Consider the following 288,358-nt stretch of genomic DNA (forward strand, 5'->3'; position numbering starts at 1 on the left):
AATCCTAAGTACAGTTAACACCTTTCTAAGTCCATTGACTTCAGTCTCAGGAAGGTATAAATGTGCTTAGGACTGCCTTGTTAGTCACTCAACTTCCAAGAAGAAAGTGATTGTAAATCTGGGCAGTGCTTGCAAACTCTGCTTGCCAGTTATGTTTTGATCGCCCCTTAAACACATTAGATGTTTGGTTCCGTGTTCCTTGAGAACCAAAGTGCTAAAAAAATGTTTTAGGTTTCTGGATATTAATGATCTGTCACTTCGTTTAACAATTGTCTAGTTTACATGAAAATTCTACATTAAGCCAGAATAATGCATTACATACCAGTTAGGCTGTGCCTAGATACAGCGGTGATGTTCTCATTGTTAAACAACAGACTGCAAATATTGTCCTTTGTTATTCATGAAAGCGACAGTAGTCCCTTGCAGCTATTTGAGCATCTATAATGTCAGGTCTGGTTATGTCCCAGTCTGGATTTTTCAAGGAAACAAACATAATGTTCTCCTACCATTTATCAAGGAAACAAACATAGTGTTCCTTTACCATTTATCAAAGTCGTGAAATGAAAATAAGTTGACTTCATGTATTCATCCCTCAGTGTATAAACTGGAAGATGCTCTCCTTCTCTCTAAATATACTCATAATCAAGATAAACCTTTTCCTGGAACATTTTGCCTCTTCAGAAGTGTTGAAGGGAACAGTTTAGTAACCCTGCTGAAGTTTTTGGTGTCGGTATGAATTTGTGTCAAGTTACATTGAGGCATCTGTGAGATCTGTGAGATTGAAGGACCTGTCATTTAAATGGCTGGTTCTGTCTTTTAGCAGAAGATTGTGATAAGTCTGCTGGTCTTCTTTCAGAAGGGCATAGACTAGCTCTGTGTGCTAGTTTTAATTAAGGGTGATGGAAGATATGTGGGTCAGCATGACTTTGCTAGGAAATGTCCCCATTTCCCCTCTGGGCAGAATCCTGTTATAATTCTTCAGTTACTTCACGGCCTCACGTAGTAGGATGGCTGTTTAATAGTGCATTGGCTGTATAAACCAAAAATCAAAGGATGCCTGGGAGGCTGCGGGGGCTCTCTGTCAGCAGCAGTGGGGCTATTGGGAGCTGTGCCTCCCATGGGGGGCAGTGGGGGGTCTGGTTCCGAGTCCAGTGGTATTTCCCAACACAGTGCTGCTTCTGAATTATTCTTGACTCAACCCAGAGGTCCATTGCTGCTTTTGTCCATGACCAGCAGCCCACACTTGCTTACCTCTGATTGTGTATTATTTTTGGTAGAACTGGTGCCATTTTCTGTTGAGATGCATTATTCAGGAGGGTGGTGCTTCTGTTGCAAGAAAAAATGATATTTTCGAGTAATAGAGAACTACTGTTAAAAGACAATTTTTTAATAATGATAAGGAATGTAATGTTTTTTCCATGCTATTCAGTTATCAGATGAACAGATGACATTATACATTGATGAAAATTTGAAGTGACTTTGGAAGGAATTTCCACTATTGTTAATAAAATGCTTTTAGTCCATAAATGATGAATGGTGGAAGTCTAACTTCAATAAGAATTATTCACTTCAGAAACTCTTTCTCTTTTGGCAGTTATTGAGCAAATAGGATACAAGTCCAGGCTTGGAAGTAACATTTAAGTAGAGCAGAATTATTTTATGGATTTGCAAAATGTCTTCCCCTCCTTTAGGGCTACCAAACAAGCTAACATTAAAAACTTATTTGGTGAAAGCACATTTTTAAAACCATTGAAATCTAACCAAAATATGTCATGGAAACAATTAAAACTAAATTAAAATAACATACAATGAATCGATAATAATTAAAAACATGGAGGGACTGCACCAGGGAACTCCAAGCTAAACAAGTCTTCCCTTAGTAGGTGGAAGATGGCAACAGAAGGGGACCAATGAGTGTTTTTGGAGAGAGGGTTCCAGAATTTTTGGTGCTATGACTGAGAAGCCTTTTCCTAGATTGCTGTCCACCTAATCTTAGAAGTTTAAACAACTGAGAGTGCCCCAAACAGGGTCTCAGATGATGACCACAACACTTGGGTGGGTTCATAAGGGAGTAGTGGTCCTTCAGGTCTGGTCCCAGTCCATAGACTTTAAAAGTCAGCACCAGATTGGAAGCCAATGTAGATGCCCCAAGATTTGAGTGATATTGGTCCTACAGTGTACTCCCGTCATATCCCAGCTGCTGCATTCTGCTCCAATAGAACTTTTTAAACACTTTCTGAGAGGAGCCCATTGTAGTAATTTAATCTAGATGTAACTATGGCATACGCCAGAGTGGTCAGATATTTTCTGCCCAAGAGTACCCCCCAAACTGGGGACCTTTTCCTTCAAAGGGAGTGCAACCCCATCCATAACAAGTGAAACCTTCAGTCCTGGGTCAGATTTTCCAATTGCTAGTAGCACTTCTGTCTTACTGGGATTAAGTTTCAGATTATTAGGCTGCATCCCTTCCACAGCTGCTTCCAGGCACCAGTTCAGGGCCTCTGCAGCCTCCCTAAGATTAACCATACATGTGAGATAGCGTTGCCTTTCATCATTTGCATATTGGTGACAGCCCAGTCCAGATCACTGCATGACCCCAGACATTTTATAGAGATGTTGAAAAGTATAAGGAACAGGACAAGGTTTTGTGGGACCCCACAGGTCAAATGACAAGAGCCTGAACAACAATCTCCTAGGACCACCTTCTGAAACCTACGTGCCAGATAGGACTGGAATGACTATAAAATGGCACTTACTGGAAACACAGTCCAGAAGGATACCATGGTAGATGATACTGAAAGCCGCTGAGGATCTTAGCAAACTGGAAGTCCTTAATGTTGGCTGTTGTGGGGTCATAGTACTAAATTTATTTATTGATGCTATTTATATGCTCTGTCTCCAAAACTAGGAATTGATACTATTGGCTTTACAAGCCAACTACCTTAGAACATGGCAGGGGAAGACAAATCTTGAAATCTCAAATTTTTCTTTGCCTCCAAAGTATGCAAGAAAACATGAAGAGGAGACATTTATAATTTCCACAGCAATGGGTTATTTTATTAAAGGTTGGCTGTGGAGCGAGCGATATTTGTGGATATTCAGGAAAGTTTTACGAAGGCCAAAATTGAAAGAACAAATAGTTGGTATGTATTGTCAAAGGCTTTCACGGCTGGATTCACCTGGTTGTTGTGGGTTTTTCGGACTATGTGGCTGTGGTCTGGTAGATCTTGCTCCCAACTTTATATACTGGACACAGTGTATAACAGACTTCTCTCTGTGATACACCTCGGAAGATGCCAGCCACAGATGCAGGTGAAATGTTAGGAATGATATCTACCAGACCACGGCCACAAAGCCCAGAAAACCCACAACAACCAAATAGTTGGTTGTTTGACACTCCTAGTCAGTCGCACAACAGCATATCATATGGCCCTGCCAATCCAGTCCAAAAGGAGTATTCACTCATTATCTCAGTTAACCAGTTAACTCAGCCAACATATTTAATTCAATGTACATCTGATGGCTAGATTCTGTCTGCCTAGTATAAGGGACATCCCCAAACATTTATATTTTATTATATATTATATTATATTCTCAACTACACAGAAAATTTATACTGTGGCTTGCAGGTGAAAGATTTGCTAATTGCACTGCTCCAGTTATTCCCATTCAATTTATGAAATACCATGACTCTAGCTTCCATTTTGGAAAAGTAACAATCTTGTTGGTTGACTCCACATGGATCAATATTATTCTGCGTATCTAAATGATTTTTCCAGTTGTTATATATTCTTAGGAAACTGAATGTTTTTTAACTAATTGAAAAATCAACAGCCCCATACAAAACATGAGGAGGAGTGGCCATGGTACCAATGCAGTTCTGCCCCACTTCTCCCAAAGAGGCTTCCTGGCGGCGCAGGGAGGCTCGAAAAGTGCAAAAGCCTCCCAGCCACTGAGAAATCTCTATGGACCACAATGGACTTGCGTCATCCCAGAGGCGTAGCGAGGGAAAATGGCGCCCCGGGCAATACCTGCTCCGGGCGCCCCCCACACTCCACTTACCTTAGGTGGCAGCAGTCCCAGGCAGCCTGGCTAGGCCTGGGGGGGAGCCAAGGGACGCCCTGCAGCGGCCCCACCAGGCCAAGGGGGGAAGGACGAGGGGGTTGATTTTCTTCCCCCTACATGACTGAACGGCAGTCCACCTGGGGCATACAAACCCATATGTCCCCATGGAAGCCCCACCTCTGCATCATCCAAAAGGCTGGCGTAAGTTCAAACTATGGCCCACTGTAATGCCAGCAAAGACTGAGACTAACGTTGGCTCCTCCCCTGGCCACACCCCCAGTCCACCCGTTACTGTGATAGTGGCAGCAGGGACCCTGGGACACTGGAGCAGTGTTCAGTGCAGCGTTCCTACACTGTGGGGGGTGGGGGTAGCTGCACACTGGCAAAATCACCCCTCCACCAGGTAAGTGCCCTGGGGAGGGGGAATCTGCTGGTGCGGCAACCCAATGCTACCAAAAGCAGATTCCACCCCCCACCCCCCTTTGAATGGGACTCCAAGTGTATGTGTCTTTTATATCAATTTTTCTAGTGTTCAAGGTTATCTATAGAATACTAAAATGACATCACAAAGCACATTTAACAGTTAAACTAAAAGAACAGTTGAAATACCTAATGAAAACCAAAACTATGTATCAGCTGTCACAGTATGGAAAAAAACTATGTGAAAGGAAGTAAACAACTTAGGAGCAGGAAATTAGTTAATAACGAAAGGCAGAATGGAAATGCCAGTTTCCGAAACAGGTTCTCCTAGATTTTTTGCCTTATTTGCATTTTCATGGCATTTGTAACTTTTTTTAAAAAATGACATTATACGATCTGTACAAGGCTTCAAGGTGAGTAAATAAAATATTAAAATATGCAACCTAGAAAAAATAAAATATAGAATCATAGAACTGGAGGAGACCACAAGGGTCATCCAGTCCAACTCCCTGCCTTGCTGGAACACACAATCCTGACAAATGGCCAACCAGCCTCTGTTTAAAAACCTCCAAAGGAGACTCCACCACTGAGGCAGCGTATTCCACCATCAAACAGCCCTTACCGTCAGGAACTTCTTCCTAATTTTTAGCTGGAATTTCTTTTCTCATAGTTTGAATTCATTACTCCATGCCCTAGTCCAGTAGGCGTATAATTTTAATCCAGGAGCGTTAGGATTCCTGAGCAGTCAGCCCCTGCCAGCATGCAAATTGGCCATGCTGGCAGGGGCTGATGGGAATTGTAGTCCATAACATCTGGAGTGCCAAAGGTTTGCCACCACGGCCCTAGTCTCTGGAGCAGCAAAAACAAGTTTGCCCACTCTTCAACATGACAGCCCTCATATGTGATGAAAAAAAAAATATGTTCCTATCCACAAAATGTTCATCTGTGTCTGAGAGACTTTTAGTTACTGAACTCCCAAGGGGAAGTGAAATGCAAAGTTCGGGGTCGGGCGTGGACTCCAAGAATACTTCTTGCAGGTGGGGCAGATCTAATATTTATTGATTGCTAAGCAGCATTTAGTGACTGGAAGGGCGCTGTAGGATTGCACACCTCTTGACGTTCCTTTCTGTCCTTAGACTCTTCCTACTCACCTTATTATTTGATGCTGCTTCTCTAAGCGCTAAAGGGAGAAGCAGGAGAAATCGGTGAACCCTTCAGTAGAACAGGCTGAACCAACGTAAGTCATTGCCAGCCTTTGAATCACACAAGGCACTTGGAATTGCATCTGGTTGCCTGCAGGGAATTTGCAGTTGTCTGTGGGGCACTAAGCGAGTGTCATTTTCAGGAACAACTCCTCCCATGTGAGTCTTTCCGGAATCTCAGATCTTCAAAGAGATTGGATCCCAGGCCCCATTGTTTTCAGGAGATAAGGCTCTCTCAACAGTGGTGCCAGAGTTCTGGAAACCCTTACCCCTCCCCCCTCCCCCAAAGGAACATTAACTGGTCTTTTAAGCCAGCTTGACAAGAATTTTCTTGCTTGGATGAGCTTATGGAAATGCCATTACTTAAAATATTTATAAACTTGCCTTTTTGTTAACCCCATGGCAATGAATGAAGACAAAACATTGGCTAACTACACTGATGCCTGCATGGAGAATTTTAAAGTCTGTTTACAAATTCAGGGAGCGTGTGTTTCCATTAAGGTGATTCATGTGTCTTAAATAATAACTCACGGCCACTGTGGGGCAGGCTGGTGCAGTCTTTGCTGAGTGAAAACTCCCAACAAATGTAAAAGACAGCCCTGTTCAGAACAGCTGCACTTGCAGAGGAGAAGAAAAGGAAACTGGGCACTCTGTTTTTAAACTCTGGCCAACGTGAAGTGGTTTGAAATCCCAGCCATTTCAACGTGAGACATTCAAGTGTAAGTTTTACTCTTCTTGTTCAAATCAATAGGTTTTCAAAGTATTCATCTTTAGCTGGATCGTAATCTACATTTGCAGCACTGGAATCCAGATCAAACTTTAGATTTTACCAAATCTTTCTGATAAGAGCGTACCAATGTTGGGTGATTGCATATGCCTGCTGATACGTTTTATTCATGGAGATCTCTGCCTCTTTACTGTGCAAAACTGACTCTGAATAATTTATTGCAAGCCAGTAAAATGTTTTGTCTCTAAATCAGGACATGCAGAAATACAGTAATAAAATACATTATTAAAATAAAAATTTAGAATGATGCACTAGTCGTGCACATATTTGTTTATAAATATGATTCTCATCTGAGCAGCTAGGAACTGCTATCTCTTTTTAGTTATTTCCCCTCATAAGTATGATAGCCCACTGTGAAATTACTGATTCCTGCATTATAATTGCTGATTGTAAATCATAGATCAAGGCAACCAAGAACACAGACTTCCTGATGGGCTTTTCAAAATGATTTCGCAGCTGTTCCATAGCTGCAGTAGCCCTCTTGAATAAACCAAATGGGGAAAAATACAGTGTCGGCATCAACTGTTCACAGAGATAAAAATACAGACGTGTATTTCCAGTGGAGTTGACATACTCCTGCTGGAAAAAAAATGCTCAATTATCTCTATAGTGTCTGCTCAGTAAGATTATAATGCAAGGATTTATTATTATCATAATTGTTTTAGTAATGTTTAAATCATCTGTAAATGTAGAGGGCTTCTGCTGTGATGGGGAACATTTATTACACCCCCAAGCATTTCTATAAACTTCTTACTATTCAATGGATCTCTCCATTGAAGTATCTGATTCACTGAAATGAAAGAGGAGGTAGAATGAAGAGGATAATTAAGGCCTCTCATGACTGTCTCTATGTGATCACAACTCCCTTATTAGCGAAAGCTTGTTTATCAATCAGAGCATGTTAGCAACTTAAAAATGATCTAGGTAAGCATTCCAAGTATGCCGTTATTCCCAGTATATCTTAACACGGGTTTAATTTTAGTTTTTTAATACTACGTTTTTACAGTTGCTCTGTTTTCTGTAAGTTTGGGTGCTGAGCATAAACGTACTGTTGATGCTTGAAGATGTGGCATAAGCTACAAAGTGCACAAGGTTTTACAGTCACACCCCTGCCCCCTGCAAGTGGGTGGCCTTTGGCCTCTCTCATTGCTGGGTTGCAGCCTAGATCAGAATCACTGCGCACAGTGCCCCTGTCCTTGGTGGGCCTCCATGGGGGTCTGTATGTTTGGCCATCTGAAAATTACATTTGTTGGAAAGTGGTGTAAACAGTGCCAAAGTTTTAACAAGGGTGCTGTGCTAGATGGGAGAAAGCTGGCCAAGAGACTCATAATTTTTTGTTACAGTTACTATAATAACAACAGTGGCGTAGGAGGTTAAGAGCTCGTGTATCTAATCTGGAGGAACTGGGTTTGATTCCCAGCTCTGCCGCCTGAGCTGTGGAGGCTTATCTGGGGAATTCAGATTAGCCTGTACACTCCCACACACGCCAGCTGGGTGACCTTGGGCTAGTCACAGCTTCTCGGAGCTCTCTCAGCCCCACCTACCTCACAGGGTGTTTGTTTTGAGGAGGGAAGGGCAAGGAGATTGTAAGCCCCTTTGAGTCTCCTGCAGGAGAGAAAGGGGGGATATAAATCCAAACTCCTCCTCCTCCTCCTCTTCTTCCTCTTCCTCATCTTCTCCTTCTCCTCCTTCTCCTTCTTCTTCTTCAAACAATTGGGTGCCACCTAGTCACAGCATGACAACCCCAGGTCTGCAGGGTTTTCAAGACAAGAAATGAGCCAAGGACGGAACTAGAAAGAAAGATTTTACTTAAATGGTACAGAACCCCAATACAACTAGCCTATATGATAAAAGGACTAAGCCCAAAATGTTGGCATTGTGGAGAAAAGGGAGCATACTACACTCACATGTGGATTGAATGTAAAATGGTGAAAAAGTTTTGGGAAAATATATTGAAATATGTAGAACAATTAGTAAAAGTAAAAATTGACATAAATAATGAATTATTAATTGTGGGGATAATAGACGATAAAAGAGTGAATAGAAGCCTGGAGCCAATGTATAAAATAATGATTAGAGCAGCACACACAGTGTTGGCGTTGGGCTGGAAAGATAATAAAAAATGGACAGTGTCAAAATGGATGGAATACATATGGGAACAAATACAGCTAGAGATTTTTGAGAGACTGACAAAAAATAAACTATGGGAAGAAAAGATGGAAGATATTATGAAATTATGGACAGTGTATGAAACATGGATGGAAGAAGCCGGATTTAACAAAGAACTATGGAATAAAAGAATAAGAAGAATGAATCTCCTGCTGCTTGCATAAAACAATCAACAGAAAAGGGGGGGGGGAATGGAAAAATGTATAGATGAAACGAAGATATTGAATGTAACAAATGTATAAATATTCTATACAATAAAAATCTATTTTAAAAAAAAATGAGCCAAGGTGATTTGCCACTGTGTGCCTCTGCATAGCAACCCTGGATTTCCCTGGTGGTCTCCCATCCAAGTAATAGCCAGGGTTGACCCTGCTTAGCTTCTTTGTTTCTTGCTTTGAAAATCCTGCAGGGTTGCCATAAGTCTGCTGCTACTTGACAGCAAAAAAAAAAAATCCTTATGGCTATGAACATGTAAAGAGGAAAACGAATGAGAACAAAACCCAGATCAATCTTCTGGGTAATGGCCTGAAGACACAGCAAATGCTATCAATAAACCCGCATTAAAAGGGACGCAGATTCACCTGCGTTGCTGTCGGCAAAGTGGGAATGAGTCAGCAAAGCCTCCCTGCAGGATTGCTGACGAGCTTAGATGTGGAACTGGAGATAGACGGAGAACAGAAATAGTAGCAAGAGCATATTCAGAGGGCTGTGAAGGACGGTGAGATGGACATATCTGCACTGATGCGCATACCACCATTCAGCAGGGGGTGTTTTTCCACCCTCCCGCTGAACAGCAGCTCGCAAATAGCCCTTTCTTTCTTGTTGGAAACGTCTGGCTCCGGAACGATTTTTCTCTCTCTGTTAGAATCCACTGTGTGTTGTTTGCTAGATCACAGCTGAGCTGCGTACGCGCTCTGGGTCCCCAATGTCTTCCAATCCAGTGTTTTAAAAGAGAAAAGGCACTTTCCTGTCAGAGCTTTGCATTTTGTTACTCAATTCATCTGCCTCCGAAACACTGCAGCTTCTTTGGGAATTGTGTGCTTCCTGTGTATATTTCTGTTCTTCTTTGTCTTTCCCATTTGTAACAGTCCCAAGTTTCTATTCCCAGGCAACAGAAGAGAAGTCTCTTGTGGATCTCCGGTTGCTAATAAGTTGGAACACAAACCACTTCAATGGGGCAGGTGTTAACCCAAGCCTGTCAGCGACATACAGAAAAAGAAGCAAAACTGGACATTGTTTGCAATTATTATAAAAGACTGGTTGTTGTAGTTTTTCTGGGCTGTGCAGCCATGGTCTGGTAGATCTTGTTCCTAACGTTTTGCCTGCATCTGTGGCTGGCACCTTCAGAGGTACATCACAGATAGAAGTCTGTTACACACTCTGTCTAGTGAGAAGGGAATGTTTAGTGGGACATATATTGTCCATGTCTCATGGGGGGGAACCAATCAGTAAGTGTTTGGGTGGAACTTGCTATGCAAAGGTGTGGTTGAGTGCATTGTATTGCGGGTGGGGTTATCAGTCCATTTACATTGTAGTCACATTTGCATTCCCTGCAGCAGCAGCAGCAGTATTAGTGAATGCAAATCCTGTGTCTGGGTGGAGTCCATTGTCTGTGAACTTAGCATGCCCTTGGCCTTTAATTCTCGTGTTTTTAAGTACTGGCAGCCAAGCTTTGTCAATTCTCAGAGTCTCTTCTTTCTTGTTGAAGTTGTCTTGGTGTTTGTGAACAACATCTACCAGACCACGGCCACACAGCCCAGAAAAACCACAACAACCAGTTGAATCCAGCCGTGAAAGCCTTCGACAATACATATTATAAAAGAGATTGAGAGAGCATTCCGAAATCCAACAGGATTCATGAGTCTCTACAGGCAAGCATAAATCCGTTTGTCACCTACACAGGGAGACCTTAGAACCCCCAGCCGGACCTTCTGGACAAAGTCCTCTGACCATGGCACTCTAGCTAAAAAGAAATCAGCATCCACCCCCATGCCAAAATCAAATCCAGCATGTGGCCTGCTTGGTGTGTGGGACCTGCCCTAACAAGGAAGAGTCCTTGTAGGTATATAGGCACCGTATATTTAATTTATATACCACCCTCCCCTGAAAGGCTCAGGGCGGTACACAACAGCATAATAACAAGATCAATAAACATAACATCATACAACAACCATCAATAAACATAGGGCCAATAAACATAACATCATAAATCATAACATAGCATCATAAATCATAACATTGCATCATAAATCAGCGTCGTACAACAACCATCAATAAAGGCATCAATAAATATAGCATCAATAAACATAACTGTAGTCATCCCCGCAGGGTCGTCGCTAAGGAATAGGCGAGACGCGGAGGAGGTTTCATCTGGTGGAGAGCGTCAGCAACAGGAAGCGCGGGATTTCGTGATCCTGACAACTCTCCCGTGTGCTGGTCTCTGCCACCTTTTATTATGATTCTATCGAGGGCGTGTAGAAGGGAGGAACGGAGGGAGTTCCGGGAGAGCGGGAGGTTGGGAGATCATCATGTGATGCATGATCTCACCACAACTCACGTCGCGGAGAGGAGCGTAAGCGTCTGAGCCTAATCCTCACCTGGGGGCAAAGACCATTGTCCCTAAGCCCGATGACTGAGCCAGACAGTGCATGACCCGTGACTCATAGGAGATTGGTGGGGAGTCGCGATGGGAGATGCGACCAGAAGGCCTTACGTAGGAGCGTATTAGGTGTTCCAGCTTCGACCAGGGTGCTGCTGGGTCAGGGGTGCATTGCTGCATCTCCTCATTGTTTACAGGTTAGAAGGGAGGCCGAAAGGCTGTGGGGCGGGTTGGGGGGGCGCTTGTCCCCTCCGCTGGTTGGTCGGCGAGTTGACCGAGCACAGCATGTGCAGCCTTAGAACAGTTGCGGGGCAGGGGAAAGTCGAGGGGCTTCTTTACACGTTACAGGCAATATTAGATACACATTGAACAAGAAACAAGACCCGGCGATGAGGCATACAATCCAAACCAATGCAGAGCTGTCGCGATAGCGCTCAACCATCCTCCCGGCAGCCAGCTCCGGGCTGTTGACCGCAATGGGGCAATACATGCATTATTTCAGATTGGATACAACTTCTTGCAACTCACGCACTTTCATATGAATCAGCTGGGAATTATCAGAGAGATTTAAAAAGCAACACATATTATGTACATTCTCACAACCCTGGTGATGCAATAACAACAAAATAATCAATGGCCGGCCACGATTATCTAAAGTCGCTTTGAGCGCAGAAGTTCCACTGCTGCTTTCGGAGGCCAGGGCATCCAGAGCAATGGAGGTGGGAGTTGATGGACTTCGGGTATAGGGGGCACAGGCCAAGCCGGCCAATAGTCTTGGTGTTACAGGAAACAAGTCGAGGGGGACTCCCACAAGGAAAGTTGTGAGGGAAACACACTCCGCCTTGGCATAGAGCCGGCCCGGCGTCATCCGGGCAAGGGGTCGATTAGGCATGGAGCGGCGGCTGTGCTTTAAGCTTCCGGGAAGAAGCCTGAGGCAGAACGATGGTGAGGCGGTAGCAGAGAGTTCCGGCAGACACAGGCGGAAATGCAGCAACAACAAATAACATAACTTCTAAAATTAAGGCATGCACAATAGCTTCAGCAATAGTTGGTTCACAGTAAAGCAATAAAACATGGCTCAAATGATACATAGGCTGGATGATGTACGGAAGGAAGGCAACCCGTGGTTGCATAATTGTCCAATGCATGGCTCTTGCTGTTTGACTACCAAAGCTACAGAGCGATGGCGTTAGAGTCCATGGATTTCTCAAGAGCGTAGGGAGAGCTACTGATAGTCTTTAGCATTGCAGGTTCAGTGATTCTCACGAGCAAGGTTGTGAGAGAAGGCGTGTTCCAACAATATTCAAGCGGCTGAAAACAGCCGGAGAGTTCCAAGGGTTAATCTATCAGGAATTTTCCTGGCTGCAATTCCAAGGTTCAGCCAGGGGCTGACAGAGAGGAGAGAGAGAATGGCGACTGTGGATGAGGGGCACTGGCGACACACAGTATCAAACTCTGAGCCATATAGCCTGGCCCAGGCTGCCGTTCCCCGAGAGCGAAGGAGTTCGCGATCTCCGTGGAAGAATGGGTGTACTGGTTCCAGAGAGGTCCCTCCCATCTTGACCCAGGCTGGGGGGTGATCGGTCTCTCTCAACAGGGCAGGAGGTCCAGGATTCTTCTGGGAGGCCCCTCGGCTCCATCTCCGGGATGGGGCTGGCCTGGCATGGCCGAAGCTGGACTCACACCTGTATGGAAGAGAAAAAGACAAGCAACGCTTTTCCCCCAGGAGTTTCTTGCGTGCAATGGCTGAGTTGAGTCCTTATAGATGACGATGGAAGCCCGAGCCCTGGAGGTGGGGGGGGCGGGCAATTTTTTGATAGATAGAGAATAGAGAAGAGTACTTTGGATATGGTCTGGCTGGATGAGACCTTGGATTGGGCTCTATAGGGGGGGGTTGGGTCGAGCAGGAACTACTCCCCTTTCTTTTCGTTTGTTTTGGCCAGAGTTTTCCTTAGGGTGCAGTTGGCCCATTTCGGCCAAATGCGATCACCTGCAACATTCAAAGCGTTAGGAGACACAAGGGTTAGAGAATTGCCCCAAGGCTTAGGAGAAGGGAGAGGTCACACGCAGGTCGGGTGTTTGTTTGTAAAAACAATCCCATTCACCGTCTAAAAGGTGTGGGTTTTTTTTGCAAAAGCAACTTAAACAATTCACAATTATAGTCATATGCGTAATATAGCAAATCCATAGGAAAGATTTAGAGAAAGATGCAAAGAAAACAGTTCCTGGGCTTGAGTTTTGATCCACATCGAAAGCAACTTGAAACTCTTTTCAAATCCTACAGGTGTTGAGGTGGGTGGAGTCAGCCCATTTGAGAAGGGAAAATGCAAAGGGAGTGCGCAGAGAAGAAGAAAGGAGGGGGGGGTTTGGAAGTTAACTCTACCTTCCCCTCCTGTAAGGAGACTCTGGCCGGGTTTGAACTTGCTTCCTACCTTCACAGGCGGAGGCTGTGTAAAAGGTAGGGTGTGGCTGAGAGAGCCCCCAGGCACTGTGACTAGCCAGGGGAGGAGCACTCAGCAGAAAATGTGGGAGCACTGAGAATAATTCTGGCTCCACATACACAGAACCTGTGCCTGCAGCCAATGTGGCAGTGTAGGCTCTGAGGTAGACAAAGAAAGGTTCTGCCCCAAGAAAAGGCCAGTTTGAAGCCAAGAAGAATTTTGAGGGTTAAAACTAAAAAATGGGTAAGGTGGGTTGAAGGGCAAGAATGGGTGACACCTTTCAAGCAGCATTTGGCACATATAATCAAAAAAAAAAGAAGAGAACTTTTAAATTGAAGCATGTAAGAGCATAGCTTAGAGGCAATGGGGAAAGAGTGCTCTCATGAGGGGAAGAACCTTAGGGGTCCCTTTTAAGAGGGCAAGACACACAGAACGTACATAAGCATAGATGAGCATATATGATGTAATGAGGAGGATTGCAACTTTGACTCAAGATCTTGCTCTCTCTTGCTGAAGATGGTTTTCTTGTGAGAGCATTTTAAACAAGGCGACTCAATCATAAGTAGTTGGGATTTCTTGTGAGAGCATTTTATCAATATAAGCGGGGGTGAAAAGGAAGTGGGGTTAGTCCTTGTCTTAATTCCATAGGAAGTGTTTCCAAACTGGATCATTTTCATTGAACAGACAATTGAAGACAAACCTAAGAGGAAATAACATGAGTTTAAGCATCCAGACCCCCGTAGGGGGGAGGGGTCGGCAGTTCCTCGTGTTGCTGTGGAAGAAAAGATTAGGGGGGGGGCGATGGGGGAATTGCGCAAGCCTTTGTCCTCTATGGCGTGGTTCCAAACTGGCTCAAACAGGGTCCTAGAGGCAGGCACGTGTTGAATCTCTATGAGAATGGCTGCACCCAAACTCGGTAGAAGCCCACCATCTGGGTCTCGCAGGGCGAAGCTCCTCCGCAGGCTGGGATCCTGCTCCTTCTGAGGTACTGACGATTTGCTGTTACTGGGTGCTTTGAGCTTAGGGCCCTGCACGCGTCTCAGAGGCTATGAAATCTGGCTTGAACCTTACGGCTGGAGGGGGCCCAGGCCCCTTGCTCTTGATGAAGGACTCTAGGCTTAAGGCCATCGTGCGAACGTCTTTCCGTCTCCATGCCTCCTTGTCCTGTACGTGACATTCTGAGGAGGGTTCAAAACGGCAGTCCTCTTGGTTAGTGAGACGGACGGGCATAGTGCCAAGATGTTGGTGTTTTTCTTCCGTCAGCATTCCTTCCGGCTGCAAATCAGTGGTTACGCACTTTGCAGGGATTTTGAAATGCGCGCCATTCTGTGGCACTGACGGAGGCATGGTGATTTCAGAAATAGCAGGAACGAGCAGAGCTGGAAGTGGAAACGCAGAGGAGGGGCAGGCAACGAGATTTAGATCAGCTGAGCTTAGATTAGATTCAAGTGAAGGCATAGAGGCAGGAGGACCGGAGGAAAGGCAGGCATTGGACACCGCGAGGAGGTAGGCATCATCTTCCGTCAGGGTTTCCTTCCTCCGCAGATCGTGGTTAATGCGCTCTGCCAGAGTTTTGAAACCCGCGCCATTACGCGCAGCGCTGACGGGGGGGCAGTGGCTCCAGAAAATGAGGGAGGAAGCGGGCGGAAGGCGGAGCGAGAGGAGGAGGCGGCGGCGCTGCTGAAGAGTGCGAGGAGGAGAGTTTGAAGGAGGCGAGGGAAGCCAAGTGAGGCAGAAGGAGGACAGGCGCCCAAATTAGTGGATAGAGAAAATTCGGGGTGAAATTGAAGGTGAAAGATCGAAAGGAGGGCGGCCTACAGCAAGGGAGCCATAGGTTCGCCAGGCTGATGGCGACATAACATTGTCTCCACGTCAGTAGCAGTGACACCGGGCGCTGGCGAGGCTCTGTGCGAAGAGTGCGCCTGATGTTTCCCCAATCCTTAAGATTCAATGTCCCCTCGGGGTACCATGGACATTGAGCTTCAATCTCCTCAACCAATTTGCGCAACTCCCTCTCTTTATGGAGACCCTGCCGCATTTCACTAACACTTTTAGTTCGTTAACGTGCTTGTCATAATCCCTGCTTTCGCCATCTCCCACACTCACCGGGTGTTCCGTCCGGACGAGAGAGTGTCCTAGGACGCGAGTCTCTGGATCGCCGATCCAGAGGACAGGCGATAATAAACGGTGGTCCCTGGATGCTCGATCCAGCGGACTTCGGGTACCGCGGCCCTTTCCCAGGTACGGTGAGCAGGGTGGAGGTTCGAGGATTCCCGGGTTTCGCACCAGCTTGTAGTCATCCCCGCAGGGTCGTCGCTAAGGAATAGGCGAGACGCGGAGGAGGTTTCATCTGGTGGAGAGCGTCAGCAACAGGAAACGCGGGGTTTAGTGATACTGACAACTCTCCCGTGTGCTGGTCTCTGCCACCTTTTATTATGATTCTATCGGGGGCGTGTAGAAGGGAGGAACGGAGGGAGTTCCGGGAGAGCGGGAGGTTGGGAGATCATCATGTGATGCATGATCTCACCTGGCTACGTGCGGAGAGGAGCGTAAGCGTCTGAGCCTAATCCTCACCTGGGGGCAAGACCATTGTCCCTGCGCCCGGTGACTGAGCCAGACAGTTCATGACCCGTGACTCATAGGGGGATGAGGAGTGGGGGTGCGGTGCGACCAGAAGGCCGTAGGAGCGTAGGTGTTCCAGCGCTCGACCACGGTGCTGCTGGGTCAGCGGTGCATTACTACACATAACATCAGATCATAAACATAATATCATAAATATAGCAACATAGACATAGCATTGTAATGCCACATATTAGCTAGTGGAAAAAACTCCCAGAAAAGCTAGTTAGCACAGAAGAAAACAGATAGAAAAGAGAAAGAAAGATAAAAAGAAGAAAAAGATAGAAAGGAGGGGTAACTGCCACAGACGACACTAGATCTGAAATCTGAGATGAGGAGGCCAAGTCCACATGGGTATCGAAATCCATCTCAAGGCCCAGTCCGACACAACCTCCAAGAGACTCAGCAGGGCATCTGCTGGTGCAGTAGGTGGCTGGTACACCAGCAGACTGACCAAACTCTCCTCATTGAGTGGTGGGTCAAACTAAATGACTTGTATGCCTCCTTCCAACTCTAGGATTCTATGGTTCTAACAGGAACTGGAATGGAAAATCTGCAGAAATAGCAGATGCCTCCTTTATGTGAGCAGAAGAAGCGCCTGCCTTCTATTACCATACAGCTAAGTTGGTCCTTCAAAATGCATCTGAAGAAAGGTTGCCAACTTTCCAGGAGATCTCCAGGCCCCACCTGGAGGTTGGCAACCCTCATCTGAAATATAAACTGAATTAATATCCGCTGAGTGGGTCATGGGTGTATTTTGGAACACCGCTGGTGGGAGGACTAAACCCCTTCTGCCTTTTATGACTCCACATTATCTTCACACCAACCCTGTAGGAGAAGACTTAGGGAGATTCATGGCAGAGTGGGGATTTGAACTTGGGTCTCTTCGGGTCTGCTAACCAAGAGGTCCCCAACCTTGCTGAACAATTAGTCATTTTTGGAATGTTGAGAATACAAAATGGCTGCGATTGGGGGAGGGGTCTAATCACGTAATGATAGAAGGCTCCACAGAAAAGGAGATATGTCCAGTGATCCCTCCAGCAGACACAGAAGGCATCCTTCATGGATTTTTCTAAAGCACCTCTGACATCCAAAAATTTGAGAAAAGTCAGCGTTGTCTCTTTGATTTAGTGAAAAGATCCTTGCAGAAAGAAAGAGGTCGGCACCAGGAAACCCATCAGCAGACACCTTGGTGTCCGTGGGCACCATACTGGGGACCACAGTTCTAACCACTATACCATGCTGGTTTTCCTAATGGAAGCATTAAGTAAATTATCCAGCCAGTGGTTGAGCTAAAGACAGTTCTCTCTTTTTCTTTACCACATGACATGAAAAAAACCTTGTTTTCTTTGCAGATAAATGGGATACTGTACAAATTAAATCTGACAGAAATCTTAGCTTTAAAGAAAGACCTCCTTTTCTTTGAAGCTCCCTACTATTATGGAACAAATTATTGGCAATAACTTGGTGACCTTCACCAGGCAGGAATTCTCTTGTGGACTAAATATGTAAACAAAGGCAAGGGAGGCTGACGGAGAGAGAAAGTCTGAACTGAACTGCAGCCTTCCAGACTTCGGAGTGCATATCCCAATCCTTCTTTATAAAATATTAATCACTTCTGAGCGTGGAAAGAAAATGTTGTCAATAATGTGGATAGGATGCTCAATGTTGCCCAATATGGAGTTCAATAACAACACAAAATTTGAGATGAGAGCTGAATCCTTGACGGTGTATAATGCCATAGAGTTCTCCAGGTTTGCCAGCCATTTTCTCCAGGTAAACCCACTTCTGTCACCTGGAGATCTGTTGTAGTAATGGGATATCTAGAGTCACCACCTGGAGGCTGGCGATTCTACAGCTGACAAATATTATACTTCAATCCAAAGGGATGGGAGAATGGAGTTTCAGTCTGGCTGGTGTGGGTTTTCCAGGCTGTGGGGCCATGGTCTGGTAGTTTTTGCTCCTAACGTTTTACCTGCATCTATTGCTGCCATTTTCAGAGGTGTGTCACAGTAAGATAATCAAACCCCTGCTCTGCCACAAAACTCACTGGGTCATCTTATGGGGCTGTGCTCTGATATTCTGATTACCTCAGGATCCACGTGGCTGCTAACAATTGCTTTCATTTTGGATCGGCCTCTTTCTCTCTTTCAGTCTCTTCTCTACCTTACAGGGTTGTTATGAGGAGATGAAGTAAAGGACAATGAAGGCTGCTTTAAATTTCTTGGAAGAAAGGATAAAATCAGATGGATGGAGCTACAGTTGTCAACCTCCAGGTGGTGGCTGGAGAACTCCCACTATTACAGCTGATCTGCAGGCAACAGAGAAAATGGCCTCTTTGGAATGCGGGCTGTATGACATCATACCCCTCTAAAGCCCTTCCCAAACCCTGCCCTCCTCAGGCTCTACTCTCAAAATCTCAAGATATTTCACAACCTAGACCAGGGAACTCTAGATGGAGTGACAGATAAGCTCCCTACCCATTCAAGCTGGCCCTACTGTTCTGACAGGAAGCAGAGGTTTGGTAGACCTTCTCAATGGTCTGTCTTTAGCAGACTTTCCACAGTTCTTCGCTGCTTTGGATAGAGAAGACATGAAGGAAGACTGGGTCAGAAGAGCCAAAGTGCCAAAGAGCCTGTTTCAGCCCACGGAGAACAACAGGCAGAATATCTCCCTATGAGAATTCCAAAGCGATGTCAAACATCTAAAGACGTAAGCTCTGGTTCTTGAGAGCTCATATTGAAAGAAATTTTGTTAGTGTTAAGTGTGCTGAACTAGGCTGCAGACTGGGAATGTCAGGTTACTGCTGTAGTCTTGCCTGGTGAGAGGCAGTCAGTCAATCAAGTCTTGAAGAGTTTGAAGTCAGAAACAGTGTCTGCAAACCGGGAAGCCAAGTCAAGAGTTGCAAGGTCAGAACTGGGTTACCAGAACAAGCCAAAAGTCCATCACATGAGATCATAGTCCAAGGGGGACGGGCCAGAGGTCAAAGTCCACAGAGATCAACACAGTGAGCGGAAGAGAGGAAACAGTCAAGTAACCCAGTTGCATCCAGGCCAGAGTGTCTCATAAACAGTCCTGTTATAGGTCCTCATGGGAGACTGACCCTCATCCTGTGAGGACTCGCTCCCTTCCTTCAACCTAGCACTTTGCTTTTTTGCCTGCATCGCTGTTGGCATTGGTCAGCTGGCTTGGGCGAGCTAATTTCCTGAAGCATCTTAGCTGGTGTGGGGTCAGAGAAATGGGCTGCTTCTGCGGGCACTTTGGACTCTGAGCACCGGCTAGCCTGATGACCACCCTGCAAGGGCTCTGGCTGCCCTAAGCTCACCCCCTATTGGGGCCAGCTGTGACCGGGCTGAACTCTCCTGGCCCAGCTCTTCCCATGAGCATTCCTCATTCCCCAGGGGTTGACCCTTGACAGCTAGTGTTATACCCTTTTCAGGATAAAGATGACACCAGATTTGAGAATTCATGTACCTTTCCCTGAACCACCTTTGTTCTAGAATGCTCTGCTTGGGTCCTGGTGATAAAACTAAGTAAGCACCAGGACTTAAACGGAGCATTCTAAAACAAAGGTGGCCCAGGAAATGGCGGCGGAATTCTCAAATCTGGTGTCATCTTTATCCTGAAAAGGGTATAGTAAATGCCACATTTGATTTCTGTTCTACTTGACGACGACAGACTAACGTGGGTGCCTCTCTGCCGATGTCAAACAGGAAAACCTCAATACTTCTTTCTCCAGACGTCCATCTTTCTCATTTGTCCTTCATCACAACAAGGAGCTTCATCACAACAATACTGCAGTCAAAACTCTGCCCATTAACTCAATTCAATGGTTTCAGGCCGCCAGCTCAAGGTTGATTCAGCTTTCTGTCCTTCCGAGGTCAGTAAAATGAGTGTCCATCCTGTTGGGGGTAAAATGTAGACAACTGGGGAAGGCAATGGCAAACCATCCCATAAACAAAGTCTGCCTAGTAAATGTTGGGATGTGATGGCACCCCATGGGTCAGTAAAAATCCAACGCTTGCACCTTTTCATCTCAGCACCTAGTTAGGACCACAGGGGGTTGAAAAGGTAGACTGAATAAAAGTATTTATTTTTAAAGATAGAGTTGTGAGCAGGATTAATCGTAATGCACGGCAATACCGCGACATCCTGGGTGGTTTGTCCCTAACGCCATTAAAATGTGCCACAGTTATTGCCGTAACGCACAGATAGGTAACACTGGCGTTCAGGGTGTTATGCGGATCATACAGTTCCTATCATCCCCTGCCAGCATGATGCTGGCAGGGGATGATGGGAACTGTAGTCCATAACATCTGGAGGGCCGTGAGTTTGACACCTATGCAGCATAATGTGTCGAAGGCAGGGTTGTTTTGGGGGTGAGGCGGGGGGGTGCGGGCAGCTCATGCCCCTCCCTTCATCACTGGTTGCAAAAACTATGTGTCCTGCTCACATGATAGCGCTAGCCCAGGAGGAAGCTGCTCTCTATGATCAAGTCACAAGATTGACCTCGTCTTCTGACCAAGAGATGGCGCAATTTCAAATGCAAAGAACACTTCCAGGACATCTAGAAGAGGAGGAATATACAGTAGACTTTCCCCCACATTTCTACAACAGTACTAGATGGTATTTGGAATTTTGCCACATGGCAGCTGTATCAAGAATGAGGCACAATCTAAAAAAGTAGAGTGTTCCAGTCTTATTCTCCTCAATAAGCACCCGCTTTTGAAAAGGAAACTGGCAGTGATAGGGTTAACAGATAGGTAGAAATTCTTCAGTCCACAGAAATGCTCTGGTGGATCTAAGGCACTGGCTGGGAAGTTACTCAGCCGGAGGATATGAACTACTGTTACAAGAAGTGCTGATTCACCTCTTTTTGATTTGTTTGCTGTCGTATTATTTTCATATCACTCTTGTAAATGTAAATGAAGAACATGGCTGGAAGTAAATTTTTGTCACTAGGCCACCTAACATGAATTAATTCATTCTGAAGTGGAATTATTTCTATGTGGTTCTCTCGGAAAGTGAATTTTAATAATCTGTTCAAACTTTCCACATTGATTTTTCTGCTGAGGCTTCGATCATCTGCCGTGGAACCTCTCTATGTTACGGAGGATTATGGGACACATTCTAGGGCAAACACACTTTGTACATCACGATCTTGCATCCACTGAGAGCTCTCCCTTGAAACAGTCAATACTGTCTTCCAAATTAATGTTGTAGGAATAGATTAGGTATTGATGGGCCAACATTTTGCACTTTGAGCCAAGAGGAAACGCAGGTGTCCCAAGGTAGCCCCAGGACCCCAAAAGTGAGGAGAAAGGGCCAGCTGGAGCAGCCCAAGTGGAAATAGCTGGCATGCAGCAGAAGTTTGGCCTCACCCCTCACTGCATGAGTCTACCCTGTAGGTGATAGGCCTGTTGAAGCAAGGTCTGTCCAACACACCAAGCCCAGCAAGACTGGGCAAGGGAGGAATAGCCCCTGCATAGGTACCGACACCCCCTGGATGAGGGGAGGAAAGTGGATATTTAAAGAAGGTGGAGACCAGCCTGGCTTAGTCACACCCAGTTGGCAAAAGTTCCTGTCAATCAACCCAGGCAGGTGGGGCAACTTAAGGTGGCCGGAAGAGGAAGGGGGGGTCATACCTCAGGGAGTCTCCTTCATAAGGACCAGGAGCTCTGACTTGGAAGGACATGTTAGCTCTCCTGCCAGCTAAAGGCCTACAGGGAGGGTAGAAAAAGAGAGAGGAGGAAAGGGTGCTGTTAATCCATTTTCCTCCCTTGTCTGAGACCTATTGAGGCCACAAGAAAAGTCTCTGTATGGTATGTCAGCCCTGCCCAAGCCTGAAGCCATTTAAAACAATACCATTCTATACCACTCAAGGTTAACTAGAACCTATTATGTTGTAAAGCATTTACAGTGCCTCAGATAATTTGATATGAATGAAAAACATTACACCAATATTAACTGAATGTTTTATCTTTTGCAAGTAAATTATAGAAAACTGTTAATAAAGGATTATGGTTTTCATTTAAACAGCAATGACGTACAGAATTTTTTTGGTATACCGGTAGTCACTTTTCCAGCACACACAAGTGCTCACACACACACACAAAAAGTCAAATAATTCCTAATTTCAATATGTACAATATGTATCTAATTGGGGCCAATATAACCTCCGGATTGGCTATTATTATTTCATTAAGGCTCTTTCAAGCCTCAACCTAATGACACAAATAATAATTATTAGAAATCACAGATATATCCCAGAACCTCTGAAAATCATTGATAAAAATAACAGTGGTCAGTTACTATAGCGCACAGGTGTCAAACTCATGCCCCTCCAGATGTTATGGACTACAGTTCCCATCATCTCCTGCCAGCATGATACACCTATGCTATAGTGTACTCTTACAGAGCAAATTACTGTGTGCTGTAGCCCTTACACAGTAAATTACTGTGTGTTGTAGCCCTACAACAATTACTGTGTGTTGTAGCCCTACAACAATTACTGTGTGTTGTACCCCTAATGGCAGATTAGGGTTGCCAACTGGAAGGGATGGGATGTGGGTACTTACTGGCAGCAAACTGAAGCCTAGGCCTCTGTTGCTGGTGGCATGTCTATGCTATTTCTGGTATGCACCTGAAGGGACATCATCACATCGCCGGTGACATGAAGACACTGATATTTGTGCAAAAACTCTATGGTAGAAGCCATTTTTTTTACTGTAGAGTTTTTGTGAAAATAGCAAAACATCCATGCCAAGCATCACCGGTGACTTCCGTGCTGCACCAGTGACAGAGGTCTAGGACAGTTTGCAGCTGGTAAGTCTCCCCAACAGCCAGCTGAATGATACCAAGGGGAGGGCCCCCAAAGTGGGGAATCTCCTGCCCCTGGCAGAGGTCTGGGAACCCTGTGGCAGATGCTCACAGCAAAATATATGTCTTATAATCAATAAATCAGTAGTCTTCAAGGGAAGCTTGTCCACCATTGCTAATGTCATTGAGAAAACCCTTTCTAGGGTTCCCTAGAATACAGGCCTTTAAAGAAAGGATGTAAAATTATGCCTCTTGCAAGTAGGAAGCCACTGGCAAATGTATATACCTTTATATTTGTTGCCTGACTTGGATTGCCCAGGCTATCAGATCTCAGTATCAGATCTTGGAATCTAAGCAGGGTTGTCCCTGGTTAGAATTTGGATTGGAGATCACCAAATAGGACAAGGAGTCTTGGATTCAAGGTAGAGGAAAAGAGATTCCACCTAAATGTTAGGAAGAACTTCCTGGCTATAAGGTCTGTTAGACAGTGGAATACGCCTCGGAGTGTGGTGGAGTCTCCTCCTTTGGAGGTTTTGAAACAGAGGCTGGTTGTCCATCTGTCAGGAGTGCTTTGCTTGTGTATTGCTGCATGGCAGGGGGTTGGACTGGCTGGCCCTTGCGGTCTCTTCCAACTCTATGATTCACTGCTTACAATTCTATGAAATAAGTCCAGAGTCACACACAGCCAATGGCAAACCACCTCTGGATATCTTTTGCCTTGAAACTGCCATGGAGTCACTGTAAACAAGCTGTGACTCAATGGCAAAAAAAAAAGTACTGTCAAATCGCAATCAACTTATGACGATCCCCGAAAGGGACTTCGAAGTTAAATGAGAACCAGAGTTGATTTGCTATTGCCTTCCTCTTCACAGTTTCCCTTGGTTTTCTCTCATCCAAGTACCGACCCTGCTTAGCTTCCAAGATCTAATGAAATTGAGGGGACCATGTTGCCTTCTCTCCCATACACATTTGCATAGGTGTAAACAATACATAAAAGTGGAGCAGACCTCAATAAAGCAATGCAGACACAGCAAAATCCAAGTGCAATATCTGCAATAATTGTATCTCAACGAAGGTTGCAAAATGTCATGATAAATGTCAAAAAAGGTTCAATCAACACAGCATGGAAAGGCTATGGAAATAAAACTGCCTGAACTAGCCAGAGAAGATGCTTTACTCATCTACTGAGGTAGCCCATTCCAGAAAAATACTTTTTCTTTGCTGCATATGTGTTATTGGCTCTAAGGGGAAAAGTCACACTACAGAGTTAAAAGTGGTTTCAAATTAAGGTTTCAACATCCCTTCCCACTTGTCAAGAAACCCTGGGGATTGTAAAGTTCTGTTTATACATTCACAGAAAAACCAGGGACATATATTTCTTGGCAATCCATTAATTTCTGAGTAAATGCATATTCACACATGCACAGTAGAAATGAGGAAGAGTCTGTGTTACTTAGCCAAAGCACGTTTGGGCAATAAATCTTGCCTCTGGGATTTCCTGTCATAAGATAAACTCCCCCCTAATTAATATGCTTCCCATTGCAACTGAGACCTCAAAATACTCTGGAGAGAAATCTTCATGATAGGCAAAGTTAAGTTTTAAAAGGCTAGTATTTTCAGGGAGATAGGACATCAGGCCTCTTTCTACTCCCTGGTTGTCCCAGGTAAGGATCTGAGCTTCCCCATCACCTGCTAACAGGGTTGCCAACTCCAGGTTGGAAAATTCCTGGTGATTTGGGGGTGGCCCCTGGTGACGGTGGCAACCTCAGGAGGATATAACATGATAAAGTCCACCCTCTAAAGTAGCCAATTTTCCCAGGGGAACTGATTTCCCTCTCTAGGTCAGCTGTAATTCCGGGAGATCCCTGGCCCCACCTGGAGGTTGGCAACTGCACCTGCTAAGCTCATCCTTTTGAAGTTGGTGATGCCATGAATTGAAGTTCACTTTCTGCATGCAAACCAGACGCTCCTCCACTGAGCCCACAGCCAGTTTGTTCCTTTCAGCAGAAGGCTTGTAGGGAAATCTCAAGCCCTCTCCCATAAAGCTTGAAGTGGTACTTTCTATTCCACCACCTCGCAATTCCACCTTTTGCATCATCCCACCGGAATGTTCCATAGTGTCCGTGGGGGGAGAAGAGGAAACGACTGAGACCGTCGTGTTGCGTTCTAAAGAACGTGCTTAAAAAGACACAGAGAGACGGTAGCGGGCCTGGCTCGGGTGGCGCATGCGCGCTTTCTCCCTCCCGTCCCTCTCTTTTTACCCTCCCCCTCCTTTCTGACAGCGGTGACATCATAGCTTTGCCCGCGCGGGGCACTGTGGGCCGGGAGGGGCCGCCATTTTCGGTGAGGAGAGAGGCGGAGCCAAGGCCGCTCAGTCAGCGCTGAGGGAAGCCGGGGAAGGATTGGACCTCCGCTCGGCTGTGGTGGTGGCGGCGGCCGTAGTAACAGCGGCGGTGGCGAGGCCAGCCCCCGCTCCGCGACTGACAGCCGGCCACGGCGGAGGAGTCATAGCCGGGGTGAGTGTTGGCAGCACGTCGGGCCTCCCTCCCTGCGCTGACAGCCGCTCCCCCTCCCTTCAGTGAAGCCGCCCATCTCTGATAGAGCATCGCCTCCCCCGCCGGGCTTTCCTGTGGGCGCGCTCGAGCGTGGCCTGATGGGAATGGGTCGGTGGGGGGGAGACAGCATGGGGGGCGGGGCTGTGAACAAGGGCGCCCCCTATGGGGAGGGCGTGCTGTGGGACAGTGCAGGCTCTAAAGGGGCGGAAGGGCAAGTTGGTACCTAATTGTGGGGGGATGGGTGTGCCAGTGGGGGGCGGCATGGGGGTGGGGCTGTGAACAAGGGAGCCCCCTAAGGGGAGGGTGTACTGGGGAATAGTGCAGGCTCTAAAAGGGGGAAGGGGGAGCTGATAGCTAATTGTGGGGGGAGAATGGGTGTGCCGCTGTTGGGGGAGCAGCATGGCGGATGAGCCTGTGAGGAAGGGAGCCCCCTATGGGAAGGTGTGCTGGGGGACAGTGCAGGTTCTGAAGCAGGGAAGGGGCAGCTTGTGGGGGGGACTACGGGTGTGCCAGTGTGGGTTGTGCAGTGGGGGGGTTGTGAACAAGGGTGCCCCCTGTGGGGAGAGCGTGCTGGGGAACAGTTCCGGCTTGGAAGGAAGGAAGGCAGGAAGGCAGGAAGGAAGGAAGGAAGGAAGGAAGGAAGGAAGGAAGGAAGGAAGGAAGGAAGGAAGGAAGGAAGGAAGGAAGGAAGGGTGAGTTGTGAGAGGAGGATGGGTGTGCCAGTGTGGGGTGTGCAGTTAGGGGGCTGTGAACAAGGGTGCCTCCATGGGGAAATTGTGCAAGGGGGGGGTGAAGTAAGGGGCCAGGTCAGTGCTGGTGAACCTTTTGGGCTTGGTAGATCAAAAAATGGGAAAATGCCTAACTGGAGTGTCACGCTCCCTCGATCAAAAGAGAAATAATTATTTTATTCTTTTAATTTTTATATTTGTTTATTTTAATAAAAAATACAGTCCAATCATGTGTATTATGAAGTGTTATATGAAGAAATGTCAAATTTCTGTGTTGCATGAAGAAATGTGTTATATGTTATATGAAGTTTGTGTTATATGAAGAAATGTCAAATCATAAACATGACTCAAACAGGGAGGATAGTTGTTGTGGGATGTGGGTGAACACTGGCGTGTCACCCAAAACGCCATGGCAAGTCACCTTTAACATGCGTGCCTAGGTGTGCCATCACTGGGCTAGGTGAAGCGGAGGGCTGATTCTGGGGAGAAAGGTGGGTGTGACAGTGTAAGGTCAAGTCCTTAGAGAGAAGTATTGGCTGAAAAGGAGGTCATTGGCAGGTGAGCAATTGGGCTTATCCCTTCAGTGTATGTTTCCCATCTCCTATTGTGACTGACTCTCCTTTTTCCCATCATCAATTGCTCATCCTCTGTAAAGGCCTGAGCAGGAGCCTGTTGGCCTGCCTTAGCTGCTGCTGACAAATGACCTGACCCATTAACGTTGCTGATGTTTGATTCCTAGAGGGTGGTGAAGATTGCCACTCTCCTAGAAGGGACTCAGGAGAGGGAGGAATGATTCAGCCTACATGGAAGGCTTGTGCCTTGTTCCCCTCTTTTCCTGGGGAAAACTGGATTCCTTGACAAGATCTAAACAAGTGCATATAAGTTTTCTAAGCAAATAAATGGCCTACAGAATTTTATCTTACCTTGTTAGCATTTAAGTGGCCACTGGACTAACCCATCTGGAATTATCCTCTGTCTTCTCAGTTCCTGCACTTCTTTGCACATTAAATTTCCACTTTGGGATCTGGTAATGCTCAGGGTAATTTCTGACTTCCATTATATTTTTAGTTCCTGTGTGGACACATTTCTTATAGATTGTGTTTTGTGTTCATGTGAAATGAGGAAGGAAGTGGGGGGGGGGGCTGCTTTCTCTTGGTTTGTTTAAAGCGACAGGGTCATCAGCCTGCTTCTTCTCTTTCTTTTTAATTTCCTTTTTTAAGCTTTACACAATTTTGGAACTTTGAAAACATTTATTTCCCCTCACAAGAGTATAAATTTTGCTCTTTAAGTTACTTGAGAAGGATAACTGTGACCACCAGGTTTCAGATTAAATGAGAAAAGTGTAACTCCTTTATGTAGCCTTAATTATATGTAGCATTTCATGTAAACTTGCACGCTAAATTTTTGGTTTATTAATATCAAAACATGTAAAGGTCTTGGCTGTTGAATTGCTTGAAAAACACATCTGGGACCAACCCTTATTAATTTATTGGACAAAAGTGCAAAAATAGTTTGGACAGATCACTTCTAAAAACAGTTTTTAAGTTTCACATGTGATGCTTGCAATCTATGTTTCACAGAGAAATTAAATTAAAAAACATTAAATGGAATAAATATTTGATTGCCTGCTATGATTTTCATAAAGCAGGTGAAACATCGAATCATGTTAAAATGAGATCAGAATTGTTTTCTGATTCTTCTCCTAATTGCATTTAAAGCACGGTGAAAATATTGAATTTAGTTTTGATTGCTTAAATTTCATTTGGAAGCCAATACTTATTCTAATAACTGCCAAAACTAGCCTGGAGGATGACTAAAGGTATTAGTTGCGTAGGGCTGGAGGCATTTGGAATAATAAATCCAATGTTCATCAACAGCGAAATTACAGTCATCGGGAAGGCAAAGTCATCGTGTGCACTAAGCCAACACAACTGTTTTATAGCAGACATATTGCTTAACAGGAAACTGTTCTGAAATGACTTCAGATTTTGAGGAAGCCGGGAACTGTATCTTAATAACGTGGACCAGTTTGGAAATGCTGAGAAGCTGAAGTTAAAACAATCCATATTTCAGAGTCGATGAATTCAATAATACATGTCTTTCACGGAAACATGGAACTAGAGCTGATCAGTAGAAACTGCTGTGCTATGAAGTTTTTGGCTTGTTTAAAAATACATATTGTCTTAATACTATTACATAAAGGCAAAAAACTCAGCAGTTGTGAAATTTTAATACATCGTACATTATTTGTACTTCCTTTCCATTAAGGCAGAACGAGAAGCAGGCCTATTTCAGAAGGAAGAGGTTAAAACAGAAATCTAGGTCACTGGCATAAGGGTATTGGTACTTGCTGCTTCAAAGGAAGCATCTAAATATTTAACAAGAGCATAGAATAATGGCTAATGAACATTAAAAAAAGATGAAGCCAGTTATAATATGAAAACAGGATAATGCGGTATATGCCTTTTCAAAATAAAATAACAATTTCTGCTAGCTTTAGGTCCCAAGAGCTTTCCATGCAGGTCTGACAAAATCGTCACCTGCCTCTCTTCTTTATGTTTTAGTTTCTCTTGTTTAGTTGCGTGCCCTTGGGGTGTTTCATTGTCTCCTCTAATGCAGCCCTTGGCTTTTTACTGCAGGCCAAATTCCCTTTGGACTTGAGGATTAGCACAGCTACTGTTCAGCCTCCATCTTTCTGATCTGTCTTTGAGGCACACATGGCGTGGATTCTGTTTTCACTGTTTATAGTGTGTGGCTGTGTCGGTCTGCAGCCAAATAGCAAAATTCTAGTTCTGTAGCAGCTAAAAACCGACAAGATTTTCCAGGATGTACGCTTTCAAGAGTCAAAGAAACTGACGAAGGGTGCGTTGCCTCTTGAGAGCGTCGACTCTGGAAAACCTTGTCGGTGTCAAAAGCACTACTGAACTCCTGTCTTCTCTGTGAATCTTGAGAATAACCCTATTTTTTATGATGTCATGTATCTTACAACCATTTTAATGTTTAAAATGACATGTTTGGCGTGTGGCAATATGAATCAAAGCTCTCTAAAACAGTTTGTATGTTTCCTGTTCTTGCGGGGCGGGGATCAATCCTGACATTTCCTTGAACTGTGAAGCAGGCTCTAGTTTTTATGCCTGTAACAAAATGTGTGGCATCGCTATATTTTTAATTTATTGAGTGATGTGTGAGAGGAGGAAAGTACTACGTTCGGGCTATTGCATACAGCACCATAAGAAACGCAGTCTCCAGAGGAAGTTTGCACTTATTGCCAGACTTGCTTTTTCTATATTGTGTTGCTAATGTGCATGCATAATTCATCAGCTTCAAATTGTTGGTTGGAAGATTTTTTTTTCCAGATCACAAATTGAATAGAAAAGAAGGAATTCATATGGCAAATTTCTCTTAAACAGCATTATGATACTAAAGAGGGATCCTTGGAGCAGAATTTTCCGCTCTCCTTGACTTGTGTTGGGATATGATTTCTTTATGGCTGTTCTAGAAAATAACCTCTTACCAGGAGCTACTTACTGCTGGCCATCCTTTTAAATCAGTGTTAAAATTGAAATGAAGCTGTAGCTCATGTAGTTGCTCAGGGGCACCCAGCTAAGCAAGGGTGAGAGCCAGTGTGGTGTAGTGGTTAAGAGCAGGTGGATTCTAATCTGGAGAACTTGGTTCGATTCCCCACTCCTGCACCTGAGTGGCAGAGGTTTATCTCGTGAACCAGATGTGTTTCCGCACTCCTACATTCCTACTGGGTGACCTTGGGCTAGGCACAGTTCTCTCTGAACTCTCTCAGCCCCACCTACCTCACAAGTTGTCTGTTGTGGGGAGAGGAAGGGAAAGGAGCTTGTAAGCCACCTTGAGTCTCCTTACAAGAGAGAAAGGTAGGATATAAATCCAAACTCTTCTTATGGGAGGCTTCTGGTTCAAATGGTTTTTCAGCTATGAACTCGTGGCAAGCAATCTACTGTCTTGTCCTTAGCTCCCATAGGCAATACATTAATAATAATAACCTACCTTATGGGGTTGTTTTAAAGATTAATGAGAAAGTATGTGAAACCCTTTGAATGTTACGAATGTGCTCTATAAAAACTTAAAAAGTAAAATAAATCTTTAAAAACTTAATTGGTTTCTTAAGCAAAATAAAAATGCTCAGTATATTAGAAAGCTCTAATAATACAGATGTGTTATGGAGTAATTTCCCACAATACACTGTGTAACACCCAGATGTCCGTAATCTTAGTTCTATCTGATGTATGTAATCTTAGTTCTATCTCAGATGTCTTATTAAATGTCTCACCTTGTTGAGTGCATTGACTTGCGCATCATAATCTGCTTTGAGTCTCAGTCAGAAAGGCAGACTATAAAGAAATACAATAAATAAGAGATACAGATAGCAGATAGGTGACTAATTGAGTGCTATCTGAAGTTATGAAGGTTTTACCTTAACCAGCAGAAGCCAGACTAATCCATTTTGTGTATTGGATCTCTATGGGGATGAATTTCTGTACTAAAAATAAGCCTCCCTTTTTAACTAGCGCTTTATTTCCAGTGGTATTCATTATTCTGTATTAACATTCTGTGTTAACATTGAATATCTTCAGGAAAAGATCACTTATAAACTTAGCGATTCCTCACATTTGCTTAAAAATGTTCACTTGCTATTTGGGTAAAAATATAGATGGGAGTAGATCCAACCAGACTTTATGTTTTTTTACACTATTAAAACTTGAGGGTATCCAATGAAGGGCAGTAGATTCAGGATGTACTTTACACAGTGAGTGATTACAATGTGGAATTCTTAGCCGGAGGATGTAGTAATGGCCAAATGCACAGGCAGCTTTGAACAGGGATTAGACAGACTCATGAAGGATAGGTCGATCAGTGACTCCTCCTCATAGTTATGTGGAATACCAGTGCCAGGAAATAACATCAGGAGAAGGCCTTGGTCTGTATGCCCAGTTGTTAGCCCTCCAGATGAACAGGTTGACCAGTGTGTGGGACAGGATGCTGGACTCGATGGACCATTCCATCAGGTCTGCTCCATCAGACCTGGTGCTTCTGTGTTCTGCTGGTGCTTCTGTGTTCTGGTGCTTCTGTGTTCTGCTGGTGCTTCTGTGTTCTGGTGCTTCTGTGTTCTGCTGGTGAAAAGAAGCAAGTAAGAGGTATTTTTGACCTCCATAAAGGCTGTGCTGGTGTTCAGGGAATGTGCATCATCAAAAGCAATAAAGAAAGGTAGGTGTAGTAAAGAGAGTACTTAGGTGAGACTGAGTGGGAAAGTGGGGTTGATCCAACAGTGTTTGTTTCAAACACTGTGCCTTAAGATAGAAGCTATGAAGCACAGCTGGGAAATTGAAGGTTTCCTGGTTATCAGCTGTGGATTGTTGTGCTATCCAAACTGCATTTCTGCTGCCTACAAACAAGTATTCTCAGCTGTGATTGCACTGTTGTTTATATGCTGCTGGTTTATAATCAACAGAATAAATCCCAGTTTGTTGTTTTGCTGTTAGTAATGTTAAAACAAACTGTGGCTTGTTTGGAACCAAGATTTCTTCAGTTTCCTAGTTGTACGCCAGGAGGAGAGAGCAAGTAAACCAAAGGAGTTTTTTTGACTCGTTCTTCTCAGTAACAAACTGTAGCTTGGTCATGACGTGTGAATTCAGCTGCTGTGCCATTTGAAATTCTGGTACATAAAAACATCAGGACATGTAAAAGGGATTTTAAAAACAGCAGGTGGTATAAAATCTATTCATGTTGGGGACGGGTAGTTCAGTGAGAAATCAGCAATGATTCAAAAAATGTTGTACTTGGTTATAACAGTGACTGAAATCTTAGCATGGTTTTATTATCGTACTGCATGCTTCTGGGAATCTGTACTTTGCAGAAAGGAAAGGACAAAGACTGGGCATGTGAAGGGGTCTGCATGCTTCTCACCAAATTCTGCTTTTAGGCAGTCAACCTTTTCTGAATAGCTATGTTTATATTTTTGCATTGCTTTCTACTTCTGTAGAGAATAAACTGTGAAATCAGTTCAGCATGCACAAATCCGCACATCCATGTTCTCTCCTGGCATTCTTCGTTCCGATCTCTCTGTTTAGCTTTTCGTAGAACTATGAAAAACAAGAGTTAAACAGCATTGAGTGTAAACAGGGAGCAGAAGCAAAGGAAACGGGCAAGTGTCGATAAATGGATAAGGAAACTGACTGGAGGTAATGAGTGAAGAAAAACTAAATTGTACATCCTGAGCCATAGTGGTGTAGTGGTTAAGAGCAGGTGGATTCTAATCTGGAGAACCGGGTTTGATTCCCCACTCCTCCCCCTGTGGCAGAGGCTTATCTGGTGAACCAGATGTGTTTCTGCATGCCTACATTCCTGCTGGATGACCTTGGGCTATTCATAGTTCTCTCAGTACCCTCCCAGTCCCACCTACCTCTCAAGGTGTCTGTTGTGGGGAGAGGAAGGGAAATGAGCTTCCTTACCTGGAGTCTCCTTACAGGAGAGAGAGGTGGGATATAAATCCAAACTCCTCTTCTTCTTCTAAACCAGTGGTTCTCAACCTTCCTAATGCCGTGACCCTTTAATAGAGTTCCTCATATTGTGGTGACCCCCAACCCTAACATTTATCCATTTTACAGATGGAGAACACTGATGCAGAGAGTCTTAGGCGACCCCTGTGAAAGGGTCGTTCGACCTCCCAAAGGGGTTGCGACCCACAGGTTGAGAACCACTGTTCTAAATGCTGGTGCATTTTTGCAAGCACAAATCAAATGATTGAGGTGAGAATATATCTCAGCAACATTAAGACCAGGATCTTGCTTTAAAAAAAACGAGATTATACACTGGTGGTCATATGGCAATCTCTTTGGGTACTGCTCTTGATATTGTCTGTGTCTTCTCTTAAAAATCCTCCTCTGCCTTTTGCCTAGACTCTGTGAATGATGCAAAAATTTCAAGAAAAGAACGTTATTAAATAAGTTGATGTGGGTAAAGCATCCTATATAAAATGCACTTGAGACTTAAAAATATTGAGGCATCTTGTAGGGCCATACCATTGAAGGAACACTTCCAAGTGTAGCTGATTATAAAAATGTCTGGAGTCTGTGTGTGTGCCATCAAGTAACAGATGACTTGTGGCAACCCGTAGGGTTGTCAAGGCAAGAGAGGAACAGAGGTAGTTTGTAATCGCCTGCCTTTGCCTAGCAACCCTGGGCTTCCTTGGTGGTCACCCATCCAAGTGTTATCCAGGGCCAACTCTTCTTAGCTTCTAAGATCTGACAAGATTGGGCTATGAAGGTCAGGATGTCAGCTAACCATGCAAGGTATATGTATACTGACTTCTGTACATTCATATTCTGTGTAGTAAAAACGGCAGCATATTAGCAACCTTGGTACTAGCACAGGGGTCTGCAACCTGTGGCTCTCCATATGTTCATGGACTACAAGTCCCATCAGCCCCTGTCAGCACGGCCAGTTGGCTATGCTGGTAGGGGCTGATGGGAATTGTAGTCCATGAACATCTGGAGAGCCACAGGTTGCAGACCCCTGTACTAGCATATATACTCTTGAATAGACTTTGTTCTCAATCCGTGCTCAAGATTTTAAAACTTATATCCAGCCTCTTAGAAAGTTAAAACTAAACATCGAGTTGGGTAGTTTTTCAGGTTTGGGGAAATCTATATTTGTGACAGTGGGTTAAGATGTTGAAATACTGGTTTAAATCATCTGTGCAGAACATTCTTGGGACTCAACCTAGCTGTGATTTCCCAGTTCTTTCATAGCGGAGAGATAATACAGTCACTTGACAAGTTAAAAACCTGTTTATTTAGGGTGTAAGATGTGTTAGGTGTTTTTCTTTTTTCTTTTTGCTAGATCTGTCATTGTTGCTGTTTGGGTATTTAGTCAGAATTTAGAAATGTAGGTGGAGCAGATAAGATTTTGCAGAAGGAACACAGTGAGCAATTCGTAAGATGGTGTGTGCCAGACATGTCTATTGGATGTGTGAGACTTTTGTCTAACACCAGCCAGTGCAATTCTTACAGGAGACTGAGGTAGCCATCCAAGTACTGAATGGAAAAAAACTGGTGGCGGATAAGCAGTTCTGTCAAAGTGGGAACCTGGGCATTTGCAACATATGTCCTTTTGCTATATGTACCTTTTTGAAACCAACCACAATTTCTCCCTTCTTCTGTGAGTCTTCTGTGCTCGACTCTGTGCCTCATATGAGGATTTATTTTCAGGAAATAATTTTGTCAGATAAGGGAAGCATGACCAATCTCAGTTCTCCTCCTGGTTTCTCTGTCACCTGAGGCCACAATATCTTGGTATTGCTACTTTTAAAAATATATATCAGATTCACTCCTTTCTCCTCACTCTTCCAGCTGGAGGGTCAGGCAGACGGTTGCTCAGAATAGGCTGTGCAGTTCTACGTGCAGTATCTGCTTTCCCATCATAAATATATCACTAGGCCAGCCCGTGAGTTGGGATCCACAAGTGGGTTGTGGAGCCTCACCCACTTGATTGCGGACATCTCCACACTGATCTGCTGCGACTTTTGGCACCTTTTGGAAAGACCTGTTGTATAGTGCGCACGCATAGAAGGGGGACACACCTCCATATCTCGATGTTCATGTTAAGAGCAGCAGATCAGTGTGGAGAGAACATTCAGCAGTGGAGAATATTTGTCCATGGTCCCTGCCCCTTGGTGTGTTCCTCATTACATTATACCTCTTGTTGCTTGGTTTGTATCATCTGCCCCTAACTCTCTTTGAGTTGAATCTACCCCATTTTTTTTACCAGTCTCACCTGATTCCCTTCCTAAGTTTCCCCTCCATGTTTTACATACCTTCTGTCCAGGCAGACCTCATTTGACCTCTTTAGTGGGCAAAGGGGACCCGTCCTGCCATTTGCACCAACAGAAATGCTAGCTGGATCCAGTCTTTGGTCTGTTGCCCACACTTTCTTTCTTTCTTTCTTTCTTTCTTTCTTTCTTTCTTTCTTTCTTTCTTTCTTTCTTTCTTTCTTTCTTTCTTTCTTTCTTTCTTTCTTTCTTTCTTTCTTTCTTTCTTTCTTTCTTTCATTCATTCATTCATTCATTCATTCATTCATTCATTCATTCATTCGATTTCATAGACTGCCTCATCCCCGGAGGGCTCTAGGCGGTTCACAACACAAAACCAAAGAGCAGTCAATAAATAACTTAAACTACCTCTAAAAACATTAAAATCAGTATGCAGCATAACATCCCATATTAGCGGCACCCGGTCTTAAGGCTGGGAGGGACTGGCAGCGCCCCAGATGGGACTGATATAGGGCACTGCCAGAGATGACACTATGACAGGGCCTCACAAGGGGGCAGCCAATCCACGGCCGGCCTCACCAAAAGCCCGGTGGAACAGCTCGGTCTTACAGGCCCTGTGGAACTCACTGAGATCCCGCAGGGCCCGGACAGCTGGAGGTCTTTTGGCATAGATGAGGTCATAATTCCGGGTCCCCCTTGTGACACGTGTCTGTGATGTCATGTTCTTGCTGCTCAGTGTGTCCCAAGTCTGGAAAGGTTAGAGATCATTGACCTACATCAGTGGTGACGAACCTTTGGCACTCCAGATGTTATGGACTACAATTCCCATCAACCAATTGGCCATGCTGGCAGGGGTTGATGGGAATTGTAGTCCATAACATCTGGAGTGCCAATTGGCCATGCTGGGAGGGGCTGATGGGAATTGTAGTCCATAACATCTGGAGTGCCAAAGGTTCGCCACCACGGACCTACATCGACAGTAGAGATGCAGAGTTCTGCTTATTTGTAGGTTTGGAATGCACAATACAGAGTTGCCTCTAGTATTATCTGGATTAGAGAGAAATGTGAAGGATTTTGTTCTCACTTTTAATGTTGTTACAGTGAGTTACACACTTGTCTATTTTTATGTCTCTCCTGCAAACCTTCTGTTTGCCAAGTTTTTCCCATACCCAATTCTAAAGGTGCTTTTTAGTAACGTGTTAAATTTTAGTTATTTATACTTAACTTTTTGACTAGTATAAGCCTCAAAAGTAGCTAACAAAGAGGAAAATTTTAGAACCGCTTCTGATTTATAGTAAAATATTTTATCCTGATTTTTACCCAACCAGTGGGGTTCCAGTTGCTTACGGTATGTTAAAGATATCGAAATCTCAATTCAGAGATATACAGTACAAAGAAAAAGAAGAAAGAAAACCATTATCTCCATCATAACTGACCTTCACTTCCAAACACTGAAGGCGCTTTGGAAAAGCTATTGTTATTGTATTATATTTTTATTGTTTTTATATTGTTGTGAGCTGCTTTGAGCCTGCCTCAGTGGGGGAGAGCGGGAAAAATTCAAATAGATTACGATTTGAAAATTGAGCTTCAGCGGCTATGGCACAAACTAGCTGCGGTTGTCCCAGTGGTAATTGGCACCTTGGGCGCCATCCCGAAAACACTAGGGCAGCACTTGAAACATCTTCAAATCCACAAAATTAACATCTGTCAGATTCAGAAGGCAGCCCTGCTGGGATCCACACGATTACTACGCCAATACATTACAACTTCCTAGGCCTCTGGGAGAGGCTCGAATTGCAATGAAAGGCCTACAACCAACTGAAGAACTGGCAGCTGTGAAATCAAACAACATTAATAATAGTGTTGCCGCAGAACACACCAGACATCACAGTGATCAAGGACAAGAAAGTGACCATCATTGACATAGCAATACCTGGAGTCAGCAGGGTTGATGAAAAAGAACATGAGAGGTTGATTTGAAGGTGGAGATTCAGCGACCATGGCACAAACCAGCTGAGGTAGTCCCAGTGGCAATCGGCACTTTGGGCACCATTCCGAAAACACTAGGGCTGCACTTGAAGCACCTTCAAATTGACAAAATCAGCCTCTGTCAAATTCAAAAGGCGGCCCTGCTGGGTTCTGCACAAATACTACGTCAATACATTACAATGTCCTATGCCTCTGGGTGAGGATTGGATGGTAACGAAAGGCCAATAACCAGCTAAAGAACTGGCAGCTGTGATATCAAACAAAAATAAAATGCCCCTGGAATCTTTGCAAGGTCAGAGCTTGGGGAAAACAGGAGCAGCCACCAACAGAAACAGTTCTCACCTACCTGGATGAAGGAACTAATAAGCCCCATTCGGAACTGCTTTATGGGTGGAAATGGGTAGATGCAGCCCTGCAGATCTGAGGGGTCCTGTGTTGCAAAGGGCCTTGAATTAAATACTGAAGCAGATAGGAAGCCAATACAATGATCTTAAACTTGGGCTTTTAAAATCCTTATCCTTGTTACCGTTTAGCTGTCACATTCTGTGCCACTGGTAGATTGAATGCTGTCTTCATGGTGACAGTCTGGCCACAAAGGTGCTGTAGATAGATGTGTGGGCTAGGTTCCCTTTTTCTTAAGACTCAGCCTCCATTGCCATGCGCTTTTCTCTAGCAAGCTTGTCTGCTTTTCCAACTGAAGAGCCAGTTCTGACAGCAGTGCTCATAACTGAATTTGTGAATTTTAAAAGACACCCTTTCCTTCATGGGTAGCACCAATTGCTCCAGAACCTCTGGTTTCCTAAACATCACCTTTGTTTTAAAAGGATTAAGCTCTAGCATGTTTTTCTTCAGCCGCTTGATAGCAACTTTGGGATGCTGTTCTAAAATGGAGGGCATTGCTTCTGGAGGAGGAGGAGGAGGAGGAAGAGAGGGGGATGGTTTGGATTAATACTCCACCTTTCTCTCCTGTAAGGAGACTCAAGGTGGCTTACAAGCTCCTCTCCCTTCCTCTCCTCATAACAGACACCTTGTGAGGTAGGTGGGGCTGAGAGAGCTCTGAAGAACTGTGACTAGCCCAAGGTCACCCAACAGGAATGTAGGAGTGTGGAAACACATCTGGTTCACCAGATAAGCCTCTGCCACTCAGGTGGAGGAGTGGGGAACCAAACCCGGTTCTCCAGAGTAGAATCCACCTGCTCTTAACCGCTACACTACAGCTGGATATCATCAGCATATCTACAACAACCTACTCCAGACCTTTGGATGACCTTGGTCAGTAGTCTTACCTGGGTGTTAAATATCCATCAGTGACAATACTGAGCCTTGTGGAGCTCTGCAGGGGACCTCCCGTGCAGCAGAGGCTGCATTATTGACGACCACTTTCTTCATATGGTCTGATAAGAAAAGTGCTGCTCCTCTAACACTGTTGCCAAACTCTACGATGGCATGAAAGGATGGCATGATCTTTAACAGGGATCGCCAACATGGTGCCTGTGAATGCTATGGTGCACACCCAGCACCTTTCCTGGTGCCTGCTGAGAGTTTTTAGAAAGTGGCCACGGCCACGTGGGAGTTTGCCCAGCAGGGCTTCTGCTGAGCTGTTGCAGTGTCAGAAGTCCAAAGGATCCCACAAGCTCAGGAAGGATGTGGACCGCTGGTCAATTGTGTTGACAGTGGCTAATAAATCCGACAGGATTCACAAAGAAGCATGGTCTCTGTCTATTTGAACATAGAAATTATCCACCATCTCCAGGCCACTGGCAGGACCGAAGCCAGATCGAAAAGGGTCAAGGTCAAATGAGGCATCCAGAAACTCCCCGATGTTGCTCTGCCACCACCACATGTTCAGTTAATTTCTTCCAGAAGGCAGATTTGAAACTGGCCTGGATTTAATGAAAGTTTCTTAATGACTGGGCAGATTGTGCCAAATGTCAGCTGAAATGGCAGTAAACCGGTTAATGCAAGCTAGACCCTTTTTAAAAAAAAAATACAGCATGTTATTTATGCAAGGAGCCAAAAATGCTGTCCTGAATAGGGCAGGTTTTGTATCTTGTTTAAAAATGAGATTTTTAAAAACACATCTAAATAACACATACATAAAAAGATAAAAAGAAAAGATCCCGATCTAGTCCTCCCTCGCCCCTATAATAATACTAAATGAAAAGGGCGGGGGGACACATACACAAACACCTACACGTATATATGGTGACTTCCAGCTATCTCACTATGGATCCAAGCACCCCGTGCTTATAATTAATATCTACACTTTCCCCCTTTTTAGTCCTTCTTATAAAGTTGTCTTAATCCAACACGCTGTTTTCATTTAAGTCTCAAATCTTGCCCTTTTTTCTCTGTTATATGTTTTCGATAAGTAGTCCGCACAGGATTTCCAGTCTTTCAGAAAATTGTCCTTATTCTTGTCTCCGGTTATGCCGGTGGTCATAAGAGGTTTCGTATCTTGACAGCGACATGCCACTAGGATGTGCTTGAGGATTTTCTTCGGGAAGGAGACGCATCATCTTTTGCTGGCCGTTTTCAGTGTTGTGTGGAACTCCCCAAGTTCAACATTCTTTCTAGAAAACAACAACAACAACAACCCTGTGTGGGGAGAGCAGGTTAAATCAGGTTTAAGTTCAGCAACCAAGCAGGCTGTTCAGGTTACTGATTGTGCCGAAAACCAGCATTTTCCCCTGGAAGCCATTTGGATGTTCGGCTGCTAAACAGCTCAGCAAATTTAAGCCTAAATTTGGGGTTCTCTGGAATCATTGTAATGTTCTGGAGGAAAACTGGCTAGGCTTACTGGTGATTGATACAGGCCTGGCAGAAGTGTTGCTGTTCTGATGATCCAGGCTTTTGAGATTATTGAACGCTGAAAAAACGCCTGATTTCAAGCAGCAATGTCTTAAGTTTTCTGGAATGTGTGTGGAAGAGGTCTCTCGGGATGTAAGTTCATAAACGCAGTGTCGATAACGAGAGCCTGTTTGGTACCTGTGTTCTCTTCTGTGAGACAGCCGGTACAGTGAAAAATACCTTGATGCATCAGACAGAATGGATTCTCAATATTCTCCTCTCCAGGATAGAGTGCCTCTCGATTGAAAAGTAAGTTGTAATTGTATTGAGTTGGATGCGTTGCCTCCTAAAGTAACTCATCATAGACAACTCGCATCTTCAGTCTAGCTCTGTTTCCCTGTTTTGTTCCTATGGTTATTTTTTTCACTTGTATTCATATTTTTGTGCCTCCGCAGTCACTGCTGCACTATTCTGTCTTGAGTCAACATGCCTGATAACTATTAAACAGGGTTTTGACAGCCTGATTACCTGTGGTTTCCTAAATAACATTAGGTGGTGTTATTTTTTTTTATTGTTAAGCCTTTATTGGGAGATTAAGACAAAATCTGGGAAAGCTGGCATAGATACTTTGAATGAAAATCCAGTTAAGAGAACTGCTGCATTCTTTGATACCAATAATTCCCCTCTATATGGACAATTAACATTTGTAACATGAATCAACACATTTCCCACTTCAAAAAAGGCATATTGAGGAAGGTACTAAACATCAGCTTTTGAGATTCTTTGGGGTTTGATATATTTGTCAGCAAAACAGAGGCAGCTGAAAACCTTCTTCTGCCCAAGTGGTTTAGTTAATGCAGGTGTCCCACAAGTATTATCAGTGATTCTTCTGAAAGTTTAACCCCTGGACTGTGGAGTGTGTGTGTGTGTGTGTGTGTGTGTGTGTGTGTGTGTGTTGATTTGAATCCTTTTAAAAAGTTAAGTATCGAGTGCAAGTATCGAGTCATTACTGAGCTGTAGGGTGATATCACTGGTTTTGTTCATGTTATCCTCAAAACAACCTTGTGGGGTAGACTAGGTTGTATGACTGGCCTAAGGTCACCCAGCAACCTTCCATACCTGTTTGAGGGTTGGGAACCGAGATTCCTGGGTCCTAGTCAAGCACTCTAACCACTATACCCCTCTGCTTTGTGCACTATTTATGGTAAACTGCTTTCAGTCATTATTGAATGGAGCAGTGATTAGGGTAAAATGAAGATAGCAACCCGCAATAGTCTCAATGGAGTCCCACAAATCTGCTGGAGGCCTGTTGAGGTCTGTTGCCTGGGAATTGCAAATTGATGCATACCATACCCTTTCCCACCGAAAGATCTAAGTGGAATTGTGAATTCATCTGATGCCACTTTGTCCCCCTCCAACCATCCCCCACCCCAAACACCCAAGCCAGGCCCATGGGGCAGTGGCATCAAGCCACTGCTTCTCTGCCAGGCGCAGCACCAGCCCTCCCAAGCCCCCTCCAACCCTCCCCCTGCACCAAACACCAAGGGACTATTTTTTACAGCGGAAGCATGCTACTCCCTCTCTTTCTCTGAAGCACTACTGACCGCATTTAGATCAGTGGAAAAGGATATAGCTTTCTTAGATTGTTCAGCTCAGTATTGGTTTTTGTTCAGCATATTGCTAGAATTTGTCTTGAGGCAGCATATATCATAGTAGCTTTACATAAATATGAAGAAGATGATTATTATTTTGGATTTATACCCCACCTTTATGTCCTTTAAGGAGACTCAAGGTGGCTTACAAACTACCTTCTTCTCCCCACAGTTGACACCTTGTAAGGTAGGTGGGGCTGAGAGAATTCCGAAGAACTGTGACTAGCCCAAGGTCACCCAGCAGGAATGTAGGAGTGCAGAAACACATCTGGTTCACTAGATAAACCTCTGCCACAGGTGGAGGAGTGGGAAATCAAACCCGGTTCTCCAGATTAGAATCCACCTGCTCTTAACCGCTACCCCATGCTGGCTCCTTGTATGTATATCAACAAGCATGGTCTTATTAGGAAATGAAATATACTGACATTTGCTTCAGTAGACCAAAATGCCTCTACAAATTGGCTTCGGATCATGGGAATCTTCTCACCGTCTAGCTGAATCAGTGGAGTAAGGCTATTGACTCTGCTGATACAGCTATGATCTTCTGGAGATGAAATAATCCCTGAAGCAGTTCAGTCTCATTTCTATGCATTTTCTATTATGTGCTCGAAAGATGTGCATCATTTACTGCTTGACTTCTTTTGTGCTGTCCTTTCCTTTATACCTAATCGGGAGGGTTGAATGTGTCAGGTGAAGTCACAGCTCTCTTGATGTGCTATTTCATGGTTCCTGGTCAAAAGTATGCCTGACCCCCGCCCCCCCAAAGAGACAGAGAGAGAGCGATCAAAGCGGTAATTGCATTCCATGTATAAAAAAAGGACTGCTCTTCTTATGTGTATAGCATCGTCATTGAAAGCCTGACAGCTCTTTCCCTTGTAGCTATAGATTTCTGCTGGGTCAGCTGTTATATAGAAAACAATTTATTTGCTCACTAACATCCCTGTTGTTCTGCATTGGCATGCATGAAGTGCTTCTCCGAGGACGTTTAGAATTTATTTCTGTGCCTACAATTGAAGGCCTGGATTTCTTTTTGTTTCCATTTCAGTTATTTCTTTTCTTGACAAACTAGGCACAGGGCTGTTCACATTTTTATAATCTTTTGTTTTATAAACAAACAACAGCTAAAACTAAGGAGCTAAAAATCAAATCATGGTTGCTTTGTTGACGTCTGTTATCGGGAACACGTCAATGTTATAGCCTGTAGGCAAAATATTTCCATCTGGGAATGTCTCCACCCTCCTAGCCTGACGTATAGCCTGCTAAATTCATAACGTTTTTGTTCATACGGAAGAAGCAACTCTTGAAAAGTCCTTGAATTGCATTGTGCACCAGTGCTTCTCATGATCCTTTCAAATGCAGAATTCTTCGGAGCATTTGGGAACTCTTGCTATTGCCAGCCATTACATTTGTAGTCATTAGGAAGTAGGTTTATTGGCCTTTTGATGCATACCTTAGTCTTGCAAAATCGTTTCCCCGCAGAAAGGCTCCATGCCCCTGAGGTAAGTATCTGAAAGCAGGAAGGGGTTGCAGTCATTGACAGGAAGCGGTGTAGGCACAACTAAGTGTCAAGTTGAGAATCGGGGCGGGGGAGGGGGGTGTTCTGTATGGCACCAGTTAGAAACATTTAAAAAACTGTAAAAAATAATATTTTTTTTGCATGGTGAAAACAGGTTTTCAAAAATATTTAGTTTGGGCAAGAAGACTTTTAGGCAAGGGGTCCCAACCTTTTTGAGCCTGTGGACATGTTTGGAATTCAGACCCAGTGTGGCAGGGGCAGCCAAAATGGCTGCTGCAGGAGGCAGAGCCAGCCCCAAAGTGATTGCCACAGCTAAACTTCAGTAATACAATGCAGATCCGTGTGTTGCAGTGGTAGCTCCTGCTAAAGCTGTGTTTTAAACAATCTGCATGGACCATCAAATCTCCAATAGCCAGTCAGAAGTCTTACTGGGCAAAAGCTTTCCTTGGCCCTACCCAATTTTTAAGGAACACTTGGAAAAGGTGCTGGTGGACACACTTGGTTTTAGGAGTTGAGCTAGTCATTATGGCAGGGGTCCCCAACATGGTGCCCATGGGCATCATGTTTCTTGCCAACACCTTTTTGTGGTACCCACCAAATGTTTTTAGGAAGTGGGCGATTCCAGGTGGGACTTTTGCTCAGCAACGCTTTTGATTGGTCAGTGGAGATTTGATTGGCCATGCAGATTTTTTAAAACATTGCTTTCGTATCAGCTGCCATCACAGCGCAAGGATCTTCAGTGTGTGACTTGGAGGCCATCGGGGGCAACAGCTTTGTAACTGGTTCCACCTTCTGGAGTAGGCATTTTATGGCAGCCACTTTGCGGCTGCACCCCTCCATGCTGTGCCGGCAGATTTTTAAAAGCTTCTGAACCTTGCAGTATGCACTGGGAAGAAGTTGTTCTGGTTAGACCTGAACTGTGCTAGACTGAATGATTGCTTTGGTGTAACTAGAATTTGCTGGCTGGATGCTCAGAAAAACATCTGGTTCTAAAGCATTATCAGTGCTACCCACTGAATGTCAGAATTCCTAGCTCCCTGTCACTGAAACCCCTTTCCCTTTTCTGGGGAACAATAGTCAAAAGCAAAACAAACCACTCTGGGTAGAGTCTTGGAAAGGTCCCCTCTCTGCCTCCATAGGTCTCCATGGCCATCCTGTCTGGTCATCTTGTCGCAGGTTGGCATGTGCCCAACTCTGCAGTAGAGGTCAGTGCCATGGATCATGGCTCCCTCCCCCATTTTTGTCTAGACAGCTGTGGCCAGGCTGCGGAAATGCCAATGAACATGGATTGGGGGGCATATCCACACAAAGCCCTCCTTCCCTATGGTCGCCCTCACAGAGAGCCTATCCGAGAGAGGGAGAGTGTTGCTTTGGAGGGGGGAGGGGTCTTTGCTGCATCTTTTGGGAGCCACCACACATCTGCCCATCCAGAGGCGTAAGAGAGTGCCTGAGAGTGCTGGACGGCAAAAGGTGCTCAGTGCCAGATGTGGCACAGTGCAGCATTGCTTTTCCCATCCCTTTATTCTTAATACCTAAATACAATTGTTCTTTTTTTATTGGAGAAGAAGAAGATTCAGTGTGTACTGATATTTAATGGACTGACTTTAAACCATAAGTTCTGTGTGTGTGTGTGTGTGTGTGTGAGAGAGAGAGAGAGAGAGAGAGAGAGAGAGAGAAAGTGAGTGTGTGTGTGTGTGTGTGTGTGTGTGTGTGTGAGAGAGAGAGAGAGAGAGAGAGAGAGAGAGAGAGAGAGAGAGAGAGAGATATGAAGCCAGCATGGTGACTAAGACAGCCGGGTTGAAGATGGGAGTGTGCCTCAAAACTGAATCTAATTGTTTTCCTGTACTCCTCTGATAAACCGAAACTCTCAAACACACACTTTTACTGTTTGTGGTTTTAGAGAAAAACTACCGGTAATTAATTTTACTTTACAAAATTATATGTTCTGCCCCCAAAAGGACCACAAAGGCAGCTAAAAAATAAAGTATACATAATAAAATCATGCTAAAACCATCACCACCACCCCCGATAGGAATACATCATTAACACAACTGAAACCATGGCTAAAATAGAAAGGCATTACAAAATAACAAAACATTTTTAAAAATTAAAAGTGGACAAGAATGAAGGGTCACTGAGGGAATACCAAATGAAATAAAAATGTCTTAACATGTGTAGAGAAATGGCTCCTTCCCCCCCCCTTTTATTTTTCTTTCCTCCCCTCCCCCATCAGGTATCATAGATTTGGAGGACTTTAGAGATTCCAGATGAACCATCAGGAAATGTACCTAACCTAGGGGGAAAAGATTTCTTGACCCAGCCTGACCAGGTTAAAGGAGGGTGGGTTCTGGGATCTGATAAATTGCTGGGAGTGAAGGGGCGAGGTCTTTTCTCTTTCCTTCTGCTAGGGAGCAGACCTCTTGCCTGGGCTGTGAAAGCAGCAGCCATTTTTGGACCATGTGCCCAGACAGGTAATATGAACTATTTCAGAATTGCAACCTTCTAAGTTTTACATGCCTACCCTCTATTCAACAATTCCTAGCCAGGGTATGTTAAGAGATAGGGGCAGGGGATTTGAGTGTATATCGCCTTTGCTTTGGAAACCCTTGCTCAATCTGGTGCTGTGCTAAAATGTGCTGGTAATCGTTTTCTTTTTAATAAATACTTTTTAAACCTTAGATGTGGAGAATGGTTCTCTGTACCACGAATGGCCCACTGTCTTGATTGCGCTATCTAAACAGGAGAGGGAGGAAGGCTGAGCAGCTTTTCCTCCAGGACCTCTGGTCTGCCCTGTGGAACCCAGAGAGAGAGACACACAGGGAAACTGAGGCAGAGGCCTCACGGTTGGAAAGGAAGCTGGGGAATCCTGATCTTTCCCAACGGGCAGTTCTCAAATGATCAGATGGTGGCAGCGGTTTACCCAGAGAGAAAGCTAGCTCTCCCCAGGAAAAGTTGGCAACTCCTGGGACAGTGCAGAGAGCGGGACAGGGCCTGCCAGGCAAAGCAAGCCCGTTCCGCCACAGCATGTGTTAGGTCAGGGGACTGCAACCTGCGGCTCTCCAGATGTTCATGGACTACAATTCCCATCAGCCCCTGCCAGCACGTAGTCCATGAACATCTGGAGAGCTGTAGGTTGCACACCCCTGTGTTAGGTCCCGGACCTTAAGCCAATAAATAGATTCTGGAGATTCTTCAATCAGTAGCGTTTATTGAAAGGCAGCAAGTACCTAGCTTGAGAAAGCCAGTTCTGTTTGACCTGGCTTTCCTGGGCTCCTTCATCCTTGCCCAATTCCCCCCTACCTATTTTCCAGAAAAAGTGTGAAAGGTAGTTGATTGAGGCTGAGGCGATAGGAATAGGTGCAGCCACCTGCCTCGCCTCCCCCCTCAAGCCAACAGGCACATCCTGTCTTCCTGAGCGGAGAGGCTTCTCAGGGTCATTCTGCCTTGTTATCTACAATCGCCTAATTATCTACAATTGGTGTCAAAGCAATAAACATGTGAATGGAATGGAAAGGAAGGGAGAAAGTCTATTTGCATATCAATCAGAGCTTATATCAGACAGGTTACGTGAAAGTTGCAATTGGGTTACATAGACCAGGCTGTGCGCCTGACAACATGCTAGCCGAGGATGGCAACAGAAGGGGAAGAGGAAGCCCCCTGGGGGAAGACGTCCGGAGGTTTGGTGCCTTAATATGCATGAGCAAATTCTGTTGAATATTCAGAAATTAAAGAGCATCAGCTTGGGTTTTCCTAGTTTGTGCCAGTGTGGTATAGAATAGAATAGAATAGAATAGAATAGAATAGAATAGAATAGAATAGAATAGAATCTTTATTGGCCAAGTGTGATTGGACACACAAGGAATTTGTCTCCGGTGCATATGCTCTCAGTGTACATAAAAGAAAAATACATTTGTCAAGAATCATAGAGGTTAGTGTTGGGCTGGAATCTGGGAAACTCCCAAGTTTTCTTCCCTTCTTTGTTATGCAGGTTTGCTGAGTGACCAGTCACACAGTATTCAGCCTAACCTATCTTACATGGTGATGGTTTCGAGGATTGCAGTGGCGGAAAAGAGACATATCTAAGCCACTTTAGGTTCCCGTTGGAGGGAAAAAGACAAGATGTAGATGAGACAAACAAACAGTTGAAACAATGTGAAAAACTTCCTGGCAGCAAGGGCTGTTCGGCAGTGGGATTCACTACCTCGAAGTGTGGTGGAGTCTCCCTCTTTGGAGATTTTTAAAGAGAGACTGGATGGCCATCTGTCAAGAATGCTTTATGTGTTCCTGCATTGCAGGGGGTTGGACTTGATGGCTCTTGGGATCTCTTCGAACTCTATGATTCTATGAATTAATTACTGTATATACTCGCGTATAAGTAGAGTTTTTCAGCCCCTTTTTTTGGCTGAAAAATGCCCCCCTCGACTTATACATGGGTCCCCCCCGCGGAGCCACAGCACTTACTAGCAAGTTGCTCCAGCATTGCCCTTTTAAGAAAACAATAGAGACAGGCTGCCCCGAGCGGCCGCTTCCCTAAAGCCAAGCCTTAGACTTAGAGCCTGCAAGAAAGAAAGCGTGAGTTAGTGGGGACGAGGCATTCTCTGCTTCGCTTTCTCCAGCTGCTTTCCCTCTCCCCAGACCCGTGCGTGCCCGCCTTGCCCCTCCTTAAAAAACCTCCCAAAGGCTTCTGGGACACTCCTTTCCTCCAGCAGTGGCTCCTTTGCCGGCTCAGCACCCTGCCTCCTGATGGACCTTTCCCACCCTTGACTTATACGCATCAATAAAATTTCCCAGTTTTTTGAGGTAAAATTGGGTGCCTCAACTTATATGCGGGTTGACTTATACTCGAGTATATACGGTAATGACTGTTGGTTTTCTGTTTTTTTCCCCTTCTCAGAATGTATGACAACATGTCCACAATGGTGTATCTAAAGGAAGAGAAGTTGGAGAAGCTGACCCAGGATGAAATTATTTCCAAAACTAAGCAAGTGATTCAGGGATTAGAAGCACTGAAGAATGAGCACAATTCCATCCTACAGAGTTTACTTGAGACACTCAAGTGTTTGAAGAAAGACGATGAGACCAATCTGGTGGAAGAAAAATCAAACATGATTCGCAAGTCTCTCGAGATGTTGGAACTTGGACTTAGCGAAGCACAGGTAAGAATAAAGAACAAAATAAACCTTATTTTCAATGTGGGTTATTAGTGTTACCTGCCAACGGTAGATTACAAAAATAATGTTTTGTTGTTGTAAACCAGAAAGCAGTTGATGATAAATTGCAAATACCGAAGAAACAGAATAATACCTTCCCTGCTACATTGTAGGTAATGATGGCCTTGTCAAATCACTTAAACGCAGTGGAGTCAGAGAAGCAGAAATTACGTGCCCAGGTTCGCAGGCTATGCCAGGAAAATCAGTGGCTGAGGGATGAGCTGGCCAATACTCAACAGAAACTGCAGAAGAGTGAACAGTCTGTGGCTCAGCTGGAGGAGGAAAAGAAGCACTTAGAATTCATGAACCAGTTAAAGAAATACGACGATGATATTTCCCCTTCAGTAAGTAGCTGTATATTAAAGTCTGTTCCTTCCAATCTCCTCTTGCTCTGCTAAAGAAGTTGCCATTTTTATGCTTGCGGCGTAACATTTCATCAATAGCAAAGACGAACAGGAGTCTTCGTGGCGCCGTTGAAGGCTTATTTGTGGCACAAACTTTTGTGGACTGTAGCCCAGTTCATCAGAGGCATAATCAATTGGCTTAGCCTTATATAATGCATTTTTACCACTTTCCAGCTCCAGCAAGATTGTGAAATCCAGGAAGTGTGGTAATATTTATATGAACCCCAGATGCAGTGGTGGGATCCAAAAAATTTAATAACAGGCTCTGATGGTGGTGGGATTCAAACGGTGGCACCGCCGCACACTCACCTCCAGTCCCTATTGGGCAGGGAGGTTGCTTTAGTAACCCCTTCTCGGCACTCAGAAAAAATTAGTAACCACTTCTAGAGAAGTGGTGAGAACTGGTTGGATCCCACCTCTGCCCAGATGTATTCTGGATAAGCATTGTGACCACAGTAGTATCTGAGTGACTGGAAACTACTGGTTCTGCTAAGTTGATTTTCACCTTCAGTGGATTAGAAATTCTTGGCACCACGAGACTCCTAACCTGGCAGCTACTTTGGAAGTTCTGTCCATAGATAGATTGTGTGGTTATTTATTATGAAGGGGTAGCCCTATTCGTCTGTTGCAGCACATATATGAGTTTTCTGACTAGCAATTTTTTATTCCAGTGTAGATTTTCATGGTGGCTAACTTCCGATTCACTGTACTGGATCCTCATAGGTAGATTAGACAAGAGGGGAAAAATAAACAGTAGGTCAAGGGATTGTATACGAAAGTACAGCATGGAGTGTGAACATTTAACATTGCTGTGGTGAGTTTTCCGGGCTGTGTGGCCGTGGTCTGGTGGATCTTGTTCCTAACGTTTCGCCTGCATCTGTGGCTGGCATCTTCAGAGGTGTATCACAGAGGGAAGTCTGATACACCTCTGAAGATGCCAGCCACAGATGCAGGTGAAATGTTGGGAGCAAGATCCACCAAACCACAGCCACACAGCCCGAAAAACCCACCAGAACCAGTTGAATCTGGCCGGGAAAGCCTTCAACAATACACTTAATGTTGTATTTTAACCAAGAAAATTGCAGAGACTATTCACCTAGTTTTGGTAAGCTCGTTGACACTTGTAATGGGAGGGAGAATCCTGGTTTTTGCCACGATGGTTAACACCTGTAACAAGAAAGAAATCCCAGGTTCTTGTCCAGAGGTAAAACCTCTTGATGAACTCCAGTCCAGCAGTTTCACACCAGAATCTTCTTTTGAAGTTCTTTCATTGAAGAACGGTGACATTCAGGTCATCCGCATAGTGCTTGTGAGTTTCCGTTACACAAATTTAGTGTTGCTTTGAAATAACTTGAAATTGACCTTCCACGCTGCACATAAATTCCCAGGAGAGTCAACAGAGGTACTGAAGTCTGTTGCCAGAATGGAAAAGTAGCTTGTCCCAAATGTAAGCCTGGAGCAAGAATGAAGCGGGTCCCCGATAACCTCTTCGTTCAAGACAGTGTGCAGCTGACTTGTCCTGTCACTGTTGCTCACGAATGAAATATCCCAGATTAACCTGCAGCATTCCAATCGGAAGCACCTGAAGAAGGCTCTTCAAAATAAGTGTTGCTTCTTTGAGAGGTCCCAAGGCCGCTCGGTCTTTCTTGACTGTAGCCAGTCTGGAATCCGATGCGTTCTCAGCACATAAGCCTGTCAGGGGATGATGGGAACTGTAGTCCATAACATCTGGAGGACCGCGAGTTTGACACCTGTGCAATACACAGTCCTGTGAGATGGACAGCAGCAAGAAGTTTGTGTTACGTAGTCAGGCTAGAACGATTGAAAACCATCCACCCAATTGTGGCAAGTTAAGGGAGCTTGTATATTTTATGTGTTACGTTTGTGAATACGTAACACTAATAATAGATACAAGGGATTTTATCTTTTCATCTGTGTCACAGCAGTCCATCACAGGAGCATATTGCCCCAACGCCCAGGTATCATAAATGTTTGGATCACTTTAAAATAATCTGTTGGATGAAGCTACCCTGTTTCCCCGAATATAAGACATCCCCTAAAAATAAGACGTAGCAGAGGTTTTGCTGAAGTGTGAAATATAAGGCATCCCCCGAAAGTAAGACATAGCAAAGTTTTTGTTTGGAAGCATGCCCGACGAACAGAACACAGAAAAATAAGACATCCCCTGAAAATAAGACATAGCGCATCTTTGGGAGCAAAAATTAATATAAGACACTGTCTTATATTCGGGGAAACACGATATGCAGATGCATTGGTGGCAAGGGAATAAATATCTCATTGCTATGGGATTCCTGAATATTGAGGGTTATTCCTCACAATTTTCTGCTGCAGAAAGTACTACTACCAGCAGAAAACTGGGTGTGTGTGTGTGTGTGTGTGTGTGTTTTAACCCAGCACCCCACCCCATGGTACTGCAGGTCAACAATTTACCCTGCCTTCCATATTGTTCCTGGGATTCTGTTGTTTTGAGCAATGCAGCAGAAGGAAGGAAAGTTGCCTTCTCCAGTAGACGTAGGAAGTCTGTGATGGGTTCTCCTGTTGTCTGCTACCAGGAGGCAGGACCTTCTTAAAAGAATTGCTTCCCGTTGACCCTTCGTCCGGGTTAAGATCCCCAGTTGACTTCCTGCCTCTACAGGAGTGCAAGGCTTTTATTAGAGCTCCTCAGGTTTTTTCAAGGACTCTAGGTTTTCTGCTTCCCTTATCTTTATTTCCTATTGTACTCAAGCCTCCCAGCCGAGCAATTGTTTACAGGGGACTTCGACGCAGGCTATCGGAGCGCTAACGCTCCCCTTCCGTCGAGGGCGAAACGAAGCCACTAAGCGCTCGCGATTTTCTGGCTGCGAAACAAGCGCCATCATCCAGTTTTGGCGCTGACGCTGACGGGCGCCATTTTGAAGCCGCTGCTGCCGCAGAAAACCGCTTCCCAGAGCTCCAAGGTTGTTTTTAGCCCAGCGATCTATTAATGGCGACGCTGTTCTCCCCTGAAAGGGAGACTCTTTGCCCCTCAACAGCGCGAAGCCACTGTCGCGCCAGAGTTTCCACTCTGTCAGAGACAGGCAGGAATGTTCTTCCAAAGACGCCGCAGCTTAAGTCCAGCCGCTTCAGTTCAAATCCGGCGCTTCTAAACGGCGACTAACATCCCCAAACGCATGAGGGCACAGTCCTTAACGCTGGGGCTCCCCCCTGACACTTCCCAGCCGGGCGAATACCAAGAAGCGCAAGCACATCGGTGACTGAAGCATAACCAACTTCTGAACCACGGCAAGTAACAGTCTCCCAGGGAATGTTGATGCTGGGCAACCAAACTCCGGGTTCCCTTCAGGAGGGAGGCCAGGTCACTTTCAGATAACCCAAATGCCTGGAACTCTATCTCTCCCCTGCAGTTTGCTAACTTACTTATCCAACAACTTCAACATCAGGGCACGCCAATACATGCACCACACTGCCCGGCTGGGTCAGTTCAGCCCACTATAACACATGAATCAGAGAGCGAAGCAGGCATCAGCGAGGGGGAGTGTATAGAAGAGGAGGAAAAGTTTTCTGACACAGAAGACGGTCAGATCGAACCCAGTGAGCAAACCCCCAGGTTTTTCAAATTAGAAGACCTGCCATTCCTGATCTCTAGAACCATCTCTGCCCTGGACCTCCACGATTCTGCAGAGGCAGAGGAGGTTCCCAATCCTCAACAACTCAAACTTATCAAGGGCAGACCCAAGGGAAATCAGGATTACTTCCATCAGGATGGAACAGACAAATCATGCTTCCCCATCCCAGAAGCTTTTGAAAAGAGAATTAGGAAAGAGTGGCAGAATCCCACATCTAGCAAAAACCCTCCTCCATTAGCTAAGAAGCTTTACGCTCTCCCTACTTACGTTCACCAATCCCTGCAGGTCCCCCTGGTAGATGCACCCGTCGCATCCATCCAATCAGGTAGCCTAGTCTCCAGGGATGGAGACGGCTCTATCAAAGATCCTCAAGATAGGAAGGCAGAAGTGCACCTCAAAAGGGCACACGAGTGCTTAGCTATTTCCATGAAGGCACTTCTCCCATCCGCCACCGTGGCCAGAGCACTCCTGGCTTGGCTCAAAAGAATCTCAGAACTTCTTCCACCCGAGCACAGAGCCATCAAAGAAGGGATCGACAGGGTGAGAATAGGGGCCTCCTTCCTAGCGGACTCCACCCTGGATGCCCTGGCCATGGCGGCCAGATCAATGGCCCATTCAGTCGCAACCAGACGCACCATTTGGCTGCGCTCCTGGAAAGCAGATGCCCTCTCTAAGGCAGCCGTCACAGGCTACCACTTCCAGGGAGAGAAACTTTTTGGCCAAGAACTTGACCAAATCCTAGTGAAAGATAAAGATGACAGGAAACTACTTCCACGCTTCGTCAGACAGGACAACTCTTCCAACAGGGGCTCCTCCAGTTCTTTTAGATCCCGGCTCCTTTCGCCTCGAACGGAAGAGCTGTGGTCCAACTGGCAACAGCAATATCACTCAAGGTTCTTCCAAGGGATCCTTTCGGCCCTTTAAGAGAGGAGACCGGTTCACCAAATCTGATAAGTTCAACAGACAATGACTGCTCTCACATCCCAGTGGGGGGGAGGCTGTCCCACTTCAGCCAACAATGGGACCAGTCACCTGCAGATGCTTGGGCCAGAGAAGTAATTCATTTAGGCTACACAATAGAATTCTTACACTTTCCAAAACACAGATTTTTCCCGTCTCCACTGAGCCCCATTCCAGAAAAGAGTCACAGAACCTTGGATGCAGTACACCATCTACTCTCCATACAAGCCATCGAACATGTTCCTGCACAACACAAACACACGGGAGTGTATTCCCACTTTTTCACCGTCCCGAAAAAATCAGGGGACTGGAGGGCGATCCTCAACTTACAATACGTAAACCGACACATAAGGATCGCAGTAATTCAAGATGGAACGCCATGCAACATCACGCATCCATCAGGAAGGAGAGTTCCTAACCTCACCTCACCACACAGAGGCATAAATTTCCATGTCCCCATTCACCCAAGACACAGAAATTCCTCCGCCATGTGGAGTTAGGAACACTTCCAATTGTTTTGGCTCGGCTTGCATCTGCACCCCGAGTTTTCTCAAAAATCCTGTTGCCTCCCATAATTCAGTTAAGGCAACAGGGAATCCACGTCCATCCTTACTTGGACGACATTTTAATTCGGTCCAAAACCAAAATCACTGCACTAGCAGACGTCAAGTTAAAGCAATCCAAACCAGCCCAACAATTCGGGTTTTCTAATCAAACAAGTCCAAAGTTCATCTCCAGACCCACATGCAGAATGAAACACCTAGGTGTAATTGTGGACACAAGGTTAAATTCCCTTTTCCTTCCCAAAACCAAGGCTCTGAAAATCCAGAAGGAAGTTTCTCGACTCATCTCATGCAAACAAATGTCTCTAATGCACCTATCGAGCATCCTAGGTCAGATGATAGCAGCCATCGATGCGGTCCAATGGGCAAGAATGCATGCGAGACCACTGCAAGAACTTTTCTACGCCAGTATCAATGGGACATCTCCCACAAAGGGATCTACTACAAATAACCATCCCACTCTCATTTGAAAACCAATCTCCAGATGGTGGATGACCAAATCTCACAACCTTCTTCCCCTTGGAGGGAAGGTCTACCTGATCCGGGAGCGATCCAGATTTTAATGACGCCTTCCAGCCTAACCGCTGGGGGCCACCTCCTAGGGTCCCAGACGGTCCAAGGACACTGGTTTATTCTCAGAAAGCTCTTTTCACATCAACCTGCTAGAGACACGCATCTATCTCTTCTTTAGCCCTCACCCATTTTCAAGGACCAGATGAGTACACAAACACGCATTTCTAATCCAAAGGCAGAACAATATAGCCGCCGTGAGGGCATACATAAATCACCAGGGAGGGTCCAGATCGCGACTCCTACAGAAGGAGGCCGACAAGATTATGAACTGGGCCGAGTCCAACCTCGCATCCATACAAGCAGAGCACATCAAGGGTCAGTTGAACATCACGGCCGACTGGCTCAGCCGGCAGACCCTGGACAATGCAGAGTGGACTCTTCTCCCGGAGATCTTCCAGCAAATAATGAGCTTCTTTCCCAGCCCAAAGATAGACCTCTTTGCATCTCAGAACAACGCTCAACTGCCCCACTTCATGACTCGCTTCTTCTGCAAGACAGCTGTAGCAACCAATGCACTTCTCACGTCTTCTGGCCCCCCCAGAGACACTCTGTGCATTCCCACCCATTTCCCCTCATCCCAAAACTTTGGAGAGGGCGCCTGTTCCAGGAACAGACTACCGTTAATCCATTCTAGCCCATACAGCCACGAGGCCCTGGTTCTCTACCATTCTGGAGCAGGTGGGGGAACCAACTCCTTACCGTCTGTGCCAGATTCTCCTCAGTCAGGGACCGTATGGCACCCGGACCCAGACCGACTACATCTAACCGCTTGGAAATAGAGAGGGCAGGGTTAGAGGAAAAAGGCAACTCGCCTTAGGTCATACAAACCATACTAAATTCCAGGCGTAGATCCACTACTAGAATTTAAGATTACACATGGAAAGTATGAGTTCGCAAGTGAGCGGGCCTCCAATGTAGACAATTGAACCCCAAAACCGGGATTGGCACACATCCTAGAATTCCTTCAGAGGTAAGTGACAGAGGGGCCTCAAGAGCATCAACCGCTTCGTGAACCAATTGGCAGCCCTCCTCAACGGGTTCTGGCCCAAAATGCAAATACAGTCACCGCTGCCTCAGTGCATCCAGACATCCTAAGATTCATGAAAGGGGTTTCCCAAACACAATCCCCCAAAATTCATAGGTTTCCCTCCTGGAACCTACACACAGTATTATTGGCTCTCACTAGAGGCAGCTTTGAACCAATCCAGGTCAATTCACCTCCTGCTGGTTGAGAATGAAACTCTTATTCCTTGTGGCATTAACATCAGCCAGAAGAGTCTCAGAACTCAGATCGCTTAACATCTCCCCAGAATGCTGCACAATTTATCCGGACAGGGTCACCCTAAGATCAGATCCTTCCTTCCGACCCAAAGCCGCATCCAACTTTCATTTGAAACAAGAAATAAGTACTCCGGTATTCTACCCCAAGCCTTCCAGCGACAGGGAGAAATTGTGGCACAAATTAGACGTGCGCAGGTCACTTAAAATGTTCCTGACCCGCACAGAGGACATCAGAAAGTCTAACAGTCTATTTATCAATGTTGCCCACCCTAGACTGGGCGAACAGATGTCGGGTGCCGCTATAAGCAACGCCATTCGCACCTGCATCTCCGAAGCTTATGCTTCCACCAAACTGTCAGTACCAACTGGAATTACTGTCTATTCTGTCCGCTGGCGCCAAGCTACTAACGCAGTTGTTAGACAACAAATCCCGTTGAGGGACATTTGTGAGCCGACTATATGGTCATCCTCGCCCACATTAGTTAAACATTATAGGTTGGATTCTTGAACCGCGAAGTTCAGACTGCTTCGGCACCAAGATTCTGGATTCTGGTTAATGAAAACTGAACTTCCCACCCAGGGAGCAGGGACACGCAGTTGTAGGTCTCTTATCACAGGATTTCCTACGTCTACCTACTGGAGAATCGGCAATTGGTCTACTTTACCGCGTGAATAGCCTTTCGCAGATGAAGACGTAGGGAAGTCTAACGCCTCAACACTTTTGAACAGTTTTCCATCCAAATTCTGAATCATCCGTCCAGTTATCCCTCATGTTAGTGGGTTAGTTCAAGATTGTTAAGATTGTTAAGATTGTTTTTTCTTGAGTGTTGTTTGTTTAAGACTACGTGGTCAGTTCGCAACTGGGGATCTTAACCCGGACGAAGGGTCAACGGGAAGCAATTCTTTTAAGAAGGTCCTGCCTCCTGGTAGCAGACAACAGGAGAACCCATCACAGACTTCCTACGTCTATCTGGAGAAAGGCTATTCACGGTAAGTGAACCAATTGCCGATTCTGCAAACACCATTTGTCCACACTAGAAAGCTCCTCCCACCCCACAATGAACTTATGCTGAGTTGGACTCTTCCTGAAGGTTCTTCCATTCTTGTTCTTGTTCTGTTGGTCTTCCATTCTTCATCTCAGCTACTTCATTTGCTTGCAGTCTTTTGTTTACACTGTGGAGCAACATGAGCTCTAGTGAACGTAACAGAACTTTTTGGAGCTATTGGCCACTTGGATTGGTCATCTTTTTATTTTAGAGGCTGACTTGGGCATTGTCACTGCAATCTGGAGTAGCAACTGTTAAATCTCCAGGGATAGGTCGAACACAAATTGGATCCATCTGCTGCCAGAAATGGACCTTCTGAAGGCCTCACCAGTCATGCAAGCTGCAGGCTGCTCGTCCTCTGAAATTCACCACGTAATGATCTAATCTTATCCCAATATAAACTACTACATTGAGAGCGTGGCCCTGGCAGCACGTGTGTCCGCTCCAGTGCTTTCAGGGTAGCCATCAGGTCTTCAGCTGTACCAGCACAAATGATCTTAGCAGAGATATTGAACTCACTCAGGACTGATAACTTGGACCAGATTTGTGAAACCCCAGATTCTGAGACCACCCATAGTAGTTCAGTCAGGGATCTGCTCGGTATTGAAAAGCAGTACCAAATCGGTATTCTCAATTGGTTTTTAAAATCCAGCATCAGGTATGAACACTCCACAGGTATGTTCTGAGAAGGTAAGAGCCTAGAAAACGAAATAGCATCCTTGTACTTTCAAGTTGCTTCTTTCCTTACCCCACCTGTCAGTTTTCCCTGGATAGAACCCATGCCTAAGCCAGACCAGCTCTCAATGATATGTCAGGTTTGTTTTTCCAAGAATAAATACTAGATAAGGCTAACTTTTTTGTGATCAGTTCCTTCCTAAACATAAATTATGGACAGTTGATGCCGTTATCAGGAAAGACGCCTCCTTACTAAAGATTAAGGGGAAGGTACACCCACAATAATGATAAGAGAAAATTTGTACCCACCAGGCTGAAGACTAAAAAATCACAAGGTATTTTATAACATCATAGCAATGTTGAAGAATTATTTCAAAGCAATTTTGTACAAACAGGTACATAGGAACACAGTAAATATTTTTTTCTTTTTTAACACAATAACAGCAACAGCTAGCCAGAATCTAGATAATTACTGGCCTCGTGAAACCTTCAAGGCTGTTCTGTAAAACAAAATAAAAAACATGTTACACAAAACATCACCATATACAGGGAGAAAAAAATCCCTGTTCTTTGCTTGTAAGTATTTTCATGTTTTGGAATTGGTGTTCCCAGTATATGGTGATGTTTTGTGTAACATGTTTTTTATTTTGTTTTACAGAACAGCCTTGAAGGTTTCATGATGCCAGTAATTACTTGGATCTTAGATCCTTCATGATTACATTCCAGGAAATAATGTGTGAAATTCTCCCTTAATAAGGGTCTGGGTTTCACAGGTGAAAGGGAAAATAGAGAGGCAAAAATATATATGCGCACACGGGCATCTTTTGACTTGACACAGAACAGATGTTGCCTTCTGAAATCCACACATGCTTAATCTGCTGTGGTTTGATCATTGTAACACTCTGTGATTTCTGGGGTGATGTTTAGGAGGATAAAGACTCCGACTCAACCAAAGAACCACTGGATGATTTGTTCCCCAATGACGAAGATGACCAAGGGCAAGGAAGTAAGTGGATTTGAAATGAATTAATGTTAAATATGTTGAAGATACTACTTGATCTTTAATTCCTAGCTTGCTGTAAGACATTGTTCATTGTACCCTAGCATAAAAAGATAGGTGCATCGTCCAGGCATGATAATAGACTCACCTCAAAGAATAGAATAAATTATGGCCAGGAGTTTGACGAGCAAAACAGTTCTAGCGAGCATATAAAACAGTGGTGGCAAACCCATGGCACGGGTGCCAGAGGTGGCACTTAGAGCCCTCTCTGTGGGCACACGCAAACAGAGTGCCCCCCCACACATCTAGGCTGGCCTGGGCTGTTGGGCTCGATTATTAGCATTAAACCAAAGACCTAGTTTTGGGGAAGCAGTGTAGGTCATCCTTTTAAGCGCTGTTAAACCCCATTGATTTTCATGCAAAAAACTAAAGCGTGATCCTTTCCCTGGGAGTAAGTTCGGTTTCTGGCAATAGGGCTTGCTTCTGAGTAGGGTCATAATTCACCCATTGGAAGAGTTGCACGGTTGCTTCAAAGCAAGGCCACTGACGACCACCAAGCTTACTCCTGAGTAATGCACGCCTCAGAGCCAACCGTTTTTTCTAAACTAAAACCTCAGTATTCAGGTTAAATTGCTGTTTTGGCGCTTTGTGATAAATAAGTGGGTTCTGGATTGCAGTTTGGGCACTCGGTCTTGAAAAGGTTCGCCATCACTGATATAAAAACTACTTCCTTGTGAAATTTTTGAAGATAATGTGAATGGGTGACCCCATGTGGCCATAGTTTGACAGTGCACTCCACTGGCTTCACTTGTCTCCACCCAGCCCTCCCCCAATGTCTTCCATTTTTCTGACTATTGGTAGCTTCAAGTGTATTGTGGTGTTTCATTGGGTGGGAGCATGGTTTCCACTAACCATAATTCTGTCTCATGAAAGATCTTCAAGCTGCCATTTGTCCGAAAATCTGGTTGCGGCAGGGTGAGTTCCTGCAGTCTCATCGCTGGGGTAAAAAGAAAGGAGACTTGTTCTTGGTGCCATGTTATCTTGGGCGAGGTAGTATAGATACCTGCCATGGCAATTAATTTGTCAATCTTTGCTTTTCCATGAACTGGAAGAGATTTTGTGTTTTTCTCATAGGATTGTTGTTTTGTGGTCAACAATAACTGTGAGGAGGGGGAGGGAATCAAATGTTGCCTACAAAACATGAGCCAGAATCACAAGTAGATATGTTCTCAAATAGGAATAGAATCGTTGACTTTAATGGGCTTACGGAATTCAACCACATCTTTGATCTAAAACCTTTGAAGTATGCTTTTTAATGAGGTCTTTGGTGTTAACACCCCTTGAACATGTGCATATTTCTTAGTAACGTCGATTTTAATCATGTTTTTGTGATTATTTTTCACCCCCAGTGCAACAGCCACATAGCAGTGCGGCAGCTGCTGCCCAACAGGGTGGCTATGAGATCCCCGCAAGATTAAGGACCCTTCATAATCTTGTCATTCAGTATGCATCCCAGGGCAGGTACGAGGTTGCCGTACCCCTCTGTAAGCAAGCACTTGAAGACCTGGAGAAAACCTCGGGCCACGATCACCCTGATGTTGCCACTATGTTGAACATACTTGCGTTGGTGTACAGGTTGGTACTCTGATATACTTCGTAAGAGAGAGTTATGTTTATCAATTAGCCGCTGATGGGACTTTCAGGATGTATTTTTGTCCTTCTTTCAAACTACTTCCATCTCCTTGGGCGGGAGTCAGTTCCACAGTCATCCCTTGAATCACATTTATGGGCATTTTGAGGTGAGCGGCAGGCAGTTATCTCCGGAACTGTGGTCGGCAGCCAGGGTCCCACGAACTGAATCCAGGCTGCTCTTGCTTGTTCTGTGGCTTGGCTCAGCCTGATGCTTACAGTGACCCTTGACGAAGTGGGCAGCATATTTACAGTACCTCATAGTAGCCTGTAGTTCATGTTCTGTAGAGATGTGATTGTCAACCTCGGCTTGTCATCTTAATCTGGGTTCTAGCTTTGTACCATTCACTGTAGCTGCCTGGCACTGTTCTGTAGGTCTGTTGAATAAGGCAGCTTCTTGGATAGAGATTTGTAAAGAGCAGATTTTGTACCAAGTCCCGAGCAGTGTCTTTGGTATGCTGAAGTTGGTTCTGACTGTTAGTGACTATTGTAAAGTTTCAAGACTGCATCTCCCCATACTGCCCTCAAAGGCCCCTCCATTTGTCGGAGGGGAACCTTTTGATGATCCCTGGCCTGAGAGACATCCAGCTGGCTTCCACAAGAGTCAGGGCTTTTACAGCCCTGGCTCCAGCCTGTTGGGACAGGCTGCCAGGTGAAATCAGGGCCCTGCATGAGCTATCACAATTCTGCAGGGCCTGCCAGACTTGGCTGTTCCACCAGGCCTTTTCTATCTAGCCAGCCAGATTGAATGATGTAAGGCCATCTCCTTTCGGCCTCCGGGGGATAGGAGTGGGAAATGTGGTGACGGGGATTTATATTATCTGTAGCCATCTGTTATTTATTAGGCGTTGGAATTTTACTGTTTTAATATTTGTATTGCTGTTTTAATGGTTTATTTATTGTATACTTTTAAGCTGTGACCCGCCCTGAGCCCTGCAGGGATAGGGTGGGAGATACATTTGATATAAATAAATAAGGAAATAAAAAAGTAAATAAATAAATAAATAAATAAATAAATGATGAGCAGCAGTTTTATAAAATATCTTACTCATAACACTTTATTTTTTCTAATGTAGGGACCAGAATAAATACAAAGATGCTGCAAACCTGTTGAACGATGCCTTGGCTATTCGCGAGAAGACCTTGGGCAAAGATCATCCAGCGGTTTGTATATCTGTTCCTTTTTGTTTTTGTCCTACCCCTTTCCCCCTCTAGTAATGATTCTTTTTCCCTCCTCTTTGAAACTCCCTTTAATATTAAAGTAACAGGAGGTTTGTTAAAAGTCCTGGCTTATCATTTCACGTTGTTCACGAAGGGGACTGCAATAGAACGTTTTGCATTTTTAATAATAAAAAAAATTATGCTCAGAAATTATGTAACACTTGTCTGGTTCTGAGTCAGTTTTCATCATTTGAGCTTGCTCCAGATTTCCAAGGAACAGAAGTGCTGCTGATCTCCTGTTGGAGATGCTCATTTATAAATTATGGCGAAACGTTTATTCAGCTTAAGTGGCTCGCTCTCCAGTTGCCTCTCATCCAGTGATTAGATACTGCAGAAGGAGATTTAGAAATTGCCTCAGTCAGTTTTCTGCTGTCGATACTTCCGCAAATAGCATTTTGCTGCCCATTCAGCTATCTTGTGCGTTTAATGTTTTAAGGAACTAGCCCAGTGCTCCCCATCCTGTGACTGACAGCTGGTGTGTTGACAAGTTTCTTAGTCTCTGGGATAGCCGTTTCAAGATCTTAGCTCATGTCCTCTAGAAAGTCTTACTCCTTGCGTGCTGCAATATGAAAGATACGCAGGAGGTGTCAGGTCAAATTTAATATTCTGAGCCTTTGTTGTCTGCCAGCTTCTATTTTTTAGGATGAAAAATAGAACATAACATTGTCTTCACTTCTGATATATACAGGTGTCTGAGATTGAGCATCATTGTGCTAGTTCAGAGGTCTGCAACCTGCGGCTCTCCAGATGTGCATGGACTACAAATCCCATCAGCCAATTGGCCATGCTGCCAGGGGCTGATGGGATTTGTAGTCCATGCACATCTGGAGAGCCGCAGGTTGCAGACCCCTGTGCTAGTTAGACACATTTTATGCCTGTCACTTGCTATTTTTTCTTAAGTAAACTGTTCAAGAGTACTGTGGATTGAGTCGTTTGTGGCACCCGGGGAAGGCACTGAAAGAGCCAGATTTTCCCTCCCTTCCCCAATCGCCACCTATGAATTACCCAATAGGTGATGCTGGCATGGGGGTGGGGAGGTTCGTGGGTTAAAAGCCATGCACTGTGGCTGGCTGCAGCAAGAAGAAAATGGGTGAAATTAACCCTCCTGACTCTTGCACCTGAGAAAGGGTCTTAGTATGGGAAGAAACGATTCATAAGTTCCAGTCCCATATATATGAACTATAAACAAACGATTAAACTAAATGAGAAACCAACGCCTATCTTTATCCCTTCGGCAGCAAATGTTTTAGCCTTCTATTTTTGCAGGTTGCAGCAACTTTAAACAACCTTGCAGTGCTTTATGGGAAAAGAGGAAAATATAAGGAAGCGGAGCCTTTATGCAAGAGGGCTTTGGAGATCAGAGAGAAGGTAACAGTATGGTTGCATTATTTTTTTTCCTTCTGATTGCACTCCCATGGCTCACTGTTTTGTACCAGCTGTGTGTGTGTGTGTGTGTGTGTGTACTGGTTATTTCTTTATTTCAATTGATCAAGGAAGAGGTTAAGGAGGAAGGTTCCCCAAAGTTTTCTGAGGTTAAGGCAGCCAGAAAACTCAAAGGAGTAAGAACTGGGTGATGTCCCCCTTCGCTGCGACTCTTGCCAAAGAAGCTTGCAGCTCACCCTGTTCCCTTTCCTCACAGAAATATCTACATTGAGCACTTCTGGTGGAACAGAGTCAATAGCCTAGTTTAAAACAGGGAATGCCCAATCTGCTGTGGAGATAACTTGATCTGAATGCACTGTGTCAGAACTGCTGCAGCTTTGAGTTTTCCAGATGTGCTGGTTTAGAGGCTGCTAGTCTCAGGTGTTGGCTCGTCACAGTTGTGTGGTTGGGCCTGCCCCTGGGGACTTCACTATTCAGGAATGTTATCGTGACCATATAAGTGCATAATTTTGCTGTAAAAATGCTAAGCTGCCTTGTTAATTATTATTTATTTATATGATTTATGATTTATAGGCCCTTCCCCATTAACGGGCTCAGGGCAGTTCACATCATATAACATATAAAAATGTGATCAACCATCCCATCCCAGACACAGTACCGGTGTACATATGTTAGGCAGGTGCTAAGCAACTCTGCCTTTTCTTTCTAGGTATTGGGAAAAGATCATCCAGATGTTGCCAAACAGCTAAATAATCTGGCCTTGCTGTGTCAGAACCAGGGTAAATACGAAGAAGTGGAATACTATTACCAGCGAGCACTTGAGATCTACCAAACAAAACTGGGACCAGATGATCCAAATGTAGCAAAGACAAAGAACAATTTGGTATGTATTGTCAAAGGCTTTCACAGCCGGAATCACTAGGGTGTTGTGGGTTTTCCACGGTGTATGGCCGTGTTCCAGTAGCATTTTCTCCTGACGTTTTGCCTGCATCTGTGGCTGGCATCTTCTTGAAATGTCAGGAGAAAATGCTACTGGAACATAGCCATACAACCTGGAAAACCCACAACCCTAACAATTTGGTATGTTTGCTCAGTATAGTTAGAGAATATGAGAAAGGAGCTGCTGCAGATAGTTCTCATTTCCTGCAAATATGGGTGCTACAGCCAAAGATTAGGCAGCCTCTGCTCATGTTACTGAATAAAAATGTGTGCAAGCGCTAGAAGAGCTGTCTGCAGTGCTAGTCAAGCAAGCAAACCACAAGGAAAAAGATATACGAGATGACTGAGGACAGCTTTATTGTCAGTCAGTACAGCCCCCGCATGTTTCGAGATAATGTTATCTCGAAACATTATCTCGGGACTACAATAAAATACCGTTGCTATTGCTGTTTTAATGGTTTTAGTTATTTACCTATATTAATATTGTATTTATACTGTACACCGCCCAGAGCCCTTCGGGGATGGGGCGGTATAAAAGTCCAAACAATAAATAAATAAATAAATAAATAAAATAAAGCTTCATCAAGGGAATCAATGTTCTTTTTGCTGAACCTTTCCACATCAGTCTAGTTCTAGTTGCTTTGCTGATAACGTCACTTGGTGTAACCCTGTTTTTCCTTCTCCTTTTGGTGTTCTGCTTGAGCAAGAAAGATAGTACGTTGCCAGTTGTAGTTTCTTTTTCCTCGCACTGTTGCAGATGTCCCTAACCTCTTTGGGCCTGTGGGCACCTTGGAATTCCGACATATGGTAGTGGGTAAACTACCAAATGGCTGCTGCAGGAAGCAGAGATGCCCATACAGAGGCGGCCCAGTGCAGCTAAAAAGAGGGACAGTTTAAAAATGCCCCGGGAAAGAGGATGAGAAAATAAAACGAACGCTGTGGTAGAAGCTGCCACTGAAACAATGTTATTTTAATCTACCTAGCCAATCGGATCTTCAGTGGAAGATCTGATTGGCCGGGCAAGAGTCCCACCCACTTTCTAAAACACTTGATGAGCATCAAAGTGTTGACCAGTGCCACGGTTCCCATCAGCACCATGTTGGGGACCCCTCCTCTAGTGCGCAATTGCAAAATAGCCCTTCTGTGGGATGAAAGGCACCACTGGATCAAATCCATTTTTTTACTTGCTCAGTATAACCTGTAGATCTTTCCTATATCTGAACCCTGAGGGGGAAAAAATCTAAAACTTACTAGGTTCATGTTGTGTTTTTCAGGCATCCTGCTACCTGAAACAAGGCAAATTCAAACAAGCAGAAACTTTATACAAAGAGATCCTCACTCGTGCCCACGAAAGGGAATTTGGCTCTGTGGATGGTAAATATTGTGTGTTGTACACCTGAAACTTTAGAGAGGTCCCTAGTGGGTAGGAGATATTCAGATGCCGCTGTTTAAAACTAAGAACAGGGATAACGTCTTGTTCAGTAGCATAGTATAACGCAGTGGTGGCCATGCTGGCAGGGGTGTATTGGCCATGCTGGCAGGGGCTGATGGGAATTGTAGTCCATAACATCTGGAGTGCCAGAGGTTCGCCACCACGGGTGTAAGGCATGGGTCTGCAACCTGCGGCTCTCCAGATGTCCATGGACTACAATTCCCAGCAGCCCCTGCCAACATGGCCAATTGGCCATGCTGGCAGGGGCTTGATGGGATTTGTAGTCCATGAACATCTGGAGAGCCGCAGGTTGCAGACCTCGGAAGGGTTTCTAAGATAATGACTTCTGTTCATTTGGACATTATTTGGACTGGTTCTGAAAAACCATGGCACTCATATGAACCCTACAAGGTATGTGTCTGTCAGTTCTCTGTGGGAGCTTCATGGCAAACTGCTTTTGCAATTGAGGGGAGTTTAAAAAGCAACTCAGTGTAGTTAGAAAAATACGAGAAAGGAGCTGCGGATAGTTCTCATTTGCTGCAAATATGGGTGCTGCAGCCAAATATTGGGCAGCCTCTGCTCATGTTACTGAATAAAAATGTGTGCAAGCGCTAGAAGAGCAACTTTGATGCAGTGATGGAAAGGGGAAGAGAGGGAAAGGTCACATCCCACTGAACATCCTTACAGTTGGTCTGCAAATATGTTCCCTGGTTTCAGCACAGGATTATAAATGACAGTAAAGAGTGGGTCAGAGTAAATAAGTACACATGTCCTTCCAACTATCAGTGCGCCAGCTGAAGCTGATTTTCCTTTTCCCCAACAGTTGCTTTTGACCTTGCCAAAGCTGATCCCTGAGGCTTTGTGTGTCGTGGTCTTGTAGTGTGGGAGAGGACTTAGGCAAAGTTGCCGCTCCTCCCAGCCAGTGTGATGTAGTGGTTAAGAGCAGGTGCACTCTAATCTGGAAAACTGGGTTTGATTCCCCGCTCTGCCACTTGAGATGTTGAAGGTTAATCTGGTGAATCAGAGTAGCTTGTGCTCTCCAACACATGCCAGCTGAGTGACCTTGGGCTAGTGACAGTTCATTGGAGCTTTTTCAGCCCCAGCCACCTCAAAGGGTGTTTGTTGTGGGGGGGGGGGAGGAGGGAAAGGCGATTGTAAGCCCCTTTGAGTCTCCTTCACTGGAGAGAAAGGGGGGATATAAATCCAAACTCTTCTTCTTCCCTCCTGCATTATAATTTAAGTTACATGCATCCCACCTCACTACAGATTTCTGACTAAAGCAGCTTTTTGACTGTGTGGGTCTTGCAATCTTCAGTATAAGCTTGGCACAGGGTGGGGGTGGGGGCAAAGGGAGAACATTGAAGGAGGAACGCATCAAAGATCTGTAACTGCCAGTAATTGCAGCGCAGTGGTTTCGTTGTGCTGAATTAATTATGTAAGTTGCATGCACAAGACGTCAGAAGTATCACTGAGATGAAAGCAAACTCTGAATAGATTCCAGCTAATAGCACAGCTTCTGTCAGGACTTGATACGCGCAGCCTGGCCGACATCAAAGCCTCTTAGAAATTTTGTGTTAACAGTTTTGTAACTCTAATTTTAAGTACTTTTTTCTGTTGCCGTCTGCGCAAAGCGAACGTCTATTTTTAATATGTCCTTATCCAGTATGATGACTGTCTTGCTTCTGTTGCTAGTTTTCAGCTTGTGTCAAAAAGTCAGAATGTGCCTTTTTTTGCTTACAGGAAATAGAGATATGAGTGGTTACTAGAGAGGGAATGTGAATATCCCTAGAACTGCATATTTTGGTCTGAGTGGGTGGGTATTTCTGTACAAGTCCGCTTGGCCATTTCTTCAAAAAGCGCCTGCCTATTCGAATGTGGCAATTCTGATATGTCACGTGGTATCCATTGTCCTGTTTTTACGCAGATGAAAACAAGCCCATCTGGATGCATGCTGAAGAGAGAGAAGAGTGCAAAGTAAGAAGAAATCTGGAGCAAAAAAATTCCCTGTGGTTTTTTTTTTTATATACATAGCATTAAAGATAAGCTTTAACATTCTCTGCTCTCCATTTAGGGAAAGCAAAAAGATGGCACGACATTCAGTGAATACGGAGGCTGGTACAAAGCTTGCAAAGTTGACAGGTAGGTATAGTTTGTGAAAGCATTTAAATTTAATACAATAAAATAACGGCAGAATGATATGCGAGGCAGCATGGCGGTTAAGAGCAGCAGTCTCTCATTTGGAGAACCGGGTTTGATTCCCCACTCCTCCACCTGAGTGGCAGAGGCTTATCTGGTGAACCAGATGTGTTTCCGCACTCCTACATTCCTGCAGGGTGACCTTGGGCTAGTCACAGCTCTTTGGACCTCTCTCAGCCCCACCTACCTCACAAGGTGTCTGTTGTGGGGAGAGGAAAGGAAAGGAGCTTGTAAGGCACCTTGAGTCTCCTACGGGAGAGAAAGGTGGGGTATAAATCCAAACTCTTCTTCTTCTTATGGTAGAGAATAGCAGGACATAAAAAACAATTCTTCCTTTTTCCAGTTCCAGCTGTGTCAATAAATGCTTTTTGAAAGTGTGGTTAAAATTGGCCCAGGTTTTTGATATGTCCTACCCAGAGATAGTTCTAGTTGGCATGCTGTTTTCTAAGGCCGTTTTTGCACAGCCAGCAAGTAGGGGTGCATTGGCATAAATTATGCCATTGCACACACACACACACACACACCCCGGGACCGTTTGCACAGATGGTCCCGGTAGGGGCGCAGGCGAAGGCACAGCCTTCGCACAGGCTGCGCCTTCCCCAGCTGGCTTACCTTCTCCTGCTGGCTGCCGTCGTGTTGTGGAGGCCAGGGGACACGCCCCCCTGGCCAGAGCTACGGCTCTGGAGACGGATGCCAAGGGGGCGTGTCCCCTGGCCTCCACAACGAGACAGCAGCCAGCAGGAGAAGGCAAGCCGTCTGGGGAAGGCGGGAGGGAAATGCTGCCTTCCATCCGCTGCCATAAGCACGGCAGCGGGTGTAAGGCGCCACTTTTGAAAAACCTCGCTCAAGGAGCCCAAGCGGCACAGCAGGCATTGCTGCAGCGCCAGCTGTGCGAACTCCCCCAGGGATGCCGTCCCTGGGGCGCTGTATTCCGCCCGTGCGGAAACAGCCGAAGAGACTGTGAAGATAACTTCTTTTACAGCAATTCTGGACCTTTAAAATAGCAGCATACTTGAAAAAGGCAGTAAAATTCAGTAAGATTACAGAAGTACCATTTAATTAGGCTGAACTGTTCAGGATATTATGCTTATCAGGAAGTAATAATAATTTTGATGTTCTCATGAGTGAGTCATACAGTAGGATCTGACAGTCTTTATTAGAAAAGCCATTTTTAAAAATATAGTTCACTGTGAATCTGGAACATCCTGCTGCTGTTTGATGTACCGGACTCTTTTTTTCCATTGCAAGTTAAAAAATGGAACATAACAATAGTTAATTTAATTCTTTATTTCCAAGAGTGGGGGAGTATTCTACCCTTGCTTTCCCTCAGGCAGATCTGAAACTTTTGCATTAACACTATGGCAAACTTGTAGGCCTTAAGACTTGCAGATGCGGTTATAAATTTTTCTAATAGCAAAAACGTTCTTTTTCAGAATATTCCTAGATAATACTTGTTGGGGTAGTTCCTTCCATTCTGTCTGCTGGCACAGGCGAAATACTTTGGCTCAAAGATTCTTCCGCTAATTCAACATTGGAAGATTCTTTGCACTCGTGGAACATGTTGGCAGCGGCTGAGAGGAATGGCAGGATCCCTCTCTTTGGCCCCTTCCGCACATGCAGAATAATGCACTTTCAATCCACTTTCAAAATTGTTTGCAAGTGGATTTTGCTATTCCGCACAGTAAAATCCAGCTGCAAAGTGCATTGGAGGTGGACTGAAAGTGAGTCATTCTGCATGTCCGGAAGAGGCCTTTGATTCTCAGGTGAAAGCTACTTAAATCAACCAGCCCGAACTGAAATGCGTAGCACTGTTTCCAGGAGAGACTAGGACTTTTGTAAACATTTACTGTTTTCAAGTTTAGGCTTCTGCTGTTCAAAACTAACCTTAATTTGTATTTTTACAGTCCAACAGTCACAACTACCTTAAAGAATCTCGGAGCACTTTACAGACGCCAAGGCAAGTACGAGGCAGCCGAAACATTAGAAGAAGCAGCAATGAGGTCCCGTAAACAGGCAAGAATCTCACCCCTTTCATTAAAATTGTTTGTGATTTGTCTGTCGGGCTTCTAATTTTTGTCAGAACTTTCAAGTTATTCCTGTTCTTGAGGGAGGGGATACAAAGAATGTTCATAGACTTCAACATAAAAAGCCAACCCCTAGGCTACTGGTATCAAGGTGGTGCTAGCTGCAGTATCCTTGTTCACCCAAGACAGACCTCTCGGTAGGGATTCACATAGGCAAAGCGAATATTCTTAGTGTGATAGGTTCTTCTCCATCTGAGTTAGGAGGACATAGTTCACAGCTTGAGGGAGTTCCTGAACTGTGAATCTCTGGGTAACCCCCACAGGATACAGGAAGCAAAAAAGTTCTAGTTCCTGCCTCCCAGGTGAATGGCAGGAATTACCCAGATAGATGTCCTTCAGTGCTCCGATGAGAAGGACCTTTCACAGGTAAGATCCAATGGTCATTCTCACTCAGAAGAGGAGGACAACCTGATTGACTGATGAGTCTTTCCATTGGTTCTACAGGAAAGCTTTGTTCAGTTTTTTTCTGACCACAGGTGTGAGAAGCAGCCTCCAGTTTCAGTTTGCACCCTGCCTTCAGGTGGACTGCAGGCTTTTGATTCAGATCCACATCAAAAGGCTTTTAAACAGGATTTCCCCCAGATCTCCCTCTTAGATATGCTGATTCGACTTCCCTGTTTCTATTTTAATTATAGCCTCTCCCTGTTTAGTTCTTTTTAAAAAAAAACAAGGAAAAACTACCACTATCTCTTACCAGCACTTTTTACTTGTTGCAGATTTTGCTGTTTGATATACTGCTTGTTTTGTTTGTTTTGGGCTGTTGGTCCAAAAAGCAGAGTAGAAAGGCATGGTGGGTTGTAATAGTGAGAGCAAGCTCAAAATCGCATGAAACTTCCATTTTGACTATATAAATCAGTGGTGTCCAACTCGGGCCCTCCAGATGTTCATGGACTATGATTCCCATTAGTCCCTGGAGGATCAGAGTTGGACACCCTGATATAGATATTGACCACCTCTTCCTTGTTCTCTCAAGTTGCTGCTAGGGGGTCACAAAAATAAATGGAAACCGTCCCACCAGATAACAGTAAGCTTAAATGTAGCATTTAGAAGCCTTTTGTGGTAGATGTAAGCAATCAGTCTCTCAGGTTTACCCTGCGTACAAGGTCCTCATTTCGTAACCATTTGCAGAAGTCTTTGTTTAAACTCTCGGTGGTTAACTTAGCTTCAAAACTCGTCCAGCTTTCTGCAATGGTTGAGAGCGGTGGACTTTAATCTGGAGAACTGGGTTCAATTCCTTGTTGCTCCACATGAAGTTTGCTGGGGGACCTTTGGCTAGTCACAGTTTTCTCAGAACTCTCTTAGCCCCTCCTAACTCACAAAGTGCCTGTTGTTTGGGGGAAATAAAGTGATTATAATCTTCTCTGAAACTCCTTATGGTAGAAAAAAAAGCCAGAGTATAAAAACCAACTCTTCTTCCCTAGAAATTGATCTGTTCAGAGGTAACATGAATCATAGCCTTGTAAAAACAAAGGACAAGAAACTATTATTCTGGCCTCTAAGCAAAATGAGTCCTACTTTTGTTACCCTTGAGCTCTTTCTAGTTTCGGAACAAACTACAGAGAAATAAACAGGGTCCAACCCCAAATTAATATCTGAGCATTCTGTAGGCCAGTTTAGCTTTCTTTTTCTGCCGGGAAATAAAAACCTGGCGATGGCACAATCAACTCATGGAGGCGGGGAGGGGTGTGTGTGTTGAGCTCTAAGCGTTCCCCCAGTCATAGTGAGTGAGGAACACAGCACAGGAACAAGATCTCTGAAAACAGCATCCAGTTCAGAAGCAGGTGCAAATCTAAAATGGACACAGGTAGTAGCTGCTGCCAAAATAATGTTATTTTAATCTGTGCATCCCGTAAGTGTGGCTAGGTCCAGAAGTTACTGACATAGACAAACGCATTTAGTATGTGGGGAAATTGTTCGTTCAAGAATTATTTAGGTGAAATACGTGGAATAGAAACAGAACTTTCTCCAGCGTGGTGTAGTGGTTAAGAGCAGGTGCACTCTAATCTGGAGAACTGGGTTTGATTCCCTGCTTGGCCACTTGAGCTGTGGAGGCTTATCTGGTGAACCAGATTAGCTTGTACACTCCAGCACATGCCAGCTGGGTGACCTTGGGCTAGCCATAGTTCTTCGGAGCTCTACCTCGCAAGGTGTTTGTTGTTGTGAGGGGGGAAGGGCAAGGAGATTGTAAGCCCCTTTGAGTCTCCTTACAGGAGAAAAGGGGGGGGGAATATAAATTAAAACTCTTCTTCTTCTTAAACATAACTTTGACTTGAATCCTGTGCTCTGCTTGTGATAGTCTTCTGGTATAAGGAGCAAGTGGAACAGATATCTGAATCCAACCCTTTATCATTCTTTGTGAAGTATGTGTTTTGTTAGGTGAATGTTATGCTGACATATGAGTGTGTGTGTGTGTGTGTATGAAAAATAATGTAGACTATATTATATATGAAGTATTTTTCAGATTTTTTATTAACTTGATGAAACTCTCTGTGCGGTTCCATGCTGTTCTGTGAGTAAAGTAACAGCTCTGTTATTAACCTGGATTCAAAGTAAAGTAAAAAATGTCAATTTCCCTGGCTCACAGGGTCTTGACAATGTTCACAAACAGAGAGTTGCAGAAGTCCTGAACGACCCGGAAAGTATAGAGAGAAGGCGAAGCCGCGAGAGCCTCAATGTCGACGTGGTAAAGTATGAGAGCGGCCCTGACGGAGGAGAGGAAGTGAGTATGAGCGTAGAATGGAATGGGGTAAGTACAGTACACAGTGTAAGAAAATAATCTGGGTCGGTAGACCACCCTGGCAGTTCAGTTGTGATTCTGTCGTGTGTTTTGGGACATTCTTGGCTCATATACAGATTTGAGCAAAAGAGACAAGATCTCTTTTTTTTTGTAATTTCCTTACAATTGAGTAACTGTAGTTCCAATAAGGGAAAAACTTATTTAGGAATTAAAATGGGATGCTGGAATGCTGATTGAATGTCCTGGTTAATGCCTGGGACCTAATCCTCCACCACGGTTTATTTGCTGGTGGCAGCACAAAGACTGTAATTGCTTTACTTTTCCCGTGTTCCCCCTTCTCCTTGTGTCTCAAAACGTCTCCTTTTACTCTAGTGTGGCAGCAAGAGCTGTTGTGTAATAGAATGGGATGGGAATGGAAGGGTAACCCAATCGTTCTCTTTAAGAAGAATGCTTCTGTGTATGAGGATACACCCCTCCTCTACTATCACCCCAGCTTCTGTGTCATCATGAATGATATTGCCAAATTTGGCTATTGCGTACAACGCTCTTGCTGTTTCTCGGGCTCCTGGTGGTGCAAAAACAACATTCACCAGCTTGGTTATAAACGACCGTTCCCATTACCTAGGAAGGTCTGCCGAGTCCTCGATTAAAGTGAGACCTTTTCTAGCCTGTGGTGTCCAGCTTTCGTTGCTTTAAATGTAAAATGAGCACCTCATGAGGGGCAATAACGACAACCTTTTCCTTAAACTGCCATCAACGCATTAACATGCAGCTGACCCTTTTCTGCCTGTTCATTGTCTTACAAGCGAAGTCAGTTAAAGCTTTTAGTAGTACTAGAATGGTTTCACTGTTCTTCTCTTACATTAGGTACTAGTTACCTGTGTTAGCTGCCCAGGATTTTCACTTTACCTGTCTTACCTTCAGATTATTTCAACTTTATAGAAGTTTTTAGTCGGATCTCAGTAGCTACAGGGTTTTCTAAGCTCTCTTGCATTTGGATGGCTAGTCCGCTGGTTTGCTTCCAAAAAACCCTCTCTCGTTACAAATTCTGTCGATACCTGCTGGATCTATAGGATTCTAATAGGTGCTGTAAGCAGCTTAAATTTTTTCTCGCTGTTTTGATGTAGAATATGTTTCTGTATCAGAATAGTTCTGGTGTTCGCAGTGCTAAGACAGTCAATCAGCATCTAAGGAAAATATGGCCACCTCATTATTGCTTTAATTTGCCCACTTGACATTAGAACTGTGTACTGTACTCTTCCCTGGTTTCCTCCTATACTTGGCATGCCTGCACATTTCTCAAGTATGAGAAAAAAAGCTTTAAAAATGTTTCGGTTTGACTATTAATTTAAAAAGCATGCAGGCTTGGGCCTGATAACGGGCACGCAAGAAAATGACGGAACAGTATTTCTAGGTCAGTGACTCAGACACCCCCCCCCCCCCCATCAAATACAGAATGGAATCCTCCACTTTGAGAAGGATATGGCATTGATATATTTTTATTTCTAGTTGCCTTTGTGTTGATTCTCATCCACTTTCTTTTATGGAACATTTTATGTTTGTGTTCTGATTTGAAATTGATTTTGCCTCCTTCCATTTTTTCCCCCATTCATGCCTTTCTTTGCTAAGAAAGAATTATTAAGTATTATTGAATACTCTCTGTGCTCCTCCCCACAATAGTAATCTTCTTATTGACGTTAAGCAGGAACAAGTGTGGTGTATCATATTTTAATCCTTCCCTTCCTCCGTGGAGCTTGGACAGATGCATGGGAGTTGACCCTTTTTCTTAATTTCTGAGGAATCCCTGCAGCTAGCTGCCTTTTTGTGCTGCTCCTGGGTCGTCCCGTTCCCTAGGAGCAGCATGTCAGGATTCATTTTAGGCTATAACCGGGGAAGGAGACGAGAAAGTCAAGATTTTCCACGGGATCCAAGATCCAGTGTTAGTTGCATTGTTTCATTAAAAACAAACAAACATGGTAGTCGCAGAATGCAATCCCACAGTTGTTTGACTCGATTTTCAGTTGCATTTCACATGCTACTGACTACAGTTTGTTCCTGTGGCTGAAATGTGCCCTGCCTCATTTTTCACAATCAAAATTTGGAGTTAAAGGCTGAAAACATGAAAGGGGCAAATCCTTAATGATGCCTGTCCATAAACATGTAACAAACAGCAAGGGTGAACATACCTGGTTCGTTCATTGGATGTACATGTTCACTTCTGGGCTCAGTAGAGAATATGTTTGTGTAGGGTATGTGTACTACCCATGCCTGGACAATATTCAAATGCTGCATTGGAGTTCAACATTTTACACCTCTCAAGGTGGGGCCAGTGAACCTACCTAAGAGGGTGGAATTGTCCCCCCCCCCCCCCCCACCGAGGTAGGCTCCTACAGCCTTTTTAAAAATACTTGCTGAGTACCCCTGTCCCTTCAAAATTAAGGCAAGAGGAAAGGTGGGATAGAAATATTTTAATAAATAAATAAAACTCATGCTGATTCTGAATTGAACTGGTCTTCAAATTCTTGGCGATAGAAAACCGCCCAGAGCCCCTTGGGGATTGGACTGTCTATCAAATATAATTGAAAGGTTGCTTTTGCCTGTAGAACGAAAGTTCAGAGATCTACAACACTGTTGTTTGAGGGCCCACATTGATTTCAGACTATTTCTGATAAAATTCTAAGAAAATGTAGTTAATGAGCTAACCTCACATTTTATTTGGGATGTTTCAGTTTAAAGCTTTGGCAGTGTTACTGCAATACCGCCCGCACACAGCCTCTCAGTAAGTTCACTTAAAGTGGCTTAGCTGCACGCCATGGGCTCTTGTTATCCTGGCCACGGATAGCAGTCCTCAGCTCTGCTTTGCGGACAACCTGAGTTCATCTCAGCACGACCTTTGCATCCTTTCACGCAATGGCTTTCAAACTTTTTTGCTTCCCAAGGAAGCTTTTCCGCAACCTCTTCTCAGCTGAAGAATCTGTAGGTGTCCACTGTGGAACATCTGAGTTTTACAGAAGATTCTGGTGCATGTTCTGGGGCGTAGGCTTCATTAGTATGACATAGTAGACAGACCTGGTGGATGCCATTGTTTAAGCCAGACTTAGAATTTCACCCAGTACTCAACTGCTTGTCGCTGTGTTGCGGGGAATATTTGTGGTTCTACACAACTTATCTTCTCAGTAAGGAACTCCTGATGGGCTTCTGAGTAAAGCTAGGGTTTGTGAAAGGAGCGGTTGGCTGAATTTTTGGCAGGGACGCATCTTCTTTACAGACGATAAAAGCTTAAAACTGCTGCATGTTGTTCCAGTTCTTTTCTTGTCTCTTTATTTTGCCTTGTGCCCTTTTTTGTTTAGTTGAAAACTCACCTGTCATGCCTCGTCATTGTTTATCTTCCTGAATTATGCATGGGCATAATTTCTTTAAAAGGTCTTATCAGAACAAGAGAGTTCTTTCTGAAGCCCCTACAAAAACAGCACTGTAGTTTAAAACCTAGAATTAAGATCCTGATTTCTGCCCATGGGCTTACGATCTCCAAGGTCTCGTTGGATCTTATGAACGTCAGGGGAATTACTGCAGCAGACCCGAGGGATTTGTACGTAACACCTCACAGGAAGGGGAGACCTAGCATAAACGGTACGACCTAGAAATACTGTTAATGCCAGACTTAAAAACTGTTGACATCTCTCCCTCCTCCAACAGTTTCATTCAGATTTTTCTCTCTTTCTCCCCATTTCTGTCCGACAGGCCTAGATGCCTTTTCTGATTCTTACACTGTCTTCTGCATGGCCGGGGCGTGCACCGTCTTGAAGCTCTAACTTCTCTTCACTACTGACTGCTGTGTATTTAGCAATCCTTTAAGATATTCTTGTCAGAGCTACACTTCTTTTTTTTAACACGGCCATTCCTTCAGTGCTGGTGTCTCTTTTTTTGGTGGGACCGAGGAGGTTTCCTCTTTCTTTTCCTGTACATGTAGCCAGCTTTGTTGTCAGACAATGTTGCCTAGTCTTACAAAATGTGGTGTCAATAACCATTTGCTGTGTAAACAGATGAGAGTTAGCAAATTAAAGAGTGAAGTTCACAAGTAGCTGTTTCTCTCTCAGAGGAAAGGTAGTTTTTTTAAAAAAAGTATCCTGTAAGGTATTCTTCAAATAGCATGATGGTGACCTTTACGGAACAAATTGTTTATTAAGAAATAATTATTACAAAAAGGCATGTGCTCACAGTGCATTTAGTGTTTTTAGAGGCCTATAACATGGTTTAACATCAATATGGAACTCTGGATGTCTTTGCTTATGCTTACACTAAAGTAGCTACACTGTTTAGTCTGTGTGTGAAACTTCAGCGGTTATGCTTTTCTCTACTAATCTTGGTGTTGGGCGACTGTGTATTTGTCTTTCTAACTTCTAATAAACTCACTCCAACTGATGTCTGTCTCTGTCTGCTATGCTACTCCCTCCCCTCCCAATCTTCTACAATAGCTACATAAGATTTCTAGAAATAGGCTTGTAGTTACATAAACATGGATTTTCCCCTTCAAATCAAGGTATGTAGGTCTCTGCCATGCAAACTGGTATAGCAGATCCTCGCCAATTGTAAATTCGTGAATATTTATTCACTCATTCACTGTCCGATCATGTCTCCAGCCTCTTTTGACTCCCCATCACACCGTTATATTTCTTACATCATTATATTTGTGGAAAATCATAGAATCATAGAGTTGGAAGAGACCCCAAGGGCCATCAGGTCCAACCCCTTGCAATGCAGGAACACACAATCAAAGCACTCCTGACAGATGGCCATCCAGCTTCTCTTTAAAAACCTCCAATCCACCACACTCCAAGGTAGTGCATTCTACTGTCAAACAGCCCTTACTGTCAGGAAGGTTTTCCTGATGTTTAAGTGGAATCTCTTTTCCTTCACCCTGAACCTATTACTCCTGGTCCTAGTCTCTGGAGCAGCAGAAAAATGTCACTGCGTTGCTGTTGGGAGGCAGCAGAATTCTGCCTCCCAGTATTTGGAGGTTTCGCTATTCATGGTGCTTCCAGGAGTGGATCCCCCGTGAAACTGAGAGGGTCTGCTGTAATAGAAAAACAAGAACCAGAAAAAAGTATTCAAATACCATACTGTGAATTATCGGTGTTACATGAAGAAAACTGTAACCTGTCATCGTGCCCGTTGAAAACAGTGTTTAAGCGCAAGAGCTTGGTTAGAGAAGTTTGCATTGTAAATATCCCGTGCCAGCATAAAGCTTATACAGATTGGACAGTTCCGACAAAATTGCCCGTTCAGATCTTCGTGCCGTTGGTTCCGCTTGGTGGTGGGCTTTTGCTTTGTTCACACGACTGCATCTTGGTTAGCATGGAGTGTTTTGGGGTGGCTTCTGTATCTTGCTCACGATAACCTGCGTTCTCCCAAGAAACCGCACCTACCCATAATGCTTATGTACACATTTGTGAATCGCTTACTGGATCTCTGCAGTTTTGGCCTTTTTAAAAAACGGAGTGGGAACAGTCTCACGAGGCCTTTTTCACTGGCAAGCTTCACATAAACATGCGGAAACTGGACAATTTTCATCTTGGCGAAGCTGGCCTAGGAAAAAACTGTTGAACTGCGTCCAGTGTGTTTGCCTGGAATGCTGTGGACAGCGTTTGTAAAAAATACATATACTTTCACCTGCTAACCTCAGAATATTGGAGAAGCTGATATTGTAAGAAGCAAACATAACTTTGATTAACTGTACTCAACATTAAGTGAGATGGGAAATCTGTAGTTGTGCTTATTATGCTCACCTGTAACAAAGGTCAAAGGCTTTTTTTTTTTTTTAGCAGTTTTCAATGTGCTCATTTTCCCACCAGGATGGCACGGGATCCCTAAAACGCAGCGGCTCCTTTAGCAAACTTCGCGCTTCAATCAGACGCAGCAGCGAGAAGCTGGTTAGAAAGCTGAAAGGAGGAAGTTCACGAGAGAGTGAACCAAAGAATCCTGGGTAATTATTTATTTCTAGATGTGATGGAACGTTCAGCCTGTCCTTATTGTGCTGTGTAATGGGTTCCTTCCGCTTGTAGGCACCTAGTGTGTGGAACGGCAAAACACACATACCCACACATAAAATCTGATGGTGGTTCTTACAGACATAATACAGAGAATGTTGAAAGTTGGGACAAACAGCTGGGAAAGCCTGATCTCTTTACATATTCGGTGGTGGGATCCAAAAATTTTAGTAACAGGTTCCCATGGTGGTGGGATTCAAACTGGCGTAGCGCCAATGGGGCTGGGCGGGGCACAACGAGGGCGTGGCTGGGCACTCCGGGGGCGGGGCATTCCTACGCGGAGCTGTGGCAGGGACACAGCTGCTGCGCCGGTCCTTGGGCGGGAAACGAATGCATGCAGGCGCAGGCTGCCACGCACACCGGTGCACCTCCTGCTAGACCGCTTCAAGTTCTGCACGCTACTGCTGAGAGGAGGGGCGTAACTAAGGCAAAAATCACGTGGCAAAATCACCAATTAGTAACCCCCTCTCGGCACTCACAAATAATTAGTAACCACTCTCGGGAACCTGTGAGAACCTGCTGGATCCCACCTCTGCATACATGTGATGGTAAACTGTTTCATGGCTTTGTAAAAGCAACATTTTTGACATCATATAAAATCATAGTTACCTATTCTGCTTTCTCCTCTTAGACACAGGAATAGCATCAGTGCTACTGATTGCATTTCAAGAGCCCTCCTCCCCCTCTTAATTAATTCTAAATAGGGTGAGGGCAAAGAATGTGATATGTGGGTTTGATAGAAATAAATAGATGGACAAATATTTCCAACATGTGATGACATGTTAATTCAAAATCTAACTTACTAACTGGATACATGTTTGCACTTTTTCATTCTTGGGGATGTTTCGATATAGTACTTAAATGGACTGCCCGAATGATTACTATCTGGGATGCATTTTAAAGAGATGCATTTAAAATAAAATTATTAAGGAAATGAAAGGAAGTGTAATACAGCCACCCTTGCAGTACACAGTAGGTGAGCTTTGTGGAACGGCTTCCCCTTTCTTTAAAAAACTGCTGATTTTTCATTCACGGATATTGTGATGGTAATTATTGCACTGAAGCATGGGATACCCAATTTTATTATCCAAGAGTGTAACTATGCAGAGACTAGTTTCATAGGAATTTCGGTGGTATATATATATATTTAAAAATCTGTCTTCTAAAATCACTTTTACATGGAGACGTGACCGTATTAACAGTTTAAAACAGCTACAGTTTAAAAAGCTTGGAAATAGCAATAACTTAATTTGTGCTGCGTAAACCTGAGATGTTACTACAGTGCAGCATAGCAGTATTGACTGCTGGTAACAAAATTAACAGCGTCTAGCAATACTGACAATGCCGTTACGTCAGCATCATACAGAATTCTTTCTACAGATTTGGTGACTTTTTAAAAAGGGGAAAACAGATTCTTCAGTCCATCATTATTTGCAGACTGTTTTGGTCTCATTGATGGAAGAAGTTCTAACGGATTTTATTTGATTTAAAACTTATCCGAGTATTATCAGGTCCACGGCCCATCAGTAATGGAAGAGCTCCCTTTGAAAACATTAAATCAAAGTTACTTGGTAACCACATCTAGTACTGCGTGGATCATGTGGGCCTCTTGTAAGGCAGATAGTGATAATAAGGGAAAAGAGTTCTTCTTGCGCTGGAAAAGTAGGAGATTAATTCAGGTGCAGTTCCCTAGCATAGTACAACATTGCCTCCTTATTTAGTTGAATTTGGGATATCACTTCTCATTTATGTTCTTCCTCTTGTTTTAAAATATCCCTGTTAGATAAGAATGGAAGACGAACTGTGCTAGATCTGGCCATAGGTGAATCTAGTCCAGGGGTAGGGAACCTTTAACACTCAAAGAGCCATTTGGACCCACCCCCCCCCCCCCCCACCCCCCCCCCCCCCCACCCCCCCCCCCCCCCACCCCCCCCCCCCCCCACCCCCCCCCCCCCCCACCCCCCCCCCCCCCCACCCCCCCCCCCCCCCACCCCCCCCCCCCCCCACCCCCCCCCCCCCCCACCCCCCCCCCCCCCCACCCCCCCCCCCCCCCACCCCCCCCCCCCCCCACCCCCCCCCCCCCCCACCCCCCCCCCCCCCCACCCCCCCCCCCCCCCACCCCCCCCCCCCCCCACCCCCCCCCCCCCCCACCCCCCCCCCCCCCCACCCCCCCCCCCCCCCACCCCCCCCCCCCCCCACCCCCCCCCCCCCCCACCCCCCCCCCCCCCCACCCCCCCCCCCCCCCACCCCCCCCCCCCCCCACCCCCCCCCCCCCCCACCCCCCCCCCCCCCCACCCCCCCCCCCCCCCACCCCCCCCCCCCCCCACCCCCCCCCCCCCCCACCCCCCCCCCCCCCCACCCCCCCCCCCCCCCACCCCCCCCCCCCCCCACCCCCCCCCCCCCCCACCCCCCCCCCCCCCCACCCCCCCCCCCCCCCACCCCCCCCCCCCCCCACCCCCCCCCCCCCCCACCCCCCCCCCCCCCCACCCCCCCCCCCCCCCACCCCCCCCCCCCCCCACCCCCCCCCCCCCCCACCCCCCCCCCCCCCCACCCCCCCCCCCCCCCACCCCCCCCCCCCCCCACCCCCCCCCCCCCCCACCCCCCCCCCCCCCCACCCCCCCCCCCCCCCACCCCCCCCCCCCCCCACCCCCCCCCCCCCCCACCCCCCCCCCCCCCCACCCCCCCCCCCCCCCACCCCCCCCCCCCCCCACCCCCCCCCCCCCCCACCCCCCCCCCCCCCCACCCCCCCCCCCCCCCACCCCCCCCCCCCCCCACCCCCCCCCCCCCCCACCCCCCCCCCCCCCCACCCCCCCCCCCCCCCACCCCCCCCCCCCCCCACCCCCCCCCCCCCCCACCCCCCCCCCCCCCCACCCCCCCCCCCCCCCACCCCCCCCCCCCCCCACCCCCCCCCCCCCCCACCCCCCCCCCCCCCCACCCCCCCCCCCCCCCACCCCCCCCCCCCCCCACCCCCCCCCCCCCCCACCCCCCCCCCCCCCCACCCCCCCCCCCCCCCACCCCCCCCCCCCCCCACCCCCCCCCCCCCCCACCCCCCCCCCCCCCCACCCCCCCCCCCCCCCACCCCCCCCCCCCCCCACCCCCCCCCCCCCCCACCCCCCCCCCCCCCCACCCCCCCCCCCCCCCACCCCCCCCCCCCCCCACCCCCCCCCCCCCCCACCCCCCCCCCCCCCCACCCCCCCCCCCCCCCACCCCCCCCCCCCCCCACCCCCCCCCCCCCCCACCCCCCCCCCCCCCCACCCCCCCCCCCCCCCACCCCCCCCCCCCCCCACCCCCCCCCCCCCCCACCCCCCCCCCCCCCCACCCCCCCCCCCCCCCACCCCCCCCCCCCCCCACCCCCCCCCCCCCCCACCCCCCCCCCCCCCCACCCCCCCCCCCCCCCACCCCCCCCCCCCCCCACCCCCCCCCCCCCCCACCCCCCCCCCCCCCCACCCCCCCCCCCCCCCACCCCCCCCCCCCCCCACCCCCCCCCCCCCCCACCCCCCCCCCCCCCCACCCCCCCCCCCCCCCACCCCCCCCCCCCCCCACCCCCCCCCCCCCCCACCCCCCCCCCCCCCCACCCCCCCCCCCCCCCACCCCCCCCCCCCCCCACCCCCCCCCCCCCCCACCCCCCCCCCCCCCCACCCCCCCCCCCCCCCACCCCCCCCCCCCCCCACCCCCCCCCCCCCCCACCCCCCCCCCCCCCCACCCCCCCCCCCCCCCACCCCCCCCCCCCCCCACCCCCCCCCCCCCCCACCCCCCCCCCCCCCCACCCCCCCCCCCCCCCACCCCCCCCCCCCCCCACCCCCCCCCCCCCCCACCCCCCCCCCCCCCCACCCCCCCCCCCCCCCACCCCCCCCCCCCCCCACCCCCCCCCCCCCCCACCCCCCCCCCCCCCCACCCCCCCCCCCCCCCACCCCCCCCCCCCCCCACCCCCCCCCCCCCCCACCCCCCCCCCCCCCCACCCCCCCCCCCCCCCACCCCCCCCCCCCCCCACCCCCCCCCCCCCCCACCCCCCCCCCCCCCCACCCCCCCCCCCCCCCACCCCCCCCCCCCCCCACCCCCCCCCCCCCCCACCCCCCCCCCCCCCCACCCCCCCCCCCCCCCACCCCCCCCCCCCCCCACCCCCCCCCCCCCCCACCCCCCCCCCCCCCCACCCCCCCCCCCCCCCACCCCCCCCCCCCCCCACCCCCCCCCCCCCCCACCCCCCCCCCCCCCCACCCCCCCCCCCCCCCACCCCCCCCCCCCCCCACCCCCCCCCCCCCCCACCCCCCCCCCCCCCCACCCCCCCCCCCCCCCACCCCCCCCCCCCCCCACCCCCCCCCCCCCCCACCCCCCCCCCCCCCCACCCCCCCCCCCCCCCACCCCCCCCCCCCCCCACCCCCCCCCCCCCCCACCCCCCCCCCCCCCCACCCCCCCCCCCCCCCACCCCCCCCCCCCCCCACCCCCCCCCCCCCCCACCCCCCCCCCCCCCCACCCCCCCCCCCCCCCACCCCCCCCCCCCCCCACCCCCCCCCCCCCCCACCCCCCCCCCCCCCCACCCCCCCCCCCCCCCACCCCCCCCCCCCCCCACCCCCCCCCCCCCCCACCCCCCCCCCCCCCCACCCCCCCCCCCCCCCACCCCCCCCCCCCCCCACCCCCCCCCCCCCCCACCCCCCCCCCCCCCCACCCCCCCCCCCCCCCACCCCCCCCCCCCCCCACCCCCCCCCCCCCCCACCCCCCCCCCCCCCCACCCCCCCCCCCCCCCACCCCCCCCCCCCCCCACCCCCCCCCCCCCCCACCCCCCCCCCCCCCCACCCCCCCCCCCCCCCACCCCCCCCCCCCCCCACCCCCCCCCCCCCCCACCCCCCCCCCCCCCCACCCCCCCCCCCCCCCACCCCCCCCCCCCCCCACCCCCCCCCCCCCCCACCCCCCCCCCCCCCCACCCCCCCCCCCCCCCACCCCCCCCCCCCCCCACCCCCCCCCCCCCCCACCCCCCCCCCCCCCCACCCCCCCCCCCCCCCACCCCCCCCCCCCCCCACCCCCCCCCCCCCCCACCCCCCCCCCCCCCCACCCCCCCCCCCCCCCACCCCCCCCCCCCCCCACCCCCCCCCCCCCCCACCCCCCCCCCCCCCCACCCCCCCCCCCCCCCACCCCCCCCCCCCCCCACCCCCCCCCCCCCCCACCCCCCCCCCCCCCCACCCCCCCCCCCCCCCACCCCCCCCCCCCCCCACCCCCCCCCCCCCCCACCCCCCCCCCCCCCCACCCCCCCCCCCCCCCACCCCCCCCCCCCCCCACCCCCCCCCCCCCCCACCCCCCCCCCCCCCCACCCCCCCCCCCCCCCACCCCCCCCCCCCCCCACCCCCCCCCCCCCCCACCCCCCCCCCCCCCCACCCCCCCCCCCCCCCACCCCCCCCCCCCCCCACCCCCCCCCCCCCCCACCCCCCCCCCCCCCCACCCCCCCCCCCCCCCACCCCCCCCCCCCCCCACCCCCCCCCCCCCCCACCCCCCCCCCCCCCCACCCCCCCCCCCCCCCACCCCCCCCCCCCCCCACCCCCCCCCCCCCCCACCCCCCCCCCCCCCCACCCCCCCCCCCCCCCACCCCCCCCCCCCCCCACCCCCCCCCCCCCCCACCCCCCCCCCCCCCCACCCCCCCCCCCCCCCACCCCCCCCCCCCCCCACCCCCCCCCCCCCCCACCCCCCCCCCCCCCCACCCCCCCCCCCCCCCACCCCCCCCCCCCCCCACCCCCCCCCCCCCCCACCCCCCCCCCCCCCCACCCCCCCCCCCCCCCACCCCCCCCCCCCCCCACCCCCCCCCCCCCCCACCCCCCCCCCCCCCCACCCCCCCCCCCCCCCACCCCCCCCCCCCCCCACCCCCCCCCCCCCCCACCCCCCCCCCCCCCCACCCCCCCCCCCCCCCACCCCCCCCCCCCCCCACCCCCCCCCCCCCCCACCCCCCCCCCCCCCCACCCCCCCCCCCCCCCACCCCCCCCCCCCCCCACCCCCCCCCCCCCCCACCCCCCCCCCCCCCCACCCCCCCCCCCCCCCACCCCCCCCCCCCCCCACCCCCCCCCCCCCCCACCCCCCCCCCCCCCCACCCCCCCCCCCCCCCACCCCCCCCCCCCCCCACCCCCCCCCCCCCCCACCCCCCCCCCCCCCCACCCCCCCCCCCCCCCACCCCCCCCCCCCCCCACCCCCCCCCCCCCCCACCCCCCCCCCCCCCCACCCCCCCCCCCCCCCACCCCCCCCCCCCCCCACCCCCCCCCCCCCCCACCCCCCCCCCCCCCCACCCCCCCCCCCCCCCACCCCCCCCCCCCCCCACCCCCCCCCCCCCCCACCCCCCCCCCCCCCCACCCCCCCCCCCCCCCACCCCCCCCCCCCCCCACCCCCCCCCCCCCCCACCCCCCCCCCCCCCCACCCCCCCCCCCCCCCACCCCCCCCCCCCCCCACCCCCCCCCCCCCCCACCCCCCCCCCCCCCCACCCCCCCCCCCCCCCACCCCCCCCCCCCCCCACCCCCCCCCCCCCCCACCCCCCCCCCCCCCCACCCCCCCCCCCCCCCACCCCCCCCCCCCCCCACCCCCCCCCCCCCCCACCCCCCCCCCCCCCCACCCCCCCCCCCCCCCACCCCCCCCCCCCCCCACCCCCCCCCCCCCCCACCCCCCCCCCCCCCCACCCCCCCCCCCCCCCACCCCCCCCCCCCCCCACCCCCCCCCCCCCCCACCCCCCCCCCCCCCCACCCCCCCCCCCCCCCACCCCCCCCCCCCCCCACCCCCCCCCCCCCCCACCCCCCCCCCCCCCCACCCCCCCCCCCCCCCACCCCCCCCCCCCCCCACCCCCCCCCCCCCCCACCCCCCCCCCCCCCCACCCCCCCCCCCCCCCACCCCCCCCCCCCCCCACCCCCCCCCCCCCCCACCCCCCCCCCCCCCCACCCCCCCCCCCCCCCACCCCCCCCCCCCCCCACCCCCCCCCCCCCCCACCCCCCCCCCCCCCCACCCCCCCCCCCCCCCACCCCCCCCCCCCCCCACCCCCCCCCCCCCCCACCCCCCCCCCCCCCCACCCCCCCCCCCCCCCACCCCCCCCCCCCCCCACCCCCCCCCCCCCCCACCCCCCCCCCCCCCCACCCCCCCCCCCCCCCACCCCCCCCCCCCCCCACCCCCCCCCCCCCCCACCCCCCCCCCCCCCCACCCCCCCCCCCCCCCACCCCCCCCCCCCCCCACCCCCCCCCCCCCCCACCCCCCCCCCCCCCCACCCCCCCCCCCCCCCACCCCCCCCCCCCCCCACCCCCCCCCCCCCCCACCCCCCCCCCCCCCCACCCCCCCCCCCCCCCACCCCCCCCCCCCCCCACCCCCCCCCCCCCCCACCCCCCCCCCCCCCCACCCCCCCCCCCCCCCACCCCCCCCCCCCCCCACCCCCCCCCCCCCCCACCCCCCCCCCCCCCCACCCCCCCCCCCCCCCACCCCCCCCCCCCCCCACCCCCCCCCCCCCCCACCCCCCCCCCCCCCCACCCCCCCCCCCCCCCACCCCCCCCCCCCCCCACCCCCCCCCCCCCCCACCCCCCCCCCCCCCCACCCCCCCCCCCCCCCACCCCCCCCCCCCCCCACCCCCCCCCCCCCCCACCCCCCCCCCCCCCCACCCCCCCCCCCCCCCACCCCCCCCCCCCCCCACCCCCCCCCCCCCCCACCCCCCCCCCCCCCCACCCCCCCCCCCCCCCACCCCCCCCCCCCCCCACCCCCCCCCCCCCCCACCCCCCCCCCCCCCCACCCCCCCCCCCCCCCACCCCCCCCCCCCCCCACCCCCCCCCCCCCCCACCCCCCCCCCCCCCCACCCCCCCCCCCCCCCACCCCCCCCCCCCCCCACCCCCCCCCCCCCCCACCCCCCCCCCCCCCCACCCCCCCCCCCCCCCACCCCCCCCCCCCCCCACCCCCCCCCCCCCCCACCCCCCCCCCCCCCCACCCCCCCCCCCCCCCACCCCCCCCCCCCCCCACCCCCCCCCCCCCCCACCCCCCCCCCCCCCCACCCCCCCCCCCCCCCACCCCCCCCCCCCCCCACCCCCCCCCCCCCCCACCCCCCCCCCCCCCCACCCCCCCCCCCCCCCACCCCCCCCCCCCCCCACCCCCCCCCCCCCCCACCCCCCCCCCCCCCCACCCCCCCCCCCCCCCACCCCCCCCCCCCCCCACCCCCCCCCCCCCCCACCCCCCCCCCCCCCCACCCCCCCCCCCCCCCACCCCCCCCCCCCCCCACCCCCCCCCCCCCCCACCCCCCCCCCCCCCCACCCCCCCCCCCCCCCACCCCCCCCCCCCCCCACCCCCCCCCCCCCCCACCCCCCCCCCCCCCCACCCCCCCCCCCCCCCACCCCCCCCCCCCCCCACCCCCCCCCCCCCCCACCCCCCCCCCCCCCCACCCCCCCCCCCCCCCACCCCCCCCCCCCCCCACCCCCCCCCCCCCCCACCCCCCCCCCCCCCCACCCCCCCCCCCCCCCACCCCCCCCCCCCCCCACCCCCCCCCCCCCCCACCCCCCCCCCCCCCCACCCCCCCCCCCCCCCACCCCCCCCCCCCCCCACCCCCCCCCCCCCCCACCCCCCCCCCCCCCCACCCCCCCCCCCCCCCACCCCCCCCCCCCCCCACCCCCCCCCCCCCCCACCCCCCCCCCCCCCCACCCCCCCCCCCCCCCACCCCCCCCCCCCCCCACCCCCCCCCCCCCCCACCCCCCCCCCCCCCCACCCCCCCCCCCCCCCACCCCCCCCCCCCCCCACCCCCCCCCCCCCCCACCCCCCCCCCCCCCCACCCCCCCCCCCCCCCACCCCCCCCCCCCCCCACCCCCCCCCCCCCCCACCCCCCCCCCCCCCCACCCCCCCCCCCCCCCACCCCCCCCCCCCCCCACCCCCCCCCCCCCCCACCCCCCCCCCCCCCCACCCCCCCCCCCCCCCACCCCCCCCCCCCCCCACCCCCCCCCCCCCCCACCCCCCCCCCCCCCCACCCCCCCCCCCCCCCACCCCCCCCCCCCCCCACCCCCCCCCCCCCCCACCCCCCCCCCCCCCCACCCCCCCCCCCCCCCACCCCCCCCCCCCCCCACCCCCCCCCCCCCCCACCCCCCCCCCCCCCCACCCCCCCCCCCCCCCACCCCCCCCCCCCCCCACCCCCCCCCCCCCCCACCCCCCCCCCCCCCCACCCCCCCCCCCCCCCACCCCCCCCCCCCCCCACCCCCCCCCCCCCCCACCCCCCCCCCCCCCCACCCCCCCCCCCCCCCACCCCCCCCCCCCCCCACCCCCCCCCCCCCCCACCCCCCCCCCCCCCCACCCCCCCCCCCCCCCACCCCCCCCCCCCCCCACCCCCCCCCCCCCCCACCCCCCCCCCCCCCCACCCCCCCCCCCCCCCACCCCCCCCCCCCCCCACCCCCCCCCCCCCCCACCCCCCCCCCCCCCCACCCCCCCCCCCCCCCACCCCCCCCCCCCCCCACCCCCCCCCCCCCCCACCCCCCCCCCCCCCCACCCCCCCCCCCCCCCACCCCCCCCCCCCCCCACCCCCCCCCCCCCCCACCCCCCCCCCCCCCCACCCCCCCCCCCCCCCACCCCCCCCCCCCCCCACCCCCCCCCCCCCCCACCCCCCCCCCCCCCCACCCCCCCCCCCCCCCACCCCCCCCCCCCCCCACCCCCCCCCCCCCCCACCCCCCCCCCCCCCCACCCCCCCCCCCCCCCACCCCCCCCCCCCCCCACCCCCCCCCCCCCCCACCCCCCCCCCCCCCCACCCCCCCCCCCCCCCACCCCCCCCCCCCCCCACCCCCCCCCCCCCCCACCCCCCCCCCCCCCCACCCCCCCCCCCCCCCACCCCCCCCCCCCCCCACCCCCCCCCCCCCCCACCCCCCCCCCCCCCCACCCCCCCCCCCCCCCACCCCCCCCCCCCCCCACCCCCCCCCCCCCCCACCCCCCCCCCCCCCCACCCCCCCCCCCCCCCACCCCCCCCCCCCCCCACCCCCCCCCCCCCCCACCCCCCCCCCCCCCCACCCCCCCCCCCCCCCACCCCCCCCCCCCCCCACCCCCCCCCCCCCCCACCCCCCCCCCCCCCCACCCCCCCCCCCCCCCACCCCCCCCCCCCCCCACCCCCCCCCCCCCCCACCCCCCCCCCCCCCCACCCCCCCCCCCCCCCACCCCCCCCCCCCCCCACCCCCCCCCCCCCCCACCCCCCCCCCCCCCCACCCCCCCCCCCCCCCACCCCCCCCCCCCCCCACCCCCCCCCCCCCCCACCCCCCCCCCCCCCCACCCCCCCCCCCCCCCACCCCCCCCCCCCCCCACCCCCCCCCCCCCCCACCCCCCCCCCCCCCCACCCCCCCCCCCCCCCACCCCCCCCCCCCCCCACCCCCCCCCCCCCCCACCCCCCCCCCCCCCCACCCCCCCCCCCCCCCACCCCCCCCCCCCCCCACCCCCCCCCCCCCCCACCCCCCCCCCCCCCCACCCCCCCCCCCCCCCACCCCCCCCCCCCCCCACCCCCCCCCCCCCCCACCCCCCCCCCCCCCCACCCCCCCCCCCCCCCACCCCCCCCCCCCCCCACCCCCCCCCCCCCCCACCCCCCCCCCCCCCCACCCCCCCCCCCCCCCACCCCCCCCCCCCCCCACCCCCCCCCCCCCCCACCCCCCCCCCCCCCCACCCCCCCCCCCCCCCACCCCCCCCCCCCCCCACCCCCCCCCCCCCCCACCCCCCCCCCCCCCCACCCCCCCCCCCCCCCACCCCCCCCCCCCCCCACCCCCCCCCCCCCCCACCCCCCCCCCCCCCCACCCCCCCCCCCCCCCACCCCCCCCCCCCCCCACCCCCCCCCCCCCCCACCCCCCCCCCCCCCCACCCCCCCCCCCCCCCACCCCCCCCCCCCCCCACCCCCCCCCCCCCCCACCCCCCCCCCCCCCCACCCCCCCCCCCCCCCACCCCCCCCCCCCCCCACCCCCCCCCCCCCCCACCCCCCCCCCCCCCCACCCCCCCCCCCCCCCACCCCCCCCCCCCCCCACCCCCCCCCCCCCCCACCCCCCCCCCCCCCCACCCCCCCCCCCCCCCACCCCCCCCCCCCCCCACCCCCCCCCCCCCCCACCCCCCCCCCCCCCCACCCCCCCCCCCCCCCACCCCCCCCCCCCCCCACCCCCCCCCCCCCCCACCCCCCCCCCCCCCCACCCCCCCCCCCCCCCACCCCCCCCCCCCCCCACCCCCCCCCCCCCCCACCCCCCCCCCCCCCCACCCCCCCCCCCCCCCACCCCCCCCCCCCCCCACCCCCCCCCCCCCCCACCCCCCCCCCCCCCCACCCCCCCCCCCCCCCACCCCCCCCCCCCCCCACCCCCCCCCCCCCCCACCCCCCCCCCCCCCCACCCCCCCCCCCCCCCACCCCCCCCCCCCCCCACCCCCCCCCCCCCCCACCCCCCCCCCCCCCCACCCCCCCCCCCCCCCACCCCCCCCCCCCCCCACCCCCCCCCCCCCCCACCCCCCCCCCCCCCCACCCCCCCCCCCCCCCACCCCCCCCCCCCCCCACCCCCCCCCCCCCCCACCCCCCCCCCCCCCCACCCCCCCCCCCCCCCACCCCCCCCCCCCCCCACCCCCCCCCCCCCCCACCCCCCCCCCCCCCCACCCCCCCCCCCCCCCACCCCCCCCCCCCCCCACCCCCCCCCCCCCCCACCCCCCCCCCCCCCCACCCCCCCCCCCCCCCACCCCCCCCCCCCCCCACCCCCCCCCCCCCCCACCCCCCCCCCCCCCCACCCCCCCCCCCCCCCACCCCCCCCCCCCCCCACCCCCCCCCCCCCCCACCCCCCCCCCCCCCCACCCCCCCCCCCCCCCACCCCCCCCCCCCCCCACCCCCCCCCCCCCCCACCCCCCCCCCCCCCCACCCCCCCCCCCCCCCACCCTCCCCCCCCCCCACCCCCCCCCCCCCCATTTTTTTTCCCATAAGAGCACTTTTAAGAGATGTAGTTCTATAAAGGCAAAGTTAAATCGGAAAATGTCCAGAGTTTAAGCACTCCTCCGAATGCAACCGCCATGCTGTGTTAAAGTAACGTTTAAGCTAATATAAATAAAATATACAGAAGAAGCACTGAATTTCTGCTAGCGTCTGCAGGACGTAGTGTGACAACGGACAAAATCGGCGTGTTAACTTTGTAGATAGTGTTCAGTTTTTTCCCTGTTAATACTAACAAACAAAGGCTGGAAACTTTTAAGGAATGTTTGGAGTTAAAACTGTAAAAGTTTTCACCAACTTCTGGACATGAAGTATGGTTATGTTGTACATATGAGTTGAAAATGAAACGTGTAGCGCTTGACTGCAATTGTTTACAATGTTGAGTTGAAATGCACAAACGTTAGACCATTTTTTTTCCTTGAAAGCTGCTATGTTGTGTTGAAAGTAATGAAATAAGAGACTTGTGTCAGCAAGTTGTGTTGCGTCTGACCGCACTATCACGTACGTCCTTTACCTAAAGCCCTTGTGTTCTGCTCTATAAGAATCTGGAACTTTTATTTCATGCCACCTCTAAAATCAAATTATAGCATTAGACTCAGAATTTGGAGTGTTTTTGAACTATGAGAAACACAAAGCTGCTGCTGGATTTGGGAGCTTCAGGTAGAGTTCTTCCTTCCGTAAGACATCCGCAACTTAGTTGGAATTCTCTCAGTTAAGCTGTGTGTTTTCTCTTCTATAGTATACCCACTTCACAACATCAGCTGCAGCTGGCGGGGCCCAGGAAAGGCACAGGATGTAGAGCAGGGGTCTGCAACCTGCAGCTCTCCAGATGTTCATGGACTACAATTCCCATCAGCCCCTGCCAGCATGGCCAATTGGCCATGCTGGCAGGGCTGATGGGATTTGTAGTCCATGAACATCTGGAGAGCCGCAGGTTGCAGACCCCTGATGTAGAGGAATGAAGAGAAGTTCTAAAAGCAAAAATAGGAGAATAGACACAAGGCTGCCCTTTTTAAGGGCAGCCATGTGCTTTAAAAAAAAACCCTACTTCTACCACTAGCGATTTATGTACGATATAGCAGTTATATACAATTTAAGAAACCATTGGACTGAAGCATAAGCATGAGCTCATTTACCTTTTAAATAGCACTGAAATTTTTTTTGTGGGGTGGGGGAAAGCAGAATAAAAACATTTAACTGAATGAAAAAAGCACAGATGAAATTGACTTAAAAGCACTGAGGCTACTTGGGTTGGTGAAGGTTTGACAAAGTAGTGTGGATATTAAAAAAGAAAGAAAGAGGAATCTTTGATCATTGAATGTGCTAGAATTACCCTCTTGCTTTACATGAGAAACATCATAAAACCAAAAATCGAGGGTTTAAAAAAATGTGTTAAGTCAAACTTGGATGCTAAAAGAACTCTTTGGACTCCATTCTTAAAAGAAATATGGTTTTCCATTCAGCACCAAAAACAACCATAAGTGTAGTTTCTGGATTTTCTGCTAAACCAAGTGTGCTTGCAGCTTAGCACTTCAGCTGCCCAAATAAATTCAGAAAAAGCAGTACTAGAATGTAGAGAAGAGGGCAAACATGCCCATTCTGCTACTTTAAACCAGCAACATGATTCCCCAAGTGCACAGCACATTTCCACTGAATAACTCCTGATTTGTTTGTTTTTTTAAAAAGCCTGTTACAGAACTGTGGTGCATTCTGAAAATGTTAACATATAAAGCTTCTGTGGCATTTTCAAAGTATAAAATAAAATATTGAAACCAACCTAATGGTGTGTAAAACTGGCTTTTTTTAATGCTTCTTGGGAACGCAAACCTGTCTGTGAAATGGTTTATCCCTTTATAAACACAAAAGGAGGGAGAAGACTTGTCCCTTCTCAGCTTGGCTTCCTATCCTGTTGGAATCTCCATCTGTATTCCTTTCACTCCTTCCGGGTTCACTGTATAACAGCAAGCAGACTGAGGCAAATGGGGAGCAAAAATCACCCTCATTGTCCGTAATGGGCTTCCAGGGGATCCATCTTCAGCAGGCTGCGCTAGTCGGTTTGTACGGCTTACCATCAACCTCATCAGCAGCTGGTTGGACCAGGTGATTCCAAGTGCTGGGACGACATTCTTGCCAGCAGAGCTGAAATATAGTGTTTAGTGGATGCTGAGTTATTTAATTTTTATCCCACACCAGTCTAGGAATTCAAAGTGACTCTACACCTCCATTTTAGCCTCCCCCACATACGACCCTATAAAGTAGGTTAGGCCAAGCAGGCATTATTGGCCCCAAGTTGAACAGAGAGCTTCACAGCTGAGCATAGATTTGAACCCAGGTTTCACTAGCCCGTGTCTGACACTGCTTATGGCAGTCCAGCAGGATTCTCATTAGGACAAAGTTTAAATAACTAATTTAACTGGGGGGGGGGGGGAGAAGAAGAGTTTGGATTTATATCCCTTTTTCTCTCCTGTAGAAGATTCAAAGGAGCTTACAATTCCTTTCTTTCCTGCTTTTCTCTACATTTTGAGTCTCAAAGCAGCTTACAATCACTTTCCTTCCCCTCCCCACAACTGACATCTTTGTGAGGTAAGTGGGGTTGAGAGAGTTCTGAGAGAACTGACTGGCCCAAGGTCATCCCAAAGGCTTCATGTGGAGGAGCGGGGAATCAAAACCCGGTTCTCCAGATTAGAACCTGCAGCTCTTAACCACTGTACCAACCTGGCTCTCAAGGGCTATTTCAATGGAACAGAAACAGCTTAAAACTCACATTTCCCTTTGAATAGGGTTTGCACCCTGCACTGACACTCAGAAACAGCATCTCCTGTTCTACTCACCAAGGACTGCTGGGATCACCACTGGCGCCTTCGCCCATTGTATCAGTCACCTGGGTTATAAAAGAGACGGTAGGTATAGAAGCCCACTTTTTCCCACAAGGAAGTGATCGAGAAGAAGATACTCATGGGAGGTGGTGAAGTGATTATGGATCAAGGGAGCAGAAAGAACCATAGAGTTGGAAGAGACCCCAAGAGCCATCGAGTCAAGGGGCACCTGGTGGGCCCGCAGCAGGCTACTTTCGGCCTGCCCCCCCTCCATTGGAGCCCGCACCTACTCGAGCGAGGCAGGCACAGCCTCCAATAGAGGTGGGTGACCCCCAACTGCCTGCCGTGGGCCCAGCAGCTGCTCCCCACCGCCCCCCGGCCCAGCTCAACCTTCATCAGCAGCCGCCTGCCTCCCTGATGCCTCATCTTTGGCCTTTTCCTCTGTGGGGCCAGGCCGAGGGGTGCACAGTGGAGAGGTGACTCTAGCAGGTGACGCCCCTGCTAAGAATATATTGATGACAAGCATACCCAGCCAAAATTTTCAAACCCAGCTCGGGAATAGTGGTGGCACACAGAGGAGCTGCAGGAGGTGATTTGGCCAGAAGCTCCCCACTGATTCCTACTTCTCTGTGCCTTTCATGGGCAGAAGGAACACAGCTATAAATCATGCCTCTGTTGTGGGAAAGAAAGCATGGCTAACTACTAGGCGATCATCTCCCTTTCTGGAACTTCAGTGAACATCTTCCAAGTGCAAGATTCAAATCTTGTAGCACCTTAAAGACCAATAAGATTTCCAGAGTATAAGCTTTCCAGATTCAAAGCTCCCTTTGTCAGATACTTTCAAAAGTTTATACCCTGAAGAAGAGAGAAGAGTTTGGATTTATACCCCATCATTCTCTCCTGTAAGGAGACTCAAGGTGATTTACAAGCTCCTTTCCCTTCCTCTTCCCACAACAGACACCTTGTGAGATAGGTGGGGCTGAGAGAGTTCCGAAGAACTGGGACTAGCCCAAGGTCGCCCAGCAGGAATGCAGAAGTGCGGGAACATCTGGTTCACCAGATAAGCCTCTGCCATTCAGGTGGAGGAGTGGAGAATCAAACCCGGTTCTCCAGATTAGAATCCACCTGGTCTTAACCACTACAGCACGCTGGCTCTCTCAGTAAGTGAAGACCAAGATGTTCCCCCTTCTTACCTGATTAATGCACACTACCGGGGTCCGGAACGCGCTGCTTAACCGAAGAAGTTTTGCTCCGAATGTCTGCAAGTACTTGGCCTTGAGGACGGAGTCCTTAGCTGCAAACTCGCACCGGAATAAGGCAGCAATGGAATCGACGACAATCAGGCGCACCATGCCTCGCGCAAGCAATGCGTTAATCTTTTTTGCAATGCACTCGTGGAAAGTCTCCTGCAATAACCAGGAAGATTCAGGCGGCAGAATGAGGAAGAACTATAAAATTCTTAGAGAATGTTCTATAGCTTCCTGAGAGAGAATTACAGGCAGTAGCGTGGCGGCGGGGGGGGGGGGGGTTTCGTGTGCAAGCTGAGCATGTGGCTCTAGGTACCTGTTGAAGCCACAGTTTGGCTGTTGAAGATGCTTCTAATGCTAGCACAAGATCACAGGCGGATTGTCAACCCAGCATGCTGCGAGTTAATGGGCTCATACAAGGATTAAACTGAACGTTAAATACCTCTTTGTCTCATTTGAAGAAGAAGAGTTTGGCTTTATACCCCACTCTTCCCTCCTACAAGGAGACTCAAGGTGGCTTACAAGCTCCTTTCCCTTCCTCTCCCCACAACAGACACCTTGTGAGGCAGGTGGGGCTGAGAGAGTTCCTGAGAGAACTGTGACTAGAACTGTGACTGAGCCCTTCGGGGGAGGGCGGTTTATAAATATAATAAATAATAATAATAATAATAATAAATAATAGATCAAGGTCACCCAGCAGGAATGTCGGAGTGCGGAAACACATCTGGCTCACCAGATAAGCCTCTGCCACTCAGGTGGAGTAGGGAATCAAACCCGGTTCTCCAGATTAGAATCCACATGCACTACATCACCTTGGCTCTCAAATTGGCTGAAGCCAATTTTAAGACAGCTGGGAATTCGAGAAGTGGAGACCCACAAGAGTCACATGGGGGTCCCGTCCTCCTCTCAGCTAACCCACCAATCCACCATGAGGATCACACACACACCCCCGTGTGGGAAGGTATAATGGTGGTCCCCGTTCTCCCCCTTTCCCCACCTTCCTACAGCACTGCTGCCTCTACCAGTCTCACAGGGTGGGGGCAGCAGTTGCCCATCACTGACGGTACAGGCCAGTGGCTCCATGTCCCCACAGTTGTGGCTCCAAGCCTCTACCTCCATATGACTCCCTTCCCCCAATTATCACCACTGCTGAGACTTTGATTGCTCTTGGTCTCTGCCATGGCAAAGAAGGTAGATGCGTTGTCTGAGTGAACAAAGACCACTGTCTTGTTTTGGGGAGATTTCAACTCTTCCCCCCCCTCCCCCGCCGGTATATGTTTTCAGATTTTCTACAAATCTTGGGAAAATCCCCCAAATTTGCAGAACTACCTGTTTTCGGTCAGCATGGCCCCAATCTGCAGATTTACCTATCCACAGATATGGTCACACTTCACCATTGGAATATATGATCCCATCGCCCAAAAGCTATTCAAAAGGGAAGTCTAGCAGCATTCATATAATTCCATATATAAGACAATCTACTTCAAAGCAGCATTGCCAACAACTGGCATCGTTTGTTTAAAAAAAACAAAACGCAAAACAGATGCAAGCAAGTCTAGAGAAGAAGGCTGAGCGTAGCTGGAAAATTAAATTGATCTCTTCGTTGCGCTGATGGATGACAACATTGGAAACGCCGACGGGAAAACAGGACGGCTTTTGCAAAGCGATTGATTAAGCAAGGTCAATCTATCTTTCAATGCGGAATACAATCCGCGCTGCAGTTGGAAAGCAGCAGTTGTTTGTGTAGCCCAGAGGACTAAGGATACTTCTGTGGAATGTGACCCTGGGCCCCGAAACCCCACTTCACCAGCGCTGGATTCTGTCCATAACAAGCTTCCACGCATTTCTAACTATTACAGCTTGGAAACATACTTGGAAGCATTTTGCACAATCTATCCAAGTCACAAGGAAGTCATAGGAGCGAGGAGCAGTTCTGGAACCCACGGGCAGCCAACCTGTTCCCTGCCTTTTAAAGATTTCAGCAGCATGACCTGCACATTTTCTGTCTAGTACATTTTTATCCCACTGTTCCTCCAGGAGCGCGGGGTAGATCAGGTGCTCCTCTTTCCCCCGTGTTAGCTTCACAGCAATCCTGCAGGGTCAGCTAGACAGGGAGAGAGCGTGACTTCTCCAAAGTGAAGCAGCAAGCCTCAGAGAGGAGTGGGGATTTGAGAGAGAGAGCCTGTGCGTGCTTTAAAAACTGAGCCGCCACCAGTACACCTTGCCTTTATATAGATAGGTTTACATTAAGATGAAGAAGAGTTTGGATTTATACCCCTCCCCCTTCTCTCCTGTAAGGAGACTCAAGGGGGCTTACAATCTCCTTTCCCTTCCCTCCCCCCACAACAAACACCCTGTGAGGTGGATGGGGCTGAGAGAGTTCCAAATAGCTGTGACTAGTCCAGGAGTCTGCAACCTGCGGCTCTCCAGATGTTCATGGACTACAACTCCCATCAGCCCCTACCACCATGGCTAATTGGCCATGGTGGCAGTGGCTGATGGGAACTGTGGTCCAGGAACATCTGGAGAGCTGCAGGTTGCAGACTCCTGGACTAGCCCAAGGTCACCCAGGTGGCATGCAGGAGTGCAGAAACACATCTGGTAACCATTCCACCTGGACCTTCCAAGAGTCAGCTGGGTACTTACAATATCGGCCACGTGTTCCACAAAAATACAGTTTCCGAATTTTATCTTCTGTATGACGGGGTGAGGAACGTCACCTCTCAGCTGGGATTGGTGTTCAATCAGTTGCTGGAGGCGTCTGTGGGGGAAAGCGTCTTCCGTGCAAATGTAAACGGCACCTGCCATAGAGTGAAACTTTCCTTGCTGCAGTCCGTCTCGAAAAGACTGCCACCACCGTGGTTTTGAGGCACACCTGCAGAGAGTTTTCTCAACAGGTTCTTCTCCTCCCCACACCCCCAAATCTGTTCTGACTGCTGAGCAGAAGTAGCCAGACTGGAAGAGAGACTTTCATAGCGAAACCCTAAGCAAAGTTGTATACCGAAGTGAATGGGTGTAATTCTGCCTAGGATCACACTGTTAAAGCTTGTTTGCCCTTAAATACCTTAGGCCAGTGGTTCTCAACCTGTGGGTCACGACCCCTTTGGGGGTCGAATGACCCTTTCACAGGGGTCGCCTAAGACTCTCTGCATCAGTGTTCTCCATCTGTAAAATGGATAAATGGATGGGGTCACCACAACATGAGGAGCTGTATTAAAAGGTCACAGCATTAGGCAGGTTGAGAACCACTGCCCTAGGCACTAAGACCAGGGCTGTGTGAACACAGAAATAATGGAAAACACAGAAAAATCACGAACTGAGATCTAAGATGCAGGATTTATTTTAGAGGGGGGGGGGATGCAAATTTGCCTAGTTTAGACTCCTCATAAAACTTTTCTCTGTATCCAGATTTTAAGAGTGTAAAATGGTAACTTTTTTCCTAGTGCAAAAATACACACAGCCTTGATTAAGCCTTCCATCGCTGATTGATTTCTACCCTCCTCTTCTCCCTGGTGGGGCACAAGGCAGTTTACAAACCATTTTTTCCTCACAAAAACAATTTTGTTAGGTAAGTTAAGCTGGGAGCAGGTGACTGGCCTGAGATCACCCAATCAGCTTCCATGGCAGAGTAGGGATTCAAACCTAGATCTCCCAACACTTTGCCCACTGCAACATAATGGTTCTTAAGAAGAAGGAGGAGTTTGGATTTATCCCCTCCCCTTCTCTCCTGTAAAGAGACTCAAGGTGGCTTACAAGCTCCTGTCCCTTCCTCTCCCCACAACAGACAACTTGTGAGGTAGGTGGGGCTGAGAGAGTTCCAAAGAACTGTGACTAGCCCAAGGTCACCCAGCAGGCTTCATGTGGAGAAGTGGAGAAACACATCTGGTTCACCAGATAAGCCTCTGCCACTCAGATGGAGAAGTGGGGGATCAAACCCGGTTCTCCAGATTAGAGTCCACCTGCTCTTAACCACTACATCAGATCTTGAGCCTCAACATCTGGCAACGACACAATCAAAGGAACCTTTCTTACCACATTCCAGTCCACCGTATTCGTACGGGTATTGCACAGAAAGGCAGAGCTGCAAGCCAATTTGGGTCTTCCCAGCCGAGCTCTCGCCAGCAATTTCAGTAATCCCCGTCAGCGGAATGCCGCCTCTTAGCAAACCATCCAGAACGCGGCAGCCCAGGCTCAGCTTCTGGCGTTGGGAAGTTGGGCTTTCATCTTGGAAGAGCTGCAACGCTAAAGGGCAGATTTAGAAGAGAGGAAGGGCAAATGCAGCATTGACTGCTGACCTGACAGGAAGCCCTGCAAAGAGCTACCACACCTGTTTTGACAGGAAGGAAATGCCAGTCAATGACCCCAGCACCCTTTTTGGTAGGCAGCTTTACCAGCTACAAATGAGACCAGGGGACACCGGGCTGGGATGGGGAGACACAGGGACCTGCTGGGAGAAGATCCACTTCCACGAACGCACTCAAGCTCCTGGTTCATACAATCCAACCCTATATATCAGTGATGGCAAACCTTTTCGAGACCGAGGGCCCAAACTGCAACCCAAAACCCACTTATTTATCGCAAAGTGCCAATGCGGCAATTTAACCTGAATAACCCCCTTGAGCAGGGGCCAGCCTCTCTGCGCCTCTCTAGCATCTCTGCCGCCTCTGCCCCTCCCCTCCGGGCAGCAGCCACCTGGAGCACAGGCACCAGGCCCGCCAGCCGAGTCCTCCCTGTTTGCTGAGGTGCACGCACATCAAGTCCAGCAGCCCAGGCCAGCCTAGATGTGGAAAGGGGAAATCACCCCCCACATCTAGGCTGGCCTGGGCCACTGAACTTGATGTGTGTGCACCTCAGCAAGCAGGGAGGACTCAGCTGGCGGGCCTGGTGCCTGTGCTCCACACGACGAACTCTGTGCACGCGTGCTCACAGAGAGGGCTCTGAGTGTCACCTCTGGCACCCGTGCCATAGGTTCGCCACCACTGCTATATATACTCTGTTTCACACAAAGATATTAGTTCAGTCAATTGAGCTGCCGCAGTGGAGAAAATTGTATGTTTCTGCATTACAATATAGTCCCGAACAAATGTGAGAATTGTCATTCATTTTTACACACTGCCTTTGTCAAAACCATTATTTTGTGCATTGCTGAACATGGTACTTTGATACAAGAGCATTTATGCCAAAATGATTTTTTACTTTCTAATGGATGGGGGGAGTAGGACTAGATAGGCACTAGGACCCAAGCATTCTACAACAAAGAAGGTCCAACATGCTTCATTCTGGGCCAGAGGATCATACAATGTACTAACATCTTCAGTGGGATCCAATAGTTATATTCCCTCTCTGTTATCAGATCACTTTATTTCAGAATGGTATACTTTGATCTTTAGAAAGGTTGAAACTATTGGTTTCCCTTTGGAAACTCTCAAAGGTGGAAGCCTTCCGACTAGTTAAGAATAGGCTCTTGGATCTTGATTTTCATTATTTGACTCTTGCAGCCAAGACAACCTGCTCCCTGACTACATTATTAATCCCATGCGAGCGTGGAATTATGGCAACATATCTTCGTCTGCTGATTAATCCCACCCAGAGGAGAGCCGTGGCTACTGCAAGATGTAATGTGTTGCCCTCAGCTCTTCTGGAGGGAAGATTTAAGAATATAGAACGTTCTAAAGGGGTTTGTCCTTGTGATCTGGTTACGGTTGAAACACTTGACCATTCTCTGTTTGTATGCCCTAAATATGATAAGATACGCATGAAATACACGAATACCATTTTCTTGCAATGTTCTCAGTGGCAAGAGTGTTACAAGATACCCAACCTCCTGAACAGCTCTGATGTGCTCTTTTGTGAGACTGTTGCAAATTTTATACTGGAAATTAGTAATTTTAACTGTGTTTTTAAATCTTGTTTAACTTTGAAATTTTGTCCTGTTTTGTATTTCAATAAAGGCTTGTTGTTGTTACTAACATCTTCATGTGAAACAGAGTATAACTTTGTAGCCAAGATCTGGGGACTTCTACTTGAAGATAATTATTCTGAGATATCCACAGCAGCATCTGCAACCCAACAAATCCCAGGTTGTTAGAACTGCTCTCCTCTCCATTCAGGATAGATTGAGAGGAGGAAACCCAAGTACCTGCTGTAGCTGGGGCACACAATCATCAAACATTTCCCATGATATGCACCAGTGGCTTTCGGTTATTAAAGAAATCTCTTCTTCAATATTTATGAAAATATCGCTATTGGTACCGATTCCAGAATAACAATAACACACGCAGGGAATTCAGAAGTGATCCAGCAGCATGTCAAGCCCGAGTTATGCAGATCAATGGGGACTCTAGGACAATATAGGACTGTCTTTATTGACAGACATCGGTAAAGGCAAAGAAGCCAGTTCTAAATAACTGACTTTGGGGACAGTCTTTTATCCGCCAAGGTTCCCCCTTCGAACCTTTCACACCCCACATCAAAGGCAAAGTAAAATAAGACAGGAATGTTTCGATCATTAGGGTTAGGTTAGTAAAGTACAACATCAAGGCCGGAGTAAAGAGGAACCAGCACTTGGGCACTTAGAAGAAGAAGAGTTTGGATTTATATCCCCCCTTTCTCTTTTGTAGGAGACTCAAAGGGGCTGACAATCTCTCCACCCTTCCCCTCTTTATGAAGCACCCATGTGCGATGGAACGGTGGGGCCGACAGAGCTCAGAAAAAGCTGCTTATTGGCTAACCCAAAGGTCCACTTGCGCAGCTGGCGTGTGGTGGAGTGCACAGGCTAATCGGAATTCCCCAGATAAACCTCCACAGCTCAAGCGGCAGAGCGGGGAATCAAACCCGGTTCCTCCAGATTGGAATGCACCTGTTCTTAGCCACTATGCCGTTGCAGATCCATAGATTGTTACATGTTGCAAATCAAAGGAATGTGGGAAACTGAAAGTAGAGGAGAGACAGGAGGCCCGTCAACATAACAGAACACAGGTCCGCTTTGATTAATCTGGAAGACCGCTACAACTTACAGCACCATTTTCTTGCCACGGCTTCAGAAACCAGTCTGTTCTTTCAACCAGTTCCTGCAGGCCATCATAGATTGTTCTCTCTCTATTTATGTCATTTCCCATCATCTTTTTACTGACAGTCAAAGTTGGTTACAAAATGCTAGCCAAAAAAAATCAATCAGACAGTAGAAGCTAACCAATGAACAATGCCAGGATTACTAAATTAGAAAACAATACAAGCAGAAAGCCGGCTAAAGAATGGCATATACCATAATGCAGTGAATGTACAGGCAGTACCCCCAATTTACAATGATAATCTGAGCCCCTGCTTCACACTAAGATTTTTACCTTAGCTTTCAATCCTCTTCAAACGAAGATAAATACTTTCTACTATATAAGCAAATCAGAACCTGAGAAGAAGTGATTCCTTCTCTCAAGGTAACTGACAGTGTAATCCTAAACGGAGATGAAGCCAATGGGCTTAGGATGGGTGTAATTCTACACAGGGTTAGGATGTGGATAACCAACAGATCATGCTAGGCCAAGCGTCTCCAATCTAAGCCTCTTGCCACAAAAGTTCCACTGAAAACCTACACAGATTTTTGTTTTCAAGCCTAGTGAAATCAAAATTCCACCAACATCCCTCTCCACCAAACAGTGATTGATCAAAGTATATCTTTTTCCCCAGACAAGGTAATTCTTACCTGTAAGGCCTGAGTACTTCCTCAAGGCACCAGAAACGGCTCTCAGTAGGTATTGCACATCTATACAGGACAGTTTGGTCAACCTTTGTAAATCTGCTCCTGAAAGATTCAACACGTCTTTGATGGATCTTAGGTTAGCTGGAATGAGAAAAGTGATTAAATGTAAGCAGTTTCATTGCCTTCCCCATATATAAAATGACTGGTAGCCAAAGGAAGTTGTTGCATTTATTTCTTGGTAGATGCAGACCTGATTCCGAGTATTTCAGCTTAAGCTGTGGTCTCGTTTTAGGCATGATTTACTGAAGAGGTGCCACTAATTTTCACAGAACTTATACTTGAAGAAGGACACAAAAGGGTTGTAAGTCAGTGCAATCTGAAGCATTTATGTCCTTCTATGCCTATTGACTTCAATAGATTTAGAATGGTATGACCCTGCTTGGGATCATATTAAACTGCAATATTAAGAACATCTTGCAGAGAATAAGCCATATTGATACTAACTTGGGTGGTGCAAACTAGCTCGATCTTGTCAGATCTTGGAAGCTAAGCAGGGTTGCCCCTGGTTGGTTAGTACTTAGATGAGAGATTGCTATGCAAATGCACTCAGTGATAAATTGCCTCTGAAGTCCCTTGCCTTTAAAACTCTACTGGGTTGCCCTAAGTCAGTGATGACGAACCTATGGCACTCTAGATGTTCGTGGACTACAATTCCCATCAGCCCCTGCCAGCATGGCCAATTGGCTGATGGGAATTGTAGTCCATGAACATCTGGAGTGCCATAGGTTTGCCACCACTGCCCTAAGTCAATTGCGACGTGATGGCAAAAAGCCAACAAGCCCCACTGAACACACCTGAACCAAACTCCAAGTAGACCTGCTTAGAACTGCTTTTTTCATCAATTAACTGCCTCCTTCACTGGGATTAGGCAGACCTGACTTTGCCTAGAAGTCAACAGCTGGCAACTCTCTGCTCCTGTATTAAAGAAAAGCCTTAGAAAGGCATGGGATTTATTTTTCAGTAAACATAACCAGACTGGAAAGGTAAATGAACATTTAGAACAGGGGTCTTCAAACTATGGCCCTCCAGATGTTCATAGACTACAATTCCCATGAGTCCTACCACTTGGCCATGTGGCAGGGGCTGATGGGAATTGTAATCCATGAACATCTGGAGGGCCATAATGTGAAGACCCCTGATTTAGAAAGTAGCTTAGTTGCCAACTCTGGGCTGGCAAATTCCTGAAGCTGGGGAGGGGGGGTGAAGTTTGGGGAGTGGCCTCAGTGGGGAATAGTGCCATACAGTCCACCTTTTGAAGCAGCCATTTTCTACAGAGGAACGGATCTCTGTAATTTGGAGACAAGTTATAATTCTGGATGATGTCCAACCCTGCCGGAGACTAGCAACCATAAATTACTGCAGCCTACCCAGCTGTGAACTCTGCGGATGGCTTCCCCCAGCCAAACGAGAACATAGCAAAACTCAAGTCTAGAACTCTAATCTACGATCACAAAGTGTGGAAATATGAAGAAGAGTTTGGATTAATACCCCACCTTTCTCTCCTGTAAGGAAGCTCCAGGTGGCTTCCAAGCTCCTTTCCCTTCCTCTCCCCACAACAGACACCTTCTGAGGTAAGTGGAGCGGAGAGAGTTCCTGTGACTAGCCCGAGGTCACCCAGCAGGAATGCAGGAGTGCAGAAACACATCTGGCTCACCAGATAAGCCTCAGCCATTCAGGTGGAGTAGTGGATAATCAAAGCCGGTTCTCCAGGTTAGAATCCACCTGGTCTTCACCACTGCACCAAGAGATGAGTTACCTTTTTTAACCGCTGCAATCACTCTGGGGTTCACATCGAGCTGATCCCAGTCCATTTCTTGAAAAGCACTGTGCCACACAATGACCTGCAATAGGGCAGACATAGCAAAGACAGATAAAGCATAGAGCCAAAGGACAACTGGCATAAGAACATAAGAACTAGCCTGCTGGATCAGACCAGAGTCCATCTAGTCCGGCACTCTGCTACTCGCAGTGGCCCACCAGGTGCCTTTGGGAGCTCACCTGCAGGAGGTGAAAGCAATGGCCTTCTGCTGCTGCTGCTCCCGAGCACCTGGTCTGCTAAGGCATTTGCAATCTCAGATCCAGGAGGATCAAGATTGGTAGCCAGAGATCGACTTCTCCTCCATCAATCTGTCCAAGCCCTTTTTAAAGCTATCCAGCCGAGGAGACTGGCCCTTTCAGTTAGTGGGAAAGTTTTTAATGGGTTGCACAGGGCTGTTGTGATCAAACCAACTCCTAGAAGCATCTCAGGAACTGTTCAGCTTGGACTTGGCCAGCACCAATGACATGTCACTTACAATCACCACCTGTGGTGCTCCAGTCTGAGCAGCCCTTCCACTTGCCCCTGAGCTGTTTTCATGACCCAATTTACCCCAATGAGGAGGCAAATTGTAAGCCACACTCCCTGATCTGAATGGATAATAGTCATTCTACCTGTCTTTTAAAAGTAAGTCTCTACTACTTTTTTTACCATGCCGCTGTAAGAGGAAATGTGCTGCTTGTACCTTTCCTACGATAACTCAGCAGTGAAAAGGGTTAGAGACTTACCTTTTTAAAAAAATGAAAGCTATGCACTAATAAATTGTTTCAATGGACTCTTGTAACATTACAGCAGTGATGGCGAACCTATGGCACAGGTGCCAGAGGTGACACTCGGAGCCCTCTCTGTGGGCACGTGCACACAGAGTTCATCAGGTGGGGGGCAGAAAATCACCCCCCCCCACACACACACATATATTTAGAATAGAATAGAATAGAATCTTTATTGGCCAAGTGTGATTGGACACACAAGGAATTTGTCTCCGGTGCATATGCTCTCAGTGTACATAAAAGAAAAAGAAAAAGAAAAAAGAAAAAAAAAGAAAAAGAAAAAAAAAGAAAAAAGAAAAAAAAGAAAAAGAAAAAGAAAAAGAAAAAAAATACATTTGTCAAGAATGTAGGTTGGCCTGGGCCACTGAGCACGACGTGTGCACACCGCGGTGAGCAGGGAGGACTTGGCTGGCGGGCCTGGTGCCTGTGCTCCGGGTGGCTGCTGCCCGAGGGGGGGTCATGCAGAGGAAGCAGAGATGCTAGAGAGGCACAGAGCAGTGTGCGTGGGACTTGATGGAGGCTAGAGCAGGCTGGCCCTGCTCAAGCGAGTGGGGCGGAGGAAGAGGGAGCCAACCGGTTTTTTCTAAACTAAAACCTGAGCATTCAGGTTAAATTGCCAGGTTGGCACTTCACGATAAATAAGTGGGGTTTGGGTTGCAATTTGGGCACTCGGTCTCGAAAAGGTTCACCATCACTGCATTACAGTAATCTAACAATGCCCATTTTTAAGGCAGAAAAAGCCCTCTAGTGTGTACATGGGAAATGGCAGCCAGAAGAGGCAAGGAAAATGATGGGTAACCAAGGAGGCTGATAAAAATTCCCTAATATCAGAACGAATAACCAAGGGTTGCATGCGATAAATTAACAAAGCTTTAATACATTCTTTTGTGTGTGTTAAGGGCTGTTAAATTGCTTTTAACTTACAGCAACCTATAAATGTCCTCCAAAAACGTCCGATTGTTAACATCCTAGCTCAGGTCTTGCAAACTGAGGGCTGTGACTTTGTTACTGAGTTGATCCATTTCATGTTGGGTCTTTCTCTTTTCCTAGCATTATTGTCTTTTCCACTGAATCTTGTCTTCTCATAATGTGACCAAAGTACAGTAGCCTCATTTTAGCTTCCAGGGAGAATATGGGCTTCATTTGTTCTAGAACTCACTAACTTGTCTTTTTGTGGTTCATAAATACCCATTAAAATTCTCCTTCGCATTTAAAGGAATCAACTTTCATCCTGTCAGCTTTCTTCATTGTCCAAAGTTCGCACTGTATACAGTAATGCGGACTACTATGGCATGAATTATCTTGCTCTTGGTCACCACTGACACATCATTACACTTAAGAATGTTTCCTAGTAGAATCATAGAGTAGGAAGAGGCCACAAGGGCCATCTAGTCCAAATGCGTGGCATGCAGGAATACACAATCAAGGCACTCCTGACAGATGGGCCATCCAGTGTCTGTTTAAAAACCTCCAAAGGAAGAGACTCCACCACCCTCTGAGGCAGTGTATTCCACTGATAACAGCCCGTACTGTCAGGAAGTTCTTCTTTATGTATAAGTGGAATCTCTTTTCCTGTACCTTGAATCCATTACTCCTGGTCCTGGTCTCTGTAGCAGCAGCAAACAAGTTTGCTTCCTCTTCAACGTGACATCCCTTCAACTATCTACACAAGGCTATCATGTTACCCCTTAACATTCGCTTCTCCCGGCTAAATATACCCAGCTCCCTACGTCTCTCTCCCTAGGACACAGATTCCAGACCTTTTACCATTTTGGTCACCTTCCTCTGAGCATGCTCCAGCTTGTCAATGTTCTTCTTAAATTCAGTGGTTGCCCTAGAGACTTTCGGACCTGTAGTGACTTCCAAGGTCAGAGGATTCCTTGGACCCCAATGCAGAATAGAGTGGTACTGTTACATCCCTCAATCTAGACACTATACTCCTATTGATGCATCACAGAATTACATTGGCTTTCTTGGCTGCCGTATCACTTCTGACTCACGTTGTTTTGTGGTCTACTAAGACTCCCAGATCCCTTTCACATGTACTGTTGTCCAGCCAAGTGTCACCCATCCTATAACTGTGCTTTTTTTGTGCCTAAGTGTAGCATCCAACATTTATCATTTTGTTAGTCTTGGTCCAGCTCTCTAATCTGTTCAGATCAGTTTGAATTCTGACCCTAGGGCATCCTAGGAGGGGTAAGATTAGGACATCCAAGAATTCTTTTTAGAGTGTAATTCCAAATATCCCAGTAAGCAAGAACAGAGTAAATCGTAGTTCCATGGTGTGTATATACACATAGAGGGAGGCTGTATTTTGCTTCCTGAAGCACCACCGTGTATACCTTTTTCCAGTGGCATAGCTAAGGAAAATGGAGCCCGGTGCAAAATCTGAGTTTCAACCCCCCCCACACACACACCCAGCAGTCGCTGTGATGCTGGAATCCACCCCCAAACAGCATCACTTTCAATAGTGTTTAAGCTAGAAAGCCCAGATTCTCCTTTTAAATCCACCTTAAAGGGAGAATCTGGGGTCCCCAGTTAAAACAACATTGAAAGTGATGCTGTTTTGGGGTGTATTCTCCCCCACCCTGAAATAACATCACTTTCAATTTTAAACTGGGGACCTCAGATTCTCCCTTTAAATCCATGCCAAAGGGGGTGGATTTAAAAGGCGAATCTGGGGAAATTTGGAGGGTGCCTGCTGTCAGGCATGAACTGTTAAGCTAGCAGCACCAAAATTTCAGGGTATCTTTAGGAGACTCTCCTGATGATATCACCCAGGTTTGGTGAAGTTTGGTTCATGGGGTCAAAAGTTATGGAGCCTCAAAGGTATAGCCCCCATCTATTAGCTCCCATTGGAAACAATGGGGGATGAGGGCACCCCTTTTGGGAGTCCATAACTTTGGACTCCCTGAACCAAAACTCACCTAACTTGGGTGATATCATCAGGAGAGTCTCCCGAAAAATCTCTGAAATTTTGGTGCTGCTAGCTAGCCTAAAAACTGCGCCCCCTGCAGGCCTAAAACTGAAAAAACACTTTAAAAATACCAAAAACCCACAAATGAACCTGCAAGTTTTGCGCACACACCCCCCCCCCACAAGGGACTGCCCGGTGCAACACGCACCCGTCCCCTTGTAGCTTCGCCTCTGCTTTTTTCCTTTATATCCAATCAGAAACCGCCATGCCCAGATCCCACCAGTGACACCCGCAGTTACCTTAATGTACTTTTTCCATCAAATTGCAATGAACGACTCAATCGCTTTCCCCAACACTCGCTCACAAGAATGGGCGGCATTGGCAGGAAATAACACCTCGCGTACCCAAATCAGCTTTCTAACAGAACAGCCATTAAACAAAAAGTTCCAAACCAGCAATTCGCAACCAAGGCATTTGGCTACGAATGACCTGGGCCCGCGCAACATGCTAGCCAATCACAGAACGCCGACAGGATCTCCTAGCCAATCAGCTACGGGAAAATGTTTTGCACTCCTCTCGCCACTGAACTTCATTCCAGGCTTAAGAGTGGCGACTAAACCGCGCATGCGCTTCTGCTCCACCCATTCGTACGACACGCCTCGGAGCGAACGATTGGCTGAAAGGTCCTCAACGAGGGGCGGGGCCTCTTGTCCGCCCTGTCGCGTGCGGGGCGAAGAACAACAACCTCCGTTCTCAGCTTCCATTGGCGCGTCGTGTCGCCCGTCTTCGAGAGGGTGGCGCTGATTGGCTGGTCCTTAGTGGGCTGGCGGCTTGGGCGCGTCGCCTTGTGGCGGTGGCGGCCGTGAGGTGAAAATGTCGGGCCGCGACGGCAAGAAGTTGGTCCGGTCGCCCAGCGGGCTCCGGATGGTGCCTGAAAGCCGGGCCGCGCGGAGTCCCTTCGGCCTCGAAGAGCCGCCGTGGGTCCCCGACAAGGAGGTAACGGCGCGGGGCAGCCTCGCCCGCATCCCTCCCCGTAGTCGCCGCCCTGACCCCGAGCTCCTCCGCCCCCAAATCGGTCTCTCCCGAGGGCTTTCTCCGTCAGGGCGGCTTTTCCTTGCTCCTTTCTACGCCTCGTCCCTAGGATCAGGGTGTTTCTTTTTGCACAATCTTCCTGCAAGGAGAAAGCTAGCTCTGCAGGGAGAAGTGTTTTTCTCTCCTTTGCTTGCAGTGCTGGCTTTTTGTTTGCAAGGAGGTTTTCTTTTTCGGTTTAAGTAAGACAAAGAACTATCAAGGAATCTGCCAGGGTGTGGAAGTAACGGAGGGATGGGAGGAAAATGGAAATGAGGGCAGTGATAAAGATTCTATTTGTCCATGTAGATCGGGGTCTCCAACCTATGGCCCTCCAGATGTTCATGGACTGCTGTTCCCATCAGCTCAGTTGGCCATGCTGGCAGGGGCTGGTGGGAATTGTAGTCCATTAACATCTGGAGTGCCATAGGTTCGCCACCACGGTCATAGACTATAATTCCCATCAGTCCCACCAGCATGTCCCATTGACAGAGCTGATGGGAACAGCAGTCCATGAACATCTGGAGGGCCATAGGTTGGAGATCCCGATCTACATGGACAAGCAAAGTCTTTATCACTGCCCTCGTTTCCATTTCCCTCCCATTCCTCTGTTACTTCCACACCCTGGCAGATTCCTTGACATTTCTTTGTCTTAAAACAAAAACAATTGGATGTGTTGGTGGGGGCTGATGGGAATTGTAGTCCATGAACATCTGGAGGGCCGTAGGTTGGAGATCCCTAATTATACTTAGACTTTATTTGAGACAAAGAACTTCACAGATGGAGAAGAGAGGTGGTATCGAGAAGGTCTTCTGGGGAGGAGGTTGTTTTGGGGAACAGGACATTCGGGGCTCATGCAGCTGGAACAGCAAAAGTTTGCATGCAAGGTTTAATGGGAATATAGTGGTTTGTTTTCTTATTTGCAGAATTTATATCCTACATTTCTGCCCTCCAAGGTCGCTAACAAGTAAAAGCATACATGATAAAGGGGCTTTTCGAAACGTTTTAAAATCAATCCCCCTCCCAAAACAACGGCATTAAAACCATTTAGAAAAGACAAAAGCACAAACTTTAAAATGTATACAGAACATTAAAAATGGGTAAGGAAGGAGGGATGATTGAAGGAATGGTTGCAGAGGTCCTTTGGAGGGAAAGCCCATCAAAGATCCTGAAGGACAGGATTTGGGCTTTTTGCCTTGTGTATGGATGGAGTTAGAGGGCAGCCTTGTATATAACTTGAGCAACAAGAGGGTGAATTATTTTGGCGGCAGAGTTCTGGATTAGATGGAAGAGAAAAAACAGAGACAGGCCAGCGTATGAGATGAGTAGAACATTGTCTATAATTTTCACTGTCGGGCAGTGGAGAGGACAGGTAGAAGCACATGGACAAAATGTGGTTTTCGAAGGCTTTCATAGTTTGGAATCACTAGGGTGTTGTAGATTTTAGGTTGTATGATCATCGTTTAGTATCATTTTCTCCTGATCGCTTCATTTCTCATCTGTGGCTGGCATCTTCTGAGGATCATCCTCTGAAGATGCCAGTCATAGATGCAAGCGAAATGTCAGGAGAAAATGCTACTGGGACACAGCCATACAACCCAGAAAGCCCACAACACCCTAATATGGCCAGATGATGGATGGGTAGACGAACTATGGGGAACGAAGGAGAAGAACAAATCAAAACAGAGGTAAGGTAGATAGCAAAGTTGTCATTAAATGCAGATTGAAAATATTTAAGGGGAAAGTGAGATGTTTGGCCTTAAGACATAGTGAGCTTGATGAGGGGTTGGAGGGAGGGTGAAGTAGGGCTTGGTTTGTCATCTGTGTACAGAGGGATGGGATTTGCTGAGGTTACCCAGAAATAGCATGCAGGCAACAGGAAGCTTCCCTCTTTAGAAAGGTCAAATGAGTTATTCCATGGGGTGGAGAGTGCTTTGTTAAAACCCATTGCAACCACACGGCCACACAGAGAAAGGGAGTTTTGCTAGAGGAAGAAGAGGTGTTGAGCAGTAAATGCCGAGGGGACCTTGTGAGGCGTCTGTGCAATGCTGTGCTGCTTCAAGAAAAGGAACCTTAAGGGCATTCCCCAACAGCAACAGACCAGCAGAGGAGGTGTGGATTGCCTCAGTCTCCTTCCTCTGACTTCAGCAAAAGAGTTGCCACCAGCATAACAATTTTCCAAGTCCATTAAGCCTTCACTGAGTTATTAGCAGCTGTTGCCTTAAGAGAAGTCTGCAATATTTTTTGTACCATCTGTGGTGGATATTATAGGAATGTGTCGTGTTCACACCTTTGTTCTCAGAAGGCAGCAACATCACCAGGACCGTATTGGTTTGGCCCTATGTTCAGTGCCCGCTCAGCTTATACCTCCCTTTGTTGTTAGCATGGGCAATGCTGCTTGAAATGGTGGAGATGAAAAACGCTGCCCGGTCACAGCTGACTTATGGCAACCCGATTGGCTTTTCGTAACATGGCAAGAGATATTCAGAGGAGGTTTGCCATTGCCTGCATTTGTTAAGTGACCCTGGGGTTCTGTAGCGGCTTCCCATTCAAGATCTGAGGAGGTTGAACCAGCCTTGGCTAACCAGGCTTTCTAAAATGCAATACTGCTATAAGAAACCAGGAAAAGATGGGAATAAATGTAGTTATATGCTCCTACTCTGAGTATATAAGGTGTCGGCCCTGAACATGTTGATTACCGTATATACTCGTGTATAAGTCGACCCGCATATAAGTCGAGGCACCTAATTTTACTGCAAAAAGCTGGAAAAACTTATTGACTCGCGTATAAGTCGAGGGTGGGAAATGCAGCAGCTGCTGGTAAATTTCAAAAATAAAAATAGATACCAATAAAATTACATCAATTGAGGCATCAGTAGGTTAAATGTTTTTGAATATTTATTTCAAAGAAAAAACAGTAAACTGGCTCTGTAAGTGGAAAAGAGGGTCAACAAGAACAATATGGTATCAACAATAACTTTAAAAGTACAAAACCTTAGCTCAATCAGCAACCAAGCTAAAACACAAGAGTTAAAATCCTTCAAAACTGATTCTCCTCATCATCTGTATAACCAAAATGTAACTCAACTTAGATTTTAAAGAGGGATATTTACTCAGAAATGGAAAATCTACTTTATCATTTCCCATTGTAAAACAATGGGGATGGGGCACCCTTTAGATCAATAACTTGGGATCCCCTGACCCAAACTTTACCAAACCTGGTTGGTAATATAGAGATCTCCTGATGAGACCAGCTAGGGTTTGGTGAAGTTTGGTTCAGAGATTCAAAAGCAGGACCCTCAAAAGGGCAGCCCCATCTAATAATAGTCTCATTGAAAACAATGGGGAATGGGGTCACTTCCTTGTATCCATAACCCTGAACCAAACTTCACCAAACCTGGCTGGTATCATCAGGAGTGTCTTCTGAGGGTACCCTGAAAATTTGGTGTCGCTAGCATGAAAACTGTGCCCCCTGCTGGCCAGCAAAGTAAAAACACACAAAAATTTTAATGACCCGCATATAAGTCGAGGGGAGCTTTTTCAGCATTAAAAATGTGCTGAAAAATTCGACTTATACATGAGTATATATGGTAGTACACTTTTCTTATGGTACTCTGTTCACAGGGCAGGTAATATCTATATTGATATTGACAAACTGGAACGGGTCCAGAGGAGGGCAACCAAAATGGTAAAAGGTCTGGAATCCATGCCCTACGAGGAGAGACTTAGGGAGATGGGTATGTTCAGTTTGGTGAAGAGAAGGTTGAGAGGTGACATGATAGCCATGTTTAGATATCTGAAGGGATGTTATGTTGGTGAGGAGCAAGCTTGTTTTCTGCTGCTCCAAAGACTAGGGCCAGGAGTAAAGGGTTCAAGGTGAAAGAAAAGAGATTCCACCTAAACATCAGGAAAAACTTCCTGACAGTAAGGGCTGTTCGACAGTGGAATGCACTACCTCGGAGTGTGGTAGAGTCTCCTTCTTTGGAAGTTTTTAAAGAGAGGCTGGATGGCCATCTGACGGGAGTGCTTTGATTGTGTGTTCCTGCATTGCAAGGGGTTGGACTTGATGGCTCCTGGAGTCTCTTCCAACTCTATGATTCCATGACATCTTGACAGCCAGGTGGTGTGGTGCTGGCTTTTGACCCATTGACTTCCCTTTAGGGTCAGCGCACAGCAAAGTCCCTAAAAATGGGAAACCCCAGTGAAAAGGTAGGTAGGTAGCTTTCAATTCACATTTCTTCATATGTTCCCTGTTTTTCCAAACTGTAGAGCTGAATTTCGGTTTTGTGGGTTCTTCTGCAAGTGGGATGATCTCCTACGCCCACTGCACTAACGTAATGTCACTGTATGCAGCGGGGTGGATCCAGAGCATCACTTGTGGCGCTCTGCTTTTCCAGAGCACTGCTGCCGAGCCAGGATCCAGAGAGCTTCCTGCAGCAGCACTCAGCATGACGATGAAGAAGGAGAGTTTGGATTTATACCCCTCCTTTCTCTCCTGTAAGGAGACTCAAGGTGGCCTACAAGCTCCTTTCCCTTCCTCTCCCCACAACAGATGCCTTCTGAGGTACCTGGGACTGCGAGAGTTCTGAGAGAACTGTGACTAGCCCAAGATCACCCAGCACGAATGTAGGAGTGTGGAAACACACCTGGTTCACCAGATAAGCCTCTGCCACTCAGGTGGAGGAGTGGGGAATCAAACCCAGTTCTCCAGATTAGAATCCACCTGCTGTTCACCACTGCACCATGCTGGCTCTCATGTGGGGCTTTACGCTGGGGGAAGTCCCCTTCTGCTGGAATAAAAGAAGTACTGGGTTGAGCTCATTGTTTCCACAGGGAATTTAGATCATGCACGTAAGCCTACATTCTTCTTCCCTCGTCGATGCCCTCGCTCACGGGAGTTCACTGCCCTTTCTACTGTTTATCTGGGAATCAGTGTGCTGGATAGAGAGCTTGGCTGGTGTCAATAGCAGACAAATCTTGAAAGCTCAGTGCGTTTGTTTTTCCAGATTTAAAACTTTCCTGGCACGTCTGTTTCGTGTCAGGTTAATTTAAATGCCATATTTGAATAGTGACTCCATTATTATGCTGACAAAATGTTCGTGCTCAGTGAATTGAGCAGTGCCAGCAAGTATGTGAAAGGAACACTTTGGAACTGTCAGAAGCATGCCAGAATTCCCATCACAAAAGTCTGGGTGCATTTCTATGCAAGCCAGATAAAGCTGTTAGATGTTATTACTACCCTGCTTCTCTTGGATAGCGTGTTATCATACATGCTAGGCACTATTGAGTGTGTATTCACTGCAGAAAGGTTGCAGAAAACTATGTTGTAATTTGTCACACTTCCGCCAGCCTAAATCACCAGATAAGCGTGAGGTTTCGTTGTATCGGGTTTGTTCTTAGTAGTTTTCTCTGATGCCAGAGTCTAGGGCTGGCATCTCTCAGAGGATCATCCCTGCGATGCCAGCCACAGATGCAGGCGAAACGCCAGGAGAAAATGCTACTGGATCACGGTCGTATAGAAGAAGAAGAGTTTGATTTATATCCCCCCTTTCTCTCCTGCAGGAGACTCAAAGGCTTACAACTTCCCCGTCTCTTCCCCTCACAACAAACACCCCAGAGGTGTGGAGGGGCTGAGGAGAGCCCCCAAGAAGGGTGACTAGGCCCAAGGTCACCTTAGCCATGGTGTTGGAGTGTTTAGGGTAATCTGAATTCCCCAGATAAGCCTCCACAGCTCAGGTGGCAGAGCGGGGAATCAAACCCGGCTCCGTGATTAGATACACGAAGCTCTTAACCTTCACGCCTAATTGCTGACATAGTCCGAACCCTCACAATACTCCTATGTTGTAATTAGCCTTATGTCCTGTACTGGAAAATGCTAATTGGGAATTGATCCACCAACTCGTAGTGACTTATGGTGGGGACCCTTTTTGGTCTTGAAGCAGCGCAGCTAGTTATAATCAGCCAGTGTTCTGTGTCAAAGATGCAGGCATGCATTGTTTTCTCTGACTCGGGTTTTTACTTCTGCAACCGGCAGTGGTTAGATGGAGCTCCTGAAGACAATGCCTACTCTCAGCTGCCTGCTCTGCCTTGCAGCAGAGACATCTCCTTAAGATCTGGCCTGTGGCTTATCACTCTGCTTCTGTAACCAGGCTGTCCCCACCACCATTCTTTTCTATCAGGAATTCATCTGTCAGCCTCTGCCACCACAGAAATCAGCCTGAGGCTTGAACAAATGTTCATGTGAATCAAGGTGGTTTGGTTTTGTTTTATTTACAGCCTGCCTTTTTCACCAAGGCTGAAGGCGAATCATGCATTGTAAGTCAGCAGGAAGGAAGCATCCAGTAAACAGTGCGGTGGTGTTAGGATTGCAGAAATCGGAAGGAAGCCACGTGAATTATTGTCAAGTGTTAACAGTGCAGTGGAATTCCCATATAGTGAGGACTACTAAGAATTTCCTTAAGGAAACAAATTAAGGGATACATGTGTAATGGCTAATTGGTGGACATAGATTCTGTAAGAGGACCTAAGGGCCATCAAGTCCAACCCTCTGCAATGCAGGAACACACAATCAAAGCACTCCTGACAGATGGCCATTCAGCCTCTCTTTAAAAACCTCCAGAGACTCCACCATACTCCGAGGGAGTGCATTCCACTGTTGAACAGCCCTTCCTGTCAGGAAGTTTTTCCTGATGCTTAGGTGGAATCTCTTCACCTTGAACCCATTACCGGTCCTAGTCTCTGGAGCTGCCGAAAACAAGCTTGCTCCCTCACCATTATGACACCCCTTCAAATATCTAAACAGTAGTCTAGTCCACAGCCCTGCCCAGAGCATCTTTCTGAACGATCCCATTCCAATACAGCCAACTCCATGTACATTTTTACCTGTGTAAAAGTACCTTCCATAATAAATTCAGTTTTGTATGGTTTGTAGAAGACTAGGGGAGTGGGAGCCAGACCGCATCAAGCAAACCATTTCTAAAGATGACCTGCTTTTCTTGAAGCTTCTTTGCTCCTGGTAGGCATGTAAAGCAGTGCCAAGTCGCAGCTGACTTACGATTGCCTTAGAGCAACCCCAAGAAAAAGCTGTAAAGGCAGGTTAGAAGGAGAGGAGGTTTGCCATTGCTTTCCTCTGGTCTAGCTTTTGCCTTTGGTTGATGTTTCTGTTTATATAGAGAATACTGGTCCAGATTCTGTTGCTGATTCTCTCTCTTATGATTGACCTGCAGGATTAAAACACTAAATGCTGATTGGAGGGGGCGTAGTTTTGGATAGGGTACAGTTACTGTGTGTATTTGGCAACCGTTTTGCATGTAACCTTGATGTTAGAGGCTGCCTTATCAAGTTCTTGGTGCTTCTAGTGCTGTCAGAGGCAGGACTTATCTCCCATGGTCATTGCACCCTGGCACCTTCTGAAAAGTCCTGGGCTTGTGTTTAAGCGTTTGGCTGACACACGGTATTTTGGCTGCAAAGCAAAGGCCAGCAGGAGCGTTATTGGCAGATCAGCAGGGCACATCTGGACAGAAACGAGACCCCAATCATTGCAGGTCAGCCGTGTCTAGAGTTCACCCTTGAATCAGTTTCGAACTTGTTAACTTAATTACCCAGAGGGGCTTTTAATTCTGTCACGGAGGGTTGAAGCGATTCCGGAATGCGTAGTTTTGAAAAAAAAAAAATCTTTGAGGTGTGGAGGAAGGCCCAATCCAGTAAATTTCTACATAGTAATGCTATAAACAATGCTGGGGTTTGAGAATCTAGTAAAATGTAGTTTTCTTGGTAAGCTAAGGAAGATAGGAAATATTTCGGTATCTATGTTCACTTGTTCTCTTTTTCTTCTCACAGCGCTGCCTATTTAGTCTTCTTTGTAGCCCCTGTATACTTTCCTTCCCATGCCTGGGTTTGTGGATTTCTTTATCTTTGCAAAGCATTACTGAGAGTCCTATTGGAAAAAAAAAGTTCTTACAGTTTTTTTTAATTCTATGAACACTTCGTAGGAAAAAATGACGTTCATCTGGCTGACGCTGTGCAGCTGCAATTGTTCTTTGAAAGAAGCCATCGCTGTTACACTGTTTTCAAATGTGTTTTTCATTTGTAATTTAAATGTCTCCCCCGAGAACAGCTCTCTGCCTGAAATACATAGTTCTTGAAAGAGGAGTTTGGAATGACTCGGGCTTCTTTTCAAGTGGCTGTTTTTCTCCTACCAATTTCCCGATTAGTGTGGTTGTACAAACATACACAATTTCATATGGGGATCAGAGACTGGGTCACAGTAGTTTGAGAAGAAAAATCTATAAAGTATGCCAGTGAAGCATTTTAAGGGGCTTGGGGCTTGCATGCTATATACCAGTGGTGGCGAACCTATGGCACGGGTGCCAGAGGCGGCACTCAGAGCCCTCTCTGTGGGCACGTGCACCATCACTCCAGCCAAAGGTGAAGCTGCCATGGGGACATTGGAACAAATGTCCATGACAGCTGCCATTCAGTCATTTGGGGGAGGGGGGGAATCGCCACCCACATCCCTCTTCCCTGATGCCGTGCTCCAATCCCCGCCCTGCCTTTTAAGACAAAAGATGTTAATGTATGAGTTGTTTTTTCTAAACTAAAACCTGAGCATTCATGTTAAATTCGCCGTGTTGGCACTTTACTTCCATAAATAAGTGGGTTTTGGGTTGCAGTTTGGGCACTCCGTCTCTAAAAGGTTCACCATCACTGCTATATACGTTTACACACACTCTTACTTTTTGGACCAGGTGACTGAGAATCTTCACATCTTTTCCCTTATTGTTTTTTCTAGTGTCCCAGATGCATGCAATGCAGTACAAAGTTTGACTTCATAACCAGAAAGGTAAGGAAGTGAACGTAGTCTTTTACAAATAGCTGATTATGCTGTTGATTAACGAAAACACAACTTTTCCAATTTGCTTGTCAAAGCAGTCGCCGTGAAAATTGCACAGGATACAGATATGGTCATATCACCTATGCCTGGATTTCTCCTGTTGGTCACAGCAAATGGGATGGACTGAAGGCATCTTTGAACCAAGCAAGTTACAGGGATTGATTTCTGCAGTCGTCCCTGAAAACCTCTTTATGCTCCCCGACTCCCAAGCTGCTACTGAACACTGTAGTAAGAAGAGGGAATCAGCCAGAACTCCCTCCCTCCCTCCCTCCCACACATCACTGTGTTGAGTAGAACAAGCTCTTAGAACAAAGCAAAAACTCACACAAGAGGAAACAAGTTTGTTCTGAAATCAGTGTAACAAAACTGGGGAGATCGTTGGTCATGTCTGTAATGGATAACACAACCCCAGCACTTATCCTGTTTACATCTTGAGTCACAAGATGTACTTTCTGCATTTCATTGCCTTTTCACCTTCCTGCTTGGTTTTTTCCCTTTATGCCTCTGATTACGTGTGCGTGCCTGTGTGTGGCAGTTGAATACACTTGAAGTATATAAAGCCCAGAAGAGTTTGTTCTACAGTTTTGTGTTGTTAGATTAGAATTATGTTTTCCAGATGTTCAGGAATCCACACGGCCCATCAGATTTCGTCAGCATGGCCAATTGGCCATGCTGGTAGGGGCTGATGGGAATTGTAGTTCCTGAACATCTGGAGAGCCGCAGGTTCCCTACCCCTGTAGACTAACGTGGCTACTCCTCAAGAATTTGAGCAGATTTTCAGGGTTCTGTACTCTCCCTTCCCCATCAAGTCACAGCTGACTTATGGTGCCCCGAAGGACTTTAAGGCCAGTCAGAGAAGATTTGTCATTATCTGCCTCTGTGTTGTGGTCTCCTATTGAAATACTGACCAGGACTGACCCTGCTTGGCTTCTGAGATATGACTAGATGGGGCTGGTCTGGGCTGTCCAGGTCAGGGGAATGCTATATTACAATTAATAAAACTTTGTCAGAGTACCAGGTTGCGATGATTCTTCAGAAGGCCTGCATGCATTAAGTATTAAGTATATTAACCTCCCAGGAGGTTAATGCCAGACAACATCTATTTATTTTAATTGTGGAAGATCACTGCTGCTAGTGTTTTAATGTTTAATTTATTTATTGTTTTAATTGAAACTTTGCTGTTTTCAAATGTTGATTGTTTTGTAAACCGCCCTGAGCCCTTTGGGGGTAGGGCGGTCTATTAAATGTTGTTGTTAATAATAATAATAATAATAATAATAATAATAATAATAATAATAATAATAATAATATAAAAGGAAAGAAAGAAAGAAAGAAAGAAAGAAAGAAAGAAAGAAAGAAAGAAAGAAAGAAAGAAAGAAAGAAAGAAAGAAAGAAAGAAAGAAAGAAAGAAGGTGTCCGGGAAACCAGTCAGTTTTTGTTTTACCTTCACCTTGCCACGGTGAGAAACACATCTCACCATAACATACCTCTGAGGATGCCAGCTATAGATGCGGGTGAAACATTAGAAGCAAAAACTGCCGGACTGTGGCCACATAGCGTGGAAAACCCACAACAGCCAGTTTGCATTTTTTTTTTGCCTCTAACACCGGGGTGTCCAATTCTGGCACTTCAGATGTTCATGGACTACAATTCCCATCAGTCCCTACTGGCATGGTCAATTGGAGTTGGACATCTCTGCTCTAACATATTGCAAGGTTGAGTGCCTAAACTACTTTCTGTGTTAATAACACGCATCCTAGTCTTAATGAAGCTGACGTGATCATACCGCTCCAGGACAGGTAGACATGGAACATAGTGCATTATGATCTGTCACCCTCAATATAAGCGTGAGGTTTCTCTCTAGCTATATACAACAACCGGAATGGAAAGACACTCCTAGATAAAATTTCTTTCTGACATTTCGCCTGCATCTGTGGCTGGCATCTTCAGAGGATCTGGTGGTAGTAAAGCAAGTGAAGTATATATACCTGTGAAATACCCAGGTGGGAGAAAGAACCATTTGCAAATGTTAAAAGTGATACATTCACAGGCAAACTGCTATGCAAATGCCCTTACTTCAGTGTTACAAACAAATACTAAAATGGGGATATTCCACATATCACATGCAGACTGCACCTTTAACACTTTTTAACAATTGCAAATGGTTCTTTCTCCCAACCTGGATATTTCACAGTTATATAAATTTCACTCGCTTTATTACCACCAGATCCTCTGGAGATGCCAGCCACAAATGCTGGTGAAATGTCAGGAGAAAATACTACTGGAACAGAGCCATACAACCCGGAAGACCCACAACATCCTAGTGATTTCAGCCATGAAAGCCTTTGCCAATACAAACATTCTTTCTCTCCCAGAGTTTTTATTTCATCCGTCCTTATGTCTTTGTGGCACTTCTTGATAAGGCAACTTGTTGGTTATATTCTCTATCTGGCTGATGTCTTGTCGGTTTCAGCTTTGTTGCACGGCGCTACTCATATGCTGCTGTCATTAGTTTCTCACCACAAAGCTCCAGCAGTGCTGAAACAGTTTTTTCTTTGTTCCGCCACGCCCCCCCCTCCCAGCACCACTGCAGGAGATGCGGAAAGTGCTTTTGCGACAAGTGCTGCAGCAAAAAAGTGCCTCTGCCGCGTATGTGCTTTGTGGACCCCGTGCGCCAGTGTGCTGAATGCGCCCTCATTTCTCAGAAAGAAACGGAGTTTTATGACAAGCAGCTCAAAGTGCTGATGAATGGTAAGTTCTGAGCATGAGGCGTTGGTGGTCCATTTTTTTTTTTTTTGCCCGTGTAGTAGGCATGAGATGAGGATCTGGAATTCTTTGGCTATCTTCAAGCCAGGGTGGGGGACTCTGATATCTGGAAGGGCAGTGAATCCGTTGCGTTCTTCACCTGTTATTTGTTTAAGACCGTGGTGGTGAACCTTTGGCACTCCAGATGTTATGGACTACAATTCCCATCAGCCCCTGCCAGCATGGCCAATTGACTCCCCACTCTGCCACTTGAGCTGTGGAGGCTTATCTGGGGAACCAGATTAGTTTGTTCACTCCAGCACATACCAGCTGGGTGACCTTGGGCTAGTCACGGTTCTTCGGAGCGCTCTCAGCCCCAGGGTGTTTGTTGTGAGGGGGGAAGGGCAAGGAGGTTGTAAGCCCCTTTGAGTCTCCTACAGGAGAGAAAGAGGGGATATAAATCCAAACTCCTCCTCCTCCTCCTCTTCTTCTTCTTCTTCTTCTTCTTCTGTTGTTGTGGAAGTTTTCATCAGATGGGACTTTTAAAAAAAATCTTTTATGTGTTATATTCCTTTTGGCTTGATTTGATATTCAGTAAACCAATAAATAGGAGCCTCATGGCACAGAGCAGAAAGCTGCAGCACTGCAGTCCAAGCTCTCCTCACAACCTGAGTTCGATACCGACAGAAGTCAGTTTCAGGTAACTATCTCCAGGTTGGCTCAGTCTTCCATCCTTCCGAGGTTGGTAAAATGAGTACCCACCTTGCTGGGGTTTAAACGCAGATGACTGGGAAGGTGATGGCAAACCACCCTGTAAACACAGCCTGGCTAGTAAACACTGTGGTGTGACATGACCCCGGTGCTTACACATCTTTACCTTTAAACCAATAAAAGCAGAAGGAACATTGGTGGGTCCTTCTATGGTGGAAGGGTTTACGGAAGGCTTTTATACCCCAGTTCACATTCCTGTGTCCAGCATGTACAAATCCCACCAGTTGCTTATAATGCAGATGGAGGAAGTTTGGGGGGTTTGCCATCTTTCTGAAACAATTTGCCCAACTCTTAACAAGGGCAACAGTGCTTAAGGGTGATATGAAATTTGGCATAGCTGCTTTAAGTCTGAACAGGGTCTTTTCTTGATAGTCCTTCAAAATGACACTGTAAAACAAATCAGAATTTCAGTGTCACAATTTTGGTTCTGTGGACAAGAAAGCAGAAGTTAGCAGGTTGTGCATCGGCAGAGAAGGTAATGACATCTTTGTGGGTGCTGAAGGAAACTGCCTCTTGGCTCACCGTTTCAACAGGAAGTAGGATATGGCTCCTTGGCTGAAACACTTCTTTGATCTTGAGGGAATTTCATGTGTGTCTGGGTATCTATTTGAGGTCTTAGAGTAGCCCTGACTTCATACCTTGTTGTGTCTTAACAGTGCTGTCCTAAACAGAATTATGCCTTTCTCGTCCTATTGAAATCAACAGGCTTAGAAGGCACTAACTATGTTTAAGATTGCAATGTCAGTCGTTCACAATTATGCATCGTTCAGCAGTCTTGCTGTTCATGCTCCCCAACTCTCTGAGCCCTTCAGAAACTCTCCTCGTTTTGCCGACTAAATTCAAAGTTGATTAAGACCTTGATCTTCCCACTTTCTACCAAAAAATTAGGGTAGACTGAAGGATTAAACATTTGGCTGTAGCCTAAACAGCAGCTCTGTATCTCCTCCCATGTATCTAGCAAGGAAACATTGTTGTGGGCTATAATTGTGCTCAGAGGCTTTCCCCACTACAGAAGGGAGCTAAGGTCGACTCGGTTGTGCTCAAAGAGGCTTTCCCCACTACAGAAGGGAGCTAAGGTCGACTCGGTTCCCTTCAGTGGAGGGCGATTCCAGGCTGTCCCCACAGCAACTGAGTTGGCCCCCTGGAACCGAGCTAAGTGGGTGGGATCATCTTGGTGCCTGTTTCGTTCCTTGATCGTGATTGGCACTTGTGTTACAGCGGAAAACAGGAGCGTTCTTTTTTTTTTACAGTTTACAGTTACATGCGCTTTCTGCCCACCACGACTCTCCCGTTCTGCACATGCCACAAAAGTGGCTCATGATTGTTTAAACGGATGAGGTGTTGTTTCGATGCTTCCCCACTTCGAAGCGGTATCGACCTTGTTCCAGCAGAATAGTGTAGTTCATAACTGCGACAAGGGAACTGAGACCTGAGGGGATTCACTGAGGTGAACCTAGGTAGAAATCAGTTCAACTCTGTCAGTGGGGAAAGCCCCAAAGTGTTCCTGTCCCCACCAGCAGCTGTCAGTGAAGCAGAGTGGGGAAGCTGGGGGGGGGGTGTGAGGTACAGGTTTATTGTCTAGATACTGAACATGAGAAAGAGATGCAGGGCTACTGTTTTTTGGGAATATCCTTCCACCCCTGGGAGTTCTGTGCTTAGTCTTTCTTGTCACCTTTGCATCATGTCTGAATCCTGCCTTCCTGTATAGCCAAAGGACCAGATGGGCAAAACTTTTCCTGGAAAGAACTCTGTCTCCTTGCCAGAACATGTAACCTACTTACGTAAGGAAACGTGGCTCTGTCTCACCAGGAAGGAGAAGCTGCGTGTGGCTGTTGTGAAATAGTTCTTGGAGAAGCATTTGAATACTTCTGAGGATTTTAGCTGTCACCTCTCTTGCCGCACCTTTAGCTTGGCCTTTCGGTTTGGGTCTGCGGGACAGAGAAGGTTTGCGGCAAAATGTTCACAGCAGCTTCCCTGATTTATTAGAATATTAATATGAAACCTGTAATGATAGACAATTAGTTTTTGTTTACTTGCTTAGCAGTGTTCTGTATCTAGTTTGAAGGTGTCAGTGGAGTAGAATTGGGAAACGACAGCATCTTTTTTTCTGTCAATGGAAAAATGTGAGTTCTTGAGTTTTCTTTATGATGATTGGCTTTTCTCATAACCGAAACTGTTGTGCAAACTCTCCTTTGGCTAAGAAAGAAAAGGTTAAAATACTGTTATCAGATACCAATAAAAATCTAACATATTCTGTTGCCAAGTTTGCCTGGATATCAAGTAAAATCAGGAAGGCCCAGACTGAGCACTACTGGCTCTGCCAGCTAATCCTTATTATTAATTATTATTAGACTGACATCCCACTCATTATCTTGAGCTGATGTTCTGAGTTCCTGAGGCCTATTATCTGCATTTTGTTAACTGTTTTAATCTGTATATTTGTAACATCTGTAAATTTTATGATTTTAATTCTTTTGGATCTTGCTGGTCAATGACCGTAAATAAACTATGATGATGATGAACTGTTGTGCAAGAACTTAAGCTGTTATTTCTTAACCCTTTTCTTGCAGTTAAGACACAGCTGTTTTATGGCAACTCCTTGGGATTTTCAAGGCAGCAGACATTCAAAGGTGGTTTGCCATTGCCTGCCTCTGCGTATCGACCTTGCGGTCTCCAGTCCAAATACAAAGCAGGGCTGAGCCTGCTTAACTTTAACGTCCAACGAGATTGGGCTAGTCTGGGTGATCCAGTTCAGGGCGCTGCCTCCGTTGCAACTATTAAATCCATCTTTTTTTCCCCATTCTTCCTTCGCTGCCAAGGTGCTACGTTTTTTGTAACTCCGGGGACGTCAGAAAAGTCAGAGACCATGGTTTGTCGACTTTCCAACAACCAGAGGTAAGAAACGTGCTCAGGAATTGACTGGAGTTCATGTGCCTGAACTGTTAGTATCCTAACTGTACCAGACTTCCTCTGAAATTATTGTGCAGAAATAATAGGATTCCTGCTTGTTAAGTAAGAAACCAATTGCAACTGAAGTGCCTGGTTCACACAACAAACTTTGGCTCACCGAAGACTTCCTAAATGGCAGTTTTGGCATGTGCCAGATGGGATGGAGCCTGTTTTTTGACATGTGAATGCCTTCTGGAATTTTCCAGACAGGTAAAAGCAGCCCAGCCAGGTGAAGTAACCCACTAGACTAGTAGCTGTCTTGCCAAAGGAAGTGTTTTGTTTTAAGCCCCTTCTACACATGCAGAATAATGCACTTTCAATCCACTTTCAACCCACTTTGCAGCTGTCCGAAATAGCAAAATCCACTTGCAAACAATTGTGAAATGGATTGAAAGTGCATTATTCTGCATGTGCGGAAGGGGCCTTAGTTGAGGGTTGAAAGTATTACACAGTAGAGAAAACAGCGTTTGTTTAAAACTCTGAAGTGTGATGTTTCAAATCACCAGAAGCAAAGCCCAGCACAGACCGTAGTTCTTGCTCTGACCAAGTGTAGGACTGCCAACAGCCTCATGATAGATGAGCTGAGGGTGGTAATTTGTTGGTCAGCTTGAGGTTATTGCAGGGAGTTGGGGGCAATGGTTCTTGGCAGCAAGCTTACAAATGCGCTGGGAATTTTTTCCCCCAAGGATTGGGTAGTTGGGGACGGTGGGAACAACTCGCACGAGGTGGCAGAATTTATTGCCGCTGTTCCCAGATGTTTTTAGGAAAAGTTCAGCTTGATATTGGAAGGATTTTAAACAGCGAGGAACGTCTTAGGCAGCACATCTGGGCCTTTCCACCTGAAAGAACAACTAAGGCTAATGTATTGTCGAAGGCTTTTACGGCCGGATTCAACTGTTGTTGTGGGTTTTCCGGGCTGTGGGGCTGTGGTCTGGTAGACCTTGAAGGCGAAACGTTAGGAACAAGGCCTACCAGACCATGGCCACACAGCCCAGAAAACCCACAACAACCAACTAAGGCTAAATTTCTTACGTTTTCCATTCAGCTTTACGTGCAAATTATTTGAGGCTAGTCCTCAATGGGGCAGTAAACCTGTGTCTGGGCTGGCTGTACCACTTTGCGTGGCAGCTGAGGGCTTAACTAACTGCCCTGTGCTCAGTTCAGAATAATTTCCTGCCTCTGTTCTAGAACCCGATTCTTTAGTGCGTAACTAGTGTGGTGTAGCTGGTTAATTAAAGTGGCGGACTCTAATCTGGAGAGCCAGGTTTCATTCTCCGCTCCTACACATGAAGCTTGCTGGGTGCTCTGGGGCTAGTCACAGTTCTCTCTGAACTCTCTCAGCCCAACCTCCCTCGCAAGTAGTGGGGGGAGAGAAGGGTAGGAGTTGGTAAGCCACTTTGAGACTCTTTTCTGTAGAGAAATGCCGGGTATAGACCTTCTTCTACGTACAGGGACTTTTCAGGAAAAAAATGAGTAACGGTAAGCCTACAGCAGTGGTGGCAAACCTATGGCACGGGTGCCAGAGGTGGCACTCAGAGCCCTCTCTGTGGGCACGTGTGCACAGAGTTTGTCATGTGGGGGGGTGGAAAATCGCACACACACCCCACACACATCTAGGCTGGCCTGGGTCGCTGGGCACGATGTGCAGGAAACCTGTTAAGTGCTGTTAAACCCCACTGATTTTCATGGGAAGAACTAAAGCACAATCCTTTACCTAGGAGTAAGCTCGGTTGCTGGCAGTGGGGCTTGCTTCTAAACCCTCCGAGGATCATGATTCACCCATTCGAAGTGTTGCACAGGTGCTTCAAAGCAAAGCCATCGACTACCACCAATCTTACTCCCAAGTAATGCGTGCCTTGGAGTCAACCATTTTTTCTAAACTAAAACTCAGTATTCAGGTTAAATTGCTGTGTTGGCACTTTGCGATAAATAAGTGGGGTTTGGGTTGCAGTTTGGGCACTCGGTCTCGAAAAGGTTCGCCATCACTGGCCTACAGTCTGATGTAATGAAGTCCAGGTGTGTTCCTGACACCACGTAACTTTCTCCTGTGTGGGAGTGTGTGGTGAGTTCCAGCTTGACAACTGAAAGAAGCTATGCTCTTTCCTTTTGAGCAGATACCTGTTTCTGGATGGAGACAGCCATTATGAAATTGAAGTTGCACAGATTTCAACTGTCCAGATTCTTACAGAGGGATTTACTCCTGGAGGTAAATCTTGCAATGAATTAACTGCTGCGTATGTAGCCCTTCGGCTATACTAGAGGCATGCTGTACCTTGAGAGTGACTGCCCTACATTTTTGGGGAGGGTCAGAATTAGTGTAGATGGCTAATTCTGTGATCTCCAAGTGCGGTGTTTCCCCAAGCCGCCTGGCGCCCTTGGGCGGGTGTGCCATCCCTCCTTCCCTGACCTTGGGGTTGGGCTCCCCAGCCGATGTTCCTTCCACTTGGCCCAGAGGGCCAAGAAACAGTCTCGCCCACAGGGCGCCTATGTAAGGGCGCGCCCCTGACACTCTTCCTGCACCCTGGCTTCGGTGGCGGGGTATCTGCCTGGCAGAGCTACTGGCTCCCCAGGCTCTCCCTCGCCCTGTTACTTCACAGAGTGGGGGCTCTTTGGTCACCCAGGCTCTCTTGCCCCCGCCCTGTTATGCCCTCACAGGGATGGGGCTGGTTAGTGGCAAGTGTGGTGCCGGGGGTCTCCCACCCTGTTACACCGCACAGCTGGGCGGCAGCCCCCTTAGACTTTTCCCCTGTCCCTGCCTGTCCGTCCACGCTCTCCCACCCTTCTTGTTCCCTCCAACCCTCGCTCCCGCCTTCCTGGCACAGCCAACGCCCCCCCCCCCCGCCTTCTCTTTCTCTCCCTTATATCCCTTTCCAGCCCTCATTCCCCTTCCTCGCCTCAGCTGCTCCCCTGCATGCCCCTCCGAATCCCCTTCAGCTGGGGCTGGGCGAGCCCAGCCAGGCTCATGGCTCCGCCCCCTTCTCGCCTCTGCGACGCACCGGCTTTGCCTCCGGGCGAGGCGGGTTACCGGGGTTGGGTGGCGGGATGCCAGGGCCGCGCGGTGCGCCGCCCATCCCGTCCGGCCAGCTCAGCCCCGCCTTCTCCCGGGGTTTGGCTGCTGCTGTCGCAGCCCCGGGGCCCCAAGGGTGTCCCCCCCGTTGCTGCCGCTGGGGTCAGTGCTCCCGCCATCGCGGCCGCCTGAGACGGCCCGAGTCCGGGTGCTGCGCTGGGGCCCGTGCCCGGACACCAAGTTTAGTGAAATGTGCACAATTGTGAATTGGAAGCCTGCAGTGACTCCTATTGGCCAAGCCCGTGTGTCAGATTCAGTCCTACCACTGCTATCCATGTATGGCTTCTGGAGGTCTGCTAGGGCACAGGGTGAATAGCAATCCCTTAATGGGTATAAAACCTTTGGCTAGGCATTTTGCCCCTCTGTCTCTAGCAGTCCTGCGTCGTTGGCTCCCTGGTTCACAGCCCCTCCAAACAACTCCCTTCTGCGTACATCCTTCCTGCTACTTGGCTGTCAGTTTACTTTCTCCTTGACTGCCAAGGTGTCCAAGTCCAGGTCTTCCCCACCTACCATTTCCTAGAGTTAATAGTATTCTGTATCATAAAATAACATACAGCAGTCTAAGCCGTAACTCTAAAACTAGAAATTAACATGCATCTAAAAAAGATGGTGCCCACAATTTTCCCTTAACAAACTTGTCAGCAGCAGCTATGGTAGGTTGCAGACTCCTGATTCTGGGGGGATTTGGCAGTGGTGAACAGGTGATTTTTTTTAAAATCACAAACCTCTCAATGTAGATTATATATATATATCTGTGGCCATCTGGCTCCTGGGCTATTTTGTGACTCTAGGAAGAGAATCTTATGTCTGCTCTTGGACTGACATAACAATAACCATCTAGACACAGCAAATGAACACGATCAACTGCTTTTAGCGAACTCTAAATTGTAAATATTTATTTATGAGGCGTCCGAACGAGGGCCATTACCATTTATTTGTTTGAAATACTATCAGTTGCCCTGCCATTAAAAATCTGTCCAGATTCTGAAAAAAGGTGGTCGGTATGGGCGGGGGCTTAGACTCTGTGGCCCCCAGGTGTTTGAACTATGGCAGGACTATACCTAAAAACAAAACAGTGCATGGGGTTCCAAAGCAAAAGTGTGCTAAAATCCAGGAGTGGATTTCCAAGCTGTACATTCCTCGCACGGTTTTTATTGAGTTCATGCCTATCGCTGACCTGTAACTTGCTGTGTATTTCCGCCCTCTGACTTAACTTTCTGTCTGTCATCTAGCCCTGCAATATTTCAGTAGCTGTTAACTGAACCTTCATTTCTTACTCATTTCTTTTGATTGCTCTCTCTCTCTCTCCCCATTGCTTTCTTGCCTCCTTGATGTAGAAAATGACATTCATACTTACACCAGCCTCTGGGAAAGCGAGCACATAACAGAAGGTCAGCACTGGAGCCCGGTTCCCCTAAGCATGCTTGTTGTAGCTCCTGTCCCACGCATGTTGTCTCCTGCAGTGGAGTGGTGGCAGTTTGCATGGTGACTAGACCTGTGTGCTTTGTGTTTGATCTCGTTGGCAAAGGACTGGGCTCACGTTTATCTACACTCCGCTTCCTCTAGACCCCAGAAGGTCACCCCCAGCCAACCTGTCTTTCTTCCCTTCCTTAGACCTGAGGAAAGTCAACCCACAGGCAGAGAGGACACATCTGAGAAAGTAAAGGGGTGTGGCTTAGAGTTGCCAGGGTTGGGACATGAACAGAGGACACTCGCTCTGTGCCTGTTTAGATCGGTTCAAGAAGAGATAATATGTACCATCCAGGCTGAAACAACTGCTTCAAAAGCAATTACCTCCCATTGGAGTGAAGTAGTTTTTACTTGTAAGTAACAATGATATATTCACAACAGTACGATTAAATATACAACACGAGCAATAAAGCAAAGCTAGTCGGAATCTAGATAAGCCAACTAGCTTCGCTTTATTGCTAGATTCCGACTAGCTTTGCTTTATTGCTTGTGCTGTATATTTAATTCTACTGTTGTTACTTACAAGTAAAAACTACTTCACTCCAATGGGAGGTAATTGCTTTTGAAGCAGTTGTTTCAGCCTGGATGGTACCTATTATCTCTTCTTGACCCTGTGGTTGTGTATCTTCCCCTTTTGCTTACTATGTTTAAATTAGTTCCACAGAAGCACTGCATGGTTAAGAGCAGGTGGATTCTAATCTGGAGAACCGGGCTTGATTCCCCACTCCTGCACCTGAGTGGCAGAGGCTTGCCTGGTGAACCCGATGTGTTTCTGCACTCCTACATTCCTGCTGGGTGATCTTGGGCTAGTCACAGTTCTCTTAGAACTCTCTCAGCCCCACCTACCTCACAAGGTGTCTGTTGTGGGGAGAGGAAGGGAAAGGAGCTTGTCAGCCACCTTGTATATATATAGGCCCGTAGAAGAGATTTTCTTATGTATTGTGAAAGCAGGCTGAGTAACTTGCCAAGGAAGGTTTTCTCTGATTTCCTTTAAAAAAACTAATCAAATCTGTATTTGCCAGTGATGTTGAGCAGCGGCAGGGAGAAAAGAGAGGGATCTGAGAGGAATTGCTGAATTCTGTGGATATGTTCCACTAGAAACTGAATGTGTAGAGATGGACAGGCCTTCCCCTGCTGCCAGGCGCTCTTCCGCTCTTGTAAGAGGCTGCACAGAAGACCCCATCGCCAGTCGCTGCCACTTTCCTACGTTCAGTCTTGGCCCAGTTACTGTTTAGGTTGTCGGATCTCAAATAACACAGGAGGCCGGCCTGCATTGTTAAGGCAGCTGCGGACAGGAGGAAGCTGTCTGGCTGGAGTCAGATGAGCGAGATAGTCATGTAAACTATTTCATACCTCCCCTGTAGTTCCCAGTGAAATTAGAACTACAAAAGAAGGCTGGAGAGGCGTGACAAAAGAGGATTGGGACCCCTGCCACTTCCGTGGCTTCTTCCAAAGTGCCGTCACATGATTAAAATCAGAAGCGTGGGTTGGCGTGGGGAACCGGTGGTTCACAGAACCGGGGAAAGTAATAGACCTCTTTATCCAATCCCCATGTATGATACCCAGTAGTCCATGGCTTCTAGAGAGCCTGCGTGGTGTAGTGGTTAAGAGCAGGTGCACTCTAATCTGGAGGAACCGGGTTTGATTCCCTGCTCTGCCACTTGAGCCGTGGAGGCTTATCTGGTGAACCAGATTAGCTGGTGCACTCCACCACACGCCAGCTGGGTGACCTTGGGCTAGTCACAGTTCTTCAGAGCTCTTTCACCCCCACCCACCTCTCAGGGTTTTTGTTGTGGGGCAGGGAGAAAGGGAAAGGAGATTGTAAGCCCCTTTGAGTCTCCTTCAGGAGAGAAAGGGGGGGATATAAATCCAAACTCCTCTTCTTCTTGTGCAGAGTCATTGGTTAGGTTGCGGGACCAGAAGATCCCAACGCTGCCATGAAGCCCGCTGGGTGACCTTGGGCTGGTTGCCCTCATCCTTGCAGGTTATGAGGATAAAATGAGGAAGGGAAGAGCTCTACACACCATCCTCAGGGGAATGAAAACAATGCAGATAGCTGGGTGTGAAAGTGGAGCAGTAGATAAGCCGCCAGAAAGCCCTGGAGCTAACAGACAGCAGTTGACAGGTGCTGGATAAGCTGGCCGTGGTGGTTTTGTGCTTGGAGCAATGCTGTCGGAGAAGCGGAGGGAACCATAAGGGTGGGTCAGCTGCTGGCTGGCATGGCTTCCAGAAATGAAGTCCTGTGAATGCTCCGTTGCTGCAAGGGAGACCTAGAAGCACTATGCAGTGCCTGCTTCCAGATGCTCTTGCAGGGCCAAACTCTACAAATGTTTTGTTTTGCTAAGCAAACCAGGCGGTGAGAAACGCCGTAGGCTCTCTTCCCTGCCCGATTTGTCTCTCCACTCCAGATTGCCTTGCGTAACCTGCTTCTCCTGCTTGCTCTCCCATTTGGCAGTGCTCAAACCAAGGAAGGCCCCTGGGCTGCAAAGGTTCCCAGTACCACCCCCTCGGAAGCTGGATAAAATTGATCGATTTAAATGAGAATGTTTGTGGGGGACTTTATTTATGGATCGATTGGCAAAAAAGAAAAGAAAAGCTGTGCTTGTCTCTCTTTTGGGCATGATCCCTGCATTGTGGTACTTCTGGTGTCCTGTGAAGGACATGTGACCACAGCCCGGAACATGATTCTCAGTGACAGCATCCAACAACTGCACTATATTCTTGGGTCTCGTCTTTCAGCTCCAGCTGGTTCCCAGACCTTCAGCCCCAACAGCCCGGGAACCCCGAAAACACTGGAAAATCAAACTGCATAAAGTGTCTAATCATTGTGTATTTGAAAACTCACAGACTAGGTGGTGGCTCCAGAGGGTGGCTTCTTGTACAGCACTTGAGAGTCCCTAAGGCAGCGGTGGCGAACCTTTGGCACTCCAGATGTCATGGACTACAATTCCCATCAGCCCCTGCCAGCATGGCCAATTGACCATGCTGACAGGGGCTGATGGGAATTGTAGTCCATGACATCTGGAGTGCCAAAGGTTCGCCACCACAGCCCTAAGGTCTCAGTTTTTTGTTGAAGCCGCTGCCTTTGGATTGAGAAATCTAGCAGAGGAGATGTGGTTTACTTGGTCAGGCCTGTTGCCCTCTGAAATCCACTGACACTTGCAGAGGGTTTTTTAAAAAAGGATTAGAATCTGTGACATTCTGACTTTCGCTTCAGTTCCAGTCTGGGGGTAGGTGGAAGGAAGCTAAGTTGAGCAGCTCACAGACTTCTTGAACCAGAAGCGTGGTTGAGTTTTCCAAAGGATGGTAGGTAGGGTGATTTGACAGCGCCGTTCCCATCAAACCTCAGAGACCCCGGGTTCTTGTGATGTCTGAAGAGTCCCTCTTTTTCTGAAAATGTTGCACTTAGTATTTAGTATGAAATTTTGTTATTACTGTACCATAGGGTGGTGGTTGTTCCAAACCACAAGGAGGTGTAAGGCAGTGTTCTAGATTCCAATCGAAAATCAGCAACATTAAAAAGATATGAAGTGTGTAATTTTCTTCACTATAGACTTCCCCCAGTATATTTTCATGTTTATGTTTTCTATAGGGCATGAAGTTAATTGGCTACAATCCAGGTTAACAGAATGTGCCCAGAGCGGGGAGACCAGCGTAATTCTTGCTTGCGTTTGGTTTTCTCCATAACCAGTATTCAACCTGAGTATATCTACGTTGACAAAACGTATCTGGTGTTATGCGGTTATCTCACTGACCGCAGTGAAGAAGGAAATGTTGAGGCCGACCTAGAAATTATGTTAAGGATCTCAGAATCCTTTCATTGATTGTTGGTGTTAAATGTGGTGTTTGTTCCGGGAAAACAGTTACGCCTTTGATTTTTATTGCTTGTCTCCCTTAGGGGGCAATACTCGTGCTACAGGTATGCTCCTTCAGTACAAGGCGCCAGGGTCAGAGGAACTCAAACAGGTGAAATTTACTGCTGGAGAAGACTTCAATTCTAATAAGAAACTGTCAGCAACCTGGCTAGCAGCCATGCACAAGGTAACCGGCTGAAATTTTAAAACTTTGTCTTCTCCGCCTCAAGTCCCCACGTCAGAGTATTTACTGTATTATTCCTTCATGTATCCTGTTTCCCTGAAAATAAGCCCTAGCGTGATTTTTGGAGGATACTTGAAATACGAGTCCAACTCCAAAAATAAACCCTAGTTACAGATTCCCAAGCACAGCTGATCTGGTCACGTGGGGGGCGCAGAATCATGGGGAAAAAATAAGACATCCTCTGAAAATAAGCCCTTACGCATCTTTTAGAGCAAAAAATTGATATAAGACCCTGTCTTATTTTCGGGGAAACACCGTAGTTGACTTCTGTGAGCCCAACTAGACAGTACCGTGTTGCCACCCTGGGGGTGCTGTGCCATTTTACTGCCTGGAGTTTTACTTATCTTGCTGCCATGGGGGCCTGATCCTGCTGGAAACTACAGCACCTTCCCACATTTTCAAAACCTGACTTGAAACTTGTGCAGGGTAGACACTGCTTCCTTTTGGAAGAAAGCTCTCAATACCATTTTCAGAATGGGATAGAAGGATCTGATGCGCAGTTGAGAAGTCTGATAATATACATACAAGGTTTTCTTACTTTCTGAATAATGTTCTAGGACTGTGGTGGCAAACCTATGGCACTCCAGATGTTCATGGACTACAATCCCAATTGGCCATGCTGGCAGGGGCTGATGGGAATTGTAGTCTATGAACATCTGGAGTGCCATAGGTTCGCCACCACTGTTCTAGGACATTTCTCAGCCACATGTCTGAGTTGTTTTGAGTTAACAGGAGGCATAACTTTTAAATAATCTTGACATGATCATTAATGGTTTTTGGCCACATGTTGTGTTTTTCCTAGTGCAGGGTGGAGAAAAGTCCCACCCCACCCATTTCTACAGTCCTCAGTAGCATCAGACCATAGACATCCCCCACCCCGCCCCGGGTATTTGAAGAGTTAAAATCCAGGCCATAAAATGGTGCAAAGTCTTTTGGTGGACAAGGGTGTTACCTGATTTGGCCCCCAGTTGTCCAATTAGCAAGATGAGAAAATGGTAGGAAATTAACTTGCTTGCTTAATAGTACAAAGTGGTATAGTGTATACATTTAACTTTTGGGGTACCAGAAGAGTACCCTTGAGATTGAGTTGTTTTTTCTCTAAAGACAAACTGTTTTCTCTGAAAACAAACTGTTTCATGGCCAGAATCACTGGAGTATTGTGGGGTTTCCGGGCTGTATGGCTGTGTTCCAGTAACATTTTCTCCAGATGTTTCACCTGCATTTGTGGTTGGCATCTTAGATGCCAGCCACAAATGCAGGCAAACTATCAGAAGAAAATGCTACTGGAACATGGCCATACAGCCCAGAAACCCCACAACACCCGTGTTCCAGAATTGCTTTCTGCTAATAAGCTTGCCTCAAATACCACCTGATTGCCTTGATTCCTTATCTTAGCAACTTTTACTTTACTGAAGATGTAGGAAGGAACTGTTCAGCGTAACCAGAAATTCTGGTGAAAATGTCTGCCATTAAGCTTCGTTAAAGATTAAGCACCAGTGCTGAAATTATGAGTGTTTTTTCTCTCTCTCTCTCCTTTTGGTCTTTCAGGCAGCAAAACTTCTCTATGAGTCTCGGGACCAATAACAACTTCCGATCCGAGGGGGAAAGATGACCTCTACGAATAAGCTTCTCATTTCTTGCTAGTTCACATGGTAATAAATACTTGGTAATAGAGGGTACCACTGCCCCCATTCCTGTCCTCTAAATTGTGGTTCATTATGTGAGCACTGGCCAATAACAATGTATTTGAACCATAAGTATTCACTTATTTAGTGTGCAATATGTATACAGTTTATTAATGCTTTAAAAATAGCCTTGTATCGATGACTTTATATTTTGTTAAATCGTGTCTGCACTTAATACGTATGATGAAGTGTGACCTGCACTACGGCTAAATGTATAGCACAACTTTTGTAGTACAGATTATGTATATTGTATAATTCATGATAAAGAGGAAACAAATTCATGTCCGATGCTCCCGAGAATAGCTTTTCAGGTGTGTAGATCTCAGGTTTTTCCCCCACGTATCCAAATGATCTATGAAATCTGCCTTAGGTGTCCTTTTCTAGAAGTTGCTCTTTCTCGTGGTGGGGGATTTGTATCATGATATTAAACACTGCTCTTGTAAAATAAGATTTACCAAATGCCACAAATTGCCCTGTGAAGGTTGACTTTTTCGAATGAAGCTTCCCGCAAAAACTGATTTTTGAAGTTTTATATTCATGCTCTTTGTGGTAATTCTAGGTTTGGCTAATAAAACCTGATTAAACACAATTTAAAGCTGTGAATACTAAGTGTGTTTATTAGGTTGGAAGAATAATCACCCGTTCGGAGCTGCCATTAAATTTCTCACTGAATTCTGAGCAGCAGCTTATAGACTGAAAGCCAAGCAAGTGATCTTGAAGAAGAGGAGGAGTTTGGATTTATACCCCGCTTTTCTCAATCATGAGGAGTTTCAAAGCAGCTTACAAACTCCTTTCCTTCCTTTCCCCACAATGGACACCTTGTGAGGTAGATGGGCCTGAGAGAGTTCTGAGAGAACGGTGATTAGCCCAAAGTCACCCCAGCGGGCTTCATGTCTAGGAGCAGGGAATGAAACCCGGTTCCCCAGATTCACGTCTGTTGCCCTTAACCACTACCCCATGCTGGGTAGTCAGTGTGCAAGTCAGTGTTATTGCTGGGTGATACAGGAACACGAAAACCACGTGCTGCACCATGTTCTGAACTTCTTACCCCTCCCAATCACTTTCTACTGAGCCATGCACTTTGCATTGTGTCTTGTGGCACACTGGGGAAAATAGTACATACACCCAAAAGAAATGGGTAGGAGGGGATATGACAGAGGTTTATAAAAATTTGCATGGATGGAGAGAGTTGGCAAAGGGAACTGCAGGGCATCCAATGAAGTTGATGGTCAGTAGAGTCAGGACAGAGGAAATATTTCCATATACAGCAAGTGATTAACGTGTGGAATTCACTGCCAGAGGCTGTAGTGATTGCCACAGGCATAGTTTTAAAAGGGGATTAGATTCATGGAGAGCCTACCAATGATTACTAGACATAGTGACTAAAATGAACCTCCCATGTTCAGAGGCAGTAAACCTCTCAATCCCAGTGCCAGGGGAAAACATCATAGGAAGGCCTTCTGACCTGTTGCTGGAGCTCCCGAGGATGCTGGTCTGAACAGACCACTGATGTGATCCAGCAGGGCTCCTCTGATGTTCTAATGAAGACCTTAGCTTCTATGCCTTACTGTTGACCCTCCAGAGGAACTCCTTGGCCACTTTGTGAGACAGGATGCTGGACTAGACCGACCAATGATCTGACCCAGCAGGGCTCTCCCATTCTTACTGCACTATTTCACCATTACTGACATTGAGCTTCCAAGGAATCTCAGTCTTCTTTCAAACACAGTTTGAAAACTACAGAAACAAAATTCTTCCTGTTTTGTCAACCTCACTTTGTTGCTGGGCAGTGCAACCCAGATTTTGGGGGGGTGGTGGTGGTGGGGTGGCCATAATGGCATGGCAAAGGCGGCAACACGCCGCCTCTAAAGGTGCTTTGGGCAGCACAGAAAAGAGGGAAATTTAAAAACCCTCCTGCCGCCCAAATCGGCCCATAGCCTGAATAGACTTATGCCACCTAGAAGATTTATGCCACGCTTCTAGGTGGCATAAGTCTACTACCACAGCATTCCCAAGCTGGAAGGTTGGTGGAAGCAGATTTAAGTTTGCTCCATCCCCAGGAACCCCCTGGCTCAACCCACTTCTGGGTTTGGCCACCGCAGAGCTGTGCAGTGCCTGAATTCTGGCGCGGGTGATCTTTGTGTCAGCGGAGGGGGCAAATGCTCTGGCAGAGCCGTCCACCACCCCCAAATCCATTTCAGCCCCCTCCATCTGGATTGGGCCGTCTTTCAGTGACACCAACAGTGGCTTGATGCCACTTTTGCCAAATGTAATAGATCTGCTGAAGAATTCCCGCAAGGTGGCCTACCCTCCCTCTAAGGAAAAACAGTGCAAAGAATGGTAAGACTGATGCGACGCAGGTCACGTTGTAATAGGCTTATCAAATCTGGAAAATAAACTCTTCCAGGCTCACTTCCCCAAAAATCCTTTCAACGCATTTTAAAACACATGTGCAAGCACACCCGTACCGTAGCAGTAGTTTATTGTGCACACTGGATGAGCAGTGTTTCGGACGCTCACATTCATTTAGCAAATATTCTTTTACAATAATATCCTTTTTTCACTTCTCATCACCACAATATATACAATTAATGCTAAAACAGTGGTAAAAGCAACTTACAGCACTGCATCTGTGGATATATAAATTATGCACAACATGGACATGAATACAGCCCATTGGCCTACCGCTGAACTGGGAGTAAATTATAAAATGTGGCTACAGCTGAATGGGAAATTCAAAATAGACTTCTGCGTATAAAATCATGTACAATTGATATTCCAATGAAGTGCTTTTTCTTCTTCTTTTTTTTGCTTAAAACTACATTGTGGATTCAGTTATTGCATAACTCACCCCAGCACTAGATGCAGGGCTGCCAAGAACCAGAGGCACCGTCCCAGCCTGAACGACAAAGCTCTCCTTACCATAACAAGTCTCTCTCCCCTTCATCCTGTACAGCCAACCCGGCCTTTTCCCATCCTCCGCTCGCCTTCTAACTAAAACCTAAAGGCCCTTAAACGGAACCTCTCAACGTTTTTTTTTCCTTCAAAAAAATAACCTTACCCCCTTTCGACCCTTTTTCAACTATTGCACTTTTCTTCCACATAAACGTACAAGTCCCTCGAAATCTCAATGTGGGTTTGTCCAGAAGAAACAATTCAGGGTGTGGTGGGTGGGGGAAAAAAAGTAAGTAGAAAGCAGAATATGGGGAAGTTGAATCGGTGCTATGAGCAGAGCATCGAGAAAAACCTCAAGTGAAGGAAGCAGTGCATTTTGGGTGCAACAAATCCGTCCAGCGTTGACGCTTTTCTGGTTTGTCAATGATGTCTTGATACTAGAGGGCTGTTGGCGACTCCCAGTGGTCAACTCTCAGCAAGATCTTTTAAGGATTTACACGGTAAACTCAACAATCAGCTGACAAGTTTAATAGTAACAGGTCTTGACATGTCAGGATAGTTACTGTGGACGAGAACAGACCAGACAGCATATCTGCATTTTGCAAAAGGTTTTTTTTTTAAAACACGTAGCACATTTGTTCTCTTTACTTTGACTGGCAAAAAAGAAATACTGTAGCCTGTGTTGAGTACCTCTCCCAACTAGTGGGTGAGTTAACATAGAGCAGACCTCACTTAACAAACTGCAGATTGAAAACTTCAAATGCTGTCCATTATATGAACAAGAGCACCATTTAAAACGAAGTAGAGCTTTATTTCTCCTGGTGAAATGTGATTGAAAATGTATCCAGTGTATACTTTTCGTCTTCCAGTTGCCAGCAAGATACCGCACTGCCAAAGGTAGAATTCAGGCAAGTGTTCGTTGCCTAGGTTTTATTCTTGGGTATAACTGCAATGAAATGAATTTCAAGATTAAATTCAGGCTTTATAATGGAAACAGGTGTTGTTGTTTTTTATTTCAAAGATGTTTTATGTTGGAAAATGATATGTGGTCTAGTGGAGCTACAGTTCTCAATCTCTGCCAGTATCTTGTTCTGGCATATAGTACTGTAGGCTGGCATTTTACAAACCATTTTAAGAGAAACAGGACAAATCTTAACTACATTTAGCCCGTGTTAGGAAATGACTGTGAGATACTAGGTTGGATTTTATGAAGCAGAAACATCCTACGTCTTCAGAACGACAAAAAGTGGGGGGGAAAGTCACACAGCATTGGAGTTTGGGGGTTTATTGTGACAATGGACCAAAATGGCCCTCTTCGGACATCTCTGCTTCAGGGTTATTTTAAACTTCAACTAAGAGTCACCACTGCAGTGAAATCCTGCATAGTAATAGTAGTAGTAGTAGTAGTAGTAGTAGTAGTAGTAGTAGTAGTAGTAGTAGTAGTACTACTACTACTACTACTACTACTACTACTACTACTAATAATAATAATAATAATAATAATAATAATAATAATAATAATAATAATAATAATAATAATAAGAGTAGTAGTAGTAGTAGTTTGGATTTATATCCCCCCTTTCTCTCCTGCAGGAGACTCAAAGGGGCTTACAATCTCCTTGCCCTTCCCCCCTCACAACAAACACCCTGTGAGGTCGGTGGGGCTGAGAGAACTCCAAAGAACTGTGACTAGCCTAAGGTCACCCAGTTGGCGTGTGTTGGAGTGAACAGGCTAATCTGAATTCCCCAGATAAGCCTCCACAACTCAAGCGGCAGAGCTGGGAATCAAACCCGGTTCCTCCAGATCAGAGGGCACCTGCTCTTAGCCACTACGCCACTGCTGCTCCTAGAATACTCTTTGTGAAACAGGTTTTTACTGTGCAAAGTCAGCCTTTGGCAAGCATCTGTCAAGAGCAGAGTTCTTTAAAGTGAGCGCAGCCCAGTTCCTGTGCCCTGTAAGCAGTCATGAATGCACGGGATCGCATACTGGCTGCATGACTACTCAACAAATTAGCCTTCCTTCGAAAAACATTTTTGCAGGACTGAAGTTGAGCATAAAAGCTCTCGATTCCCTTTCAAGCAGCTTTAAGGCCCCAGGGTTGAAACTTCTGATCCAGAACTTTCTGAAGCAGACGAACGCTACCTGTGTCTACTCTGCTCAGGGCCTCAGTAAAAACCTAACGCAGACAAGGCCGGTCGTTCTATAAAAACTTTTTACCCTAGCTCCCATTTTAAGGACAACACTTCCTTAAGTATTTGGATCTTACAAAAGCGGATTTTTTCACAAAGTACCAAGGACAAATGAAAGGGCTGATCAGTCACAGGAGATTAAAAATTAGGCCAAAGTCAATGATGCAGAATAGGTACAAATATATTTTGTTACACAGAAAAAAATTCTATGTCCAAGAGGCTTTTCAAGATGAACTCCTGTTTGTCCTGCAGGAGTTTTTCGGAGTATAAGTAGCTATTTTGAAAAACCACTGCAAAACTAACAGATTCCCTTGAAGTTCCTTCATCTGAGCAACAAAATATATTTTTGGTTGTGGTGGGCTTTCCGGGCTGTGTGGCCGTGGTCTGGTAGATCTTGTTCCTAACGTTTCACCTGCATCTATGGCTGGCATCTTCAGAGGTGTATCACAGAGGTGTTACACACTGTGTTCAAAAAAATATATTTTTAAACCTATTTTGTATTCACTGGCCTTGGCGTTCATCACCTCCCAAAATATCAACCATTTATTTAAAAGAAAAAAAGGTATTTGAAGATTTTTTTGTACAACCAAAAATAGAGAAATTGGCTGTTGTCAGTTTTCTAGCCCATATGGCTGAGGTCGGGTAGTTTTTGCTCCTAGCATTTCGCTCACAAATGTGGGCGAAACGCTAGAAGCAAACACTACCTGACCTCAGCCATACAACCCTGAAAACCCACAACAGCCAGTTGATTCCAGCTGTGAAGGCCTTCGATTAAAAAAAGGAAACCACCTGTGATCATCCTAACCCCAAGTGGAGAGAAATGCACCTCTCCCAAATTCGACTTTGAAGTTTAAAGATCTTCATCTCTACGTTTGAATGGATAATTTTGGTTGCCAGAAGGGTGATCTCTGATCGTCACGTATGGGAGGAAATCGATGCATGCTCTGTGAATTGCATTTGACTCTCAAAGTTCATGGAGATGTCACAGCCTCTGATATGACCGACACTACTCATTAGTACCAAAAAAAAGTTATTGGGGGCAGTGACTGAGGCGCCTGGTGACTGAGGGGTCCTCTCACTTCAATGTAATTGTTGCAAGATATATGTTACCTGATTGATATATGGAAAGGGCCTTTCTCTTCCTCTCTCTCTTCTGATCTTTATGGCTTTAACACGGGTTGTAGGCTAAGTGACCCCGGTGAGTTCCTCTCCAAAGAAACAGGATGTGCTTGTTGCCCCGAGGGGGGGGGGGAGATTGCCAGGTGGCTGTACTTATCCCTACTGCGACCTTGGGGCGTCTAAGCCTCCAAGCAACTTTCTTCACACTTTTCCTGGGAAAATGGGAAGGGAAATCGGCTGGGCAAAAAGGGAACTAAGAGAACCAGATCTGGCAGAACTGGCTTTCTCAAGCTAGGTACTACGTTGCCTTACAATAAACGCTACTGATCAAGAATCCAGAGTCTGTTTATTGACTAAAGGTCCGAGACCTAACAAGCAGGGACATTAAAAATGCATCAATTATCATCCCAAGCATCTTCAAAGGTGGCAAAAAGCAACGGGCTACTGTCCTCCCAGAGCTGTATCACTTCAGTTTGATGGGGAAAGGGAAAGAGGAAAATAATGCTTGTCTATTCTGTGGTCTAGAGGAGAAGACCTGCTTGTGACAACCATGATCAAGAAGGTGAGGTTGAAAGTACACGGAAGGATTTAGATCCCCCAGATTGCAGTTTCAACCATCTCTTTTTGCTGGCCATAAGAGAGTGACACAGAGGACAGGGAACTCCTGCACTGAGATCTAGTCACTTTCCTGGTTTAAAAGCAACAACAAAAATATGCCCAATGGTTCCTACTTGAGAAATGCTGACGCTTTCTGAAAAGCATTTCATGGAGCCAGTGCACCAGGTACGCACGCTGCTGGACTTACCCCCAAAAGATTTTTAGGCACGTAGCCTTCTTTGTCATTGAGCCGAGCCCACCACCAGTCCGTCTCGGTATCATCTTTGCGTCTTAGAATTGTAACGGCATCTCCTTCGTGGAAGGACAACTCGTCGTTGTTCTGAGCGTCGTAATCCCACAGTGCGTACACTACCCCTTTGTTCATCACTCCCAGCTTCTCCTGTACACCTGTTTCCAAAAGGAAATTACACACTTTTTTTCAAGATGGTGGTGAAACAATAACCACCACAGGGGAAAGGAGTCCGATGTGGAAGCCGGAGCTCTCTTATGTGACCGGGGCCTCGTTTCCATGGGAAACCCTCATAAGGCTTCTCAGATTCCACTAAACCTGATTCCACAGCAATCAGAATGGGTTCTGAGAGAGCTGGATTTGTGTCGCAGGAAGGTGAGAGCAACCTCCCTTTCTCCCTCCACATATGCCAGCATCCAAGCTTGTTATGCCCAACTGAAAACCCACCCGGAGCTCTCTTTCCAAGTAATAACAAGCAGCAGGCTGGGTTGGGGGTGGGTGGGTGGGTAAAGTTTGGTAATACACTGGCAAGAATGGAAGCAGGCAAGGACGTCCCTGTCTCTTGGAAGCAATCAGCTCCGTGCAGTCTAAAAGCTGGTGCCCCAACTGGACAAATCAATGTAAGCCTCAATGGCACGAGCGTGGCCCTGACCACAGCCCAGACAATAAAAGGAGACCACGAAGCCTCTCCTTTTACGGCTTGAGACGGTTTGTGTTTCTCCAACAGCATCTTTACAAAGGGTTCAGGTTGTACTTTGGAGACCCAAAAATTACTCCTGCTGCTGTTGAAAAAAAGGAATTCATTCTCCCTTTAGGCCACCGTCACGATCTTCACAATTATATCAAGTGCTATTTCCTTGCTGTCAGGTGGCAAAGATAAAACTGGAGAACGGCAGACTGTTTCAGTTTGTGTAATAACGGCTGTGTGTACACTCTTGGACATTCTCCCATTGATGTGTTGCCTCCTATACAACGTTCTCTCACACACACACACGACTAACCCTGCTTTGCTGAGACAACAGTCAACTGTCTCTAGGCCTCCCATGCATACAGGCTTCATAAAACTTCTGAGTCGTTGGAGTGTTCACAAACATCTGCCTCTGGCTGGGAGTTGTTTCAACCAATGACATCCAGAGCCCTTAGAGCTAACAGAGCTATGGAGGCTTCCAAAACTGCAAACCAAAAGTGCAGAGAAGGGCAACGAGGATGATTGAGGGATTGGAGCACCTTCCTTATGAGGAGAGGCTGCAGCGTTTGGGACTCTTTAGTTTGGAGAGGAGATGTCTGAGGGGGGATATGATTGAAGTCTATAAAATTATGCACGGGGTAGAAAATGTTCACAGAGAGACATTTTTTCTCTCTTTCTCACAATACTAGAGCCAGGGGGTACATACATTGAAAATGCTGGGGGGAAGAATTAGGACTAATAAAAGGAAACATTTCTTCATGCAACACATGATTGGTGTTTGGAATATGCTGCCACAGGAGGAGGTGATGGCCGCTAACCTGGATAGCTTTAAAAGGAGCTTGGATAGATTTATGGAGGAGAAGTCGATCTATGGCTACCAATCTTGATTCTCCTTGGTCTGAGATTGCAAATGCCTTAGCAGACCAAGTGCTCGGGAGCAGCAGCAGCAGCAGAAGGCCATTGCTTTCACAAGTCTGCATGTGAGCTCCCAAAGTTATCTGGTGAGCCACTGCAAGTAGCAGAGTGCTGGACTAGATGGACTCTGGTCTGATCCAGCAGGCTCTTTCTTATGTTCTTAATCTGCAGTTACTTCAGGGTTTTTTTAAAGGCCCTTTGTTACTTTTATCCAACTTGGAAAAATCATTCATTTTCTGCAAATTCTGCTCTTTGATACTCCCATGTTCTTCTTTATGACAACAGTATAGAATGTCTTAAAAGATTATACAACCTTCAGAAGCAGATATGGAGATTTATCACCGTGCAGATGTCAAAAACAGTGTAGAGTACAGGTGTCCAACCTATGGCCCTCCAGATGCTCATGGACCACGATTCCCATTAGCTTTGCCAATCGGTCATGCTGGTAGGGGCTGATGGTAATCATAGTCCATGAACATCTGGAGGGCCACAGATTGGAGATCCCTGGTGTCAAGCTTCATAAAATCACAGAGTTGGAAGAGACCCCAAGGGCCATCCAGTCCAACCCCCTGCAATGCAGGAACACACAATCTGTAGTACCCCGTCAAGTTACTTAAGATCGTCGCATTCAAGCAAACCCCCAAATCTTTAACTCAAACCTATATGCATTCTTATGGCTTACCATACAGAAACTGGGAACACTGAATGTAACCCTCTTCCATCTCCTCACACTTTTCAGCCGCCGTTTCTATGTCGCTTATCGTTGAAGCAAAGATTGCCGCTCCGGATTCAACAAGAAGCTTGCAGAGGTGAACACTGTTGCAAGATGCTGCACAGTGCAAAGGAGTCCTGAAATAAAGCGGGTACAGATGACTCAACGTGAGACAAACCAAAACCAACAACGACACCTGCTGAGATCCAGTCCTGGTGAGGGCAAACCAACGGGAGAAGCTACCCAGGATGGTGAATTCTCAGCTTTCTCATTAGTCTCTCACCATCCATCGCTGTCAGCCGCATTCACGTTGACCCCAAAATCCAAGAGGAACTTCACTATGTGGTGATGGCCGGCACACACTGCGTTGTGCAAAGGAGTGATTCCTTCGTCGTTCGGCTTGCTGGGGTCATCCACCTGAAGCCAACAAACAACAGCAGGGACTTCTTGAGCTCCAAGCTTTTCTCCTGAGGCTGCAACAGAGCCCAAGAGACTGACCACGCCCGTAAGCCTACCTCGTAGATGATCCTTTGCACCAAGTCAAACTCTCCTTCCAGCGAGGCGTCCAGCAAGAGGGCCAGCGGGTTGAACTTGACCCTCAAACTGTGACCGGTCCTCTCAGAGTTGGGTTTCTTCAGGTTGGTCCTCTTAGCCTGAGTAATAAGGCGACAGACATGAATGCCTCAAGGTTTTGAACAGAGGCGGAACGCTCACGGGGACATGTGAGGTCATATGTCCCGGGGCACATGCCAGCTGGTCATGGGGGGGGCAGAGAATCGCCCCCACATACCTTCCCTTGGCCCCATCAGGCTGCTCCTTCAGCCTGCGGCACCACCACCAGCCGAAGGAGCAGCCTGGCGGGGCAAGGCCAAGGGGCAGCCCACAGTAGGATCCTGACCCGAAGCCCGAAGGTGGTGAGTACGTGGGGCCTTGAGGCGCCCGGAGAGCAAGAAACAGTGTTGCCCCGGGCACCTCCCCCCTCCCTTATGCCTCTGGTTTTGAATCACATTCCACTCTTAGTCTGTTTTCATTCAAAATGTCAGCCTGGAACTAAAATCCATATCAAGTGGAAATAAGCACTGTCCTAACTTGGTTTCTGCTTTTCTTTAAGGCATATCATATCTGGACAATCACCACCCGGCTGCCTCAAGATGCAACCAAAATAATCCGTTCTAGCATGTTAATGCAGCAGGTCTCAACCTGTTCAGGCCTGGAACTGAACTTTAACCACAACCTGCAGCACCTCAAGAGCCAGGGTTTTGTAGTGGTTAAAGTGCTGCCCCAGTACCTGAAAGACCCAGGAACAAATCCCCACGCATGCCATGAAAGCTTACTGGGTGAACTTGGGCCAGCCATTCCCTGTCAGCCTACCCTACCTCAAAAGGTTGTTGTGAGAATAAAATGGAGGACAGGAGACTGATATAAGCCAATGGGGAGGAAGGTGGGGAGGAAGGTGGGATATAAACAAATACATAAACAAGGAGTGGGTTTCCTCCATACACAGACTGCATCTCTTCCATACGTGCTACCCTCTTTTCCTTTCCTTTCCTTTCTCACTCTCCTGTTGTTTAAACCACTTGAACATAAAATGCAGGTACTGCTGGCATGGCCCACGTTGCTTTGAAGGTGTATCTGCATAACCTGTGACCCATCAAGCCAAAAAGAGCTCTGCAGAGACTTAATAAACCTCCTGTTTTATCTGCCTATCTAAGCATGTACCAAAATGTGAAAGACTGCCAGGGTTCCAGTAGGCAGCAACAACTGGCTGTCTTCAGCTGTGCAGGCCGGCCAGCAGGTACGTCTCCTCCAAACGCTCAGTAGACTCCACCCATCCCACGCTTGCCAGTCTGCAGGACCTGGCCTAAGTAACCCTACTGTGCTACATCCAACTTGATTGGCCAACAGTGTGTACTAAGGTGTGTGTACTACTGTGTAAAGAGACTAAACATTACAGCCCCCAAAAAGGAACAGAGATTTTGTCAGAGCCCTGGGTGACACGTGGAAACAGTGAGCCGTGCCTTTGCTAACCAAGACCCCCACCTGCTCTCCGCAATGACTTACCACAGGAAGAGGAGGGGGAGGGGGAGCAGGGGGCAGCTGCACTTCATCTTCCACTGGGGTGTTGCCTTCAGGTGTGGGGCTCGGGGGGCGCTCAACAGGAGGGGCCACGGCAGGATTGTTGTTGTTATCATCCTCTGTCATTTCAGGTGCTGGACTAGTGGTTTCAGCACTGATTAGTTCTTCCCCCGCAAGGCAAGGGAGTTCGTTGTCGTTGGCATCGGACGAAGGCTCGTCAGGGAGAGGAGGCGGCACAGAAATGGGCTCCTCAAGGTTGCCGTTGGTGTTGGCGTTTCCGTTATCGACATCTGCCAGCGTGCCGATGAAGTCCTGCGAGTTGCTCGGCTGATAAAAAGGGGCCCCTTCGATCCCCCCTGCCAAAGTGTTAAAGCGCTGATACAGAAGCTTCTGGATGTTGGGTCCGCTGGGGCCTTCCGGTTCGGTGATGGAGCTTCGCTTTTTCAGTGGCCGGGGTGCGTTGGCGAGTTTCCTCCTCAGAGCCTCCAGGTCAGCGTCACTTTGGTAGCGAAGGGGGGAATGGACAATGGGGGTCAGTTTTGTGGGGCTGAGGGGGCGGGGAATGTTTTCTACGTTGCTGTTATCTCCGGAGGGGGGGACGTTCTCCAGCTCCTGCTCTCTTTCGCTACCGTCATTCGGAGGCTGAGACTGTGACGCGTTGGCTGGTAAAGGCCCGTGAAGGAATGGCAATGGCGAAGGAGAAGTTGAACCGGACTGTACAACGGGCTTCCCGTAAACTGTGGGGGGAAAACAAGCCATAAGAAATGGTTCAAAAACACGAAGGAATTCATGTCAGTGCTGTGGTCTCTTTTCAAAGTCATACTAAAAATTAACAGTGCCAACTGCAGATATAAACACAGCTCCTACACAACGTTCCCTGTAAGCCGCATGGCCACCATATTGGTGCTACGCAGATAAGGTGCTGCCCAGCAGGGGGAGCTCTCCCGGATGGCTCAGTTCAGTGAACTGTTTGCAGACCACGGCGCTGCCCTGGGGAAGGCTTAGAGCAGGGGTGTCCAACTCTGACGCTTCAGATGTTCGTGGACTACAATTCCCATCAGCCCCTGTTGTCTGGCTATGCCAGCAGGGGCTTATGGGAATTGTAGTCCATGAACATCTGAAGCGCCAGAGTTGGACACCCCTGGCTTAGAGGGACCATTGCTCCTAGTGCATGATGACATTATATCAAGCAACCAATGGTTTGAACAAGTGTAATAATTTTGATAGACCCGTCTATTATTTGTCATCATGTGGTAGAAGTGAAGGTGATTAACAAAAGAGAGAAAGTCCACTTTTCTTAGGGATCTATGCAAGGCTCCTGGAAGATAAAAATCAGGAAAATGACTGGGAAGGATCACAAGAGTAAAAATAAGGCCCAACCATCTTCCCTGTAAGCCTATGGCACACAACCCACAGTGTACTAGAAGCTGGGAAACAAGGGACAGGAGACCAAAATGCCAGCCAAGCCGATACGGTTTTAGATAACAGCTAAATCAAGGCTTACCCTACAGGGAAAGCAAAACACACACACAGACACCCACACACATCACAACTCCCTCCCCGCCAGCAGACAAAATTGCCCCGTTCACAAATACTGTAATCGGATCTATTCAAAAGCTGTTCAGACTAAGGCTTGGCTCCAAGACACTCTGCCTGTGCACTAGGAATTTTCACTTCCTCTTCTCTCCTTGGCTCCCTGCATCTCATAAATGCCGTTCCTGAATGTCAGGGACCCTCTGAAATGGTGGGCGGTGTGGCGTGAGATGCTGCAAGCCAAGAGAAGAAAACCGTGACCCACCCTTGTGGTGAACATTTTGCTAATATAGGCAGATCTGGCTCCAAGTCCAGCTCCCTACAAATGGAGCATTTTATTGGGGCTCAAGATTCCCTCTTGGCACTCAGCGTCTCTGTCTCACAGCCACATCTAATCCCTCAAAGGGAAGGAGGAAATATCACACACAAAAGTGCGGGAGCGGCAGATTTTCCTGATACAGGCCACAAAACTAACCATCAAACCAAGATTACATAATTAGAATTACACAAGTCCTTCTCCAAATTTGACTTGAAACCAAGCCATGATCTTCACTTCCTTAACTGGGTCAGAGATACGATTGCATAATTTGACATCTTCGACAATAAAAAAACAACAACAGCTGACTTCCTGCCTGAATTTATTAATGGCCAGCTAATAACACTTCAGTTCTACTGCCCACATTCATGAATGAGGTGAGCTTAAGTACCTTGCTCACTGCCCGTGGCAGACTATGATCCCCCCGCCCCATCCCTTTGCATTCTTTGAGATCAAGAAGGCCAAGTGAGTTTCAATCTTCTTATTTCTGTAATACTTCTAGGTGTTCCCCTTCGTCGACCTTCTACTTTAAAGCCAACCAAATGAGACCTCACCAGAACCTTTTTCTCCCATATGCCTCTGGTTCTGAACCACAACACCTAATTTTAAATTATCAACAAAGCACGGTCCCTCGTCTGAAAGTCCTTCCCTACCAATAGAGCATAACGCTTCCGGTAATACATATTTCTGACGAATCCTAGACTTCTAGAGCACTCTGCTCAGGGGACATGACATGTTCCTCTCAACCTTTTGAAAGGAAGGACACCTTAGAGCAAAAGATTGTGTACCTAGTGATCCAGGTACCAGACAAGACCTTAAAAGCATCTGCAGAAGAGAAATTCAACATCCAATCAACCTACCGGCTTTAATGGACTTGTTGAGGGTATTGTACACAGCCTGCTGGTAGTTCTTTGGTGGCGTCACTTGCTGAAGGTACATCGAGTAGATGGAGCTAGAGTTCACAGTCTGTGGCCCCTTCCTGGGAGACTGGGGCCTTGAGCCTTTGTCAGCCAAGAAAGGCCTGATGGCCACAGTTAAGGGTAGGTCAGGCCTGCCGTCCCCGCCTGGAAATAAGGGGGCACCAGAAGGTTGATATGTGGGGCTGGGAGGCACAGATATCCTCTGCTGTATTTGTTGGGAAGAGCTTGGCTGATGAACGCTACTTGCTGGTGGTAACGGGACCGGTCTTTGCCTGTTTGCCGCTGTAGAGCCAGGTCTTGGTAGACTGCAGTCCTTCCGCCTTTCCAAGGAATTGGTAGAACCCGTGCCTAAAGGAGCAGTGCTTGGATAGGTCCCGTAGTTTGGAGGCCCCTGCTTGATGATGCCAGAGGGGGTTGGCGGCACCTTCCCCATATCAGGGCCCTGAATTGGGGGGGAAAAAGGGGGTTGGCAAAAAACTCACAAATCTGTTTTGCCCCACAGAGAACACAAACAAACAACAAATACTTCTGTGGCCATAAACCTCATGAGCATTTTGTCAATCCTGCAGAGCCACAAGGAGCCAAGTGTTCGCTCACAATTGTTTCACGTTACCTACACAGGGATTTCTTACCACATTTGTTTAGGGCTCGCCAGCAAACTTTATTCTTTCTACTACTTTATTCTTTCTACTTGTCTACTATCCCATCCCCCACAAAGAAGTAACATGGACAAAGGATAACGTATTGGGTCAGGGGGGAGTGCTCAGGACGTTGGGTTTTCCTGAGCTGCGGCAAAAATGTAAACCCACCAACTACTCATGGGGAAGGAGAAAAGTGTGGATTTATACCCACTTTATCTCCTGTAAGGCGGCTAACAAGCTCCTTTCTGATCCTCTCCCCACAACAGGCACTTTGTGAGGTAGGTGAGGCTGAGCGAGTTCTGAGAGAACTGACTAGCTCAAGGTCACCCAGTAGGCTTCATGTGGAAGAGTGGGGAAACAAATCCAGTTCAGCAGATAAGAATCTGCCGCTTATGTGGAATCAAACCCCAGTTCTCCAGATTAGACTCCACCTGCTCTTAACCACTACACCACACAAAATGTATACTATAAACTAATTCCAAGAAAGAAAAATGTTTTTTTTTAACTGCAAGATATTTAAAGATACGTAAATGCTAAACTCCACTTGGAAATCCGAGTGCGTGCTTTTTTCCCGAACCCTCTCAGACACACGGAAGTTTACAATCCAAGTCAAATACAACTCATCTGAATAGTACAACAAAAACCATAAGAGCACAGTAAGAAGAAGAGAAGAAGAGTTTAGATTTATATCCCCCCTTCCTCTCCTGTAGGAGACTCAAAGGGGCTGACAATCTCCTTTCTCTTCCCTCCTCCCCAACAACAAACATCCTGTGAGGTAGGTGGGGCTGAGAGAGCTCCGAAGAACTACGACTAGCCCCAGGTCACCCAGCTGGCGTGTGCTGAGAGTGCCAAGCTAATCTGATTCACCAAATAAGCCTCCACAGCTCATGTGGCAGAGCAGGGAACCAAACCAGAATCTCCAGATTACAGTGCACCTGCTCTTAACCACTGCACCACGCTGGCTCTCAGGGGTCAGCGTTCTGTTCAAAGCAAGCCTGAACAGCAGGCATGCTCAGATCCCACATCTGTTTTCAATGTCAAGGCTCAAGCACGGACATTGGGAAGTCCGACTAAATGGAAAGGGCCCAAGGCAGAGGAACAGTGCATTTCCTTTCCCACCCAGTATCTCCAGAGTAAACATATTATAGAACTCTGGGGAAAAGTTCCCATAGAAAAAGCCAGAAATGACTCAACAATTCTTTTTCTAGAAGGCCATCCAGGAGAGAAAGGGAAAAAACTGGGTGTGTCACTGATGAAAAAGCAGTAGAAGCAAAAGGGGGGGGGGGAGTTTGTGGCATTTAAAGAGCTATCTAATCTGGACAACCGGGTTTGAGTCCCCACTCCTCCACCTGAGTGGTAGAGGCTTATCTGGTGAACCAGATGCGTTTCCACACTCCTACATTCCTGCTGGGTGACCTTAGGCTAGTCACAGTTCTCTCAGAACTCTCTCAGCCCCACCTACTATACAAGGTGTCTGTTGCGGGGAGAGGAAGGGAAAGGGAGTCTGTAAGTGACCTTGAGTCTCCTTATAGGAGAGCAAGGTGGGGTATAAATCCAAACTCTTCTCTCTTCTAATTGGTGATTTGGCAAAATGAAGATATGCGGGAATATCAAGAAGGTAAGATGAACAGCAAAGACTTTTGTAGCAATGCTTCTGCAATGGTACGAATACACACCATCTTGCCAGAGAGGTCCAAAGCATGGTTAGAAATGTTGGCAAAGATCATACACAGAGATTAATAAACTCAGCCCTGTGAAAAGAATCAATTACTGATTGATTGATTGATTCCCTCTGGGAGCAGCAGTGGACAATACACTGAACATCTCTACAGGGAGGAAATGTTCCAACAGACCCAGGACAATATATACCCCAAACATTCCCTTCTCTCTAGACACAGTGTGTAACTGACTTCCCTCTGTGATACACCTCTGAAGATGCCAGCCACAGATGCAGGTGAAATGTTAGGAACAAGATCCACCAGACCATGGCCACACAGCCCAGAAAACCCACCAGAACCAGTTCAATCCAGTCGTGAAAGCCTTCGACAATACAAATTATTGATTTTGTTATAAAGTTAAAAAAAGGGGAAGGGGGATGATAACCCACCAGTTTATCGGTGCTCCCTAATCCGGAAGAAGACACAGGCTGACTGGAAATCGTTCCTTGTTTTAAAGCAGCGTCCATGTTTGATTCCTTCCAGTCTGCGTTGGAGACCTGGGGCGGCTTCACCACAGGAGCCGAGTTCGGTTTCAGTGCTGGCCAATTCCCATCATTTGCTTAAAACAGAGGGAAAAAAAGGCGTCACTTTACAGTTACTGAAACACAAATCTGTCAAGAGCAAAAACAGTTTCTACGAGAAAAAAGGACGGTGAATCAGAATCAGTTATTCAGATTAAGCACATCAAAGTAAGATTAAAATCAACAATGGAATAGTCCGCGGAATCGAAGGAAGGGGGTGCATGCTTAACCCTCCAGCAAAGCAGATTGCGTGTGATAATGGTGCTGCTCGGAATACTATTAAAAGCAGGCCCCGATTTGCAGAGGTGCATTTGTAAATTTCTCAGAGCTCCAGAAAAGGCCCCTTATGTACTATGGAAGCACTGCAGCATCCTTCATATGTCATACTTTTATAGGACAGTGCAAAAAAAAAAATTAAGCGTTATTTGCAGCTGTGCATCTGAAAATATACATTTCCTCAAAGCCATAAAGGAGTAGGGCTAACTATGAAAATGCCCAAAATATACTTGCAGTATACCTAGACGCTACTTTTGGCCAGGCAGTATACCTAGACGCTTCATCCAAAAATTTGCTAAGTTACGAAAATCAGTAAATGATTGCTATTAGTCTGTCCTCCATTCTCTGCCTGGGATTTTTCCATCTTAAAATAATTTTAAAACTACATCTCTAAAGCCCAGCTATTCTTTATTTGCGATTATACAATTTTGCTTTCTGAACAGAATTCAAAGTTTCTCTCCAAAGGTATTTCGAGATTTTTTAAAACCAAACCATAAAGTTTTAGGAGTTTCTACTTTTGGCCAGGCACATGAACAATCATGTACCATTTCTAAGAAGAAAGTCCCACTGAACTTAACAGAACTGGGTAGGATTGCACTACTTGAATCACAAAACCCCTAACACATTCTTTTTCAGCATTTTCATAGAAAAAAAGGCATTTCTTTAATTTTTATTATTTAATATGCATGTTTAAATAAATAAAAAGTTGGATGCAAGTCATCCCAGTAAAAGTTGACCCTTTGACTAGAAATGCGAAAAGAAGAAGAAGAGTTTGGATTTATATCCCCCCTTTTTCTCCTGCAGGAGACTCAAAGGGGCTTACAATCTCCTTGCCCTTCCCCCCTCACAACAAACACCCTGTGAGGTAGGTGGGGCTGAGAGTGCTCTGAGAAGCTGTGACTAGCCCAAGGTCGCCCAGCTGGCGTGTGTGGGAGTGCACAGGCTAATCTGAATTCCCCAGATAAGCCTCCACAGCTCAGGCGGCAGAGCTGAGAATCAAACCCGGTTCCTCCAGATTAGATACATGAGCTCTTAACCTCCTACGCCACTGCTGCTCAAAGGGACACAGAAAAACAGAATCTAGTTTACCCTCAATAGTAGCTCAACATATGGGTCTCCCTGACTTGCTTCACAGCAACTCTGTATATCACACTCAAGTATATTCCACCGCCAGGCTCATGGCTGAGACAGACATGAAAGGTTTATTCCTCTCACACATTAAGCAGTGCGCCCGCCGGCTGATATTTACAGGAGAATTTACAAAAGAATTCATAAAACTATTCCAATAAATATGAATTTCAGGTTGGACTACGCCAGTCTTCAGGTTAAGACAGAAACACTCTCTCTCTACATATCTATCCTAGAAATTATGTATTTCTGAGGGAGATTCAATTTTACAATAAGCTGTCACAAACTGCCCAGCCTCCAGAGTAGATTTTATATCACACCGAAAAGAATTAAGTTAAAAAGGAAAGATCTGTTGATTTCCGATTTGAAAGCAAAGGTCACAGTGAATATCTCTTATCGTTTCGTGCAACATACAGTCAGAAAACTGCTGTTTTGTGCTTTCTGAGTGCTGCGAAGAGCCAGCTTCAGGCCCAACATCAAGGTCTGACACAGTCCAAGATCTTTTATTACCATCATCTGGGGTAGCACAAAAAAAAAAGTCACATGAATAAATTCCTCCCAAATGTCACACTCCACCTGAAAACAAGGGGAAATTTACTAGATATGAACTGTTGACACCAATGTACGCTAATCCAGTGAATATATTCACATGTAGGAAGAAGTGTTCATGCCACACATACAGATGCTGTCATTTGCATCCAGAAAGCTGCTTTAACGCCGAAGCGCTCGTCTAAAAGAGTCACGTCAATCTCTCCACTCACAAATCACTACCAGGAACCTTCATTCCCAGCTTAATTTCAGAAGGCATATTTAGGTTAGCAGTTCAGTACAGAACTGCATTATTTTCCCGCTTCGCGGCAAGATAATGGGTTGGAGCCACAGAACTGCAAATGGAACACACGCTAATTTATGCACGATGTGAAAAACAAGACTGTTTTCAAGGGAGACGCTGGCATAAAAATTTCCCCTACATTAAAACTTTCTAAGCACTTAAAAGTTTTTTTCAAAAACTCTTTGAAGAACAGAAGCCAATACATTTTGCAAAAAAATTCAGAAAGTTGAGTAATTTTTTAAAGGAAACATGTACCTGAAGAGTTCATTAACTTGTACTTTTACAGAATTGCAATCTGAAGTAATCATTATGCGTTACGAAAATACCTTTAAGGCCCCAATCTGGGGGGAGGGGAGAATCCATTTGTGAAAGTGGCATGGGCCTACGGGCCAGCAGATTTGCCCTCCCCAGGGCACTTACCCCAGCGGAGGAGCAAACACATTGGAAGGGGGACACCATGGACCTCCGGAATGCCCGGATTCAGGGCTCGGTGCCAGGGGCGGAGCTACAAGGGGATGGGGAGTGCTGTGCACTGGGAGCACACTGGGGGGGCAGAAAATCACCCCGTCCCCCGCAGCACCCCCCCACCCTCTTCCCACACTTACCTTAGTTCCTTTCCTTTTCTTATAACTTTTTCAGGCCGAAAAAAAGGCCTGTTCACAGTACAGGCTAAAAACGGCCTGAGGAACTACAGTTCCCAGGAGACCTCAGGGCTCACAAGGTCTCCTGGGAAGTATAGTTCCCATCAAGCTGTTTTTAAGCCTGAACTGTGAATAGGCCCTTTTTTCCAGCCTGAAAAAGTTCTAGGAAAAGGAAAGGAACTAAGGTAAGTGTGAGAAGGGGAGGTGCTGGGGGGGGGGGCAGAAAATATAGACTGCGCACTGGGTGTAGTTTGGCCCAGCTACGCCTCTGCTTGGTGCCACATCAGCACCCCTTCCCTGCTGCCAGCCCCACTGGAACAGAGGGGTATGCCTGGGGATGAAGCCAACATTAGTCAGCTTCCACCCATGGTTTGTGGCCACTTATGCCGTGGCCGGAGGTGTGGACTTATGCCATCCTTCTGGGTGGTGTAAGTCAATTAAGCTACATGGTGGTCTTTCCAGCAACAGGGTGTTTTTTTATATAGTTCTGCCTCCCAACACTGCTGGAAAACCCCACGGACAGCCCAATCTGGGGCTCTGGATTGGGCTGCAAGCACCTGAAAACCACATGGCATGGAGCTGGAATTCAGTTCCTTGTGTGAGGAGGGAAACGGGTAAGAGAATAAAACAAACCATCCACAGTCACAAATAAGCCACCTAAAAAGGCAAGATTAAAATCACGTATAATCCATCCATTTCTTGGTCGGTAAAGGAGTACCTAGCTCATAGCTAAGGGGTAAAGATAGCCGGGGAAAGCAATGGCAAACTACCCCACAAAGAGGCTTGCCTATAAAATCACTGCTTGCAGTGGTACCCCAGGGTCAAACACGACTGAAGGGGAAACTTTACCTTTATAAGGAATAACTTTCTGTGCAAAATGTATGCAGCAGCAACATAATGGAAACATTCTATCTACAATCTGGTGGTTTACTGAAGCTCAAGATACTAGCATAACTAATCTTAGCTAATAGTTTAATTTTTTTTAGACATACGAGAGCAATGAAATAGACAATCGGAAATCTGTTTCATTGCATTCTGAGGATTTCAGCAAAATATATGCACACCACACTGACACACATATATACACACATGGGCACAAGTCTAGAAAGCATATAGCAGGGCATGACACAATGCCGAAAGATTCCCATTTAATATGCATCTCGATGGTGCAGCTCAGATGGCCATAATAAAAATGGGATCTCTTAGCTTACGAAAGATCTTTGACAGACTCACAGTGCAGAACCTCAGAAAGAGGAGATGCTGAATGGGTGACATTGTGAACAGAAGACTGGAGAGAGGATGGTGACAGAACAGGATTCACTATAAGGTCTAAATCAGAAATCTTCCAGGGAGCTGGAGATTTTTTCACACACCCAAAGTCTGTATCTACAGAAGAGGATCAGGCAGAACCAGTCACACAGAGAAAGAAAAGAAGGGAGGAAAATTACAACATAACGACAAGGAACAGAATAACATGCAAAAGAGAACAGGAAATCACAGAGGCAGAAGTATGATGTTTGGCAGACTAAAGAAAAGACCTTATGGGGTGTCTCAAATAGAATGTCCCATTCTTAAGTTGCTGGGGGGGAAATCAGCTATTAAAAGCATGTGTAATTATCCTAAATGTGTTCATTAGGCATTCCATATATACCAGGGGTCTGCAACCTGCGGCTCTCCAGATGTTCATGGACTACAAATCCCACCAGCCCCTGCCAGTATGGTCAATTGGCCATGCTGGCAGGGGCTGATGGGATTTGTAGTCCATGAACATCTGGAGAGCCGCAGGTTGCAGACCCCTGATATATACCATACTTGGTTATTCTGGTAAGTGTAGCTCCAACCAGACATTAAGTGGAACGATCCACCAGCAGAAAGGGAACTCATCTACACAGTGAGCTATTCTAACAAGTTGGAAATATAAATGTAAAGGAAACAACAGGTTGAAGAAATAGTCAACATAAATGCATGTAACAATGTATGGGTCGTCAAAAGCTTCAACGGCCAGAATCACTGGAGTGTTGTGAGGTTTCCGGGCTGTAAGGTTGTGTTCCAGTAGCTTTTTTTTCTGACATTTCGCCTGCATCTGTGGCTGGCATTTTCAGATCCTCTGAAGGTCCTCTGAAAATGCCAGCCACAGATGCAGGCAAAACGTCAGGAGAAAATGCTACTGGAGCACTGCCATACAGCCTGGAAACCCCACAACACCCCAATGTATGGGTCATCTGCATGTGGCCAGAAATAATATCTACACAAGAACTGTCCCTATTTACACTTCTTACAAATTCATATAAACTTTTATCAAAACTATGTTTGATCTACCAAGTACCTGAACTTGTTTAATGTAAAAAAATGCAAGGGGGCCGCTAACCTACTTTCAGTTTGACAGAAGAGACAGAGGACATCTGCTTCGTCACCTCCTGTCACACAAACGAGATTGATGCTGAACTCCTTACCAGATTTGGATCTTCCGTGAGGCCCGGCGGTAGTGATGGTGAGAGACTGCGGCTTCACAGGGTCCACTGGCACAGGGTAACTGCTGGGACTGGGAACTTGAATATAGGGTCCCACTGCTGCGACTCTGCCTGAAGCACTCAAGGAAGACTGAGGAGACGACGTTCCATTCATCCGGTTCAACTGCAAGATGACAAATCAAAAACTGTGTGACCATCCATCTACCTCACTGCGGGTGACTTGCTGTAAAGAGCATGGGAGAACGCAGGGCATTTCATCACAGCTCAAAACCTGGTGGCTTCCTGCTCCAGATATATTTCAGTTGTATCAGACTGCTCCACTCAAGCCACTGGCTCTTGAATTGAAGGGAGGCCTCTTTACACGGGAGGGGGGGATTGCACTGCCCACAGCATAAGAACATAAGAAAAAACCTGCTGGATCAGACCAGAGTCCCTCTAGTCCAGCACTCTGCTACTTGCAGTGGCCCACCAGGTGCCTTTGGGAGCTCACATGCAGGAGGTGAAAGCAATGGCCTTCTGCTGCTGCTGCTGCTGCTCCCGAGCACCTGGTCTGCTAAGGCATTTGCAATCTCAGATCAAGGAGAATCAAGAGTGGTAGACATGAATTTGTTTATTCACTTTTTTCACAATGGGGACACAAAGAAGCTCATATTACTCTGTTCTCCTCCAACGTCAGCCTCACACAACAATCCTATAAGGTAGGTGGGGCTAAATGTGTATGAGCAGCCCCAGGTCATCCAGAGAGCTTTCTTATCAGAGTGGGCATTCAATTCTGGGTCTCCCAGATACTAGTCTGGAACTCTAACCACTATGCATGCTGGCCCTGGTTTGAATAACCAGTATGCACACTGGCTCATTCTTCTACTCGACCCAGAAATCTGCTTTCCCAAATGATGCTTAGGAAGGTTCCACCCTTCTACTATCTCCAGCTACGGTGGTATCTGCAGTGCCAGGACCCATGTATTCCAAAATTCTCTCTCTCGGACAGCTTCCTGTCTCACTGGCCCTCTGCAACAAAGGTACACTTTACACCAGTTCGTTATAAGATAAGTCAAATCATAATTATTCAGATAGACTGGGGACTGGACAAGAAATGAACATTTTTTTTTTATGACGAAGGGGCAGAAGTAAGTCACTGAAATCTGGCCCTTTTAATAGTTTATCTTACAGGGATGTTTTCTTTTTGACGTGCCTCAACTTTTTTCTTGTACAGCCGCTCGCGTAGCTCGCTGATGCGCTTGTCCATCATGGCCACTTCCATGTTGCGCTTGTTAAGGAGTTCCTTCTGCTGCTGAAGCTTGGTGTTCTGCTCCTGGTTGAGCCTGTTACGAATCTTTAAAAACCAGAGACACTGACATTATAATTCACGCTGAAGAGAAAGCAAGCTTGTTTTCTGTTGCTCCAGGGACTAGGACACGGTGTCAGGGGTTCAAGGTGCAGGAAAAGAGATTCCACCTAAACATCAGGAAGAACTTCCTGACTGAAAGGGGTGTTCGGCGGTGGAATATGCTGCCCCAGAGGGTGGTGGAGTCTCCTTCTTTGGAGGTTTTTAAACCGAGGTTGGATGGCCATCTGTCAAGGGTGTTTTGATGGTGCATTTATGCATGGCAGGGGGTTGGGTTTGATGGCCCTTATGGTCTCTTCCAGGAGCCACGTGGTGTAGTGGTTAAGTGCTTGCACTGCCACTCACAAGGACAGGAGTTTGAGCCCCCTGTGGGTCAGAGAAATCCTGGCAGCTGGCTCATGGTCAACTCAGCCATCCATCCATTACTTGGTTGGTAAATGAGTACCTAGCTCATAGCTGGGGGGTAAAGAATAGCTGGGGAAAACAATGGCAAACTACCTCACAAAAGCGGCTTGCCTATAAAGTCACTGCTTGCAGTGGTACCCCAGGGTCGACTGAAGGGGAAACTTTACCTTTCTTGAGGTCTCTTCCAATTCTAATTCTGTGATTCACAGTTGACACTTCATTTCCAGTTATTGAGGGGGGGAAAACCATACTGGTTTTTGGCTGGGATCCAAAGAGGAGAGCCCATGGGCTCTGACCTGACCTGGACGGCTCAGTCCCAGGGGACGGCAAGCTGCGGCTCTCCAGATGTTCATGGACTACAATTCCCAGCAGCCCCTGCCAGCATGGCCAATTGGGATTTTTAGTCCATGAACATCTGGAGAGCTGCAGGTTGAAGACCCCTGGTCTAGCCCAGACTTGTCAGACCTCAGACGCTAGAGCTGGGTTGGCCCCGGTTAGCACTGGGATGGGAGACCACCAGAGTTGAGGCACAGAGACAGGCAATGGCAAACCACCTCTGAACATCTCTTGCCTTGAAGTTGGCTTTCCACCAAGGGTTTGAGCGAATTTGATAGACTGTTTCACTTTTGAACAGTTGGTCCCCGTGTTGCGTCACAATTATTTTGGAGTTTAATTTCTTGGAAGGGTTTCACTTAAAAAGAAACACAGACCCGCCATTCCCTTGAGGGCACAGAACTCTTTGTGCAGCTTTGTGGCTCCATATTTATGGAGACTAACACCTGAAACCTAACGTAAAAGTAATTCCAATTTATTCCAAGGGGACATACTTCCAAATTGGGTCAGAATGTTTTGTGTAGCTGATTAAATACGCTCCCTTTTCCTAAGCAATAACAGTTAGTTATGAAAAAATACAGCACATGGTCAATTAACTGTAATTAGAGTAAAGTATCCCAGCAAGAAGCTCTTCCTTCAAGAACATGGACGAAAAAACTGAGGGTGCCGTTCAAACATTCTGCTGGAATAAGACTTTTCACTAGCAGAACAAAACTTCCCCACCTCATTCTAGCCCTTGCAACCTACAGAACGACCCAAAATTCTGCTCTTGGGGCACAGGGGACTCTCCCAAACGACAGGATGACAGAAATCAGCAAAGATCGGTCACATACCCCTCCGAGCCTGCAGAAAATGACTCGAGTTCAATCCCAAATAGATAACATGCCCCACCCCCTCTTCTCACAGCATTGAACTGAATTTAAATCTGAATCAGGGGAGCCAGAGGACTGGAGACTGTAATGGGGTTGATGCAACCAAACTGAAGCTCAGTCTAGGAAAGACTGAAGTTATCTTGGATGGTGTTGATGCTAATCCAGAGACTCAGACGCAGCCCTCTTTGGAAGGGGCTGTACGTTCCTTTAATGAGCAGGTTTGCATCTTGGGGATGCTTTTCTATCCATATCCTAAGATGGATGCCCAAATTACACCAGTAGTCTACAGCTGCTTTTTATCAGCTTTGGCTCATACAGCAGCTTTAGCCCTTCCTTGAAATATGGGATTCGCCCCGGTCATGTCTCGGTGAGTTTACTGAACCACGGGGCTTTACATGGGAACAATTCTGAAAACGGCCTGGGAATTTCATCTTGTTCAAAATTAAAGATGTTCAAAATGTCATCCTGTTCAAAATAAAAGCTGTTACTGGGCACTGATTACAATCAACACATCCCACCAACACCTGCAGTACTGTACAGGTTCTCTGCTCCTTTCCAAAGTTTTGGATTTAACCTTTCAGGCCTGGAACTCTCTGGGAGGAGGTACCTTGAGGACCATAGCAACCTGCCCAAGCTGTATGGCTCTCTTCTAAGCTGTGCTTCACAACCCCCTGCCTTCTTATGTACTCAGGTCTCCAGTAGATAAGAGATATAAGTGGTCCCCTATGCAAGCACTGGGTCATTACTGGCCCATGGGGTAATGTCACATCCCATCATTTACTAAAAAGGAGTAGGAGCTTGAATTTATATCCTACCTTTCTCTCCTGTAAGGAGACTCGTGGCTTCCAAGCTCCTTTCCCCTCCTCTCCCCACAACAGACACCTTGTGAGGGAGGTGGGGCTGAGAGAGTTATGAAGAAGTGTGACTGGCCCAAGGTCACCCAGCAGGAACGTAGGAGTGCGGAAACACATCTGGTTCACCAGAAAAGCCTCTGCCACTCAGGTTGAAGAGTGGGGAATCAAACCCGGTTCTCTAGATTAGAATCCACCAGTTCTTAACCACAATACCACGCTGGCTCTAATATAGCCATGATGCTAAGAAGAGAGAAAACGCAAATTTTCTTAAATTTTAACGAGAACGTCGTTTGTCTTGAATGTTTACCTGTAGCTCCTGGTACAATTTCTTTAACTCTACAGCTGCAGGCCCCGTCATCTGTCCATTGTAGGACTGGAATCCATTCAATTTCCCTTTCCTCAAGTCTTCTAGCTGTTGAGTGAGCTGATCCACTTTTAACACTGCTGCTTGTAGCTCCTGTTGCTTCTCCTGGAACATGGCACTGATATGTTCTATCTCAGTAGCTGGGATTAAGACGTAAAATGACATATGCACAGATTAATTCGGTGGCCACAAGAGATGTTCTGCAAATATTTTTCTTGTCCCTTTTGCATTTGTACGTGCAGAATTACAGGGCAAGGAAGAATTAAGGGGAAGATAAGTCAGGTGTCATCTGTATGTGAGTACGGCTGAGGGTGGCAATACCAATTCTGTGTTCCAAAGCCTGGGGGCACATGGTATCAGAAGACTCACTAGGCCAGGGGTGGCCAACCTATGGCGCTCCAGATGTTCATGGACTACAATTCCCATCAGCCTTGGCTGATGGGAATTGTAGTCCATGAACATCTGGAGTGCCATAGGTTGGCCACCCCTGCACTAGGCCAAACCCAAGTCTCCTGCCATGAGTGACCCAGTTTATACTGCAGAGTTCCTGAAGGATGGGACTCCTGCTTCCTGAAATCAACTCAACATCGCGCAACCTAAAAGAAGAAGAGTTTGGATTTATATCCTACCTTTCTCTCCTATAAGGAGACTCAAGGTGGCCTACAAGCTCCTTTCCCTTGCTCTCCCCACAACAGACACCTTGTGAGGTAGGTGGGGCTGAGAGAGTTCTGAGAGAACTTTGACTAGCCCAAGGTCACTCAGCAGGAATGTCGGAGCGCGGAAACACATCTGATTCACCAGATAAGCCTCTGCCACTCAGGTGGAGGAGTGGGGAATCAAACCTGATTCTCCAGATTAGAATCCATCTGTTCTTAACCACTACACCATGCTGGTTTCACCAAGCTAGCCACATTACTACCCGCCCTGAGTGGGAAGAAAGGCAGGCTTAAAATATCACAATTAAATAATAGGGGGCAAACATGGAGGCAGAAAAGCAGAAATGGTATATGAAGCGATCACATGGATCTGTTCCATACACCAGCACAGGACACTCACCATGTCCTAAAAAACTGTTTGCACTGAAGGCCTCCATAGGATTGACCTGGTGTTTGTAAATAAATCTAAGATATGTAACAGTGAGTGATACAGCTTCCAATGTCTCTAAAACGCAAAGGAATTTCAGCTTTTCGCAGTTTGTTACTATTTGGACAGTGTACCCATACAGTTTCCCCCAAACAGGAGCAGTTACGTTCTTTCCTTGATCAGGCACCTGGCCATGGGGAAATGCTAGCGTGAACTGGACTGTCATGGATATAGTTGCTGCTCCCTTCCTTCGCAACGTCTGGAAAACGTGCCATCATGACAGCAGAAACAACTTCCAAGTGATTCCATGAGTGTTTCACCAGGCCACACTGGCACTGTAACAGCTCCCTCTTCATGGGCATCTGACAATGTTGCCTAGGCCCAGTCAGCTACTGCACCAAAAGCTGCAAGTGATGTAGGGGAAGAAAGAAAGGGGAAGAAACCAGCCATACACAAATTGCCGTTCATGATCTTGCTGTAGTCCACCTGCCCTCTCATGGCACGGATTTTTTTCAACTTCGTCTCCTGGGTCTCCACTCGCTCTTTCAGTTTTTGAAGCTTTTCCGTCTCGGAGACAGACTGTTGCTGACGGCGTTCTTGCTGCTTGAGATAACGTAAACGTTGTTCCTATCAAAAGAAGAACATGCAATCATGTTATTTTTAGAAGCGCGTCGCCAGCCACTAACATTCGTTGTGAGATACACCCGGTAGTTACAGTAAATAGCAGTCTTCTTGCTTGCTGAGCTCTCAATCTGAGCATCTCAGTCTTTGCATTAATAACATTAAGTGATTTTTTAAAAATCCCACTCTAAGTAGAGCTTTTTTGCCTAAACCAGGTTGCACTTGTCGTTTTCCAAAAGACGCTAAGCATTTCAGTGGCGGGGCTAGGGGCTCAAGCCTCTCATGGATACGGAAAACAATTCCTGTTGAAATATTCACTCCAACACATCTGGGAGGCTTCCTGCAACATGTATTTCCTGTGCTCGGACACTCTTCCTCCCACAGCAAAATGGCTCCAAACCTTCCATGACACAATTTCCCAGAGGAAACAGTGACTAGCAGATGACTATGGACTGGCAAAGATAAGGAGATCTACAGCTTGATAAGCGGCATTTATTTAGAGTGACAGCCCACGGACAGGACAAATCCAGGAAATGCTTCCTTTTTTGCCTGTAGCATTTTCTGTAGACAGCTACAAATGCTGACTTTAAAAGGTGCTCCGTTATCTGATTCAGCACAAACTTTACCTTGTAAGTTCCATAAAAATCTGTCCAACATTTCTGTATTACAAAGACTCTTGAATCACAGACATGTGACTGCACTGAAATGTCAAGTCTGCTCAAGTCATTAGGTGACACTTTCTTGATGGCACTAAAATCTGGGTCATCTTTGGACACCAAAAGTCTACAGCAGCTAGATTTGAGTCCGGTAGCACTTTAGAGATTAACAAGATTTTTGGGCTGTCAGCTTTTATTTTATTTTATTATTTTATTATTTTATTATTTATTTATTCATTTGTTTAAAAAAAATTACCCCACCCATCCCCAAAGGGGCTCAGGACGGCTGTACAACAAGATAAAACCACAAACAAACAATGATAAAATCATAAAACATTACAAAAATCTCACTACAGTATCAGCAATATTAAAATAACAAGATGGCGACTTAGCACAATAACCCCCATATTCCCTAGGAGGCCAATGAAAGAAGATGTTAGCCCGGTTGGCCATCTGGAAAAGCCTGGTGGGATAGCTCCGTCTTACAGGCCCTGCGGAAACTACTCAAGTCCTGCAGGGCCCTGATCTCATAGGGAAATATATTCTACCAGGTAGGGGCCAGGGCCGAAAAAGCCCTGGCCCTAGTCGTGGCCAGCCAGTTATGCTTTGGGCCAGGGATTATCAGTAGGTTATCCTCTGAGGAGCGGAGGGACCTAGTTGGACAATATGGGGAAAGGCGGTCCCTAAGGTATGTGGGTCCAAGACAGCTCACAGCCTTTTTGAGAGTCAAGGCTCCAGTATCTGACGAAGGGTGCTTTGACTCTTGAAAGCTTATACCGCAAAAATCTTGTTGGTCTCTAAGATGCTACTGGGCTCGGATCTAGCTGTTCTATTGAAGACCAACACAGGCTCCTCTCCTGAAAAAGTCTAGACCAAATACTCATTGTTTATATATACCTCTCCAAAGACCGCCTGGCCAGTCTCAAGGGTTCTCACCAACAGCTGTTACTCCACCAAAAAACTACCATATATACTTGAGTATAAGCTGACTTTTTCAGCACATTTTTAATGCTGAAAAAGCCCCCCTCTGCTTATACTCGAGTTTATACAGTAATTCCAAGATGGCGGCCGGAACTGGGGCTGCTGTACAGATCTGGTAAGCATGTTGCTGCTTTTTTTCTAACTCACCAGAGAGCCATAAAACAAGCTGTAAGGACAGCCTGCATAGCATTACAACTAGGTTGTGTGTGTGTGTGTGTGCGCACGTTAAAAGAAACAGAGGCATTTCTCTCTTAAGGGTTATTGGTGCGTTGCATTCTAGATGAATACAATTCTTCATACAGTAGTTTACTGCCAAATACTGATGTTGCTGAAGACAAAGACTTTCTTTGGAGCAAAGTTTAGGCTGGCATGGCTATGAATTCCAGAATTATTCTACATTTGGAGGAAAACAGGGGTTCATTTGTGTTCCTAGAGTGCTGGAAAGCTGCTCATCCCTAATGCAAACTCTGTTAAGCAACTCTATCTCATCTTGCTCCCAAATCTTCTGTTTTTAGCTGCTACTGAGTCAAGTTCGAAGGCTTATACTCGAGTCAATAAGTTTCCCAGTTTTTTGAGGTAAAATTAGGTACCTCAGCTTATACTCGAGTGTATACGGGTAGTTCAGTTGCACAGCAGCTGTCTTGAATTGATGGATCCCCGGCAGCAGCGCAAAGATTTACTGCACCGCTGCAGAATCATAAAAACGTGATACTCCACCATAGCGAGAGCCTTTGCTATGCATCCGGTCTGCTTTTTGTTTTGAACTGTGTGTCATAAAATCAGGTTGCTCTCCCCAGCCACCAGAGCACTTTTCAATCACAGGAGGAAAGGAAAGAATCTGCCTCCCTTTGAGCGAATCTGAGCCAAAAAATGGCATCACACCCAAGACACCTCGTCACCGATTCAGAATATGAGTCCCTGGGATTTAGAGACTTTTGCAAAGGCAGCACATTTGCCGTTGGCTTTCATCCCCCACAGGAAGTGCTGCTTACCTTGGCAACCAACATTTGCTGCTGATTTTCGATCTGTTGCTGTTGCCTGGCAGCCATATCCTGAAGTTCAGACAGTGTGAGTTCCACACGCGGATTCCCGACCTGGGGAGTGGACAGAAAGCAACATCAGATCGTCACCAGATGCTGTGAGCTCCCAGAAACTTTATATGACTTCTAAAAGTCGGCCACATTATTTAATAAACAATCCTAAAGACACTGGCTGTTGTGGGTCTAACAGTTTTTGCTCTTAACATTTCGGCCGCATCTCTGGCTGGCAGCTTCAGAGGCATGTCACGGGGAGAGGTGTTTTTGTGGCACAGCGTGGAGTGATTCTATGGTGGGATATATGCTTTGCCTACCTCTCAGGGGGCTGAGGAACATTTGCATGCGTCTGGGTGGAGTTCCTCCTAACTATGGTTAATGAGCAGTACATTCTGCCCTTTCTAGTGTTCCTTTTTTAAAAATCCAGATTTGTATGATAAAGCCTTACAGTATTCCAGGGCATACTAGCAGGCTGCAAGAGACAGAGTTCCTTGAAAGCCACCATGTTGGATGTGCATACCTTTCTTTCTCTATGCCCGCCCACCCCCCACCGACAGGAATGCTCCATGCAGCATTGATCCCACCCCCTCTGTGAATACATGAGCAGCTACATTATATTGAAGCAGGAAGTTAAGGACCCAGGCCATGCTACATGTAAACCCCAGAAACAGTACCAGCGCCTAGAGAGTGGAGCCTTAGAAACTTGACTGGCTTATTTATTTATGTAATTTATACTTTGCTTTTCTCATGAAGGCTCAAGGCAAATTATACAATGTAAGTCACTGCATTCAATAAAACAAGATATCTGATAAGCAAAGTAATAGGATATGATTATAGGAATCTGAAATCAGAGCGTAATTATTTGACATACGTTAGCAATGCCAGAGAGTGGAATTATATTGGTAGATAACAAGGTAGTGAGAGCAAGATATTATATACAGTGAACAGATAATATGTACTATATACAGTAGAACTCCCTAAAAAGCTGATTCCTTCAAATACATCTTTCTTGAACCCCTGCATCTTAACATAGTACAACCGCATTTACAAAAATAGCCCTCCTGAATAATTCTGTTTTACATAGCATGCTGAATGCTGCAAGTGTGGAGGGCCTTCCATTCCTTCTTGGGCAGGCCATTCCACAAAATTATCTCACCCGCTGCTGATATCACCCATTTGCAGGGTGGTACCAGGACAGGGCCCTGGTCAGATAAATGAAATTGTTATGGTGGGGAATGGGGAGTCCTGCCGATATGATGGTCAGTCAAGAAGGCAGAAAACAATCAACTGGATTAATCCACAGGTGTACAAGCTGTTCTCAATTGAGAAGAAGGAGAAGGAGAAGAGGAGGAGGAGTTTGGATTTATATCCCACCTTTCTCTCCTGTAAGGAGACTCAAGGTGGCTTACAAGCTCCTTTCCCTTCCTCTCCCCACAACAGACACCTTGTAAGGTAGGTGGGGCTGAGAGAGCTCCAAAGAACTGTGACTAGCCCAAGGTCACCCAGCAGAAATGTAGGAGTGCGGAAACACATCTGGTTCACCAGATAAGCCTCTGCCACTCAGGTAGAGGAGTGGGGAATCATACCCAGTTCTCCAGATTAGAATCCACCTGCTCTTAACCACTACACCATGCTGGCTCTCCATTAAAAACCTGAAGACTTCACACTAGTAAAATGTCTACCATGATGTAGAAGGCAAGGGCAGAAGGAGTCATGATTACAGAAACATGGCTAGGAAAGGAGGGCACTCAGCTTCTGCACTCGTTGGTTAACCGTTGTCCTACAACAAAGATGGCCTGAAGAGTGATGCTTAATTTATATGCCAGCCAGTCGTATTATATGGAAGAAACTGAAGCACTGCTCTCAGAGACTCCTTCCTTTACACCGGGGATCCCCAACCTTTTTGAGTCTGTGGGCACATGAGGAATTCTGACACAGCATGGTCTGCATAGCAACAAAATGGCTGCCACAAAACACCTGCCACAGCTTCAATACCACAGTGTGGATCCTTTGCTGCAGTGGCAGCTTCCGCCAAAGCAATACTTTTAAAAAACTGCACAGACAATCAAATCTCCAGTAGAAAATAACTTGGGCAAAAGCCCCAGCTGGCTCCACCTACTTCCTAAAAACACCTGGTGGGTGCCACGGTGGCCACAGACACCATGTTGGGGATGCCTGTTCTCCTGACTCCTGAGCCAAATCAGGCCACAGCCCACTTGAAAACACGAGTTCCCTGACAGCATGCAGGAACTCCAACCTGACTCATGTCAAAAGTAATATCCACTTTGGCCCTTATGTGTGGGTGAAGTGCCGTCAAACTGCTTCTTACTTATGATGACTTTATGAATTCATGTTCTCCAAAACGTCCTGTCATTAACAGAGTTGCTCACATCTCATGTTGGATCTTCTTTTTCTGTTGCCTTCAATTGTTCCTAGCATTATTGTCTTTTCCAATTACGCTCGTCTTCTTATAATGCAGTAGTGGCGAACCTTTGGCACTCCAGATGTTATGGACTACAATTCCTGCAGATTCTCTTAGGGAACCCAGTAATGAGCCAGCTGTGCCCAGAAGGCAAAAGCAAAGGCAGTTGCTGCAGAAGCAAAGGAGAAGTGCTCGTCTGGCAGCAAGGTATGGGAAAATAGAAGTATCTACATCTGATGAGGATTAATTCCTTGCAGAATCCCAACCCCTGGGACAAGGCTCTCTGTATAAGCCTTGCTGTGAGCCTGCTTCTGCTTGGGTGCAACAAGTGTGTTTCCTGTTGCTCCCGTGTGCCCGGTCCACTGTTGATCTCCAGCCTGTTACCTGATCTCCTGGGCCGTGACCTGTGGAACTGACCTGTGACTGCACCTTCACCTGCCACCTGCTTTGACCCCTTGGACTGGCTCCTAACTATGCTCTTGTCTGCCGCCTGTTCTGTCCTGCGAGACTGGACCTGACCACGCCCTGCCTGCCTGCAGCACAGTACCCTAATATGGGAGCCACAGTCTACTAAAGACTACTGAAAACTGCAAAAGATTTTTCCTGCGATTGGTCTGTTGTGGAGTATTGAACTTCTGCAGAAACTTAAAACTTCTCTCCAAGGGAGGAATATTTGCCTCCCTCAGTGCAGCTGCAGCTCCTCTCTTCCAGAAGCCTCTACTGTACTAGTTAGTAACCAGTAACTATGCATGCAGCACACATGAATAGCAACGTCATGTCACAGAAGCCCAGCGCTAGTGCTGACGCTCGGGGCATGCTGCAGTATGTGGAAGCAGCTTTTCCATCTCACAAAGCGGGGAGCAACAACAGAGAGGAAGCAACTCCTAACGCACAGGTGTCAAACTCGTGGCCCTCCAGATGTTATGAACTACAGTTCCCATCATCCCCTGCCAGCATGATACTGGCAGGGGATGATGGGAATTGTAGTCCATAACATCTGGAGGGCCACGAGTTTGACACCTCTGCCCTAACGCTTTGCACCAGATAAATGGCAATGCCAAAGGTTAAGTGTCTCGGCGTTTCTCTTAAATCTGGGTTGACCAGGCTGCCGGCACCTGATAATGACCTCTTTCTTCCATTCCGTTTGTGACATGGGAACAAAAGCACTGCCTGACTTGCCTGCCTGACTTGTTTGTCCTGCTGCTTAAATGCACTTTACAGCTATGTTTGAGTCTATCCTATATTTGTCTGTCACTCTTCACTTTTAAAAAAACCCAAAAAACCTTATTGGAGAACACTGCTGAAATGAAATGGCCCAGTATCAGATCATAATCGTGGAACACTCAGGTTTCTGGCGTTCTATTGTTTCAGTCTTAGTATTAATTCTTACACGTAGTGTGGTTTTAGATGCATTTCCCTGGCCATTGAGCGCACTAAACGCAATGGGCCTTCTCACGACTAAGTGTCCACAGGATTGTTGCCACGTGCCCCAAGCTAATCCACATTTACTCAGAAGCAAGTCCCATTAAATTCAATAATATATACTCTCAGAACAGCGTGTGACACAGTGTCAGCCTAGGACCGGGGACAATCAGGTGTGATGGACGAGAAATAGCCTCCATTTTAAATGGTTCTAGCTAGAGACGAGTTTGTTACAGGTAGCTTAAATGCTTAGGCAAGCAAGTGCAGAAAATAGCTGTGAAATTATTGCCTGGAATATCAAAGCGTGTTATTGTGGCCTGTGGACTAGTATTTCAGAAAAACAACACTATGCCTCTTTCTTAAAAGTTTCAAGGCTGTTACTATGGAAACGTGGCCAAGCAATCCAGCCACACGAAAACTTAATACGGGATGGATAGAAAGATCTAGAGGAATGCTCTGCACAAGTACCAATATCATTCCCTGCTGTGTATAAAAGGTCTGACTCCCACCCTTTCATTTGCTGGACTTTGAATAAAAACTTTTCCAACCTTCTTCCTGACTGGTGTACTTTGTTTGGCTGAAATCATAACAGGAAGCAGCCCAGTTTGGCTACCAGGTTTGAATTCCTGTTCAGCCATGGAAGGGGCGACTCCAGTGGTGGGATTCAGCCGGTTCGCACCATTTCGGCAGAATCAGTTGTTAAAATGGTGCTTGTAAACAACCAGTTGTTAAATCATTTGAATCCCACCACAGGAACCGGTTGCTAAATTATTTGAATCCCACCACTGGGCAACTCTTCACAATCTCTCAGCCTAACAGGCTGTTGTTGTGCAGAGAAAGTGAAGGAGAAGAAAATGATACCCTTTGGTCCCAATTAGGGAGAAAAGTAGGATGTAAATATAATTTACAAATAACTTGTGCATGGGACTGCAGCTGCGTCTAGCCCAAAAAATTGGCTGCTTGCAAGAAACGACTCCTTATTTTTGCTTGAAGAAAAAGCTGTTTGAAATACACTTTGCGTGAGAAAAAAAATAAAAAAATGCCTTGACAGAGAAAATGCTTGAAAGTCAGTATTTTCTCTGGATTTTTTCCCCCTCATGGTGTCTCTTCTACACCTTGTGTGTGGCAGAAGTGAATGCATCTCAATCATAAACCAGGCTTCTCAATGCAGAACTACCACACCAGCCTACGACTATTACAGACAAGTGACAGACCTGCTGCATTCCTTTTCATTTCCTCTGAACCATCACTGTTTGAGCCCTCAGGGCTGTGGGAAGCTATACCCAAATCAAGACCTGAGGATGCTACAATGCTTGTATCAAAGCTGCAGCAAGCACCTTGTTGCCCTTGAAAGGGCAGAAGGCTGGGCAGTCTGGAAGGAAAATATGCCACATCCGGCCAATCTAGATACTTCCAGCCTTACAAATACAGCAGCAGTGTTTAACTCTCTGTTCTTTTATGACTACAGAAGGTCCAAAAACATATCAGTATTAATTTTCATATATTTTTGTGAAAGTAATGGGCTTCCTCCTTTTGAACCTGCAGGATAAGATTTCTGTTCATACATGCAGAATTTCTGCAATTGCCTTCAGATACCATTAACTAAGGACATTTATGTATAGCCTTTCCATTTCCCCCAAAAAACCACATGCAACCCATAAAACCATAACCAGTATAATAAATATGGTATGATTCTCCAGAAGCAATGTGGGCAGGAAATCTGAACAGAGGATCTCAAACTATACATTTTCAGGATAAAGGTGACACCAGATTAGAGAATTCATTCGCCATTTCCTGGACCGCCTTTGTTCTAGAATGCTCCACTTGGTTCTTAGTGCCTACCTAGTTCTGTTCCCAAGGCACTAAGACCCAAGCAGAGCATTCTAGAACAGAGAAGGTCCAGGAAATGGCAGATGAATTCTCAGATCTGCTGTCTTCTTTACCCTGAAAAAGGTTTTTTTAATAGCTAGGCTTAGCTTGTGCCAAACAAAATTAGCAGAAGGATCAAGGTACAAAGGTGAATGCACTTACGAAATGGCATATGGTAATGATATTAAAAAGAAAATACCATGGGAGGAAACAGGCAGAACAGTGAGACAGGTGGACTACAAATAATGCAAAGAGAAATGAATGAATTCTGTCAATCTGTCAGATCAGACGAAACACACCCCAAATTGGCACTTTACACAAAGCTCATATATGTTGCCCTCTACTACAATGGTGGACTGCCTCTGCTTATCTTCTGCCATGAAAACCCTCTGGGGCAGGGGTGTCCAACTCTGGCGCTTCAGATGGCCATGCCAGCAAGGGCTGATGGGAATTGTAGTCCATAAACACCTGAAGCACCAGAGTTGGATACCCCTGCTCTGGGGTCACCATAACTCAGCAATGACTTGATAGTGACTTTCTACCACCACCAAGTGTCACATCTTATATCTGTATCAGAAGCAGATCTGGGTTTTAAAGAATGGAGTGAAATTTTACCCACAACTGGGTATGGAATTCCAAAATTAGAAGAAAACAATAACAAAACAAACAAACAAAATAACACTGCCATGTTCAAGTTCAACTATCCATCCACTAAATGATCAAATGAACTCAAGGGCCTACTGTTCTCCTAGAACTTAGAACTCTGCCAAGCAAATCACAGAATACCATGACAACTACTTTCAGTTCTAGGAATACCTTCTCTAACACAGTTGGTTTTGCTATGAGGAGGGGGAGGGGGAAATCCCCCACCATTAATTTAATTAGCTAGCATGGGGGAAAGAAGGGGGAGGGGGAAAACATCAAGCAGATGAAAACCTGCAGTTTTACTCGTGGCTGCTTCCTTTTCATCCACATGGCAAAAGAATGACTGAGGAAGAACAAGCACGATTCCCCTTCAGTCTCCAAACGGTGATCTTCAGAGATCGGCACCGAAGCTCTCAGCCTCCAAAGTAGGGCAGCCAGCCTTTGAACATCAGAGAGCTCAGAAATAAAAGCACCCTCCAGACGACAGCTCTTCCTTGAAAGGTCTAGTTAACCACTCAGACTCAAGCTATTAATCTCATTCGTTGCGATTCACTGTTAAAATTCAGACAAGGTGGGCAATGGAAGACAGAAAACCTCGCAATCCTGCAAATCCAAGAAGCCCCATGTCCGAAGACGATGCTCAAGGGACACAGGACTATGTTCTGAATGCTGCCGGCTTCTCCAAGCCTTGATAACTAACTTGGCTCTCTGCTCGTAATTATTAATAGCTCGCCAGGTGACATCACTCACCTTTCAAAACAAACCTCAGCCTATCCCATGCCAGACCGAAAACATCCTCCGAGCTCCACCAACAAGAACAATGGAACTCCTACTTTTATAATATATACTTCAAAACAAACACAAAACCTGCTGCAAACAGCTGCTCCCACACATTCCACAAATTCACTCGGGGAGGAACATACCGCTGACTTGTACATTTCTGTATACGAATCTGGAGGAATCCGGCTCAGCAGCAGAACTCCCGATAGCTAACCGCTCAAAGTTAATTTTGGTTCACACTCTAATGTGCAAGACCTTTTTTTCTGAAATGGTATCTTGTTTTCAGGTTTGCTGCTTTCTTACATCTGGGCAATGTATTTGGTGAAGAGAAGGTTCAGAGGTGACATGATAGCCATGTTTAGATATTTGAAGGGATGTCGTGTTGGTGAGGGAGCAAGCTTGTTTTCTGCTGCTCCACAGACTAGGACCAGGAGTAATGGGTTCAAGGTAAAGGAAAAGAGATTCCACCTAAACATCAGGAAAAACTTCCTGACAGTAAGGGCTGTTTGACAGTGGAATGCACTACCTTGGAGTGTGGTGGAGTCTCCTTCTTTGGAGGTTTTCAAAGAGAGGCTGGATGGCCATCTGTCAGGAGTGCTTTGATTGTGTGTTCCTTCATGGCAGGGGGTTGGACTTGATGGCCCTTTGGGTCTCTTCCAACTCTACGATTCTATGATTCTATGTTCAGGAAACTTATTCCCATTTTGCTTAAAATGTGGTAAGTGGAACCTCCCCCGCCACATTTAATCAGATCCTCCAATGAAAATGTTTTGCTTTCACACACTCCAGTAACTTTATGCTAGTCTGCTGCGCCAGTGGAAAGCTGCCATTCAATGGCCATTCAATAATGAATTTTCTTAAAGCAAGAGCTAAATTACCAAGAGCTAACTTACACTGTGCCATGTACAAATCAGTATCTGGAGTTGGAAACACCATAAAGCAGAAACATGTCTTTGTACAGACATATCTTCCCAGCAAGTGTTCATGCTGTTTATAACATGTAATTTTTGACGTTCAGACAGGCAATGTTTTTTGGCAACATGCTTGCCATGCAAAGCGCAGATCTAGCAATGTCTTAAGTCCTTCAGAAAGTTCCTTCAAATTGTGAAGCTGCATGAGTGTTCATGGACCTCATGGCAAAATGGACCCGTTTATACGGGGGACAAGGCACTTCTAAATTACTGACAGTATACCTCATGACAAAATGCAGACCTAAAGAGCCCAAGTCGTAGCCATCTGCTGCACAAATTACAGCTGGTATTCAACTGACCCACATACTAGATACACCTCACTGTGCAGGCAACGTCTCAAATCTGTGCCCTTGAAGAACAGATGGAGTCCCCGAGACAAAGCGAGGCATCTGGGTAACATCCCTCTTGTATCATCAGTTGGAAATGGGGTGGGGGTGCGAGAAGAGGGAGAAGAACAAGAACCACCTACACAGTCTTCACAAACAATGAACTCTCAAATGCTTCCCAACGAACTCTCAAATGCTCTCAAATCTGAAGAGGATCTCTGTTGGATTCTCTCAGACAAGGACTTTGGGAAAGAGATGGTGACATTTGCTTGCCCTAATGTCTGGACCGTGGAACACCAATCTAATCACATAGTTCTGAAGTAAGGAGGCCGGAGGAAAACTCAGCTCCCCCAAAAGGCAATGCCACACTATTTACCAGCAGCCACCATTTTTTTTTAAATACCTAAGACTGACAGAGGGTCAGAAGGGAATTAGTGGTACCGAGAACAAAGGAAAGGGTACTGGGCACAATAGTAATAGGAGATGGGTGTCATATGGAGCCATGGCAAGATATTTTCAGGCAGGCTCACTAAGAGCCCATCTCCTCTTTAGTGTTGCCTGCTTATTTCTATGCTTCATTCTGCAATCATGAAGGTGCAAGATCTACTGGTTGTTGTGGGCTTTCTGAGCTGTGTGGCCGTGGTCCGGTAGATTTTTTGAGCAACAGTGAGCAGATCTGGTGAGCAGCAGTGGCGTAGTGATTAAGAGCAGGTGCATTCTAATCTGGAGGAACCGGGTTTGATTCCCCACTCTGCCGCCTGAGCTGTGGAGGCTTATCTGGGGAATTCAGATTAGCCTGTGCGCTCCCACACATGCCAGCTGGGTGACCTTGGGCTAGTCACAGCTTTTCAGAGCTCTCTCAGCCCCACCTACCTCACAGGGTGTTTGTTGTGAGGGGGGAAGGACAAGGAGATTGTAAGCCCCTTTGAGTCTCCTACAGGAGAGGGAGGGGGGATATAAATCCAAACTCTTCTTCTTGTACTTCTCTCTGTGATACACCTCTGAAGATGCCAGCCACAGATGCAGGCAAAACGTTAGAAACAGGATCTACCAGACCACGGCCCCACAGCCGGGAAAGCCCACCACAACCAGTTGAGTCCGGCCATGAAAGCCTTCGACAAGACAGTGCAAGATCTACCTCCCATAACAAAAAAAGCAACCTGAGTTTTCCCAGATACTTCACCCTACACAGCAAGTAGCTTCCTCATTCATGAAATGGCACAAGAAATTCTGTAAAGCCTTTTTCCCTCCCTCACTGTGTCACACACTCAACATGCTATTTAATAGTCATGGTTCGACAGGGCTGTAAAAGTATTGCTCATTCGTAGCGCCAGCATCAAACTTTAACGGTGTCTGGTCGAGCAAATTATGAGACTGCCAGCTTGAGAACAGCCCGAAGTGGCTGGAGGGGTGGGAAGCATCAAACTTGCACATGCTTGCTTTGGTCCCTGAGGGGTCATGGGACAATTATTACACAGCAGGCCATTGCAGCTGCTCTCTTCAGAACTCTCTGTTCTAGGCCAATGTTGCAGGGCTCCCACCTTGGAAGTGATGCTGGTTTCTTCTCTGAAGGACTTTTGCAACAAGAAGCATTAGTCTGAGCTAGCAGAGCACAGTCCCTTTTGATTATCTTATTGTAACAAGCTGTTTTTCTTAGTATCATTCAGTTTGACAAGCCCTGAAGTTCCACGACGAGGTTGGCATTGAGTCTAGATTTCCGGCTACCTCATTCTTGCATAGACGGCTGGTTTGTGACACATTTACGTACCTTTATGGATTTTTATTTGAATGGTAAAAACATAGAGAAGTTTTAAAAGTCTGTTGTCACTGCACTCCAGTTGGAGACTTATTTTTGTCAGTCTTAAGCTGTAGCCCTGCGGTACAATTTTTGTGTTTTTTTCTGCCTTGTGCTTGTGTAGCGCTCCCTTTTTCTCATTATTTTTTAATCATATGTCTGTTTTTAGCTGATGTTTTATTTGTATACCGCCCTGAGCCCTTCGGGGATAGGGCGGTATACTAAATTTAATTAATAAATATAAATAATAATATAAATAATAATATAAATATAAATATAAATATAAATATTAATATTAATAATAATAATAATAATATTAATAATAATAATAATAATAATAATATATTATGGTGGTTTCTTCTCTCTGAGTTGATTAAGAGCGTTCAATAGCCAAACCCACCGAAAAAGATTCGTTTTGGAAAGGTGGCACCCTAAAATGAGGATTTCGGTTCTCAAATTCTTCTGAAAAGTTACATCTTTGGCAGAACTCCAGTTACGAGAAAGGGATTTACTGTGCTTCAAATGCATCAAAAGTCACATGCTCACCTTCGTTCTCTAAAGTATGAGGCTCGTCTACGGTTTATTCAACACTGAAGAAAATGTACTGTGCACATTAATTTAATCAGTGCTCGGCATTATTACTCCATATCTCCATAGAACCAACATAAATTATGCCCTGCTTCAAAATGAAAGGAGTGGGCAGTTTTCCTGGCCAAAACCGGAAGCTTCCACCCTTTACAATAGCTGCCTTTTCATATAACAAGCAGACTCTGCTTCTGTACGAAGCAATCACGATATAAATCTTAAGGGAGGAATACCAATTCTGTTTGAACTACATAAAATAGAACATTTTCTGATCTCCGCCTGTGTGACATTATTGCCAATGAAAAGGTTTCATCTGTATCTCCACCTCACTTTTTTTTTAAATTAGGTCAAAAACTGCCTGCAGCAGAATCCATTTGGAAATCCAATAACAATACCCGTGGATCCCCTTTTAGCTTCATGGAAAGGAACGTGCTGATCAAACCCAGATAAATCCAAACTCAGTTTCTGGAATTAAAAATCAAAGGAATACACACACTATCTAACCGTATCCGATAAACTAGGGCCCCACGCCAACCTTTGCTATCTAAAAAAGCTGTGGTAAAAAAGTATCCAATCATTTAATTTGGGCTAGTTAACCGGGATGTTACCAATCAAATAACATTGTCCCATTTCTGATTATATAGAATGGCATCTGCAGACAGTGGGACACTTTGACGACGTGAAGAATTCAATCACCGCCTTTTAAGAGCAGCCACCCTCTTTGTGCCACCCAACACACGCTGACACAATTAGATCAGTCTACATAATAAATACTGAAAGCTGCTCAAAAACAAAGGGAGGCCTTTGGATTCTACCTTGCAGAAATCCTGCCATTTTATAACTTTTCCATAAAGTTTCAGTGAGGGGAATAGAACCCACACGGGTACTTGGCAATACAATACTCGGGGGGGGGGGGGGGGGGGCTAGATACTAGCTCCCTGGTGAAAACCTAACGTGCAGTTTGTCTTTTTTGACAACTGCTGTCATTTGAGGCAAAGTCAAATTATTTCTAATCAATTCCAGCACCTGGAATAAGTTTAAACACATTAGCTCCAAAGCAGCTAAGGAGACAGACCACCTACAAACTACAGGGGCACTCTTTGTATTTGTTATGGTTAAAAGATGTAGAAAATCGAAGACTGGTAAATAATGTTGTGACCTTCATTCATTCTCCAGCTATCAAAGTTGGGACAAAGCACAGACCAACTTGTTTACAGCACATCTTTACTCAAGAGCAGTTATGAGTCATTGCCGTGCTATGTGTTATAAACAGAGTTTCTTTAAAAATAGACCTTTATATCTGGATTCTTCTAGATACTAAGAAAGGGGGGGAGCACCATATTTTGATATGTTGCAGCCCGCTATGGTTAAGCCTCATTACACATTTCTCAAATAACATGATGACTACCTTGTTATTGTTAGGTCTTGAACCTTAAGCCAATAAACAGACTCAGCATTGTTGATCGGAAGCGTTTACTGATAAGCACCGAAGCTTGGCAAAGCCAGTTCTAACGAATCTGGCCTTTGCCACCCCCTTGATCAGTCCCCCGTTCCGTTTTCCCAAGAAGTTTGAAAAAAAAAGAGTTTGTGAAGCTGAGGCACCCCAAGGTGATAGTGATAGAGAGCCACCTGGCATCCTGCCCCCACGGAACAATAGAACAACACTGCATCTTATGAGACCAGGGTGTCATGATGGGGCTGTTGGGGGAGGGGGAGTTGCTTTTGCTTATGAAGGTGCAGTGAGTGCAGCGTTCTCATTTCTGGCTGCGGCCTTGGAGTTCTGCGGCTGGGAAGAGACTCCAGGCTGGACAATGCGAACTGTCTGCTTCTCATGTGGGGGTGGGGATCTCACACTCGCATTATCAAGAGTCTGGCGGACTTTTTGCCAGAACTCTCTTTCCATGTTCCTGACATGTCTGCAATAAAAGCCTTGAACCAGTCAAGTGAATTACTGTCTGAATGGGGAATCTGACACAGGGGGAAGCTTAATTATCTATGGAGCATATGAAGCAATAAAGCAAAGATCAAGGGAAGAATGCCCCAGATGACCATGGTAACATAAAGCAGGCTGGTTACATAGATCTTCTAGCAGCATTGATATATAGTTGTAAGCAGTTTCATTGAGTTAGGAACATATCTCAATCAAATCACTAGAATCCCCCTGACAATTATGCATTTTCCAGAGGTAATGGTAAGCAATGCTTACACAAATGATGCAATGCATGAAAGCCACAAAGTAATTCAGAAAACAAACACACTGAAAATAGCCTGGGAGTTAACTTGATCCTGTGAAACACCATAACATTTTTGGGTTTGCCCAACTACCGGTATGTCGTCTTATTCAACAGTTTGCAACCCCTCCTTTGAATGCAGCTGGCACACTCCAACCCATGTGTTTCAGTGTACCTTTCCAGAGTTAAGCATGCTTATAAAAACAAAACTGTTTCTGTACTGTTAAAAATTTCATTCATTTCATTTGTTACTTTCAGGTCACCCTTCCCCGCAAGCAGGCACAAGGCAGTTCACAATAACTCACTAGGCAGCAGTGGCGTAGTGGTTAAGAGCAGGTGCATTCTAATCTGGAGGAACCGGGCTTGATTCCCTGCTCTGCCATTTGAGCTGTGGAGGCTTATCTGGGGAATTCAGATTAGCCTGAGGAAAGAGATTGTCCTTTGAGATTGTCAGCCCCTTTGAGTCTCCTTATAGGACATAAAGGGGGGATATAAATCCAACTCTTGTTCTTCTTCTAAAACAAAAATTATAAAATCTGGGTACCTTAACAACAATCCATATATAACCAGAGAATGAGGAGGAAAAAAATGGGGGAAAAGGAAGCCAACTAGTTGGGTTACCGTGCTACCCTCAACTATAGGCCTGGCAGAACAGCTCTGTTTTATAGGTCCTGCAGAACTGTAATAGGTTTATCAAGGTTCGGGTCTCACTGGAGAGAGGGTCCTATCAGGCTGAGGCTGGAGCCAAAAAGTACTGGTCCTAATTGAGGACTGCCAGACATTTTTCAAACCAGGGGCCACCAGTAAGATGTCAAGCGCTGAGCAAAGATCCTTCTGAGGGTTTTTTTGGGGGAATGGTGGTCCCGCAGATACAAAGGTCCTGAACTTTTAGAAGAGTTTGAAGAGTCTGGATTTATATCCCCCCTTTCTCTCCTGTAGGAGACTCAAAGGGGCTGACAATCTCCTTGTCCTTCCCCCCTCACAACAAACACCCTGTGAGGTAGGTGGGGCTGAGAGAGCTCCGAGAAGCTGTGACTAGCCGAAGGTCACCCAGCTGGCATGTGTGGGAGTGTACATGCTAATTTGAATTCCCCAGATAAGCCTCCACAGCTCAGGTGGCAGAGCGGAGAATCAAACCCGGTTCCTCCAGATTAGATACACGAGCTCTTAATCTCCTACGCTACTGCTGCTCCTTTTTAGATCCTTAAACGGAAATGTCAATCCTTGCAAAATAATGTGTACAGGGAAAGATGCTTTTTAAAAAAGAGTTATCACTTTACAGCTAATGAGCAATGCAGCAACCTTCTTCAATACTTCATTTTCTCCCAGGGTTCCCCTACTTTAACAATTCAGGAAGTTAATTGCTGTCTACAAGCCAAGTTAAGAACCCTGCGGTGCAGCATGGAAAACAGCAGTACTGTAGTCAAAGCTCTGTTGACCTGAGTTCGATCCCCACGGAAGTCAGCTTCAGGTGGCCAACTCAAGGTTGATTAAGGCACCTTCTGCACGTGCAGAATAATGCGCTTTCAATCCACTTTCAATGCACTTTGAAGTTGGATTTTACTGTGCAGAATAGCAAAATCCACTTCCAAACAATTGTGAAAGTGGATTGAATGTGCATTATTCTGCATGTGCGGAAGGGGCCTCAGTCTCCCATACTTCCGAGGTCAGTCAAATGAGTGCCCAGCTTTCTGAGGGTACATTAGTGCAGACGACTGGGGAAGGCAACAGCAACCCACCCCATGCACCAGTCATGACCTGGTGCTTTCACAGGAGACTACCTTAACAAGCCAAGTTGACAAAACGGTCCCCCGGCCCTACCGCCAATAAAATCTGACAAGAGATGAGCCTCAAATCTTCGTCTGCAAACTGCTGATCAATACCAGGTTGAGTTCTCCATCTCTTCTGTCAGGCACAGAGCCCACCCCTCCCAAATCCTTCATCAATACGGAAAGCTGTCTCTCTGCATCCATCAGCAATCAGCGAATGGAAAAGGCTAGTGGATTTTGCCAGCAGTGAAAGACCTAATCGTGACAAGAGCACGCCAGCTGTCAGGTCTCATCAGCCTGACGCTCTGTGCTTTTCATATTCCATCGAGAACACCGAGCAAAGTTCTCCTTTTGCCGCGGATGACAGGTTTGGAGTTCAAAACTCTTTTCGTTCGGTACAGAAAGTTTTAAAGCTGCCTTTGTGGCAGGATTGGCAAGCTGTACAAAGCTGGATGTCAAAATACAGGGAGAGATCATTATGATGCACTCCTCTATCACACTGCGGCAGCCTTCGCTGTTCAACACAACAGGGGGCCGTGTTGACTGGCCCGCACTGAAATTTGCTATCTTATCGCCAGATGCAGACAGCGCAAGCGAGATAACAGGTAATTTGCAAAAGAGGGGAAAAAAGGAAACGTTTACAGGCCAATTGAAGCTCTCCTTGGGAGATTTGCAGATGAAAATAAAAGGGGAGGGGGGGAACCCAGATGGCATAACAATATGCCGCACAAGAAAATAATATTAAAACCACGGGGATGTGTCACAGCTGAAACACAATGAACCAAAAGCACCAGTCAGCTGTAATGAATACATTTCCTCACCCGTTCCAAACCCCAAATCAAAACAGCAAAACTCACGAGCCTGCCCCATCAGAATAATTTGTTTTTAAACAGCAAACGAGAAAGAAACGAATAGAAAAAGGCTTGGGTAGATTCTTAATAGCACTCTGAGATGACTCATTATTCAAGACTTTCAGTCCTACCCATGAGGAGGACACCGGGTGCTAATAAAGACAAGACTCCCAAAATAATGGTTAAGCAAGCAAGTTGTGATCTGAGAGGCTACTGGGTAGGGCCGGAGGATCTCCTAGAATTACAACAGGTAATCTCCAGACTATTGGGATCAGTTCCCATGGAGGAAAGAGCTGCTCTGGCAAGCAGACTCTATGGCACTATAACCTGATGAAGCCCCTCTGCCTTTTCCAGGTTCCACCTTCACATCTCTTGGAATTTCCCAACTCAGAGTTAACAGTCCTATTGCTGGGTCAAATGGCAGTTATATAATGGTACTAGGTAGCCATAGGTGAGCCTCTGTGGTGTCGTTGATACAAGGCTGGATCAGAGAGAGCCAGATTCAAATCCTGCATGTGCCATGATGCTTGCTGAGTGACACTGGGCCAGTCTCTCTCAATCTAACTTGCTTCACAGGGTATTGTGAAGGTGAAAATGGAGGTGGGAATAACTGTAGTAGAGTAAAATAGTACAAAAATAAAACAGCTGTTCTGCCAGGCTAATGATGAAGAAGAACAGTTTGGATTTATACCCCATCTTTCTCTCCTGTAAGGAGACTCAAGGTGACTAACAAGCTCCACTCCCTTTCTCTCTCCATACCTTGTGAAGCAGGGGGGACTGAGAGAGCTCTGAGAGAACTGGGACTAGCCCAAGGTCACCCAGCAGGAATGTAAGAGTGTGAAAACACATCTGGTTCACCAGATAAGCCTCTGCCACTCACGTGGAGGAGTGAGGAACCAAACGTGGATTAGAACCACCTGCTTTTAACCACTCCACCACACTGGCTCTCCGGTGGAGGACAGCAACAGTATTCCACCTACTGGCCGCCTCTCCTCCTCCGTTCCCCTTTTCCTTCACTCCTTCTTTCCTTCCCTCCCTGTGTCCCCAATATTGGTGTGAATGGTGGTTACAAGGGGTATGGTTTTAACAGAACCTTTATCCCTTAGTGGAGTCTATGGGGTCGAGATACAGTGGATTTTATTGCTATAAATGATGCACACCACCCTGAGCCCACGTGGGGAAAGGCAACCTATTAAATTAATAAACAAACAAATAAATAATTATTCTTTTCAGATATTCAGACTCCCATCGGTAATATGGGGATAATAGTGATCTGCTATACAGGACTGTTGTAACCGTTACTGTGAGAACTTTTATAGAGCACACTGAAAACAAGTTACTCAACCTCTTCTTTCAGCTCCTGCCCAACTTTGTATTCTTGGCCTGCTTTCTGAATGCCTTTGTGAATACAGTTCCCTGGGTGAGAGCTACCCTTTTATTTTTAACTTTGAAAGGAGGCTTTTGATTTTTGATATCAAAAAATGTCACCAGCGTTAACCTTTTCTATGTTATTTCCGTCTTCATACTGGATCTTTCTTCTGTGCTGAAACTGCCAAAACATTCAAGTGCTTTTAATTTCACTTTGTTAGGCTTCCTGAAGGCTGTTGCTGAAGTTAGTGCCATTAATTAATTTTCTTTGGACCAGCATCTAGTAGGTTTTCATGCTGACACTTACAGCATTTTGGAAGACAGAACATTGTAGGACAAAATGCACCCCAACCCAGACATTCCAACATAGCTGTTCTGAGTGAACCATGATGACCCAGTCCTGCCCCTCAACTTAAAGCCCTCGTGATACCAGACTGATGTGTTTATTTTGATCAAGTTGCTTCAATCTCTACATTGGAACATGTGGGGGGGGGGGAGAAATTGAGGGAGGGGAGGGGAGAAAGGGAGGGAGGGGTAGCATGCAAGGGAGGGGAGCTTAACATCTGCACATGGCCCACCCACCCTAGCAGAGGGAGGGGGAGAAGAGAGAGGGGAGGGGCCCCCCAGCATCTGGACATGGTCCACCCACCCTAGTGGAGGGAGGGGAGGAGAGGGAAGGGAGGGGAGGGGTGGAATGCAAGGGAGGGGAGGGAGGGGGGCGGCATCTGGACATGACCTACTCACACTAGTGGAAGGGGAGGGGTGGCATGGAAGGGAAGGGGAGGGGTGACATGCAAGGGAAGGGAGGGGAACCACAAGGGAGGTTCAAAGAAGAGATTTGTATATTTTCGTCTTCCCATGGCAGCTCCTCCCTCAAGATTGATGACTGTAAGGAACGACAAGATACACAACTTGTGGATCTACAGTTAAAAGTAGGAATTGTTAGAAACAGCTTCCTAATTCTCACACAAGCTCTTGCTATACTTACGTAGTGTACCATTACTTACTCCACATCCCATTTATGGGAGTTCTCCGATACTACGGTAAGGAGCTGAGTTTTGGGAAACGAGGGCTGCGGAAGTTCCACTCTGCAGTAATCTGGATCCAATCCACTGCAAATGAACTGTGTTTTGGTAACAAGTACAAATGCCTTTTTCAGATAATCATTTTTGCATGTGATGTTTGTCGCATGGGACTCAAATACTAAATTGAATCGAATAGTAGATTGTTTCATTTTTTTTTTGCCAGCACTCTTGACTGTGGTCTAAACGAGCCATTCCATGAACACAGTGGGCACTTTAATATCTACTCATGATTAGGCTCGGAGCTCGGCCGATCCGAGCCAATACATCCAAGCCTGGCCCGAAACCGAGCCCAAATATTTTCAGCATTGACTAACCCTACTCATGATTCCCAATAATACATATTTTTGAATTGTGATTATGACATGGAACGGTACATTGGTACTTACCCAGAAGGGACCTTCTCCTGGTAGGCGATGAGGGCATCTTGGATGGGTGATTTCCAACCTATACTCAGGGAGGCAGGACTAAATGATGTCACTTCCTGTAGAGGCTGGAATCCATCTTAGATCCCCAGTATTCCGTTGACACAGCAGTGAGAGAAAAAACTCTATTGTCTTAAGAAGTATAACAGGAAGTAACGAGAATTACATATTAACGAAGAATAACATTGAAAAAACGAACAGCAATCACGTAAAATTGTGAGGAACTCCAAGTATTTTGTAACTAACTACCCCAAGTTATAGAAGCATAAAAACGAAGGAATGATTAATTTTGGAGACTGCATAGAAAATGCCCCCAGGGAGGGCCAAGACGCCCTAATCGCCTACCAGGAGAAGGTCCCTTCAGGGTAAGTACCAATGTACCGTTCTCCTGGAGGCGATCTCGGGCATCTTGGATGGGACCTCCCAGAGCAGTGTCCCGAAATGGGTGGGAATGTTAGTCTCCAAATATATGTTCGAGCACTCTAGTTCCAAAAGCGGTCTCGTTAACCGCCATGGAATGTAACCTGTAATGTCTGATGAAGGAGGAGGAGGAGGACCATGTGGCCGCCCTACATACATCCTCCAGGGGAATATGTCGTCTGAATGCCGCGTTAGTTGCGGCACTCCGAGTGGAATGAGCAGTGATGTCACTAGGCACAGGTGTGTGAGATGCTTTATATGCCTCGGTAATGCACATTCTGAGAGTGTAACTGAGTGCAGCTTTGGACATCTGAGCTCCCGCAGGATTGTAGGCTAGCGGGTAACATTTTATGAAGAGGGGATTCAGTCTGGCCTGATGTTCTCTGTTCTGATGATAAATGACTTGAGTGCCCTACGGACATCTAAGGTGTGCCAAAGGATTTCTTTGGGATGGGAAGGACTTGGACAAAAGGTGGGGATGATCACCTCCTGCTTCATGTGGAACCTGGAAGCAACCTTTGGGACAAAGGTGGGATCCAATCTCATAACTGTCCTTGTGAAAGATGCAGAGCTGGGAGTTAACGGATAGGGCCTGCAACTCTGAGATTCTTCTGGCTGTAGTGATGGCAATCAGAAAGAGAAGTTTCATGCGAACCCATTTCAGATGCACAGAACGGATGGGCTCGAAGGGAGGTTTGGTGAGAGCTGAAAGCACGATGTTAAGCCTCCATGAAGGGAATCGATGGACTATTGGAGGTTGTTTTTGTGAGACCCCTTTGAGGAATCTAAGGATATCTGGGTGCCTGGACAATGGTAGACCATGAACCTTGGGCCAAACTGTTGTGAGCGCTGCCAGCTGTCTGCGAAGAGTAGCACTTCTAAGGCCCTTCTTGAACCCAACCTGGAGAAACTGTAAGACCCGAGGGACAGAAGGGCGCAGTGGATCGATACGGGCCTCTTGAGCCCAGGAGAGAAAGGCCCTCCACGAAGAGTCATAGATCCGAGAGGTTGATGGTCTTCGGGACACGATGATTGTATTGATGACCTGATCGGAATAGCCTTTTTTGGTTAGGGCCCCCCGCTCAAGCGCCAAGCGGTCAGACAAAACCACTTGGGGTTGGGATGTACTACGGGTCCCTGAGATAGCATGTCCGCGGGAGTGGGCAGCCTCAGGGGTGCAGAGGTTGCCAATTGAAGGATTGAGGAGAACCATGGTCAGCTTCTTGGGCCAACCATGGTGCCACCTAGAATCATCAGCCGGTGGTTTCTCTGACCAGATCTTCCTTATGAGCTCGGGATTGACTGGAGTGGGCGGATAGGCATAGAGGAGCTCCCTCGGCCACGGAGCCGGCTAACGCATCTAACTGCTAGTGCTCGGAATGAAAGTACCTGGTGAAGTGGCATCGAGGGAAGTTGTGCATTCTGTATGCGAGGCAAAGAGATCGACAGTAAGCAAACCATGGCTCATGCGTGATCAGCTGGAAGAGTGACGGGTGGAGCTTCCACCGGCTTTCCATCACCCGGCATTGACGGGTTTAGCCAGTCCGGCTTCTGTGTAAATGCTCAGGTTCCCCTGTATGTGCTCTGCCGACAACGATAGGAGATGTTTCCTCGGCCCAGCGTCAGAATCTCTACTGCTTTGTAGATGGAAGATCGGTGGGATCTTGGACCCACCCTGATTGTTTAGGTGGGCCTTCGGGCCGCCGACATGTGTTGTCGGTTCGGACCGTAGAAGATGACAAACCCTGGATTCCTGCGCGTTGGACGGTTGTCTGAAGCTGCTAAGAGAATAGCCTCGCGAACCTTCTAGGAGGTTGATGGGTAGACGCGGTTTGGGTCACCCGCCCAGAGACCTTGTGCCATGTTGTCTTCCTAAGCGATGCCCCCCATCTCAGCATAAGGCTCGAGATCTGTGAACAGCTGCATTCGTTGAGGGTAGATAAAGACTTTCCCTTTGGAGAGATTTTTCTGGTGAGACCACCAGCGAAGGCTGTCGCGAAGTTGATCTGTGATCTGGAGGGACCTGTCCTCCTTCCTCATGATGTGGTATTGGTGAGGTTGGAGAAACTGTTGGAGGGGGCGCGCATGGAACCTTCCCCACTGAAGCATATCGATGACCGAAATGAGGAGTCCCATCAGCTTGGCTAGCTGAAGAAGGGAAGCTCTCCTGGCCAGGAGGAAGACCGCTACTAGCCTCTGGATCTTGAGAATTTTGGACGGCGGAATGAAGAGGCGGTTGTGCACCGTGTCTATGGTCGCCCCAAGATGTTCCATTCGAGTGGCTGTAATCAGAGAACTCTTCTGCAAGTTGACTATAAACCCGTAGTGTCGAAGGGTGGTCAAGACGACATTCAGGTCTCGAAGGGCCTGGGCTCTGGACCCGGATCGAATCAGGATGTCATCCAGATATGGGTGGATGTGGAGACCTTGTTCCCGCAGAGCCATGATGGGCGCCAGAAGGACCTTCGAAAAAACTCTCGGGGCTGTGGCGAGCCCGAAGGGAAGAGCTTTGTATTGGTAGTGCTCTGAATGTGCCATGAACCTGAGAAACCGTCGGTGGAGTGGATTGATGGGGGACGTGAAGATATGCTTCCGTCAGGTTCGAGGGATGTTAAGTAATCGCCTGGGATGAAGAGCCTCTCCACAATGGGATCTCAAGGTTTCCATCTTGAAGTGACGTAGGCGCATGAACCCAAGTTCACGCATCAGCTTCAAGTGTTCCAATAGGGATGGCACACCAGTCAGCCAAGGCTCTTTTTGGATAATGGGTAAAGAAATGTGAGTAAACACCGCAAGAATGCTCTGAGGTGGGTACGGGTTCCATTGCCTGTATACTCAACAGATGGAGAATGGCTTGTTGCATTCTCTTCCATTTGTCTGGATTGCATTGAGGAGGGAAGATCCGGAATTTGGATCTTGGGAAGGTTGAAAACTCTAGGAGATAACCGTGTGAGATCTAATTCTTTTGGGTCCCCAGCCGGTCGCGACATGGCCGCCCACCCATCGGGTAAAGTGTTGAAAAAATTGCAGACGCACCTCCCACCTACTGGAATGTGATTGTAGGTCAAGATCTGGGCGGCCGCTCCGTTGGAAGGCTGATTTGCCGCTTCTATTGCTCTTGGTCGGGTGATTGTTGGGACGTAAAGCGAACTAAGCAAAGAATCCCCTCTCTGCTAAAAGAAAAGGATTGTTGTTGTGGGTTGAGGTTGTTGAGTAAACCCACCTCCTGCCATCTCTGGGAGTTCGTGGCAAAGTGTGCACTGGAGTGCCAAATGAGGTGTAAGGCTTGTGGTGGTAGAGGTAGAGCTCTTTCTCTGGCCTAATGTACCTAGGGTATAGGGATTTCTTTATTTCCCTTGGTTTCCAACACCTCAAGACCGCATCCAAATCTTTTACCAAAGAGCCTGGTTCCATGATAGTCATAAGTAGACACCACTTGCTTAGAGAGTGGAAGTCCTGTGGACCAGGCTCTCAGCGTTTCAAGCCTGTCTCCTTACCACTCACTCCCAAGGCTAATGCCACGTGAAACTCAGGCAGGAAGCGGAATCAAAGGTGGAATCTGCCTCCAGTATGAAACGGGCGGTGAGGACTCCACCTTCTAAGCCCTCTCTTTAAAACTCCTGCGCTTCGAGGGAGGATCGCATTGTAAGCAGCCTCTGCAACCAGAGGATGGAGGCTCAGCTATAGTGGAAGAAGGGGCCAGGGCCCCAATGGTGGAGGGCAAGTCTGTCATGAATCCCTCTTTGGTGGGAAAACGCCAGCTCCGCGGGTTCTAAGTGTATCCCTTAGGGGAGCCCCTCCCCGTCTCTTTGGTGAGACACCTTTCAACTCCCACCAGATTGGAGAGCAACTACCGGTGCATCAATCAGGGGAGTTTTAATGATATTATGTATGTGCTCAGGTAGTATATATAGGCTCTTGAGATGTGAAGGACAGCTCTTACTAGCCTCCAGATTTACCCATTGCTTTTTTAAATTCTTTTCAAAGTACTCAGGGAGTGGAAAGGCTTCTGGGACATCCTCCGTCTGGGGGAAAATTTTAGTGGTCCCTTTAGGGACGCCTTTGACTGTTTTCTTGGAGGATGGGAGGCCCTCGGGGTCCTCAGCATCCGCTGGGTCCTGGAGTTCTAAAGTGGAGATAGTTTTGGCTACGGATGTCATTAAGGCTAAATCCTTCCCTTTCTAAAAAAAAAAATCTTAATGAGTTTCTTCTTTGGGCTCCACAATGTCCCTCCTCCCCCCTTCCAGAGAAATGTGCTCTGAGGAATGCCATTCCCATTTCCACTTTCACTGAATTCCTCCTCCCATACTCATTAAGAGGTATATCTCGGCATAAGCCTTTGAGGTGGAGGGCTGGGGAGGGGGAGGGGAATTGGAAGAGGAGCTAGACGAGCGTCTGCGTCTATACCCCCTCCTAGAACGGGACCTGCGTCTCCCTCTGCGTCTGCTTTCTTTGTTCTTGTCATGGAGAGAGATCTCCTCCCTCATTGCAGCCCTGAACATATTCATCAACTGGGGAGCAGGCATGCTAGCCCAAGACGCAGGGTCTGTGAGAGTGGGAGCAGGTTCGCTTTGGGGGCTTCCCTCCCCCAACGGGTCCCTCTGATCTTGCCTGAGCTGCGAAGATTGCTGGGACGCCGTCTGGCCGTCCGCTCGCTCCTGGGTCCCACGACGCTCCCCCGTGCCGCAGCCGCTGGCATGGCTAACACTTAAAAATTGGGAGCGTGGGGGGGAGTGCGGAGCTACACCTTCCACGGCCCGGACTGGGACGCTGGTGCTCCTGCGCCTTGGCAAGGCCCTGCAGGGCTCTAGGCGCGATTTCTTGGCGGCAGGGGCCTTGTTCTTTCCGGCCTGCGCCGGCTCCTGAGGTGCCGCCGAAGCCGCCGCCGCCGCCTTCGACGCAGCAGAGGAAGAAGCGGAGAAAACCTCAGCCGAGGTCTCCTGAGCAGCGGTCTTCTGTTGCCCCCTTCTGATTGCTGCTGCCTCGAAGTGCTCCTCTCCTCGCCGCAGTCTCTTCCGGAAGACTCCAGGCTGGGAGAAAAAGGAGCTTGAAATGCCGAGACGCTTCATGGCGGCTGCCACGGTTGCTTTAAGGCGGCCCGTTTAGGTGGGAAAAGAGGGATAGCCGTTCACGAAAAGACAGGAGCCGACAATAACAATAGAAACACACACACAGAAAAACGGAGAGAATAGAATTAGAGCTGAGAGAAAATTAGGGTAGAGAAATATAAATTTGCTTGGAGCCTCTCACAAGCACTGCGCTCCCTGCTAGGCAGGAACTAATACTGGGGATCTAAGATGGATTCCAGCCTCTACAGGAAGTGACATCATTTAGTCCTGCCTCCCTGAGTATAGGTTGGAAATCACCCATCCAAGATGCCCGAGATCGCCTCCAGGAGAATGGGGAACCACATAGAAGCCCAGTAAAAAAAAACCCAAGACTTTGCTCCAGATAGAACCCATTTGAAGCCACTATCAGCTCCCCCCCCCCCATATTTTCTTCTTTTATATCCCACTTTTCTCCACAGTGGGGACCCAAAATATTGTTAATATTGTTGTTATGCCATGATTGGTGAAGTTCCGATGTTTGATAATTGGGATTATGTTTTGATGTTGTTTGTTGTTTATATTTGCTGGTTTGGTATTTTGATGCTATCTGCTTGTTGTTAGTCGCCCTGAGTCCTAAGGAGGAGGGCAGGGTATAAAGCTAATAAATGAAATTAAATTAAAATTGTCCTCGCCTCCTTTTTATCCTACCAACAACCCTGTGAGTTAGGCTAAGAGTGTGTGACTGGTCCAAGGTAATCAAACAGGTTTCCATGGCAGAGTAGGACTTCAAACCTGGGCCTCCCACATCCTAGGACAACACTCTATATCACAGGTGTCAAACTTGCGGCCCTCCAGATGTTATGGACTACAGTTCCCATCATCCCCCACCAGCATGATGCTGGCAGGGGATGATGGGAATTGTAGTCTATAACATCTGGAGAGCCACAAGTTTGACACCTATGTTCTATGTTATATGCTGGCTCTATATACTACCCCTCTACACTAGCTTTTTGCATATATTATATGTTATTTTAGTCACTGAGGGCCATTAATTCCTCTTCCACCAGTACCTTCAGAAGAGGCCTGGCTTTTTGACTAGCAAGAACATTTCCTGATGGACCGCTGGCATTGTGGGTCGCAGATGGCAAAGAGCAAGCAATGCCAAATCCTAGCAATAATACCAGCACCTTGCGGGCCACTAAGCTCAGACCCTTCAGATACCATGATGGTCAGTGTTAGCTCACAAGGGTCCTCTTTCTATGCTGCCACCAAAAGAGGTAACAAATGCTCCAGTGCCCATTATTGGTGCAACTGAAGTGAATGGCCCCACAGAACCGGTCTGCTACACAACAAGGGCTCCTCAGGTTGGGTGCTCAGGGGCCATTTTAACTATCCAGTTCACCCTGACCACTTTAAAATCAGTGACCAAGAATACAGCCATCCCCATGCATTAAATCTGTGTCCTGTTCCATTACATGGACCGATCCATTTGTGCTGCTATGGAAACGAAGCCAGTAGCATAACATTAAAGGAAGAACACCCATTTTTAGTTCCTGGAGAGGCCTTTGAGTATCCATCAGTGAAGGTAAGGAAGAATATACTTCCATCTAAACAGCATTAAAAATAGAAACCTTTTCCTTAACATACCCAGACAGTTTAGAGAATCTGTTTCCCCTCTCAAACAAACATTTCATGTGTTTATACCTTCACTTCCATCTGAATGACAGGTTACAGACAGATTGTTTTCCAGGTTTACGATATCAGAATAGAGAGAGGCAGCTTGACAGTACAGCTTCGTCTTTGGATGCAACTGGGTCAAATGTCCAAGCCCCAGAATCTTACTTGAAAGCTAGTTCATGCAGAATCAAATAGCCGTCCAGGGACAATAACACGACAGACGCACTGCCAGCAAAAGGATCAGTCTGTATTTTTAAAAAAATATTTTCCCTTTGGTGGGGGGATCCCTTTTGCCCATATATGTATTGCTGATGGCGTTCACAACAGGAATTAACTTGCTGTTGTGGGTTTTCTGGGCTGTGTGGTCTAGTGTTTGAAAAGTCCCTTGTTTTTGGTCTTGATGACTACCAGTAGTAAAAACAACCACCCAAGACCAAAAACCAGAAGAAGAAGAAGAAGAAAAAGAACAAGAAGAGGAGTAGTAGTTTGGATTTATTCCCCACTCTTCTCTCCTGTAAAGAGATTCAAGGTGGCTCACAAGCTCCTTTCCCTTCCTCTCCCCACAACAGAGAGTTCTGGGAGAACTGTGACTAGCCCAAGGTCACCCAGGAGGAATGTAGGAGTGCAGAAATGCATCTGGTTCACCAGATAAGCCTCCACCACTCATGTGGTAGAGTGGGCAATCAAGCCCAGTTCTCTAGATTAGGATCCATTTGCTCTTAACCGCTATACCAGGAGACTTTTCAAACACCATTCAACAATCCACCAGATACTACAAACCCCTCCGTCCCTCACCTCACTCTGGTTTTTGAGATGAGTCACACACACTTTCAGACAACAAGGACATGTACAAATGCATCTGTAAATGAACTCTACCTGGACATATGCAAACGGGCCTTCTCTCCCTACTGCCTGCACAATTACAACTACACAGAACACTTCTAATATAGGTGTAATTAACTCTGTATTCTTCTAGGAGGAAAGTTGATGGATTCAAAGTTCCTATCATCCCCTGCCAGCATGATGCTGGCAGGGGATGATGGGAACTGTAATCCATAACCTCTGGAGGGCCACGAGTTTGACACCTATGCTCTACAAGGTACCATGGAGAGAAACACATCTTACTGTGCCATCTGAAGATGCCAGCCATAAATGTGGGTGAAATGTTAGGAGCTAAAATTGCCAGACCCCAGCCACACAGCCCAGAAATCTCACAATAGCCAGTAAAATGCATATGTTTGGGGAAATAGATTTATTCCTCAATATGCTAACTTTATAGGTATAGGTATTAGGCTTTTTTGCTTGGTTCTTTCTGAGTTTTTTGTCAGGAGCCACAAGGGCAGCCTTCCCCAACTTCCACACATGCAATGAAAAGTGTAAACCATTCCAGGAAAATTTCAGCATTCAGTTCTGCTGATTGTAGTAACTGGCCCCACAAAAATGAAGCCTGAATAAACGTAGGTAATTTGCGTTCTCTCCCCCCTGGGCATTTGATGTGTCACCCAGATGCTGCTTTTCCACCCTCCAGAACCTTGTTTTCCCATTCCAATAGCTTCGCAGAAGCATGGAAAATTGGGAACTGGGACCGAGCTGAAACAACTGCCATGTGCCAGAGAGCAAGAGACCATGCGCCAGAGAGCAAGAGAGAACTCAAAACAGCAACCATTCAGCCCCCCACCGTGGCTGCTAAAAGAGCAATGTGGATGGCGCCTCAGCGCAGAGCAATAATTACCATTTCTAATGTTTTTAATTGCGTTGTTAATGTTGCAGATACAATTCTACCCTCGGCTGGACATATTTTCTATTTCAGCATCTCTCGCTGTAGATAGTAATACTCAACGTAATACAGCCTGTTTGTTCTCATGGCAAAATGACCCAAGTTTCAGTGCGATGAGGAATGTCTCAGGAACTAGGGAAGATTCGGTAAACAATGGGACAAAATTAAGATCAGCGTGTACTGCAGTAATTACAGCCAGCACTAGCAGGGCCATCTATTCCTTTACATTTTAAAAAGCTGATAAATTAATTCCTCCCAAGTACGGGGCTTGCATGATTTATTAGTTCACCCTGAGGTTTCGATAGAGAGGATCTCTATTGTCATCTCCATTATTAAAAATGAACAGCTATTTCCTCCTGCTGAAAGGCAACAGAATTAACAAAACAAAGCATGTCTTCTCCATATTCCTCCTTGTGCTCCTCTTGGGGCATAGGAGACACCCCCCCTTCAGAACAGCTGGGTGCGTCAAATCAGCAAAAATTGCCCCCAGCCAACAGCACAGGAATTTTAAGCAGGATCCAACCCAATTAATAACGTATTTTCTCTTGTACACAATCTGGAGTTCCAAACAGTGGTGGGATCAAAATTTTTAATAACAGGTTACGATGGTGGTGCGATTCAAACAGTGGCGTAGCGCCAATGGGGCTATTGGGCAGGGAGGTTGCTTTAGTAACCCTTTCTCAGCACTCTCAAAATAGTAACCACTTCTAGAGAAGTGGTGAGAACTGGTTGGATCCCACCTCTGGTTCCAAACCACACAGTCATCATTGAATACAGTTACAAATAACAACCACGAAAAAAGAAATAGTAAATTACATGTAGCAAAACAGACCCCTGCAGAGTTTTTTTTAAAAAATCCTTTACACACACCTCACACATATACAGGGTTACAGAGACCAGTTACGGTTTAAGGACAAAAACAAACTTTCAATTGTTCTTTTATTTATTGCAGAGCTAGAAAAATATTCCGCATTCAACCAACAAATAAAACCTCACAAATTACATAACAGTAAGCTGATTGCACGAATTCATAAATCCACCCTTTTGCGCTCCTGCCAAAATATGAGCACAGACCTATTAGGCTGGCATTGTTTTGAGAAGATAATCAGCATGTGTGTGCCTGCCTTGCAGTGCACCAGAACCATTTTACCTGGCTACACTACAGCACAGTTGAAGGCTTCCTGGTTTGGGAAGACCCAAATCAGGAGCACCAGCAGGATGTAGCGATTAAGGTGTTGGAAGCTACGCAGGGTCACTCCTGATCAGTATTTGGATGGGAGAAGACCACCAAGGAAGTTGAGTTGCTACGTGGAGGCAGGAATGGCAAACCTCCTCTGACTATAAATCCTGTGACTTGATGCCCTCGACCAAAATTTGGCAACTAGCCTATTTCTATGTGATTGACATGAAACAACCCCCCCTCTTCCATTTCCATTTTTAAAAGAGCTGTATTTGATACTGCACACATTTGGCTCTGGAGCTAACAGCAATAGTTACAAGCAGTTGACCAAATGTGGAGCTGAAGAGAGCTGCCTTCTTTAAGGGCTGACAGGGTACAAACCTTGACAACCCAGGTTCCAATTCCCTCTTGTGCCATGGAAGTTTGATGGGTGGCCTTGGGTCAGTCATACACTCACAGTCCTAACCCTGGCTAGTATTTGGATAGGAGACCTTCGAGGGAAATTTGGCAAGACCTTATATAACCAGTGTTAAGCAGAAGAACAGCAAATCAAAAACTTGTAATCAAAAAGGTGTCTAATGCCAAAGGTTTTTAGTGCAGCATATTTATTCATATCTCTACTTTTGCCCACCCCCAACACCCAGGACCCACAGGGCTAACAGTGCATTTTTTTTACCGCCAAGCCACAGCTGATTTATGGCAATCCCATCAGAGCATACGTGTCAAACTGCTGCAGTTTCTCCAGAAGAGTGGACTACATGTTCTCATCATCCCCCCTGCCAGCATCTGGCAGGTGGGGGGGGTGTGATGGGAACTTCGTAGTCCATAACATCTGGAGGGTCAAGGCTGAAGCTCTGACACCTGTGCTAAGCAAGGTTTTCGAGGCAAGAGAAATTCACAGGTGGCTTGGCATTGCCTGCCTCCGCCTCCTGACTGGAGGTCTCCCTCCTGGAAACTTGCCAGAGTCGAGGCGGAGAGTGTATGACCGGTCTAAGGTCGGCAGCAAGTTTCCATGGCAGAGTGGGGATTTGAACCCGTTTTCCTAGATCTGCCTTAGCCACTACACCACGCTGGCTCTCCATAATGCAAACACCGCAAAAATAATCCATGTAAAACATCAGAATACAGCAATTATACAGACAATTCCAACAGATTAATGCAGATAATTAAAAGAGTCCCAGAAGCTATTTTAAAACATCTTCCAGTAAAAACCAGCAGGTTGCAGCTACATGTTTCGAATCTGCTGAGCCCTTTATACTATGTTGCTGCTCTTTTACTGTTATCTGCACAAAACGCTTGGGAAAAGTCAACATAGAAATCAAAATAAATTAAGTGTAAGCTAGAAATTAGTACAAAAAATAGCAAGCAAATAAATGTGAAATAGCAATGCTTCAAAGAACTTTCAGTTTCTATATTTCTTAGTACATGATTAGGGAGAAAGAGGGATTTATATTCCACTTTTCTCTCCTGTTAGGAGCCTCAAAGCAGCTTACAATCTCTTTCCCTTCCTCGCCTCACAACAGAAACCTTGTGAGGTAGGTGGAGCTGAGTCAGTTCTGGAAAAAACTGTGACTAGCCCAAGGTCACCCAGCAGGCTTCATGTATAGAAGGGGGGAAACAAACCTGGTTCACCAGATCAGAGTCCTCTGCTCATGTATAGGAGTGGGGAATCAAACCTGGTTCTCAACATTAGAGCCCACTGCTCTTAACCACTACATCACACTGGTTTAGATGCAGAAACTAAAATACATGGAGAATTTTATATTGTGCACGTGTAGTGTTTTATTTATTTCAACATACCCCATTTTCAGCACGCTTCTCCACAGGTATGTTGACTCCGTTCCTCTGATTTTGAGTCTGGCGGCCTAGGAAAAACACAGTTCGCGCTTATTGCCTCCATGAAAAATGACTAAAAGATTTGGACAACTTTTCAAACAATTCAAAACAGGATCAAACCCACCGTATCATGGAGCCATAGCTTATTATGCTGAACAGCAGAGATGAGTGAGTGTTTTTGATCTCTGTGGTAGGAAAGGCATTTGTTTTTCTGAATCTATTTGAACTCAGCTAGTAGAGCACAATGACCACGGCAGCAGAGGTGAACCGAAGGAGTGGTGTGGCTGCAGTGTAAACACCACTACCTTCTTGTTTTGCATATGTTTATAGAAAAGAAACAGTGCTGATGCTGGGAAACCTTCACCCAAAGAACCTAAAGGCACAGTTCATGTTGGAGGTACCATTCAGGTACCCTTTTCTAGTAAAAGGCACCCATTAGCACAATTGCTGCTTTCTCAGGAGAAGGAGGAGATGATGCTCCTTGCAAGGAGGCAGAGTTTGCTGGTGGCCCATGGAAAGGAGCCTGTGGGCAGGGCAGGCCATGGAGGCTGTGTATACAGTGCAGGGGGCCACACAGAAGGAGGCCCTGTAAGACACTGTCATGCTATCCCCCACCTCATTGACCTAAAGTTTCTAGATCAGAACTCCAGGGTTTAGATAAAATTAGGACCAACAATTCCCATCAGCCTCTGTCGGCATGGCCAATTGGCCATGCTGGCAGGGGCTGATGGGAATTGTAGTTCCTGAACATCTGGAGAGCCGCAGGTTCCCTACCCCTGCTCTAGACAAAGCTCCCATCGTCCCTCCCAGCTTACCAAGTGAGTACAAGCCAATTCTTGGAAGGTCCTAAGTATAATTTTCAGCCTCTTCATCTCAACTGGCCTCAAGCTGGGGGGTGGGGGTGGGGGGCTCAGCCCACTAATAGCCACGGGGGCAAACTTGCCAGATCCTAATGAGTTGGTTGCTTTAAGTATCAGCAACAGTTGGCTGTGATACCAGTGCGAGCACAGTGTGTTCTAAGTGAGCACCCCAGGCATCATCAAGAGGATGAAGAGGAAATTCCTCAGACCAGGATCTCAGGATTAAGGGTCTGCCTGCAAATCGCTCCTTAATGAAAGCTTCCCTCCATACCTGAAGATCCTCTCTACTGTAGCAATGGCTCCCTGAAGGGAGAAGGCAAATGAGATGAAATTGAAAAATAGATTTATTATTTCCACCTCATCTTTGCGTTAAAATCCTAGCAGACCTAGTCACAAGGTGGGGAGGAAAGCCTTATCAATTCCACCCTAAAAAAAATAAATCCTAAGCATATGATCCAGCTTTAGCTAGCAACTATGCCCGTCGTGGCAAACCTATGGCACTCCAGATGTTCATGGACTACAATTCCCATCAGTCCCTACCTGCTGGCAGGGGCTAATGGGAATTGTAGTCCATGAACATCTGGAGTGCCATAGGTTCGCCACCATTGAACTATGCAGTCTCAATGGTTTCAGAGGCATAAGAACGTGCTTCAGTCAGTCCAGTCATAACCAGTAGGATTCAAACGGTGCCATTTTGTCTAGATTTGCTTCTGTGTTCACAACTTTCCCATGTCAAAGTTTGCTTATCTTTTTTTTTTACTACAGCAAACACATTTCACCACCATCGAACCAGGAAACGCAGTATCGTTACGCAAACTAATGAACTGAACATCATGTTATTGCAGCTGGACCGATACACTTTCGTTCCTGTGCCTTGGAAGAAACAGCAGTTCCGGCCGAGCAGTCTGTAAAAGTATATTAGAGGCCATTTCACAGAAGCCTCGTAAAATTCCCCAATATAAATGTGATTCACATTCTTCCCAGGTTTTATTTTAAAGAGTTACCTCTGCTCTGGGAAACTGGTGGTTCTTCCATAAACTGGAAGGCTGGATATGTTTAAAACATTTCTTGTGTGCAAGGTTTATTTTGTATCTTGTAATGCTGCATCTTTATCTCAAAAGAAGGAGTAAGAAAGCATCAAAACAAATGAGGAACCACCTGCTATCAAATCTCTCTGAGGGGACACAGCAAATTTGTTTGAAGTGTTCCAAGCCCTGCATTTTCCCAAACTGAAACAGCAGCATTGTATATGTTTTCCGCATGCAAATCACTCCTGAACTGTTTTTCTTTGTCTGGTAGAAAGCGATCAAGAACTGGGCTGAACAGATGAAGAGAAAGGCTGGCCTGGCTCAAGCTCTGGTTGAAAACGATATTTCATGGCTTCCCTTTTTAGGTGGATACGTGAGAAATGATTATGTGCATGTCTACAGATGAGAAAGGCGAATGTGACAGAAAGGTGTTTGCATTTGTCCACTATAAAATTACACACACAGAAAGAAGACATGATTCACCATGTGTCTTCACTGAGCATATACACTGGGACAAAACTGGGCTTGCCTTTTGATGGAATTTACCTTCGTGCAAAACTGAGGGCCGCCATTGACGTTAGAATTCCTACTTCAGAACTGGGTTTTTTTCATTTTATATTTTACTTCATTAATACCCCACTTTTTCCCAGTGGCGTAGCATCAAGGGGAGGGGGTGCAAGCTGCACCGGGCGTGCGCCCCTGCAGGGGCATGGTGAGGGCATGGAGGGGGGTGTTCTGGAGTGGGGCGAGGGCGAATGGGGGCGTGGCAGGGGCACAGAACGCACATGTGCCCCAGGCACAGTTCTCCCTCACTCCGCCACTGCCTTTTCCTCCAATAGAGACTTAAAGTGGCTTACACCACTCTCCTCTCTTCCATTTTGTCCACCTAACAACCCTGCGAGGTAGCCGGGTTAAGAGAATGACTGGCCCAAGGTCACTCACCCTTATGTTATATACAAGTTGAGAAGGCAGGGTGCTAAGATGTTTGGGTGCTTATTAGATGTACACCAATCAACAGAGCTTACATATCTTTACAAGCTTTCTACCTATCAAACACGTGTGGCCACTGTTTCTGGGCAGAACTTATTGGTACCATCACCATGGCTGTGGAAGAAGCCTCATTGGATTTACTGCAGCCACAAGCTGCTACCAAGCTGCTTGCGATGCAGTTTCTTACTCTATAATAGTGCCAGGGATGATTGACCCATTAATGATTTTTAACAGGCAAGGCTGGGTGGAATGAAGGGAAGTGCAATCTGGAAACAGGCAAGTTTCTCCTAACTAGTTTGAGAGCCCAAGAACAAGAGCTTACAAGCTGCTGCAGAAGACTCTGAAGACAGCATGCTCAAAAAGGCGACACAAACACAGGAGAGAGGAAAAACAAGGAGATGACCTATCTGGCTCAGAACAGATGGATCACTTTCATCTCTGCTTTCAGAATTTCTAGAATCATATTTAAAGGTGGGATTCTGGCATCTCCACCGTGAAATTATACATGAGCTGTACCTGCATTGACACCACAGACTTAAAGCCTATGAGAACTTCAGATATTTTGATAGGAAGCAAGCAAGCAAGCAAGCAAGCAAGCATGGGCTCACTCTTGTATTCATTTATTAGTACTTTCTGAATAATGCCACTCTACCATGGGGCTATTAAAAAGCTCTTTATAGGACTTCCTCTATCAGAGACAAAGCTGTTAACTGAGGCAGCATAGTAAGCAATGTACATGCAGTCCTGCACTTGAAGACTCACATGAAACATCTGCCAACTTTCAGTGCTTCCTCATGCACATATGCACACTCTGAATAATCCACTTTTAATGCATTTTGCAACTAGACTTTACTGTGTGAAACAGCAAAACCCACTTGCAAATGATCACTGAAGTGCATTGGAATTGGACTGAAAATATATTATTCAGTGTGTGTGAAAAACATCCACTTCATTTCGCTCAGTCACATTCCATTTAGGCCTAGACAGCTAAAAGCCATGAGCTGGACTTGCCTTGAAGTTGGCTAATCAGAAGATTATCAGAGGAGTTAGTGATGTAACAAGAATCCTTAAAAAGCTATTGTTCTTCTAAACGAGATTACGTTCTATTTTCCAAAGATGGTGTAAAACTGAATGTCTGAGATCCCAACCAGCACAAGAAAAATGGCAAATCAGTAATTTTCCCACGTATGCATGCTGACAATTGCAGACTAGGTAAGTTTAAGATTTTGTGATCTATAATTAAACTGTGGGCAAAAAGCCTCAGGTAGCAAAAAGGATTCCCAGCAGAAAAGAAGTATATATAAATGCTTTTCCCCCTGCATTTGGACTGGCAGTGCCAAGCAGACCACAACGGGGGGGTGGGGGGGTGGGGAGGTTGTACAGAGTTTGCTTGGAAGACAGAGGACAATCAGCTATACGTGTCAGGGTACATTTTTGCGCTGGCCTTCTGAAAACTCAAAGAAGATCTACCCAAAGTGACATGATTTTAAAACTGCTAATACAGAATGAATGGTTTTTAAGAATTGCTTTTAAGAAACCTGCCAGAGTAATCTTTAAAATTTTCTACATAACCACAACTGACAGCTCACTTGCAATCCATTGAGACAATCATTTGGGGAAGGAGCTTGAGAAGAGAAGGAGGAGATGGGAAAAGGTTGAAAGGGAGGGGGGAATAAAGAAGCCACTTGAACTTGGAGTACTGTGTTCAGTTCTGGTTGCCACATCTCAAAAAGGATATCGAAGAGATAGAAAAAGGGCAGAGAAGGGCAACGAGGATGATTGAGGGATTGGAGCACCTTCCTTATGAGGAGAGGCTGCAGCGTTTGGGACTCTTCAGTCTGGAGAGGAGACATTTGAAGGGGAATGTGATTGAAGTCTATAAAATTATGCATGAGGTAGAAAATGTTGACAGAAATTTTTCTCTCTTTTTTCACGCAATGTGTGATTGGTGTTTGGAATATGAAGCCACAGGAGGTGGTGATGGCCACTAACCTGGATAGCTTCAAAAATGGCTCGGACAGATTTTTGGAGGAGAAGTCGATCTATGGCTACCAATCTTGATCCTCCTTGATCTGAGATTGCAAATGCTTAGCAGAACAGGTGCTCGGGAGCAGCAGCAGCAGTAACAGAAGGCCATTGCTTTCCCATCCTGCATGTGAACTCCCAAAGGCACCTGGTGGGCCACTGCGAGTAGCAGAGTACTGGACTAGATGGATTCTGGTCTGATCCAGGAGACTCTTTCTTATGTTCTTAACAGGCAACAATATAAAGAAGGAAAACACCACAGTGTGGGCCAGGAACAGCAAGCAGGGAAAGAAAATGACAAAATCAAGAAGGAAATGTGATGGATGGACAATGCTGGAAAAAAATGGTTTCTTTGGGATGTGGACATGGAGTTCATAATCCCAGGGAGGTATTCATATGGGTGGTTGTGATTTTCCCAATCCTGTATAGTCAATAGTACAATAATACTGGCTTTTTACATTTTAGCTAAACTTTAAAAATTAAGTTGGAGACAGCTGACTCCTGGTGTGCAGCAAAAAACTTTAGAGTAGTATACATACCCGGTTCACTGCTTTCTGTCGGTGATTCTTCATGTCGAAGGAAAAATTTCACCTCCTCCCTACGAGGTCCCCACTTTTGTAGATGGTCATACATCATGTGATCAAACGGAATGGGCCGTTCTGAATGTAGAAAAATCACGTCTTTCTTATCTGAGCAATTCATTTGACACACGTTTGTACAATTAAGCAAAGTTTAAAAATGATGCGTAACAGCCTGTTTAATTGTTCAGACACTTGGTAATTTTTTTTTGTAAAATTGCCAAGTTAACTGTGCCCAAATGGACAATCTAACCCCTCCCCTTTCAAAAAACAGAACGCAAAAAAACAAAACCCAGAACACATCCTCAGTAGGTCCCCCAATACCCACCCACACAAACACACACCGAACAGGTTTCTACAACCTTCTGAATCAATAACTCAGAGAAAGATCTCAGGGCCATGTAGGTCTGTAGTTCGGACAGGACACAAACTTTTTTTCCCACTGAGTCATCTGTATATAACCACGTTTGCTTCTCATTTTAATTCTGTAGTCTTACAGAGCAAAAACATGACTTTGATTATCATCGTTCTAGCCCAGGCCTGCACCGAGTTGTATGCAAGCCCTCCAGGAGTTCGCTAAGCTGCCTATTTTTGCTGCCTGCTGAGGACTACAAAAAAAAAACACAGGGCTTGTCAAACTCACGAAAGACCATAATCCATGGCTTGTGGGCTGCATTTGTCATGGCAGGTCACAAGTTCTGCGAGCATATTTCATCCAAGTCACCTAAACAATGCCACACCAAACAACAGCCTTTGCAGAGCACCCATTATAACAAGCTCCCAGATTTCTGTTTGGAACTAGCCGAGTAGGTCACATTACACTAGAATGACAGCATCTGAACTGGTTTCGTTGGTTTCTGAGCTAAAAACAAAGTGTTGCTTTTACCTAAGCCCAAAACAGGCTGGATCCAGGACACATTAAGGATCACATTCTCACATATGCAGCTATCCAAGTTTTTAAGATCTTCCTCAGTGCTCTGTTGCCATCTTTGTGGTTCTACAAATTCTATTTAGCTGGTGGCAGTGAAATTATGGAACTCTCATGACAGAGAAATTTTGTCTAGCCCCTTTCCGTGGTGACCTTCAGATGACAACTCAAGACAGAGAGCCTCCTCAAGTCAATTCCTTCTTCCTGCCATAACACAGCTAAGGCATACGGTAGGATGGGGTTAAGGTTAACCAGATTCCCCTTTAAAAAAGACTTTTTTAACAAGGAATTGATGCTGAACTTTAGCCTGAAGCCTCATTAAGCAGCAAGACTGGCCAACATTCGCCAGGGTGCTAACCAACCTATCGCTTGATCTCAGTTAAAGGGAAAGGGTGAAATTCGTTGCACGGAGGAAGTGTATGATTCTGCAGTTCTAACCTCTCAGCCTTTCTCGGTTACATCTGCTCTCCAATTAATTCTTTGTTATGACATGAACTGATACAAGAGCCAATTATCCTTGCGTGAACCTACACGCCACACCTCTCCTCTGTTTCTACTTGTGCATCAGATCAACTATCCTCAGTCGACTGCAAGCCTTTTTCATCTCGGCAGCAATCCTTCGAAATGGCGAAGAAGAAGATGATGAAGAAGAAAAGTTTGGATTTATACCCCACCTTTCTCCCCTGTAAGGAGACCCAAGATGGCTTACAAGCTCCTATCCCTTCCTCTCTCCACAATAGACACCTTGTGAGGTAAGTGGGGCTGAGAGAGTTCTGAGAGAACTGTGACTAGCCCAAGGTCATCCAGTAGGAATGTAGGAGTGCGGAAACACATAAGAACATAAGAACATAAGAACAAGCCAGCTGGATCAGACCAGAGTCCATCTAGTCCAGTACTCTGCTACTCGCAGTGGCCCACCAGGTGCCTTTGGGAGTTCACATGTAGGATGTGAAAGCAATGGCCTTCTGCGGCTGTTGCTCCCGAGCACCTGGACTGTTAAGGCATTTGCAATCTCAGATCAAAGAGGATCAAGATTGGTAGCCATAAATCGACTTCTCCTCCATAAATCTGTCCAAGCCCCTTTTAAAGCTATCCAAGGTTGAAGTGGCCATCACCACTTCCCTGTGGCAGCAGCATATTCCAAACACCAATCACATGTTGCGTGAAGAAGTGTTTCCTTTTATTAGTTCTAATTCTTCCCCCCAGCATTTTCAATGAATGTCCCCTGGTTCTAGTATTGTGAGAAAGAGAAAAAATTTCTCTCTGTCAACATTTTCTACCCCATGCATAATTTTATAGACTTCAATCATATCCCCCCTCAGACGCCTCCTCTCCAAACTAAAGAGTCCCACTCGCTGCAGCCTTTCCTCATAAGGAAGGTGCTCCAGTCCCTCAATCATCCTCGTTGCCCTTCTCTGCACTTTTTCAATCTCTTCAATATCCTTTTTGAGATGTGGTGACCAGAACTGAACACAGTACTCCAAGTGCGGTCGCACCATGGCTTTATATAAGGGCATAACAATCTTTGCAGTTTTATTATCAATTCCTTTCCTAATTATCCCCAGCATAGAGTTTGCCTTTTTCACAGCTGCCATACATTGAGTTGACATTCCCATGGAACTATCAACTAAGACGCCCAAATCCCTTTCCTGGTCTGTGACTGATAGCACTGACCCCTGTAGCGTGTATGTGAAGTTTCAATTTTTTGCCCCTATGTGCATCACTTTGCATTTTGCTACATTGAACTGCATTTGCCATTTCTTAGCCCACTCACCTAATTTATCAAGGTCCTCTTGGAGCTCCTCGCAATCCTTTGTGGTTCTCACCACCCTACATAATTTGGTATCATCTGCAAACTTGGCCACCACGCTACCCACCCCTACTTCCAGGTCATTTATGAATAGGTTAAAGAGCACTGGTCCCAATACGGATCCTTGGGGGACACCACTCCCCACATCTCTCCATTGTGAGAATTTCCCATTTCCCATTTACACCCACTCTTTGCTTCCTGTTTCTCAACCAGTTTTTAATCCATAGGAGGACTTCCCCTCTTATTCCTTCATTGCTGAGTTTTCTCAATAGTCTCTGGTGAGGAACTTTGTCAAAAGCCTTTTGGAAATCCAAGTAGACAATGTCCACTGGTTCCCCCTTATCCACATGCCTATTTATATCCTCAAAGAACTCTAGTAAGTCTGCAAAAGCCATGCTGACTCTTTCTCAGCCGGGCTTGCTTTTTTAAATGTTTTATTATTTTTATCTTTAATGACAGATTCTACTAATTTACCAGGAACAGATGTCAAACTGACTGGCCTGTAATTTCCCGGGTCCCCCCTAGATCCTTTCTTAAAGATTGGTGTGACATTGGCCATCTTCCAGTCTTCAGGGATGGAGCCTGATTTCAAGGATAAGTTGCATATTAAAGTGAGAACATCAGCAATTTCATGCTTGAGCTCTTTAAGAACTCTTGGGTGAATGCAATCTGGGCCAGGGGATTTGGTAGCATTTAGTTTATCAATGGCTGCCAGAACTTCTTCCTTGTCTACCGCTATCTTCGTTAGTTCCTCGGATTCGCCTCCTAAGAAGCTTGGTTCAGGTGCAGGAATTTTCCTCACCTCCTCTTGGGTGAAGACAGATGCAAAGAATTCATTCAGCTTTTCTGCAATCTCCTGTCATCTTTTAGCACACCCTTTGTTCCTTTGTCATCTAACGGGCCTACCGCTTCCCTTGTTGGCTTCCTTGCTTTTTTGATGTAAATTTGGAAGAACTGTTTGTTGCTGGTTTTGATGTTCTACAGCCAAGTAAGCTGCCCCTCATAATCCTTTTTTGCCTCCCTTACAGGCTAATCTCTGCTTCTCTTTTGCCACCTATTTGTGTTCTCTCTCTGGTATTCTTTTATCAGTTAAGGGTTGGACTTCCATTTTTTCTAAAAGACATCTTTTTTTTTTCCTAATAATTTCCTCAACGCCCCTTTGTTAGCAACCATGGTGGCTTTCTTTTGGACTGGGCAGCTGCCTTTCCTAACCTTGTGGGGAAATCACATTCCAGCTTTCAGAGCTTTTAAGACTGTGTTTTTAAATAACCTCCAAGCATCTTGGACATTTTGACTTCCTCTTTGATTTTCTCCCTCTTTCAGCTTCCTGCACACTATCCCCTCATCTTTGAGAAATTTCCCTCTTTCTGAAGGCAAATGTAACTACATTTAGTAGTTGTCAATTGTTCGACATCAAAGCTAGAGATAACTGAATCTGGACAGCATTGTGGTTGCTGTCTCCCTATCGGGCTCAACAACACCTGGATCTCTCTCCCGTGCATCCAGGTCCTGGGTCCCACATAGAATTAGATTCTAGGATCACATCTCCCCTGGTTGGTCTCTGTACAACCATTCTGCTCTAGTTACAGTCATTTTAAAAGCATATATCCAGGAATGTTCTCTCCTTACTATGACCTGAACATGCATTTTTCCAGTTTATGTGGGGATAGTTAAAATCGCCTCATTACCACCGTATACATTTTTTGCTTTTGTTGGCCTCTAATTTTCTTTTTTTTCCATCTCAGAATCCTCTTGTGCTTTGGTCAGTGGGGACCTTATATAATATATTCCTAATGCAGCTTAAACCATGCTTCAACCCCTGGTATTGATATCCATACAGTGCTTCTTGTAGAGTGAATCAGCCTCCTGCATTGTCTATTTTATGTGACACTATGCCTCTTGATGTAGAGGGCCACCCCCACCTCCCAATACTTCCCTGTCCTATCCTTCCTGTAGAGCCTGTAACCTTGGGATAACAGCATCCCACCTGGTCTCTCCCTCATTCCACCATGTCTCCCTGTGATGCCCACTTCATATCAATGTCCCTCCCTCTCAAAACTCTGTGTACTCCAGCTCCCCCATTTTTAGGTCGTAATAAGCTTCTACTCATTAGTATAGAGACAGCCTTGTATACTCTGTCTCTGTCCCTAACCTGGGATTTCTATGTGTTTTGCCCTCTAGTCCTTTGTAGACATCCTTATCACTTTCTATCACATTGCTATGTTCCTCACTTGAATGTGGTTGATTTAAAAAAACCTCCTTCTCTGTCTGCATCCCCATGGACTCTGTATTCCGAACTGAAGTCACCTCAGCTCCTGTCGGCTTTCCCCCAGGGATCAGTTTAAAAGCTGTTCTGCCACCTTTTTAATGTTGAGCGCCAGCAGCCTGGTTCCTCTATGGTTAAGATGAAGCCCGTCCCTTTTGTACAGGCCTGCCTTATCCCAAAAGGTTCCCCAGTTCCTGACAAATCTGAAACCCTCTGCCTTGCACCACCTTCTCATCCACGCATTGAGATCCTGTATCTCCGCTTGCCTAGCTCGCCCTGCGCGTGGAACAGGTAGCATTTCAGAGAATGCCACCTTGGGGGTCCTGGATTTTAACCTTTTTCCTAGCAGCCTAAATTTAGCTTCCAGAACCTCCCGGCTACATTTCCCAATGTCATTGGTACCAATGTGGACCACAACTGCTGACTCCACCCCAGCACTGTCTAACAGCCTATCTAGACGTAGCGTGACATCCGCAACCTTCGCACCAGGCAGGCAAGTCACCATGCGGTCATCACGCCTGTCACAAACCCAACTCTCTATATTCCTGATGATCGAATCACCCACTACAAGGAGCCCCCCACCTCCCCGAGGGGTATCCTCAGTGCGAGAGGATATCTGACCACTAGCTAAGGAAGGGGTCCCATCTAAGGCAGGGGTAGGGAACCTGCGGCTCAAGAGCCACATGTGGCTCTTCTGCCTTTGCACTGTGGCTCCACGAGCTGAGCCGCCGGCCCCATCCTTGCCCGCCCTGCAGGCATCAGGGCGGGCGAACCAACCTGTTGGAGCGGGGCGGGCGCTTTCCTGGTGGCCAGCGAGGCCGAGCCGCCGGCTTCATCCTTGCCCGCCCTGCAAGCAGCAGGGCGGGCGCATCCATGCGCTTCTCAGAATGAGCGGAGTAAAAGGTAAAAAAAAACCCCTATACATATATAATGTTATCTTTATTTTAAATGTCAAAAATTATTTGCGGCTCCAAGTGTTTTCTTTTCCCGTGGAAAACGGGTCCAAATGGCTCTTTGAGTGTTAAAGGTTCCCTACCCCTGATCTAAGGGAACATCTTCCCCCACCTCAGACTGGCACCCTCTGTCACCCAGACTCTCATTCTCCATGACACCTGAAGAGATGTCACCTTGGGAGTGGGACCTGGCTTCTAGGTCCCTGAAAGCCTTGTTTGTTGTCCTCTCTGCCTCTCTCAGCTTCTCCAGGTCTGCCACCTTGGCTTCAAGAGAACAGACACGTTCCTTGAGTGCCAGGAGCTCATTGCAGCAAGGGCACGCCCACGACTTCTGGCCTAGTGGCAGATAGTCATACATGTGACACTCAGTGCAAAACACTGGCAAGCCCCCATCCCCCTGCTGGCTTCCTGCCTTCATATCTGCTTTTGTTTAGATATTTAGATATTAAACTTTTAGTCAGTGCCCCTTGGAGCTATCTGTACCTACTATTCCTCAAGAAATGTCCTTATTAATTAATTAATTAATTTTTTAAAAAAAAGAAAAGAAAGAAATTGCGCGCGCCGCTGATTCCAGAGACTGAACTAAAGACTGAATGACTCACCTCAGGAGCCCCACCTTTAGCAGCCCAGGACAAAGAGTAACCTCTGTTAACCCCTGTTAAGCCCCACCTCCAGCAGTCTCAGCTCTTAGCAACCTTACAAGGAGAAAAAGAGATAACCCCTGCAAACCCCTGTTAAAAATACACTGTTTTAAAAGATGTGGCTTTGAGAAAAGCCCTCCAAAATGAACACCAGAGTCACTCTGCTCTTCCTGGCCCAGTTGCCTTGTCCACTGCTGCTCCTTTCTGGTTCACCAGATAAGCCTCTGCCACTCAGGTGGAGGAGAGGGGAATCAAACCCAGTTCTCCAGATTAGAATCCACCTGCTCTTAACCACTACGTCACGCAGGTTCCCGGAGGCAAGAAGAGTATCTATTCTGTTGACTTTCCAGAACTGCTGCGTCAGCTTTTTCAAAAGGCCCTGTGCTGAACTGGGAATTGAACAGTCAATTTTTTAGTGAGCTGCTGACAGGGCACCTGATGACTTTGCTCTTTTTTGTCAGTTGAGGATGGTGCCATCTTTAAAGTCTGTTTTTAGATAGACGTCTTTATAAAATGACTTTTTGAAAGTGGGTGGGCTGATATAAAGATTTCAAAGAAATAAATGGCACGCTGCTTTGGGTCCCATTTTAAAGGGAAAGGCAATGTATAATTATTTTTAATAAAGAACATTATTTCCCTAGCCAGGCTGATCCTGAATTCCCTGGATCCATCTTTTCCTCTGTTTTTTAAAATGACAAACACTACGTTTGTTTCTTCACCAGTTCTCTGGGACCATGCCAGTCTATCGCATATTCCCTTAGTAAGCACTAATTTATGGTAATTAAGGAAACCACGTGAGGGTTTGATAGTGTGCCAAAAGTAGATTCAGTTCTGAGAACCTCATCCCAACTCTACAACAAGCAATTGGTTCAAGGCTAATGAGCATATTTTTGTGCAAATACCATGAACGTGCCTGTAGCTATCTTTACAATCCGTGCCACTAAGCCAGCTTTAAACAGAATGTCTCTGCTATGCTGATGAGTGCACACACACCAATGCAAAAGAGCCTGCTGGATTAGACTGGCAGTCCATCTAGTCCTGTTTCACAGGTGGATTCTAATCTGGAGAACCGGGTTTGATTCCCCACTCCTCCACCTGAGTGACAGAGGCTTATCTGGTGAACCAGATGTGTTCCTGCACTCCTACATTCCTATTGGATGACCTTGGGCTAGTCACTAGATTTCACAGGACTAGTTGCCCTGAAGTGCTGAACAAGCTAGGCACAGAGACCAAGGTTCTCCCCTGACGCTGCCTCCTAGAAACAGGTCTGCTACTTCCTTTTATGGAACCTCTCTTCTGTGACCATGCTGAGTTACTACCAATGGCTAGCAGAAGTTCTAAGCCCACAGAAGATATGACTGTGTGAAAGAACTAGGAACGTTCGCTAAGCTTGGTGGTGGTGAAAACCAAGGCAGGACTGTAGTGATGATTCCTGACAATCCAAGCATTTCAGAATACCAAAGGGACTGTGCTTACCGTTTCCACGCCACACTTCAGAAAGGTGGCAGCTGCCTTCACCGGGCTCTTTGCAGAATTCCACCACATCTTGACACGTGGTTTCAGGGGTAATTGGCACTTCAGTCAAAATCTGCTCATTGTTGCTTAGGAACACAGTTAATATCATCTGGGGAAAAACAACAGCATAAAGCCAGATTAAGACACCTTTTTTAAAAAAATGGCAGAGATGGTTCAGATGGCATAAGAGAGGCTCTATGTTTGAGAATAGTTTTTAATCCACAGAATATGAAGAAATTTACCAAAACTAAGTTAAAATTCCGTCAGAAATACAAAACCAGAATGGCAGCCTTTTAAATTCCGCCCAGAGACCCAATCAAAGAAAACATGTTCAGCGTAAATGCTCATGATCTAGCAACTAAGGCCTGAAGAAGAAGAGCTGGTTTTTATAACCTGATTTTCTCTACATTTAAGAAGTATTAAAGTAGCTTACAATCCTCTTCCCTTCTCCACAACAGACACCTTGTGAGGTAGGCGGGGCTCAGAAAGTTCTGAGAGCTGTGACTGGCCCAAGGTCACCCAGCAGGCTTCATGTGCATGAGTGAAGAAGAAACCTGGTTCACCAGATTAAGAGTATGCTGCTCGCGTGGAGGAGTGGGGAATCAAACACAGATCCCCAGATTAGAGTCCACCTGCTCTTAACCGCTACACTGCATTGGCCTGGTGCATTCATAGTTGAGCAAAGTCAGAAAATATAACCAAAAATGCTGCTCAGTGAACTGCAGCCCAAGTTCAGGAAGAGCAGAGCAGCCTAGTACCTTGTCAACAGAGCCCAAGGGACAGACAATGTCCCACCGCTATGTGGATTTCTCAAGATTGCTGCCCAGATGGATAATACTTTTCAACACCCTCACCATCGAGGATATTCTTTTCATTTCTATTTCTATGAAGCGGTTATGGAGCTAGGACGCCATCTTGTTAACCAAAACTGGACAACTGGTTTTAAATTATATGGTTTAGTCTTGTACTACGTTGTGATTTGTTGCTTTTGGAAGCTGCCCTCAGCCCAGTCTTATAACATAAATTAAAAAATAGTGCTTTCTGTTCATTTTTATGATTTTTCAAATTGATTGTCTTGTAGCCTCTTAAAAGGTATAGGGGCATTTCAAGAAGAAGATTTTGCATGTCTTGAATTCTGAAGCCAAGGTGTTTGAAAGGGCGAATGCAGACCACACAACCTGTTACTCACCAAGCCACAGCTAACCAACCAGCCTGTATTGTGGCCTGCTGAGTGTCTTGTTTGTACACAATTAGTGCCTTGTTTGTGCATTCCCGATCAGCCCAAAAAAGAGCTTTATGAAGCCACAAGTAAATAGTCTGTACTAGGTTAGGTGGGTCATAAATTGGGCAGGCCCAAGTTAGAGCAATAATATCCAAGAACTACTTTTCATCTGTAATTCTTGAGGCTGAACGTGTCCCCTACTAGTGATTATATATAGCAGACGCTACTTCAGAATTAAAATGTGAAGCAAACATGATTATATGCAGGATGACTCAGTGGGAACAAAGCCTGTGTCCTGTCAAAAATATTGTTTCCACAGCGGAGAACTACATATTTGTTTTTGAACTAGCATAGCCCAGGCACACAGCTAATTTTATACCTTAATGTAAAATCTGCCTAGCAAAGAAGTTAAATATGGAAGTAGCATTAATTTTGGTACTGATAACAAATCCCTGTATTCTCATAATAGCAAAAACTGGGGTGGGGCAGGAGGGGGAATGACCGCTTGTTGCTGAAATTCACAGAAACTACCATTAATGAACTGTCTAGGAATAAAGTTGCATCTAACATCAATGAAATCACATAGAGTATACTGCCCCTACATCAACTTCAACTGATACTAATTTAAATATCAGGCTGGACCAAGACTCCAAGAAAGGCTTCTTTAACTGCAGTTTTTTAGAAGAGTTTTTTGCTCCGTTGAAGGAGGAGCAGAGGGTCCTTCAGAGCAAACTAGAACCTTAAGACAACATTTGTGTGGCAGCCCGCTTGGAAGAGGCTTCTGCTTGAACCAACGGGGCATCTTCTCTCAGGCCAAAACCTAGGTTTGGATTCTGCCATTCTTGGTTTCCCCATAACAAAACCATGTCATCTTGAGTAGTACAAAATATTACAGTGAATAAAACACATCGTATTGTACTGTTTTGGTACATTTGAACTGGCTCTCAGTAATCTAACAGTACATAATTGGCTAAGGGTCTGAATGTCCGGAAACAAACCCTTAGTCCCTTATCCTGCAGGACCTGCAGGGACCCAAACCATGTGCGTCCTACAGCCCCATTGGCCGTTGCTGGACCCGTAAAGCAGCTGCTTCGCAGGCCCGGTAGAGGCCTTCCTGCCGTCCCCCACCCCCCAAAAGGCCACTCTTCCCCGCTAGCCCCCTCCTTGACACCCTCCCCCCACCTTTAGCCACCCTCCCCCACCCCTTGCCATACCTTCCCACCTAATACTCACCTTCCACTCCTCCCCAATCCCTAGGCACACCTGCCAATCCTCCCACCACCCCAAAGCCTCACTTTTCCACCCTTCCACCCCCAAATCTCACCTTGCCACCCTCCCCCACCCTAATACCTTCCTTCCAATCCTCCCCCCAAACCCAGCCACACCTTCCAAACCTTCCCCCATCCCAAGCCTCCCCTTTCAACCCCCTGACATTTCAAACCCCTTAATTCCATCCTCTTCTACCCTAACCCTTATCTTGCTGCCTGCCCCCCACCCCAAGCTACTCCTCTCCACCCTTCCCCTATCCTCATCTTCCAACCTACCCCAACCCACACCTCTCCAGCCTCTCTCAACCCCAAGCCGCAGACCCAGACCCAGGTAAGCATTGCGCTGGGAGCAGGGGATTGGGCAACGCTGCAGCCCCAGTAAAGCCCACTGCAGGGGCAGATGCTTCCTCTTCGACGCTTTGCAAGGGCCCATTGCATCTCCCCCCACAATGGGCTTTGCTGCTAATATTTACAGTAACAGGCAGTAGTGTCCATCACATTAGAGACTGAGCTGAGTGAGGCAGTAAACTGCCTAAGAAGAAGATAACATGTTGACAAGGTGCAACTGATTCACAGTGACCCCATGCACAGGGCATTCCAGGAAAGAGATAAGTAGGGGTGGTCAGCTGTTGCCTTCTACCATGCACTGGCCTCAGTCTTCTTTGGTGGTCTCCCATCAAAGTACTAACCATAGCCAACACTGCTGAGTTCTGACCAGCTCTGCCTAAGCTGAGGTATTCAGGCTGCAAAATTACCTAAACCACCAGGCAAATCCATGACTGCACTGCTGGGAGTTGAACCAGGGACTTCCAGCCGATGGTTCTTGCTTGTAATCATTTCATCACAGCACAGCTAACATCAATTAATTAACACAACAGGACACGTTAACCAAGGCAAGCCTAGAATAAAAGTTACACCTGTTGACATATCAGCTAGTGAAGCTCAATGGAACAGTTTGCAGGGAAATACCAGGGAGGCAGGAAACAAAGTGTTGTTGATGGGTGGCATATTTTCCTAAAACAGAACAAGATCACGAACAAATCTCACAGAATTAATGAAATAATAGTCACCTTTATTGCTACTAATTAGGATAAAGAACAGATTGGCTAGGAGCCAAAGAACAGCTCAAGTTGTTCTTCATACCTTAAAGCGGGGGGATTGGGCTTATGTACCTCAAGTAACAGCATCCAACGCCACATAGCAAAAGCTTCTTTTGAAAATTTAGGGGCTTTCAAAAATAGTTTGTGATGTGATTTGAAGTTCAAAGAAAAAGATACAAAAATCCCACTGGCACTTCCAAGCTCCTGGGCATACCTGAAACCAGGCATTTGGGTCCCAGTCAATGTTTGCAAAATCTCATTTCCCAGGCGCACTTCAATGCAGACCAAAATTGCCGTTAATTACCTGACACACAGAGATAACACCTGATTTATGACATCAGGCCTCTCTGTTTCACTCTCCCTCTCCCACAAGTTTCTGGATAAATATGAAGGAAAGTATTTTCTTCTGCTCCATCTGAAGAAACAAGTTCTAACTCATGAAAGCTCGTGCAGGAATAGAAGTCTTTATGGCAGTACTGGGCTTCTATGTCGTTGAACTTCAATACACTAACATGGCTACCTCTAGTCTACAACATAATGTTGCATTTTCCCCAAAGCTAGGATAAAAAACTTTATATGCCCTTTTTCAAAAATTCTCTTTGGTGCCTTTATTCCAAATACCTTCTTTACAACTTCCTATCATCAGGAAAAATGGATTCTTTATGAACAAACCATCAAAATGCAAGATACAAATTCTGAAATGCAACTGTTTTAACCAGTGGTAGCAGAAAATCATCTTGGCTTGGTTAAATTTAGCACATTTCCTTTCCCAATAAGAGACATTTCATATACATCATTTTTCTAGACAACTCTAGCTGAAACCCAGGATTCTTGCAAGAACAGTGTCCTCTAACCAACCACGCAATTAAGGATACTTGTGCCGGGTTTTATGGTTTTCCTGGCTGTGTAGCCTTGGTCTGGTAGTTTTTAATGTTTCACCCAAATTTATGGTTGGCATCTTCAGAGGCATGTCATAGTAAAGATGTGGTTCTTTCCGAGAGTCATTGAGTTGTCAGAAACAGTCTGTAAGTGGAGTTTGTGTGGAGCCATTGGGAGTCATGACCCCTCTTAAGACAAATTAAGGATACTTAAAATTTCAGAGTATGATTAGATGGACGACCATAAAGGTAGTTGTATCACAACTGTATCACAATTTGTTAAATTATGCTGGCCACTTGGATAAGCAAGGCAGATTTTAGTTTTTCCAGATACTTCTCATTTAAAAATCACCTTGTCAGACTCTCTTCTCCCAGTACCAGCTATAACTGTCCTGGTGGAGGAAGCTGGGATAGAAGTGGGGCCAAAACTCCTTTTGCCACCTCTGCATTCAGGCATCATGACAAAAGCATGTCTCAAACCACAAGTAGTTATGACATCTGAATGCAGAGAGTTCAAAAACTGAGGTTAGTTGGATGGAACCCAACCGGACAATAAGTATTATAAACTACAGTCTGTACAGGCAGTAATCATTTGCTAGTCCACTGAGCGCCAACTATACTCTGTAGCTGTTTGGCCATGGAGACGGTAGTATAAAGGGGACATGCTTTCTAGTGCTAGGAGGCAAAAAACAGACAAAGGTCCTCACCCACGCAACATTTACTAGCTATATACACTGTACAAGACTCATTCCTGTTTGCTTTGCTTCTGACCCCTTTCAACTGCAAATCAATAATGCTCCAGCATCATGTTTGGACTCAAATCTAGGTTCTTTCCCCATACTCGTTAAATAGAAAAGAAAGGAAGAAATACTTCTAAAGCCTAAAAGGATACTGTAGTTTGATGGTGGAAAAAATGAAGACTGATGTTTGTCTATGTTAGGTGGATTGTTTTTGTGTTATACTATCATTCTCTATCTTATTATAATAATGTACAATGTAAGAAGGAAAGGAATGATGACTTGATTGTATGTTGTTAATTTAATAAACTCTTTAGAAAAGACTGATGGGAGATTCCTACCTTAATTTTTTTTTTAAATACACTATAGTTATAGCTGCGTTCCAAATAGGCCATCTGCTTAGTGTTCTGAGGCTACACAACTCATTCAGCCATCTTGACAGACAATATTTTTGTACAAACTTATACACTAAAACACTGAAAGCAGGCTAGCTTCTTTGAATGGACATTGAACTTTAACAAATAACAATTATTCTCATAAAAAGTTATTTTATGCAAGTTTTACCATATCTAATTTTTTTGTGTAATCAGCGGTGGCTCAAATGGTGCAATGTTGCCAATTATTTTTATTTCTGAAGATAGTGGAGATCCACTCCCAGCAGAAAGGATATATTCTCTGATCATATTCTATCAGTGAATGCCAGAAACTGCCAGTATCGGCACAAAAAGGTCTATAGATGACATAAAAGGGAAAGAAATTCAGCACTTTTAGACGAATGAAAAAAGCTCTGTTGTAAAATCTAAAATATGTTACCAAAGTCTTACTTCCTCCTTATATTTTGCTTCAAAGGCACAACAATCCACACATGCATGCAAGTGTATTTATTAGTGGTATTTTTCCAGTTAAATTCAAAGATATGTACCTATGGCACTTCAAAAATAAAAGATATGTTAAGCAGTTACATAAGCCACTGCAAGATCTATTATACGGTTCCACACCCCTACAGGTTTGTCCGCCTTCTCTACCTGACCAGCCTGCTGACATGAGGAGAAAGATCACCTCAGGAAAGCTGAGAGGGAAGGGAAATGAACAGATTGTATTGCAGAATCCGGAAAGTTTTACTTGGGAAACAGATTAAATGTAAAGTCTTTCCCCTGCTTCAACCGGACATCAATATTTTTGTGCCACCAGAAGCTATTCCTTTAAATCTCTCCCTTGTCACAGACTTGTTTGCTAAGCATGAAAATAACACATCTCCCAGCTGAAGAAGGGGTTAAAGATTGCTGTGCTTAACATGGACATAGGGATGAATAATACAGGTGAATAAAATAGAAGGGAACAGGATGATCCGGAAGCAGACAAAGAAACGAGAAAGTAAGAGAACATGGGTCAGCAGGAAGGGAAATGGGTGTTGTCACTTGCTGGACTTTTAGATACAGTCTCCTTCTTTCTCTCTATGGCCATATCTTCAAGCATATCCCTACAAGTTTGGAACTGCAGGCTTCAAAAATAATTTCTGCAATTCAGAAATATGAGATCATAAGCTAAGCCCAAACCCTTTGTCCAATTCCAGCTCATAAAAGTCTGTATTGACCCACACTCTATCAGGTGTCTATGGCAAGAAAGCTTTATCATGGGGCATTTTCAGCATCGCTACAGCAGTAATGTAAGCACAAGGGTTCATGGGAGATGCAGTTCCTATGGCAACCTTGCTAGAATGTTAGGATCCAAATTTCCAGAGATCCTTGTACTGGGGTGGCAGAGGGGAACTGCTATACATGCTCAAGACAGCTCGCAACAGTCACAAGAGATCAAGTTCTCATTTAAACAATCTTACCTAGGAAAATACATCCACTACGGGTTTGTATGTCTGAGAAGATACTACCACAATGAAGACCTTGTGGAGGTCCACCACCTGGTAAGTTTTGGGAAAGATAAGGTAGCTTGCAAAGAGCTATGAATTCAAGCTTCTTCAAAGACCTTACATTTTGATGAGAATCAAATCAAGCTCCGATTAGTTCATCTGAAATATACCTATTCCAAATCAAATCCAAGGAAGTACACCCACACAATATTTCATTTTCCACTCTCTTACTAGCAAAAGCAGAGAGAGGTCCAAGGTTACAGAAATTTCCACCAGTACAAAGTACAGCACTGACTGCCCACACCCAACCAATAAATAACAACTGTTAAAAACAACTAGCACTAAAAATGATGAGGAACAAGTGTGGTGTAGTACTTGCACTATGGAACTAGGATCTGGAAGATCCAAGTTCAAAACCCCACTCTGTCATGGGTGACTTTTTTTCCCTACTGAGGGGACGCACACAGCCTCCTAAGATTTTTGGGATCTAGGTTTATTTTTAACAATAAACTAAAAACCTTCCACTCAGTTTCCAGGTGAACAAGGAAACGGAGATCTCTGAGGCTGAATCCATATATAAACAACTAAGATTTATTTGTTTATAAGTTGGTTTTGAAGGAGCAAACCAGGAGCACAGACTCCATGTATACAAAGTAGAAACTTGACTGAGGCACAAAAATTTAAACTGGTTATGACTTGGGAGCATTTAGACTTTTGTACGTTTAGGACACAAACGGATGTTTGTTGACTAGCCACTGGGTTGGATCTTCTCTCTCACACAGGATTGCAGTCAGACTAAATTGTACAAGGTCTGCTCATTACAAGAGACAGATATAATACAGTACTCTGTTCTCTCCCGGAGATAAGAGTTAAACCACTCTGCAACACTACCAGGTAGAGCTACCTGTGCTGCTGGCAGGCGTCAGCTATGGTGTAGTCAGGCAATCCAAGTTTAGGACAGGCGGAAAGCAGAGGTGTGGTCAGGCAGGTTATCTAATGCAGGAGTGAAAGCAGGCAAACAGGCTAGGAACTGAGGTTCAGAAGAACTAAACAGGAAGCCAGGTGTGTGGATCTTCCCTGTGAAATACACTCCTTGCACCCAAGCACAGCCAAGTCCAAGGCAGGGTTTATAAAGGATGTCCCTGCTAACGAGGCCAGGACTCTGCAAAAACTCAGTCCTCCTTTGATGTTGATGTTTCTAGCTTGCAGAATCTTTGCCATATTGAGATGCAATGTGGACACTTCTTTTATTACTGAGCTGCTGTCTCTGCCTTTGTCTTCTTTGTGCAACTGGCTCAACACTTAGTGGTCTGGGGAAGCTGAAGGCTCTCTCAGCTGCACTGCATCTGGCTCAGCCTCGGAAGGGATTGGCTCTGTTACTTGCAGCTCTTCTTGAGAAGCCAGCTCCTGGTCTATGGTGCTGCCTGGATCTTCATCTGATTCCTCATCTCCCAGGGGCTGGCTTATGATACTACCCTTCACACTGCCCTTTTTCCTGAGCCAACCTGAGTTATCATTGTTCACTTCCTGAGGTACAACCCTCCAACATCCCATCCCCCTTCTCGAAGATGACTGGAAACTGGAACAGTACTCCAATGGGCTCACCTGAGTGGCTGATTTCCCTTCAGGTGCAGGACAGACTCCTGTCTGTCACAGTGACCTTGGGCAAGTCACATTGCCAGACTCACTTACCTTACAGGATTGTTCTAAGGGCAGGGGTCTGCAACCTGCGGCTCTCCAAATGTTCATGGACTACAAATCCCATCAGCCCCTGCCAGCATGGCCAATTGGTGGGCAAGTCACATTGCCAGACTCACTTACCTTACAGGATTGTTCTAAGGGCAGGGATCTGCAACTTGCAGCTCTCCAGATGTTCATGGACTACAAATCCCATCAGCCCCTGCCAGCATGGCCAACGCTGGCAGGGGCTGATGGGAATTGTAGTCCATGAACATCTGGAGAGCCGCAGGTTGCAGACCCCTGTAAGGGTGAAACAGAGGAGGAAAGAACAGTCTTTTATGATGCTTTGGTTCCCACTAGGGAGAAAAGCTGTATATAAATATCTGAAAGAGATACTATAAAATCCTACAGTTTTTTCCACAAGCCAAATGAATAACAACTTTTTATTTGACACATGTCACGTATGACGGTGAATGCCAAAAAATGGAAGGAAGCCATTATAAAATTGGGTATTCTAGGCAACACTGGTTTGGTTCCGTTTACAGAGATAAGAAACACACACACTAACTCAAAATGTGTTTGTTTTGAGGGTACAATGGAAGACGAAACATATGCCACCTTGAGCTGCTGGGAAAGCTGAAAATGTACTCAGTAAAATGACAAATAAATAAATCCAGTCTAAATAACTTGGAAAAGGCTGCCAAAAGATCAAAATCATGCAAACTAGCCTTCTGGGTGGAGACCTCAGCTATGAAGCCCCTTGCTGTGCTACAGAGAGTTACTTTTTTGACCTACAAATATTCGACAAAAAGTGCTAACAGTAGTCTCTTGAGCCTTCTCTCACTGATGAGAGTTATTATCAGACAATTAGAAAAGCGCTGTATTTGGGACACCACTGTTAAAATCACTGCTGAATTATCCAGATAAGATGCTATTTCCCTGCATTAAATGAAGACCTCTAATACACTAGGAAATGCCATTTCCCCAAACATTTATTCATAGACGTTAAAATAAGTTACTAGTGATAACAATTTTTTTAATGAACAGCAGCAAAAGACTGAGAGACAGCCACAAATACACTCACACATACACACACAAAACATTTTGTTAGAAGAATGCTTTTGCTTACGGGGTACAATGACTAGGAGAAGCTTATATAGAGATACACTGAGAATGTATATAGAGAATGTTATGTAGAGATACACTGAGATACGCTACTTCTCTCTAACCTCTTGGGGACATTATTAATATCTGTAAAATAATTCTGCAACAGGCCAGCTAAGACGCACAACAAGATTTTGCCGCCAGCAAATCATGAATAAATTCTATTTCATTCCAAGTCCAAAAATGTATCAAGCATACATGCAAGCAAAGCAACTTTTTCAAAGTCACACAAAGATCAGACAACCAAATTCAACCTATAAAGGTGAAAGAAGAGATACACTCAGCAGTAAGAACATTAAATCCTATAAGAGAAAGGTGCAAAAACAGGATGAGGACAAGGAAAGAGTTGCCCCGATTCATTCTCACCTTCTTGTTCAGTATTCTGCCTATTTTTTTTATTCTCTGCTTTAGGCCAGTCTTCTTTGGGTGCCAAATTTTCTCTTTTGATGTTTCTAGGATGCTTTGAAGAATCATTCCTAAAATGTTCCTCATAATAAAGCTCACAAATAAAAAGCAACAATTTATAAAAGACTTCAAAAAATTAACCAGTGAATCTAAACCTAGAAGCTAAAACAGGTTCCGTGTACCAGCTACAGTGGAAATCTACTAAAATGGATATCCCTCTGGGCTGGTGACATATAAAATATAAGAGGCCATGACGTGCCAAGATAAGACATCCAAATGAAACAAGACAGACCACAGCTATGACAGAAGAGATATGGCTGATCAAGTTTCACCTAATTAGGCAAGCTTCAACGAGAAGTTCATGATACCGCACTTGTAGCGTACGATCCTCTGCTTCAGTTTCAGAAGAATCACAACAGAACAATGATCAAATTCGAAAACAAGTTTGCTGCATATGATAGCAGGAGAAAAAAAGGGAATGCTTCCCACAGGGCGGGCACAGACACTGCACTGGAATATATATAGGTCCACTTCTAAAATACCCTGTACATAATGGGTCAGGCTAACAGGCGAAACAGGCGAGATGCAGGCGAAACGTCAGGAGAGAATGCTGCTAGAACACAGCCATACAGCCTGGAAACCACACAACACCCCAAAGGGACTGTGTTAGTGCCAGAGAACCTCAGGATGAGACAGCAAGTCACCTCCCCATTTCTATGAAGACCCTTGCCATTCATCCACCATCAGCACCTGTTAAACTGGCCCACCTTACTTTACCAAACCTAATTTAATTTTATCTACTAATTTAAACCTACTTTACCTTACCGAACCTAATTTAATTGTGGAGACTGGATCTCCTCCAGTGCAAGGAATCATCCTTTGATGCAAGAGAATCACAGCATTAGAAGGGGCCATACCTCTATTCAATGCAAGATCAGCATAAAGCAGGGATACCAAAGATGAGTTCCAGAGGCCGGATTTGCCCCCTTGAGAGAGCTTATCTTACCTGCAAGCCAGCTGAGGAACACATTACCTCCCCCCTCCCACCACCCCCCGGTTCTAACCTGGCAAGCCCGCTCACCAGGCCAGATCTAGGTTGGGTGAGTGGGTTGCCTCAGCTATCTCGTGGGCCTGATAAGCCCTCTCAAGGGGTTCTGATCCGGGCTGGTGAACCTGCTGCAAGGACGCTAGCTGAAGCAGCAACCCATCCACCCTTGGGCTGGCAAGCCTGCTGCGGGCTCACCAGCTGAGGTGACCTGGCCTGCCCAAGTCACATTTATGGCATATCCAGTCCGGACAACAAATTACCGTATATACTCATGTATAAGTCGACTTTTTCAGCACATTTTTGGTGCTGAAAAAGCCCCCTTCAACTTATATGCAAGTGCCTCACAGAAGTCGGTGGCCTCGGCAGCCGGCTTCTGCAAGGCTTTGATAGCCCCCTCTCTTCCCGGCATGGCAGTGAGAGAGAGGTGGCTTTCAAAGAGAGAGGAGGCATTTCCCACCCTAGACTTATACCCGAGTCAATAAGTTTCCCAGTTTTTTGTGGTAAAATTAGATACCTCAACTTATATTCGGGTCGACTTATACTCGAGTATATACGGTAGCTCAACACCCCTGGCCTAAAGTATCACTGAAAAGTGTTCATCCGGCTGCTGCTTGAAGCCTGCTAGTTGAGGGGGAGCTCGCCACTGAGGAGAACATTCTTTGTGCTGTTCCTGGCAGAACAGAAGCAAAGGAGCCAACTCGAAACATTCAGCTTCTTAAATGGGAGCTAAAGCGCCAGTGCTGCAAGGTTGCCATATTTTAGGAACAGAGCCTACCACACCCCTGAACTCAAGCAGGCAACTGGTTATCGCTTTCCCATGCAAATCGCTCTGTAGAAAATGCTGCAGCCAGCGAAATATCAACATTTAGACAATCTCGACTGATCAGACTGCACAGTAGGCATACTTAAATATAACCCCCGTATCTATTCACATCCATAATCTGCAGAAGTTTAAGCTTGTTGGCACATGCTATCTACCCTCTTCTCTCTGGTTCTATCAGCTACCCGCATGAATACTTTATACTACCTAGCGAGAAGTTGGACGCATCATAAGATAAGGACAGAGCTGCAGAGGTTAGGTTTAAACCTCAGTTTATCCACACACTTAGAAGCAGACCGACTTCTCTCAAAGATTTCAAGATAAGAGACAATTATTTGCAAAAACCGAAATTGGCATACCACACACCATGAAGACAACAGAAAGCTAAAGTTGTCTATAAATGAATAATGCAATCACTTAATGGTTCTCCTGACATCAATATAATTTTAGGATTAATTGGATTTCCAGTTGCGCCTCTCATTTATACTTTGGGACCACACATAGTCAGACGCATTTTAAAGACAGTTTATATAAGTATGTGCCAACATTGACTTATGGTAACAGCAGCAAGGGGTTTTCAAAGCAGCTGAGAAGCAGAGGTGGTTTTTAGTTGCCTTCCTCTGCAGACTCTTCCTTGGTGGTCTCCCATGCAAATACAGACCCGCTTAGCTTCTACAGTCTGACAAGATCTGGCTATATCATGCTGCCCACCCCCATCCCCCAACTGCGTTGGAATATGTAATGTCGAAGGCTTTCACGGCCAGAATCACTGGGGTGCTGTGTGGTTTCCGGGCTGTATGGCCGTGTTCTAGCAGCATTCTCTCCTGACGTTTCACCTGCATCTGTGGCTAGCATCTTCAGAGGATCCTCTGAAGATGCAGGTGAAATGTCAGGAGAGAATGCTGCTAGAACACGGCCAAACAGCCTGGAAACCACACAGCACCCCTGCCTTGGGATAGTTCACTTTTTAAAATTACATGGTCCTGATCTTTTAATGATTTTTCTGAACCTGGGCTAAATCACAGTTCTCCATTTAATACAGCATATATGATTAGACAAACAGAATGATTAAAAGTGAACCATCCACAGAGAACCTTTGATACCCAACCACAACTTTTCATTGTTAACCTGCAAGATTTCAAGACTCTAATGTTTTAAAAGGAATGCAAACATTGTCTTTCGGTCTTATTTTTAATTCTCTAACTTCTACGATTCAGAATCAGTTAACGAGATATGCATCACTTCATTCAAGAAAAGGCATAAACTGCCACTCTGGTGGTAAAAATAAATAACGGAAACATAAAAAGCAGACAATTATCAGTATTAACGCTGGCCATAAACACAGCATCCTCAGCCGATATCCATAAAACATTCCTCAAGGAGCAGTTTTAAAAAGGAAAGCAGCAGTTAAAGACTACTTTAAAAAGATGGAGTACTTTGTTTAAAAGCCCGGGTAGAGAAAAGTGTTTGGACCATGCATCCAAAGGACAGTAAGGGAGGTGCCAGACGAACATCAAAGGAAAAGGCCCTCCAGCAATGAGCTCACTACTGGCTGGGGTGGGAGGGGAGGCTGTTTCTGGTTGCCACTTATCTTACCTCTGGAGACAGAAATAGAGAGAGTAGGGCCTGGGACAGTATGGGAAAAAGTGGTCCTTTAAATCAGGAGCGTCCAACCCTGATGCTCCAGATGTTTGTGGAGTGTTATTCCCACCAGCCAGGAATCATAGTCCACAAACATCTGGAGCACTGGGGTTGGACGCCCCTGATTTAAATACCCTAGCACCAATCTGTTTAAGTTCTTAAAAGGTAAGAACCAGAACTGTGTGAACAGGAACACACTGGATTGATTGCTTGTCTCCTGATTTATGTATTTACTGGACTGATAAAGGTACAGTGTCATGATATGTAGAACTAGATTCCAGAGTGAGAACATTATTGATTAGGTACAACTGTATTAAGCAATTACCTCCAAGCTCTTGGATGGCCATTCTAGAACCCTACAAAAAGCAAACCACTGATAGCTCTACAATATGGTGCCCTAGGTTGCTAGGACCAATGCCAGACACAACTCTGGATCCAAATATTCTCATGGTATGAGGCCTAATGTCAGTTGTTCAAGAAGGCAGAGCCCTTCCAGGATTGGATACTACAACACCAGGGATGAGGAAGGCAGGCTACCCAACAAAATGAAGTTGTGAAAGACACATAAATGCCTACATGCAGTCATTCTTGTCCTCCCTGAAAGACCCCATGGGCCAACAACATATTTCTAAATATCTGGGCTAATATTAATATGTTATTATCTATTTATTGGGATTTAAACCCCTCGCATATGGAGGTCTCAGGGCAGCTTACAAAATTCGAAACAAAAAAAAAATCCTCATGTAACACAGCCACAAAAAGCATATTATTACCCACCCACATATCCTCTCCCACCCCAGACCAGCATCCTCCAGAAGGGGCATCAAGGGGGTCAAAGGCCAGAGGCCTGGGTGAATAGGAAGGTCTTTGCCCATAAAGGACTGGCGCCTGGAGAATTTCCACAGGGAACCCATTCCAGAGTTTGGGAAGAAAACTCTCCTGCGTGCTCCCTTCCCCCTACTTCCCTGCACCTTGGCAGGGGAAAGGACCAGCAGGAGAGCACCCTTTCTCAACCTCAGTGCTCTGGCAGGTTCATATGGGTGCAGGCAGCCATGCAGATAGGTGGGACCCAACCCACTGAGTATGTACATAGTACCAGTGTACTGAGGTTAACATCATATAAAAGCCTTTCCAGATAAGGCAGGACAAAAATGTGACTAAATAAAGAGATAGCTCCTGTTCGAAGGCTTACCGTTTCCCATTTTGCATTACAGAGCCTTAAGGAGCTCCAAGGAAGTTTGTAACAATCTAATACTTCAGAAATATATTTTGAAGTACTCCTTGTCCATTAGGTTTGCAATGAGTACAGATCTAAATCAGAAACAGACCTACGTTAATGATATAAAAATAGGAGCATTCTTGTTTGGGTTGGCCTGATGTTACACTGGATGGCATTTGTTACAGGAACTGAGCCGTGCGGCGCAGAGCAGTAAGCTGTAGAATTGCAAAGTTCTGTTCACGACCTGAGTTCGATCCTGACAGAAGTCAGTTTCAGCTTAGATCAGCCCTCCATCTTTTCAAGGTAGGTAAAATGAGTACCTGGCTTGCTACATGACTGGGGAAGTCAATGGCAAGCCACTCCATAAATACAGTCTGCCTAGTAAATGTCACAATGTGACATCACCCCATGGGTCAGTAACGAGGACTAACTTTACCTATTCGATGCTGCCTCCTGATCTTGGCTTATTACTCTTGTTATTGTTTTGGCTTTATACTTGTGCTCTTTCTGGTTTTGCTTGTCGTTGCTGAGCCTGCTGACATTTTTTCTCCTGCCGTCAGTATTTCACTTGTTGCTTTTCTTTTATTCTAGTTCTTGTTATGAGTTGCCTTGAACGGAGTTGGCAAAGTGGGATAGAGAGACTTTAGCCAATAAATGAGCGGTGTGCTTTTCCTGATGCACAGGAGCGGAGGCAGTTAATCCATGTTGTACTGTACTGAATGGGATTGTCATGCCACATCCACATTCCTGCTCAGCTAGTCGCATGCTAGCAGCTTATTTATGCGTGACTAGAGTTGGATCATATCCAGTACGTGCTAGGAAAATAAAAAAACTGCTTGATATTCAGTCCACCTCATCTGTTACCATTAGCACAAAGAATGCAAGTTACTTTTCTGTTGTGCATGTTGTGTGCTGCCAAATCACTTCCGATTTATGACAACCCTGTGAAGTAACGACCTTCAAAACACCCTATCATTAACAGCCTTGCTCAGGTCTTGCAATCTGAAGGCCATTGCTTCCTTTATTGATTCAGTCCACCTCCTGTTGGTCTTCCGCTTTGCCTGCTGCCTGCAACTTTTCCTAGCGTTATTATCTTTTCCAGTGAGTCCTGTGTTCTTGTATGGTAGCTTCTGTTCAGTCATTTTAGCTTCTTGGGAGCAATTCCTTGCTGCATCAAGGAACATCAAATTGTACTTACTTCAAAACTCTTCATAAAAATGTAAGAGCAGATAAACAGATGACACTACAAATGTGCTGACACATTCAGAGATACATGTGAAGATGGATTTCATGGTCTATTTAAACAACAGTTCAAGACACTTACATTAGTACATTCAACACAGCATGAAAGCAAGTCACAGTTGATGAAAAATGTTATTGGTTTCCATGCCAAATGCTAATTATCATACTCATTTTTGCAACAATCCACAGAATTGTAACCACAGAGAAGTATGTTTTAAGCATAAGATGTCCCCTAATAGTGCAACAATTCAAACTCATTTTTATACAATTAACGTAAAACGTCAACACGTAATGTATAAATCCTGAGTTTTCCTTAGCACTCTTCCTGTGCAAGCATAAAAAATATCTGTTGCACTATCACTTGGAATTAAATAAGTACTTTATTTTTTTCTGTTTAAAATTACTTATGCTAAAATCAACCACAGGAAGCACTTGTCAACTCTAAAAGGGATCCTCAGTGCTACTGCAATGACTTAATTCAGAGCTGTTACGGTGAATCAAAACACCCTATCTACGAAGACAGAAGGTGTATGGCATTTTTAGCATACATCTTTGTTCACTTCTCTGAGTCCCAAGTCATTGTGAAATCTATTCCCCTTTGAATACCTGGTGTCAGTTAATCAGAAATGAAACACTCTCTCGCTATACCTTACTCTTTGCCACTTTAAGCAAGTTATGAAGTGAATCAAAACAAATGGCTCTTATCTCAGGGTAACTGTTGGGGCATGGGAACTCCCCAGTATAATGTCCTTGAAGAAAAGAATAATTATAATCGGATAGGGGAGGGGTATTACAAGGAGCCAGAACCCCTCTGGTTTACTTGCTGATGCCTCTTACAATTCTTAGGAAGTTGTGCAGAAGGTCAAAGGGGCAATACTCTCTACTTCAGGCTCCAGCATGATTCAAGTTGGGTTGACGTTTTCCAGCCTGGAGGGGAGGAAGTACTTGCCTGGTTAGAATGGGGCCTGATAACCAGTAATCAGAGCACATGCAACTCCTCAGTGGGCCAAAATAATTCCACCATCACCCTTGGGCTGTACTGGGTTGGGAAAAAAGGAACAAATGAAAGGCTAAGGGCCCCTTTCCCCCTCTGCCTCAGCCCTCATCCAAACTGCTCCCTCCAAGACACTTGGAAATTTAGTTCCCAGCAGCTGCCATGTGCCTGAGCCGAACTGGTGGGGGGGGGGGGGGTCTGACTACATCACTTCTGGTTTATACATTAGCTACAAATGCTTCTAGGTTAGACCTGGGCCTTTGCCTATGCAATTATATAGTTTTGCCCCTACTTGTCAGCTGTAACCCCACCAACTGCCTCAGCTATAAAACTAAGCTGTGAATGACTCAGCTTCGAAGAGCCCATTCCTATCTAGTACCCCAGGATATCAGTTCAAGGATTCCTCAACATCCCTGACAAAGCCAATGGTGACATAAAACTTCCTCATTTTAATTACATGCAGACTCTGTCTCCTGCAGCAGAGAGATGTAGGCATTATTAATTACAACTATCATTAATGACGCTATTTTCTACATCACACATCTAATCTTGTCATACTGCAGTCCTTTCTGAGGTCTGTGTTGCTTCCTACAAGGATCATACACGCAATCTTGAAGTATCGGCAGTCATTTTTCAATCAGTTGTATAAAAAGGTTTACCCTCCAAACCTGAATGCAAATATGACTGCCAAATTTTTCAACTAGTCGCTGTAGCAGTTGCCTTTAGCGACGACTTGACATGCGGCCAATAGGAGCTGACGATGTATTTTCATCCTGTGAAAAACTTCACCTGCTGATTTCTGCACATCAAATTGTTACTGAAGGTACAAACAAGCCAAGCAGCCCAGGTTGAGTGTTCAGCCAGGAATCCCAACAAGCAGATAACTGGCAGCATCAGACAAGTTACACTGCAGACTACGAAAGGTACCATCTCCTCCACAACCAGTCCCACCCAATTTTCGGCAAGCTGGAAAACAATATGCTGATGCTCACCCTTGTTCATTAATGCAATGCCAGAAGGCACTAATTAAAAAGCGCCATGGACACAATGGAGCCTCTGCTTATTTTAACAGATCTCTTGCCCCCTACGAGCCTTGAACTAAGACTGTATCTACAGGCAGTCAATTCTCATCATTTTACTTCGAAGTGTTTGGGCAAGTATGAGACGCCTGAGGTACTCTGGCTCCGTCTTCCAATCTCTGAGAAGACTCATGCAGTGTTTTTGGTTTCTAGCTACTCTGGCAGTGGTTCTTAAATGGTGGGCTGAGGCCCTAATGTGGATCATGAGGCCAGAAAGAAAGGGAAGTGTCAAAAAACTTCGTAGCAACAGTGAGTTTGCCTCGGTAGCATGGCCATAAAAAGTTGCTCATTAGCATTCTCATATTTGAACCTGATCATGGCTCCTCCCATGCAGACCTACAAGAAGAATCATTTTTATAATGACCATTACTTCGAAGGCCATGGAAAACAAATAACCTTCCTGAAATGAAATAGTTTTACAGGACAGCAACTCTTTCAGACTCATCATCTGGGATAGTCACCCGTCAAAGTGGAAGGTGCTGTCAAGTCTGAGTCGACTTATAGTGACCCCTGTAGGGTTTTCAAGGCAAGAGGCCTTCCAAGGGGGTTTGCCATTGCCCTCCTCCTTGTGAGCTTAACTCTGACTAGGCCAAGGTCACTGAGCTTCATGTGGAGAAGCAGGTGACTGCCTCTCGACTTTTTCCCTTGCAACCACTTCATCACCACACAATCCCCACTATAACTCCACTAATATTCCAAGGCAGGAAATACACTGTGACTATTAGGGTTGCCAACAGCATGGAGAAAGAGCATCCTGTTCCTTTAATAAAAACTTAATGAGCTGCTATACACCATCTCACCTGACCATTTTTACCTATTAAAGGAACAGGTTATTTTTTTCCTCCATGTTGCCAGCAACCTTAGTTACCATATAGATGACATAGTTAGGTATATCTCAGTATTATCCAAGGTCCACAATAGAGTTGTGAAACGATCCTCATTAAACTGGTAAGAGAATGGTGGGAAAAAGTCAGAGGACACGGACTGGGAGGAAGTAGTTCATGATTCTATGACCTCTTCCCAATGGTTTTCCCATGCTTAAGAGCTTAGGGCAGTGGTTGCGAACCTTTGGCACTCCAGATGTTATGGACTGCAATTCCCATCAGCCCCTGCCAGCATGGCCATTAGCCATGCTGGCAGGGGCTGATGGGAATTGTAGTCCATAACATCTGGAGTGCCAAAGGTTCACCACCACGGGCTTAGGGGGAGGAAAGGTGGCATGGTATAGCCCAACCTTGTCAAATCTCAGAAGGGTCAGTACTTGGAAGAGAGATAACCAACCAAGATTCTGCAGAGGAAGGCAATGGCAAGCCACCTCTGTTTCTCACTTGCCTTGAAAGCCCCTTGCCGGGGCCACCATATGTCAGCTGTGCCTTGAGGGCACTTTACACACATGAGAGATCAGGAATCCTACACTCACAATGCCACCCACTTGTCTCTCTATGACAGATATTCTTTTCTGACTCATTTTATGCATTTGATTTTTACAAATACCGCTCCACTTTTCCCCTTTGTCATCTACCACTATGAATGGCAAAAGAAAAAAACTCTGAAAGGCCAATGAACATACACAATAGATTTATCAAATATATTCAAACTTGCACAATTTATTACAGCTGCTGAATCAGCATTTCCTTAGTCCAGAGTGGGACGGGGATACAGCCCAATACATAGCAGAGGTCCAAATATCTGAACCAAAGGAAATTTATTACTGACAGAACCACGATATTTCCGTTCTCCTTTTAAAAGAAAACTCCAGTGGAGAACACTTGCTGCACCAACTGATCCCTTGCTAAACTACATCCTGAGAATAATTTTGAAGAAACATTTCAATACTATTTAAGTATATCCATTGTTCTCCTGCAACAAATTAATTTGCTTTCTTCACCAAACAATATTTTCTTGGGCTTTTTCACAGCCAACTTCCAATGGATTTCATAATTCTGTATGTGATCCCTGTTGTGTCCATTGACTTCTGCATAGGACTTAAGTTTGAAAACTATTATCTTTCTTGCCTCCAAAACTGAAAGGATCATAATACCCAACACCAGAGGTGGGATGCAGCCTATTCGCACCTATTCGGTAGAACCGGTTATTAAAATTTTCTCAGTTCGGAGAACCGGTTGTTAATGATTAACTCCACTAGGGACAAGGGGGTAATCTCTGTCCCTGCGTACAACAAATCTCGTCAAGTGGGAAATGCAAAGTCGCTCCCCAGGGCCCCCTGCGGCCCCCCCCATGGTACCCACCCCTACCCCCCACCCCACGGCGCCCACCCCCACACACTTACCTTCATTTCAGAGCGAGATGGGAATTGGCAGACAATTACTAACTTGTCTCTTTTCTGCAGCCAATAGCTTTTGCTCTTAACAAAAATGGCTACAGTAATAGCCAAGTAAAAGGGAACTGCACCTGGGGCACGTGCGCCCTGCGTTCTTGCCACAGCCCTGCCCAGGAATGCCCCGCCCCCGGAATGCCCACCTCTGCCCCGGTTGTGCCCCGCCCAGCCCCATTGGCGCTACGCCACAGTTTGAATCCCACCACCATCAGAACCTGTTATTAAAATTTTTGGATCCCACCACTGCCCAACACCATTATTTACCAAGATTGAGCAAGGATGCTGTTGTAAATATACCAAAACAGCACTGTTTTTGCTTTCTATTTTTTAAAAAAGTGCTGAAGTTAAGCTCATTTTTCTAACTGGATTCCCAAAACATAATGCCAGGTAGAATAATAGAATCACAGAGTTGGAAACAGTGGTATATATACCTAGGGAACAAGGGGTACCCCTTGTCCCCGGGCGCCACTCTTCTGGTCACGTGGGGGGCATCACAAAATCGGCCCCCCACATGACCAGGAAGTCCTGCTGCCTCGTGGTTTTCACACGCCCTCAACCTGGACTTCCTGCTGCCTCCGAGCGAACTCAACCCCACCCATGTCACCATGGACATGGGCAAGATCTAGGTTGCCTGATTCCCTCCCCCCTGCCGGCTGGGCTGCCAGCCAGCAGTCCCTTCTGATCTCCCTCTGGGCAGATCAGAAGAGACTGCAATCCCCGGCCTCAGAGACTTGCTTTTATAAGCACTGAGGCTGGGGGTGGGCCTTGGGGAGCAGAAAGTCCCACCCCTTCCTGTTCCCCAAGCCACACCTTAGGCCTCAGTGCTTATAAAAGCAGGTCAGAAGGGACTGCTGGCTGGGAGCCCAGCGGGAAGTGTGGGGAGGGAGTCAGGCACCCTAGACCTTGCCCATGTTAATGGCGACATGGGCAGGGTCGAGGGCATCCGGCAGCAGTGAGGGGCGTTGCCTGGGGGGGCGTCCGGAGACAATTTGTCTCCGGGTGCCATTTACCCCTGGTACGCCTCTGGCTGGAAGAGACCACAAGAGCCATCCAGTCCAACCCCCTGCGATGAGGGAACACATAATTAAAGCACTCCTGACAGATGGCCATCCAAAGAAGGAGACTCCACCACACTCCGAGGTAGTCATTTCACTGTTCATCAGCCCTTACTGTCGGGAAATTTTTCCTGATGTTTAGGTGGGATCCTTTTTCCTTCACCTTGAATCCATTATTCCTGGTCCTAGTCTCTAGAGCAGCAGAACACAAGCTTGCTCCCTCACCAACATGACATCCCTTCAAATATCTAAACATGGCTACCATATATTTTACAAGAAAATCGAAAAGAGGGAGCCTGTGTTTCAGCATTCAGTGTCTACCTTACTGTGGATACCACTTGGTTATGACACTGATATTCTGCATATTAAATTGGACAAGACCTCTGACTACTATTCAGTTTCCATCAGTGTGGCAGAAGAAATAGAAAGATGCAAACAAGGAAAACTAGTTTTCTACATTAGGAAATGCCAATTATTATAATGGGTCAGGTTTGTGGAATAGCAGGGCCTGAACAGTGCAGAAAACCTGGGAAGGCCCAGTGAACAGTAGCGTTCAGGTTTTTCTCCATGTCAATGTTGCACTCAATGCACTGCCTTGTTTTTCTGTAATTAATGACACTAATTTTCTTAAATGGGGAAAATAAATAGGTAATTCAAGGTCTCACTAGGGCACTGGCTAATCTGGTTCTCTCTCTTAAGAGACTGCGGTGTCTGGACCAGAGGGAGGCTCTCTTATCCAGCACGGTGTCAAATTACCACCTGCCAATTTTGCCACATAGATTTATGGATAAGGCTTACAAGTATTTTTTTCTCTCCAAAAGATTTTCCCACAAAACTGACTTGTACAGCTCATGGTTTCGGTAATATAAGATTCTGTTTTGTTCTGAAACCATCAGGCTTTGCTGAATACAACTCCAGTCCAGACTGACTTCAGAATGAAAACATAAAGAACAAAAGCATCCAGACCTTCTTTCCCTGTAGCGCTGGCTTCCTCAATCTTACTAACATCAGATAAGGAAGGGGGGTAGCACTAAATTGAAGGAGATTTGAAAATCCCATGCCACCAGCAGCTGTTCATCCAACTGGTGGTGGAAGGAAAATCAGTTAGCTCCCATCCAACCTGCTCTTCCCAATAGGAAGAATCCTACGTGGGGTAAAACTGCAACAGATTTGGTTTTTTCTCATTCCCTTGAATTTCACTCCTATTTGCTGTGAACTCCCATCTCAGCCTCTGTTAAGGCTCTTCATTCCTTTAAAAGCTGTGATGTTAACATACACCCCTCTGGTGCCTCCCCTCTACTAATCCTCTACCCTGAAGAACAGAGCAGGCGATGGACTGACAAGAGATACAACTATCAGAACTGCTGGTAATAAAGCAGCATGTTGAAATGAGAATGTAGACTTCAAAGCAGAATAGTGCTATATAGAATATTCTTTCAATATTCCTGTTTCCCTCCTTGTCCCTTCAAGTCACAGCTGACTTATGGCAATCTCATAGGGTTTTCAAGGCAAGAAACATTCAGATGTGGTTTGCCATTGCCTGCCTCTGCCTGGGCTAAAAGAGTTCTCAGTGAGATGTGACTCGCACAAGGCTTCATGTGGAAGAGTGTGGAATCAAACCTGGTTCTCCAGATTAAAGAAGAGTTTGGATTTATATCCCACCTTTCTCTCCTGTAAGGAAACTCAAGGTGGCATACACGCTCCTTTCCCTTCCTCTCCCCACAACAGACACGTGAGATAGGTGGGGCTGAGAGAGTTCAGAGAGAACTGTGATTAGCCCAAGGTCACCCAGCAGGAATGTAGGAGTGCATGAACACATCTGGTTCACCAGATAAGTCTCTGCTGCTCAGGTGGAGGAGTGGGGAATCTAACCCGGTCCTCCAGATTAGAATCCACCTGCTCTTAACCACTACACCACGCTGGCCAGTGGTGGGATTCAAATAATGTAACAACCAGTTCCAGTGGTGGGATTCAAATAATTTAACAACTGGTTGTTTACAAGCACCATTTTAACAACCAGTTCTGCCGAAGTGGTGCGAACCTGCTGAATCCCACCACTGACGCTGGCTCTCTTCAAGTCCACCACTACACCATGCTACCTGGATAAACTAAAGTGATACCTGGTGATCCAGGTCTTTTTTACTACAGAATATAAACCATAAGCGCTTAATGAAACATTGCCACCGCGACTTCAGTGAAATTAAATCATTTTATGTGGTTTGTGGGCTGTTGCCATAGACACAAAACTACTGTGGTCAAAGGAAAAGTAATTCCGGTTGCATCAGGTTCCTCATCCACAGTAGTAGGCCACCAAGCAACTGGCCATAATTCTGTACATGTGCCATTCATGCTGAAGCTCAAAAATGGAGTATCATAATGCTGAAGGTCAGAATTAAGATTCATAGTAACTGTTTCAAGCTTTCTATGCATGGTTTTCTGCATTATGACAGAATAAAGAATATTGCTTTACCACAAGTATTGCATGTTCTGCAAGGAAAAGAAACCCCGTCTTTTTATTAAACAAAACATAACCTCAAATCCAGATTAAATACATAGTTGCAGGGGGGTTTTTTAAAACAAATGAACTGTTACTAAACTAAGCAACATTAAGAATAGTGTTTGTAACTGTGATCTCACATGGCTACAAGAAAGAGCAAATTTTAATTTAATAATTTAATGAACAAGAATAAGATTTTAATTTAACAAGAATAAAAGCAGTTGAAAACAGATATTAATAATCAGTATTTTCCAAAGCAAATAACAACATTAAGAAAATTGACTAAAGTAATGGAGGAAGGGATCTTGAATCACAGCTATAGTTATGAATACAGTTCATAGAACAGTGTTTGGAAGATGTAAGACATAATTCAGATTGCACTCTACAAAAACTGCCTGCACTTGTTTTACAGTTACCTCTTAACAACAAATGTAATCATCTTCAATTTACAGCCATTGGCCTTGACAGCAACAACTCTCATAGAGGCATAGATTCAATGATGGTAGGTCCAATGTTCACAGCTTCAGAAAATTCCTATTAGAACTAAAGTTTAATGGAGGTACTTGGGAGAAGTATTTAATGGACTGCAGTTACAGTCTGTAAGACGACCTACATGTAAATGCTTTGCATTTCAGAGACCTACATCATAACCGTTTTACATATCCATTTTTATGTCTGTATTTTTGGCAATTCTAATGGGCAGTCATGTTTAGAACGTTTGCCCCGTAGCTCTTAATTTAATATAATAGAGTTACTTTGCGTTGCTGCAAAACCTGCTTCCTAAAACTCTTGTTTTACACTACACACAGCGAGATCTCATCCATATTGCTTCCACGAAACCATAAAATAAATTCCAGACTATGGTCTACTCATTTGATTTTTTTAAAATCACCTCCTCTGTTCAAGCATTCTAAGGCTTTCCTATAGGGGAAAGTACTGCATGGAACCTCCCCTTCCCCTCTTTCATTTTTAGGAGGAAAATGCCCCCCCCCCACATCCTCATATACTAATACAAAATGGGGGGGGGGGCGTGTTCAAGAAAACCTTCAGAGCCAACCAATGAATAATCCCAACTAATGCAAGAGCCGGCTTTCCACATGAAACTACGAAGCAGCACATTCTACCACCTCCCCCCCACCCCTGCATTAGAAGAAAATCCACACCAAGTAATACAGACCAGCATGCCGCCACAGAAACCATCGCCTGTCAATGAATATTCTTCCAATTGAATAAAACTTAAAGCAAAGCGGCATTTTTATTCTGGGAACAGTCATACATTTCTGGAGAAAGGGGCAGCAAGCCTCAGGATTCAAGTTGGACGAGATTCAATGGGGCTTACTCATGGGAAGGTATGCACAGGATTGCAGCCTTAGCCGGTCGGTCTGTGGCCTTTCATCACGCATTTCGGCTGCCTCCTCGGTGCATACTCAGACACAGACACACACATGACTATGCCCTGATGAAGGGCCGCCAAAGCATACACACCTCCCCGTTTCCTCCTCGCCTATGCCACAACAACAGCCTTACAAAAAAAACAACAACAGTAAAACAAATATTCCTTCAACGACAAGGGCAATAATGAAACAGCCTTTCAACAACAACCACATTTTAAAAAAAAATCCAATAATAATCACAGATTAGTGGGGAGGAGGGGTTGTCCCCCCAACAACAGCTGCTCAGTTCCTCCCCTTCAGTCAGCGATGGCGAACCTTTCGGCGTGCCAAAAATTGGGCAAATGCCTGACTTGACTCTGCTGCCCCCCGCCCCCAAAGAGAAAACACTTTTTTGAACATTCATTTATTTTTAAAAAATACAGTCCAATTACGTGTGGTGCTATGTATTATGTAAAGAAATGTCAAATAATTGCAAAAGGGGGGGGGGACTGGGAGAATAGTGGTTGTTGGTGAACCCTGGCGTGTCACCCTCCCAAACGTTGTGGCGTGTCACCCTCACACGTTGTGGCGTGTCATCTTTGACACACGTGTCATGGATCGCCATCCCCGGGGCGGGGGGGTGGGGGTGGGACACAAAAACTCACCTGCATGCCAAAAGGAGGTGGGAGCAAGAGGCGGCTTTCCCTCGTCAGCCTCTGCAACCTGGCCCTGTCATATCTAGCAAGCGTGGCGTGGGGAAAGAGGCGGAGGGGACTTGACGGGATTCCCCCCCCCCCCACCTATAAGCAAGCAAAGCCCCCCGCCCCGAATGTGCGTGTTCCTCACAGGATCGGGACCTGCTCCAGAGGCAAGAGGGATCCTTCGCCTTTTCCTCGCCAGCCGTGACAGTAACGAGGGAGGGGGTTTCAACCCACCCACCCCCCGGTCGCACCTTCACCGCCCCCCCTCCGCTTCAAGCCCACTCACCGGCATCATCTCCGGGGCTGCCGCTCAAGCCAGGCCGCCGCTGTGAGGGAAGGTGGGGGGACGCGCATGCGCGTGCACACGCACGGTCGCCGGAGAAGGCCTGACCGCTCCTCCCTGCTGACGGGAGCCGCAGATAGGGGCGGGGCGGCTGCCCAACGTCGCCCCCCCCCCCCCCGCTTAATCTTCTCTCAGCCGCCTCTCTGAGCGGCGGCGGCGACAGACCAGCCGTTGTCCCGCCTCCGCTAACCCCCTTCTTCGCCTCAGAGTTTTCCGCACGGCTCCGCCCCGCGAAGGGTTAACGGCGGCGCCTCGCCATTGGCCGAGGAGGGCAAGGGGGAGGAAGCCGCCCGAGCCTGTCGGAATGAAGAAGGGGGCGGGGGAGTCGAGCCGGGCGCGCGCCCGGCGTTCGGAGACCACGTGACGCGTGTACACATGGAGACACACCGCGGGGTTTTTAAGGGGGCGGGGAGGCGGCTCGTGCCTCCCGCCCGCATGGATGAATCACCGCGTTTCCGGATGATCCGAATCTTGGTTTTGTTTATTATGATCGTGTAACAATTATATATATATTTATTCATATGCACATACACATATATGTATATACACATACATACATACATAAACACACAGATACACCCATACACATATATGTGTATGTACACACATGTAGAGAGACATGTATATATAGACACGTGTACTCATATATACATACATACATATACATATATACACAGACAAACATACATATATATATACACACACGTGTGTGTGTGTGTATTTTCCCCTCTCCCACAATGAGAATCATGTAACAATTTCATTTCCCCTTCTTCCATTATTATTGTTCACATGTGGATAATGATGTCTCCCCTTACCATCATCTCACCATAATAATTATTTGATCAAATTTTAATAATAATGCATTGGATATTATGCCCATGCCCTGATTATGATGTGTCCCCTTACCGTTGTCTCACAATCATAGTTATTTGGCTATAGTTTTACAACAATACCTTGTACATCACGTTTGTATAATGATAATGATGCATCCCCTTTACCTTTATTTTACAATAATAATTTATCACAATTTAATAACAATCCATTCGTGTAGGTTTGTGTAACGATAATAACCAGTATTCACAATAATTAATTGATCATAATTTAATAATGATGCATTGCCTATTATGTTCAATAATGCATCCCCTACCAGTATTTCACAATATTTATTTGATCATAATTTAATAAAGATGCATTGTATATTATGCTCATGTAGCCACAATGATGCATGCCCCTTCCCATTATCTCACAATAATTATTTGATCATAATTTAATAACGGTGCATAGTATGTTATGCTCATACTGGTTGTTTTGTATTTCCCCTTAGGAAAGACGAAGTATAAATGTGGCATGATTTTTTTCCTTCCTTCCCTTTCCCCAGGTGACTGTGAAACCAGCTTCATCAGGGGCTGGAAAAGACCAGGGTGAAGTGGGGAGTGTTGCAGAGGTTTCTCTTGGTTTTGCTTGTCTTGCAAGGATACTGGGATCCAAAATACTTCTGGCCTTGGGTCCGGTGAGGCTTTCTCCCAAGTAAAAGCTCCTCTCTCGTGCATCAGAAGCAAGCTATGGTTGAAAAGGGGCGGCTGTATTTGCAGAGGGACGCGAGGCCTATTCCCTTAAGGAAGAGTTTTCCCCTGTATCCTCGCTGGGCTGCTGTCCAAACTCTGCTTGGCATGACATGGCTCTGACGTCTGGCTTTGCTTTTTTCCCTGCTGCCTCTTCCCACGTCCTGTTTGCCACCACCTTCACCCAAGCAAATGACGTGTAAGATGCAAACTGTGTGTAAGAGACTCTTTAACTCTCCCTGCGTGTTTCTTTGCTGTTTTTCTAAGCAAAAAAGAAGGTCCCCTTCCCACCCTGCGCACACCCTTATTGGTTGTGTTCAGCAGGAGGTTAATATTCCATCTGGAAAATCTCATTTAACACAAGAATAAGACCGCGATTGGAAATAATCAGGAAACACCCCCATGCTTCTGTTCTGTACAGTTATCCCTTTCTCTATTGCAGTTTTGATGTACTGCAGGCCGGCCTAAGAAATTAAACGGGGATTTGGGGGAGTTCTGCAGGAGCCATAAAGAAGCAAAGGCCTGCAGACAGCACAGAGAAAGGTTGGAAGCTGAGAAATGCATAGAATATGTGTATAGCATTGTATAGTCTCGTGTTTAAATTTTTAATACCATAAATACACACAATTTCTGTTTGAAGTTAAAGGAAAACAAATTATGTGGATTCCGGATCGCGGGGAAGGGAGGGGTGCCGCATCCCCAACCCCAGCGATGTGGAAGGAATTATAGTACAAGTGAAATTCATCTGCACAAAGCAAGGAAAGAGAAATGGAACTGAAGGAAGCTGAGGGAGGGGCAGGTTGCTTTTGGAAGGTTTTCTCAGGTAGCTTCGCCCCGCCCCAAACACACACCTTTGCCTCCTCAAATAATAGCAAGTGCTGCCCATTTTGCTGGGCCACCCTAGCACATTCCCCTGCACTCAGTGCCCTGCAGGACAATTGTATGGGGCAAACGGCAGTTATAACCCAAACAGAGCCCAGCCCTCAAAATCTGGTAAAACAGACCTCTCTGCATCTATGGGCAGGGATGGTTTTCTATCCTACTTGCAAGTTAAGTCGGTTTAGTGGTGTCAGGCTGCGGACCTAAGCATATTTTCCAGCTGATCCCTATCTATGTTTACCAAAAATGAGTCTGTGAACATTTGATTGTGTTTTTCCCCACAGATTATGAGAACTTTGAAACATCAGGGAAGATCTAAGCCTGAAGAAAGGTGTATGTTTTTCTGGAATTCACAAATCCAAGGTGGTGGGAGCCTGAGCGACAAGCCCATTACCACATTTATGCAATTTATGGTCCAGTTTTCTCACCAAGACTGAATGTAGATTACACGCTGTAAATCAATGCAGTCAGTAAGACAATCATCTAATAAGTGATGCGATAGGAATGTAAACTATAAATGTTAAGCACGACATGTTAAGTAAGAATAAATGGAGGGGTTTTTTTTGGCTCTCCAAGTCACACTGGTGTATGGTGACCCCATAGGGCAGTGATGGCGAACCTATGGCACTCAGAGCCCTCTCTGTGGGCACGCGCACACAGAGTTCATCATGTGGGGGGCGGAAAATCACATCCCCCCACACACATCTAGACTGACCTGGGCCACTGAGTACAACGTCGCACACCGCGGTGAGCAGGGAGGACTCGGCTGGCGGGGCTGGTGCCTGTGCTCCGGGTGGCTGCTGCCTGGGGGGTGGGGGTGCAGAGGAGGCAGAGATGCTAGAGAGGCACAGAGTGGTGCGTGCAGGACTTGCTGGAGGCTAGAGCAGGCTAGCCCCTGCTCGAGCGGGTGGGGCGGAGGAAGAAGGAGCCAACCAGTTTTTTCTAAACTAAAACCTCAGCATTCAGGTTAAATTGCCGGGTTGGCACTTTGTGATACATAAGCGGGGTTTGGGTTGCAATTTGGGCACTCGGTCTCAAAAAGGTTCACCATCACTGCCATAGGGCTTCCAAGGCAAGATATGTTCAGAGGGGGTTCGCCATTGCTTGCCTCATGACCCTGGTATTCCTTGGTAGTCCACCATCCAAATACTTGTCAGGGCTGACCCTGCTTAGCTTGCAAGATCTAATGAGATCAGGCTACCATGGGTCACACAGGTCAGGGCTGATAGTATTACATAAGTAGAAATGCAGCCCACTGAGAACAAGAGGTGGATTAATTATGTCATTTCAACAATGAAACAAATGCTTCTTTCATTGCTCATAATTCCTGTGGTAGCTGTGTTACACTACAATCCTAACAACACTTTCCTTGTAGTAAGTCCTGCTGAACAGGCCTGAATAGGATTCAAAGTAGATCTGCTTAGGATTGCTCCGTTTCAGAAAACCTAAGACAGAAATCCAGTGGGATAAACTGAACTTCCGTATTGCCACTGAACTGTTAGTCTTCAAGGTGTTGCAAAAACTTGTCTTTTATTTTTCAGAGCTCACAAGATTGTGGAATGAGACCAAAGCCATTTAATGAGCTTGGGTTGTGCTCAGATGCATTATACCTCACTCCCTTCCCCACCATGGAAGAAAATACCATTAAAATTCTGAATGAACACGATTGCAATCAGGCATGTGCTTTCATTAGTCCTTCCTTTTGTTCCTGTTTCAATCCCAGTATATTAAAATTCTGCCTATACATCTGCTCTGATTTCCATCTTCCGGTGTGTTGTATGCTTTGCTTGCTTTTCACAGGCTTTGAGCTTGAGAATGGTCATCCCCAAACCTAAATGTCAGAAGTAATTGTGGTAGGAAGGAAAACCACATGATAGAACCCAGCCTGGCTAGGAAGCAAGTTATGTAAACACCCGAAGGATCCGTGCATAAACACTTAAAAGGTCTACTTTGAGAGGAGAAGGGGTCCCCGCCCTTACAGTCTCTTTGCTCCATACCAGGAGTGCTCATTTCACAAGGACTGCCTATACTTCAGGTTATTATTATTTATACTGTACCTTTCTCCTCAATGGGGACTTGTGACTTGCGTCGTTTCGTTTTGCTCCATTTTAACACCACAATAGCCCAGTAATTAAGGTTATGCCGACAGCGTGTAACAAGGTTACCCAGCAAGTTGCCAAGGTGGCACAAGGATGCAAACTTTTCCGTCAGGTCAACTGGGCATCCCCTTCTTTAAAAGACCATTTCTGGACCTTGTCTGGATATGGCATGGGCATCCGTTTCTGTGTTCCCATGTTCGGTTCTTTTACGTCATCTGTCTTGGTAATTTGTTTTTAAATTATGTTGTTTATAATGTCTTAAATGCTTATTTTTATACTACTTACCGTATTGATTGTATGGATTGTTTTGTATGCTTTTATTGTTAGCCACCCTGAGTCCTGTGGGAGATTTGGCGGGATATAAATGTAAAGAATGGATAAATAAATAAATAAACCCAGTTCTCTCTCGATCCCAGTCCAACACTCTAGCCCAGGGATGGAGCAAGGGAGAACTGTGCCCGGGTTACGCCCCTGCAGCAGCGCCACACGCCCCCGCCACGCCCCCGCTGCCCCCTAGCCATGCGTCCGCTGCCGCGGCCCCCGGGGTGTCACCCTCCCCACCCCGTTGGTGCAACGCCACTGCTCTAGCCACACCATGCTGGCTTTCAGTGGAATATGAGGAAATTAATCATAACAAATGCAAGTTAACCATGTGTTTCTCATTGGCATGTGTGTAACATGCACCATTACTGCATTGCACACTGCTGCATTTGCCTTGTGTGTGCCCATGTTATCGCACGTGTCTGTACATCCCACCATGATTTCAATACACCGCATTAATGACTGTATTTAAAATTCTTTCGTATCTTGCAGGCAGGAGCGTGCTTCTGCACGTTCATATGAAGTGCACTGACCTTCTCTGTACTGAATAACCAGAGCCACGCTCCAAGGCCAGCAAGAACCCCCAGTACAAGATGAAGGGCGAAACAGTTTAAAGATTATAGTAGGTCAAGCACACAAGATAAACCATGGGGGTTGCAATGTGTTGGCTGGGGGATAAAAAAACATTTGTGTTGTATTGATCTTCCTTCTCTATTAGATTACTGTCCACATTTCACATAAGCATTGCGCCGATCTGCCAGTTCTGTTTAGAACAGCACATTATGAAACCCATGTTGCTTTTCCTCACTGTGAGAGAAAGGGTTAATGGATTAAAGTATTGTGTACTGGTTTTGTTTATTTCCATTTATATCCTACCCTCCCACTGCAAAGCAGGGCTCAGAGTGACCAGCAACAATGAATAAAATATGGTGATTTAAAAACACTGTACACAAACACAATAAAATACCATTTAAAACTCCAGCCAGTCTCAGGTTGTAAATACACTAAGTGTGCAAACGTTGCAATTAAGAATCACGATCAGTAAATTCAGTCTCTGTGGGATAAGTTCTTTTTTCCTGGCGGTGACGTAATTTGTGGCCCTAGCAGTTTCAACAGTTTTTCCCAACAAGTGTCTCGCTGCCAAGGAAAACATGCCCTGTCGAGTTTCTGCAGCTGTTCGCACCACTGGACACATCCACATGCTTAAAAACAATATAGGTCCCATTACATAAATTTGTGACAGTCAAGAACATAAGAGCGAGCCTGCTGGATCAGACCAGAGTCCATCTAGTCCAGCACTCTGCTACTCGCAGTGGCCCACCAGGTGCCTTTGGGAGCTCACAGGCAGGATGTGATAGCAACGGCCTTCTGCTGCTGCTGCTGCTCCCGAGCACCTGGTCTGCTAAGGCATTTGCAATCTCAGATCAAAGAGGATCAAGATTGGTAGCCATAGATCGACTTCTCCTCCATAAATCTGTCCAAGCTCTTTTTAAAGCTATCCAGGTTGAAGCCCTTTTTAAAGCTATCCAGTCTCTTTTGTGGGCCTGAATTCTATCCCTTCATACCTGTCGTACAACTTTCCTTCACCTCAATTTGTTTTTCAACTCAAAACAATCTTGGGAAGTTGTGAGTTTACAAGGAGAAGTAGCCGAAGAAGGAGCTTCTTAGTTTTGCCAATGTCAGCTGAAAATCCTCTCCCAGCAATTTTTCTCCCCACTGGGGGAAAAAAAGAGTGTGTGATACGGTAGGAGTGTCTGCAGCTCATACGAAAAAATGTCAACAATTCTGCAGGGCACGGCCCAGCTCTTGGCAACACCTAAAGCAGCTTTTTTGGATGCCATCCAAGATATTCTGTGCGATAATAAAAATGCTTTGGAAAAGTAAACTCAGTGCTTGTACGCTTCGAACATGGTTTCAGGAAAGTGCAAGGTACAGAGTGCTCTCGGACGAAGTTCAGATTTACTAAAGCGTTAGAACTGGAAGAAGAAGAGTTTGGATTTATAGCTCCCTTTCTCTTTCTCTCCTGTAAGAAGTCTTAAAGCAGCTTACAAACTCCTTCCCTTCCTAGGGAAGTCTATAAAATTATGCATGGGGTAGAAAATGTTGACAGAGAGAAATTTCTCTCTCTTTCTCACAATACTAGAACCAGGGGGCATCCATTGAAAATGCTGGGGGGAAGAATTAGGACTAATAAAAGGAAACACTTCTTCACGCAACGTGTGATTGGTGTTTGGAATATGCTGCCACAGGAGGTGGTGATGGCCACTAACCTGGATACCTTTAAAAAGGGCTTGGACAGATTTATGGAGGAGAAGTCGATCTATGGCTCCCAATCTTGTTCCTCCTTGATCTCAGATTGCAAATGCCTTAGCAGACCAGGTGCTCAGGAGCAGCAGCAGCAGAAGGCCATTGCTTTCACATCCTGCATGTGAGCTCCCAAAGGCACCTGGTGGGCCACTGCGAGTAGCAGAATGCTGGACTAGATGGACTCTGGTCTGATCCAGCAGGCTAGTTCTTATGTTCTTATGTTTCTCTCCTCACAACAGACACCTTGTGAGGAGGTGGGGGCTGAGGAATTTCTGAGAATTCTGAGACTAGCCCAATGTCATCCATCCAGGAGGTTTCATGTCGAGGAGTGGGGAAACTAACAGATTAAAGTTGGCTTCTCACGTGGAGGAGAAGGGAATCAAATTCCATCCTCCAGAATAGTGTCCACCGCTCTTAATCACAACACCACGCTGGAATAAAGTAACGTGACTTCTAAAGAACAGAAATGTCTCACATTGAAGTATGTTTTCTTTCCATGAAAAGAAGGGGGCTTTAGCAGACCCCCCCCACTTCAAGTGCATGATGATATATTTGAAGCTATAAGAAGTTTAAAATCAATTTGTAATATGGCATACGGCAAGGGCAGAATCTGGAGAACCAGGTTTTGAGTCCCCACTCCTCCACTTGATTGGTAGAGGCTCATCTGGTTCACCAGATATGTTTCTACATTCCTGCTGGGTGACCTTGGGCTAGTCACAGTTCTCTCAGCCTCACCTACCTCACAAAGTGTCTGTTGCGGGGAAAGGAAGGGAAAGGAGTTTGGTTATAGGAGAGAAAGATGAGGTATAAATCCAAACTCCTACCCCTCCTCCTCTTCTTCTTCTGGAAGGGGGGAAATTCCACAAGGTTGGACCAAGCCCCCTGGGTGAACCTAGAGAGTTCTGCGAATTCCCTGATCAAAACATCTGCTATTTGTATTTCAAATGCGAGAGGAAGCTGGACTCTGTTCACCGGGGGAAACAAAAGCAAAACAAACACCAGCTGCAGTTCATGGGGTTCTTTTATTTGATGCTTGTGCATTGTTTTACTCATCTGTTAAAATCAGCACTGGCAATCCACCTTTCCTTGTGTCAGAAGTGAGTGATGAAGAATTCTGTAGAACTCAGAGACTCACATTCTTTGCGTGCTGACGTTTTGGTCAGCCCTAATACGAGGTATTGTGTGGTTTCTGTTGTTGAAAGTTGCAACAAATGACTCTTATGTAAGACTCGGGGCATCCACAGATGTCACTGCTGTGGTTTCTGCTGAGTCATCAATCTCATTCACCTGTTCTGAGACACAGGTGAAAGGCAGCAAGGAACTGGGCCAAAGATTTGGGGAAGAACTGTGGCTTAGGGGGGAAGAAGAAAAAGGAAGAGGAGGGATTTGGATTATATTATACCCCACCTTCCACTCTTGTAAGGAAGAAGAAGAGTTTGAATTTATATCCCCCTTTCTCTCCTGTAAGGAGACTCAAAGGGGCTTACAATCTCCTTTCCCTTCCCCCCCCCCCCCACACACAACAAACATCCTGTGTGGTGGGTGAGGGTGAGAGAGCTCCAAAGAACTGACTAGCCCAAGGTTACCCAGCTGGCATGCGTTGGAGTGCACAAGGTAATCTGGTTCACCAGATAAGCCTCCACAGCTCAAGTGGCAGAGCAGGGAATCAAACCCAGTTCTCCAGATTAGAGTGCACCTGCTCTTAATCACTACGCCACGCTGGCTTACAAACACCTTTCCCTTCCTCTGCCCACAACAGATACCTTGTGTCCCTTCCTCTGCCCACAACAGATACCTTGTGAGGAAGGTGGGGTTGAGAGAGTCCTGACAGAACTGTGACTAGCCCAAGGTCACCAGCAGGAATGTAGGAGTGGGGAAACAGCTTTGTATGCAGGAGGTCAGGTTGAGTCCCTGGCAACACCAGTTAAAATGACCAAACAGTAGGTGGAATAAAACACCCTGCAGGGGTGTTGCCAGACTACTACTGATTTTCCTGGACCACTGGACTGATTCAGCATAAGGTAGCTTCATGAGTGACTTATTTTGTCACAGTGTGAAACAGACTTTTCTCTGCGATACACCTCTGAAGATGCCAGCCACAGATGCAGGCGAAACGTTAGGAACAAAATCCACCAGACCACGGCCACACAGCCCGGAAAACCCACCAGAACCAGACTTATTTTGTGTTTGTTATGCATTGATGGCCTGGGGGGTGGGGGCGGGAAGCTGGCTGGGTTGAAGGCCTTAATGGGCTAGGTAGGTATAATGAAAGAACTTTGATTGCACTGACTATGTACACTGTGTAATCGGTCTTGCGTCTCAATGTGAAAGGCAGCGTGTAAATCCTGGCCCCAAGCATTTCCTCTCTGCTCTAATCAAGCTGATTGCAATATGCCTTGTATCTTTGCATCCTGATTTCCTCCTTTACAGCACCCCTCCCACCTTCTGATCTAAAGGCTTGGATTAATAGGAAGCGAGCTTTTACTCTGGAGAGCATATAGCTAAAAGTCTCATTGGTCCAAAGTACTACTGGACTTGAATCTGGCTGTTCTACCACAGGTCAACGCAAGCTGTCCTCTAAACTGTGTCTTTAATAGAGACAGAGAGTTTCAAAGGTTATGCTAAAAACTATAAAATCTATAATAAAATAATTGTATTTATTATATGGTGTATACAACATGACTTGTTGAAAACACACGGCCTAGAATACAGGCCAGACATTAATAATCAATATAAACTTTTACAAAGATCTTTGTGAATGATACAATCACTATAAATGACCAGTCTGCCTTTTGACCTATGTGGCCTTCCTCAGTGGTTATAAATACAAAACAATGTTATTAAAGAAAACACATCTGGAAATATACCTTTCGGATATTTTAAAATGGGAAACCCTTATATCTTGCGGGTTTATAGCCTGATGTTGCCTATTCACATAAGCCATGGGCCTTTCACTATTGAAATTTGCTCACACTGAAATCTGGTATATGATTACCTATGTTTCTGGATATGTATAACATCAATCAGTGATTTTTTAAAAATGTATTGAGTGCAGGCTCCTGGTCACTTTCTGGTTGAGTTCTGGTTGAGCAGTGGCGTAGTGGTTAAGAGCAGGTGTATCTGGAGGAACCGGGTTTGATTCCCCGCTCTGCTGCTTGAACTGTGGAGTCTTATCTGGGGAATTCCGATTAGCCTGTGTACTCCAACACACGCCAGCTGGGTGACCTCAGGCTAGCCACAGTTCTTCAGAGCTCTCTCAGCCCCACCTACCTCACATGATGTTTGTTGTGAGGGGGGAAGGGAAAGGAGTTTTTAAGCCCCTTTGAGTCTCCTTACAGGAGAGAAAGGGGATATAAATCCAACTCTTCTTTTTTCATTGTCTTTAGTAGAGGCTTAATGGAAATGGATTGCTGAAGCTTTTCATGGCATAATTAAATGATATCACCTGGTGATCAAACTGATACTAAAAGGACAGCTAAGGTTAGAGTCAGCAACCCTAACAGGTTACAATCTATGGGGCATGGCAAACATGAAATACTTATAGCTGACCAGACTCTCCAGCCTGCTCGAAGCATTCCTCTGAGGGGCAGGAACTGAGAAACCACTTCCTGTAGTTCCAGATTTCCTGCTCAGGCCTTTGAGAGAATGCACAGAAAAAGTTCCCAGCAATGTAATCGCCAGCTGCAACTGTAGACAGTTTCCTGAGATGCAGTTTTCATTGCAGTTTTTTTGCACCCTCCCAGAGCTAGTTTCAGAACCTAGGTACAACGGTTAAATATCCTGTTCGCTCCGCACAAAATCCTGTAGGTCTACCTGGAAACCACAGCGCTATAATATTATTGCAAGTTTGCCACCTGTTCAACACAAATGGAGTGGAACACGCATAATGCTGCCTTACGCTGAATCAGTCTGTGAAGGTCAGTATTATCTAATGAGTGGCAGCAGCATTCCGGGGTCATTCATATCACCTACTACTTGTGCCTTTTAACTGGAGGTGCTGGGGATCGAACCTGGGATCTTTTGCAATGCCAAGCAGGGGCTCTTCCATGGAGCCACATCCCCTCGCAAGCAGGGCTTGTGACCAACTAATGTTGATGTTTGTTTGTTTGTTTATTAGATTTTATAGACCGCCCAACCCCCGAAAGGCTCTGGGTGGTATACAATAACAAACAGGGCACAATAAAATACAAGTTATAAACATTAAACTCCTTTAAAACACAATAGCAGCATTATCATAAAATCCCTATGAATCAATATTAAATCATTATTAATCAATGGCACATGGTTCTAAGGCTGGGAGGGGACCAGCGATGCCAGAAACAAAGATGTACTACAGGGCAGTGCCGGAGATGGTACAAAATCTAGCACGGGGGCATCAGAAGGGGGCAGATTGACATTCCTAGTTCAGTCAGTATTGAAGATTCAGCTGATGTCTTCTGACATGGCCGGTCAACATTTCCAGCTGGGTCATAAGAACATAAGAACATAAGAACTAGCCTGCTGGATCAGACCAGAGTCCACCTAGTCCAGCATTCTGCTACTCGCAGTGGCCCACCAGGTGCCTTTGGGAGCTCACGTGCAGGATGTGAAAGCAATGGCCTTCTGCTGCTGCTGCTCCTGAGCACCTGGTCTGCTAAGGCATTTGCAATCTGAGATCAAGGAGGATCAAGATTGGGAGCATAGATCGACTTCTCCTCCATAAATCTGTCCAAGCCCTTTTTAAAGCTATCCAGGTTAGTGGCCATCACCACCTCCTCTGGCAGCATATTCCAAACACCAATCACACGTTGCGTGAAGAAGTGTTTCCGTTTATTAGTCCTAATTCTTCCCCCCAGCATTTTCAATGGATGCCCCCTGGTTCTAGTATTGCGAGAAAGAGAGAAAAATTTCTCTCATTCAACATTTTCTACCCCATGCATAATTTTATAGACTTCAATCATATCCCCCCTCAGACGCCTCCTCTCCAAACTAAAGAGTCCCAAACGCTGCAGCCTCTCCTCATAAGGTCTATACAAAAAAAGCAACAGCAGCAGCAGCAGCTTACAGGATATTAAAGCTGGAGTGTGTCAGGTGCACCAGACCTTACCCTTTGGTCTATGTAATCAAAAATCACTTGTGGAACTTAACATTCATTGACAACTGTGACTATTTCCTCAAGAGGTTCTAAGCGGCAGGAAATCTGTTCCCCGGTGGCTTTTTTTCAAGTGCCCAAAGGTTGGAGGAGGTGATCCCTCCCAGCTGAAGGCAGGCACAGGTATGCGCCTGCAGGTAAAATAATGATCAGTTTGCAAGAGGAGAGCAATGTTGTTAATGATAGGATGTTTTGGAGGTCATTAATTCACAGGGTCACTAAAAGTCAAAAGCGACTTGACCGCATTTAACGCACACGAAGTGGTGAGTTAGCTGAAGCACCCTGAGGTGTTTCCCTCTGAAGTTTGGGTAGGGGATTTGCTGCCTTGGATAAGCTCCCTTTGTGGATTCTGTTCTGCAGAACTGGGTTTGATTCTCACACTCCTCCACGTGTAGCCTGCTGGGTGACCCTGGCCCAGTCACAGTTCTCTCAATACTCTCTCAGCTCCACTTACCTCACAAGGTGTCTGTTGGGGGGAGAGGGAGGGAAAGGAGTTTGCATGCCACTTTGAGACTCCTTACAGGAGAGAACGGCAGGGTATAAATCCAAACTTTTCTTCTCCTCCTCTCAGAACTCTCTCAGCCCCATCTACCTCACAAGATGCCTATTGTGAGGAGAGGAAATTATTGTGATGGTAAACTGCTTTGAACTCCTTAAGGCAGAGAAGAGTGGGATATAAAAACCAACTCTTCTTCTGTTCTTGCGAATAAATAAAATACTTTTTAAAAGACCCAAGCCTCACATGCTCTGTCCTCCAAAATAAACCAACTCCAGGTGAGATTCTGTTCCCTGGAATGTCTCACTATTCAGAAAAAAATTCAGTGGTGGTAGAATCGTCCTGCAAACAATAAAGTCAACTGTACATCTAATCCAGGGCATGCGAGGTTGAAAACATGCTCAGAACAAAGGGAAGTCCTGTAAATTACTTCGCCTGGTGGAAAAGCAATCAACGTGTTCAGTAGGTGGACTGCGTCAAAGGAATGCAAGAGTTGTTACATAAACACCTTTACAAAATCTGTTCCTTCCTTTCATATGAGGTAATTGGGGTAAAAACGCACAAAATGCCATAATTCAGAAGTAAATGCCAAGTGGGGGAAAAAAATCCAACACTCTTTGCTGAATTTGAAAGCTTGCCTTCATTACGGCTAATTGGCAAACCCACACTGGTTTTTAAAACGAGCCAAAATACTATCACTTGGCTTTTAGCCCAATACCCTGTGGTAGGGAAAAGGATTTTTTTCTCCCCAAATAAGCCCGATAGCCTTAGAAACACAGACAAAAGGTATTCTGTATCGGCCTCAGCTGGTGGTCTGAATACAAATTGACTAATCCCCCTTTAATAAAGGCCAATTAAACAAGTAAACATCACATAAAATAATTAGGCTCCAACCGGAAGCCACTGCACACAGAAGGGAACACAATCCACGCTGCATCAACGCAGTGCTAGTTTTCGTATATGCAACATTTCTGCTGGGGAAAATTAAGCTGCCGATCCTTGCTGCTGACCTTCACAAGGTTCTTTGATGCATAGCAGGATCCTGGTCATAGGTCTGTATGCAAAAGGCGGGATGGCAGATCTGCTTTCCAGTGTTTTCATTGCTTTTTCCTACTTACCCGGCTACGCTTCTCTCTGTGCCCTTTCTTGGTTTGTGCAACTACTTTTGCATTCTCCATTCTTCAGCCGTATGCTTCCTCCTTTGCACTGTTTCCTGTTACTGGTAGTCTTTATTGCCTGACATCCATTGGGTTCCTTCTATTGCTGGATTTAAACACTTGTTTTAATTTGGTCTTGTGTGATGATAACAATATTGCCCGGTGTTTTCCCTTGCCTCTTCCTTTCATGGAGCCTTGTCCTCGCTCAACCATACAAGGAATACTTGTTTCCTTTCCCTCCAACTGATAGCCCAGAGACTGGTTTGGTGTGAGTATATAGTATGAGTATATGGTGGTTGTGGGTTTTTTGAGCTGTGTGGTCGTGGTCTGGTAGATCTTGTTCCTAATGTTTTGCCTGCATCTGTGGCTGGCATCTTCAGAGGTGTATCACAGAGGGAAGTCTGTTACACACTGTGTCCCGGAAAACCCACAACAATCAGTTAAATCTGGCCATGAAAGCCTTCGACAATACATTGTATGAGTATATGTTCAGACAAAAACCCTCTCTCATTCCTGCTATACAGAATCTAATTTCTTGTTCTTTGGAACTCAAGCACCACTTGGGACCGTATCATGTTCCTAGATGAAAGGAAGAAGCATAAATGTGGCAGACCCCAAGAGTCATTATCTGAGTCCCCAAAGTGAATCAAATAATCTTAATTTCATATTCTCTATCCAATTCTTCTACATCACCCCTTTTCTTTTGAGGGAGGTGGCATCACTGAACTAAACATGATTGATTTGTACAAAAAAATTGGTAAACAAGTCCCCCCCCCACACACACACACCACAGCTAATCAAGATGAGGAAGAACAGACCCGCCAAGCAGATCACGTGTTCGTGGGGAGTGTTACATTGCTTTAATCCACGACAGACATCGAGGTCTTCACTAGACACATGCTACGGTGGGGAGGGAGAAACCGCGGTGAAAAGATGCTGTTCCTTTTGAAACCTGGTTGCATCCGGCTTTAATTTCAAAGTCGGGAAATGGCCAATATCTTTCAAATCAGAGACCAGCATAAGGCTTGTGAAAGAAACTTATGCTCGTGTGACATTTCTATACTTCATGCTGGCAAAGGCAGCATTTCTATTTGACTCCTCCACTGGGTAACAAACTGATTCATGTGTCAACTGAACGTTTCAGAAATCAAAAGCAGCAGTTTTGGGGAGGGGGTCCCCCCAACAAAGTTTGATGCATGAAGCAAGGCCGAAAAACCCAGTTCTTACCATAGTGATACACAACAAATACTGAGAAGCCTTAGCTTGGTTTTTTATTGCTACCACACAGGAGCTTTTTTAATGGAACAAGGCAAGCCAAAGTCTTAGAGCAGTGTTTTCCAACCTTTTTGACGTCACGGTATCCTTGACCTCACTCTTCATATCTCACGGTACCCCTGCCATCCTCCCCCCACCTTCCCCTCCCAGGGTGAAGGGAAGCACGATTGCTGACCTTGCAGCAGGTCCTGCCCCCTGGGCCAGCTCCATATCCTTGCTGGTGCCTGCAGGAGACATTGCAAAAGTGAGGGGGGCCGGTAGCATTGCCACGGTACCCCTGGGACATGCTCACGGAACCCCAGGGTACCATGGAACCCTGGTTGAGAATCGCTGTCTTAGAGGGAGTATGATCCATCTCTGGAAGCAGGGGTTCTCAAAAACCCTAGTACAGGACTTCCCAATCTTTCTGGAATTCTGACACAGGGTGATGGGCACAACCACAAAACTGAGAATGCAGGAGGCTGAAGCCAACCACAGCATGTCAGGGAGCAAAATTATGCAAAGCTTATAGCCGTTCTTCAACAGTTTTAGGTAGAATCTCTGTTTTAAAGAATGCTTTTAAATTCACACAAGTGGATTCCCAAGTGGAAGTCGGCCGTGGCAAGGGACCATCTGAGACTACATGCTTGAGAGCTCCTGTGGTCAGTCTGAGGCCAAGTTCAAATGGGCCCTTGCTACTCCTCACCTCCACTTGGGGATTACGGGTGGGGTAAGATGGCTAGCCCCACTCCCAACCTTCTGAGGTGGAGATGGGGGTGGGGTGAGCCCCGCTTGCTGGTGCTCAACTGGGCCCTGCCCCGAACTCCCCGGGCAGGAAGTTTGGGCTGGGGGGGAGCACCCAGTGTAAGCCCCAGACCCCATTTAATTAAGCTACGTCCCTGCCCAGGATAGTTGTTATTACCAGCATACAACTTATGTAACGATTGGATCAGCGTTTTAGTTAAATGTATTTCTATTGCCTTAAGACAGAGGAGATTAACATGGCTGCCAAACCGTTGAAGGTCAAACCTATTTGCAAAGCCATAGAGGCCCAGTAAATTCACTCCTTAAGCTCCACTGTAATGATTAGTAATAAAATACAAAACCACAGTTTCCTATATTCTTGCCCTCAAATGTTTTTCAAGCTGAATATTTGTACCAGAAGTAAGAGGCATCTGTTCTGAGGCAACCTGATCCAAGAACAACAGTCGGTTTCAGTCTGTTACTGGGGCCAGCAACCTTTGAGAGCCAGTGTGGTGTAGTGGTTAACAGCAGGTGGATTCTAATCTGGAGAACCGGGTTTGATTCCTCAACTCCTCCACCTGAGTGGCGGAGGCTTATCTGGTGAACCAGATGTGTTTCCGCACTTCTACATTCCTGCTGGGTGACCTTGGGCTAGTCACAGTTCTTTGGAACTCTCTCAGCTCCACCTACCTCACAAAGTGTCTGTTGTGGGGAGAGGAAGGGATCAACAAGAAAAGGCATTTGCATAATAACAAATGTACAGCTTAAGAGACCTGACGTGGTATAATTAAGAGTAGAAATCTGTTTGGTTCCCATTCCTCCACATGAAGCCTGCTAGGTGATCTTGGGCCAGTCACAGTTCTCAGAACTTTCTCAGCCCATGTAGAGGCAGGAAATGGCAAACCACTTCTGAATATCTCTTGCCTTGAAAACCTTATGGGGTTTTCCATAAACCAGTAGTAACTTGATGGCTGGCACACACACAAACATACAGTTTAAGTTGACTGATAATTGATGTGTTGATTAATAATCCATGGCACTCTGAACACTGGTCGTTGAGAGTCCTTTGTTGGAAAGTGAAACACAACAAATATGAAATAATCATGCAGGCAGCTCCTGGGTATATTTTAGTGTACTGGCATGAATCTGTACATGGGTCACATGTGGATTGCTGGCAACTGAGAACAGAGCCCTGCAGAAACTATTGTTGTTCCGCAGGGCTTGTAAAACCTGGTTGTTCCACCAGGCATTTTCCACCTAGCTAGACAGATCTCCTCGGCCTCCGGAGTGGGGGAGAGGTAGGGTAGGGGGAAGGTGAGGGAAAGAGCAGGGATAGAGTCATCTAAGTCGCCATCGAATTTTATAACTTGTTTATACTGTAAATTTGGAAGATGTTTATATATATTTTTAAAGCTCTGTTTATTTAATGCTTTTAATGCTCTGTTTATTTAATGTTTTACTGTTTCAATTCTGCTGTGATCCGCCCTGAGCCCCTCGGGGAAAGGGAGGGATAGAAATTTGAAAGATAAATAAACTGTTCGCTTCTATTCCCCTTTTTTCTAAGCCTTAGAAATTGGCCATGCTGGCAGGGGCTGATGGGAATTGTAGTCCATGAACATCGGGAGAGGCACAGGTTGCAGACCCCTGTGAGGTATCTCTACGCCTTTTAGTCCTTCTCTGCCTACAGCCCTTCGCCTGCAGCTGTTACTCCACCTGCTCTTCTGATATACCTTAACATATCATTTTTGAAAGAGCTGTATTTGGTTCTGTTCCCTAACCAGGATGGGCCAATCTAGTCCGATCGTATCAGATCATGGAAACAGCTTGGATGGGAGACCTCTGAGGAAGTCCAGGGTTTCTATGAACTGGAATGCAATGGCAAACCCGCCATGTTTCTCTGGCCTTAAAAACACTACAGGGTTGTTGTAAACCGGTTGTGACTTGATCACACTTTCCAGCCCCTTTGGTTTCATGTTGCAGACCTTTGCGCTATAAACTATTACAGTGAAGCCAGGAATTCCCAAATGGAACTTCAAAGATGTCGCCAGGCAAGTGAGCGTTTAATCCAACATAGCCCAAGAGGTGTCTGCAACTCCCCTCCTAGGCTGGGACAGGAGGAAAATGTCACAGATCAAATCCCACTGGCTGATCTTAAGAGATTTTTGAACCACTTTCACGAACACCTTTACAGTTCAGTTAGAAAGAACAGGACTCACCTGCTCTGTTGCACGTGTGTGTAAAATGCCCTCATGTCATAGCTGATGCATAGTGACCCCTTATGGGATTTTCAAGGTAAGAGACTAACAGACGATTTGCCATTGCTTTCTTCTGCTTAGAAATCCTGGTGTTCCTTGGTGGTCTCTCATCCAAATACTAACCAGGGCATATCCTGCTTAGCTTTCCAGATCTGACGAGATCGGGCTAGTCTGCAGCATGATGGCCATAAATGTGTGCAATATGTCAATAAATAAACTGGGGTTTGACCACTTGATAATGTTTAGTTGAGGAGGTGATCGTGGATTAAGGGTTAAGAACCATTGGGAGAGTGCCTTGAGGTTTCAGTTTTGCCTCAAAACTTTTTGGATGAATCTGAAACACTGAGGAGGAAATGAAGATGTCATGAATCGGATTTCAACGCCACAGTGTGGATGATCTATTAGAAGTAGAGTGTAGTGGCAGAATGAGACATCAAGTTGCAAAGAGCCAATTTGTTGCTACTCTAACAGAGCAAAGGATGAGCAGCGCCTGATGAACGGTTGCCACCTATTGCTCACTGTTCAGAAATAGCCTCGTGACAAACTAGAAAGCAGGGCCTTTCCATATCTTCGATCTTCTTCACTGCAGGCTTCAGGAAGTCCAGGGACAGAAAGTCTCTCCCATCGTCCCACATCTCTTGGTAATGCTACAGCCACTCCAAGTGAGGTTTTAGGAATGTGGTTTCTTGCAAGATGTGATTCAACATGCTCAGTTCCAACAAGAAAAACACCCTCGAGGTCACTAAGTTGCTACGTTAAACTCTCTTATCTTAACCGTCGTAATAAAGAAACTGTACACTCGAACGTCAGGAAAGGCAGGTCGACCTGAACGGAACAATGCTGCTAATTACTACAGAAGTTAAAGCTGAAGGCACAGTACGATCACAAATTTACTATCTTTCTTATCAATAGTTGCTGGTTCCTTTTTGCCCCGTTGCAGCAGCTACCTCCACACAGTTCAGAAGATGCTGTAACATAACAACTGAAAACTAGAAATGAAGCTTCACTTAGGTGGCATCTAAGACATTTCTCAAGAGGGGGGATGCACCCATTTTATTTTTGTTCAGCACCCATGAACGTTCATTCCTATTTCTGAGCCAGAACTGAAATCTTCACTTGTGCCATGCTGCCTTTTACATGTGTTGTTTATTGTCAACGTGGCAGCTCAGAGGCGTTCACTGGACATGTGGGCTGCTGCTCACTTGTCTAGGCCAGTGTCTGATGTTTGCAAAGCCCAAGGAAGCCTTTTTTTTAAAAAAAAAAATCCAAGTTAAAAGTAAAAATAGCAGAACAGTAGGAAGGGTGTGTTAAACGAAACCAAGGAACAAAACAGATTTACTATTAGACTTGCAGGCTAACCCGGCTTTTCCTTCAACAAAGTTTTTGCAGCGTTACTACTATTGGATTTCGTTATTTTGCTTTATTTTGTGCAGCGATTTTATTTCCTATAATGATTTTATTTTCCTATATCATCGAGGGCTTTCACAGCCAGAATCAGCTGGCTGTTATGGGTGTTCCAGGCTGTGTGGTTGTGGCCTGGTACTTTTTGCTCCTAACGTTTGGCTTGCATCTATGGCTGGCATCTTCAGAGGCATGTCCAGATGAGAGATGTTTCTCTCCGTGGAACTGTGAAACACATCTCACCATGACATGCCTCTGAAGACGCCAGTCATAGATGCGGGTGAAAAACTACCAGACCACAGCCACACAGCCCAGAAAACGCACAAAAGCCCACTTAGATCTATACTTTATCTCTGTTTATGCTCTGCTTCCTGCAGAGGAAGCCCTCGGTTGTGAAGCATGCATTGCTAGGGTAGAACCTTTTGCTCATGTAAGACCAATGTCTTTTGAAGAGTAAAAATACAGCCAGTGCAAGGAATGTGTCATCCAGTCTCTGGAACAAAGAAACGTGCAAACAGGAACAAAATATAGGCTTTGAGCCTTTGACTATTGTTACAGCACTGTGATTCAATGGCATTTTTAAGATGCTAAATAAGCAACCTATTTTAAATAATTAAGCACCTATTTTGTACTACTACTTACAGCTAACTACTCTGTTCTTTTGGTTCTCTTATCGAATGTTTGGTCTCATCCCCAAGAATATATTAATGCAGTCACACTGAATTCAGGGTTTTTGGGACACGATCCACTTCAGATCAACTAAGATCTGGTACATACATATGTTAAGGCAGAGCAAAAATAAAGATACAAGAAGAATTAGAAGCCCAGTATATTTCAACTCTTTTAGTCAAATCACTAGAGCAGCACCACCGTTTTCTCGTTTTTGCAAAAACATCTTGGGAGATGACATTATCTTCCATATTACATCTGCTTCTCCGAAGGCATTTAAAACCTCAAAATGCAACATTTTTTAAAAAAATGTTTGCATCTTTGTTACAATTTTTTCTGTAAGCTGAGTAACGGCTAAATGGCTTCATGTCTACCTCAAGACAGTAGCCAAAGGATGCTAATCAGCACTAAATTAAAATCTGTGGGGAAGTAGATGCTGTCCAGAGCTAGACAACATGGGGTCACATCTTAAGAATTCAGGTGTAACTAGAAAGAAAGGAAGTGGGGGGAAAAATCTACTCCAGTGACTTCTCTTAAAGCAGAAAGTGCTTAATTGGCTCCAATTAGAATTCCTGAATTTCTGGTTTTCAGAGGCAGTCTTCATTACAAAATCTCATTGCCTATTTTAGGAATGCTTTAAAAAAAAAGTTTGCTAACAGCTAAAGCAGAGAATGAAGAGGTTTACGGGGGATTAACTGCTAATATTTAATTTCCCCCATCTGCCAGCTTTGTAATCAACAAATCAAGGCTTAGAGGGAAATCTCCAATCTCGCCAGCTTCCGTCTGAAAAGATTTGTGGACTTCCAGGATTGGAAACAATAGGGACAATGCCGTCAGACTTCCTCACATTCTTTCCTGGTTCACTGTGGGCATCACGTGATGCTAGCTCATAATATGATGACATCTCTGTCTGACACCAACCGACCAAGCCAGACGGAATTCCAGAAAACCAAGAATCAAAAGAATCTAGAAGGATGACTGTCGTGCCACATAGCCTACCTGGCACGGATTCCGGTTTAAACGTTGGGGAGGGCCCCGAAATCTACTCCTAAGAGCCCTGAGGCTCTTTGGAGATCTTGGACAGCAGTCTGTCTCCTTTATTCCAACCATATGGGGAAAAACACTTTTGAAACTGAAGGTGTGGGTGTGTCTTGATACAGTATTTGGGGGCATCAAATATTTCTCAGGGTGTGGGCAAACCTGTGATTAGCTTGAAGTGGCCCTCTGAACTTGGGCCACACAGCCTACACATATTTATTTAAATCAGGGGTCTACAACCTGTGGCTCTCCAGATGTTCATGGACTACAATTTCCATCAGCCCCTGCCAGCATGGCCAATTGGCCATGCTGGCAGGGTCTGATGGGAATTGTAGTCCATGAACATCTGGAGAGCCACAGGTTGTAGACCCCTGATTTAAATCATACACATACTGTGTCACTTTTATTTATTTACTCTGATTAGCAGCTCTCCCTGCCATAGCCAGGTGACAATAACGCTGATGTGGTGCCCCCCCCCGGTTTGGTCCTCGTCTGACCCCGACATCTGGGGTATCTGTCAGCTAACGAGGCCACCATGCCTCCCTCTGGGGGGGGGAGGGGATTTTAAAATTAGGATGCTGGACCCACTCATATCCTTATTTTTTTGATAATTATTATTTAACTGTTGCTGCTTTTAATGTTTTAATAACTCTGCATTGTTGTTTTTATCTGTTGTACACCGCCCAGAGCCCTCCGGGGATGGGGCGGTCTAAAAGCCTCAAAAATAAATAAATAAATTATTGCTGTAATACTGTGCTGAAGGAGTGCTTTCTTAGCCAGTCAAGTCCAGATGGTCTCAGGAGACCGGATTGGCGGCAGAAGGCAATCAGTGTCTCCCAGGGAACTCTTGGTCTAAGGGAGTTTCCTAGCAAGGAAACCCATTGTTTCCCACTTCCTATTGTAACTAACACGCGTGCGCACACACGCCTGCTGAGGGGAACCCAAGCAGCTTACAACAGTCTCCCTGTCTCCATTTTAACCTCAAAACAACGCTGACAGGTAGGTTAGTCTGAGAGTGAATGACTGGCCCAAGCCCCCCTCCCCACCCCCGCTTCCCTGGCAGAAAAGAGATTCCAATCAAAGTCTCCCAGTTCCTAGCCTGACATCCATAGATCACCAGTGCACAACCCTAAGACTTTTCTTTACCTGTTTTGCTCTTTGAGTGGATAATTTAAGAACAAGTAGTCCACCACTTCCCCAAGTCAGTTCCAAAGATCTCTTCCTATCACCTTTCTGAATGACAACGAACTACTTTTCAATTGACCGCAGTATGTCTGTAGAAAATATTTCGCCTTCTAAAACACGGGAGACACCTAACGGGTCCCTCGGTGCTTTCAGGTTGCAACTAACTGACGGTGATCGCAGCAAGGGACTTTCAAAGCAAGTGAGAAGCCAAGAGAGTTTGCTGCTGCCTTCCTCCGCAGTCTCCTTTGGCTTCTACCCAATTACTGACCCTGCTTTGAGTCCGAGACCATGCTATATACCAAGTAATTTCTCCTGCCACCCAGTATGAACCACCTCGGAAAACTAATATTGTCCTTTATCACGGGAATGGATATCTTTTTGGGGGGAGTAAAATTCTCAGCGTAAAATCAAGTAACAATTTATCCACAGACTTCAAGCATGAGAGGCTGCGAAGGGACTGAGCAGTTAATTGTGAAATAATATCACGTACTGATTCTGCAAGGAGGACACTCCATCCCTAGTTTCCACACAGATTTCTATCAACTTTCATATCTATCTATCTATCTATCTATCTATCTATCTATCTATCTATCTATCTATCTATCTATCTATCTATCTATCTATCTATCTATCTATCTATCTATCTATCTATCTATCTATCTATCTATCTATCTATCTACCTACCTACCTACCTACCTACCTATCTGATTTTGTAGACCACCTCATCCCCAAAGGGGATCAGCACAAATGAGAAACTCCTACTTACAGCAGACTACCATTCAAGTCTAACGAACGAACCAATAAAAGACAACGTGCGGGTACTGAAACTAGCACTGTATTTCCCCAAGTTCAGATATTAAGATGCTTTGCTGAATATAGCGCTCCATTCATGTCAGCACATCAGGTGCTGCAAGTTATGCTAGTAAAATATTCTGCACAATTTCTGAACAACGTGTTTATTCAGTCCATGACAGATGGCAGATTACCAGTGAGCTAACGTCGTACGCTGCTTAAAGTACAATTAAATTCCCAGGGTGGCAGCTTGCTTCGCCTACAGTCACGATGACAGTTTCGCCAAACTCATTGCGAGGAGCGAGCCATTTAATGATGGGCAGCAGCGGGCTCTGAAACGACACACAAACATGCCGCCAGTTAATCGATACAACAAGACGTTTGGCTTTGAAACTCTACATGCCTAGATTTAGCAACCTGTCAGAACTGGGAAACACCGCAGTTTATTCCATCAAACACAATGAACCAAATTCTGCTGTCGACGGCTGCTTCATGTGAGAATACATGTAAAGCCCGATTATTCTTTATAAGTACAGTCTAATCGTCAATTTTCACCTGCACAGTTGCCTCCTAGAAATATCAGTTGCCTGTTAGAAATATCTAAGTTGCCTGTTAGAAATATCTAAGAGAAGTGAATCCTCGGGTTGGATCCAAGCTAAGTTTTCCGTGGACGGAAGGGGAGGTATAATTTCTGCCAATTTCCCCTTCCTGTTGCAGATGTTGCCATTTGCTCCAGATGCCATTCCAGGGGATCCACTGTCTCCCAAAACCAGTAGCTCAGGGTGATCAATGGGCTATAGCAGGAGGGGGAGAGGCTGGGAATTTGTTCCACTGACAGAACTGCCTTCCATTAGTGGAAAATTTAACCCCTTGTTATTAACCAAAGTTCCGGCAGGTATAAGCTCAATCTTGATTCACTGCTCTATGGCACAGACACAACCTCTCTCCACTGCTGACGGATAATTCTAGAAATGTGAAGGCCTGGGAAAAAACAGAAAAATTTAGGGAAAGAAGTTTTTCCCCAAGGTTTTTTAAAAGTCTTTCTAATGGAAAACTGGGAAATTTTGAGGAGTGCTGGGAAAAAACCCTCTGTGAAATATGTCCCTTCTTCTAGGATTAGCAGTGGCTTGGTGGTTAAAAATAGGTGCAGTCTAATCTGGAGAACCTGCTCCGCCACTTGACCTACGGAGGCTTATCTGGGGAACTAAATTAGCTTGTGTACTCCAACACATGCCAGCTGGTAACCTTGGGCTAGTCACAGCACTTGAGATCTCTCTCAGCCCCACTCACCTCATGGGGTGTTTGTTATAAGGGGGGGGAAGGGAGGAAAAGGAGATTAGATAAATCCAGAGTATAAATCCAAATGCTTCTCTTCTTTTTAAAGGAGTGAAAATGCGTTTAAAGACAAGGTGGGCATGCTGTAGAGGTATACAATTCTTAAATCTTCATAGTGGAGCATGCAGGGTTTTCAAGTGTTGCTTGGCTTCTGCTGGCTTTGACCTGACTCCTCCCTTATGGTGGACTGTTTTGCCTCTCCCTCAAACCCAGAGAGACACATACAGACTTTCCTATTTGTATCTGACGAAGGGAGCTCTTGAAAGCTTGTCCCCTGGAAATCTTGTTGGTCTTTTAAGGTGCTACTGGATTCAAATCTAGCACATACCATCAGATGCAACAAATTCATTGCCCTACCTTGCTGGAAAAGGATCAGGAGGAGGTGCGGCAGAAACTGCATGAAAATCCCAAGTTTGTGCTAAGGTGGTATACCATGCCCTTTTCTCTGAACTACCGGGTATATTTACAATTTTTCTTGTAGAAAAGAAGACAGCCTAATCCAGAGCTCTGGGACAGCCAGGGAGGGTGCTGCTGCGGCACCGCCTTCTGGTCTCTAGAGGGCTTTTGGGGGGGCGTGGGGAGGCAAAAAGCAAAAAAAAAAAAGCTTCCCCACCATTGAAAAACCCTCCAGTGGGCTCAATGAGCTTATGCGACCCAAAAAGGGTGATGTAAATCCATGCCCTGGGCGCTGGCATCCTGAAAGGCAATGCCAGGGTGGACGCTGACTAACGTTAGCTCCACTCCGTGGCCACGACTCCAGAATGCCTCCACTACACTGGCAGAGGTGCAGGGGCGGCACTCTGTGTGAACATGGCGGTTGCCCGACAGTAGATTTGCACCTCTGCCAAGGTAAGTGCCGCCCCTGCTGGTGTAAGGCCCCACTGCCTCCTCAACTCCTTTCAGCCCACCCCACCCCCCTTCCCCATTGGGCTGAGGCATTCGTAACTTTGAAATTCCATAAATATGTCAAATATTACACAGGCTAAAAATGATAAAATTAGTTTAAGTTTAATAGGGCAATTAGTATTGCATGTAGTTCAATTTGCCCCAGAGTTTCCACCACTCTCCCCAAAGGTCTTGTTCTCCCTCCCAGGTGGCTTCAAAATTTCTAAAAAACACTAGCTAAGCCTGAACAGGGACCAGGTCACCTTCTAAGAAGGACCCCAGGGCTATCCACTTGAAGAGATGAAGGCTTCTGGCATGTGACGGATTCACCAAATCGTGGGCAGCTGCTGGCCAGGCTCTGGTCTCTGCATGACTCAGGCCCCTTCTGCACGTCCAGAATACTGCACCTTCACAATTGTTTGCAAGTGGTATTTTGCTATTCCACACAGTAAACTCCAGCTGCAAAGTGGATTGATCTGCGAGTGTAGGAGGGGCCTCAGACTCAAGAGGTTAGAAGTGCAATGAATTTGGGGGTCAAGCCCTACAGGAATTGTATGAGCAAACAATGATATACAAAACATTTACACTTTCATACAAATGAGATTGTAGCCAGGGGGCAGGTTTTCTTGCCATCTGATTTTTAACTAAGTTACTGGAACTGTTTTGTTGAATTGAATTTTATGTATTGATGTTATTTTATTTTGTTGTTGTACGCCACTCTGAGCCCTTCGGGGGAGGGCTGTGTGATGTAATAAATAAATAGTGAAAGAAGCCACCATATATAAAAGTTACAATGCGACTGATAACAGGCCCTGCAAAGCACTTTACAATTGGCCTTTTAAGAATGTCTTCTGAAAACCTCCTGCATCTTCAAAGAACTACGTTTCTTAGTATTCCTGATGAGGAACTGATTCCTCCCCCAGTTGCTTTCAAAATACCCATCTTGATTTAATGTGTATTTCACGTTACATGTGCTGTTAATACTTACTGTCTGCTACTTTCTTTTTACCTATAAAGAGGCAAAAGAGATTTCATTAAAAACAGAACTCCATTAACTTTTTCTGATCAGTTTATACACACTGAAATGCCAGACAAAACACGAGTAACACTGCTTCGAATGATCACTTGCAAAAGGAAATTTTGCCTGCAGAAGCAAGGGACCGTTGCCAAATTACAGCTTCTCATCTCAGTGCAGATTCCCATTTTGCCCTCTAATGTTGTTGCTGTAGGAGTTTTTTGGCCATCAAGTCGCACCTGGTTTCTAAAGACTTCTGATGGGGTACAGAGGTGCCTGCCTCCATGTTACAACTCGTTCATTTTTCCTTCCTCCCAGACCTCTGCGAGTACCACAGTCCCCCAACCCAATCTAGCTCCAGCCTGTCTCTTCAACACAGAATGAAAACCTTGCAGGGCTTGAATGTACAAAAACCGCTTCTGAATTGAAGTTATTTACACAGGCTCAGAAATTGAAGCCAGTTCCGTTTTAGCAGTCCGATTTGAGAAAGGACACGCATAAAACTTACCTCCGTAAGAAATTTTGTAAAAGATATATCCAGTTACGGCAAGTCCGACATACAGTTCCTGAAAAACTTTAGTGTAGTAAAACTTCTGGGGTTCCCACCATTTTGCAAAGGCTGCTCTCCACATCTGTTAAGTTAGAACAGAGCCATTCCATATTAGACACTGATCATTTTTAATGCGTGACTGAAAAAGGAATTATGGTCCCAACTCTGCATTATCTAAATGTCCCCACTACACAAGAATACAAAAAAGAGCATGTCTAAGTCTAACCAGGATTACACATTTTCAAAATGTTACTTTTAATGCAAATACATGTGAAATGTCTGACAACTGTTGGGAGTGGCAGAACTATTACCGACCTTCAACTCTAATTCATTTGGTTCTGGTGGGTTTTCCAGGCTGTGTGGCCATGGTCTGGTGACACAGTGTGTAACAGACCTCCCTCTGTGATACACCTCTGAAGATGCCAGCCACAGATGCAGGTGAAACGTTAGGAACAAGATCCACCAGACCACGGCCACACAGCCCGGAAAACCCTCCAGAACCAGTTGAATCCGGCCATGAAAGCCTTCGACAATACATCTAATTCATTGGTTACACAGGAAAAATCAGAACAATTCTGTACCTTCCATCTTGCTTTTGCCTTGGTAGCAGACTGGTTAGAGAGGAAGACTGCTAAAAGTCTTGATAATTAACTTTTCAGGATATTTGCCACTTGAACTTTTGACTTATAGGAGAGGGTTTTCCTGGCAGGCAACCGGACATTTCCATACAAGCAGTATTCTTCACTGTTTATGTACAGATTCTCTTGGCATAGGTCAGATTTGCATATTTGCCTGAAGTTTTCCGAATTGGAAAAAAAAATACCAGTCCAAATATCAACATCTTTCTTGTCCCAATTGTGCTGAAATCATTCTTTTTGTCCATGCTGATGTTACGCATGGAAAAATGGCGACTAGCACTCCAAGCATTTTTGCGGTACAACCGTAAGTTGCAGATTTCATTAACTCTGAATTTTAGATTTTGAAAACGTAGCTCGTATGCTCAATTTTTAAACTGCTATTTGATGTAGTGAGCCTTTGGGATAGAACAAATTCAAATACTCACACATTCTTATATCAATAACCAAAGACTCAGGGAGTCCAAATTTTTGTTCAAACAATGGCTGGGCAGATGGAATTTTCCAGGAAGAAGAAAAAGAGTTTGGATATCCCCTCCTTTCTCTCCTGTGGGAGACTCAAAGTGGCTTCCAATCTCCTTTCCCTTCCACCCCTCATGACAAACACCCTGTGAGGTAGGTGGGGCTGAGAGAGCTCCGAAAAGCTGTGACTAGCCAAGGTCACCCAGCTGGTGTGTGTTGGAGTGCACAGGCTAACTTGAATTCCCCAGATAAGCCTCCACAGCTCAAGCAGCAGAGAAGGGAATCAAACCTGGTTCCTCCATATTAGAATGCACCTGCTCTTAACCACTACACCCGAAGCTATTGTTTTACATAAGTTTAATTATTTTATTGTCCATCTCTGGAAATCTGTTGAAAGGCAGAATAAGAGAAGGACCCTGAAGGAAAAAGCCCTTTCAACATTCAGGATATACTTTGAACAGAGGATCAAATTAGTTAATTTGTGGTTAAGTAGCTTTAGGTAAGCCAATACTCCAAAGATATGTTAAATCTACTGGTGGAGGAGGGGGGTGGGGGAGAGAGGCAAACTCAACTAAACAAATAGTCACCTCCACATCTTGTAGATTAAAACTCCACAACCTGTGATATTTCTAACCTCCCTCCTTCAACTACCTGATAAAAGCAGAACTCACAGTTATCTATTTCAGTATTTTATCATCAAAAACAACCCTGCAAGGAACATTAGTTTAGTTTATTCAATGTGTATGTTGCCCTTCCCCTTGTGGGCTCAGGGCGGCTTCCAACACATCAACATGCAATCATAAACAGAAAGCCATACATATACAACTCAATTAAAAACTTCAGATAGTGGCTAAAGTTGATTTACATTAGAACAGTGCAGGCCAAGAGAGAATAGCTGGCCAGAAGTTATTCATCAAGCTTCAAGGTTGAATAAGGCGCTGCTAATTACCAGCCTGAGACTTTAACGCAGGCCTTAATAAATGTTCTATGGCTGTAGCAGCCAGCCTCCTTTTTCATCCTTCAGGGGCATGTATGAATGTCTAATTATCAGGTTTTTGTACGTCTAATAATTGTTTCTTCAAAACCTAATCGCAAACTCTTCACATAACTTTATTTCTCATACCTTCATTGTCATTAATTATGACAGAAGAATTGTAGGATGTAAATAAATCTAAGTTGTCATCATAGAAGAAACCACAAGGGCCATCAAGTCCAACCCCCTGCAATGCACGAACACACAATCACTCCTCAAAAAAAAGCTACCTTCTAACCCTAGCCTAACCTCTTGCAATTTTTTTACGATTCCATTAATGTATTGTCAAAGGCTTTCACGGCCGGATTCAACTAGTTCTGATGGGTTTTCTGAGCTGTGTGGCCGTGGTCTGGTGGATCTTGTTCCTAACATTTCTCCTGCATCTGTGGCTGGCATCTTCAGAGGTGTATCACAGAGGGAAGTCTGTTACACACTGTGTCACCAGACCACAGCCACACAGCCCGGAAAACCCACCAGAACCAATTCCATTAATCCTTTCAAAAAAACTCAATTTAATTGAATATTGGAAGCAGTGTAGATGGCAAGTTGGTTACGAATCCATCCATCACCACTGAATGGTATAAAGTTAACTTTACACACAAACAAGCCATGATAGAAATTTAATGGACATTTATTTTTATGTCATACAAGACATTCTGATTCAAAACAACAACTTTGAGTTGAATTAAGTCATCATTTTCTGTTTTGGCTCAAACGTGGCAAGTTCCTCTGCTTATCACATCTCTCATCCCACATAGCTGATGTCTCTGTGGTTGCCATGAGCTCTAATATAGCCCTTTCCTCCCTTTTTCGCCAATGCAAAAACTGGCTGGAGCCAACATTTTGTATTTCCAGTAAGAATTGCTGAAAAACATTCAACAAAATGACTGCTGAAAAAGTTCAAGGTGCAACAGCAACCTGGCTCCTGGGATGTGCTGAATCTTTGATTTAACTCCTACAGCCGTTCGTCTTTCCATGTAAACATTAGATTATACACAAGTTCACAGAAATCAAAGCTAGAAATATCTAGTACAGCTAACTAAAATATGTTGCCTTGGGGAGCAGACTTAAAACTGGATTCGGATCTGAGGATGGGTGACCAGTCGCTTCTTACACCCCGCTCCATGCTGGCAGTCAGAAACCGCATGAGATAAGTAGAAGTCTCACAACTGGAACCAAACCCTGTACCAATGGAGGAATCTGGCAACTGTGGTTGCCAACCTCCAGGTAAGACCAGAAGGCCTCCAGGTTCAAAGTTTTGGTATGCACCTTCAAAGCCCTAAATGGTCTGGAGTCATTGTACCTATGAGACAGTCTCTCCCATAGGTACATAGAAAGCCAGGGGGGTGTCGTGATTAAGAGCAGGTGCACTCTAATCTGGAGAACCGGGTTTGATTCCCTGCTCTGCCACTTGAGGAGGCTTATCTGGGGAACCAGATTAGCCTGTGCACTCCAACACATTCCAGCTGGGTGACCTTGGGCTAGTCACAGTTCTTTGGAGCTCTCTCAGTCCTACCCACCTCACGGGGAAAGGGAGGGAAAGCCGAGGGGGGAGGGGGGAGCAGGGAAAGGTAAGGAGTAATCCCCTTTGAGTCTCCTTGCAGGAGAGAAAGTGGGGATATAAATCCAGACTCCTTTTTCTGGTATGCCCTTCAAAGATTGCTGTACTCAGTGAGTGAAAATCTGCTAGTAGTCCCTGGCCAAAAAGATTAAAATAAATTTTAATGTCATTGTGCACACACAACAAAAATACAAACATTCCCCAATGCACATTTCTGCAGTCCTCACACCCCATCTTCCACAATCCCTTTCCAACCATCCCTACACAGCCACAGCCAAGTCAACGCAACACCATGGAGTTCAGCATAGCCACAGATCTAGAATAGAAGCTGTCTCTGAGTCTAGTTGTCCTTGTTTTTATGATCCTATATTGTCTGCCAGATGGTAATATTTTTTTAAAAAAGATGACTATTTTGTCTCAACCAGGGCCAGGATTTTTTCACTCTGCCCCAAACTTAGTGGAACGCTCTGTCTTGTGAGACCTGGGGCCTGTGGGATCTGATTAAATTCCACAGGGCTTGTAAGGCAGAGCTGTTCCACCAGGCATGCAGTTGACCAGCTACAGTGGTTTCCACTGTGGTTTCCTCACCCTCTTCCATCTTCTGCCACCTTTTCCCCTCCAGGGAAATAGAAACGCTTATAATGAACTTTGCCCTCTAGTTGAGCAGATTTTAGTACAGATAGGACTGTTATCTATATGTTACTTATACCCGGATTTTAACATTTTATGAAATGCCAGTCGCCACCCTGAGCCTGCAAGGGGAAGGGCAGCATACAAAATTAATGAAACAAAAATAAACTGCAACCTCCACTTCCTCTGGAGTATGTCAGCTTTGGAGTGAGGTCTCCCCTTCCCTAAATCCCGCCCTCCCCAGGCTCCATCCCTACGAATTTCCCAACCCGGAAGTAGCAACCCTACAAGGTCCCCCCCTACCCCGAGAAAACTGCAAAAGGGAATATTAAAATGCAGTCTTATGCATGCATTCTTGCTGGAAAGAAAGGCCTGTGTACGGTTGGGCTTACTCACACCTAAGGGCCAAAACCCCTAAGCCCCTCCCAGGAATCACATCCTTCCCCCAACCGGGTCCCCTATGCGACACGTGCCCTATTCAAACCCTCAGGCCGCAAAGGCAGCGCTCACTACCACAGTCAGAAGCCCAGCAAACCCATTGCCAGCCCGGAATGGCCGCCCCCACCTTGAAACCGGCGACGACGAAAAGCAAGAACGGCCGGCGAAGGTCACCGAGCAACCGCCCCAACCGGTAGCGAGCTCTCCGCTGCAAGGCTTGCCGGGAGAGCATAGAAAGCGCGGCCCAGAACGTCCCCGCGTTGCGTTTTAGCAGCGCCCCCTGCCGTGGAAGACCGCGCACTGCAAAAGTTCCGCGCTGCGGCTCGGAGTTTGTAAGTATTCCCAAGCTGAGCATTCGCCGCTCAGGTGTAAGGCTCATTCCGCACAGCAGATTTATAACAAGTTGCAATCATTATAAAATGAATTTTGTCCTTTTTGTAAATTAATTTTATAACGATTGCAACTCGCTATAAATCTGTTGTGCGGATCAAATAATACAATTCAATAAAACCTCATTTAAACGGGTATCCCAGTGGATCCCTTGCATTCATTTTATGGTTTATTCCAGATGTATATGGGGAAAGGAGTTCTGACTCAGGACACGCTTATCCGGGAAGGAACGGGAGGCGCCTCTAGACTCCCCTTCAAATGACAAACAGTACGATCTTCTTTATACCTGTTTGCTGATAAATCTTAACGCATAGCCATAGGGTAAATGTTTAGGATTAGGGCCATCACCTCTGGAATTAGCTCCTTTCAATTGCTATGCATTAAAAACGAAGTGGGAGATAAAGTCAACTGATTGAGATGGCATGGGAGTCATTCTAAAGTGGGGTAGCCCGCCTCCAGGTCAGACCGGGAGATTAGTTCCCATGGATAAAATGACAGCTTTGGAGGGTGGACTCCATAGCATCAGACTACTGTTGAGCTCTCTCCCGTCTCCAAAAACCCTCTTAGGCTCCGCCCCAAATCTCCAGGAATTTTCCAACCCAGAGTTGGCAACTCCAAGAGTAAAGGCTATACTCTAATTTTTGACCATTCCTAGTAAATGTTTGCAATGAATTTCCTTTTTTTCTTACAAAAAAAGTAATAATATTTGCTCATTTACTCCAAAGGAAGTCCGGTTATGCATAAATCCGAGTAAAAAGCGTCCACCCTGAGGTCTTACTAAAGTCCTACTTTTGAGTAAGACTTCAGTTCAGAACAACCTGTTTGCAAACACGCATACACGTGTTTATAATAGATTTCACGTGACACTTTGTTCTGTGGAAGTTCATTCCCCTCTTGGACCATCTGCAACCGAGCAGCAAATTAACACGTGTCGCGACCGAGTTCAAGAGCTGTTTTGGGGCAGGTGCAACTAGTTCATGCACGGATTAGGAAAGTAGCACCCGATTGGAAATCTTACCCTCTAACCAACGCACCCGATCTTATGCTTCTTTACGCAAAATAAGTGAGCCGTTCATAGGAGAGCCCCATGTTATTCAGTGGGGCTTACTCCCAGGAAACGATTTGTAGGATGGCAGCTTAAATCCCGACAGAACGAGCCTCCAAGGAAGACCCCGCATTAGATGCTCTTCTAATCCAAGAAGCTCCAGATAAGAGAGATGGGTGGATAACAAAAGTGGGACTTTGTGTTTTCATGGTTGAGACTGCAGTTCAAATGAATTTCGCCATTTGCCTCGCCAATAATGGCTCTGCCATCATCATCATCAGACTACGATAACCAATCCCCTGAACCTCCTTTTTTATTTATTGGGTGCATTTAAAAAACAACCACCACGTGTCCTGCCTCTAAAGTGCAGAGGATAGCATATATGGTTCTCTTCTCCGTTTCATACAACAACCCTGCAAGGCAGGTTACAGCCAACGAGTTTTATAGGAAACGGGGATTTGAAGCCTGATCTCTGCTCTAACGACGACAGTTTTAAGGGCTTGGTTTATATTCTCTGAAGGGGCAAAACTGAAAGAGAAGCTTGTTTTGATCACCTATTTCCAAAACCAAAATTTGAACCTTCCGGCTCACAAGCCCCTTAGCTACCATTGGCTGCCTCTCTCCTGGCAATGCACTTTCTGAATACCCTTTTTGAGTTGACCTGCCTAAGATTGATCCCCCAACTACGTGCCCCTCCAACTCTCTTTAGCACGTTAACGCATTACCAAGTTTACCGACCGGTAAATTGCACAATTCAAGGGCCACTCCAAGCCTAAATTGCTTCCCCAGTTCTACTCAGTAGTAAACCTCAGCGAGGTCACCGTAGGTTACTCCTAAGTAAAATTGCACCTGCGGGAGGAAGAAGATGCGGCCGCTAGGTTACTGCTAAAGATCCATACTACATACTTTTTAAATTTAATCGGACCCATCCGATGGTCGTCCAGTTGTTTCTGCAAAGCTTCCCATGGCAAATGCTAGAAAAAAATTATGCTAACAGGAAAACTGTATGCAAAAAGTTATATGCAAAATATTGTGCAAAAAATGATAGGAAAAATTATGCAAAAAGAAAAACTTTATGCAAAAAGTTCTGCAAAAAAGGTAGCAGATCGTTATGCAAAAAGTTTTATGCAGAAATGGTAGAAAAAATATGCAAAAATAAAAACTTTACGCAAAAAGTTATGCAAAAAGGGAGGGAATATTGCACGTCCCCCACCCATCTGCAAAACTGAAACTAGGAACGCCAGGATCGTAAGAAGCTATAATTTCTCTGGGGAATGCGCCGGAGGTGTTGCCAAAATACAAAAAGCGCGTCTCTTACGCGGGAATTTCCCACGTGTCTGCGCGCTATTTAGTCTGGCCTTGAGAGTCGGTTGGCCGGCGGCTGTGGAGCATTAGGGTGTCACCATGTTGCGAAAACTCACCGTGGAGCAGATCAATGACTGGTTCATCATCGGCAAGACCGTCGCGGGAGTGGAGTTTTTGGGGGGTCAACCCCGCGGTTCAGGGTCGGGAGAGCCTGCAAAACAGCCTCCTCCGCCAAATGCGTAAGTATGGGAATGGAGCAGAATGCAAAAGGCGGACATTTTTCAAGGTTGTTTTGGTAGTTTCCAGCATTAACCCAATTTATCCCCCGGGTCTGAGCCGCGGATCTGCCTGTTATCTCCCTGGGAAATCGAGATGGCTCGAGGAAATCAGCCAAGTTGCGTTTGAGGTTCTTCTGGAGTGACCTCACACCGGTTTGCAGTTGCAATTGGCGGTGCCTTCTGATTGGAAACAATGGAAAAGCCAGTGTGCCCCCCCCGCTCCCCTGAAACAGATTGTTTCCTGGGACAACATAAGTAACGCGGCAAACAGTTGTTCAGATAGAACTCTAGATGTGGTTTAGTAATTGCAGGTGACCCTTGGTAATAATTGCCTAGATCCAGTAGCTTCAAAACACTTTTTGTCACATATTTTAGCCCCAGTGTGTGTGCTCATCTAATTGTTGACTGGACTCGCATATGAAGGTGCCTTATAGTCACAAAACTGGTTTTTGGGAACCATTTTTCTTCCTATATTATAGTCCCAGTATGTGAAATCATTTATTTATTGACTGGACTCACACATGAAGCTGTCTTGTAGCCACAAACTGGTTTGTGGAAACCATTTTGGTTCATATATTTTAGTCAGAGTATGTACAATCATTTATTTGCTGGTATCACACATGGAGCTCCCTTACACAGATACAGATTCTGGGTCCATCACTGTATCGTCTACTCAGATGCCTGAAGCTGTCAGATAAAAAGCGCGGTTGGATTTATGCCCTGCCTTTCCCTCCTGCAAGGAGACTCAAGGAGGATTACAAAATCCTTTTCCTTGCCCTTCCCACAACAGGCACCTTGTGAGGCAGGTGGGGCTGAGAGAATTCTGAGAGAACTGTGAGTAGCCCAAGGTCACTTAGCAGGCTTCATGTGGAGGAGCAGAGAAACAAATCCAATTCACCAGCTGCTAAATACAATGTTCTGTCAGGAAAAGGCTAGTATCTTTATGCGGACTGCACAGAATACCAAAACGTACAAATATTGTGAAAAAAACTTATTTCTCTCTACAGTAATGGGTATGAATCTACAACGCCATTTTCTCTCTGCAGTCCTAAGGAGAGCTATGCTTTTCTACAGACCCTGAAGTAAATGGATTTAAAAGGGTATAAGTCTGGTCAAGAATGTTCAGGAATCCGCTGATAGACATCTTTTACGTCTGTTACCTTTGTATTAAGATCCAGACAAATAGCACAAAGTAATGAGTGTGACTTTTTGTTTTCTCCAGAGAAAGTGTATTTGTTATTGGGTGTGTGTTTGCCATTGGGTCTCCCTGGTTACCGAAGTTGTAACAACCAAAATTCTGCTCAGCAACTGGATTCTGGAAGTTTCCCCCCACCCCACCCCACCCCATATTATAATTATTACAAGCCCATGTCCAATTTATTTATTTAAAATGTGGAATTGAAATGGGGGAAGCATTTAACAGCCTTTGACAGCCAATTAAAAAGAAGAATTGAAATATTTGTTGAAGGCCAGATTCAGTTGTGGGTTTTCCGAGCTGTGTGGGTGTAGTCTGGCAGGTTTTCCTCCTAACGTTTCACTCGCAACTGTGGCTGGCATCTTCAGGGGCATGTCACGGTGAGATGTGTCACGGAGAGAAACACTTCTTTCCGTGACATGCCCCTGAAGATGCTAGCCATAGATGCGTGCAAAACATTAGGAGCAAAAACTGCCAGATCATGGCCACACAGCCCAGAAAACCCACAACTGCCCGAAGAATTGATGCTTGTGTCTGAGAGAAATTACACATAGGCCTAGTCTTTCAGTAAAGTCACTCATATGCGTAGTCAGCCTCATGCAGGCATTGGTAACCAGTGGTGGGATCCAAAAATTTTAATAACAGGTTCCGATGGTGGTGGGATTCAAACAGTGCCACCGCCGCACACGCACCTCCAGTCCCTATTGGCCAGGGAGGTTGCTTTAGTAACCCCTTCTCGGCACTCAGAAAAAATTAGTAACCACTTCTAGAGAAGTGATGAGAACTTGTTGGATCCCACCTCTGTTGGTAACCCATTGTCAGAACAGACTTTGACTGGTAGTGTTATGTTTTTCTGTGAGGAGAGCAGTTTTGTTGAATTCTGTGAGACTGAACAGCCCCAAATGAGCATATTAAATTCTCCTTTAAAAAAAAACAATGGCTAACAGGTTTATATTAAATGTGTGGTCTAAAGTATAATTGCACCTTTCTAGGTTCACCAAAGTCAGTGGATTAGAAAAACATAACTCTGCTTAGTACAGCCCTCCAAACTCCTAACTGGACATATTTATTTATATTTTTATTTAATTCAATTTATACGTCGCTCTCTCCTTCGGTATAGAACGTGAATGGCGATAAATGAAGCTTTCACACCCAGGCATGAGAATTGAGTAAGGTATCCAAGGCTGAACTGGTTAATATTAAAGTGCTGGGCATTTGTCTTCAGGAATTTGGTTTTTGTGGCGGGTGGGGGAAGCCTGGAGAAGACTATAAGAACCCTGCCGGATCAGACATTTGGTCCATCTAGTCCAGTGGTTCCCAACCTTTTTTCACTCATGTCCCCCTTGGCAATTCATTTCCCCAAAATTGTACCCCCCATATTGTAAAATTGTAACCCCATATTAACAAACCCATTACTTACCTTTTTTCGTGTACCCCCCCCCCCCCCAACATTCTGGCACGTACCCCATGTTGGGAATGACTGATCTAGTCCAACATCCTGTTCACACAGCGGTCAACCCATTATTATGGAAGTCGACAACTGGGCCTAGAACTTTCTCACGTTGGTTCTGGTGGGTTTTCTGGGCTGAAAACCCACCAGAACCAGTTGAATCCGGTCGTGAAAGCTTTCTCACGTTGCCTCCTGGGGCTCAGATTTGGTGCTTTCTACCTCTGAATGTGAAGGTTCTCTTTAGTCAATGTGGATAGTAGCAACTGATAGACCTGCCTACCATGAATTTGCCTAATTCCCTGTAGGGAGCAAAACGTTTCATCAAGAAATACATCGAAAATAGACTTTGTTTTTCCAGTACTTGTCAATCCCCATAGGACAGTGGTGGCGAACCTTTGGCACTCCAGATGTTATGGACTACAATTCCCATCAGCCCCGGCCAGCATGGCCAATTGACCATGCTGGCAGGGGATGATGGGAATTGTAGTCCATAACATCTGGAGTGCCAAAGGTTCACCACCACTGCCATAGGAATATTGTTATTATTTATTTTTATTTTGTTGCTGTCACGTCACAACTGCATCATGGCAACCCCATTGGATTTTCAAGGCAGGAGACATTCAGAGGTAGTTTGCCTTTTCCTGCCTCGGTGTCACCCTGGTAATCCAACCTAGGAGATCTCCAATCCAAATACTAGCCAGTAAGGACTGAGAATGTGTGACTGGCCCAGGACTGGGAATGTGTGACTGGCCCATCACACAGCAAGCTGCCATGGTATGAGTGGGGATTCAAACCTGCATTTCACAGGTCCTAATTCAGCACCTTAACTAGTACACTGGACTTAGGTAAGGGAAAAACAGTTGTAGCATGATTCTATGCATGTTAATGATGGGATATTGTTCAATTGAACTTATAGGAAAATAACATCATAGGGTTGCTGCCCAAACTTCTGTAGGCTTCCATGGAAATAAAGGTTAGATTTCATGTCATTTGGTTTATTTATTTATTAAAACTGTATTATCCCATGTTTCTTCTTAGTTCAAGGCTGCTTACAATAATAGTAAAAACATCCCCAGATAAAATCAGAGGTAAAATAATAAGCCTGAAATCCCCTCCCCCAGAGATCAGTGAATGAAAAACAGCCCCTCAAGTTTTCCGAGAATGGGGGTGAGGACTTTCCACCTTACAGGAAGAAGACAGATTGGCTGCATTTTCATTCAAAGAGTGGGAGCCATTGGAAATGTCACCATCTGCACCCCACTAGTTTCCCAACCCCTATAATAGCTGTAGGACAGTGATGGCGAACCTATGGCACGGGTGCCAGAGGTGGCACTCGGAGCCCTCTCTGTGGGCACGAGCACACAGAGTTGTCATGTGGGGGACAGAGAATCACCCCCCCACACACACACACACATCTAGGCCACTGAGCATGACGTGCGCGCACCACAGTGAGAAAGGAGGACTTGGCTGGCGGGCCTGGTGCCTGTGCTCCGGGTGGCTGCTGCCTGGGGGGGGCAGGGGTGCAGAGGAGGCAGAGATGCTAGAGAGGCACAGAGTGGTGCGCACGGGACTTGCTGGAGGCTAGAGCAGGCTGGCCCCTGCTCGAGCGGGTGGGTCAGAGGAAGAGGGAATCAACTGGTTTTTTTCTAAACTAAAACCTCAGCATTCAGGTTAAATTGCCGTGTTGGCACTTTGCGATAAATAAGTGGGGTTTGGGTTGCAATTTGGGCACTCGGTTTCAAAAAGGTTCGCCATCACTGCTGTAGGACCTGGTGCTTTTTAGTGTTTTTATAAATGACCTGGATGAAGTGGTGGAGGAGAGTACTCATTAAATTTGCAGATGGCACCAGATTATTGAACACCTCTGAATTCAGTGAGATCTTAACATGATGGAAAAGTGGATAGATGGGGAACAAGGTACAATTCAACAAGGACATGGACAGAGTTCTTGATCCTGGGTAACTAACATGAAGAAGAAGAAGAAGAGTTTGGATTTATACCCCACCTTTCTCTCCTGTAAGGAGATTCAAGGTGGCTTACAAGCTCCTTTCCCTTCCTCTCTCCACAGCAGACACCTTGTGAGGTAGGTGGGGCTGAGAGAGTCCCAAAGAACTGTAACTAGCCCAAGGTCACCCAGCAGGAATGTAGGAGTGCGAAACATATCTGGTTCACCATTTAAGCCTCGGCCATTCAGGTGAAGGAGTGGGGAATCAAACCCAGTTCTCCAGATTAGAATCCACCTGCTCTTAACCACTACACCACGCTGGTTTTCATACATACTGAATGGGGCACATACTGTATGGGGAATACATGTCTGAGTAGCAGTGTATGTAAACAAGATCTTGGGATACTGGTGGTCTGTAAGCTAATTATAAGCAGTCAGTGTGATTCAACAGCAGAAAAGGCCAATGTGATCTTGTGGTGTCTCAGTAGAGGTATAATATCCAAATCACCAGATATAATAGTCCTGTTGTATACCACATGGGTCAAGTTGCAGCTGGCATATTGAATGCCATTCTGGAGGCTTCACTTTAAAATGGATGTGGACAAAATGGGGCAGGCACAGAGGAGAGCAACGAGGATAATCCGGGCTTGGAGATCAAGCCTTTCAAAGAAAGGCTGAGGGACTTGGGAATGTTCAAGTCCAGAGAAGAGAAGGTTGAGTGAGGACAAGATTGCTGTCTTTAAGTATTTGAAGGGCTGTCATTTAATTGAGGGCAGGGAGCTTTCCCTCTTGGCAACAGGGGATAGGACTTGGAATAATGAGTTTAAATTATGGGCGGGAAGGTTAGGAAAATATCTTTTACAGGAGGAGTTGTTCAGTAGCGATGAGCTCCCTTCACGGTCAGTCTTCAAGCAGCAGCTGGACGAAACCTTGTCAGGGACGCGTTAGGCCAGACCGAGTGCTCAATTTACAGCCCAAAACCCACTTATTTATCGCAAAGTGCCAACACGGCCATTTAACCTGAATACTGAGATTTTAGTTTAGAAAAAATGATTGGCTCCAAGGCATGCGTTACTCAGCTTGGTGGTAGTCGGTGGTTTTGCTTTGAAGCAACCGTGCAACTCTTCCAATGGGTGAATCATAACCCTAGGAGTGTTTACTCAGAAGCAAGCCCCATTGCCAGCAACCGAGCTTACTCCCAGGTAAAGGATAGCACTTTAGTTCTTCGCATGAAAATCAGTGGCGTTTAACAGCTTTTAACAGGGTTACCTACACTGCTTCCCCAAAACTAGGTCTTAGGTTTAATGCTAATAATTGAACCCAGCGGCCCAGGCCAGCCTAGATGTGTGTGTGTGTGGGTGGGGGGGAACTCTGTTTGCGCGTGCCCACAGAGAGGACTCCGAGTGCCACCTCTGGCACCCGTGCCATAGGTTCGCCACAACTGCTTTAGGCTGATCCTGCATTGAGTAGGGAGTTGGACTAGTGGGCCTATATGGCCCCTTCCAACTCTATGATCCCAGTCAGAAATTGTACTGGATGCAGAGTACATCAGCTGCCAACACGGGACAAGAAATAGACTTGTGCGGAACCCACAATGTTTAACAAAAAATCAAAATAGGGTTCCTCGGGCTGACATTTGAGAACCGCTGTCATAAACTGTTCCACCACAAGAAATGCCTGGGAGCAACACAGCTGCCAGGCTCTGCAATTTATTTCCCCCTCTTTTTTTTTTACCTCAGGCAGCAGTGACCTAGACATGTCAGTTCAGCTCCCTCTCAAGCTAGTGCTTCACAGACTAATTCAAAATTCTCATATTTGGGTACAAGAAGAAGAGGAGTTGGTTTTTAGACCCTGCTTTTCTCAACCTAAGGAGACTCAAGGTGGCTGACAAATTCCCTTCCTCTCCCCACAAGAGACGCTTTGTAAGTGGTGCTGAGGAAACTGACTGGCCCCAAGGCCGCCCAGCAGGCTTCACATGGAGGAGGGGGGAATCAAACGCGGTTCTCCAGGGTAGAGTCCTCCGCTCTTAACCACCACACTGCACTGGATCTCAAGAATGTAAAAGAATCCGATACCTTCAACCGAGACCCGTTTTGTACTTTGAGAATTGTTGGATTTTCGACAAGACAGATTTTGGTCAAACCTCGGTGTTGGATCTCATCAGGTATCTAGTAGTGAAATGAATTATAAAATTTCACTTTCAGTTTGAGATCTTTCAATGGCTTTCTAGGGCAGGGGGGTCCCCATCGTGGGGTCCATGAGTACCGTGGTGCCCACTTGACACCTTTGCTGGTACATGTCAGGTATTTTTAGAGCAGGGGTCTTCAAACTGTGGCCCTCCAGATGTTCATGGACTACAATTCCCATCAACCCCTGCCAGCATGGCCAAGTGGTAGGGCTCATGGGAATTGCAGTCTATGAACATCTGGAGGGCCATAGTTTGAAGACCCCTGTTTTAGAACATGGGCAGGCCAGATGGGATGCTTCTGAATGGCCATTGGAGATCAAATTGGCTGTGCAGATGTTGCTTTTGGCTGTGGTTGCTGCACAGTGTTGCTGACGATAAGCCGTGCGTGTGCAACAAAATATTTTAAAACAATATGTTTATTTTAAAACTGCCAGACAGAGCTTCTGTCTGAAATATTGAAGACTTACTAGAGCGCCCCCTCCTCTTTCTCTCTCTCTTTCTGTATCTTTTTTCTTTTTTCCGTTTATTTCTCTAATTTTATTTTGTATGCTGCCACCAGGAATAAAATTCCAAAAAAAACCCCTCGTTTATTTCCCTTCTTTTTTTTGTGGTTTCCTTTTCTTGGTAGCGTGGACGAAATGTAAGGCAAACGGATGGTATTTGGGGTACTAAGAAAAAATCACGTGGGAGTTCCAATATTTTATTGAACCAAAATAAGATTTTATTTATAACTGGTGGGTAACTTCAAGGTTCCAAACAAAATTATTTACAAAAATTAAAATAAAATCTAGGGCTCATTCCGCACATGCAGAATAATGCACTTTCAAACTTCTTTCAGTGCTCTTTGAAGCTGTGCGGAATAGCAAAATCCACTTGCAAACAGTTGTAAAAGTGGTTTGAAAATGCATTATTTTGCGTGTGCGGAAGGGGCCTAACTGAGGCACCAAGTACTTTAAATAACTTTCAATCAGCATAAAATCATTTTGACCCTTTTCACATCTCTCTCTGTCCCTTATATTGTTCTCTCAGTTTGGAATGTAACCTTTTCACTCTTACAGGGAAACTATGTCATCCTTCGTCACACCCATACAGCTTCTGTCCTTTTCTGACGTACTCCAGTTCTTCCTCGGAGAGAGTTCTGACCCTCTAACTCTGACAGCTACCATCATTTCAATCTAACCTTAAAAATGGTTACACTTACTATTAGTATTTTATGGCAACTATTTTGTGTTTCAGCCCGCTACCCCATGTCATGATTTCAAAAGTGTCTCTACAGACTCAAGAAAGCTAGGGACTCTTGTTCTGGGGTATACCTGTTCGGTAGAGGTATATGCAGTGGTGGGATTCTAAAATCCCAACCACCGGTTTGCTCCCCTCCCCTGCCGCATCCCCCTCACGCTTATCTGGCTGCTGTGCTGCACCGGGCGTTCCCCCTTTCTGATGTTGGGTCGGGTGGGGGAGGCAAGGGAAGGCTGTGCTGGGAACCAGCTGGGAACCTTCGCTTCAGGGGGCCGGCCAGGAGAACCGGGGCAAACCGGCTAAATCCCACTGTTGAGTATAGATGAAAATGCTGTATGATTTGGTATTTGATTATATGCATTTGTGTGTGATGCATAATCGAACCCGTTAATCCATTTTTGCCGCCTGCTGGACCCAAGCGTCTCCTGGTGGTAACTTGTTTCTTTTTCTTAACTATATATTTATGCATTTATTCAAGCATGAGAGAAATCAGAAGATGGTTTTGACTCCCCCCTCCCCAACCTGAGAAAGACACTGGAGTCTGACTATTGTGGAAACTACAGAGACAATCCAAGTTGGACCCCAGTTCAGATGAAGAGCCAAAGTCAGACAGATGCTGGAACCAAGCACCTGTATGTGTTCATGAACCTGGAAGTGTTCCATAGCTTTTTTAAGAGTGGAAATTTATTTGAAAATAGGTCTCAGCCAGGGACGTAGGTAAGGGGGGGGTTTATCGGGTTTAAGCCCCTCCGTATGTCTTGCGGGGGCGGGTGCTCCTGTGCCCACACAGGCATAGCCCGTATCGCACGCTTGCAAGCTACAAGCCAGTTGGAGCCCGGGAAAGAAAGTCCCGCCTCTTGCAAAGCAGGTCTCGCAAGAGGCGAGGCTTTCTTTCCTGGGCTCCGGCTGGCTTGCAGGAGGCGGGGCCAGGCCCCAGGAGTGGGTGGGGCCAGGCCCCCCGCCCCTGAGCCCCGCCCCCAAACCCACCCCATTTAAATTCTATACCTACGTCCCTGGTCTCTGCTAAAGGCATGTTCATCCTTTCTCGCTCTTGTCAGCACATTTACTGTTCCTATACTACTTCGAAAAGTTCTGCAGTGTGTTTGCCCAGAGGAGATAGTTCTGACCTGGCCGGCCCAATCTCATCAGATCTCGGAAGCTAAGATGGTTAGTACTTGGACGGAACCCACCAGGGAAGCAGAGGGTCAGTATGCAGAGGCAGGCAGCGGCAAATCTCATCTGAGCCTCTCTCACCTTGAAAATCCCATGGGGTTGCCATAGGTTGGTTGCGACTTGATGGCGCTTTCCACCACCAGTAGTGAATCATAGAGTTGGAAGAGACCAGAAGGGCCATCAAGTCCCCCTACCATGCAGGAACACACAATCAAAGCACTCCTGACAGATGGCCATCCGGCCTCTGTTTAAAAACCTCCAAAGAAGGAGACTCCACCACTCTCCGAGGTAGTGCAATTCCACTATCAAACAGCCCTGACTGTCAGGAAGTTTTTCCTGATGTTTAGGTGAAATCTCTTTTCCTTCACCTTGAACCCATTACTAGTCTGTGCTAAAAGCTAGTCCTAGTCTGTGGAGCAGCAGAAAACAAGCTTGCTCCCTGACTTGCCTCTTAATCCACTTTTCAACTGTCAAAAGCAGATAATGCCTCTGTCCTTCGAGTTTGATTCAAATATTTCCTAATAGTAGCAGAGAGCTGTGGGTGGGGGTGGGAATGCAAGCATGACCGTGTGTGTTTAACTGGCTAGATTTACAGAGATCCAATTTTTTTCTATAGGGGAAAATCATATGTCACCTGGTAATGGTTGCTGTAAAGGCATGACTGCAGAGGTGGGTCAAAAAGTCGGCAATCCTTCCACACGGCGCTTAGAGTAGCAAGTTGGAACAATCTCCATGGGTGTGGTGTGTGATTCCTTGTGTGAAAGCCTTGGGTCAGAACCCTGATGCATTGTGATGTCTGAACATGCACACTGGGTGACATCTTTCCTCTTACAGCCCATCCTTATGTCAAAGCTTCCCAAACCTTTTAACTAGGTTCTGGGCATGAGGGAGGGTGGTTAATACCAAGCCACAATAACGGCATGTTTCTGCCTGTCCCAAACAAAATGGAGGTTTGTTGTGAGGTCTGGATGCAGCCAATAATTTGGCTGTATCCCAAAAGTGGAAGGAAGGGGGTAGTTTCCACTGGTTTCCTTGGTGGACATCTGCCCCCTGTTCCTGTGGGTCCCTACTTTGGGCTGCAATGGGACAAAAATCATGCCGTGTGTGTGTTAAAATCCTTTCCTATGGAAAAATTTTAGGCACCCTGTTTTCCCCAAAATAAGACATCCCCTGAAAATAAGACGTAGTGGAGGTTTTTCCAAAGTGCTAAATATAAAGCATCCCTCGAAAGTAAGACGTAGCAAAGTTTTTGTTTGGAAGCATGCCCGTCGACCAGAGCATGCAGCTGTGGAGCGGAAAAATAAGACATCCCCTGAAAATAAGACATAGCGCATCTTTGGGAGCAAAAATTAATATAAGACACTGTCTTATTTTCAGGGAAACACGGTAGGATCCTGGGCGTGAAGTAAACTTCAGGATGTCTGTTTTCTCCTCCCATGCATTCAAAGCAAGGTTTTAATCCAGGTAAAATTAACTCTCGCCTTAGTGAATACCGTGTCAAACCTTCCCTTCTGTACGCCCCCACGCACACCCCTACTGTCTGGTGATATGACCCCAGGACAAGTAATTCAAAATGTAGTCCGTGACAGGATACGGTTTTTGTTCTCTAATGGTATGAGTTAAATTTAGCTTGGATGTGCTTGCAGAAAGTCAATTCTGGCAACTATTTTCATTGATTTTCTGCTCTATTTATGTCAGTTGTGGCCACTGTTCCTACATGTCAGATTGAAAACTGCTTTTAAAAAAAAATCTTCTGTATGGTCTCCACAGTGGATGCTTAGGGCAAGAACATATTTGTGTTACGATTCTGCCTGAGTATTCCAACCTTGTTCTTTTATATCCCCAATTGTGAATTTGTATCGAGAGTAGATTGAAAAAATATATATATATAATCTTTGTTAGAAAAATCCGACATGCTGTTGAAGTGAGGATAAGCCATTTTTTTTTAAAAAAATTATTGTATCATTTGAATTTTACAGTTTATAATAATTCCTTCTTCATACATTTTCAAACAATACATTTCCCCCCCTTTCTCCCTCCCCCCGTTTCATCTTCCTCATAGTTTTGTCACACAAACAGCAGTAAGCCTGTTCTCCCATATTTCTTCATTGACTCGAGCTTCTTTCATCCAGTCCATGTGTATTATCCATATCTTCAAAATTTCGTTCTGTTTATCTTGCCACGTCTTATTTTTGGTTAATATATTGAAAATATAACTATATTTTTTATCTACCCTTCTGTCCTCCATTACACCCAAGGATAAGCAATTTGCATTGTAATGATAAAAATAAGAACCCTGTCTTGGAGTGTTTCTAAGTAGACACCTTTTCAAATGTAAAGATGGAAAAATATTTGAAACCTCCCAGGTGCCGGCAACAAATGTGTGAAGAGAACCAGTGCTATTAGTTTCTAGAGCTGGAGTGGTATAGCAGATGGAGTGTGTTTCTGGGCTGCATCAGCAGGAATATAGAATCTAGATCGAGAGATGTAATAGTACCACTTTGTTCTGCATTGGTCAGACCTCGCCTGGAATACAGTGTCCAGTTCTGCACACAACGACTCAAGAAGGATATTGAGAAGCTGGAACGGGTCCAGAGGACGGCGACCAGAATGGTAGAAGTTGGGAATCCATGTCCTATAAGGAGCGGCTTAATGAGCTAGGTACGCTTGGTTGGAGAAGAGAAGGTTAAGGGGTGACATGATAGCCATGTGTAAATATTTGAAGGGGTGTCATGTTGAAAGATGGAACAAGCTTGTTTTCTGCTGCTCCAGAGACTGGGACAAGGAGTAATGGATTCAAAGAACAGGAAAACATTAGGAAGAACTTCCTGATGGTAAGGACTATTTGACAGTGAAATACGCTTCCTCGGGGTGTGGTGGAGTCTCCTCTGGAGGCTTTTAAACGGGCTGGATGGCCATCTGACAAGGGTGCTATGATTGTGTATTTCTGCATGGCAGGGGGTTGGACTTGATGGCCATTGTGGTCTCTTCCAACTCTATAATTCTGTGATTGTTGAGTGCTAATCTAGGACCTGGGAGGCACTGAATTCACATTGTCATTTCTATGATGGGTGACACAGTCACAAACTCCTAGCCTGGCCTACCTTACAAGGTGGTTGTTAAGAAACAGGAGAGATGAAAACTGTGTTTTATGTTGCTTTTGAGTCTGAGCTGGGTCGGAAAGGAGGATATAAATAAATACATGCCGATGCATGCTGGATGCACACCTAGATGGAGAAAAATGTCAATTTCCTGGATCCCAGTGCTCAATTTTGGTGGTGATCACAGCTCTGATGAAAAGCATCCTCCTGACAGCACAATGCTAGGGTTTGATTTCCATGAGTGAAGATCATGGAGGTGCGAGATGGACACTCCCTGTGAACAATTACACAGTTATGTGGCGCTATGTGGTCTTCTGCAACAGAACAAATAGATCCCTTCTCAGATAGTTTCTGTTTGGGGTAATGGTGGGATGGGGTAGGGGGTAGGGGGAAGGAAGCGCCTTCAGCATGTTGCCTGGACCCAAGCTGGAGCATCAACAGAGCATGTGGGAATTGTGGTGAGCACACATGGCTGTAACTGTTCACATGATCTGTGGTACCTGCCCTTTGAGCTCCACCGTGTGGAAACTGACCCTCAAATTGTGTACTTCCTATTGCATTCAGTGTGCTAAGAATTGCAATCTGACTGTCTTTTGTGAGGTGAAGAAGAGGAGTTTGGATTTATACCCTGCCTTTCTCTCCTGTAAGGGGACTCAAGTTGGCTTACAAACACCTTTTCCTTCCTCCTTTTCCTTCCTGCCTTGTGAGGCAGGTGGGGCTGAGAGAGTCCTGAGAAGACTGACTAGCCTGAGGTCAGCCAGCAGGCTTCATGTGTAGGAGCAGGGAAACGAATCCAGTTCACCAGATAAGAGTCTGCCGCTCATGTGGAGGAGTTGGGAATCAAATCTAGTTTTTCCAGATTAGAGTCCACCAGTCTTAACCACTACACCACGCTGGCTCTCCTAGGACTAGCCAATGTGGTTTACACACACAGTGCTTCATGTTTCTTGTCATTGGGTTCAGTTGATATTCTGAAGAGGTCAAGCATCATGCTGTAATTTTACTCATTTACACATACATCCAATCTGCAAGTTTATTATTGTTATAGTTCTTAGCTCAGAGCCAGCCTGGTGTAGTGGTTGCACTGGAACCTGGGAAACCCGGGTTCAAATCTTAGCTCATACTATGGAATCTTTTTTGGGTGACCTTGGATCACTCACACACTCTCAGCCCTAACCCTGGCTAGTATTTGTATGGGAAGCCTCCAAGGAATACCAGGATTGGGATGCGGAGACAGGCAGTGGCAAACCACCTCCACACTTCTCTTCCCTTGATAACCCTACAGGATTGCCATAAGTCAGGTGTGATGGGCAGTCCCATCTGAGTGGTGAGGCAGACAGCTGTGCTGCTGCGATCACTCCACTCCCAGAGAGGCTTCCAGGTGGTGGGGGAAGGCTTGCAAAACAAAACAGCCTCCCTGCTACTGAGAAACCTCCATGGGGCTGAATAGACTTAGGTCCCTTCCGCACATGCAGAATAATACACATTCAATCCACTTTGGCCCCTTCTGCACACGCAAAATAATGCATTTTCAAACCACTTTCACAACTGTTTGCAAGTGGATTTTGCTATTCCGCACAGCTTCAAAGAGCACTGAAAGAAGTTTGAAAGTGCATTATTCTGCATGTGCGAAATGAGCCTTTCACAACTGTTTGCAAGTGGATTTTGTTATTCCGCACAAAATCCAGCTTCAAAGTGGATTGCAAGTGTATTATTCTGCATGTGTGGAAGGTCCCTTACTCAACCCCAAAGCGTCGTTTAAGTCTGAATTGCCCTCCACCAACATCATTAAATGGCTGGGAGGAAGCTTATTAATGTTGGCTTCTCCCCTGGCCACGCCCCTGGACCGTCTCTGCTGTGGCCGGGGCCCTAGGACACCGGCACAGTGTCTTGCACCATGTCCCAGTATTAGGAGAGGTCAGCCACGGCTGCACACCAGTGGTTTCACCTCTTGGCCGGGGCAAGTGCCCCAGGGCAGGCAAACACGCTGGTGCCAGGGTGTGCCACTCCCACAAGTCCTCTTGCCCCACTCTCTTGGATGGGGCTCTTAATGACCACAAAAAAATCTCCTGAAGCTGGTTTAATACACCTGTTCAGTTTGCTGATATTCTTTCTTGTTTACCTATGCCTTTGTCAGTCCTTCCTTTGTGACATCATTTCTGTTGTCAGTAGTTAAGATTGTAAGCTCCTTGGGGCAGGCACTGTTCTTCCTGCTCATGAAACTCTGCGTAGTGCTGTGTACAACAGTGTTACAAATAATAACCCCAAGTTAACTTTCAAAAAAGAACCCCTGTTGAATCTTCCACTTCAGATGACTTTTTAGGGAGAAAAAGATTGTATATATATATACAGATTACAAAACAAAAAAACGTCATTATTGCTCTTCAGGACGATTATATTTTATTGTATTCCAAACTGAAGGGGTTCTTTTTTTCTTCCTGTGCATGCTTTTAGGAGTAATTTAAATAGCATACTTTACATATCATCTTATAAAGATCTACGCCAGGGGTAGGGAACCTGCGGCTCGAGAGCCGCATGCGGCTCTTCTGCCCTTGAACTGCGGCTCCACGAGCCGAGCCGCTGGCCCCATCCTTGCCCGCCTTCAGGTAGCAGGGCGGGCGCACCAACTGCCTGCAGCCGGCTGGGCTGCGCCGTGGGCTTCCCCTCTCGCCTGCCCCATTGGAGTGGGATAGGCGCTTTCCGAGCCGAGCCGCTGGACCCATTCTTGCCCGCCCTGCACGCAGCAGGGCGGACTCATCCATGTGCTTCTCAGAATGAGTGGAGTAAAAGGTTAAAAAAACCCAATGTATACAGTGTTATCTTTATTTTAAATGTCAAAAATTATGTGCGGCTCCAAGTGTTTTCTTTTCCCGTGGAAAACGGGTCCAAATGGCTCTTTGAGTGTTAAAGGTTCCCTACCCCTGATCTACGCTATATATTTATTGAGAAGGTTCTCGTACACAGTATGAGCTGGAGAAACGGTTGAAAGGGGGTCATTATTATTCTAGTTATCTAAGGACCACCGTAAATTAGATGCAAGCTGCAATCAGTTTAAAAGTCTGAACTTGTGATAGAAAGGGAGCAGCAGGCAATTTTCGCGGTTTCTTTGGCGCTTCAGATCCTTGAAGCAGGATGGTAAGCAAGGAAAGGTGCATAAATAATTGGGGAACGCAGGAAGGGGGAAAACTTAACTGGATGGGTAGTAATAGGGGAGATTCCAGATTCGGTGGGAGAAAGTTGGAAACATCCCTTGTGTATGTTTGTCAACGTAACTGGAGACGGTTGGGATCTCCTCTTTGTCTGTTTTGCTGGCGCTATCTGCGGATGCTGCTTCGAAGTTGGCCGGACAGTTTGTATTCCAGTGGTCGTCCAGTTTGTCCTGCGTCTCTTCCTTCTCAAGATTGGCTAGGAACTCCTTTAAAACTTGCTTGAAGATGTAAACGATTTCCCAAGGTAAAACGTCGTTTTCGGCCAGCACCTCTCGAAATCTAGGAGGAGTGGGGGGAAAAATGAAGCCTGGGGTTTAATTATCAGCGCATTCCCTTTTCCTTTCTCTCGTCCTCTTTTTCCTTTGTTGCAGGGTGGACAAAATATTCTCTCTCTTTTTGTTTTAGAAAGCTTAAGCAAGGCTGGAAAAATCAGAGGAAAGGCACTTAAAATGCATTTGGACACAGCACAACGATGGGAGCTATTTTTTGTTTCTGTGCAGAGCTATCAGAGGAAGTTGATTCAAACTGACGTTGCCCTCGAGCCTCTTTCTGGGCTCACAAAGAGAGCATAGGCTTGTTCCGTTTCCTTTATTCTGCCCTTTGGAAAGAACGGTACGTTGAGAAATAGTTTACTGGAGATTTTAAAGAGAGCTAATGCCCTTTAAAAAAACGACAACAGTTATCCTTACAGAATTGCGATGAAGGTAGCTGTGCTAATCTGCTACAGCAGAACCACCCTGGTCATTAATTTATTATGGGATAAGCTTCCTCCATTTCAGAATGTGTGTGAAACCGGGCTGAGCTATTAACTTCTCCATAGTAATTATGCTAAGGAGTTCTACACACATGTAAAATTGTAGTTCATGGATATATGGGGGCATTAGTTTTTAATATAATTACTGTACAAGTCTAAGTATGTTTGCTCAGAAGTAAATGGGGCTTACTCACTAGTAGGCGTATTTAGGATTGTAGCCCTAATACAGGTTATCATACCAAAGTTTTTGACTCCTGAATACTTATAAGACAGGGAGTGGAACCTGCTAGACCTCTGATCAGCGTTCATCGTATTAAATTGCAAAACAAAGGCTGCTGTCCTGAGTGGAGTTGCAGCCTCCTAAACCAATGGGTTTAGATCAGATTGACTCTGTTTAGGATGGCACTGGAAAGCTGAATATTTTTAAGAGGCAGTCTTTCCATCACATTCCCGGAACAGATTTTGAAAGTTACATCCCTGTTCAACAGTACTGATAAATTAAACACCGGCTACCGTTCTCTGAGTGCCTTGAGAGTGAATTTTATGGAACTTGGTGGATTTTCATCGGGCTATGCTCCACAGCTGCACTTCTCAAGTATCTTTGGAGGATCTTAAGCCCCTTTAATCTAGGTTGCCAAGATATTTAGAATGGCAGTATTAGTTCTGAGGATCACTTAAACAGCGACTTTCGCTTTTTGGTAAACCTGCTTGAGAGCAAGCTGCGAAGAAATGGTTTTGTTTTCCTTTCAGAAGTCTGTGCAGTCACAGAGCCCTAGAAGCTAAGCAGGGTCAGTCCTGATTACTACTTAGATGGGAGACCATTGTGGAATTCCAGAGTCTCTACGCAAAGGCAGGCAATGGCAAAACACCTCTGTTCGTCTCTTGCCTTGAAAAACCCTACAGCATAGGTGTCAAACTCACGGCCCTCCAGATGCTATGGACTACAGTTCCCATCATCCCCTGCCAGCATCATGCTGGCAGGGGATGATGGGAACTGCGGTCCATAACATCTGGAGAGCCACGAGTTTGACACCTGTGTCCTACAGGATCACTATATGCTGTGACTGGATGGCACTTAAAATGTATAGTCATAGAACAATAAAAAAGCAGTGTTACCTGCTGAGAATGATTGCAGTTTGGCAGGGTTGGATTTGGGAGCAAAGGATTTCGAGCTGTCTTTGTTCAGTAGCCGGTATAGTTATCTGAGGAGGCTGGTAGCTCTTTAGCCAATTGTAATCTGTGCCAGTCTTCTGAACTCTGTGGTCACTTTCTATCTCCTGTACCAGTCGCTCACGCTCTTTTAGGTGCCATTTTAGTTCCCTCAGGAGAGTCTTCGTCACAAC

The 288,358-nt window shown here is 46.7% G+C and overlaps 5 protein-coding genes across 18 annotated transcripts in view; 2 read left to right on the forward strand and 3 right to left on the reverse strand.

The window, feature by feature from the left end:
* The first annotated feature begins 25,456 nt into the window (after positions 1–25,456).
* On the forward strand, positions 25,457–78,154 carry KLC1 (kinesin light chain 1). 4 transcript variants are annotated; one of them, XM_048485557.1, is made up of 14 exons: positions 25,457–25,637; positions 48,043–48,304; positions 48,472–48,702; positions 58,414–58,492; positions 59,896–60,121; positions 61,252–61,339; positions 62,663–62,764; positions 63,489–63,662; positions 64,993–65,092; positions 67,075–67,124; positions 67,222–67,289; positions 69,251–69,359; positions 72,015–72,176; positions 78,020–78,154. In XM_048485557.1, the coding sequence occupies exons 2-14, from the start codon at positions 48,044–48,046 to the stop codon at positions 78,152–78,154; spliced, it is 1,785 nt and encodes a 594-aa protein (XP_048341514.1). In that variant the 5' UTR covers positions 25,457–25,637; position 48,043. The 4 variants fall into 4 exon arrangements, with proteins under 4 accessions (XP_048341514.1, XP_048341515.1, XP_048341516.1 ...); XM_048485558.1 differs by lacking the exon at positions 78,020–78,154 and adding an exon at positions 75,909–76,589; XM_048485559.1 differs by lacking the exon at positions 78,020–78,154 and adding an exon at positions 75,909–76,589 and having other exon boundaries at positions 72,015–72,149.
* Positions 78,155–91,592: 13,438 nt separating this feature from the next.
* XRCC3 (X-ray repair cross complementing 3) lies at positions 91,593–107,947 on the reverse strand. The gene is made up of 8 exons (XM_048485568.1): positions 107,735–107,947; positions 103,689–103,773; positions 101,876–102,013; positions 98,209–98,418; positions 96,823–96,977; positions 94,123–94,335; positions 92,945–92,994; positions 91,593–92,252 (listed from the first exon to the last, which is right to left on the reverse strand). Exons 2-8 carry the CDS (start codon positions 103,741–103,743, stop codon positions 92,015–92,017), a joined length of 1,059 nt encoding a protein of 352 aa, XP_048341525.1. The 5' UTR covers positions 103,744–103,773; positions 107,735–107,947; the 3' UTR covers positions 91,593–92,014.
* Positions 107,948–108,202: 255 nt separating this feature from the next.
* ZFYVE21 (zinc finger FYVE-type containing 21) lies at positions 108,203–134,770 on the forward strand. Of its 2 annotated transcripts, XM_048485570.1 has the most exons (8): positions 108,203–108,431; positions 117,295–117,345; positions 119,979–120,147; positions 123,732–123,807; positions 125,976–126,067; positions 128,266–128,319; positions 132,297–132,439; positions 134,045–134,770. In XM_048485570.1, exons 1-8 carry the CDS (start codon positions 108,309–108,311, stop codon positions 134,078–134,080), a joined length of 744 nt encoding a protein of 247 aa, XP_048341527.1. In that variant the 5' UTR covers positions 108,203–108,308; the 3' UTR covers positions 134,081–134,770. The 2 variants fall into 2 exon arrangements, with proteins under 2 accessions (XP_048341527.1, XP_048341528.1); XM_048485571.1 differs by lacking the exon at positions 128,266–128,319 and having other exon boundaries at positions 108,211–108,431.
* A 1,876-nt stretch (positions 134,771–136,646) lies between these two features.
* On the reverse strand, positions 136,647–236,166 carry PPP1R13B (protein phosphatase 1 regulatory subunit 13B). Of its 9 annotated transcripts, none has more exons than XM_048485579.1 (18): positions 235,853–236,166; positions 209,203–209,350; positions 201,090–201,209; positions 195,612–195,676; positions 165,127–165,228; positions 162,329–162,503; positions 160,737–160,933; positions 157,789–157,953; positions 156,603–156,783; positions 155,383–155,535; positions 151,141–151,310; positions 148,333–148,834; positions 145,609–146,360; positions 144,063–144,200; positions 143,831–143,964; positions 143,518–143,684; positions 141,191–141,390; positions 136,647–138,022 (listed from the first exon to the last, which is right to left on the reverse strand). In XM_048485579.1, exons 1-18 carry the CDS (start codon positions 235,859–235,861, stop codon positions 137,981–137,983), a joined length of 3,420 nt encoding a protein of 1,139 aa, XP_048341536.1. In that variant the 5' UTR covers positions 235,862–236,166; the 3' UTR covers positions 136,647–137,980. The 9 variants fall into 9 exon arrangements, with proteins under 9 accessions (XP_048341536.1, XP_048341537.1, XP_048341534.1 ...); XM_048485580.1 differs by lacking the exon at positions 235,853–236,166 and adding an exon at positions 235,531–235,625; XM_048485577.1 differs by lacking the exon at positions 235,853–236,166 and adding an exon at positions 219,521–219,732 and having other exon boundaries at positions 157,813–157,953.
* A 49,818-nt stretch (positions 236,167–285,984) lies between these two features.
* RD3L (RD3 like) overlaps positions 285,985–288,358 on the reverse strand; it is a 4,196-nt gene continuing 1,822 nt past the window's right edge. For both annotated transcript variants that reach the window (XM_048485821.1, XM_048485820.1), the window contains exons 3-4: positions 288,132–288,358; positions 285,985–286,540 (exon numbers count right to left, since the gene is read on the reverse strand). The exon at positions 288,132–288,358 is cut by the window's right edge and continues 80 nt beyond it. In XM_048485821.1, the coding sequence (XP_048341778.1) occupies positions 286,240–286,540; positions 288,132–288,358 (528 nt within the window). In that variant the 3' untranslated portion in view covers positions 285,985–286,239. The remainder of the gene's footprint in view (positions 286,541–288,131) is intronic.

This window comes from Sphaerodactylus townsendi, linkage group LG02 (genome assembly GCF_021028975.2).
Source record: "Sphaerodactylus townsendi isolate TG3544 linkage group LG02, MPM_Stown_v2.3, whole genome shotgun sequence".
NCBI classification, from domain to species: Eukaryota; Metazoa; Chordata; class Lepidosauria; order Squamata; family Sphaerodactylidae; genus Sphaerodactylus; species Sphaerodactylus townsendi.

What these genes read in the sequence shown, in the direction of transcription:
- PPP1R13B (XM_048485576.1), bottom strand. Translation starts at nt 219,646, where the DNA reads ATGAGGAACATTTTAGGAATGATTCTTCAAAGCATCCTAGAAACATCA. An exon ending in AGAAGCGTGCTGAAAATGGG is followed by an intron (nt 165,229 to 195,611) that starts GTATGTTGAAAT and finishes TCCACTCCCCAG; the next exon opens with GTCGGGAATCCGCGTGTGGA. An exon ending in CTCCCCCTCCTCTTCCTGTG is followed by an intron (nt 144,201 to 145,608) that starts GTAAGTCATTGC and finishes CTTATTACTCAG; the next exon opens with GCTAAGAGGACCAACCTGAA.
- ZFYVE21 (XM_048485570.1), top strand. Translation starts at nt 108,309, where the DNA reads ATGTCGGGCCGCGACGGCAAGAAGTTGGTCCGGTCGCCCAGCGGGCTC. An exon ending in AAGCGAGCACATAACAGAAG is followed by an intron (nt 128,320 to 132,296) that starts GTCAGCACTGGA and finishes TGTCTCCCTTAG; the next exon opens with GGGGCAATACTCGTGCTACA. An exon ending in GGCTAGCAGCCATGCACAAG is followed by an intron (nt 132,440 to 134,044) that starts GTAACCGGCTGA and finishes TTGGTCTTTCAG; the next exon opens with GCAGCAAAACTTCTCTATGA.
- XRCC3 (XM_048485568.1), bottom strand. Translation starts at nt 103,743, where the DNA reads ATGGACTGGGATCAGCTCGATGTGAACCCCAGAGTGATTGCAGCGGTT. An exon ending in GAAGTACTCAGGCCTTACAG is followed by an intron (nt 98,419 to 101,875) that starts GTAAGAATTACC and finishes TCTGCCCTTTAG; the next exon opens with CGTTGCAGCTCTTCCAAGAT. An exon ending in GGTGATCCCAGCAGTCCTTG is followed by an intron (nt 92,253 to 92,944) that starts GTGAGTAGAACA and finishes ACTATATTTCAG; the next exon opens with CTCTGCTGGCAAGAATGTCG.
- KLC1 (XM_048485557.1), top strand. Translation starts at nt 48,044, where the DNA reads ATGTATGACAACATGTCCACAATGGTGTATCTAAAGGAAGAGAAGTTG. An exon ending in ATACTTGCGTTGGTGTACAG is followed by an intron (nt 60,122 to 61,251) that starts GTTGGTACTCTG and finishes TTTCTAATGTAG; the next exon opens with GGACCAGAATAAATACAAAG. An exon ending in AAAGCTTGCAAAGTTGACAG is followed by an intron (nt 67,290 to 69,250) that starts GTAGGTATAGTT and finishes GTATTTTTACAG; the next exon opens with TCCAACAGTCACAACTACCT.